This window comes from Hetaerina americana, unplaced genomic scaffold (genome assembly GCF_022747635.1).
Source record: "Hetaerina americana unplaced genomic scaffold, ioHetAmer1.1.p SCAF_5, whole genome shotgun sequence".
In the NCBI taxonomy this organism is placed as follows: Eukaryota; Metazoa; Arthropoda; class Insecta; order Odonata; family Calopterygidae; genus Hetaerina; species Hetaerina americana.
This window is the reverse complement of record NW_027287095.1, coordinates 13,742,603-14,030,960: the sequence shown is the minus strand read 5'-3', so window position 1 is coordinate 14,030,960 and position 288,358 is coordinate 13,742,603. Positions and strand designations below refer to the sequence as shown.

General features: G+C 39.2%; 5 protein-coding genes, 1 non-coding gene and 1 pseudogene across 6 annotated transcripts; 5 read left to right on the top strand and 2 right to left on the bottom strand.

Annotated features, from left to right (window-relative positions):
* Positions 1–10,718: 10,718 nt before the first annotated feature.
* Positions 10,719–35,409, top strand: LOC139693599 (uncharacterized). The gene is made up of 8 exons (XM_071591824.1): positions 10,719–11,342; positions 11,431–11,520; positions 20,894–21,091; positions 22,357–22,622; positions 22,859–23,225; positions 26,011–26,315; positions 27,377–27,743; positions 32,782–35,409. The coding sequence occupies exons 1-8, from the start codon at positions 11,273–11,275 to the stop codon at positions 35,280–35,282; spliced, it is 4,164 nt and encodes a 1,387-aa protein (XP_071447925.1). The 5' UTR covers positions 10,719–11,272; the 3' UTR covers positions 35,283–35,409.
* A 3,816-nt stretch (positions 35,410–39,225) lies between these two features.
* Positions 39,226–60,791, top strand: Eogt (EGF-domain O-GlcNAc transferase). Its single transcript, XM_071591825.1, has 9 exons — positions 39,226–39,784; positions 39,947–40,159; positions 43,767–43,915; positions 45,258–45,421; positions 47,009–47,298; positions 50,206–50,412; positions 50,976–51,109; positions 53,523–53,625; positions 60,025–60,791. Exons 1-9 carry the CDS (start codon positions 39,605–39,607, stop codon positions 60,172–60,174), a joined length of 1,590 nt encoding a protein of 529 aa, XP_071447926.1. The 5' UTR covers positions 39,226–39,604; the 3' UTR covers positions 60,175–60,791.
* A 7,304-nt stretch (positions 60,792–68,095) lies between these two features.
* LOC139693523 (uncharacterized) lies at positions 68,096–88,023 on the bottom strand. The gene is made up of 5 exons (XM_071591718.1): positions 87,749–88,023; positions 75,875–76,022; positions 70,916–71,035; positions 70,091–70,416; positions 68,096–68,274 (listed from the first exon to the last, which is right to left on the bottom strand). The coding sequence occupies exons 1-5, from the start codon at positions 87,888–87,890 to the stop codon at positions 68,096–68,098; spliced, it is 915 nt and encodes a 304-aa protein (XP_071447819.1). The 5' UTR covers positions 87,891–88,023.
* A 5,618-nt stretch (positions 88,024–93,641) lies between these two features.
* On the bottom strand, positions 93,642–105,474 carry Rh5 (Rhodopsin 5). The gene is made up of 9 exons (XM_071592071.1): positions 105,322–105,474; positions 105,024–105,220; positions 103,567–103,782; positions 102,614–102,829; positions 102,379–102,509; positions 101,692–101,864; positions 101,447–101,601; positions 95,577–95,678; positions 93,642–94,152 (listed from the first exon to the last, which is right to left on the bottom strand). Exons 2-9 carry the CDS (start codon positions 105,065–105,067, stop codon positions 94,035–94,037), a joined length of 1,155 nt encoding a protein of 384 aa, XP_071448172.1. The 5' UTR covers positions 105,068–105,220; positions 105,322–105,474; the 3' UTR covers positions 93,642–94,034.
* A 12,688-nt stretch (positions 105,475–118,162) lies between these two features.
* On the top strand, positions 118,163–287,384 carry Dhc93AB (Dynein heavy chain at 93AB). The gene is made up of 83 exons (XM_071591717.1): positions 118,163–118,349; positions 131,879–132,116; positions 133,334–133,354; positions 133,550–133,627; positions 135,520–135,716; positions 137,472–137,611; positions 143,484–143,636; positions 152,798–153,009; positions 158,343–158,440; positions 158,655–158,787; positions 160,025–160,222; positions 164,956–165,042; positions 166,067–166,177; positions 168,897–169,051; positions 171,666–171,858; positions 175,133–175,269; positions 175,451–175,569; positions 176,163–176,358; positions 177,952–178,120; positions 178,229–178,432; positions 180,712–180,989; positions 183,476–183,851; positions 186,813–186,890; positions 187,971–188,156; positions 192,051–192,220; positions 194,885–195,122; positions 195,635–195,801; positions 195,898–196,063; positions 198,004–198,127; positions 199,265–199,413; positions 201,993–202,022; positions 202,885–203,130; positions 204,302–204,526; positions 207,827–208,053; positions 209,437–209,475; positions 209,803–209,893; positions 210,915–211,148; positions 213,396–213,574; positions 213,861–213,996; positions 214,195–214,329; positions 214,827–214,946; positions 215,056–215,198; positions 217,775–217,976; positions 221,930–222,154; positions 223,522–223,732; positions 224,141–224,417; positions 224,857–225,142; positions 227,879–228,052; positions 231,162–231,354; positions 234,931–235,043; positions 235,168–235,361; positions 236,469–236,688; positions 237,054–237,215; positions 237,317–237,516; positions 238,413–238,569; positions 240,258–240,446; positions 241,090–241,329; positions 242,815–243,048; positions 244,193–244,319; positions 248,813–248,946; positions 255,355–255,483; positions 255,662–255,815; positions 258,549–258,691; positions 259,020–259,189; positions 259,349–259,487; positions 259,949–260,113; positions 260,968–261,161; positions 262,082–262,286; positions 262,766–263,071; positions 263,199–263,369; positions 264,530–264,678; positions 265,170–265,337; positions 269,663–269,795; positions 270,637–270,780; positions 270,885–271,022; positions 272,928–273,153; positions 274,048–274,223; positions 275,462–275,704; positions 277,338–277,520; positions 278,677–278,850; positions 281,470–281,618; positions 285,119–285,251; positions 286,983–287,384. Exons 2-83 carry the CDS (start codon positions 131,946–131,948, stop codon positions 287,142–287,144), a joined length of 14,001 nt encoding a protein of 4,666 aa, XP_071447818.1. The 5' UTR covers positions 118,163–118,349; positions 131,879–131,945; the 3' UTR covers positions 287,145–287,384.
* LOC139694474 (5S ribosomal RNA) lies at positions 145,142–145,260 on the top strand. The gene has a single exon (XR_011702151.1). It is a non-coding gene; the product is annotated as a 5S ribosomal RNA (ribosomal RNA).
* On the top strand, positions 230,305–230,343 carry LOC139694466 (small nucleolar RNA U3; annotated as a pseudogene).
* Positions 287,385–288,358: the final 974 nt, after the last annotated feature.

The following is a 288,358-nucleotide window of genomic DNA, read 5'->3' as shown; positions in this document are numbered from 1 at the left end:
TCGATAGGTAAATCACAAAATAAGCCCGATATGCGTCTCTTATTATTTGTTGAATTTATTTTGAAAATACATCTCAACAGAGGCTGTGTATCAGCGTAGAGTTGTAGTCGTTTCGGTAGAATTCACTGAGTGTTGTAACTTTTTTCCTGTCGCTGACTGTTCTGTAAGTTCCAAGAAGCAATATAAATAAATAATTCAAAACCTAAATTGTGAATTATAAGGTATATTCTAATGATTGTGAACAGAAGTGAGATTCCAACCAGCATTTCATCGTCACGTCTTAGTAATGTCTCTTATAATCTTAATTTATCAAAGAGCAGCCCTTGCTACTATAGATGTCGTCAAAAGAAAAACATGTAAATACATTCATTCATTGCTGTAATGGAGCTAACTCATGGAATTTCACTCTTGAGAAGTCCAGTTCAAAATATTCACCAAAAAATAGGGGCGTGAGGGCGGCCAATCCTCGGTTACGTTTATGAACCTATTGTAGCTACTCTGTCTTGCAGTATGGGGAAGTTTGTTATAGAAATTTAACGCAAGGTTATCTGACTGGTTGACGGTTGTGGACCCACTGCATTGGGTTGTCTAACATATTTCTTGACCTTGTTGTGAACCTTGGCTGTGAATATTGCCTCTTAATACATAGTTATTTAAATTATCTTTCATATGAATTAAGCATGGTAAATGTATATGTTAAAGACTGCCGGACTCTTAGCTTGGCAAAAAGGGGACGACAGTGATCATCATGGCCAGAGCTAGTTGTAATCCTGCTTTCTTTTGTATCATGAGCAGAGTTTCTGTGTCACTTGCATGCCTCCAAAGCCTCAGGCCATAACTTAGGTGACTTTAGAGAAAGACGAAACAGGCAAGCCTCTAATGTTTCTCAGGAACACAGCTTTTAAGTCTCCTGATTACAAAGAGATTCTTGGAAAGGTTTTTTAGAGATTGCAGTAAATGACTTTTCAGGAGATATTATTCAATAAAAAACCCAAGGAGCTAGACAGATCTTTGAGCTTTACCAGTACTTCTAAGGTCACAGAGAAGATATGGTGTTTTTTCATATTATAAAATAAGTTTATTAGCCGAGAACCAGTCACTAGCTTGTTGTTGCAAGTCTTTTAGTTCTTCATGTGCCTGCCCAGGATTTTTATATTTATTTATGAAAGTAGTGTCATCAGCATACAGGATACAATCAGCAGGTATATTACTTGGTGAGTCATTGATCATCAGCAGAAATAACAGAGTATCAAATGCAGACCCCTTGGGCACACCTTTTTTTACTTGCCAGAATTTTGACTTACAACCATTCTACCACTTGTTTATGGTTTTTTAAATATGAGGTCAGGAATTTCAGTTCAGAGCTATGGATGCCATTATACTGCAAATGTTAAATTTCATGGTCTACACAATCAAATGCTGAGGATAGGTCAAACAATGAGAGTCATAAGCACAGCCTATCTTCTAAAGCACAGCCTATCTTTTAAAGCACACACTAATTGCTTTAAGACATATTCAACAGCTTGCTCTTTAGACTTTCAAGGTCTAAAACCAAATTGTTTGGATCTGAGTAAGTTCTTTCTTTCTGGACACATAAGTATTTGGGCACTGCCAATACCCTCGATGACTTAGCCAATCACAGGAATGATGGCAATGGGGCAGTAATGTTTTTGGAATGTTTTTACCATCCCACTAATAAATTGGTATTGCCTAAGAGTATTTTAGGACATAAGGAAAGTGTTCCTAAACAGAAACAGGTATTGATGAACAATGGCCTTAATTAGAGAGACCATAGACATATCATATCTACTTATTGATCCCTCAAATTTAGCAACCATTTTCACTATTTCAGATGGAGGGAAAAGTTTCAGTAGGAGCAGGAGATCTATTGAGGCAATCTTTAAAACCCAGATTGGAGTTAGATTATTCACAAAGAATATTGTCCGAGGAGCTTGTGAAGAAGTTATCACATTTAGAGGGATGTATTTTGGTATCTTTTTTTACATTAGTTGAAGGACCTATTTTCCTTAGGATTGACCAGGCGGATTTACATTTATTTTGGTAGCTGTCAATAAATGCTCAATTGTCATTGCGTTTAGCCATTTTAGCTTCTTATGATATTCCCTTTTGAACTTATTGTACATTCTAAGGTTGGCATCAGTTGATCATCTTTTAACATGATAATAGTTACACCACAGATTTTCTCCTAACTGTACAAGTTCAGGTGTAAACCAGTTATTTTATTAATTGACTTAAGATTAATAAATTTTAGTAGGAATGCTTAATTGAATATTAAACTGACTGTTTCAAAGAACAAGTTAAAGTTCTGTAGGCCATTATCTGAAGTAAGTAAGAACACCAAATCTAGTTTGGTAAGGTGATGTTTGAAATTTGCCATATGGCTTGGATTAATTGGCCGTGTAATTGTTAATAAGTTTTTTTACAGTTCACAACTGAAGGAACATCCAATGCACCGAAGGAATGAAACTGTGATCAGAGATCAAAGAATCAAAAAAAATTAATAGAATATTCCTGGACATTTTCACTAGTAGCAATATTATCCAAGCATATAGAGTTTCTGGTTGATTGTGAGTTGGCACAATACAGATTAAAGGCTCTGAGTAAAATATCAAGTTGAGTACTGTACCTTGAATCACATGCCATATCAGCATTTAAGTCAGTCCCTATGACAGTATCAACATTGTACTTTTGAAGAAAGATCAAGACCTCCTCTAATTGATTACAGAAAATACTAAAATCACCTTAGGGTGGGTGATGGAGACAGCTATTAAGTTTTAACTCTTAAAGAAAACAGCAACTATATTCTATTGTTTCAGGCTTCACTTCTGGAAGTATTTAATATCCATTACTAAAAAGAAACAAAGACTCGTACTTTTCCACAGATTTAAATCTGTGGAAAAGTACGAGTCTTTCTTTCTTTTTAGTAATGGAAAACAGCAACTATTTCAAATTGCAATTCAAACAGAAACACTCCAAATCTAAAGTTATGCACTCTAAAATGTGTGATGTAAATATGCATACCCCCTTTTTTGATTGATTTGTGAAAGTATATAGGGTTAAGACAGAACAATAATCTTGATTTCCCATGCAGCTAAAGTGATTCTCAGGATCATCCACCAAAGGATTGAGAGTAGAGCAAACGATTACTTAGAGGATGATCAGTTTGGGTTTAGGAAGGGGAGAGATACACATGATGCCATTGCAGTAATGAGATCACCAATCGAGAGGAATATAGATTACAATAAGGACATATTTGCCTGTATTGTAGATTTCAAAAAAGCGTTTGACCTAGTGAATTGGGAAAAACTAATGAGTATATTGCAGAAAATAGGAATAGATTGGAGGGAAAGGAGGCTAATCCACAACCTGTACATGTCTCAGACTGCTCAGATGCGAGTGGGGAATGGGGAGTCCGAATGGGCAGTGTTAGGAAGAGGTGTAAGGCAATGTGGCCTATTATCACAATTGCTGTTCAACCTATATGTGGAGGAAATGATTACAGAGGCTGAGTGAATCGGAAATTCAGTGCAACAGATATGGGATGAGAATCAATATAAATAAAAAAAAGGTTATGCGATTTTCTAGAAAGAAAAAGGCTAAGCCAAATAATAAAATAGGAGGGCAAAAACTAGATCAGGTGGAACAGTTTACGTATCTCGGTAGTGTTTTGGACCAACATGGTCAAAGTAGTAGGGACGTAAGGAGAAGAATTGCGCTAGGCAAAGAGGCTTTCACAAGGAGGAGGGAGTTGATGACGGAGACGTTGAGTAAGGATATTAAGAAAAGGCTGGTAAAAACTTTGATATGGAGCGTAGCTATTTACGGCGCGGAAACGTGATAATTGAAGCAGAGGGATAAACGTAGATTGGAGGCTTTTGAAAAGAGGGGGTGGAGAACAATGGAGAAGGTGAAATGGACAGAAAAGAAAACAAATGAGGAAATACCTGGTATGGTGAGCGAAGAGAGGGGTTTGTTGGGAGAAATCCTATGGGGGCAGGAAAAGTGGATGAAGGGTGTATTGATCGGTAGTGAGATGTTGAAGACTTTAATAGAGGGGAGAATGTTAGGCAAAAGGGGAAAGGGCAGGAACAGGATATCAAACTTATTGTCCTATAGTCCTCACATGATGTAGCCTTTACCTTTTTTGGAATAGGAACTACAACTGATCTCACAAAGTCTTTCGGCCAGATTCCTTCCTCATACATAATACGAATCAGCCCATAAAGCCTCTTCCTCCCACATTTTCCTAAACCTTTTAGTAGTTCAGAAGGAATGTTATCCACCCCCATGGCCTTATTTAGTTATATCTCCCTCAATGCCCTTTCTATCTCATTGTCGAGTATGCCTGGACCTAAGCTATCTTCGTCAACGTCATATTCCTCGTCTATGTCTAACATTGTTGGTCTAAGCATATTCTCTATACTATACATACACTATATCCTCTAATTGATCGTATATCCTATCAACTTCTTCCTTCTTATGATTGCTCAGTGGCATCTGAGCAATGAGCAATGACCAAGTTCGTCGGTTCTGCTTATATCTCTACTATTAATATTCATCCGCCCTTGTTCGATGTTGACTACGCTTCTTTCTACCTCTTTATTAAAAATCATAGCAACCCCTCTTGGCTCTCGTCCCCGCCACTGTATATTATTCTATAATTATCAATCCAGTAATCCCTGCTATCCTTCCATCTCACTTTGCATTGACCTAAAATATGTATACTTCTCCTTTCCATATCTCGCTTAATATTCTCTAATTTTCCTGTCGCCTATATTATCCCAACATTCTGAGTTCCTATTCTATCTAAATTGGTATTCTTCTTCATCGTCTTCTGTCCTACTGCTGTCAGTCTCCCCTTGCAAGAGTTTCTTTGGATGACGACCGTGGAAGCCTTGCCTCCCCTGCTACCAGACACGACACATGACCGATTGGGCCGAGCCCCATAGTTGCCAGGACTCAAAATCTCTCTAGTGATAATCATGTAAATCTTAGGAATGATAATTGAGGTGGTTTCCCGTTGCCTTCCTCAATAGTGTTTTTAACATCACACCATCACTCAATGGCTGTGCCACTGGGGTCAGACGTCTTTGCAGCTGCCTCGCTGAGGAACAGACGCTGCGTGGACTACCTTTGTTTGGCTGCTAACATTCAACCTATCTGGCATGGTTGACCCTACCGGGAGCATTAATTATTACTCCCGCCAGCACAGCTCTAGGGGTCATCAGACATCAGAACGCACAAGCCCTTCCACCACGTCAAGGTTGTAGTCCATGGAAGGGGAATATATATATATATATAATATATATATATATATATATATATATATATATATATATATATATATATATATATATATATATATATATATATAAAAACACAGATGTAGATTTTTAGAATATAGAGACACAAAGAAAGGACACTCACAATTTGTTATTTTACGTTTCGACAGCACGGCTGTCGTCTTCAGAATCTTGATTCTGAAGACGACAGCCGTGCTGTCGAAATGTAAAATAACAAATTGTGAGTGTCCTTTCTTTATGTCTCTATATTCTAAAAATCTACATCTGTGTTTTTATATATTTGTGCGTCGCCGAAGAGCGTTCCATTTCGAAGATATTTTATATATATATATATATATATATATATATATAATTATATATATATACACACACACATATATATATACATATATATATATATACATATATGCATGTATGTGTGTATATATATATATATATATATATATATATATATATATATATATATATATATATATATATATATATATATATATACACACATACACATTCAAACACGAAATCCCGCCAAACGGCGAATAAATACTCATATATGCAGAAACAGATATAAGGAAAAGGGATAGGAACACACATAAAGGACGAACACAATATAGGTGGGGAAGGCGGAATTGAACGGATCACAAGAGTAAAAATATTTCCTTGATCGGGACTCGAACCTCGGATCTTTCCACTTGCCGGGCGGATGCTCTTAACCACTTCAGCTATCGAGGAAACGTTATTTCCCCTGAGATCCATGGGTCTAATATGTCGCCAAGCGCCCCGATTCTTTAGCCAAGAGATGGCGTCAGGGGGCTGTTTCACCCACCAAAGGAGAAATAGACAATACACAAGAGGAAAGGACAGTGGGTTAGAATTCATACAACATCATACAGGAAAGGAACAGTGCGTTTCGTGGCACGCATAGCCAGAAGAAAGAGATGAGCCACATTGGCCAAATACACATTCAAACACGAAATCCCGCCAAACGGCGAATAAATACTCATATATGCAGAAACAGATATAAGGAAAAGGGATAGGAACACATATAAAACCAGCAGCAGCAGGACAGAAGACGCAGGAGAAGAAGACCACATTACATAGAATAGGAACGTGGAATGTTAGGACAATGATGAGGACAGGGAAATTGGAGAATGTTAAGCGAGAGATGGGAAGGGGAAATATAGATATTTTAGGTCTATGCGAGGTGAGATGGAAAGATAGTGGGGATTACTGTAGTGATAAGTATAGAATAATATACAGCGGTGGGGACAAGAGCCAACGAGGGGTTGCCATTGTATTAAATGAAGAGGTAGGGAGAAGCGTAGTCAACATAGAGCAGGTAACGGATAGAATACTACTAGTAGAGATAAAAGCAGAACCGACGAATTTGGTTATTATTCAGGTATACATGCCACCGAGCAACCATAAGGAAGAAGAGGTCGATAGGATATACGATCAGTTAGAGGACATAATCGCGTGTGCTCCTGCAGGGAAACATTTGATAGTGATGGGGGATTGGAATGTGACGGTAGGCGAAGGAAGAGATGGTGATGAGGTCGAGGACTACCGTTTAGGCACGAGGAATGACCGCGGGGAGAAAGCAGTCGAGTTCTGCAGGTGACAGGGGCTAGTCATCACCAACACTTGGTTTAGACACCACAAAAGACGCATGTATACTTGGAAAATGCCAGGTGACTAGGTATCAGCTAGATTATATCCTGGTTAGACACAGGTTTAGGAACAGTGTGATAAATTCGCACAGCTTCCCAGGAGTGGATGCGGACTCTGACCACAATTTAGTTGTTATGAAATATAGCGTCCGTTTCAAAAAGATAAGGTAGGGGCGGCGAGCTAGAAAATGGATAGTAGAAGCATTAAATGGTTTGAAAGGGAAAGAATACAAACAGGCGGTAGAGGAAATCATGGAGCATGGTAAAGAGCTAAGTACTATCGAAGAAAAATGGGAAAGTATCAAGAAAGGGTTGTCTAAAGCTGCAAAAGACACAATTGGAACCGTTAACGCTAAAAGGACTAGGAAACCATGGATCACAGATGAGATGATTACAAAGATGGATGAGCGGCAAAAATGGAAGAATGTAAATACAGAGTAAGGCAAAATAAAGTACAAAGAATTGAACAATAAATTGAGGCGGGCAACAAATAAAGCAAAAGAAGCATGGTGGAAGACGCAGTGCGAGGATATGGAAAGTCTGCAGAGGATGGGTGAAATTGGTGCACTGTACAGCAAAGTTAAATCTTTATCGGGAAGTAAGAAAGGGAGATCAACGATAGCAGTTAGAGATAAGGCGGGTAAGGTAATAGTAGACGCAGGAAAGATCCAAGAGAGATGGAAGGAATATATAGAAGAACTGTAAAGGATAGAGCTTAGACCAATAAAGTTAGACATAGAAAAGGAACATGATGTAGAGGAAGATAGCTTAGGTCCAGGCATACTAGACAATGAGATAGAAAGGGCATTAAGGGAGATGAAACTAAATAAGGCCGTGGGGGTGGATAACATTCCCGCGGAACTTTTAAAATGCTTAGGAAAATGTGGAAGGAAGAGGCTATATGGGCTGATCCGTAGTATTTATGAGGAAGGAATCTGGCCGGAAGACTTTGTGAGATCAGTTTTAGTTCCTATTCCGAAAAAGGTAAAGGCTATATCATGTGAGCACTACAGGACGATAAGTTTGATTTCACACGCAGCTAAAGTTGTTCTCAGGATCATAAACAAAAGGATAGAGAGTAAGGCAAATGATTACTTAGGGGATGATCAGTTTGGGTTTAGGAAGGGAAGAGGTATGCGAGATGCCATTGCAGTAATGAGATTATTAATCGAGAGGAATATAGAACACAACCAGGAGGTATTTGCCTGTTTCGTAGATTTCGAAAAAGCTTTTGATAGAGTGAACTGGGAAAAACTAATGAGTATATTTCAGAAAATAGGAATAGATTGGAGAGAAAGGAGGCTAATCCGCAACCTGTACATGTCTCAGACTGCTCAGGTGCGGGTTGGAAACGGGGAGTCTGGATGGGCAGTGTTAGGAAGAGGTGTAAGGCAGGGGGTCCCATTATCACCGCTGCTGTTCAACCTGTATGCAGAGGAAATGATCAAAGAGGCGTGGGAAAAAGTGGAGGTAGGAATGAAAGTGGGCTGGGAATTCGTAAAATCAGTTAAGTTTGCTAATGACCAAGCTTTAGTTTGCCAGTCAGCCAAGGGTTTGCAAGCATTGCTGAGTGAATTGGAAATTCAGTGCAACAGGTATGGGATGAGAATCAATATTAATAAAACAAAGGTTATGCGATTTTCAAGAAAGAAAAAGGCTAAGCTTAACATTAGAATAGGAGGGCTAAAACTAGAGCAGGTAGAACAGTTTACGTATCTCGGTAGTGTTTTGGACCAACACGGTTAAAGTAGTAGCAACCTAAGGAGAAGAATTGGGCTAGGCAAAGAGGCTTTCACAAGGAGGAGGGAGTTGATGACAGGGACGTTGAGTAAGGATATTACGAAAAGACTCATAAAAACTTTGATATGGAGCGTAGCTATTTACGGCGCGGAAACGTGGTCATTGAAGCAGGAGGATAGACATAGACTAGAGGCTTTTGAAATGTGGGTGTGGAGAAGAATGGAGAAGGTGAAATGGACAGAGAAGAAAACAAACGAGGAAGTACTTGGTATGGTGGGCGAAGATAGGGGTTTTGTATGGAGCAATCCTTGGGAGGCTGGAAAAGTGGCTGAAAGGGGTATTGACCAGCAGCGGGATGTTGAAGACTGTAATTGAGGGGAGAATGTTAGGCAAACGAGGAAAGGGAAGGAACAGGATAGGGATGCTGGGCGGGATGAAGGGAGGAAGAAAGTACTCAGAGCTGAAGAGGGACCTGATGTAAAGTAGGATGTTGTGTTTTGCTAGGGGTCACAAATTATTTAATTAGTAATTATGGCCATCCAAAAACCTACCTTAACAGGTAGATTACCTAATAATAATAAAAAAATATATATATATACATATATATATATATATATATATATATATATATATATATATATATATATATATATATATATATATATATATATATATATATATATATATATTTCGAGTAGCACTATATAAATATAACTTCGAATCACCTTGGATATGATATGCGATTACACATGCGTTCTTCGAGCAAATATGTTTAAAATCAATTATGTGATTCACTTGATACCATAATACATTGATCGTTTATAAGCTGTTGCCAAGTTCAGTTAAGTGTCGCTGTCACCTTTGGTTGACCCGAGATCCTCCACTGGGTCATGAGTAATGGGTTTGCATATGCGGGCAAATGGAGGGAGTACCGTTTTTATTTCAATGAAATGAATGTTCTAGTGTGGGAGATATAGCCTAGTACTTCGTGAATTGGCGTTAAAAATACGACCCTTGTCAAAAGTAGTGGGCCCTAAGTATAGAATTAGCGTATGCAGTTAATTAGACGGGAGAACTGTTTGTTGTGCTTTGCCAATTTCAAATGTTCTGCCGGAAGAGATATCGTCGAATACAAAGAAAATCTCCGAGAAAAGACGACCGTTGTCGAGGACCATCTTCAGTTAACTTTTATTTACCATCTTTGAGTCCAGTTATAATTGGTAATGAGCAAGTTTTGCGTATGCAGATGAGTAAAGGGTATACTACCGAGTGTAATGTGTCAATGTTTGGGGCATAAATGTGCTGGTTTGGGGGATATAGTCGTGTACCTAGTGGAAAAATGTGTGGGTAAAACTGAAAACTTAAGGCCTGTACCGGTCGAGACGGAGTCGTGGGTCAATTTCAGTTAAACGATTTCGTCGAAGCAGTGCTAGTTCCATTGCAAAAAGTGAAAGGCAGCATTATGTGAAAGCAAAAGATTTTTTTTCATAAACTGAGCATTTTAAACCGGGATGGACTGTTTAAGAGTGATAGTGGGAGACCGTTAAGCATGTGAAAAGGGGATGGAATTGGTCAGGCATATTGTACGGAATGAAGGGCGGTAGGCAGAGTGCTGAATTGAAGAAAGGCTTAATATTTATCGCATGTCAGGAGGTGTTTTGACACCAGAGGCGAGTGATACCGTTGTATAGGCTGTGTTCACTGAATATCTACCTTAACAGATTGACGGCCATTAATGATGATTTTTAAGCATAATTGACACTCAATAATATTAGCAACTGCCGCAGGTGCAATATAAAACAAACATTCCACAGTGACTGTATAATGTCCGGGACATATTTAATAAATTTAAACAACATCTTTATTAATCGCTATCGAGCCTTCTGCATTTCTGCTCTCAACGGCATTGCATTCGGTATCAGCGCTATTGGTGTTACTTTTACAAACCTGCGTTAGAGTCAGAAACAACAACTCAGGCCGTCAATCCTCCATGGTTGTGGCAGTATATTTACGAATGTAACTTTTAAATTTAAAATGGAGTACAATCGTAATAGGAAGTTGGCATTGCATTTTTGAGGAAAAACCCTCGTATATACGATCATTTGTTATTTATTTAATAATTAGCCAGCGGAAGTTCTAGTAGTCATTCAATGCAAATCACAACGAAGTTTCTTTGCTTTGTATTAAGATACTGTCATCCCAAAATTAATTTTCCACTGCACTGTTAACATAGATATACTATATATCTGCGTTATTTATATGTATATATTTATGATTATTTTTCGTGCTCGTGTTGAAATTGTGCTTCCTTGTAGGGAATTATCACCTTGCTGGAATGGCAGTTTACTGCTCTCTTTTATTAGATTCAGGTGTCTCCTTAGAACATCATGTTGATGTATGTTTTATGAGAATTTGTGAACTAGTATTGGATTAATGTCATTGAGGGACTCAGAATGTGCGTTTAGTATTGGTGATAACCTGCTCGCTCATGGATGAATATGATTGAAAATTAAGTTCCTGATTTTATAAGTACCGTCTAAGATGAGAGAAGACATCTGCATTCTTCCATCTTCAATTCAGGATGTTCCAGAAACAGCTATTCCTAATAATGGTATACTGCAATAACAATGTTTTGAACATGGCGTAGGATATACATGAGACATTGAAAATGATTGTTATTTTTTCTCCCTCTCATCAAGCCACTGAAAATATTGGCATGCAAGAGGCTGGAGACAGCGCGTATTATTATGAAATTATGGAGTTCCTTCGTTATGAATCGGACACTGATGGTATGCATGCATATTAATGAATAAATCATATTGAATTAGTTCATAATTTTAGAATTGATACGCTGAACATTGCATATGATTTTTATGTTTCTGATTCGAATATATCGTACAGAATTTGCATAGGTTTTCCAATGAATACGACACAGTATATACTTATTGGTGCTTTGAGGCATAGTGACGTCAATGCGATGAGGCTACGATCCGGTTTGATCTATTGTCCTGGCGTCACTTGTACTCCAAGCTAATAGAAAGGGAACACAACGAGTCCCAATTACTGCATTTCTATGTTTTTGTGTTCAGGAAAACTTTTATGAAATGATAAATGTGTTATAAACAAATGCAGCAAGTTAACATGTCTGCATAATGACAAATTTTAATATTTTCGTCCGCAAAATACAAAGTATACTAAAATAATAGTTTTAAAAACATTATTTGTGTTCTATAAGTAATAAAACTACTGAAAAATAATGGGAAATATTCTGCTGTATTTTTATTGTGAAACTGAGGTGCCTTATTCTGTTGGCACTGATCCTGTTCAACATGCCTGCATGTTAATTTTTATATATTCCTCATGTAACTTACTTGGGGAATAATAGGATAGGGTTTAAAACGAGGAGAGAAATGTCTGATGTCATAGCAGTAATAAGATTACGAATAGAGAGGAACCTAGAATACAATCAGGATGTATGTATATATTTGTTTATTATATTTTGAATGCATTAGTGAAGGTAGAGTAGGTCGGAGGAATAGGGGTTTTATTTGCGACATAAACACGTCTCAAGCTGAAAGTTAAAATGGGCGATGTTAGGAAGAGGGGTAAGACAGGGGTGTCCATTATTCAACTACTGCTTTCCCGTGTATATATGGACGAAATGTTGAAAGAGGCATGGGAGGTACTGAAAATGGCAATGAAAGTTTGTGGACAATTCATAAAATCGGTAAGGTTTTTGGATGATCAAACCGTAGTTTACCAGTCAACCAAGAGGTTGCAAGCATTGCTGAAGGCATCGGAATATCAATTTGTGTTTAGTCTTAGAGAGGCAAAGAATTTAATCATTGTCCAGTCTCTTGTCTATCCAAAACCTACCTTAAACAGTAGACTGCTTATCAATAATAATAATAATCCAGAGGCCATTCATAGTCAAATTCTAGGTATAGTATTCTTTAGGAAAAGAAATTCATCCAGGGTAATAAAGTATTAAAAAATGAGAAACATAATATTATTGGTATATGTCAAATTTTCTGGTGTCCAATAAAGTCATCCACAGTATGATGATGTATCAGCGAGAAAATTTTCACATTACTCATAAATATACTTATTGATTGGGTAGCTGACATACCAAATTTACCAGCCTACAAAATGCACTCTTTTTACTCCATAATGTGTTCTAAAATCTGCTTGCATCTTGAGGGAAAAGGGTTTAACTTTGACCTCATTAAGACAAGTTGATTTGCCAGAAAAATACTTACTGTTATGTATTGTTCCCTACATCAGGCATAGAAAATGATTGTCTTTATTACAAATTTTGATAATATAATTTTTGAGTTAGCATTAAGGAACAGATTTTAATATTTCATTCTAATTATTTCCTAAAAAAATTCCTGAATATATTGGTAAATGTATACAATGTAATGCATTTAGTTACATCTCATGTGGGGCTGCTGCAAAACTTATTCTCGTTTGACTAATGAGGTTGTTGCCCCTTCGCTAACCCATACAAACATAAATTCTAACTCTCTCCAGATAAACCTGGGAGTCTGCAAGCATTCAACTTTTAAGATGTATTAAAGTGTTGTAAAGGTTTAGAAAGTGGTTGCTTTTAATACATATTTTGATAATATCAAAATGCTAACAGAAACTAAGCATCACATAAATATTTAAAATGATAATAACCTCAGGGGATCTTTTAGAGAGAAGACTCACACCAAGTTTTGCATGTAAACTTCAAGTTGTGATTTATGCTTCAGAACATGAAAACAAGGCAATTCTAAGGCAGAAGGTGGTTTTGGTCCATGTAGGGAGGAGAAGGTAAAAACAATTATGTTTATCATCTCATAGATGTCCCAAGCTTGAGGGACATGTTTAGAACTGGATTTTAAATCACAGGAAGAATCAGATAACTTTTCACAAATCTGATTTAAATGAAAGTGAGAAAATAAGGGATAGAAATGTCTGGATGATTTTACTGTGACTTTATGATGCGTGAGATTCATGTAGAGAAATGGTCTGTTCGTATATACCAGGTGTAGAATAGCCATTCCTAATGTCTTTTAAAAAATGTGAAATTAGGAATGTGCTACATGGAAGTGAAAGTGGCATTGTGCAAAAGTGACAATCCCAATGAAAATAGCTGCAGAAATGTTTTAGCAGCAGTGATGGCAAATTTCTTAGATGAATAAATGTTGATATATGTGTGGGTGCTAATTTTTTAATGCAACAATTTAATTTTTTTCATATTAAGTGTTAGCATCAAAATACCTTGAAGCTGTTCTCTCTGATCAAAGTATTTTTTTAAAATTCTAACCTTAGAAATCACAGTGTATCTTATGGGCTGAGAAATAGGGTAGATTTTGATCAGGAGTTATGCAGTGTTGTCCCCACAGCTAAAGGTCTTTTGCACTAGATCTTTGACCTTCAATGAGTCGTATATCTTCGTGAGTATGTAGTCGCTACTTCCTGTACCATATGGGTGGATAGCTCGGTTAATATGAAGCTGGTGATATTTTTATAAGACAAACTGTATTGCAAATATACAGTGTACTGTTAATATATTCAATTTTTTCAATCAGATAAGCAAAGAGCAAAATAGAACACTGCCAACTTACATCTAATTATCTTTTTTAATTATATATATTTATTGTAACTGGCTGGCTGAAGATGCACAGAAAGGCAACTTTAGTATGGAAGTTTGAATGGTGAACTAATTTTAAAACTTCAAATTAAACTTTTAAAAGTAAAACTTTATGAAAAAAAATCTCACTTAATGCATAACTGTTTTTGACGTGTGAAGTACTCTGCATTGTCAGGTTTCACCGCGTCGTTGTTTGCTGCACCAAGAAAATAGCCGACGCTCTCCCTGGACCGAAGGACCAAATTCCGAAAGACTTATATGAAGGGGTCTACCAAGTACCCTGTTCATGTGGGAAAGCCTACATCGGGGAAACATGCCGCTCATTGAAAGTTCGGATAAAGGAACACCTCCGGGCAACCACAAAAAAGCAGTTTCACCTGTCGGCCATTTCAGAACACCAATGGAGTGAACCCGGTCACGAGATTTCATTCCAAAAAGCAAACATCATAGCCAAGGAGAGTAGATACTACCCGCGTTTAATTAGGGAAGCAATTGAGATCACAAAAAACCCGGAGAACATCAACAGGGATGAAGGCTACCATCTCCACAATGCGTGGAAGAGAGTTCTCTGGGAACGGACCAATCAGGGAGCAGCCACTAGACGGGACCACCTATATAAGGGTGGCAAAATTCCGAGTCCCTCATCTTCGACCTGAAGACGCCGAATGCAACTTCGGCGAAACTGTTGTCTGAATCAAACTACGACGCGGTGAAACCCGACAATGCAGAGTACTTCAAACCACCGCCGCGAAAACCTACGCAGCCATGTTTTTGATGTGTGTTTTTGTTATTCAGTAACATTGGATAGACCAGCTGCCACTGGGATGAAAATGCACCCCCAGAAATTTGACAGTATACATTGAAGCTATTGGAGAATGATTAAGAAATAACTTGCCTTTGTTCTGCTTGCGGGATTGATTGAATAAGAGTGCATGGTTTTAGACAATTTAGTTCAAAGTTTTTGTCGGACCATTTACAAATATTCTCAGGTATACGTAGAGTACGTCGTATTTTATACACGTACGTATAAATATAGGATAGGTAGATCACTTGAAGCCAAGAAATTCATCACCCGAATCATAATTAAATGAATTAGGTGCATTTTTTATCTTTTTAGGCACATCACCGAATTCACTCTCCGAAGTTAACTCTTCCTCATCTTCTAGCCCTGGCGTTGAAATATTGCCTTAAGCTGTTTCAAATCCATTTTTTACACAAGTCCCTCTGACACCCTGCCAACTTTCCAGGATCCACTGTATTATTTTTTCATGAGACGCTCTTTTAATCCTTCCTGATTCTGGGTAGTCTTTCATACCAGACATCATCCACTTTTCCCAACTAGAACGTAACTTTGATCTAAAAGAGTTAAAAATGGATAAATCCTGGCAGCCTCGCAATTTCCTTTTTCTTTCGCAAAATTGATGACTTCTAGCTTAAATATTGCTGTATAAGACTTTCTTCTCCATGGGTAATTTTCTTGAGAAAATTCTAAATTATTAAAGCTTAGCTCAATTCAGGTTTGAAACAATCACCATGTAGGCGGCACTTTCATAGAACTTTGAGGGTGTCTGGAGCAGCTGCGTGCCAATGCAAACAAAGTAAGTAAAGCAAACAAAATGAGAAAATTCTATTTAATTCATTCTCTTATTTTTTTGTATTTGATTTGCTGAAAGGTAATTATATAGCAAATGAAATGGCACACAAAACTTTGTCTCGTTTCGACTTACGAATCATAGCAAAAAAGCAATGAGGTGGCTTGTTATTGTGTTGACTTGTAAATATTGTTTATTTTTTGATCATTCTGTGGTTTGGAATTAATTTTAATCACCTGGCTCTAATCATCTGTATATCGTTCGTTAGGTATAGCCACAGGTAATTATGATCCCATGTATTCATTGGTTGTTACCATTTATTAGTATATGAATACACATACACATGAATACACATATTTTTACGCGCACAATATATTTATACACACACACACACACACACATGCGTGGCATCTCTACATGTTCAAGATAACCACTAAGTTCTGGTTGCACGTTATGCATAAGGTGCATGTTATCGATGAGAAAATATGGTATAATACATTTAAATGAAATAAATTATGCACACACAAGCGTATGATGTGTTATTGCTAGCAATTAATGTATAAAGAAAACAGTAATTCCTGGCTATTGACATTAAAGGAAAGAGTATTTATTTATTATTGCCAAAACTATATTTTAACTGGTTTTGTGCTGCTTCCAATGGGATTAGGTTATTCTTTAGATTGGTATGAAATAATATCATTATGGTGGCGGCTGCTACCAATTTGTGTCCTGTGACCATCATTTTTTAAATTTAGGAGTTTCCTTTATTCAGGAAAATAATTATTTGAAAACATTTTTAGAGAAAAAATGTTTTGACAAATTTACAGCATTTTGGAAATTGATTTAGTATAATAATAATAATAATAATAATAATAATATACTTTATTCATCTTATAATCATATTCACATATGGTCAAGGAAAGCATAAATTGACATTTTGGTTGCTAGGTAACCATTAGGGCTGGAGACCTCAATCATTTAATTTGAAGTAGTTTAAGTGTAATTTAAATTGATTGAATGAAATTATGTGTAAATTTAAGATTGAACGAAAAACCACTTTTCGGACTGATAGTTTTGTATTTTTTTAGTTTTATATTTTTCAAATCTTTGTAGTAATAATATTCCTTTATTCATTTTGATAAATGGTATGACCATATTAAATTTGCTGTTGAAAAATCTCCCGTCTCAAAGCATAAGTTGAGTAATATATCTAATTGTTCCGCAGCAATGAAAACAATAATGCCCATGAGTAGGGAATGAGACGAACCACAGATATCCTTTCTGTCGGATATAAAAAATTTTTTACAGTGATATATTATCAAATGGAGCAATAACATTCCATTTAAAATTTAAATTATTCAGAGGAAGATTAGCAGCATATTGCCCATATTGACAGCATCTACTTTTTCCGAGAACAATTTGTCTTCTACAGCTTATAAGAAAAAATTATTTCCAATGTCTGGGGTAAAAGGAAGATGGCAGGTATGCAGGATGGCAGAAGTAGGCAGGAATAAACAAAATATGTTTAGATACAAAATACAAATCACTCATCAAAACTATATAAAATACAAAATTCTAAGGGCCTACTAAAAGTTACTTTATTTCCAGACCCATAAGATGTACTGTAATTTTTCAGGTTACAGTTCATGAAAATTCATGGATCAGAGTATTTCAATGTAAACACTTTATATGAAAAAAATGGAATTTGTTCTTAAAAATTTATCTATACAGCTGTAACTTGATTGAATACCTATCGTGGGCATTTTTATGCATGTGGGTAGTTGCTTTCTTTATGAAGATGTCTCGATTTTGCAGATGCTTTGGACAAATGCGATTTGATGGCGGAACACACTGAATCCATCTCTCCTGTCTTCTTGGGATATCTCCAAACAATCCCCTCTCCTTGCCCACCATAACCATCACTCCTGTCTCCTTATGATTTCTACCAACATACCCTTCTCCTCGCCTACCATACCTAGCACTTACATATTTGTTTTCCTTTCAATCCACTTCTTCACCATCCCTCTCTTTACGCCCACATTTCAAAAGTCTCCAATCTATATCTATATTCCTGCTTCAATGCCCTGTTTCCTCTCTACACAAAGCCAGATAATTTGCAAAAGTATACAGTTACTAAAAATTTAGAATGACTAAATTTTTGATGTCACATGCTTATTGTGTAATCCCCCAGCCATTAACCATAGCTGTGATGGGCATTCACCATGTAGATAGATGAAAGCCGAGAGTGCCCAGCAGCATCACCTGGAACTTAACCCAGGCCCTCCATTCAGTTGCTGAGAGATCTATCCATTGGACTAATGCACCTTGGAATTTAGAAATTTTTTTGAAAATAATTATTATATACCTGTATGAGTCTTAACAACGCTGAAAATTTTATCCAGGAATTTTCAGTCCAAGACCTGGAATTTTAACCACCAACATTAAAAATTTGAGCTCAATAGGTTGATAATGTTAATAAAATAGGAGATATTAAAAACAAACTTGGTCATAAGTGCAGAATCTAAATAATCTTTGTACTCAAAAATGAAAAAAAACCTTCATGCGAGAACTATTTTACACAAATGGTATAAATGCATATTAAATCATGCAGTTTGAGCCATAACATGGTGGAAATCCATCATGATGAAAGAAGACACTAGGCTATTCCACACAAACAAGTCTTGTTTCCAACCTAGGTGTTGTTACAGCTTAACATATTCAGGTCGTGAAGAAACCTAGGTCGTAAACAAAACTTTTTTTATATGGAAAAGCCAAGTATTATCTTTTATCATTGTCTGTTAAAGTTTTAGAAATTCTTGAAACCATTCAGACAATCCTAGTCTTTTTCATGTATCTCCTTTTAATTTTGCATTAATCTGGCCAAAAATTTAACTTAAAAAGTTCTTCTTTATTGGAAGATATCTTAAGGTCATTAATATTTAAACAAATGATTTAGTAGTAGTTTTGAGGGGAGGCGACCGACAGCTGAGGTCATTTGCGCCATAGGGGATGGATAGGAAAGGATGAAGGGTGGAGAGAAACCCGGCGTCGGCATTAGCCTACTCTTTACGAAAGGCGCCAAGGGGTCCGCAGTTTAACGTCCCATCCGACGGACGGCGTACTCACTCAAAGTGCCCTCCACAAAGCACCTCAAGGAGGGATCGAGATACCTCTGAAAAATATTCAACACCGCCGGGATTTGAACCCGGGCCCTCTGGGTGGGAAGCCAGTGCGCTAGCCCCCGCACCATCTCGATCCCCAACAAATGATTTTTAAGATAAGGTGTCAGAAATATAAATTACCAGGTTTTGTGGCATATCCCTCCAAAAGGGCTACATACAACCTTTCTTGAAAAACTTGTGGGCTTTAGAATAAAAGGAACATCCTTTGATTAGATAAAGTCATGTTTAGGCGGTAGACCTCACTGTGTCTCCATTCACGGAAATGGGATTAGATTTGTTTCACCTGCAAAATATGTTTAATTTGGTGTTCCACAGGGCTCAGTATTGGGTCCAGTGCTATTCCTCTTGTACATTAATGATCTCCCATGTTTCTTGAATTCTGCGATGGGCATTCTTCTTGGGCTGTATGCAAATATTTTGGTGTCTGCTACTTCCCTTGATAACCTAATTTCAGGGCCAACTAATCCTGCTATTCTTCTACAGAATTGGTGTAATCACAATTCCTAGTTTGAATGTAGATAAGTCAGATTAATTCATTTTACTAATAAAAAATAATGTTCAAGTAAACATCAGAATTAATATTGATGATAAACCAATACCTTTCTCGCTTCCTGGGTAGTAACATTCGTAATATTTTATTTATTTATATAGCACCCTGCATACCACTGCTGGGGTGTGGCAGGGGGTGATTATACCTGACTACTTTTGACCATAATACTTTTCACTCCTAACATGGTTGAAAAATGTTTTTCTGATCCCTTACCTTATTAGAAAAATGACATCTAAAATCTATCTGTTCTACACTTCATCTCTCTAATTATATTTACGTGATCTCTCCTTCCATTGTATCATGAGGCTAATAATAAATTTTCACCATTATTGCTGGAAAGACCTTCCAATCTATGCAAGAGATTTGATCTGTGATTTAACCTTCGCTTTGTGAGTGATTCCCAGCCTAGCTCCTCTAATGATATTTATATGCTACTTAGTTTATCATAACAATGTTTTACAAATCTAGCTGCTTTATGCTGCATGCAATCCAGTGTGGCAATCAATGCAACTTCGTGAAGATCCCATGTACTTGTAGCATATTCTAAATTAGGCTTAACCAGCAAAAGATAACATTTCTCTTTAACATTTTCATCAGATTTCCCCAATAATCTTCTAATAAATCCTAATCTCCTGATAGTTTGTCCACATATTCCCCATATATGTTTCACCGAGTAGAGGTCATGAGTGAGGGTAATGCCTAAATAATTAATTGGGTCCACAATTTCTATTTCAGTATTCCTAATGCAGTAGGTGATTGGGAGGGGATCGCTCGTTTTCCAAAAATTCATCAATATACACTTTAATTTCTAATTGCCTGGTATCGCACCACCATTGTATAACATTGAGGTCATCTACTAAAACTGCTTTATCCTCAGGATTATGGATAGATTACAGTAGGTTATCTTGAGATGATCATATCCACAATTTATGGAATAAACTAAGTTCTGTTTGTTACCTCATTAGATCTATGGGGCATATTGTTAATATTGATATGTTATTGTCAGTCAATTGTGGTAAATTCTGCTCTCATGTGATATGGAGTATTCTTTTTTGGGTCTCTTTGCCAAAGACCAATGATATGCCGTATTTCTCAGTCCACAAGATGCAATTTCTTTACTCCAGATTGTGCTCTAAAACCAGCCTGCTTCTTATGTGCTGAGGGTATTGGACTGATGAGATGGACTCTCTTTTTCAGCCAAGCGATTGGATGAGTGGGCATCGAAGAAGTCGGGGGACCCTGCCAAGTGGCTGCGGATGTTGAGGAGGAGGGCACGTTCGTACTCTCTCGTTGAGGGGCAGCTGTTCCATGGGCGTCAGTCAAGGCACCGTGTTGTGCTGGGTGCCGGGGAGCGCAGGGCTGTTCTCCAAGGGGCACACATACATCTGGACACAGGTGGGTGTGAGCATCAGAGTGGTGCTCACTGTAGGGCTTATGTAACCCATCATCAGTATTTCAATTCTTGGATTGTAATACTCCACAGCCCATTCCATCCCTCTGTATTCAGTGTTATTGCCCTCTCACCCCCTGATGCCTCCTCTGTCGTACACCCTCCTACTTTTGATCTACATACTTGCCTCTGGATATTTTTCCCAGGGTCCTCGTTGCAATTTTCCATCCTTCATATTATGTTTCCAGCTAATTTTCAGTATGCGACTCATGATTCACATGTATCCAATATCATTGCCTTGAAATCCAAACACCTGCATGATTTCTCTCATTTCAAAGATATGCGAGGCTTGATTACTTGAGACTTGTATTGTTAACCACTCTGCTCACACTCAATGATTCCTCCCCATGCCTTTATGTGTTTGTTTACTTAACCATCCATTGCCCATTAATTATTTGAGGTATTTCAATCATTCTTTTCTATAGAATTTCACATTTGTTTCTTTTAAATTCCTTTTACTTTTTCCAGTTTTCTTAATCCTTTTTTTTTTGGACTTATCCTCAACCATACTATCTTTAGTCTTGTAACTCTTTCCAAGCTCATATTTATGCCCTACCAAAGTGCCTGTACTAAAAAAAATTGATAGCAATAACCTTGAAAACAGACCACATTTAAAGAAATATTTTACTTTGATGCTATATCAGTCAATATAAGAATGTATCTATGGCCATCAAAACATGTTGAACACTCTTTATTGGCAGAAAGGAAATAGCTGTAGTTACTCTTGGTTTGAGGAGCCAGCTTCAAACTTTAGATTCTTGCATAAACAAACTATTTAAAGGATTCATGAAAGAGAAATGGAACAGTTGGATACAGGCAACAGATTTTAAATTGACAACATCAGGAAGGAGGAAGTGTCCTGGCATATGACAGATTTGAGAATGGTTTAAAACTTGATGGAATGCTGTGAAATTTGACACAGTTTTAAAATCATTTGAAAAATGTGAAATTAGTCACTCTTTGATGGCTTACGTAATTACTTGTTATATGAAGACTCTGTTTCTGAAGGATTCTGTTTCATGTATCTTTTTGAAAATTTCTGTGTAATATATCTCCAGATGATTAAAGAGGCATGGGAAGAACTGGAGGTCCCCATCATCATTTCAACTAATAAAATTACTTTAATGAATGGATGAAGTCTCAAATTCCTCTTGTCAGATGGCCAATGCATTTGGAAGGTTAAGCTCAGACAATCATTTCCACATTCTAGGTGTGCATGTTGGTGTCAGCAAAATGTATGCTGTGCTGTGCACCTCTTACTTCTGGCAGGGGCTGTATAGGGATGTGAAGGACTTTGTGAGGAACTGTGGACATTGCGTGGAGATCCCAACGAGCAGCATTGCAGTTGGCAGCTGCCTGGAAAGTGGCAATGTCGAATCAGAGGCTAGGATTGAGGAGAGCCCGGTGAATGAGAGGGAGAGTTGTGGGGATGCAGGCAGAGCAGGGGAGCCATTGAGGGGGCAAGTTTGGACAACGGTGAGGTGGAAATTTCTCTCTTTGTCCTTGTGCGCAAAAATGGTGTGTTTCATCCCTTGCTTTCCCAATCATAGTCTCTCACCCTTGAGGGTTTGTCATCCTAGAATATTATTACTGATTACTACATTATCGTCATAGCAACTCACCTTGGTTCTTACAAGCACCCCTGGATTTGGCAGGAAATATTTTCTTGTTAAGATTATTCTTCAATGAGTAATTTTATATTTCTTGTGCAGGTGGAGGTGAATGTTCTCTCTGCCCCTCTGGAAGGCAAGGGCAACCAATCCATGCTTGTGTTGGCTGATCCCGTGTCCCACTGGATATCAGCACAGGCCCTTACGATTGATAATTCAGCTGTGGATCTCTCTCAGGCTGCAGCCTCGTTTGTCTTCAGCACATTCTGCACCCTTGGCTTCCCCAGTGCCTGCTGTGTGATCAGTGAATCAGGCATTGAAAAGGAAGCCATGTGGGACAAACTTATGTCTTTAATGGGGCCCATGAAGCCCGATTGGTTACCCAAGAAGAAGAAGGCAGCATTACTGAGGAAGAGGCAGTGCAAGGGAGGAGTTGGAACCCAATTGGCAGGGATGCCCTCTGTTAATGGTGAGATGTTCTTTGTCTGCTTGAAAAAGCATTAGGATTATGTACTTTGCTGTTTTAACAATACCCTGGTTCTGATAGTATAATTGCTGCTAAAGTTATGACAGCTTGTTGTTTATGATTCTATGCTTGTGAAATTGTTTATATTTCATGTTAGGTGCACATTTAATTCATCAGTTCCTTCTAAACCTGAAGTAAAAAAAAGGTGCTTAAGGTTACATTGTAATTTTTTCGTTAGTATTGTCCACTTCAAGGGGCTATTTAGTTACATCCGCTTTGCAGCTAAGTCACTAAATGACCATTCTAGGATAGTATAGAGAGAAGTCATTAGACAACACAATTTACTGTAAAAATCTTGTACTAAATAAAATAAAACTTGTAGCTAAGTAAGATTGTGTTTCAGTAAATAGCAAGCTGATTCAATTAGTTAATGACTCATCATTTGAAAATCATTCAATTTTCGTTTTGATATAATTGAGAAAAAAACAAAGAAAGACAGGATCTTGAAAGGTTAGGAATTCAGTGTGCTTAAGTGGAACAAGGATAAAGAATTAACCTCAAAAATAGGAAAGGAATTGGGGATTAAGATGGTGTGGTGGCTATTGTACTGGCTTCCCACCCAGAGGTTTTCAAAGAGGAGAAGAGGGGGTTCAAATCCTGGCGGTGTTGAATATTTTTCAGAGGTATCTTGATCCCTACTCAAAATGTTTGCAGTAACCATGCCCATGATTTTCTAATGGACAGTTTCATAATGGACTAATGTATATTTTCATAATTGCTTGGTATAGTTTAAGAATTCTTACCAGTTTCTCAATGGAAGTGGTCCATTCTTCTTTCAAGGAAAACATGGGAGTCCTTTTGAGAACGTTGATAGCTTCATCTGTGGAGATAGAAACCAATAATGGATCTGTGGATTGTTCAATAATTCCTTAGAAAATCCAAGATATTGCACCCATTGTATCAGAAAAGGTTTGCTCCTAGTAAGTTTCATCTCATACTAGATTTCTAGTTAAGTTCCAGCTATATACATTGCTTGGTTTCATTTCCATTGTCGATTGAAGCAATAAAATTTTGTTTATTTAGAAAACTGGTAAAATATGAGTTTGGTGTGGTGATTAAAGACTTCTGTTTAAAAGGCTTAACACCAAAAGATACCAAAACTTAGTTGGATGAAGTTCAAGGCACATCTGCTCTTGCTTTTGTGACTGTTTACAGTTGGATAAATGTGTTTAAATGTGGCTGTATATCCACAAATTATGAGCTAGTCAAGCTATGAGAGATAATCAGAACATTCAGTAGAAGTAATTTCATCCTAAATGATTGACAAATTCTACAAAAGGGTTTTGAGTGATTGATAATCAATGCTAATGAAATAGTTGAGGGCTCAGGCATATAAGGTACACTGTATTCCATTTTGCATGTCAAAAATTAGGTGTTAAAATTATCTCGACAAGATGGGTGCCACTTTGACTTGTACTCTCAGTGAAAAATAAATGCTATTTTGTGATTGATTCAGAGGCTAGTTTGGCACTTTTCCTTCACAATCTGGATGAATTTCTTCATCGCTACTGAAATGTAGATGAAAATGGATACCTTGCTATACTCCAGTGAAAAACAAACAGTTGAAACAGTGGGTTTCTAAAGAAAATACAGCTCCAAAAAAGGCAAAGATGAGGAAATTGTCTGACAAGGTGATGGCCACGTTTTTTAGCGATGCACACTGAATCATCTGCATCAATTGCTGGCAAGAAGGACAAACAATAAGTGGAAAGTATTATGCATTGCCATTCCCCCTTTGAGTGTAGAAATTTAGAAAAATTCTTCTCATATAGCAAAGAAAAAAATTCACTTCCATCAAGACAATTCATGGGTGTACACCTGTACATTTTCAGTGGCAAAAATTATGTAGTTGAAGTTCAAATTATTACAACATAGACTGTATTCACCCCAGTTAGGCCCTAGTGTCTTTTTTTATTTCCAAACTTGAAAAATTGGTTCTGTGGAAAATGAATCAGTTCAAATGAGGTCATCTACAACATAGATGCCCATTTTTAGGACTTCAATCCTTCTGTTTGGGTGGCCTTAAAGAGCTGGCGAAAGGCTGGGAAAAGTGTATTGAGCCAAAATGAGATTATGTTGAAAAACCTACTCTATATAGCTAGTGTTTCTATTTTTCCAAAAGACTTATTGAATGATCTATGTATGATGTAAGGGACCTTGCATCATCTGGCAATGAGATTTTCCCATGAAGAGATGTTTTACACTGCCGAAATTGGAAGTCCCGGCCTGTTCCCTGGCACCAGAATCACTGAACATCCATGAAATATTTGGACCCCGCATCTGGAGGGATAAGAACTTGATATCCTCTGACAATGAGTCAGACTTTATGAATAGTTTGGACATTATTTACTGCAGAAATACCAGGCGCTGCATGGCCTCTCAGTACATCTCCTTTATGGGCTGTAATCACAATGAAAGTTAACCTCTCTCTGCATTGGTACAGGATGGTAATTTTTCTGCTATTACTTTTTTGTTTAATAAATTCCAGGCTCAATGGCCGCACAAGGATAGTATTTTTAGTATAACATGCAAAATTTTCAGCAAATTATTGTAATTTTTAATATTTTTACAGACATCTTTAAAAAAATTTTTAATATCTCATTAAAATAGACTCGCAATGCACATGCCACTCAAAGGTTTAAAATGCTAATCAAGTTAGCATTGTATGTGCGGGCATATCTCTTCAAGATTTTTGAATCTCTACCAAATTATGTTTGTTTTTTTGCAGGAATCTCACTGGAGCATACAAGTCAGGTGCTGCCATCACCAGTCATCACGTTGCACTCTTCCTCACATTCATCGTCTTTGTGCAAGTGGGCTTGGGAGTGTGTGATGGCATACATGTGTCAGAATGTGGAGTCATGGCATGTTCGACTGGATGCATTCCTCTTTGATGAGCGGAGGAAGGCATCAGTGTCGGCAGTGAAATCTGCATTTTCCCTCATGTTTGGAAGACCACCCATTGCTTGCGGTTCGGGGGGGCTAGACTACCGGAAATCCAGGAGACAGAAGCTGAAGAATTGTATCTTGGAGGTTAGTCACTTTCTGTTTGACCTGTAGGGTTAATCTTAAGATGGCTCAATGGATAATGCTAGTGTGCATCTTGCATAATCACAGGGAAGGAGGGATTCAAAAGGTATCTATCTACAGGTATACAATGCCTTACACAAGTTACAAATGTAAGGGTTTGCGGCATGTGTTTTGGGAAAGAAGATTGAAAGGCCTGTCTTGTGGCGATAGCGATTATTACAGTTTGAGAAACTGGTTACCAATTATATACAATTGAAATTAATTTAAGAATAACTCATGAAAAAATTTATACCTTGTAGATATGAATGATCATATGTTCATTCATTGCAAATTATTTATAGTATGATTGTGTGCTGTCCTGGGGGCCAAATCTGGTGAATATGATGGATTTTGTAATAATTTGAAATTTAATTTCAATAATTTTTACTATCAAAACTGTGCAGGTATGTACAGTGGATGATTGAATGATCCAAGTAGTTTATAAGCTCATTTTAGACCTAAGTTTTTGATTGCATACATAAAAAAGTGGTACACAACTATTTTCTAATGATAAATTAGAATGGCAACTATTGCAACTCTACGTACTCCTAAGTGTTGGCAACTTACATATAAACAGTCATTATCAAGTCTTTCACAGATATGATGATAGATGGCAGCTCCATCGTGCATTAGAAAAATGACATATAGGCTTGGCAACCATTTAAAACTTTGATATTATTTTATATTCTGCCAGCAGGTTGCAGCGCCGTTGCCACTTTCAGGAGTCGGCATTTCAACCTTTCAAAGTTGCTAAAAGAAATGTTTCATATAATTCGTAGTAAAAAAATTATGAAGGACTAATTATGAGAGGACCCCAGGATGATTGCCTGCTCCTTAAGTTTGTGTTTAGCAGCTGTTCCGCTAGCATCTTAGTGTCACTAGTGATCATACATTTTCAGTTAAAATCATCCTCAGTTAAAAGATACAATCAAAATATTCCCGACCACCAGTAAATAAAGCCATTATGGTTCTTCCTGACCCTTTTATGATACGTAAATCCCTTTTGTTAATGATAAAAATTTCAGTGCCATGACTGCAAAGAGTGCTTCACTTCAAAAGCATCTTCCCAAACACATGAAAGGGAGCACATGGAAGAAGAGGCACAGCGAGGGGGATTGGATATGGAGGAGGTGGAGTGTGGTGATGGGAAGAGAAGAAACAAGGGCAACCACAGGGTGGCTCCCATCCCCCTGTGGCCTCCTCACCCCAAGGTGGCAGGTAGCAAGGGTCCCCCTCCTAGGAGAGCACCTATTGACGGCTCATCCAGGGTGGAGGATGTGTCAAGTATGCCCAGTAAAAGGGCCATTGTTAACCACTGCTCCAAGTTGCCATCTTGCAGTTGGAGGAAGACTCCCTTGAAGATGGGTGCCATGAAGAAGCAGTGCCGCAGAGGTATGTACCTGCATCCATATGTTGGCTCTGGAGAAGGGGCGGCTGACCCTCTTCCCTCCCCTTGATCCTTTCCTTCCTTGGAGGGCTGTCCTGGGAGATACTTGTGGATATCCCCTCAAAAAAGGGAAGATTCCTGACCTCTCTTGGGCTCTTCATTAATGCTTACATGAAAGGTTTTATTCACCCTCTTGAAAGGGTTATTGAGCATACAGTATCTGATATTCCTGTTCTAGCAAAATATATAAGCCATAAACAGTAATGAACAGTTGGTTTGATAGGTGGTGGTAGAGTTCACCCAATATTAAGCTTGACGGTGTGGAAAATCCACACGTCAAGGAGGGGGACGAGTTCCTTTCCCTGTGCCTGTTATGATTTCCCAGGAAGATCTGGTGCCTAAAAAATTACACAGTTTGGGTGGAGCTGAGGGTGCCCATACATTCATGTGCAGGAATCGAATCTGGGCCCTTCCAGTCCTCTACCCTTGGACTACAACGTTCCCACTGCAAAAGATATAATAGCCTCAAGGTGGATAAATGAAGTTGAAAACCCACACTGTCAAGTTATCTCATCAACAAAGGTTTTTCTAATAATATCCAAATTTTGAATTAATTCATTTTCATTCAAATTGAAAAAATGTAAAATAAATTGTGCATAGATTTTGTATTTTATAATTAGCCTCTGGATTAATTTTTGTCATCTCTCATTGCAGCTATTCCTGTACTTTATTGTGCAAATATTGTCTCATTCTATTTTGGATTTTTTTTTAAAATTTGTGTTTTATCTTAAAGAAAAATGTAATTTTCTGATTGGATTTGTTGTGGAGTGTACCAGTAGCTCCTCTCCACTAGGTACATAGTTCCATTTGGCCACATTCTGTGAAAATTACTTGGATTACTCAGGGATCTGATAAGAAAGGTAAAAAAAGAGACCAAAATTGTGCTCATCATAGATAGTTAAGAAGGGTGCTGGGTCTACAGTTATCCTGGAAGGGAATTTAACGAAAGATACTAAATTATTAAAGTTAGACACTGATCAGAGCTTACTCCAATTATTTACTTTAGACCATCAGCATAAAAGTTGCTGACTATGATGACAATCTCCAAAGGGGAGCAATTCAGTACTGTAGGGAGGTGATTGTTAACCCTCTTAGTGCGGCGGGCCGATATATCGGCTTTCGTATCTCTGGCGAAAAGTGCGGCGGGCCGATATATCGGCTCTTGCGTAGGCTTTCGTTTAAATCGTTGTAACTTATGGTTTTTTCTTTAATAATTTATGGTTTTTGTGCTATCGATAGGTTGAATTCCATAGAATTACGTAGCTATTTTTTAAATTTTTTATTGGCAATTTTAAATGCTTTTAAAAAAGTATAATTCTTACCATAATTTTTCGTTCAGTTTTGTACATGTCAGGAAGCTCTGCCTAATTGTTTGCTCGTTTTTTTTTCTGAGTAGTCGTTCCACTATGAAAAGCCACTGAAAGGCTACTAATCTGTTTTCATCTGTAATCTCTTGAATGTGTTGTGGTGTCGTGGTGTTGATATACTACCTTGATCAAAAAGTTCCCGGAATAACCACCGTGTGGCACTCCCATCGTTCCGATTTGAGTTCTGTTTTTTTTGTTAAATTGGTACATCTGTTGTTGATATTCCCTTTAAATCTTAGTGTCATAACTTGACATTTGCAAAAGTTACGTAGCCAAGAGTACATCTATCTCTGTGTGTGTTGGCGATTTTTTACAATTTCAGAAATGGATTTAAATTTGCAACAACGAACTTGTATTAAATTTTGCGTAAAAAACGGATTTAGTGGCGCACGGACGTTGGAAATGTTGGAAAAGTGTTTCGGCAACGATTCTCTAAAAAAAACGGTCGTTTACCAGTGGCACGAGCGGTTCAGAAGTGGTCGTGAGTCAATCGAAGATGATGAACGCAGTGGCAGACCATCGACATCGAAAGTCGGTGAAAAAATTGATAAAGTAAAAGAAATGTTGGTCAATAACCGCAAATTAACCATCAGAGAAATAGCGGAGGACTTGAACATTGCCTATGGATCCGCCCAAGACATTGTGGTTAATGATTTGGGTTTCCGTCGTGTAGCAGCAAAGTTGGTGCCGAAAGACCTCAATTTCATGCAAAAAAGAGACCGTGTTGACGTCGCAAAAGATATGATTTGCGAGGCTGAATCCGATCCCACATTCATCAAAAGGATCATTACTGGAGACGAGACGTGGGTTTATGAGTACGACACGCAATCCAGACATCAGGCAAGTGAATGGCGTTCACCAAATGAGCCGAGACCAAAAAAACCACGTCGTTTTCAGTCAAAAAAGAAGGCAATGCTGACGGTTTTCATGGATTACAACGGTGTAGTGCATCATGAATTTTTGCCAGAAGGCCAGACAGTAAACAAAGAGTATTATTTGGGCGTTATGAGACGTTTGCGTGAAGCAATTCGCCGAAAGAGACCAGAAATGTGGGCAGAAAACTCGTGGATTTTGCACCATGATAACGCACCGTCGCACAGTGCTATCATTATTCGTAATTTTTTGACGAAAAATGCAACAAATACCATCCAACAGCCACCGAATTCACCTGATTTGGCTCCCTGTGACTTCTTTCTGTTCAATCGAGTTAAAAAACCATTACGGGGAACGCGTTTTAGCAGCCGAGAGGAAGTAATGGAAAAATCGCAGGAAGCACTGATGGACATACCGAAAACCGACCGTAACTTTTGCAAATGTCAAGTTATGACACTAAGATTTAAAGGGAATATCAACAACAGATGTACCAATTTAACAAAAAAAACAGAACTCAAATCGGAACGATGGGAGCGCCACACGGTGGTTATTCCGGGAACTTTTTGATCAAGGTAGTAAACCTGCTTATTCAGACTTTGTTGAGAGGATGGAAATGAGAGCACTGCTTTGTAATCATTTTGGTTTCTCTTGCCGTCCTTCGTATCTAATCAATTGCGCCCTGTGTAATGGATTACATTGTCAGCAGTTCTCTGTGAGTTAGAACTTAGTTTTTTTCTGCCTTTAGATTGTAAGCACATTGCTGCAGTTTCAAGGAAAGGGAAAAAGTCCCAATTTGACTCAGTGAGATCAGCCTTTTCAACAAAATCGAACTATGCAGAGGCTGACAAAAAAATTTGTAACTCACTGGTTTTTCTTTATTTATTTATAATATTTTCTACATGTCTTTTTGATTCTTTATTATATTTAAATATCGTAGTTTTATTGCAAAATGTTCTTAAAACAATATTAGTTTAGTGTCTAAAAATCGAAATATTATTGCTAAAAAAATATTATTCAAATTTATGATACTGTAATAATTACATTTATTATTCAGATGATGTAAATGTATTACATCATTATTAACTACAATATTATAGTTTAAAATAAAAATACTGCATATGGATATCTAAACAAATAACTTCATAATGTTTTTTTTCCTAAGGTGATACATTTTCTTAAATTACACTTCGCACTTCTCACTAGTACCCCTGAAATCCCTGCCGCACTAAGAGGGTTAAGTTTATCACAAAAGGAACCAATAGTAATGGTGAATGATATATAGCTACAGCATGATAAAACAATTAACACACCGTAGACTGATAGCAACATATTCAAAAATAAGTTCTTTTTTAAGACACACAAATTAATGGAAATATCTTTCTAATTAATGCCATGCTCTGCCTCATCTTCCTAAACAAAAATAACCACATCATCAGTTTTATGAACTGTACTATAAAATATACTGCTCATAATACTGTAATAATAATTTTTGTTCATCAAAGAGCAGCACAGTCCATCATAGATGTCATCAGGAGAAGAAAAGTTTCACTTTTCAAAATTAATTTTTCTCTCTAATCTCAAAGTTTCAGATGTAGCAAAAATCGATTTCCGAACAAATTTGGTAGAGAACTATATTTAATTTCCAGCAGTCCCTTTGGCATTGCCAAGACATGAATAGTGAATAAGAATAAGGTGCGTCAAATGTAGATTAATCTCTCCACTATAATTGACTCAGTTTGGACTAGCTCTCTTGTTACGATTTACAGGAAATAAAAATTTATGCGTGGCTACTGGCTTAAGAGTCATGGGTTTGGAATTTTGGGGTTCCCTGAGACAGTCTCATCAAAAAATAAATTGGTGAAATTTTCTATCAATGGAACATTGAGAGAAACTGAATGGTAGCCAAGAGAAAGGAACTGACTGCCGTTATTGTATGTGAATTTCACGTGCCTGGAGGCTTAGTTCAGGGTGAGCTCTGCCCTCAGCTTTCAAAACAAACCTCAGGGTTGATTGCTGTGAATGGATACTGCTATTTTCTTAGTTTTATTGAGTAGCTAGTAAAAAAAACAGCAGCCCTTGCGAAAATCTTTATAGATTTGTAACAGGCAATGAAAAAATGTCTTTCTTCATTCATTTTAATGTCATGGAAAATATCAGCTAATAGTCTCCATTGGCTGCCAGTAATGAAGAACACTTATTGGTTAACTAATGATGGTTGATGTTTTGTATAAATTTAATATGAATTTATCATTTCTGCGTAAGTATGTACAGTAAACTCAATTATCCATTTTGCATATTATTCATGTTATCCTAGCACATACTGATTTGCTGAGGTAAACTAAGCAAAACAAAATTAACTAGTTGTTTAATTCATTATCATAAACTGAAGCAAAGAACCAGATGGGAACTGGAACTAACCAGCAACAATATTTATGATGGAAAATGGTATTCAATATAAAAGGCATTATCTTATTAAAGATCTCATTACATGAACCTTATTGATGCATTATATAATTTGTATCCATTCCATCAGAATTAAAATTTGAATTGATTGAAGAAATACACCCTGGTTACTTGAAATATTCATTCCACCAAGAATGGAAATAAATTGCTCACAATGTGCACTCCTGAATAAAAGCTGCTAATAGCAAGAAAAAGTTGGGGTGCTGTATTCCTTCAGGATTCAATAGTATTAGAGCATTTAATCAATTCAATTAGATACAGAAGTTCCTTCCTTCCACAGGTATTAGCAGACTCTTATCATTGTCACAAGTGGGACATGGTGCAAAGACAGCTTGTGAAAACATCCCCAGAGATAGCCAGCGTGCTAGCTTCACTGCGCAGACAGTTGCTTCGGTCAAGGCATCACTGGAAGCGAAGAGGGAGAAGCACACACGGCGAGGAAATTACCAGCGATACTCCCAGGAACTTCGTGAGGAAATTGCCAAGCATGCTCTCAGCCATGGAATTAATGTCACCATGAAACATTTTTCCAGCACCCTGGGAGGCAAACCAATATCAGAGTCGACCATTCGAAACTTTGTGCGGTCTTACTGCTCACCAGCGAAAAGCCATTTGGCCAGCTGCCTACAGGACAAGGATCTTGGTGAGGAGATAGGAAGGTTTGCAGCTTATGCTGGAATTGAGGCAGCTGTTCGATACTACTCATCAAGACTTGGTGTGGAAGTAAAGTGTGGTACAGTCAGTCGCCTTCGCCGTGTTTACCTTAAGAAGCACAGTCCTCCAGAGGAAGGGAGGTGTCTTGCATCATGCAAGAAAGGAGAGGTGGGCCGAAGGAAGAAAAGGTATGGTGCTCTGCTTCGGAATGAGATAGGGCATTATGCGGCACAGCACGGGGTTCGTGCAGCCATGCAACATTATTCAGAAAGGCTCTTGTTCCCTGTGCGTGAATGTACCATTGCCAAGTTCCTCAAGATGTACCTTGAGAGGGAGGGCCACAAGAATGCTGCGAGTCCATGTAAGTTGGATCCCCACCATGACACCAGTCTGCTGCCCAGGCCTGCAGAGTGTCCCACCACCAACCCTCTCTCCACCACTTCCTCGACACCCCCACTCTTGAACCAGGGGTCAATTTCCCACCGAAACCCACTTCTGAGCAATTCCTCTGATGTTCTCAGTGAAGGTTCGGCCTCCCTTGTGGTGTATGGATCGTATGCCGGCCTCACATCACAGCCACAGGAGGTGGGCTACCATGACAGTGGTCTCTCTGGCTATGATGTGCACTCATCTGGTCAAGCCATCATCCTAGACCAGGGTGATGCCGCCACCACAGGCTTCTGCAGTTCCCAAGAATTGGGTTACCACCACCATTCAGCCCAGGGTTATTCACCCGAGACCTTTGGTAATCCCATCATTCCATCCTCCACGTCTGGGGAATTAGGGCTGGAGCACCATGCTCCAGTGTCCTCTGATGAGGCCATGCCTCCTGAGGGGATGGTGACCACACACCACATGCCAATACCACACATCAATTCTCCATATGGTGGTATGATGACCATCTCTCATCCACTCATGAATGACTCCCAGGGTAATGCAAGTGGTGTTCTGAGTGACCACTCACAGGTGATGGTGGCCCCCAATGGAGGTGGCAACCAGGGACATGCATCCTCTCAAGGTCCCTTGGGGTCGAGTGGCACTCTGATGAGCATGCTCCCCGCATCCCCGACCTTTGTTCATAACTCAAAGAGTCAGCCAATAATGGCAGCACCTCTGATGACTCAGAGTGGAGTGGATGGAAACCTGTTGACCAATACAGACATAACCTCCTTTCAGAGAACAATGGAAAGTGAAATGTTGCCTCCTTATTATCCATTGTCTATGACTAGCACCCACACTTACCAAATGGGTAATAATATCATGAACTCTTCTCTTCAGATTGGAAAGGATAATTCAGGTGAAATATGTGGTAGTTCACAAACACTTGTCTTGGGGGAGTCTTTGATGCCGACTTCTTCATTAGAAAATCAGAACTCTAAGTCCAATCCCAAAGAAATGATCTGCATTACTAGTGAGGTTGGCCGCAAGCCTGATTGTCTCGGTGAAACCACTCGGCAAAGAGAAGTAGGTGCTTTGTTGAGTGAGAGAGGTGTCGAGGAGGAAGCCACCAGTTTCCCAGGGGGAGTTCCATGCCCACCCAATGAAAATCCTGTGGAGTCCCCTGCACCAGTGCCAAAGGGTTCAAGGGAAGAAGATTGGTCCATAAAGAAAGTGAAGAAGAAGACTAAGGGCTCTCAGAAGTCAAAACGTGGCAGTTATAATTTCTTAAGTCCTGAGCTAAGGGCCAGAATTGGAAAGTATGCATCTGAGCATGGGAACCTAAAGACTGCAAAGTATTTTGAGGCTGAGGTGGGTCGTCAGATTCCCGAGAGCACAATCCGTGGCCTCCGAGATAAGTATGTCATGAAACAAATGCATGTCACTTCCTCCACTAAAACAAGTGAGGGGGCTGATGGGAACTCCTGCCAGCAAGTGACAGCACTGGGCTATGCCCCAAGGGGGAGGCCAATGGTGTTGGGTAAGTACGATGAGGTCGTCCAGGACTGCATGCATGAATTAGTCAAGGCTGGAGAGAAAGTTGGGTCCACTCTAGCAATAGCAACAGCCCGACAAGTACTCACGCAGTATGAGCCAAGCCTTTTGGAGGAATTTGGTGGCCCAATAAGACTGAACTACTCTTGGGCAAAGTCATTCATCAAAAGAATTGGACTTAGTAGTAACTCATGATGAGATACCTCGTATATTTTTTATGCTTTCATTGAAAAGAGTGAAATATGTTTTTATATGTCATGTTGGAGTTTTGCAGACTCCCTGATCCATTATATCTTTCATTGGAAAGTCTTGTACACTTTGTAATTCTTTAAGCTTAGTCTTAATGATTTTCAAATTTCAGATTTGTTTAATAAAATGACCTTCCATCCTTATTTTGTGCCTATTAATTTTTTTAATGATTGAATGTTATCTAGCGTTAGGGATAAAGTGAAGGATAGCACTGATCTCATCATAAGCATGCTAATTCAGCATCCAGCAGTCCAATAATCCAGTTTTGTTCAAGAAGTAATCATTAGGGGCTGTCCAGTGAAAACCGAACCCCTGCCATAACACACAGTCTGCACAGATGGTGGCAACACTGTTGTTACAAATCGATACTGCCATCACTGTGGTAGGAGAACTGCATAGTGACTACTCACAGGCACACGCAGTTGTTTGGCTATGTCCTTGTTGGTGCACGGACTGGTTGTTGCAGAGGGTATTTGGTTTTCATTTGAGTGTCCCTCATAATAAAGCTGGTTGCATGTGTCATGCCTGGCTTCACATTCCCCTTCATGACTAGCATACAGTTATGAAATTCCTATGAAGTATCCTCATAGAAAGTATTAAAAGGGCCTAATGGGCCATATATTTCATGTGATATCTTAAGTTAAGAAAACCTTACCACCTGAAAACCATGTTTGTCTTGTGGAAAATTAAAATTTGTCCTTTGATCATCCCCTTATGATTCATTCAACTATCAAAGTTGTTCTCTTTTTTAAATTTAATTTATAGTTTAGTTTTAACTGTCAATGGAAAAGGGGCCATCTCATCAGAATCTTCTTCAGCATCCTGTCAGGTTGTGCATTGTAGTAGTTCTAAATGTGTGCTCTGAGCTCTCCATCTTTTATTACTGATGATCCTATTCTTATTTTACCCAGCTGATGAGGTACTGTTGCAATTGCTTGGAATGTGAGGGCTTAGCTGGAAGGGATGTCATTTTCCATAATCTCTTGCCAGCCTACTTGGACTTGGGATGGACTCTCCTCAACCTAAATAGCTTTGTCTAATCTCGTCACAAAGAATACAAGCCGCCTCCTGATCAGCACATTGCCTGGCGGCTCTTTTGAGGGTCTATAGTTCTGCACATTTTTCCTCCTTCATGAGATCAAATAGGACTTTGGCTGCCTTTGCTTCCATTTTTAGTTTGTCCCATGGGATCTGGATTGGTCTAGGTTTTTTCTATTTTTTCCTGTATAGAGTGGATCATTTGTGTGCATGTTCCACTAAGTAGGACAGAGTTTCTGAATTCTCTTGTCAATGGCAGGTTCAGAATGATGTGCTTATTCATTCTTATGTTTATAGTGTCGAGGTCTAGGTTAACTGCATACGTGGAAGCATTTCTATCTTTGACTGGATATTAGTATGCAGTTACTCCTCATTTTTTATTGAATTTTCTTCATTTTACCATTTCCTTTTCATTTGTTCATTTTTTATTCCATAATAATTAGCATATGTATTTCACATATAAATAAACTCATTCATTACCATTTGGATTGGCCCTTTGGAATTACAATCTCTTCTTTTTTTTTTAATCAATTGATAATGCCATCATTATTATATGTGTGTGTGTATATATATAAATCGGTAGCCCAGTGGGTAGAGCGTTGGACTGCTGACCAGAGGGTCCCGGGTTTGATTCCCGGGCAAGGCGCTCTGGGCACCTGAAGCTCCACCCAAGCTAAAGTGTTTTTTTGTGTACCAGGTCTTCCTGGGAAGCCATAACCGGCACTGGGAAAGGAACTGGCCCCCCTACCCTGATGTGTGAATTTCACATGCTGTTGGGCTAAGTACAGGGTGAACTCTACCATCACCTACCAAACCGACCTTCGGGTTGATTACTGTGTTTATGGTTGTATCCCATATTTTATGAATGCTAAACCATTTCACAATAAGTATTTTAATGGAATTTTTTGACATGTTATGTATTTTTGGTACAAGTTTCATTGATTTGACTTCATTATTGTGTTGGTGACAGCTGTTACAAGTTGAAAAATTATCAGTTCACCTTTGGCATCTATTGAGGGAACTCATAATGCTGCATGAAATTTTGATTTCTCCTAAACGTGTTGTTATTATTATTATTATTAAAATTGACATGTGCAGGTAGACAGTGTCAGGTGGCACACAAGTCCCTAGTAATCACAAAAGATAGTAGATAAAATCAGTCAGTAAAACAGAAGTACACTCAAAGGAAACTTCCAAACCTAATTCTCTTTCACAAAACAAGAAAATCCCCTTCTCATTAACATAAATGAATCAGCAAGAAAAAAAAAGAAGAGAAGTTTAAAAAGAATTAAGCTCTTACATATAAACAGATCCTCAATGAAGGCCAATGAGGAATCTCGCTCTCCTAGAAGATAGTTTAAGAGGTTTAAAGATGGGAGGCAGACAACTTTAAAGTATGGTGGGCCTAGGGCTCTAGTCATTGCTCTTATGACAGTAAACTTTAACACAGATGGTGCCATTGTGAAAGAAGAATAATATTAAGAATAAAGGCACTGCCAGAAATATTGAAGATCTTCTAGATAGCAAATTAAAAATTCGCTACAAATAATTTTTTCATACATAGTTCTGAGAATGTTTCCAAACCTTCTTACGTTATTATTTTTTCAGTGATCGTCCCGAAAAGTCCTCGCATAAAAAAGACCGGAGAATATACAATTGCAAAAAAGTGTGGTATAATGTCTTCATAATGCTCTGCTTATTAATATTCATAAAATTTCTTGCTGTTTATAAAGAAAAGCTTATTCAATTACTGTGAAGTTTTGAAAAAAATTGTTCATTGTGAACTAATATTCAAAGAATATTTTGTAGATCTGTGAAAAAGTGCTAGTACAAGTAGAGGGGAGTTTTCCTTACCAAGGTCTTAATTTTTGATGAAAATTGGAAAGAATGATGCTAAGATGAATAAGAGTAGTTAGTTTTCTATTTTAAATGTAATTAACAATTAATTTTAGCATTAAAGACCTTGAATTTATTGTATTCCGTGTAACTGCAAATCAGTCAAATCTTGTCTTAACATCAGATCAGTCAATCACAGTTTCAAGCAAATTTATTTCAGGAAATCGGTGGTAAATGAATGGTAGGTATTATGGGACCAAAGCGAAGATGGAGTGGAGAAAGATGTTAAGAATCATGGTGTCATTATAGGCCAATCCCAAAAAAAGATATCAGGTTGGGGATGATAAACATTATGGTAATTGAAAAAAGGTGAGTGAGGTAATACAGTCATGATTGATAATGAGAAAGACGTATGCTGAGCAATTAGATTTTTTTAGTATTCAGATCAAAGTTCATCAGTTAGAATATACAGCATGTAGTGACCTAACTAATTAAGAGGATGTAGATTTGAATTAATAGAAGCAACATGTACCAATCTAATGCAAACAATTAATAAAAACCATTTTGACAAGGGCAAGTCATAAATAGATTTTACTTCTTGTTGTAAAGTAAAACGATCTTATCACGTGTGCAGTCGTTAGCATGCACTTATATTATTAGTCATACTTTGCTTATTTCATTAATTATTTAAAGTAAAAATTCTAAGATACCTGATCAAATTTTTTAAGTGATAAAGTTTCGTATTACATATATAAGAAGTCAGCATGATATAGGGGTATGTTCCATTTAAATTCAATGTTGTTTCCATTTAAAATATTTAATTGATCATGGCGATAAGAACTTTTGAAACGCCGCCACTTTCTTGCCCTATGTCATGTGATATACCGGCTGGTTATGATTACCTCATTTCACGGGTATCCTTGGACGATGGCATGCGCCATATACCTAAGAATTGATCTAGGGGTATACCGAACGTAGGCAGGACATCCACGAAACCCATTTAGAACTCTGTGCCAAATTTACTCTAGTTGCACGGGTTGTAATGGAGGGAGACTTCCTAATATTTTTCCATGTGGTCCAGGCGATCGTGTTTTACAGAAAAAATGGACAAAACACTGTCGAATAAAAAGTATAAACACTATCCTTGAACTATTTGTATTCTCCCTTTGAGTTAAACTTACCTGAAGAGACACTTAAAATAAATATGACCTAAGGATACCAATCAGTCAGGCTTTTTTTTGGTGAATAGTTAATTGGTCACTCATTGTTTGCTTAATTTTCTTGACTCTTAATGCAGTGTGTCGAAGACGGGTAGTTGACAGACGTGTGAGAGTAGGGGCTGATGATTTAAGGCGATTGTTGAGTAGATTAAAAAAAAGAGATAAGAAACCAAGATGGAAAGTGGATTCTTGAAAGTTATATCTTGCATATCATTTTTGATACTCATTTGGCCGTTAGAAAGTGCCTACAATTTCTCACGAATTAATCTTCCGACGGAGCATCTACCATTCTTTTTTAATAGTTTCCCCGAGGCTGCGGAGGCGTGTAGAAAAGACGATCGTTGTCCTTACAAGGTAAAATGATATGAAGAAATACAATTTATGTTATTGATATCTTCCAAGACTTGGTACATTACTAAGAAAAGTACCAGGTCTTTTTTCGTTGACTTATCATTTAATTGTTGTTATTTCCGTTTTGGCTTTGTTTAAATTCGCATTTGTACGGTCATCTCACAGATGCACTTAGACCAGGAGGCTTGCTGGGGATATGAAAACAATTGTGCAATTGGTGGAGCTGCATCTTACTCGAAACCATCGTGTCCAGGAGACCACAAGGGCTGGGTACAGACCAAACAAGCGCAAATAGCCACATTTTTCAGCCAAGGAGATTTTGGCTACGTGAGAGACAAAGTGAGAGACATGAAAATGATGTGCGAGCCAACGTTTAGGGTACGTACTCTTTTGCATAATTTTGTAAACATTACTCTTTTGGTTAGGTATTAATCGTATCGCCAACATTATTCCTAACAGATGTAAATTTTGCTCTTTACCAAACCATGTGTATGTCACCTGTAAAAGTATATATCACACTGAGAGGTGGAAGGTGGTTGTGGGCAAATAGTCAATTAGCAGATGTGATGGATAGGTAGCAGACATCTACATGGACCAAATAGGAATTGATCTCTTCTTCTCTTCAAACAATGAATTGAAAAACATAATCTGTCGGCACTGTTGTGTAGATGATTTATTTTGCGTGTTGACATGTTTAAAAAGGCCACTCAACCATTTCTAGGTGTTTTAAATTCCTTGAACAAATAAATATTTCACCATGGAAAGCGTAAAGAGTCCCTAATTTTTTTAAATATCATGATCACAAAACAATCACCAGAAGCTGAACTTCAAGAACTCCATTTTCAGAAAATATACTACCACAAATCACATCATTCATGTCATGCTCAGAAATCATTTTCCCTAAATATTTGTCGCTTTCAACTCAATCCATCATTTGACAAGTACTTCCATGCAACCACAAAACACTGTAAAAGAACTTAAAACAATATAGGTGATGGCTGTAAATAATAGTTCACACTCAGTTAATTAAAAAATTGTATCAGAAATCCATGTGTATTTCCACCCCCAAGAATAACATAGCCAAGTAGAAAATAATCCTCATTCTGGGTAATTTGTCTCGTAAGGTGACTGTGCCATTTCCAAAGAACAGCATAAAGCCACCCTTCTCTAATAAAGGCCACTTAGATACTCTTATACCCAACAGCACCAAATCCAATCAGCACCAAAACCAAAAACCAAATTTCCACCATGGAAAAGAGTGGAGTGTATATACTGTGCTGTCAGTGTTTTGCCTTAGACATTGGGCACATGAGGAGGAAATTCCTGGAATGAGTGGAAGAACATTACTCCTGTTTCGAAAGCAAAAATTCTTCCTCCTACTTTGCCAAGCATGAAATTTTCAAATTTTACCTCCTCGCAAGTGACTTTATTTCTGGCAGTGGACATTTGGAGAGGAAGGGATTTATATTAGATGCCTGGGAACATTTGGAAATTTCCAGGAATGTTCAACGTAAGGGTACATTGGTTAATGACTTTATGTATCCTTCCTGCTCCCCCCTGCTAGACCTCCCTCTGTTCCACAGACCCTCTCTTATCTGATGCCTAGCCCATAACTGCCTCCACCCTTTCCATATAGTGCATAAAGGAATGTATAACTTCTGTATTTCACCTGCTGTTGACTTTGTCAGTCAAAGCCTTGGTTGTGTGTAATAAAATGTGTGTGGAAGAACCATGTATTTTCTTTTTCAGTTACTAATGATACTTGGCAGTTTGATCATAATGAAATTTAAAGCTTCACTTAATGTAGAGTGGTTCTAAATATATTTTCTTTTTAATTTGTGTTGTATTGTTCTAAGAAGCTGTGGGAGATGCTACGACACTAACTTTTAATGGAGTCATCTGCTTAATGTTCATTATACTGCAACAATTTCAGAATGTAAAAATCATTTGCCTTTACTGGGATATGAACCTGGATCCCTCAATGTCCAGCTGAGTGCTTTAGCCTGTTAAGCTACCTAGGTGTGTTTGTATTATTTTTGTGATAGTTAACAATAATAATATGGTTGCACTCCAAGCTTATAATAATAGAATATTTTGTATCCAAATTATTTTGCTTTTTTATTTGATGCGAGTTGTATAGAGTTATGTTGCACAGCCGTATAATTTTCTTTATGGTTCTTGTTGTAGACATCAATATTGTTATTTTTTATTCTGTGTTATATTGTTTTCTCATACTCATCACAATGTGTACTTTTCATGGCACATTTTGAGGGTACCATCTGTGGCACCCAAATTAAAAAAAACCCTCTTCTGGGCCCGATATATTAATTATATTTCACCTTCTTCAACTCCAATTTCAATTCCTCTTTCTCATTATCATTTTATTCTTCCATATCTGACTCCAATGTCACCTTCCTGGCCTGGGTTAAATTTCCAGACATGCCTCTCCGGGCCCCATTGGCTTTACCCAAGCTATGTGATTTTTTTTTGGTACCAGAACTTCCTGTAGGTACACTTTTGCCAGCAGCTTTTCTACTACTCGAAGGCTCCTTGGTAGGCAAATTCCTGAACATCTTTAAGGGTACACGTGCAAGCTACTTTGATGGGAAATAGTCTGCTGGTGCCAAGTTGGGACTGTAAGGGGGTTGGGGAATCATCGCGATGTCATTGCAGGTCTTCACAAGAAGATACTTGACTCTGCTCTTGGTTGTCTGTCAATGTCTTTGGGACGAATTTAGGGTAGATCTTTTGCATCACCAAATTATAAGTGATATTGGTGTGCACTGTTATCTTATCAATGCCAATATGATCTGCAAACTTGCGCACACTTAACTGACGGTCTGAATTCAGCACTTCACGCACACGTCAGGAAAAGATAGCTACCGATATTTTTTATACAAACCTTGTATGGCTGTCCCCAGTGAGTTTCTTCAACTGATGGAAGAATTAGTTCTAGAATTGCTGACCCTGTTCTGTGATGATATAATTGGGAAGTATCAAAATAGAAAATCCAATCCTGGAAAAAAAACCTTTGCAATGGTCGCAGCTTTAATGTCTGTAATTGGAAATGATTTAGGCCATCAGCTGAAGTGACCCACACTTGCCAACTGATAACAACAACCATGGCTGATGGGAAGTGGTCCAAAAAAATCAATTTGGATTTGGATCAGTCAAGGGTAAGTCGCCGACAGGTGATGATGTATGTCTAGCCAACTCATATCTCTGGCACTAGGTATGTTAGAGTGCCCAGTTGCTGCAGTCCTTCCACATGGATGGCCAAACAAACGGCTCTGCCATCAACCTGGTCTTTTGCCGGAACCCAAGGTGTGACAGACTATGCATGGAAGCAAATACTTTTTAAATTATGTAAATATGTGTATTGTTTGGTCTAAACACAAGAAAGCTATCACTGAATCAATAAACTTGGTATTTTTTGCACAGAAAACTTTATAATGGTATCAGTTTTTTTGTGTGAAAAAATACCAAGTTTATTTATTCAGTGATGATTAATTTTCATGACGTAGAGTCTTAAACCATCAAATCCGCGAGAAAGAAACTTTATGATACTGGTATAATCATGGCCTCTGGCTCCTCTCAATCACAAGTGTTCCATCATCATGTCCAAAATTGCAGTTGGGTATTTTTTGATGGCTGGTTAAACTACAGGCATGTGATACATTGTTGTTGTTTCTTATGAAAGGGTGAATGATTTACCAACTATGATTGAGTTCAATTCTGGCAGCTTTATCCTTGGGCACTGGTATGGTATCTGTGATGCCTGGTGTTGTCAAGTAAGAGTTTTTGATCTCTTGCAAGAATGTAGTTGCTTTCTCATCTTAATCTTTCTCTTGTTATTCTAGACAAGTATACTCAACCAATCAGGCCATCGATATTTCTTCATGTGAATTCATACTTAAGAATTTTATTATTAATGCAATCAGTCGATGGTGGAATTCTGTAATTTTTTTCAATTTCTTTTTTAAAGGAAGATTCGTCCCTGGAGTGCACCAAACACCTTCATTATTGCCGGGGAAGGAACATAATGATTAATTTCACAGATTTGGCACACAGACCAGAAATGTTTCGATATAAAATGGATGTTCTAAAGGATGGGCAAATTGGTGGATACTGCAGGCAAGTAATATCTTTTAGATAGCAATTGTGTACCCTCAAAATTTGCTTTGGCGTTTTCACATTCATATTGGTTTCTAAAAGAACACTAGAGTTTGCCCATATGTAGGTGATTTAATGAATTATTAGTCTGAAACTCAATGAGTCATGTCTTGAATGATAAAGAATGGGATGATGAGGAATGCTGTTTAAGTGTGAATGTATGTGCATACGTCCCTGCCTACTCCCTCACATAAACTCCCCAGTGATCACTTTTGAAACTCCCTTTTGAGGTCTGAATTTGAACTCTATGGCAGAGGGAAGAGTTTGTGAAAACTGAATGCAGCTTGTTATAGAATTCCATAGCACTTTCAGTGCTTTCTATTGTATTGATGGGCCAGAGATCGGCAAACTGTTTGCTCTCACTTTTTTGAACCTCTTGAAAATAATGGAATCAATTTTATTCCTTTAGGAAGCACTTTCTTCAGACTGTCATTATGACTTGCAGTGCAGTTTCAAAATTACCTCCATTAGTTTTAATATATAAAAAAGTTGGGCCTAATTGACATAGAATTGTAGATTTTCTTTTCAGACAACAACCTTTGCATTCTTTTTATGATGCTCCAATGGCATCACGTTTTCATGCAGGGTAGGAATTTCATCTTAAATTTTCACAAAGTGAAGTTCTTGGCTTAGCTTGCAGCAATAAAAAGAAAATAACATTCATTGTTGGCATGGCATGGGAAGTGAAGTGATTTGAATGAAAGAGTGCAGTGTATTGCCTGTCAGTGATTCATTGGCACCACTGCACCCACTGGAGAGGGATGGGCAGGTACCATCAAATGACCCCTTCTTCAAGGAAAATACTCCAAAACAGCTTGTGCCCACCACATATGCTCCCATCAGTTTGTGGGATTTGAAGTTCAGAGGATGCAGTCCCCATTCTTTCATTTAGCCATCATTGAGTGTCGGTTGCTGTCTTTTCTAGCTTTACCATATAAATCACTTTAACCATATGTCTAGGCTATCTAAAATTTCTCCTTCTAGAGAGAATTGGGGCTTTAAGGGTTTGAATGGAAAACTTCATGAGAAAGGTTTCCAAGTAAGACAAGAAATATTTTTAAAAATGTGTTCATGCCATTAAGTTCGAGTGTCTGTGCAAACAATGGGCTAACATTTTAGAAATAAATGCAAACATGCCAGAGAAGAGTGGCAATACTGTCCCTAAACCTCTACGTAAATCCAATGTGTTCATTAGTCAGAGATGCTTGCAAGCATATATTTTTATCTATAGATGTTTTAGAAATGGAAATATGCGATCACTCATGCTTGCCTTAATATGTCTGTGTAATCTCAATTGCCCTAGGCTGAAGAAGGAATGGCTGGATGCAGAGGGTGATCAGCTCAGCCCCTTGCAGTCCTGGGGCCCGGAGTTTCGAAATTTTGTAAGCCTGTCAAAACGCCCAATTGAGTCGGGTGATTGCACGCTCATTATTGACAAGCCAACATATATCATGAAAATTGACGCAGGTAATTTTTAGCCCTTCATATGAATTTTGGTAGTCTGGGTGGCCACTGAAATGGGAAAAATGGGAATAAGTTGGGAATTAAAATCAAACCCCTCTTTCATGCTTTCGTGGTGGACCAAGGAAATAAGTTAAATTGTAGGAAAGTGTAAATTGAGAATGATTATAACTTGCAGGTAATGGAAGCATAAGTCATAACAAAATGTTATAAAATTTTATTTAATCTAAGTAAAAAGTGATGGGTCAATGAATTATGACAGAAATATAGGAACAAACAAAAATCAACATAATCATGGTAAAAATTACTATTACTTCCAGAAACATAAATAAGTTTTTTAAACAAATAAGCTATGCATGTACTTGTATGCCATCATTTTCTTAAATTAAGCATATGAAATTGCTGTTGAAAAAGGGATGTGCATAAAAAAGGTGAGCACATGGCTAAAATAATAATGGATGAATATAGTTAAATAGCCATCAAGATGAATATGCACATCTGTACACTTTCACTTTGAGAAACTGTACAAGGGTCAACACTTTCAGATTCACCACAAATGGTATTATAGACAATATTATGTTGAATTTTGAAAATTTATTTTATTTATATATTTATGTGTGTATATGTATGAGGTCTTCTACATGCAAGTGCATGGAAAGTTTTTGTGAAGTGTTTCTTGTACGTATGTCATGAATTCCAATACCACGCAATAATTGCTACATGTACCACCTGGCCAGTGAAACAAGTAACTAGGAACAACTGACTGGATGAGCATACTTATCAATGAGGACTGCACAGTCACAGTACATGAGTCAGGCCTCAAATTAGGTGCTGGGAATCTAGCTCTGCTTAGCCAGAGAGGGCTGAGGGATACAGTCAATACCTAGTGGGCACCACAAATGCTGACAGTTGATGGCAAAGAAGGGGAGCATGTGGATGGAGCGGCTTGTATTGAATGGCAGTTGAGTGACAGATATCTCCACATGATGGGAGAGTGGTGAATGGGTGAGGAAAAGAATAGTATGATGAATGATGTTAAGAGAAAGAAAGTGCATAGAGTTACAAAATATTCAATTATAATGTGTGATTTTAAGGAATTTACTGTTCTGTCAGGTAGTGCTTAGTGTAGCAATGCTTAGGGGAGTGGATGGAGAACTTAACTTTTTGCAACTCGCAATGTAACCTCACTCCAAGGTTGCTATTTTTGGTGTATAAACAACTGCTGAAATAAAAATGTTGGTACTTAGGTTTTGAAAATTTCTATTAACCCAAAGCTAGGAATGCCTGCCTTGGAATCCACAACTCTGCTTGGAAAGCAGGTCTGTGGCTCCATTCTGCCCCTCCAAGTGAGCTTTTTCAGAGACAATAAAACGAATATAATACCTGTTTTCATGGCCATTGAGAATATGTTTAACCACTTGTATTCTCCTTATGCATGACATGTGAACTGACATTACTCTCGAGTCCACTCATGAGTGATTTTTTGGAATCCAGATAATTGAGATACATTTGCCAGCTTTGATATGATATTCAGTGGCACAAAAAATTAGTTTATGACATTTATAGCATCTTATCTTCCCCTCTTTATTCCAGCTGTTAATATGTACCACCACTTTTGTGACTTCCTCAATCTCTATGCATCGTTCCACATGAATGCATCGTATGCTTTTGGTGATGGCTCAAGCTTTTGGAGCCAGGACAACTTAATACTTATTTGGGAGACTCACCCTTACCAGTCAGCCTTTGAAGAGGCCTTCTCTGCCTTCACCCTCCACCCTGTTCTCAACTTGAGGAGCCTTGAGGGCCATGTGGCCTGCTTTCGCAATGTCATCTTCCCACTTCTCCCAAGAATGATCTTTGGGCTCTACTATAACACCCCCCTTGTAAGTAGCACTTCATTTTACCAATATCTTCTCTTATGGATTGAGATATTTCTGGATTTGTTGGGCCAAAGAAAACCGCATTTGAACTTGAAGTTGACCACAAATTATGATGATATTTTCTGAACCATTAATACAACTCTGCTGGTGCAAAAGCTATAATTTGCTTTAAGGTGCTGTATCCGTTTCTGAAATGCACTAATAAGGAACGTTCACTGTATTTTGTTTACCATGATTGTCTCATGGTATCATAATGATTCTTGCCAAACATTTTCATATTTCCTGAATCTCTCTTTCCTATCCTGGCACCCACAAACCCTTGTTATTCAAAATTTTAGAAAAGCAAATGAATCACAGTTGGACACAGAGGATATTGTCACTTATTGGAGGAGAGCCCTGATAATGTCATAAATATCAATGACATTACTCTCAGCTTCAGTGCATGAGGTGTAACTCTTAGTGATTTTACTCTTAGCATATCTTCTCTAAGAACTATTCAATGAAGAGTGATCATAAATTTCTTATTCATATAATGCTTGTGTAAATATTTAATTCTATTTTTATTGTTGACTCTATGTGTAAGATTGATATGGTACATGTTTCATTGAATTGACTCCATTATTGCATCAGCAGTAGCCATTGCAAGTTAAAACATTTTCAGTTCACCAAGAGCAGCATTGAAGTCACATGCAATGTCTAATATGCTGTATTGAAATTTTGCTCTGGCCTCAACAAATCACCAATGAAGATCTATGAAGGCACATTGGAGTCATGTTAATAATTGTAAATTGAAAGCTAATTTTGCTTTTCTGACAATTGTACCCAAAGGGTACTACATGCTGTCTATCAAGTAAAATCCCCATTTGGACTGCCATTTAATAGCTCAGGGTACAAAATCTTCCATAGTTGGAACAGAGCACCAAAGAATATTTAATGAGGTGCTGAGTAGAGCTGGGGCCTAACAGCAAGCTACACCAATGGTTCAAAAATAGCAGGTGGAACTGTGTCCACTATAGCTTCCTCTTATCATGGCACTATTCCAGTAAAGATGTATCCACATTGTAACATTTTCACAGCTAAGCTCTATGAGATTAAACCCACCATTTCTAAAATGCACTGCACAAATGGATGCTTTCTCATCTGCACAGATTTGTTTAATGTATTACAATACATTTTTAGATATTCCCCCTTGAACCCAATTGTTCAGAAAATTTGGTTAACTCTCTTACTTTTAGTCTTAGAAGATCGGAATTTTGAAATATAATTTCTGAGGGTTATGAGGCATGCTGCAATTGCTGTAAATGAGAGGGCCGCAAAAGAAGCACCAGGTACACTTAAGTGGCATTTTCAGTCACAAATTCTCTGGTAGGAGTGTATCGACTGTGGTGTGAAACACAGCATGGCATGCACTGAACAACAATAAGTTCCATGCTCTAAGAACCTAAGTGTTGCCTTGGACGTCTTCCATCTGGAAATGATGGCGAGAGGATGTCATCACCACCACCAGCCTGAGGATGGAGCACTGTGCCCTCACCATGACTACCTATTCACAGAAGTGAAAGTCAAACCTTGGTGTCATGTCTGCGAGTCCCATCAGACAGTTCGCCACCTTCTGACAATATGAAAAAATCTGAGACTATACACAAATATCTTAAATATTCAGGAAGACCTTGACAATATCCTTAATGGTAACTATGAAGCCATATCCACAGTAATTTAGTTTTTAAAGGAACCCAACATATTCTGGCTCATTTAATACTTTTTACTGTAGCATTAGGTGTAAAATATTAAAATCCAGATATATAATCAAAGGAGATAGTATATTTTGTAGGTTCTGATTACCTTCCTTTATCTTAATATGGACTCAGCAAGGTGCAAAATGACCTCAGTCATTTAGACACCTAAAATACTAAATTACTGCTGCGTCAAGTAATATATATTTAACCTATTGCATCTCTGATGATGGTATAAACGGAATTTTCTTTCTTACATCCGGAAACCTAGGCACCTTTCACTTCACTTCACCTTTCTTGAATAGTATGCCCATACCCTCTGTCTCTGTAAACTCTCCATTTACTCACACTGCTCCATCTACCACATTAATTTTACTCCCTCACTGTTTACCTCTTTGAACTTTGTTCTCTCTCTCTAATTATTTTGTCACATTCTTCCATTTCTTTCTTTCAACCACTTCCTAATCACTTGTTCTATTACCAATGGCTTCCTAATTCTAATTTTATTTACCATTCCTGTTGATTCATTCTCTTCTTTATTCCTTGCTTGAAATGTTCCCATCTCTCTTGTACCTTAACCATCACCTTTTTCTCACTTAGTATTTTGTCATCTGGCTCATGGTACTCCTTAATTTTTTACTCGGTTAAATCTTCTATATTCTATTCTCTTATACTGCTTCCCTCTCTCATTCCCTTAAATTCTACACTTCCCTTTATGTGCAGTATTTTTTTATCCTAATCCTCATCTGCTCCTGGAAGTTGTGTGGGTTGATCTCTCTGTTCCAAAGTTTGTGCCAAACCATAATATGATATAACCGATATCTCTCTGTATCCCCCTAACTTTTCAATCTATTCTGTGGTATTTAAACCAGGTGTTAGTTTATAATTAAGCTATTTCTGCTACAAACTCCATAATTTTTTCCCCATGGTCATTCCCCTCTCCTTGTACCCATTCTCTTGTACATGTCCCCAGCTCTCCATTTGCCTTATAACACATTCCAATCTCTATGAAGTGTTTTCTTCCATATGGATGTGAAATCATTATTTAGAACTGATCGTGGACACTGTCTACTTCTTCTACTCTATGACTGTTGAATAGCATAGGTAAAATTTCACTTTCTAGTTATTTTGATATAATGGTGAAATGATTCCTTAATATGAGACTCTTGTCTTTCAGATATGGGGCTGCCACAAGAGTGGTCTGTTCCATGCCTTCTCACGCCACATGCTGCACCGCTTGGCCGTGACTCGGACCCCTGCAAGGCGTCATGAAGGAAAAATCAGGATCACCCTAATGTCCAGGGACACCCCATATAGGCGAATTCTCAATGAGGAGGAACTGATTGCTGGACTGGAGGAGAACCCAGACTATGCTGTCCAAAGGGTGAGGGGAGGGGTGGCAGTTATGCCCTCAAGGAGTAGAAGCACAGTCAAGTACCAGGACCAGATCTAAAACGACAACAGGGGCAAAAACGCAATTCACGTCAAAAGCAGAGTGTTAGCATAGGGAGGAAATTAGCACAGATATGAAAAATTTCATATATTTGTGGGTTGAGGCATTGCACAGTTGATAAAAATGGGGTATGAATTTTAAATGTAATGTGGGAAAGGATTTGGATTCAAGATTTGATGAAATTAAATATTTTAATTTGTGATTCAGATTTGATCAAATTTTAAATTCAATTCACCTTAGCATGAAATTGACTTGAAATAAAGTAAAAAAAGATTTATTGACCTTCCAGATTGCATGCAATATTAAGTTCAGAGAATACTTCAATTCCATTACATCCAGCATGTAAAATTTCTCAGTCTTGCTTATTCCATCATGTATGCATTATATGCATTTCCCTCTCTTAAACAGTCTCTGCTCACCTCTATGAAAATACTCTGCCTTTCTCTGTGGTCAGTCTGTTTTATTGCTTTATTCTTTTTCTTGTGTATTTGCAGGTGGTGTACAACAGGCTTTTGAGTTTCAAGCGTCAGTTGGAAATAACGCATAACAGTGACATCTTCATTGGCATCCATGGAGCTGGTCTCACTCACTTGCTCTTCCTACCAGACTGGGGAGTTGTGTTTGAACTGTAGGTGGTGCCAACGCATATATTATTGACCTCCTGTTGTTTAATGTGTATATCATTCAGTTCTTCCATAATTGAGTTTCATCAGATGCATGCGGTGTTTTCAATAAGCGGTGGGTTTTAGATGGGCCAAACTGGATATTTAGCAGTTAATTGGTCTTGGTTACTTAAAACTACTCTGCAGCATTTTGCACAGAGCGGACTTGTTTTAATACAAACCTTTGGTCTTTCTTTGGAATTAGTTTTCCACCCTAGGTTCCAATGGAAAGCAATTTTAATACTCTTATGACTTTTGAAGCCATTGCTTGATGGAATTTTTCCATCATACAGATAAAATTAAACAAAACACAACATTTTGATTGTTAATTTTGGAATTGGAATCTGAGGTTTTCGCAGAATTCATTCCAAAATGACTAATTTTAGAATTGCTGTCTCATTTGGTTTGCATGAGTTTTATCTTCTTCTATTAGGAGTTCCAAGGTAAAGGATTAAAGATGACTGATTTTTCCATAAATTAGCATATTCCTAGAACCTTTTCATTTCTAGTGGTGGTTGTTGAATCTCCCAAAGCAAAATTTTTATGTGATGTGGGTCATCTTGTTCTATTTGATTGTTTCATCAATACCTTAGCAAGTTTTTTTCACTTTTAACATTCTTAACAATTTTGTTGATAGTATTTTTTCATTGTAAGATTTAGAAAAATATTTCAGAGGATTTGCTTGAGACAAAACCTCTGAAAAATCCAGAAAAAAACATAAATTGTCCTTTATTGAACTCATGAGGTTCTCTACTCTAGAGGGTTGGGACAATCTTAACTATTTTTAATTTATCAGGAGAAGTCCCTAATGATAATAGCTCATTGACTAATTATGCTAGTGGTTGAGTTATTACTGTTTTTCTATTTCTTTTCAATATTGAACAGGGTTTAACATTACCATAACCAGCAGAGTGATACTTATGTTTGGGTAGAATGCTGCCTATTTCTTTCACATCTATGGAGGTTTAATGGTTTATATAATTCAGACCAATAGATTGAACACAATGTTTTATGCAGTTCACAATATTTGAAGTTCTATGTGGATGGTTAGATGAGGATAGCTGATTCTTGGTGAAGTTAATGAGCTAAGTTATTATTAAGCAGATTTTCTATTGCAGATTGGTTTGAGATTAAAGAGTTATGAGAAACTGAGCCTACTATATTTTGAAGAAAATGTGGCCTTTTTAATTGGACTACAAGCAGCCTTGCTTAGTCAGCTGAAGGAATTAATGATGAATGTATTGAACTTTCTTTTTGTCCCATCGACCAAAATTTTGTAAGATCATCAAGTTTAATTTATTTTTTAGGATTGTATGTGGTATCCATCAGTTTATTTGAAAATAATGTGCCTGTCACAAACCCACATTTGGCATATGAGATCACACATAGTGGATATAGGAATCCATTGCCTTACCCACTTTACTTTTCAATTCTAACCTTGCACAGTTATCATGAGGCGATGAGGTAGTCCAGTGGGTATAGTGCTCGGCCACTGACCAGAGGGCCCAGGTACAATTCCCACGAAAGCCTCTGAGAACCTTCAGCATCTCCCCTCTGTGTAATTTTTTGGGTTCCAGGTCTTTCTGGGAAACCATTGGTGGCACAAGGAAAAGAACTCCCTACCTTGTTATATGAGTTTCACATGCCGTTGGGCTTAATACTACTGGTAAGATGTGGCCTCACCTATCAAACCAACCGTCGGGCTGGTAAATGTGGTATATAGTCCAAGGCCAATATGGGCCAACATTTTAGATCTCTAGCAACCCTGACCCACATTGGATGGCATTTGCTTGCTCTAGCAAACAAACTAGCAAACAAATACCATATGAGGGGGGGGGGAAGTGAGGCCATGGAAAAAGATGATCAATACACCAATACACTAGTAAGCTTCATGGATGGGCAACCTTAAAAATGGCTTCTTGCCTCTGTTAGTTAAGTCTTATATTGCCTGTACAAGTATTTTGATGGGACCCGTGTTCCTGAGTCTAGTCTTATATAGTTCTCTCTGCGGACAATCCTGTTCCAAAATGTCAAATGTTCAAATGTCATTGTTCAAATCTTTGACCACAAGCTTTTTTTCTGAGTAATGGAAAAACTATGTCAGCAGCAGTCAATGGCTGAATGATCCACTTTTATTCTCTACTCTTACTCAAACAAACACCAATAACCCAGGGGTTTTGTTATGCCAAAACAGCATCTCAGTAAAGATAAGAGGTAAACTTACAAAATTGGTTGGTATAATTCTCAGTAAAGATAAATTTTCCCGTTGTAGGATGACTTATTTACCCAAGCATTGTCTCATGTGTTCATGTGCAGTAAATGTATGTAGTTGAATTTTATATAATTGCAATGGAATGAAAGAGGTATTACTCCTTGCAGGTACAATTGTGAAGATGAAAGCTGTTATTTGGACCTAGCAAGACTTCGTGGAGTGAAGTATCTGACTTGGGAAAACAAATCTTTACTTTACCAGCAAGATCAGGTAAGAGAGTTTAATTTTAGATGGATGATTTTTTATGTTTAATTTGTCATGGAAGCCTTATGATTTACTCTAGAAAATAACTTAGCATGCACAAATTATCTTCTTTTTAAATGTCATCCCGTATATCAACAATTTTTCTCGACATTACTTAGTAGTGGCAAATATAATTTTTGCCGGCTTTTAGGTACCCTTGCCCCCCTCCTCCCCCCCCCCTCAAAATGTATCCAAAATACGGGGTGCATCTGCAAGTGCACCCCATATATTAGACATTTGAATCCAAATCATGGATTGAAAATTGTGTCCAAAATTTCTAGTCTATATTAATATATCCCTCCCCGGACTACAACCTTGACGTGGTGGAAGGGCTTGTGCGTTCCGATGACCCCTAGAGCTGTGCTGGCGGGAGTAATAATTATTGCTCCTGGTAGGGTCACCCATGCCAGATAGGTCGAAGGTTAGGAGCCAGACGAAAGGTAGTCCACGCAGCGTCTGTTCCTCAGTGAGGCGGCTGCAATGGCCTCTGACCCCAGTGGGGCAGCCAGTAAGTGATGGTGTCACGTTAAAAACACTATTGAGGAAGGCAACGGGAAACCACCTCAATTATCATTCCCTAGAAAAATATGATGGACAATTTGATTAATATATATTTTTAAGCATCCTATTACATTTTGTCTTTTTGCAAAAGAGTAGTTTCGTATAAATATTTTCATAATTTTTTTCTCTTCTATGAAAACCGTAAGCTGTGTGCTATATATTTTGCTTCACTACTGAAAGCGAAAGTATTCAAATAAAATTAATGCAGATCCACTGATATCTTGAATTCCTATTTATCCATTGTGCACATGTAATTTTCTTAGGTGAAAGCTGATAAAATCATGTGCTCCATTCGGATGTGAATGGTGCAACTCCATACTTTAAGCCAAGATCCCTAGGGGTGTATTTTGCAGTAAATCTGCATTTTTCGTTGCTGTAAAGTAGTGTTAGTTTTAGTGAAGCATTATTGGCCATATCCGACTCATATAGGTGAGTGTATCATTCACAATTTGGGACAGGGTGAGGAAGTAGCCAGAATGGCCATTGCTGAATGGCAATTCAACTATTGTGCATGCACTATTGTTGATATCATCAATGGAAACATGTTTTTTGAAAGAAACAGCAGAGTGTTAATTCATTTACATAAAGGAATGCAATTTTATTTTCAAATCATAAAAGTTGCTTATACATTCAGATTCTAAGCCAGGTATAGCATGGCTTAAAACAATGCAGATTTTGCTATGATTCTGCATTCAAGCTGTTAGTGATTACATTTGCCAAAGAATATGAAAATGGCTGCAGAGAGGAATTACGGATCACCATCACCTGAGGAGACAGGAAGAGGAACTACAAAAAGCTAGGCATAGTAAAGACAATAGAAGATTGGGATTTTCAGTTTCAACATAAATTACCATTCAGCAAGCAGAAGTGATTGCCACTAGCAGAGACATTGCTGATTTTACAGGATCAATGTCAAGATGTTCGATATTCATGAAGAGAAATGACCTACAAATATGAGGACTAAGATTAAAGTATCACAAAATATGCCAACAGATTTGAAGACAAGATTATGGAGTTTTGTAAATTTGTCTTCAATCTAAAAAAAGAGAAAATTCTGGACTCTAAGAAACATGGATGATGTCACACTGATGTTCGATGTACCCTCAAAACGAAAGAGTGGATTCCAGTGTAATTATTTAAACTTGTCAACATGAGAAAACAAATTATGCAGTAGTTTTGTTTTGCTATACTGATGGGATAAATTGCTGCCTCTTTTAATTTTCAAAAGGAAAACCTAGTGCAAGGAAAAAGATGTCTACAGGTGTGCTTGTGCATGTACATTCAAAGGGCTGATGGATAATGGGATGAAATTGTGGATACACAATATGTGGTGTAGGCATCCTGAAACTTGCCTTGCTAGTACAGGATCAGTTTCAGATTCACTGGACAGAAGCTGTGAAAAATGAAGTCAACAAACTGAAAACTCAAATAGCTGTGATTCCTGGTGGCCTAATGAGCCAGATTCAACTTTGATGGATAGATGGTTGGATTAACAAACTATTTAAAGGATTCATGAAGAAGAAATGGGGCAGTTGAATGCAGTCTACAGATTTTGAAGTGACACTTTCAGGAAGGAGGATGACACCTGGCATATTGCAGATACATGAATGAATCAAAAATGCATGGAATGCTGTGAAATGTGAGACAGCCATGAAATAATTTGAGAAATATGGAATTGATAATGTACTTAATGGCTGAGAGGATGATTTTTCATATTAAGAAAACACATGCCATGGAAAATGCAATAAGGATCAGAAGGAAGAAATTAAGAAAAGGGAACTAAAAAGAATAAGTTAAGGGTGATGATAATGAAAAAGATATCAAAACTGCAATGGAGAAGAGGAAGACAGATCTAGATGTCAAGATAGATGAAAGATAGACAAAAGGCCAAAAAGTCACAGGAATTCCCAATGAATTTGATCAGTATGAACTGTACTCAGATGTACCAGGGGGCATCTTAAACTTTTAGTTATTACTAAAATATAATGAAGATAGAAACCTGATGTTTATTTGTTATTCTAAGACTTCTTAACAAATTCTCCTTCAGAGTTGTTCATTTATCCCTGCATTTCTTTACCTTTCGAATGCCATCATTTTAAGGCATCAAATTCCATTGTTCCACATCTCAAATGGAATCACTTCTGTTGCTGAATCTCCAACCCCGCAATGGTTTTTGAGTCCTGGGAATAAGATAGTCACTTGACTACCGGTGAGATCAGGACAATCAGGTGAATGTGACAAAATTTCAAAACCACATTTGATAGCCTGTTGTGCCATGTATGCTTCTGAAAAGGGGTCAGTAGTCGTAGAACCCAGCATGCTGACTCCTTTGACATGCGCATTTCTTTGTGAATAATTTTCCACCCTCTGCTGTTGCTAAGATCAGTCTCATTCATGATTATTTGGATGGCTGCTCTTCAATCTAATAGAATAAAGTCCTCCACTTTCTTCACTGCGGCACCGTTGTTGTGAGTTATGGTCTTATACTCCTTGTGTCGTCCATGAGGGACATTTGGCTGCTAGTTTGAATATTTATTTTCCACCTCACAACTGTGTGAAAGAACATACAGCAGGTATGCTGATTTCTCATGCATTATGAATTGAATAGAAAATAAAACCATATTGCTATTGTCCCTATTGCTTTTCAAATGACCATATAAACATGGAAATTAATATAGAGGCTACAGATGGGTGGAAGACAGGAAGAGAGAGCACCTGAAAGCTGTTATTACAGACCTTTTTATGGCCTGAAAGTATCTGCAAGGTGTGACAATAAATGATTTAATGAAAAAATGTTTCACAGGATCAAATGATTTTTGGGCATTAGTAGTAGATTTAGGGGAAGCAACCAACAGCTGAGTTTATTTCTGCCATTAGGGATGGGTGGGAAAGGAGGAAAGGTGGAGAGAAACCCAGTGTCGGCATTAGCCTACTCTAAATGAAAGGTACCAAGGGGTCCACAGCTTAATGTTCCATCTGACAGATGATGTACTCACCTAAAGTGCCCCCCACAAAGCGCATCTAGGGGATGCAGTGGCCAGCATAGTGGCTTCCCACCCAGAGGACCCGGGTTTGAATCCTGGAGACGGAAGATCTTTTTAATTGGTATCCCAATCCCTACTTATGCTTTGTGAAGAGCACTTTGAGTGAGTACATCGTCTGTCGGATGTGAAGATAAAACTGTGGACCCCATTAGGGCCTTTCGATAAGAGTAGGCTAATGCTCATTCTGTGTTTCTCTCCACCCTTCCTCTCTTCCCATCCATCTCTAATGGCTCAGATGACCTCAGATGTTGGTCGCCTCCCATAAATCTACTAACACAAAGCACCTCAAGTAGGTATCAGGATACCCCTGAAAAATATCTGAAGTCTGCAGGATTCAAACCCTCTGGTTGGGAAGAAATGACTTTGTATTTATACAAGTTATGAAAGGCAGTGTAGCTGTTAATTTATGTGGATAATATAATGAACATTGGAAATAATTTTTAAGACCTTGTATTGGAGAAGGAATTCAAAGCAAAAGACCTTTAGGGACTTGATTCTGAAATTCTGTTGATCTTAATTCTGGAATTAAAAATATTTCCCAGAATGTTCAGCCTCCTTCTTCCTCAATGTCTCCATTCATGGTATTTACAGGAGATGATACAAAAAAGATTGCTACCTACATCGCTTATTGCTCTGCAATAATTTGTAATAACAATGTTTTCCCCCACCAACAGAGCTCTTTAGTATACCTTTGAATGGTGATGCATGAGGGTCAGCAGTCACAGTTTGTAACAGTCACCTATTTTATAAGAACCCATTATTCCACAATATTTAAACATTGCATCAACTTCTCATGTGGAGAAAATGTTTTTCCACCTAGAGAGAAATTTCTAGCCAGTCATCTCATCTATCCAATCAAATTATATTTGTGAATAGCTGTCCCATGTGATAATTTTTTATTTGTTTAATCATAAATAATAATCATTTGATCATAATTTATTTTGTGTTCCAGTGACACTAAATTTTATTTATCTTGCTAAAAATACTCTTTGTCAATGGATGTGTTTACATATTCTACATCTACATAATGCTCTGCAAGCCGCCGCAAGGGCATGTGGTGGGGGGTGTTAGGTCACCAACCATAAAAAGGAACAATACTACATGCAAAACAACAATATGGAAAATTAAACCCACAGCAGCGCACACACACACATGCAAAAATCCCTTCATCCAACACTCGTGCAAACACATATATAATAAACCAACAAACAACTGCATCCCAGGGTGCAGCACGAAAGCCACCCAACAACACGCAAGCCAGGACACAACAAGCAAGAAGGCAAAACTCCACCACCACATGAACATGCAATACAAAATGCTCTTCCCCCTAAGGAGACTGAAAGACAGGGAATGCGACCCAAAGTTGCAGTAAGTAGGCAGTTCCCTCCATGGAGAGGGACGAGGGATTGGAGGGGAAACTTAAAAACAGATGAACAGAACACTAATGAGATCATTGGGAAAGAATGGGTTATGATAACAAAACACGCGAGTCAATGCAACAATTTCAGAGTGTAAAAATCATTCGCCTTGACTGGGAGGCGAATGATTTTTACACTCTGAAATTGTTGCATTGAAATGCACATTAGCGGATGACTCCGTTAAAAGTTACTGTTGCGGCATCTCCCGCAGTTTCTTTGGAATTCTTTGGAAAACACACGAGGTTAGTGAAAGAGCATGCATTTAAGTGGAACTAATTATTCCCTAGACGCTGAGGGTCGCAAGTGGAATTTTTGCTATCATTCTTTGATAATCATCTAAATGGTATAATTGTGACTCACTAACAGTAATTGAATGGTGGCAGACTGGCTACCTGCTATTGTTAATAAACCAAACAATTTTTTTATTTAAAAATTCTATGAAAAATATTCTTGTAAATAATGTTTGCAATGCTATGTTCCCTTAATTTAGTCAATATTTTTATTGAACTATGGTACTTTGGGTCGTGGTAGTCCAAGGGGCAGAGCATTGGACTACTGACCTGAGGGCCTGGGTTCAATTCCCAGGCAAGCTTCTCTGGGCACCTGCAGCTCCACCCAAGCTTCATGATTTTTTAGGTACCAGATCTTCCTGGGAAACCATACCCCGGCACAAGGAAAGGAACTGGCCCCCTACCCTTATGTGTGAATTTCACATGCCATTGGGCTTAGTACTGGGTGAACGCTTCCATCACCTACCAAACCAACCTTCGGGTCGATTACTGTGTTTATGGTTTTTTATGGTACTTAGGATTTGTGAGATTTTTTTATAGTGGCTATGCTGCATACTACTTGATTCAGTAAAGTTCATATGTAAAAATAACATGATATTCAAATATGTCTAGCCCTCTTACTAACATTGAATTTCCACTTTCAAATTTATGATGCAATCTCTGGAATTTTTAACTTTAAACACCTAAGGTATATTCACAACAGAAATATTTCCTTTTCCAATAAAGGTTGCATTGGATAAATAGATCTGTGATCAATTTGCCAATATTGTTGGGGTCATCAGGTTTCATTTTAAATGGCATTTTAATTAAGCGTTTAAGGAATCCTGTCATATGTGATGGTGAAGTGACACTAAACAATAGTCAAAGCTTGGCAGAGGTCATGGGCCCACCCCCTCCTTTTTAATGTGAGCCTCTTGCCATCTCCACCCTATTTCCATTAATGCACTGAGGGCTGTGAGATCACTCGATGGGATTTTTAGGGGAGCAGTGCTGGAGGGGATCCCTGTGTGTATTTAGTTATAGTCTCTTTTTATTTCTGAAATTCCCTTGCAGGGCCATCACCCTGAGGGAGGAGCCCATGCCAAGTTCACTAACTATGCCTTTGACGTTGCCGAGTTCCTGCGAATTGTGGAGAAGGGTGCACGCCATGTGCTGTCCCAGCGATCTTTCAAAAACTATAAGGCAGAGCACGACGAATTGTGAACAGCCCTCCTCGCACCAGAAATCCCCAGATCCGTAATTTATTAGTGTGTGTATATGTGTGTGTGTGTGTGTGTGTGTGTGTACATCCTCATCAATAGTGTGTGTGTGTGTGTTGGGGCACATTCCCATTCTCTTTACTGCAGTTTCTGTGGTGGCAAATGACTGGAGATGCTTTGTGTAGAGGAGAATATGTAAATTCAATGCTACCCAAAGTATTCTTATGGAAGATTCAGGACCAATGTCACTGTGTGATAGAAGTCGAGCTTTCCTTCTTTCCTTGTTCTATGCTTGTGGAAATATGAAACTTTCCATGTTCCTTCTAGCCATTCTTTACTCTGAGAACATAAAATATTTTAAAGTTGAATCACATTAATGCTCATATTATGTAAATCCTTGGCTACTTATCCCACCATTTTTATTTCCTTTGCGAGAACTGTTGTAACCAATACACTTTCTTTGGATGGCGGCCAGAATATAATCCAGGATATTTTATAATAATTTTTATAATGGACATGTTGTTGGTGATATTATTTTTTAATGATTAATTTTTAAGTTCCTTTTTGTACATTCCTATTTATTGTGTAGAAGATTGCCTGCAATAAATAATTTTTAAATTACTTATGACCATGAGGATGATTCTTTGATTATTTCCATCTATCAAGGGGACCGGCAATTAAGGAGGCCTCACCCAAACATGAGGAGAGGATGTAGCCAAGGAGGTACAATACACATGTGCAGCCGGGGAGACTTTTACTTATTCAAATGAATGTGTCTCTTCTCTGAGCAAGGGAATTAGAATAAGTAAAAAAGGAAACAACTGTCGAATGACTTATTTACATGAATGTCTTAAATCTTTAAGCTGACCAAATCGGAATCCATAATTAAGCGTTATCGTGTGTCTGTTACTATCGGTGTCACAGTGGCCGAAATTACTATGACCAAAGTTTCCTATGGCCAGCCTAACTATTTCAATTCAAGCATCAACCAAGCAGACTGCTTCAACCTTGCTCATCTCCCTCATTCTCCATCAATCCCTTCAAATGTCAAGTTGTAGCCTTCCCATAATCTCTGGCCCAAGGCCCTGAAAGGACTCTGTTAATGATGACTCTCTCCCCTAAATTGTTTATAATCATCAATGGATTCTCTTATTCTTCTTTCCCCTCCCTGGTTGGTGGCTTAAGCTATTTTTCTGGGGAATGGAGGTATCAATAATAAATAGGTAAATCCTCTCTCTGGAATGCTGTGAAAGAAATGGCACAAAACCTTGAGTCTCATTAAGTACCAGAGACAGTTGTTAATTGGCAATATCTGCCGGGGAACTGCCGTAACCAAGAGAGGGGCTTCACATTCACACAAGTAGCAGAGACTAAATGGAACGCTTAATATTATTATTCATCAGCCAGAGGGCAAACCACAAGACTATCGCATGTTCCAGAAGAAATATGCATGGTGGAAGAAGGGAAACTATTTTTATTTTTGAAACATCACCACAAATGTGGGTTGCAGGTGGGGGAATGTATAAAAGATACCAGAGTGTGAAATATTTTTGAGAATGAACTCTTTGATTTGACATTACTAATAATATAACCTGTGAATAATTAGTTTAAAGTTTTAAATAAGAACATTAAAATGGCAATATTAGCAGGAATCATTAGGTGAGCAAGGCAGTGAAAAAGAAATTGAAGATAAAATTGGGGTGTAACAAGTTTCTCTACTTCAGAAGCGTCATTTGCTAGTTCACACAGATGCATTTCTTACAGTATATTGTACTCTTCTCTTAGTGGGGTGTTGGGTAGTTTAAAAGAATGACAATGCAACAATTTCAGAGTGTAAAAGTCATTTGCCTTGACCGGAATCCTGATCAAGGTGAATGATTTTTACACACTGAAATTGTTGCATTGTAATGCACATATTGCGGATGAATCCATTGAAAGTTACTGTCATGGCATTTTCCACAGTTTCTTGGAATTTAGAGAACAAGAACAAACTTGGAATTTAGAGCTTAATATGTTTGTCCTGGTTAGACCCGAGGAAGTTAATACAAAGAAGGTGGAGAAGTGGCTGTCTCTATTAGATGGCAAGTTTTGGAAAATATTGAGTTTGAACATGGATGATCAGCAAAAGTGGGTTCATTATAAATGTGTTTTGGCTAAATAAGGTGACAATCCTATTGTCAATATTGATTTGTTTGGAGCACTCTGCTAATAACTTAGATAGTAGAAAGACCCATGACCCAGGTTCGATTCCTGGGTACCCTCAGCTCCACCTTAGCTATTTGATGAGTTACAAATGAGCTCATAAGACTCTTCCTCCCACATTTTTTCAAACCTTTAGTTAGTTTCGCAGGTGTGTTGTTTACTCCCACGGCTTTATTTGCATCAATTCCCTCAATGCCCTTTCTATCTCATGATTGAGTAAGCTATCTCCATCTACGTCATATTCTCTTTCTGGCCTGACCTAACTTCTTCATCATACAGTTCTATAAATTCCTTCCATCTCTCTTTGGTCTTTTCTGGTTCAACTAGTATTTTTCCCAACTTGTCTCTAATTGTTAACGGATTTTCCCTTCTTACTTCACCATAATGTTTTAACCTTCTTGTAGAGCATACCAATTTCATCTTTCCTCCGCAAACTTTCCATAACCTCATAAATATTTTGCAACCTGTGGATCAGCACATGATTAAGAACTGTGAGAGAAATTACAGACGATTCCTGTTAAAAGAAAAGGTAAACCAAATCAGCCACTGAAAATCGGGAGATTTTGGTTATAATATAGTTCTTGTTACAATATTCTGGATTGACCAAGAAATCAAATACTGCAAATTGTTCAGTGCCTCATTTTTCATTAATAGTAGACTTTCTTAACATGGAGCTCATGAGCGTAAGATAGAAAATACGAAGAGAATTAGAAAATTGACATTCTGGTGAAAATGTTGATTATGCACCCATGCATAGAAATTTTTTGACGGAAGGCATTGAGGACAGTATTGCAAAGGTTATTAAAGCATTGTTAATAAAAAAAGGCACTGACATGGGTTATGGATTTGATGGGCAACCTGAGTTTCCTGCTGAAAAATTCAGTGCCAAATTGTTTGCTGAAGTGAAGTGTCAAACCGAGCAATTAAAGCACTTAATTTCCAAGGGGAAATTTCTACATTAGATAGTTTAATAGATGATAATCTTAATTTTGAGAAGAGATTTGGAAGTAATAGAAACAAACCAAAATAAACAATTTACACGACATTTTAAAATGCTGTACAATTTAATGTTCAACATGCATAGAATATCTAGAAAATAAAAGTTAGTTTCATTGAGTTGGAGAGTTCTGTTTTTTATATGATTTTTTATCAAAAACGACAAACTCTCGATTAGCATAAATTTTATTCCTACCCCCTCAAAAATTCCTTAAAATTAGGGTTGCTAGATAATTTAACCCTTTGAAATGTTGATTTAATTTAAAGTAAAGTAGTTTGAATTACCTCAGCAGTCTTAAGAGTTTGAATTCCACAAAATCAAAATTTGTCAATAGTATTTTATATTTTGATATAAACATTTTCACACCACCCATTATAGTTTCCATCGCTTTCTTTACTATCCCTGTCAATCCTTCATTCCCCCTAAACGCAAGCAAATCTATTATGTTACAGTGCAAAAAATAAATCTTTAACTATCTATATTGCATTAATTCAAACGGTTCATCATATGAAGCATATGTAACATACGCCATCATTGGTTACTATTCGCCCTTCGCTTGACTCCTCCTAGCTACGTGATTGGTTTAGCTTTCTGAGGAAAATACGTTCTGCTATTCACTTGATATTAGGTCTGCGCTCTTTTAAAACTATTATTCTACCCTTATAAAAACCACTGAAAAATGGAAAAAAATATACTTTTCACAGGTAAAAATGCGAGTTAATCACGAGGAATGAAAAAGGAGAGTATTTGTTTTCTATCTCGACCGTATTTCCCGTTTATTTCGGTGTTGTTCGACTATCCGTGCTGCCTCCATTAGTACAGATAATGGAGAGTTTATGGTATTCAAAAAAACAACTAACAATGGTCTTTAATAGTGAATAGATCACAAAAAATATGATTTGTTGAATATTATACAAATTTAAATTTGATTTCAAGGAATGGGACGTAATTAATACTATATTCCTCTCTCTCTTGAGAGAGAGAGCAATATCATTGGGTGTCTCCCGTTGTTGCTTTATTAATCTCTTTTGATACATTTGTCTTATACTTATAGAGTTATCTCTTCTTTTTTTCACTTTTTGTTTAGTTTTTCTAACTTTTCTTCTAAAAATAACCTATTTTTTAATATCACCAAGATGACATTGTCTAGGACAAAATTAAGTCCTTGTGCTTTTCCTTTGGCAGTCCTCCCAAGTATGAAAGTCACATGTGTCTTCTCTCGTTTAATAAGTAAGTAATCCTTCCTTTATTCACTTTGTACATCAATGCTGAACCTTTGATAAATATCCCTTAATGGGAATGCATTATCTTATTCTATCAATCTTCAATTCAATCAAGCTTCAATTCTTGCTAGCTCCTACATTATTGTTATTTGGTAAAGCTATGAGAAATGGCAATCAACAGCCTTCAGAGTTTCCCATTCCTCACAAGGTGGCATATAGTTATGAGTTCTGCCAAATGCTGATCCCTATCATGCGTGATGAAACAATTCAATCCTTCAACTTGCCGTTACATTGGGAATCTACCCATTCCTTAATTCTCTGCAAGTATTCCAGCCCAAGGACTTTCCAAACTTTTATTCTGCTGCAGCAAACATTTGCAGAGTGACCATATGTATACTCTAGTCCTCATTGCCGTTGGATTTGTCTTCTATCTTTTTACATCCCATGATCTTCTGGTGATTTAAAATGGTGCAGGATACAAAGTTTTCATTTTCATCTGCTACCAGTGTTCATTGGCTTTCAGTATTACATAAGTAGATGTCATCATTTCATCATCTATTTTGGTTACTCCATCCTGTAGGGCAAAGAGAGAGCCTGGGTCACATAGGCTTGGGGACCATTGTAAAGTCTTTTAAAATCTAGTTACGATTCTTATGGTGGGGAACTTAAGAGGAGGTGCACAAGTTAGGCGACCTCATCCAATGTCATAGGATGGATGGAAATCATGTGCATGCAGCAGAGAATATGACTAGAGGGCTGCTTCCTGCGTGTCCACTGGAAGAGTATTAGCCTTCACTGGGACAGCTAGTATATACTGAAATTTAGATAGAAGTTGACTCTGAACTCCAACCGTTGTTGCTATTTTATTTTTAAAAACAGTTCACTTCTGTTTAGAGCTCTATTGGGCTTGGTCCTGAGGTCCTAAATTGATGCTTTTTTAGTAAGCGTTGCGATCCACAGGTGGATAGTGATGATTCAAATGAGATGGAACTTCCAGGAAGTGGCTCCAAGAGCTGTGAAATCAGCATCATTACATTTAGTGGCCATAGAGTTGATTGAAGATGGAGCTTCGGTGCTGATAACTCGAGTCAAGGTAAGTAGAAGCTACATATTATTACTTAAATATTCCTCAGGTAGTCACTGTTCATCAGTTTTAGAATTAATTCCAATGGATAATAATTGAAGAACACATTTCTTACATAATGAGCATTTCAAATGTGTCTTCCTTTAGTGCATATTTTGGAATTATGTTGTCGTTTATATTAGGTTTTTTCATAAATTTAGTTTTGGAATGTTTCAAATGTGGACATGTATATGAAGCTCAACATTTCTTTTGCATTTCAATGAGCATCTCAAAGGTGCCCAGAGCAACATGAGGAAACCATTGTGGTAGAATGTATGGGTCTATGCACTGTAAGACTTGAAAGCCACTTTGACATCCTGGAAAGTACCTCTTCCAGTTTTAAGTCTGAGGAAAGTTTTCAGCATTCCTTACCTCTTTATTCAGCAACGACTGGGTTACAGGGTTATTGGAGTTTTTCAAAAATGAGGTGAAATGGATGCTTAAGTGATCAATGTAAAATTAACTTACCCAGTCCTTTGGGGATTTTTTTAATGTCATGATAGGGTGAATTAAAGAATTTTTATTTGAGCTTGGTTCATAATTTTTATGAGGTTTTGCATATACCATTCATTTGATAACTTGAATGATCCTAGTAAGGTTTTGTCACACATATCCCATGTCAACTCAAACTAAAAAAGATATGCTATATCAAAGAGCTCAAATGAATGAGTGAGTTATAAATCTCTTAATGATTAAGTCTCCTGGAGGACTAAGATGAACAAGAGTTGTAATATTCTCAATATTATCAGGAATAACTTGGCAATTCCTTTGACTTGAAGGAAGCACAGGACATATACCAACTAATGCATAAATTTATACTGGAGCTGTATTATATATTGTTAATGTATAATATACAAATGAAATAGGTACTAATTTCAAACCAAAGGATTTTCCTAGGGAAAAGCAAGGCTGCATGTTATTTCAGGTTTTCAATAAGTATAGAGGTATGGTATTGTGGCTTTTTGGCATTTGGTAAAATATTGTGGCATTTCTGACTGCAAAGTGGAGAGAGATGAGAGCAGACGTATTTGGTGACTCCCTGATGGCTGAGCTGTGTTTATTCATTCAAATTCCAACTTGAATTCATACATGGTGTAGTTTTTTGTATCCCTTTTACACCAAAGACTCCTGAAGATGTAAGCATGGCAATTTGAATGCATATGTACCATAAAGGATTTTGTTAACAAAAATAATTTGGGCATTTTAATATATACCAGAGCTTTAAAATATTGAGAATGCAAGTGTGCATAATGGCAAAATTGACATCTGTTTCACCACCACTACCTTCCCCTTACAAATCACCATCTTAGACATCACTGTTGCCATTTCAAAGGCAAATGCCACCCTAATTCTTGTTTATGTTAAGCCTACCAACATACAAAAATACTTATATTTCAAGTTACAGAGAATATTTTAAAGTTACTCGAATGTGAGAATCCTGATGCTATTGGATGAATCCTTGCTACCAGTTCCATGTTTGAATTTGCCCATTAGGATGCCACCATCTTGGTCTGTTCTATATATATTCTACCTTGTTCAATCAGAGTCACATTAGAATTATTCTGTGACAGTTTCATATTTACGTCATATTACATTTCATGCATGCCTTATGAAAGAAAGTCATTCATTTTTACAATTATAGACTCGAAGGAGTATATTGAAGTATAGCAGAACTACTCAAATACTCCGTCATTGTCTTAAATAGTAGAAACATGTGCCAAATGTCTGCATTGGTGCTTTAGAGAAAATTGGCTCAATTGAATGAGTAGCAGGGGAACAATAGATTAAAAAAGTTTTGGAAATGTGACATTTCTTAATGATACATCAACCTTGAATATTCAATAAACATCTGGGACTAATATCTGAATTAAGCTGGGTACCAAGAAAATCTGCCTATAACATTTTTAATCTTTACGACATAATAGAAAGCATGACTCTGACCAGAAATCCTGGATTAAGATTGCATACATGACCAACAATTCAAGGATCAACATGAGTTAAGGTTGAATTGGGGGGAACAGCATTGTGTTGGTAGGTAATAATATCACGATTAAAAGTTCAGGGAAATTGACTGGCAGACAGAAGTATAAATGAGAAATCCAGTGATCTCCTGTAAGGTAGTCAAATTTGTTGAGGGTTCAAAATAGGTATTTTTAATCTAGGGGATATAGATAGCATTCATTGTCACTTGAAGATTTTTTTCTTTATCTAATATTTTTAGTTAAATATGTCTTTAATTTTCTATTACGTAAAAAATTCAATGCCATAACCACAAGAAAATGTCTTCCCATAAAGTAAACCTGAGAGTGTTAAACAATACATCGGAAAAGTAAGAGGAATGTTTCAAATGAAAGACAGTGTTCCATAAACATTTTTACTGTTAGGTTTCATGTTTTAAAAATAATTTTTCTATTTCGATGTGCACAAGGGCTCGTTCCCTCTGGCTCAGCTTCTTCAATCTTCCTGCAACGGACAGGCCATAGTAATCTTCCTCATCCAGCGACTGAGGAGGATTGAGGGGGAGTTTACCCAATGGATCGGCATCCTTTCGTTGGGATTCTGAAATGATGGCATGGGCTTAAAAGGTGATTATAGATATGTAATCATTAAAGAGTCATGCATGGTGAGCGTAATCATTGATAGGGATTAGAGTGCAGTGCAGCCAGCCCAAAAGGCAGCAGAGAGAAATATGTCATATTTCATCGCAATGTGACATTGCATTGAACTTGCTTGATCGCAGAGTTGCATTGATAGGGATTAGAGTGCAGTGCAGCCAGCCCAAAAGGCAGCAGAGAGAAATATGTCATATTTCATCGCAATGTGACATTGCATTGAACTTGCTTGATCGCAGAGTTGCATTTTATTTGAACTTGAATTGGTGAGAAGCCATCAGGCTTTCTTCATTATAAAATTATAATAATTTAAAATCTGAAACCCTCCCCATGAACTTACAACAATGATGTGGTGGAAGGGCTTGCGTACGAGGTCTGACCAATAAATAAGCGAACTGAGCCCATAAAAACTTTATTTTGCAAAATTTAGTCTACATAAATTTTGTCCCCTTCAAAGTACTCGCCATATGTTGCTATGCATTTCTTCCGTTTTCTTTTCCACTGTTTAAAGCACCCATGGAAGTCCTTGGCAGTTAGGCTTTTTAGTTTTCTCATTGTTTCTTGTTTATTGTGTCCACATCTTCCCAGTGATGTCCCCTCATCACATATTTGCATTTTGGTAAATGGAAAAAGTAGCAACGGCAAGATCTGACGAATAAGGAGGATGATCAAGGATGGTTATTGAATTTTTTGCCAGAAACTGGCAAACAATCAATGCTGAATGTGCAGGTGCATTGTCATGGTGAAGGATCTATCTCTCATGTTCCTTTAAATAGTGTGCACTGTTGATTTTCCTAAATTCAGTTCATCAGCTATCATTCGGAAAGTTTTTTGATGATTGGCAAGGACAAGGGACTGCACATGATCAATGTTGTTGTCAATTAATAATTGTTGACATTTGTTCTGCAGTTCTCACATGATGTAGCCTGTACTTTTTTAGGAATAGGGACTAACACTGATCTCACAAAGTCTTCTGGCCAGATTCCTTCTTCGTAGATACAACGAATCAGCCCATATGGCCTCTTCCTCTTACATTTTTGTAAACATTTCAATAGTTCCTCGGGAATGTTGTCTACCCCCATGGTCGTATTTAGCTTCATCTCTCTTAATGCCCTTTCTATCTCATCATCGAGTATGCGTGGACCTAAGCAACGTCATGCTCCTTTTCTATGTCTAACTTTGTTGGCCAAAGTTCTTCACTATACAGTTCTTCTATAAATTCATTCCATCTCTCTTGGATCTTTTCTGTGTCAACTATTATCTTACCCAACTTATCTCTAACTATTGACACAGATCTTCCCTTCTTACTTCCCGATAGTGTTTTAACCTTCTTGTATAGTGCACCAATTTCACCCCGCCTCTGCAAACTTTCCATAACCTCACACTGCGTTTTCCACCATGCTTCTTTTGCTTTATTTGTTGCCCATCTCAATTTACCATTTAACTCTTTGTACTTCCTTCTGCCTAACTCTGTGTGCACATTCTTCCTTTTTCCTTATCTCATCTATCTTTCCAACCATCTCATCTGTGATCCATAGTTTCCTTTTAACAGTTCCTATGCATAGTTTCTTTTGCGGCCTTTGATATTATATGCAGGCAAAATGTTTATGCTGATGGAGGGTTTGTTGTTCTACATGGCTTTGATATATATCAAATTAATTAATCGATGCATAGCACTGCCACCCCTCTTGTCACGAGGAAGAAATTGCAGGCCGGATAGAGGAATAGGAGGGGAGTGGGCCTCGTTGGGGGTGTCACCTCACCTGCTCCCCCACCGTGGCTGGTGGTCTCTGCTGTGGTGGTGGGATCGAATGTGGTGCTCGAGGTGGCTGGAGAGGGCAGCAGGAGGAGCGAGGTCGTGGAGGTGATGGCGGGCTGCGACTGGAAGTGAGCACCAGAGGTGGTGGTGGTGGCTGGCTGGTGGCAAGGGGAGCATTCGGAGGTGCTGGCCGCCTTGAGGATGGATACAGGGAAGACACTGGTGGTGGTGGGGCGGGTTGGCGGCGGCGGCAGAGACATGGCCGGCAAGATGATGCGACGGGTAGAGGGCGACAAGTCGACCTTCTTCTTCAGCACGCTTGGCGTCCGCCTGTGAAGGAATCGGGTTGTTTCAAGCAAGGGCGGCTGCTGCTGGCATCGCAGAGCCTTATCACCCGAAACCTACAGGAAACCCCAACTGGGCCCCCTCTCCTGCGATAGGGCGCATGCTTTGAAGCAGCCCGTCTTGCTATTTCTGATAGGATAGGCTGGGGAAGGCATTTTCTCTGACCAATGAAAGCTTCCCACTCCTCCTACGGAAGGTGAATTGAATGGCATGTATGCCATGGCACTTCTAGGCAAAATACAGAAATGTCGCCAATACCCTGAGTAGCTGTCATTCCCAATTTTGCCACTGGAATACCTTACATATTAAGTCAGACAGACTTTGTTTTTTGCTGGGGATAATTTTGAATAATTAATATCTTCTATACTGCCCTATCTTTACGCTCTATAATTTTTCAATTACAGTAGCCACCTATTATATATCAGGTGATCTGCTTTGACGAGTGAAATTTGAAAATGTTGTCATCACCTTGTATAATACTCACCTTATTTTCAATCTTCCTGCTTGTACATTTTCATTGTCGCATCTGGAAAGTAGATTTCCTGATGCTAAGTTCCTAGTGGAGGGAACCTCCTCTTCCCTCAGCCTGTTCACCCCTCTGCGCCTATTCGTACACAGAAGATTGAATCTTTGCATTACAGGTAGAAAGATATTCTTCTACCTTTCATTATATCTGCCATTCACTGGCTAAAGCTACAAGTAACTCATGTTTCAAGGATTTCTGTATTATTTTATTGTTCATCCTCTGTTCTTCCCATGCTTTTGCCAACAAATTTCAAATGATATTATACATGTGTTCATAAAAATTTTGGGGCTGCCTACAAAAGATATAATATTCACATATTGCCCATCTTTCACGTATAAATGACCATGAATGGCATGGTAAAAGAAAATATCGAGGGTTAGAGGAAGATCCAATTCAGGACTCCTCACCCTCTCCTCTCCATCAACTACAGAAAGGCTGTCAGGCTGTCTTAAAATGCAGATGAAAACTGTGGCATATTGGATGACTGTGGTAGACAACCCACCCGGAAGCATTGTTGTGATATGGACCTTTGAGACGAGTATTGGATTGGGACATTGTGAACAACATTCATTAAATTATTATGGCCTTTGATAAATTTCTCTTCCTCATGCTCTCTCTTTAATACCAAACTGTCTGTATCCACTTACACTGTGATAGCCAGCTTCTCTACTCTCTCGACATAATGACTTTGAGTGTGATACTATTTATCAACTTATAAATCTCGTCATCGTAAAAGTTATTTTAAAATAGAGTAGTTAGTACAGTGTCACTATCACAGGCAGTATGAAGGCACCTCTGTTCAGGACTGACCCTAAGAACTACCGGGTGGACTTATGCTAAACCTGACAAAATCCTTTGCATCACAGCCTCTGGAATCTCATAACCACTAAATATCTCCTCATTTCACATTTCCTGCCTCTTCTGAATTTCACATAGTCACTTCCTCTCTACTTCTACCTCATATAAAACTTCTTTCCCTCCTCTGTCCATTTGTCTTCCTTAACCATATCTCAGTCTTAACACCCTCTCACCTATGCTTATTCCCATATATGCCTGAAAGATCAATTCCATTTATTACATGTGTTCGAATCCCATTGATACCTTCGGGCATCATCCTCTTCAACCAAACTGTGCTATTTTTGAGGTACTGGGTCTTCTTGGGGAATCACAAGTGGTCCAGGAAAAGGAAATGGCCTCAAGTGATAATACCCAGTTAATATGAAATTTCTTTATGGATTTGTGTAAAGTCAGCTCCACCCTCCTAATATCAAACCAAACTTTGGGTTGATTACTGTGGTTTTAATGCTTTGTGCAGAGTCTAACCAAATCTGCATTCATACTCTTCCATTTCCTTTGATATTCCAATATCTTAATCATTCCTCTTATGAATATTCTATTGATTCCTCATCCATTTCACGTTTGCCATTTGTAGTGTTTCCTCAGCCCTTAGTGTACTGTTTTTGAGTCTAACTACTATTCTTCAATCCCCCTTCTATTATTGCAAATTAGACTTTTAGTGACTCTTTTTATTAAAGCTTATTTTTATACATCCCATATGAAGGATAAATTAATATCTAAGGAACTTAAAAATAAATGCAAAAAATATATATGTAGTTATAACAAAACGTAGGAAGCTGTGAGTGCACACAGTCAATGTTAATAGCAGTTACCTGCTTTGGCAATCGATGTTCAGTTTATCAATTAGGGAAACATAAAAGTTCTGCATTAAAGAGCAAGAAAAGCCCAAAATAAATGGAAAAACTACAAAATCTTGCAGATGGGTACTTTATATTTCATGGACAAAGACAGTAAGTGAATGTCTGATGGTTTTTATTGTATAACTCAGTGTTCCCATGAAATCATACCCCTGTTGTATTCACTCAGTTGGCCATCTAAGTGAAATTATAATAGCGTGGAAAGGGTAAAGATAATTACCCTGGAAGATTTGAAACTCCTAAGCACAAAATGCAAATGCTTAATTAACAACATAAAGAGTGTGGCTCTGTTTTGGGAGAACTGATTGTTGAAATTAAAATAGGGAAATATTCATTATTCACTTGATGAGACCACAGATATTTACACCATAAGAAACATGCTTAAATGTTTAATTGATTTCCACCACTGGGGTCTCTCTATGCTGAGATAGGACTTTTGTTAATGCTGACAACCTTTATCTGATAAATTATATGAATTGATTTTTATCTGATGAAATGCTAGTGCTTGTGATGCTCATAATAAGTTGGGTAAGTGTGCATAATAAGTCCAATATAGGCTTGCAGAGAAAAATTCTCATTTAACACTTAATAAAGTGCAGACACAGCCTGGGTTGATGCTGTTAATATGCTAATAAGAAATTGCTATCAATATAATTTTCTTGGTGAAAATATTGCATGATTCTTAACTTCAGATGTAACTGCTAACATTTGGTAAAAGAAATATTGGCTCAGCTGAATGATGATTATGTAAGTTTCTATAAAAGAAAATACAGTCACCAACTCAACAGAAATGTTTCAGAAAAAAAGTGCATTCTTATAAACCTAGGTGGGAAAAATTGAAATTAAATTTTAACCTACTTGTAGAGAAAGAGAGGATGCCAATGTCATTGGAGATATGTTGGTAGGAAACTGTGTCCTTGACTTTTGCATTGCCATTAATTGAAAACTGGAAAGTTAATATTGAGTTTCAAAATACAAATGCAGGTCCATGAAAAGTTTTCTGAGGCATTGACCTTTTAAAAAATCAATTAAACACTGGATTAAATCAATATTAATTGAAACAATATTCGAATTTTGAATTAAACTGTTAATTACCGGATGTGGATACAAAAGCTGTAAATAAAAGATATCTAAATTTTTAGTAGCAGGAAAATAAGCAATTATACAGGGTCCATACAATAAGTATCGGGACTAGTTCCAAAAATCAAAATTTATTGCAGTTATCACTACAATTACTTAATAATCTTCAATATAAATTCCTCCTGCATCGATACACTTAACTCGGCGCGTTTGCCACTCGTCAAAAGCCCGCTGGAAGTCGGTTTCCGGAATACTGTAGAGAGCCTTTGTCGTCGCCGCTTGAACCGGCTCGACGGAGTCGAACCGATATCCTTTGAGCTCCTTCAGAGCTATCCTTTGAGGTAATAACGTTGTCGAGAAAATCTTCATCTTCCTGGACGCAGTCCAGAATTTCTTGCGAAATTTCCACCCGCGACAGTTTTTGTTCCTCGCTCAAGACTTTCGGCACCAGCTTCGCGCACACTTTCCTCATCGCAAGATCCTCTGTTACAATGGTGTGGACGGTTCCGACTGAAAGGCCGGTCTCCTCACTGATAAGGGTGATGGTTAAACACCTGTCAGAGTCCAAAACTCTTTTCACTTTGGCCACGGGGATCGAGATGGGGCTAACGTACTGGCTTCCCACCCAGGGGGCCCGGGTTCAAATCCCCGCGGTGTTGAATATTTTTCATAGGTATCTCGATCCCTACTTGAGGTGCTTTGTGGAGGGCACTTTGAGTGAGTATGCCGTCCGTCGGATGGGACGTTAAGCTGCGGATCCCTTGGCGCCTTTCGTAAAGAGTAGGCTAATGCCGACGCCGGGTTTCTCTCCACCCTTCATCCTTTCCTGTCCATCCCCTATGGCGCAAATGACCTCAGCAGTCGGTCGCCTCCCCTCAATACTACTGCTACTTTGGCCACCTGAGCATCAGTTCGAGGGGTCGTCGGGAGTCCGACGCGGTGCTCGTCTTCGACGAGCTCCCGGCTTCCCTTAAACATTTTGTGCCACTCAAAAACTCTTGTGCGACTTAAGGCATAATCTCCATAAGCCTGTTTAATGAGTTCAAGGGTCTCCGATGCGGATTTCCCGAGTTTAACGCATAACTTCACAGCGTAGCGTTGCTCGACGGTGCGCTCCATGCTGGCGCGACGACACCACAAACAATCACTCGTCACAAACATCCACCTCCTGTTTCAACGCATGGCCGGAGGCGATTGAACTAAAGCGCGCCTGGGTGGTGGGAGCCCTTTCTACCGAGCCGACCGGTCGGACCCCCATCCACAGCTCCGTTGAGGCTACAGCGAACCAGTCACGATATTTATTGTACGGACCCTGTAAATGCTGGCTGTCAGTAACTTACAGTCTGCCTTAAAAAAATAAATCGCATCAGGATGACAATCAAGTGGGCGGAGTTTTTTTATTAGGCTCCAATTTTTTAAACAGAACCTGATATTCTCCGAGTGAGATAAGATCGCATTTCAAAAGTATACACAACTTTAAAAAGAATGAAGGTTCAGAAAAGATAGAAATTCCATTTGTAAATATAATCTTTGTTCACCGGAAAGCATAATTGATACTGCCATCTTACCAGTCGGTTCCAATTAAATTTAGGTAACGGGCGGGAGCTTTGAAAATTCCAAACGATAAAAGTGTTTCAGTGAATTATGTATCTGAAGTCATGCACAATGAATATTCCACTCTTGTAGGCAGTGCTTTTATACAATTGATGTTTTCTGTTGTCACCACTGTCAAAGTAAACAAGTTACATGGAAGGGAAGTGAGTATTTCTCACATTTGTGGGCTTACACCAGCAGGCAACTCAACTGAAGCTTTGCTGCAGTAATTCCCCAGGGGTTCTTTGAATTAAGTTTATAAATAGTTAGTGATAGATGGATAGTCGGTCATAGTTAAAGTCAGACCTCATAGGCAAATCATCTGAAGGTAAACCGAGTACCTATGGCAATCCCTAGGAACTCGTTTTACTTTCATATAAGTGAACTGGTCATTATAAGTCGGCAACTGGTGGGTTGGACTTGCCACTGGTGGGTGGATAGTTGGTGATGGAAAGGTGCTGCTCATCTCTAGACATCTCATACCACAGGAAAGTAGGAGTAGGGAGAAGGGTAAGGTTGGGTCACTCACGGCGTCTTCCCCTCCAAGGTGTCATCCAGGAATGTAAGCATGGGCACGAGGCGCCACTTCTTCCTCTCGGGACTGTTTGATGACTGGCGACGCCGCTCCTTGAGGTACCGATCTCGGATGCTTCGCCACCTCGTCTTGCATGACTTTGCTGTGAGGGCATAAATGACGGATGCCATTAGTAGTAGCAGTTTTTAGGGAAGGCGACCGACAGCTGAGGTCATTTGAACCATAAGGGATGAGCAGGAGAGGATGAAGGACGGAGAGAACCCAGGCGTTGGCATTCGCCTTCTCTTAACGAAAGGCTCCAAGGGGTCTGCAGCTTGGGACGCCAGTACATTAGCCACCACACCACTCCGATCCCCCACGGATGCCATTAATCTATTGCCAATGTCCTCCCAGACAGCCCTTCATACATGTACGCAACAAAATGACTGTCAAACAATGAAATTGGAGAAATACTTTCAGATTAAAAACTGTGAAATCAATTGAGGGAAATAGCAACAAAGGGAAATAATTCCTCAATTCCTCCCATTTTATAATTCTCATTTCTTCCCGTGCCCCTTTCACCATTTACTGTCCATATATGTCCAACAGTAAGGCTGATAATGTACACCCATTTCTGACAAGTCTTCTTAACACTGGCCCATCCTGACTCTCCCTCCACCACTCGCACCTAGGCACTCTGTGACATTTACAGGTTGTGGATTTGCCTCCTACTCCTGCAATCTACTCCAATGTTCTAAATTAATTCATTAATTCTAATCAATTCAATTTATCAAATGCCTTCCTAGATTCTACAAAAGAGACAAATACATTTTGATTGTATTCTATATCCATTTTCATTATTGATCCTGTTACTGCAATGGCATCACACGTGCCTCTCCCCTTCCTGAACCCCAACTGATTATCCCCTGAGTAATCAAATCATTTGCCTTCCTCTTGATGGTGATCCTAATAATCATTTCAGCTGTGTGCAAAAGTAAACTCATTATTCTGTAGTCCTCACATATTGCTGCATTTCTCTTGTTTTGTAATAGGAACCAGTTCACTGATCTGACGAAGTCTTCCATGCAAAGTCCTCCCTCATAAATGGTAGAAATTAGTCCATAAAAACTCTTCCTCCCACTTTTTCCTAAACCTTTAAGTAGTTCCATGGGAATGTTGTATACCCCATGGAATGATTTGATTGTAATTCCTTTAATGCCCTTTCTATCTCACCAACCAGTAAGCCGTTGACCTAAGCTATACCATTTATGTGTCAAATCAAGGTATAGTGTTCACCATCCTCCCTATAGTCCAGAGATAGCCCCACGAGAATTTTTCCGACTTGCATGAACACGTTCATGGAAACAGTTTTTCATCATCATAAGCAGGCGTAGGCAAACTGAACATGTTTCATCTGACGAAGCCTGCCGCTGATGCAATATTGAAGTAAAATCAATGAAACTTGTACCACGCAATACACATTTAACATTAAGCTACAATGTAACCAAAATTGTAAATTTCCATGAGAAATACGCAAACGAGAATGTATGATCACTCTTTAGTGAACAGACCTGGTCTGTGCAATAAATGCGCGAACTGGTGTAATCTGGCGACCATGACGGAGCCTATAGCCCCGCCCACTAGCGGCGCTAATTAACTGAAACCCAATGAGCCGTATGTGCTCGGCGGATCGTCGATCTGTGCGTATGATGCCAGTTATGTTAGTTTCTGCTGTCCTTGTTTTGTTTGTTTTTACTGTGTGTCGGAAATGGAAATTGACGAAATCACGGAGCAATGAATCAACATCAAGTTTTTTGGTGAAGTTCCGTAAGAGTTATCAAGAAATTACTGAAATGCTGACAGCTGTTTACGGTGATAATTATCTGCAGAAAACATCAATGTTCAAGGGGATTAAGCGTTTTAAAGATGACCGACAAGACGCCACGGATGATGCAAGGCCGGGACGACCTTCAACCACCTGTATTGACGACAACATTGATCGTGTGCGGTCTCGTGGCCTTACCGATCGTCGAAAAACTGTCCGAATGATAGCTGATGAACTGACTTTAGGAAAATGAACTGAATTTAGGAAAATCAATAGTGCACACTATTTTAACCGAACATTTGGGTTTTAAAAAAATGTGTGCAAAAATCGGGCCCAAGCTGCTGACGCCAGATCATAAGTTGAAAAGAGTTGAATATGTTACTGACTGGGAAAATTCACTTGAAAAAGCCGATCGAAAATAAAGCCATGCTTCTGGTTTTCTTTGATGTCGAAGGTGTTGTTCATCATGAATTTCTTCCTGAAGGACCAACAGTAAATGCTGAGTTCTACCTTAAGAGTTATCAAGCGTTTGAGAGATCGCGTGCGTCGTGTGCGACCAAATTTGACTCAAGGCGATGGATGGATCATTCACCATGATAATGGACCTGCACATTCAGCATTGATTGTTCTCCGTGCAAAAATATGATAAGGGGACATCACTGGGAAGATGTGGATAGCAAGAAACGACGAGAAAAATAAAAAGCCCCACTGCCGAGGACTTCCAAGGGTGCTTTAAAAAGTGGAAAATAAGATGGAATAAGTGCATAGAAACGAATGGAGAGTAATTTGAAGTGGAAAAAATCGATGTGGACTAAATTATGTAAAATAAAGTTTTTATGGACCCAGTTCGCGTATTTGTTGGACAGACCTCGTATATCATAGGTATCTGATTTAACGGAGCGAAGCCATGAGGACAATACTTCAACAATTACCCTGCTACTTGTTCACGCGAAAAAACTTAAGAATAATCAAATGTTATCTCAAGCACCAATTTTGTCCAAAACCAGAAAATTTTACTCATGCCCTCCCTATAGAGCGGCCGCGCTCAACTTGAATTGACCTTGTTCAGTCTCTCCCTGTTCTGATGTGGAGAGCAGTCTGTAAAATAATGCACAACTGTAGGAATTTCCAAAGTCCTTGAATGAATGAGAATTCTCTCTCAGTTTATTTGTTCGGTCGCAGATGCAATAAACAAAAATGGTTTTACAATTGTCCCTTGTGGTCCCTCTGGTGGTCTTACTGGCAGACATTCTCGTCATAAATCCTATTGCCATGGAAAAATATCGCCACATTGTTTCCCAGGTCGCATGGAACTTACTCCTGCAGCCAAGGCGTTTGCCCTGTTTTTCCTGTCAGACTTTCATTTCACTATGCTGAAAGGGCTTTTGCGAGGTTTGCGTCATTTGTGGTATCAAGACAGTCCATTACTATGGTATGTTTGCCTGCGTTCGGTGCATAGCCACCATCAGACAAACCGTTTTCTCAATTGGATGAAACAATCATCAAATCTATTGGGTATCGTTATCAGGTCGATCAATCGGGTCAATGTCGAGCCATTCTTGCGTTTCCCAGCCGATGCCTTCATAATTTTGACCGTGACCGTGGACTGCATGTCATTTGTCTTCTTTATTGACATTTCGAAACTGTTGACTATAAAAAAATACACACTCGCCGTTTGATGATGCGTAAAGAGTGATTTTTAATTTCTTAATTTTAAGTTAGGGCGTCCGGCGCATGAATAACCCCTTGAAATCTGAAATATCATCTCATAGACGATGTCTGCTTCAAATTTGCTTGGCGAAAAGGGATGAAATAGGGCTGAATTGGCCCTTTGCGCATGCTTCATTTCGTAAGATATCTGAAACTGAGAATAGCTCAAACATTTGCGCTGGAGATAGTCTCTCGCTCACCTGTTTAGTTATTTACAGTCATTTTCAAATGCCTCGGCAAAAATCGAGGAGTCACAGGCTCTCCTTTCGCCGAGTTTCTCTTCTCTTACTGACAGTTTGTTCCATGTCTCAACTGGTCTATGCGCGCAATATCATATTCAGCGAAGAATAACTATGTTTAATTAACTGGAATTTGCAATCGTAAGGTACATGAGGCGCTCTCTTAAAACTATGCTCGCGTCCAAAGCCGGTCGATTTCTGGTCGGACGTGGTGAAGTATGTGAATCTCCTGCGAACACGTACGAGTTGCCTCACGGCATTACTTTAAATTGGCAAAGTGGCCCTCGGAGGAGGGACGGAGAGTTTCTTTTAGCCATGGAAGACAGTCTGTTAGACTTATCTAGGCACAATCCCCCTTTCCAACAGAAATTGCCCGGTGGAGCTCATTGACTCCACCGAGAATGAAACGTCTTTGCAGGTTGAGGGAAAAGTAAAAGAAATCGCGAGTGAAGTGAATCACAAATAGAAGGGTAATTTAAATCTTCAAGGCGCAGTTAATAAATTATTGAAGAGAGGGAGAAATGGAGCAGGGAGAAGCGGGAACCGCCTGGGTGGGAAGCCCCCTTGAACGCAGCCATACGTTGCCTTGCTGAATGAAGCACAAGTCTAAAGTTGGAATTCTAGCCACGACACATTAGGGTTGCATAATAGACTAAAATAATAGCAGGTACTGAAAACAAGAAGAAATCTAAATATTAATCAGGGAATAACCACAAATTGAAAACGACTCGCGCATTTAATTACAATGTCAATTTAATTAACAGAATTAATCAGTATAGAAGGAACACATACATTAAGCGACCACGGAATACAACTCGAGGAAACATTACTATTAGAAAAATTGAGCTTTTTTATTCTTGAATAAACCTAATAGAATTGTATATCTTTATTTATCCTCATGGCCCCTTATTGAAAAGACAATTCATATGGTTCAATACATTATTGCACCTTTTTTCGGGTTCCCGCCGCGTTGGTAGTCATGCTTGACGACAGTTTCGCCTGGATTCCACCAGGCGTCTTCGGGTCGAAGTGCCGATATCAGAAATGGCGCACTGGAAGCCCTGGAGAGGGCACACATAAAACCGTGCCGGTGAGCGTTACCCACCTTTACCGGTCGTTTCACAATAAAGAAATACCCTGGCAATTTGAACTAAAATGACGTCAGTGTACGTGTTGTTTGTGGGAAGAAAGAAACTTAACAGCTAGTATGTGAGGAGTACATTCTCACATGAAATGAACATAAAAAAGACAAGCCGACAGGAAACGGCTTGGGTTAAGAACTATGAATAAACAAAACGGGAGAATGCAATGTACAAGGGGATGACTTAAGATGTAAATGAAAGGATAACGAACGCTAATATGAGAATATGGCGGGGAGTATATACAGAATGGGGCAGCGCCCTTATACGTCCTACAGGTGGACAGGGCGGGACTTTGGCTGCGCTTATATAGCCCTCGCTCTCTCGCTGCTGCGCTGTGATTGGTTGGTTTCTGGAACACTCTCTTCCAGGCGTTCGTCAGGTGGTAACCGTCTTCCCGGTTGAAATTTCTCGGCGTTTTTGTGATCTCAATTGATTCTCTAATCAGCCGAGGATAGTATCTTCTTTCCTTGGTGATTATCTCGGCTTCGTCAAATTTGATGTCGTGTCCGGGTTCGCTCCAGGCATGCTCGGCGACTGCTGATAGGCTGAATTTCTTATTCTTTGTTGCCCTCTTGTGTTCTTGCAGGCGGGTCTTCATGGACCTGCATGTCTCGCCGATATACGATTTGCCGCGAGAGCAAGGCACGCGGTACACACCTTCGAGAAGACCTTTCGGGATCTTGTCCTTGGGCCTTGGAATTATCTGGCTTATTTTTGTCACGCAGTTAAATCTTGTGACAATGTCTTTCTTCTTCAGGACCCTCGAGATCTTTTCGCTTGTGCCGGCGACGTAGGGGATGATGGCATAGCTTCCTGGCTTTTCAGTTTGATTAATTAAAAATAGCAATTTTCCACAAAAATAAAATTTAATGCGACCGGTTTCAATGTTACTACATCATCATCAGGTGATGATGGTGTAGTAACATTGAAACCGGTCGCATTAAATTTTATTTTTGTGGAAAATTGCTATTTTTAATTAATCATGATATTCCACCATATCACGCCTGAAACGTCTCTTTTTTTTTCAGTTTGATGTTTCTCCTTGTCGGGTGTCTGGTGGCGTTTTTCCACTTTAGCGGTCCTTTTCAGGACCAATTCTTCTTTGTATCCATTCATCTTCAGTGCCGTCATCAAATGTTCCTTTTCCTTGGCCAATGATTCTGCATCCGAAAGTTTGTATGCGCGATGCAGGAGTGTTGCCACGAGTGATGCCTTCTGGGACGGGTGATGATGTGAGTGGGCGTTCAGGTAGCGGTCAGTATGGGTGGCCTTCCTGTATACTGAGTGGCCGATACTCCCGTTGGTCCTCCTCTTCACCATTATGTCCAAAAACGGGATTTGGTTGTCTTTTTCGGTCTCCATAGTGAATTGTATTGCCGGATGCTGAGAGTTGAGGTGCTCCAGGAATCTCTGCAGTTCTTCAGGTCCATGTGGCCAAATTACGAACGTGTCGTCCACGTATCTTAGCCATAACTTGGGTTTCTTATCGTGGGATTTGATCGCCATTTGTTCGAATCTTTCCATATAGATGTCTGCTATCACCGGGGATAGGGGTGAGCCCATTGCCGCTCCTTCGCGTTGTTCGAAGAAACTCCCGCTCCAAAGGAAGTAGGAGTTCCGTAGGCAGTACTCTATCAGCTGCGGATGATCCTCTGGAATGCCGGATGTTGTGAGCTCTTTGATGATGTCCACCGATTCTTCAATCACAGCGCAGCAGCGAGAGAGCGAGGGCTATATAAGCGCAGCCAAAATGATATCGGCACTTCGACCTGAAGACGCCTGGTGGAATCCAGGCGAAACTGTCGTCAAGCATGACTACCAACGCGGCGGGAACCCGAAAAATGGAGACATCCACTAATCCTGAACGCCACGGAAGACTACGATCCAACATTATTGCACCATTTGAAGTCGTCACTGATGCGGGGAAGGAGTCATTGGTTACGCCAATTTGAGCAGAAGACTACGCTGGTGATTCAAAATGTAGTCTGCAGACGCATTCGAATAAAATTGTAAAAAAGGGACGAAGCAGCTTTTTCATGACTGGTCATTTACTCTTTTAATTTTACTCTCTCAATTCAATTCAATAGGCCAATTCAAGAGGCCAATTCAAAACTGTGACGTAACCCAGAGATTAATTAAGTGAGAAGAATACCTGCAAATGGATATGCTATACATTTTTATTATTGGGCGTCTTGCCGCTTTCAATACCGAGTTTTCATTTTCTTTGTCTCCGAATCCGTAGCTAGTCTCATTTACGGAAAGAAAAATACGGCCATATTAATTCCACTAATGTTTAACATTGAGTGAAATTAACATAGCTGTATTTATCTTTCCGTAATAGTTCCACAGAGTCAAGCCTGAAACTACGAAGTTTGGTCTAATTTAATTGGTATATATTTGGAAAAATTCTGATTATTTTATTTTTCAACTGTATGTACAATTATATGATTACCTAGGGAAAGATCAGTTTGGGTTGAAGAAGGGGAAAGGCACGCGTGATGCCACAGCAATGATGAGGTCAATAATAGAGAGGAACATAGAATTCAATCAGGATGTATGTGATTCTTTATTAGATTTCGAAAAGGCGTTTGATAGAGTAAATTGGGCAGAATTGATGATTCTTTAGCAGGAAATAGGAGTAGATTTGAGGGAAAGGGAACTTATCTGCAACGGGAAGAAGTGGAACTAGGTATGAAGTCCGTTGGACAAACCACAAAATCAGTGAAGTTTACGGATGGTCGTGATTTAGTTTACCAGTCAGCCAAGGGGTTGCAAGCATAGCATGGCAAATCATAAAATCATCGCGATAGGTATGGGATGAAGATCAATGTAAACAAAACATAGGTTTTAAGATTCACGAGGTAAAGGAAAGCGAAGTTAAATATTGAAATAGTTCATAAACTTGAGAGAATGGAGCATTTTGCCACCTATCTCGGAAGTGTTTTGGACCAAAATAGTGAAAGTATTAGGGACATAAAGCAAAGAATTTGCACTACGCAAAAAGGCTTTCACAAAGAGGAGGGATTTGATGACTGGGACGTTGAGTAAGGATGACAAGAAAAGCCTCGTCAAAACTTTTATGCGGAGCGTGGTTTTGTAGGGCGCGGAAATATGGTCGTTGACGATTCTCCCCTGAAGATGTGACACCACTCATCGTAAATGTTACTGAATATCATCAGTAATTTTCTGATTCCTCAATCTTAATTTCGTGAGCCCTCAAGCATCATTTTCGAACAAAGAAATTCTGCTGTCCAAATACTATAATTTATATTATAGCTGATAATCGTTCGAACGAAAAAAAATCTCGCCCATCCTAATGAACTTGTGAGTTTGGAAATACTCGTAAGATTAAATTTTATTTTTTTTAGTTATTTAAAAACTACGTCCTATGAAAGAGTTGCTATTTTTAAATTTAATTTATATGAAATATTATTTGAATTAATCTCGAAATCATTGAGTATTGACTCTATGTTAAATTGGCTTATCGCTACCGTATGATATGAAGTTATCAGTACAAAAGAATTCAGGTGTGATATGGTGGAATCGTTCCATAATGACAAAAACAGAGAAAAACCCTTGCAATTTTCCTGTTTCTGATATTAACTGATATAGTTTTACAACTTCGATGAATACGTTTCTATTTCGTAGCGTACCCCTTTGGGGTAAGGATAAAAAACGTATGAGTTTTTACGAAGAGTGGAAGAAGAAAGAAGAGTTCTGAGGATACTGAAAAGAAGAAGAAGGAATATAACCTCATTCGAATCATTTTAAGAAGCAATTGCCTCCTATGGAGAGTGTCGTCGAAGAGGGAAAAGTAAAGAGGAAGGAATCCTCGCAGTAGACATGTGAGGTGAACGTGGAACAAGTGATGGCGGGCGTCAATGATGAAAAATTCAGGCACTAAGAGGTCGGCGGATGAAAGGGCATTTTAGTAGAGGGCTGCCAATCAAATAAATCTTAAGGATTGGGACCAGCGAGGATGACAACGAAAACTTGTCAGTGAGTCATGGAGAGTTTTTGAAATGAATTGTTTTATTATTTTTTACTGGTGTTATGTGTAATAACCTGGGTTCTCCCTAAATGCATGGTTGTTTCCATCAAATTTCATGTTATATCTACATTTTTATCAGAACCAGGGGCACCCGCAAAAATTTATATATTTTAGTACACTGCAAAGCCACTGCTTGGGTGTATGGCAGGGGTGAATAAACACCAGACTAATTTTGTCCCGAATATGACTACTACCGCGGTCAGACAATGTTATCATGATCCCTTATCGTTTGCTGAAAAATGACATCTTAAATATATCTGTTCTACATTTAATCTCTCTAATTTTATTGACATGATCTCTCCTACCGCAGTGCGATGGGGGTAATACCTGTAATATATTTCAACATCACTGCTAAAGGGACAACCAATTTATGCAAGAGATTTAATCTGCAATTTAACCTTCGCTGCGTTAGTGATTCCCAGCCTAGGTCATCTAATATTTTGGATACACGACTAAGTTTATCATAACAAAGTTTAACAAATATAGCTCTACGCTGCACGCGATCCAATTCTTCAATCAATCCAATTTCGTGATCCCATATACTAGCAGCATATTCTAAACGAGGCCTAAACAGTGAAAGATAACTTTTCTCTTTGACCATATCATCACATTTACCCAGAACTCTTCTAATAATCCTAATTTTTTGTTAGATTGTCCACGTATTCCCCGTACGTGTTTTACCCAGTAGAGATCGTGAGTAAGGGTAACGCCTAATTTTTCAATAAAGCCTACACATTCCATTTCGGTGTTCCCGATGCAGTAGGAGTTCGGAAGGGAAATGCTCTTTTTCCAAAAATTCATCACTACGTACTTTTTTCAGTTTAATTCTAATTGCCAAATGTCGCACCAGTATTGTGTACCATTAAGGTCATCTGACAAAGCAGCTCTGTCCTCAGGATCACGGATATCACGGTAAACCAATGCATCATCAGCACAAAAACGTATCTTACTAGTGACTACGGTGTCAATGTCGTTAACGTAAAGTAGGAATTAAAGAGGTCAAATAAACCTTCCCTGGGGAACATCTGAAGTAACCTCTACTGCAAAGTTAAATCCATCTATCACTACTCTTTGTACCTGATCATTCAAAAAGTCTTCAATTCAACCCAGGATATTTTTATCTATGCCATACACTTAAAGCTTAGCGAGTAGTTTACGATGAGGTACTTAGTTGGCTTTCTTAAAATCTATAAAAATCGATTCCACTGGAACATCGCTGTCTCCCGAAATAGAGGATATCATGAACAAAAAGCGCAAGTTGTGTCTCGCAGGATCTACCCTTTCGGAAACTTTGCTGATTTTTCATTAATAACTTCTGACTATGGAAGTGTCTCACGATCGAACTAGCAACTATATGTTCCATAACCTTCTACAAATTGAATGTGAGGGAAATAGGTCTGTAATTTCTCGGTTGCTCCCTCTCTCCGTTTTTAAATATTGGTGTTACATTAGCCATTTTCCAATCTCTGGGAACTTAGTGATCTACTATAAACGTTTTAAATATTGTTTGTAGATACGGTGCGATTTCCGACGCTAGATCCTTAAATAAACGAGCGAGCATTTGATCGGGTCCGGAGGATTTATTAGGGCTAATATTTTCAGAAAACATTCTATTCCATTATATGATATTTCAATTTTGGGCATAGGTTGGCCTGCAAGATTTGGTAAGCTATCGGAGGTATTCTGTGGTACATCGGTGAAGGCGCTTTGAAAGAAGGAATTTGATAAGTTAGCCTTTTATAAACTGCTGGTTACTCTTTCGGCTTTATCATTTTTGAGTGAATTAACAGTTGACTTATTTCCCTGAACTTCTCTGACGTATGACCAAAATGCTTTTGGATTCTGTTTTTAAATTTTCCGCTAGCCTTTCCCTTTTGAATTCGCTTAACGCTTTCCGAAATTCATTCTTGGCATTCGCCCTAGATATCTTATAGTCACAAGTGATCTCATTCTTTTTGTCGCTAGAGATATCATCGCTAATATTTTTCATCCTGGCGTGACACAGCCTTTGACGTCGCAGTGCTTTTCTAGCATCCGCGTTTCACCATCTAGGTTCTGTGTAATCTTTTATAAATTTACTAGGAATGAAATTGTTGACTGCTGAGCCCGTGATCTCAAAGAAGTGATTTCACTTATCCTCAGTATTTCGGTGATTATGATATTCCTAAAAAATTGCAAGTGGATTATGTGGCACGCATTTTAGGCCATTATAGTCCCATTCTTTAAACAAGTAAATTTTTCTTTCGGGCTTTGTATTTCGGACACCATGTAGCGAAAACTTAGCATTTATTGCCCTGTGGTCACTAATTCCTTTCATAGTTTCCGACCTTCTCGGATAATATCGTGCTTAATTTCTCCGAAGGAAAGAGGAAACGGGCCAAAGTTCGGCGAGGAGGACAAGAAGAGATGGCGATAGACACGAAAAGGTGAGAGCGATCGTCATGGAAATTAATTTGACGGGACGGTGAATAGGTTAGCGGAGAGAGGAGCGGTAGCGGAGGAAGCTGCGTCAAACCGATGATGACGGGTGCCGAGGACGCCTCTGCTTCCTGCACGCGCGCGGCGTTAAGTTTAAAAGCGCGGCGATTCGCATCCCCATCCCTCTTTCCCCGCCCCTCCCTCCACCGGAGGCGGCCAGCTCTCCGGCAGACACCTCCGACCGCGCGAGCCGCATGACTTCCCTCGGCACGCCGTTGCGTCCCCCGGGCACCCCCGCGTTTGCCGCCTTTCTCGCGCGCGACTCCCGCAGGGGGGGGGGGGGGTGGTCGGAGAGGGGCGAGCCAGGCGGCGCGGCGGCGGATAGGAGACGGAAAAGAATTGATTCGCTACTCGGCTCTAGTGCCCCCCCGGCCCACGAACGCGTCCTGAAGCCCTCCTCGCCGTGCATAAACGGACGACAGGGGGAGGAGTTATTTGGCGTACCGTCTAGTTCCACGATGCCCGCAATCTCCGCCCAGGCCTTGTCTCTCTCCTCCCGGTTCCGGTACTTGCGATCCCTCACGTTGTACAGGAAGGAGTAGTTGTCACGGATCTCCGCGACGATCATCTCCTCCACCGACTCCATGGCAAATGCACTCCGCTATTAATATAACACACCGCTCGCTCCTTGCGCGTTCCGTCGCCGCTTTAGCACTCCATCGAGATAGTGTCGTCGTCCGACGCGGCAGCTGCGTCGGGGAAACCCACACGCGCGCCCCCTCCTTCCCACCGCGGGCCCCACGTCCTTGGGCCGCGCGCCCTCTCCCCATTGGTCGGCTGCGCTGCCGTGTGGCGGGAACGCGGGTTATCGACCACAGCGCGCCGGGGGGCCGGGAAAGGGGGAGAGAAATGCGCATCTCTCGGGACACACGCTGGTGCGACTGACGCGCGCGCCGTCTAACGGAATGCGGTGGAAACACGTGCTGCCCGGTTGCTCGCCGCAGGAGAACGCGGGCGAAGGCATCATAATCTGTATTGGTAGTAAATTGCCGAAGTTTCAAAAACAAAGCCGTAGGATATCATTAGCTTATTCAAAGAACAGGCGCAAGTATAATTATTGGCATGATTACGACATTGATTCCGTAGTCACTAGTAAGATACGTTTATTAGCCGATGAAGCAGTGGTTTACCGTGATCCTGAGGACAAAGCAGCTTTGTCTGATGACCTTAATGCTATACAACGCTGGTGCGACATTTGGTCATCAGAGTTACAAGTGAAAAAAGTACGTAGTGATGAATTTTCGGGAAAAAGAGCAATTCCCTCCCGAACGCCCACTGCATCGGGAACACCGAAATGGCATGTGTAGGCTCTATTGGATAATTAGGCGTTACCCTTACTCACGACCTCTCCTGGGTGAAATATATCGTATACGGGGAATATGTGGATAAGCTAACAAAAAATAGGATTTATTGGAAGAATTCTGGGTAAATGTGATGATATGGTCAAAGAGAAAAGTTATCTTTCACTGGTTAGGCCTCGTTTAGAATATGCTGCAAGTATATGGGATCACGAAATTGGATTGATTGAAGAATTGTATCGCGTGCAGCGTCGAGGAGCAAGATTTGTAGAATGTTGTTATGATAAACTTAGTAGCGTATCCAAAATATTAGAGGAGCTAGGCTGGGAATCACTAACGGAGCGAAGGTTAAATTACAGATTGAAGCTCTTGCATTAATAGGAAGGTCTCTTTAGCAGTGATGTTGAAAATGTATCATCACCCCCATTGTACTACGGTAAGAGAGATGTTGTTAATAAAGTGAAAGAGATTAAATGTAGAGCATATAGATTTAAGTTGCCATTTTTTCCACGAACTTTAGGAGATCATTATACCATTGTTCAACCGCGGTAGGGTTATGTTTGGGTAAAATTATTCTGGTGTGTTCGCCCACTGCCACACACCCGAGCGGTGGCTTGCAGGGTGTATAAATACAAAGCAATAAATCACAAATAAGCGCTTTGTAATTTTATTAAATGAATCCAACTTAATATCTTAGGTTAGCAAGGAAATCTTGCAATAATAATATTACTTAAGACGGCGTAAAATCATTTTAACCATTATAATTCCGCGATTTTACGGTGAGGGCCAACTCGTCGGTCAAATGAATTCACCGAAACTAAGTTTTCGTGAAGGACATGAAAATACTAAAAATCTTGCTCGTTCGTTCCGTTAGCCACGGAAATAACTGATTGCACAAATAGCCTTCTCCTTCTAGGGCTTAAACGAGGAGTTAAGCGAAAAACTAGTTTGAATCATGCAGAGGTGATTGCGAGCATAATTATTAATTGGATGCATTCACATAAAACGCGTTTCACATACCGCTTCACGAGTAGCGCTCACTATCCGTTCACGACGCATTCTTGGCGCCCGGTGACCTCGCATGGGAATCACTCACTTTTTAGCTTTAGTGATAATTTCATCTGTGATACCATTATTACAGCTAAAAAGAAATATACTGATTGGTATTAGGTAAAACCAAAATTGTTTCCTCCTCTCTCTGGTTAATTACGGTCAACGAATGGTGACGGAATACTCGTAAAAAAGAGTGAAAAAGAAAGAGATTTCGCATGAAAGAATATTATTAAAAGCTAACCAGTACCTCTTACTCAATCCATTTCACTTTACGACCCACCACTTTGGAATACCTTTCCCCGTGGTATAACAGACGGCATATGGGGGGGTCGGTCACGCATCGATACTGCTTCGTATCTAAGCAGTGACGAAGACATGTTGAGAGTAGAGCTTAGGTGGTAAGCTTTGTGTTGTGTGATGCTATTAGATTTCCTTTTGACGGTTAAGCATTAATTCTGATCGAGAAAGAATGAAAGCTAATGAGAATTGTCTGTCGTGTTGTGTTTGGACTTAGCCGCAGAATCGGCGAGGGGCGGCTGATGTTCTCAACTGCATCGAAGTTCATTTGGTCACAAGAGGAGTTAGTTTCACTTTGTTTGCCTTCTGTCGAGGTTAAATAGATGTCATCCAGGAAGAGGAGTATGCTAATTTCTTCTCTCTATCGCCTCTTCTAGATGCATGTACGTTGAATAGTGCAGAGTGAATAGCGAGAGGTTGCATCCACATATAACTATATTTTTTATTTGGTTCCTACTTTCCTGCCGTTTTTCATTAGCGTGATTGGTACCTGGTTCTTGTAGAAGCGATGCATTATTCTTCTGTGGTTTTAGTTTATTCCAAGTGCCTTTAGTAACTTGAACATCTTGCTCCATTTTAAGTTGTCGAAGGTATTCTCCATGTCCACGAATGCCTCATATAATGTGTATCATTTATGCGGTTAGTATCCTCAGACTGCGTATTTCCTCTCATACTTCTCGGTTTTACCTTAATCCGAATTGGTTTTCCTTTAGGTTTTTTGTGTGGACTCAATTAAATACTTAGGCGTGACCCTTACTCACGACCCCTCCTGGATCAAACACATACGGGGAATATGTGGACAAGCTGGCAATAATAGGATTCAATAGAAGAGTTCTGGGTAAATTTGATGATATGGTCAAAGAGAAAAGTTATCGTTCACTGTTTAGGTCTCGTTTAGAATATGCCGCCAGTATTTGGGATCACGGAATTGGATTGCCGAATTGGATCGCGTGCAGTGTAGAGCTATATTTTTAAAACTATGTTATGATAAACTTAGTAGTGTATCCAAAACATTAGAGGAACTAGGATGGGAATCACTAACGCAGCGAAGGTTAAATTGCAGATTAAATCTCTTGCATTAATTGGAAGGAAGTCTCTTTAGCAGTGATGTTGAAAATATATTATTACCACCATCGCACTACGGTGGGAGAGATGATGTCAATAAAATTAGAGAGATAAAGTGTAGAACAGATACATTTAAGATGGCTATTTTCCAGGACTGAAAGAATACCCGCATGTCCCTTTATACATACAGGGTGCGTTCCAAAAGTAATGCAATTAAATTTCCCGCGCCGCTCCTTATTGTCGGAGTGGGGTCAAACCACTTGGAGTAAGTGGGGGGGGGGACTCCAAGCTTTGCCGCAAAATTGCTCTCAGTGCTCTCCAAGCTGTGGAAGTGAAAGGACGTCAGTTATTGCAAACCCTCCTCGCGCCAACCGTGCCACGAAAAAAATGGAATCGACGACCGAGCAACGTTACGGAATTACTAAGCTTTGTGCTAAGCTGAAAAAATCTCATGAGGAGACCAGCAAAATGATTCGTGAGGTTTACAGAGACTGTTCAGTACTACTCACAAGTTTTGAGGTTGTTCACAACCTTTTAAGGGGGGCAGGGAAGAGGTTCACGGCGAACGAGGTATTTATAACCTATATTCATCCAATGGAAGCATCCAGAATCCAGAGTTTGCATAAAGCTTTTGCAAATACTTATAACCCTTAGTTTGAGAATTGACCTGTCATTCGCTTGATTAGAGGTCTTGAATATGATCAGATCATACTGTTACCATATTTTCTCGGCACTGTCACCATATTATTGAACCAATTTGTTGGTATAGCTCCAGGTTCAGTGATCTCGAAATTCGTCTTCCTATTCAATTCAAATTGAAGTTTTTCATGCAATGGAAATGGGATGTTTTTCGGTAGAAGAACTCATAAGAGCATTAATTAAGGTGGAATTTCGGCGGAAGATTTCGTCAGATCAATGTTGTTTCCATCCCAAAAAAGGGTACGGCGTGTGAACACCGGAGCAATTAGCTAGATTTCGCGCTTAGCTGCGGTGGTACTTAGGAACTTTCATAAGGGGATGGAGAAGATAGCAAATGATTATTTAAGGGATGGTCTGTTTAGGTGCGGGAAGAGGAGAGGTACGCGCGATGATGATGAGTGATGATGAAGAGTGATGAAACTACTGATGCGTAGAAAGAAACATTGACTGCAATGAGGATGATGTATTTGCTTTTTGTGTCTTCCGATACGTCTTTGGCGATCCATAGAATAAATTGGACAGAGTAAATAAATATGCGGAAAATAGGAGTGAAGGTCAGGCGACTTAGCTGGAACTTGCGCATGTCCCGGACTGTACATATTGGGGTAACGGATGGAGAGTCGGGATGGGTAGTGTTAGACCAGCTCTCCGCTTTCAGACTCATGCATGGAGGAAATGGTAAAGAAGGAGGAGGAGCTAGAAAATTAATATTGTTGGGAAATCATAAAATAATTTGGAATACGAGTGCTACAGTTTTAGTCAGGCACTCAGCCAAAGTATGAAATCATTGCCGAGCATATTAAAATATCAATTTTATAGCTATAAAATGATCAAATAGTAGGGACATAAGAAGAATAATTGCATTAGGCAAAGAATTTCTTGGAAAGAGAAGAGAGATTGTTACAGGAACCGTGAGTAGGGGTGCTGAGAAAAGATTGGGGAAAACTCTGATATGAAACTTAAATTTCCTGTGGCGTAACGATAGGATTCACACATGCATGGCAAGCCATCGCTAGAGTGCGTGGTAGGGGATGATTACTCACCAGAATATATGGTTTTATTAATATATGCTCGCACAATACTTCCTCCCTCCCCTCAGCACGGTTGAATAACGTTATTCTGTCTGAACCTCTCTGACATACGACCAAAATACTTTCGGATTCTCTTTCAACTTAGTTTTCAACGACGCGTTAGCTTCGGCTTCGTACAAATGAACCGGCGTGAATTGGAGGACTTTAGGATGCAGGTGTGAGAAAGTATGGAAAAATTAAAATCGTCGTAAAGAAAAACTAAGGAGGAATTTCTAAATGCGACAGGAGATGAGAGATGGTTGTTGGCAGAAATTCGAAGAAAACAGTAGACGTGGATTCTGTACTTTTTGTTTGGCTATAACATTCTAATGACTTTGATGAAGGGGAAAGTTAGTATAGGCGAGGGGAGGAAAGGGAAGCTGAAAGTATTCGGAATTATGGTACGGTTTATTGCAGTGAAGGAAAGGCGTGCCGTGCTTAGTGAGACCTAAAAGTGTAGGAGTATGTAGGAGTTTGTGCCAAAACCAATCTTCAACGGCAGACTAATCTTGATAAATAATAAAATACGACGTGAACCATGTTTACATAATGATCTCTTCTTTCTGTTGTCAGCGGGGGTTGCTTACAGGTGTGCATCCATGCGGTACTCTTTGACTTCTGCCAAAAACACCTTCGCCGTCGGTGGGTGGATTTCAGGTGGTTTCCATTTTGGTCGCAATCGGGTCTTCTCTTGTCCTAAATATATTTTTTTCATCACCGTCTCATATTTCTCTATATAATGGCATCGGCTGATTTGACTCCATTTCTCTCTCTCTCTTGGTCCATTATTGTTCTTAATTTGTTTGAGGAAGGGTACTATTATAAATTATTATATATCATAAAAAGAACAGCACGTTGATTTCAATGCTAGTAATCCCGAGGGTTTATTTGGATTTAGAGGGATACAAGAGGGGGAGTAATTGTACATACGGGAGAGTGAATAGGATTCAATGTGTGCATCATGATTCCTCAAGATTTGTTAACACTGACCTAACATGCTTCGTCAAATGGCCACTCACGTCCATGATTGGTTGAACTTGTCCGCGCGGGAGGCGCACCAAACATGGAGTGAGTGCGCAATGCAGTATATACGTAGCGAGCGCCAGGTAATGCACGTTGGACATTTTATACGAAAGTGATAACAAATGAGTATACAGAGGAGCTCGGTGTCGTTTAAAAAAAGTATTTGGCGCCGCCTCAGCAGCAGCTGTGTCCGCTCGCGTCGTCATAATTCGTTTGATTGCAGGATTACGCCGTCTCAGACTTCACTTCCGTCGCGTCGGATATTGTGGACTTGGTGTCACTGGTCTTGCTGCTGTCCTGCCCAAAAATGCAAAGCCAGGGAACCTTCTTTTGGATTTCCACCCTGAAGGAGAAATAGAGAGAGAGATAATTAGCGCGTTGCATTGGTGCACTCGTTGAACGCTTTCGGTCGAGGATTTGGCGTTTCGGGTGCATGCTCGCGAGCATCGACGCGTGTTGGGCTCCAAGGGCGCAGGGTGGGTGTGTTTCTTGCTGTAGGGTACTACGACAGAATTCAAATGGTTTTTCTCCCATCGAGAGACTCATCATCTGAGCTCTCGCTCTCATTTTTTCCGCCCAGACACGTGGAGATGTACCCTCACTCGATAACGTTTCTGGTTACCAATTTTCCAGGAAATATTTGCTTGGTATTCGTATTTTTATGCAATCGACATTAATTCTGGACAGATAAGAAATCTTGTGTCCTGGTCGTCTCGTTGATGACTACAGGTCGCCAAGCCACTTCCATTTTACAGGGTACTACAATTGAATCCACTGGAGTGGATTCACGTATCTTACATCCATTTAACCTTTTAACTGTTTGTAATGGTTAATAAATATTACCAATATCAATTACAATATTACATTTTCTTTACATATTATAATTGTTTTTATGCTATGCATCGCAGATTAATTGTTAGAATTTTAACCTTGAGATTGTCATCACTCTCATTCTTTTTCATTATTCTTTGGCCATGATCACAGTCGTTGTTTAACACGTGGCGTCATTTGCAAGTTCTGACACATACTACAAGCTAATCCATGTTGTCTTTTCTTTCATTTGGCTTTAGTAATATTAATGAAAAATCTGGTCTCCGTCAATGTGCTATTGTCTCTAAGTCACTGTTTAATAGGGTCTCTTACGTACAAGTGTTGAAGAGCGGTTGGTTGGTATTCTCACCAATGAAAGCTAAGCTCCATCCACACTCAAATTGTTTCCCCGAGACACCGCTGGCGGGCGCCAAGTGGACGCTGCATCGTATCTAATCGTAATTTTAACGTTATCATAGAAATATATCGAGAATAATTTTTTTCCAGTGCACTTTCCCGCAGCGGTCTCTCCATTCATTTCGCTTGAAAAGTGAAAATAACGGACGAGTTATATATTAATAGAGAAAAATTAGATTAATACTCATCTACATTTTCCCAATAACTTGTGATGTACGCTTTTCCATGCCTTATATTTCACGTTCCTGGACTGTATTACTCCACTGATTTCATCATCGCCTTTAAAGCCATAAAGTTTGAAATTCCGTAGCTTTCACGTTCAGAATTGAAATAATTCATCGCTGACCAAACTGAAAAGTCATTTATTCACTTCATTTTTTTAAGGAAGAGTGTTATACTCTAGTCAGCGTAAAGTTGTTGCGTTGCCAAAATCGACAATGGTACTCCAAATTTCTCCCGAACCGTTCATTCACATTAAGTTCAAGTTTCTTTAATTCTGTGGTTGATTAAGTAGAAACTGGATGTGATACTGTGACTCACCTGAAACGTGGGTGGTTGATAGCATATATCCATGGGTCGATACATGCCACAGTTTTGCAGGCGATGGCCGGGAACATGCAGAAAGTGGGAGTCATCATGTGCCTTCCCAGGGAAGATTGCAGGAGGAAAGGAAAAAAAGAAATCACCCAATGTGTTCGTGGTCTCAGAAAAGGCATGCATGATTCTAATCGAGCAGAAATTACGAGCGATCACCTTCATTTAAGACATTTGATTATGATTTGACTGCAATGACTCTGTTTGTATTTTTGGCACGTACTTGTATAGCAACGATTTAGCATTAAATCATGAGATTCGACGTTTTGTCGCGAATACTAAGGAAATTATTTATTTCAATTATTATATTATCTAATTTTTCCAATGAAAATTTGAGTTTTTAGGAACTACAAGTTTGGTGAAGGTTCCATGCTGCTTCCAGGTGTTTCCGTTTCACGCAACCCACCCACCCACGCAGCGGAAACTCCCAACTGAAGCAGCGTGGAACCTTTAACAAGCTGACCCAGTGGAAGACAACTTTGATGTCACACTTATAAGTAGTATTACTTAGGGTCATTAACAAAAGTTTGGAGAAATGAGCAAATAGGTACTTAGAAGAAGATCGGTTTGGATTTAGTAAGGGGATGGGCATGTGTAATTTCATAGCAATAGTGAGTTCACTAGTGAAAGGGAACGCAAGAGTATGACCAGAATGTATTAGTGTCTCTCGTGGATTTTCAGAAAACGTTCGTTAGCGCAAACTGGGCGCAATTAATGGAAATTTTGCAAAATATAGGAGTAGTTTAGAAGGTTTAGACAACTTATCCTGAAGTTGTGCTTCTCGGACTGCACAGTTGCGGAAAGGTAATGGAGGGCAGTGCTAGGCAGAGGAGTAAGACAGGGAAGTCCGTTAATATTATTTTCTAGGGCTGTCACCTACCTCAAAAATCTGGAAAAGCTAGATAAATTTAAAAAAATCAATGGTTAACATTATTTTGGTGCGCTACTTCTATCCTCTTCTTCGGAGCAAAAGGTGTCCGGTGTTTTGTAGAGGATATCTATGCTGGTGATTTTTCGTCATATTTTCCAGTTCGTCTCCCTAATAAACGAATGTCTTTGACGTATCTTGACTGCTGGTTCCCTGTCATCTTCAGGTTCTCGGGGATGTCTTCAAGTGACCACACTCTTGATCTTAGTATTAGTAGTTGGGGTCAAATCTCTTACTTACCCCTCTCTGTACGCCTATGCATCAACGACCAAAGTCGAGGGATGGCATCGATTGCTTTGAACGCTCATTCTGGTCAAAATATTTTTATCTCCAGGAATGGCGATAGTGTGTGGAGGACGGCGAATGCCATACTTCGGGATTCATTTTCCTCAAGTTTTTATTTTGCGAAGAATGTTCAACAAATAGTGATCATACGGTTTATATTAACATTATTTATGTTGGAAAAATGTCCACCTCATCTTCCAGTAATATTTACTTGGACTGCGAACAAACTTGTCCTCGGACGTCCTGTTGTTTTGTGTACCAGCAACTCGGGACCCACCGCGCACAAACGCGTCCCTTTGTGCAAAATTTTTGTCAACCACGAGTTGGTGTCACCCAGTGAAATTTCCAATATTTAGGATGGTGCTCTTAATGCTATTCGACAATGCTCTTTTGTCATAATGTCAGCAGAGGTGTTAATGATTACTGCCATGAAAATAGTGACTGGAGCCAAATCCGGGTCCACCTTCCTATGAAATCGATTGTCTCTCCTCTCTAAACTGTTTAAACTATCTTATCTGCATCAGAGAAGACCACGATCTCTCCATCAAGCCTCATGTGGCCTTAAATTGCTGACGATTTTTTTCCCGACAAAAGCAAAATGTCAATGCCGCGTCTCGTCTCCATCGTTGTCCTAGGCGTACTGAATATGTTTCAACTTGCATCGGCTGCCGCTGATTTAATGGCGGAGTCAAGTATTTTAAACTTCTAACACATGTATGACGCTTGATAAGTAATCAATATAACTTAAAATTAAATGTTTGCTCAATCATGGGAATGAAAAATCACTCTTTTATTGAAAGGACCAGGAATATTGATTGCCAATGTAAAAGTACCCGATTTGTTGATGCACCTAATGCAAGTAACTAATCATAATAAGAAAAGGAAGGCTCACCCAGATTTATAAATAACTTAATTACGCTCTCATATGCCGAGTAATGCGAAAAATAGATTAAGATGAACATGTCATTTTTAATTTTTAACTGATGCGGAGTTATGGGCCAGAGCTGCTGCCACGCGCACTCTGTGAAACTGAGGTCCATTGCCTGATTCCTTCGTGGCGTAGAGAGTGTATGGAAGAGGGGAAATGAGCTGCTATTTGAACGAAAAATGTTTTTCCATTGCATATGGACGCCATGAATATAAAACAGAGATTGAATTTGTTTTGGTTGATTCCAGGACTTTACAGTCTTTCAGCGTTGTAGCTTTACTGTTTTTATCATATAATGTGTTTTGTTGTATTATGCTGAAACAGAAGGAGCAATTAATGACTACGACAGCTACATATCAAGCTGGTATCCATGACAGTAGTAGTGCATAGTTTTAATACGACCAAGTAAATTTAATATTCGTTAAGTTTATTTATTGTTGAGACAATTATGTTGTCAATATAATGGATTACGTGGAATTGAGAACAGAAATATGTATGCCTGATGACTGTAATATTTTTTCAGGATGCCTACTCCCTGATTTTATGCCTACTTAAATGAGTTTGTTTATGAGGCTGTTTTGTGCTATATTACGTAGGGTTTAGGAATACAGTAGTGTCTAGGGCAAAAGTCCATCCAAAATCTTCCCTAAGCCGGTAGACTACTACCTTGATCAAAAAGTTCCCGGAATAACCACCGTGTGGCGCTCCCATCGTTCCGATTTGAGTTCTGTTTTTTTTGTTAAATTGGTACATCTGTTGTTGATATTCCCTTTAAATCTTAGTGTCATAACTTGACATTTGCAAAAGTTACGTAGCCAAGAGTACATCTATCTCTGTGTGTGTTGGCGATTTTTTACAATTTCAGAAATGGATTTAAATTTGCAACAACGAACTTGTATTAAATTTTGCGTAAAAAACGGATTTAGTGCCGCACGGACGTTGGATATGTTGGAAAAGTGTTTCGGCAACGATTCTCTAAAAAAACGGTCGTTTACCAGTGGCACGAGCGGTTCAGAAGTGGTCGTGAGTCAATCGAAGATGATGAACGCAGTGGCAGACCATCGACATCGAAAGTCGGTGAAAAAATTGATAAAGTAAAAGAAATGTTGGTCAATAACCGCAAATTAACCATCAGAGAAATAGCGGAGGACTTGAACATTGCCTATGGATCCGCCCAAGACATTGTGGTTAATGATTTGGGTTTCCGTCGTGTAGCAGCAAAGTTGGTTCCAAAAGACCTCAATTTCATGCAAAAAAGAGACCGTGTTGACGTCGCAAAAGACATGATTTGCGAGGCTGAATCCGATCCCACATTCATCAAAAGGATCATTACTGGAGACGAGACGTGGGTTTATGAGTACGACACGCAATCCAGACATCAGGCAAGTGAATGGCGTTCACCAAATGAGCCGAGACCAAAAAAACCACGTCGTTTTCAGTCAAAAAAGAAGGCAATGCTGACGGTTTTCATGGATTACAACGGTGTAGTGCATCATGAATTTTTGCCAGAAGGCCAGACAGTAAACAAAGAGTATTATTTGGGCGTTATGAGACGTTTGCGTGAAGCAATTCGCCGAAAGAGACCAGAAATGTGGGCAGAAAACTCGTGGATTTTGCACCATGATAACGCACCGTCGCACAGTGCTATCATTATTCGTAATTTTTTGACGAAAAATGCAACAAATACCATCCAACAGCCACCGAATTCACCTGATTTGGCTCCCTGTGACTTCTTTCTGTTCAATCGAGTTAAAAAACCATTACGGGGAACGCGTTTTAGCAGCCGAGAGGAAGTAATGGAAAAATCGCAGGAAGCACTGATGGACATACCGAAAACGGAATATAAAAAATGTTTCGAGGATTGGATCAAGCGCTGGCATAAGTGTGTTGCAGTCGATGGGGATTACTTTGAAGGGGACAATATAGATTTAGATGAATAAACTTGTATTTTTAATTTTCTGAATAAATTCCGGGAAATTTTTGATCAAGGTAGTATTGCTAATAATAGCTGATCACTGTATTAGGATATACGAGGGTCATCCGGAAAGTAGTACCCGTTCGTGCCGCATGAAGTGCTGACGACGCGAGTAGCCGCTGGACGAGGTCAGATAGCTTCAGTGGCTTGTCTGCCTTCTCTGAGCCAAGTTGCGTGACGCTAGCATTGCCTGTGTTGTTTCTGTGATTGTTTACAATGTTTAAAAAAATTGAGAACGCCGCCAGTTGTGAAGTGAGGGCAGTGATTAAATTCCTCAATGCAAGAAACGTTCGCCCATGTGATATTCATCGCCAATTAAAGGAGGTGTATGGAGACAATGTAATGGACGAGTCGTCTGTTCGGCGGTGGTGTCGCAACTTCAACATGGGGAGGTGGAACACACACGACGATGAGCGTTCGGGGAGACCGTCTGTCATTACAGACCAACTGGTGAGCTCAGTTGACGAATTCGTGAGGAACGATCGGCGCGTCACAATTGATGACATCTGTGAGCATTTTCCCAATGTTTCTCGAACAATTGTTCATGAAATTGTTAAACACCATCTGCATTATGCAAAAATTTGTGCAAGATGGGTCCCTCGCGTATCTCAATGAGCTGGCGGCGAAGGACTATGCAGCAGGAATACAGAAACTTGTCACACGTTATGACAAATGCCTTAATTTGCTTGGAGATTATGTTGAGAAGTAGTTTAAAGTATCCTCTTTCAAATAAAATTTTTTATGTTTGTTAATATTTACTTTTGTGTCTTTATTTCACGAACGGGTACTACTTTCCGGATGACCCTCGTATCTTGTACCAAGCCTAGGTGCTCTCATAGTGATTCCTTTTGAAAAAGTTTCAAATACTGATTAGGACTTATCAAATATGGATGTCAATGCTAAAGATCTTTTTTCCGAATAATAATCGAAGATTTATGCCGTAATGAGAACTCGGGTTCTTTTGATATGTTAAATTCTCTGTCGCATCTACATACGTAGTTCCTCTGCGCGATCATTTACACATTTCCCTGCAATGGCTACTCAAGAGCACCTAGCAGAGTTGTTATAACACCATTTACTATGGTATTGAGTAACATCATCATATAGGAGCATTACGGAATTTATTTTTGGGAGTTATTATTTTCCCACGTCGTGTTGCCTATTGCTCCGGTCAAGAGACGAGGGAGACGGTCATCACTCCTTTCGGCAATCAATACCCCGCTGTAGTTTCGCCTGCAAATGTAATGTGGGGCTGCAATCATTTGCTCTGTAACAGTATTGAATTCATTCACGATTCATACACGATTTTTATTTATCCAGTTTATTAGGTCAGGAATGTAATAATGTGTTTCCAGCAACGCGAACATTTTCCATTGCTGTTTGAGTCTTTCAGTTCTTTCACACGGCGACTTTCAATGAAATGGCAGATGGCATCTTTACCTTCAATTCCGTTTAGTAATCAGTTCCCCTAGCACAGGATTTCAAGTGTTCGCCGCGGTTCAGGTCGAGGTAGGTCTAGAGCTGGGAGCTCACTCACGTTTGTATGTAATTTATAAACTTCCCTCTAATGTAATCGTAGCGCTAGGACATTCATTTGTTTCATTCCATTGACAAGGAGATCATGACGATTCCATCACCAAAACGTGTTGTAAGGGCCGGGAAGACAACTATTTTTACTCTTTTAAAATTGTCTCACTCACTTGTCACCGAAGCATCCGATGAGAGCCACCAGCGCGTAAGGGGTCCAGGCGCAAATGAATAGGATAACGATGGAGATGGCTACCTTGGCGATGCGGATCTCGGCCGATTTCTCGTTGTCTCCTTGAGACAGTGACTTGACGTTCATTCTCTTTGCCTGGTGGAATTAAAAAAACAAATCAAGCATGAAGGGGCGTCGGGGGCGAAGCGGCAAAGGCATCAGTGTGGAATTCTATCGAGATATTACCTGTTCTTTCAGCATTTTCTCGTGAGCTCGCACGTGGGTGATTATCCTCGAGTAGAAGATGGCGATCATCATGAGCGGGAGGACGTAGGCCCACGAGAAGATGGTCATGGTGAACAGCTGAGTTGACTTGCCCTCGCGCATGTAGTCGAAGGAGCACGTGGTTAGGTACCCCTCTGGTAGGTGGAGTGAACGAACCGGAGGTTAAAAGGCAGTGGTGTTTCATTGGGGCACGTTATGGTTGTCATTTTAATTAAGAAGCACGAAACAACACCGCACACTATCATGTCATTCAGATAACTCAACCTCATCAATGGTATTATTCAAACACGTGTAACTTTAAAAATTTTTTTTTGATCGGAGGAATTTAAAAAAATTATTAAAAATGTTCTTTGTAATTTTTTACAAGTGATTTTGCGGTAAAAGTGATTGAAAATTTTATTAAACTATGCTTGCGTGAGTTATTTTATTTCACTGCGTATTCAGCACTTAAAATTTCGGTAGATGTAATGAAACAGCCGTAAATACTTGCATGAATAACAATGGAGGGTGGATCATCTAGCGTTTGCTGCATTTTTAAGCGCATACTCATTTTTAACCAAATTATAAAAAAAATATAGGTTGAATAATATTGTAAGAGAAAAGTGCACAACACGATAAAAAAGGTGCCACAATTAAACTGTTACGTACCCGGAGCATATCTGGACCATATTTCAAAGAATGGCATGATCGAAAATGGGGTCGCCCAGAACCAGGTGAAGATGACGAGTCCGATCGCTGCCTTCATTCCAAGTCTTCCGTCTAGGGGGAATGCGATAGTCCTGAATGTCGGGGGAAAATACGGCACGATCATGAATAATTTCCAGTGATATTGTATGGCCTTTTTTTTACTGTTTTGACATAGGTCGATTTAAATGTTCCTTACCTATATCTGTCGAATGCAATTGCTGCATTAGTTATCGCAGCTCCCATTCCAGAGTATGATCCAATGAGGCCATAGATGTCACAACCGATCTTGCCAAAGATTTGACCTTCAACAGCAGAATTCAGAACGAACATCGGTAGCTTCGACATCATGAGTGCATCAAATATGGCCAGATTTACCACGAAGGTGTTGGATGGTGTTCGTAGACTCTTAGTCCTGGAAATGATCAAAGTAAACAGTTTAAAGTAAGCCTACAGAGGTGGCCATGAAATGAATTACAATACGGTGCCCAGCGATTGTGATGTAGTGCGACTAATTTACTGAGAATCGACCAGAAAGAGGAACATTTGTATCCCATAATGCGATTCTTGCCATGGAAGCATACCATCTGAAAGTCCACAGACAGTCGCTGGTGCACGGCCAAGATTCGGGAAAATGAGAAAACCTTCGTTTACGCTGGTATTCGATGGCTGGCGGGCCCCAGTTACTTGTAAAGCGACGTGAAATTATGGAAGTCCAAATAACTGCCGGGTATTGATTGCCAACGGAACGTTAACTCTTTCCTTTCCCCACTTCTCGACACATCAGTAACTGCATACCGATATGAAAACGGCATATTGGAACTTATTGCACACAAATAATGACTCCTCACGTGAGAAGAAATGGGTCGACCATTACAAGCATTTGTATTTGACTGTTATCGGTAGGCGTTGTCGCCCAACACGCTTGGCGTAACTACAAACTTGATATAGGCACCATGTAAACATTTTCATATTCCCATTGCCGAGCCATCTTGCATGCTCTAGTATACCCATTCACGTTGAATGCTGTTGACAATAGTTTTGTCTCGATTATGGTCGTTAAACGAACGGGTAAATGGATTTATGAGATATTTCCACTTGATAGTTAAGATAAGGTGAAAATGAGGGTCATAGGCATTCAAGTATACTCACGTGAAAAATGTCACGATGACCAGCATGTTCCCGAGCATTCCGATGACTAGGATGACGGCGTAAATCAACCCGAGGAGGAAATGCTGGTAGGCCGCGGGAGCTCGAAACGTTGTCCAGTGAGGGTGGATGTATGACATGTAGTCATCGTCTATCTTGGACCCGAGGAATGAGTTTTCGTCGCTGTCCAACAGGCTGTCCGACTGAGGAACCGCACTCCTGGAAGCAGTGCGAGAAGTCGTTAAGAGATATCCCTCGGACCCCGTGAGCAATGAAGTGCTCCCGAATCAACCTAAGCGTCCTCGTCACCATTCGCCTTTAAGTTTCGGTGATTTCTATTTTCCGTCGTTCATTGTCGTTGCAATAGAAGGAATTCCGATCGCCTGGGAAATGGTGCACGGTCACAAGCTCTACATGAGGTTAAGGTTTCGGAAACTGATTTTGATGCTAACAGGAGTTGGATGAAATAATTGTCCCGCAATTGACGAAGATTCGTTCCGCCATCGGCGTTTTGCGTATTATCGGAATTATTTATAAAAATGTGCCTTCCGAGGTCGTTTCCACAGTCTTGTAGTGTATATGTTTGTCATATGGAAATGAAAACTGTCTCACATCAAATGTGAAGGAAAATTGGTTATTTTATGCTGCCGGACTTCTCATGTGACCCCTGATTCACTTCAATGAATCCTTTCAAGAAACCCAGTTGCGTTTAAAGGTGGCAATCAATTAAGACCACTTTCGACCGTTCGAATTTATAGAAAATTTGCAAGCATTTGGATTGCCAGAAGTTTGCGGCTATCCGAAGGTGGCACAAGGAAAGAACCGAGTTGGGCTTCATCTTTCTGCTGAAACCAATCTTCGGAGTCCACCTTGGTGATTGTGTGAGATTTTGTATCTTGCTGTAACTAATGATTATAGCTTGAAAATTTGTATGTGCCCCTAGGACAATCGTCATTTTGTCAATTGCCATATCTCTCAAGCACATCCGCCGTCTCGGTGACAGACGCCAACGGGTTATTTAACTATTTCCATCCCGAGATCTATTTTCAAGTACCCATAATTATGCCAATTTAAGTGTTAAGCTGAGAAATAAACATTGTACAAAATTGTAGCATAATTGCACCACTATTGATGTTTCTCTGAATATTTTGCTTAACTTATTCCTCTCACTGAAGGAGTAATATATCGTATTTGTTGTCAATGAAATAATGAGCTCCGGCGAAGACCGAATCATTCATGTCTTGGCTGATGTTATGTTATCCATCTTTCTGGCTGCTGTCATTTATCCCAAATTTTTCAAACGTGCAGTTTTTGCAGTGCAAATGTTCGGATTATGATTCAGTAGGTGGCAATAGCGATGTTGCGCCTGGTATGGTGCTAAATTTACCCCTTCAATCAAACACAGCAAGCACCATAGTTAGCTAGATATACCTTACTCGCTGCTAGGGCTGTGTACTCACCGGAGGAAATGGGTGTGGGCTGTGACGGCTTGGCTGAAATTCATGTTGACCGGCTTTCCTCTACTTCGGTATCAAAACCTTATTGAAGATGCTGCCTTTTCCCAACGGAAACTAACCCCGGGCACTGTTGGCGGATGTACGCAGTAAGTAGCACTCGAGAGGGCAACGCGGAGGGACGTCCTTACACTTCCGAGGATCTACGGAGTTGGGAAGGAGAGAGAAAGAGAGAGAAGAGAGTCAAAGATATTCATAGAGTGTGTGTGGAGATAGTGGCTGCGTATCGGATAAAGCCGCGGACCTTTTGGTGCCGTCGCCTTGCTAGAGCAGACTCTCGTGACCGAGGTCTACGTCTCCCGTCGGCGGTCTTCCGTCCAATCGGTGTCTCTCTGGAGGGGCCTCCTATTCACTTCCCGTCAGCTCCCGACTGCGTGGTGGTGAACGAGTCTGGCGATTCCTGTTGGTTTCCATCCCTGCTTATATACTTCCTCACGACTTACCCTCCATCGCGTCACACCCACCCCGTCATCCCCCTTCGTGACGCCCCTCAAGGGTAAGGGTTTGTAGGGGGGAGAGGGGGAGGTTGACCGTTTCTGGAACTGGTGCTCCCCATTCCCAAACACTCCGCCTTCTAGGGTACTCCATCCACACTACACTGCCCATCAAATTTGATTTCACGCCCCCTCTGCCCCACCTGTTGTGAAGCTGCATCCTTAAAAACAAAAGAATTCGCATGTCAGGGACGCAAACCCACGCAGAAAGCAGTGTAGAGGGTGTGACCAACTGGTAGGTCTTCCTATTCCCAGAAACCCTTTCTATTCCCTTTATCTCCTTCACCCTCTTTTTATTTTTTTCTTCTCTAAATAATGTAAATAAGTGAGGTGTGGCATGCAAATAAACTGATTTGCGACCCCCCACCCCCACCCTTGTTTCCCCCGTATTTTCCGGCTGGGCGGATCGAACTGTTGCCGAGGGAGGCTTACGGGCATCAGTGTCCGATTTCTCAGGGCGTCGCAGCGTAGATTTTGGCCGATATCATCAAAATTCGAACAACCCCCGAGCGGTTTAACGATTTCGCACCCTCTTCTGTCCGGAGCACCCAGTTGACCCAACCGATTCGCCCATTTTACGCCATTCATTTGGGCGGACCGGAAGCTGAAGGCTTTCTGGCCTGATTTATTTTTAATTGTGTACATTTAATATGGCGAGGATAGGTCCCCTACTGAGGTTTGGGTGAACCGGAAATTAACAGCAGTGCTCGTGAATTCGATCGTAACACTGGAATTGCAAATCGCTGGGCAGTTGAAGTCATTGAAGATGAAGATTTCACCTTGAACGCGTTACTAATCCGACAGAACTATGCATTTTTGACTTCTTTATGATCTCCAAATAAAAAAATGATAAACTGCTTACACATACAATTTATATTATCAGTTTGTGGCAACTCAAATTCGAGATTATTTTATTAAGATTTTATTTTGATTCCGACGAAATGTTTATCATTATCCTCAGATATTTCTTCCTCATTATTGTCCTATAAGGCAACTGTAAAAATATTCCATCTTATAATAGGAACGTCTCTGTGTGGAATTATTGAACAAATGAATGTTTGTAATTCATTGATGATTGAGGAGATCAACAATGATTGAAAATGATTGCTTTGCTGAAAAGGAAGTCAGTAAATTTAATGTAATCTAAAAATCACGAATTCCTTAGAAATGATTGAGAGTGAATTTTTGAGCATCGGAAGGCCCTCAAACCAGTTAATAAATTGCCGGAGAGTGAATTATTATTGGCAAAACGACCGGTTAAGGGTGGGTTTTTCAAGGAGGGAGGGATTCAACATTTTTACTACATCTTTACTAACCTACCTCGCCCAACAGGATTGCGCATGCAAAGAAGTTCCATATTGGAACGATATTTTAGCTTGGCATAATTTATAAGAAAACGAGTGACCGCACAAAAATAGGAGATTAGTGCGGGCATGCATGAATATCATTTCAAGTGCATTATTGGAAGCCGGGTCGAGAATATTATGTAATCTGAAATAACTCATAGAGTACGGAATACGTAATAAGAACAAACATTTTACAGAAAAATATTTATATAAGCATTTTTTATTGTTTTATAAATAATATGTAGATCTATTCGCTGTAGATCTTTCTACGTTTATGCTAGTTACTGTTGAAAATTTTGTCATTTAAGAAAATGATTGTACCTTAATTTCATGAGTGGAACGTATGGCATTCCTGAGCCAAGAAAGTGTCTCTTCTTGTTTATTGTATTCACATAAGACACTATTTTAACCGTCACTTGGTGGAATTTCTCCATTGAATAGATTACAGAAATACAGTAATTCCACAATTAATATCTATGGACGACTATGTTTTTTTCCAATGCGTGGTATCATCAGGGGTGTGCTGTATTTCTGTTATCCATACGATGGTATTCACGACAGGGAATAATCGAACAATTTAAAAACGAAGTGTTTGAGCGAGTGAGGGACATGACGAAACATTCGACCTTAAAATTCGCCATAAAAATCGTACGTAACGATACAACACTAAAGTGTTGCTGAGGTCATTACGTCACCGTCATTTAGAGGGCAGTCACAAAACACGTTTCTCCAAACAGATGGTATTAGGGCTCCCTAAATCAATTGCTTGTTCAAGCAGATGGTCAGTCCGCAGCGTCAGTATTTCAGATGGGGTGTGTGTTTATCCTGGTTACGCAGAACTTCCGACGCGCCATTCAAGTGCCCTTATTTTCGTGTTAAAGGCAAATATCGGTTGGTAAAAACACAGATCTCCTTAATAGGCCGCAACCACAATGCATTAGTGTTGCAGCAAGCCGAAGATGCCCTCTGGACTTGCTGCGAACAAGTACAACAAAATATGAAAATGTTTGAATACATATTTGATGTTATTATATACTCTTAAATCATGCTTATCGCCTTCAAAATACAACAATTGGCTATCAATACAACGCTCCCAACGCTTTTTCCAGCTATCGAATGCCGCAAGGAACGCTTCTTTCGGGAGAGTCTTTATATAAGTCTGCCGTACAACTTTGTTGGATGTTTTCAGTAGTTCCAAATCGGCGTCCTTTCAAGGTGGATTTCAACTTAAGAATTAGGAAAAAGTCCGCTGGAGCAAGATCCGGAGATAGGGTGGTTAAGGGATGACCGGTGTACTATTTTTGGCCAAAAACTCGGAAATAATCAATTATGTGTGCGCCGGTGCGTTGTCGTGATGAAAGCACCAATTCTTGTTTTTCCGCGTGTGTTTTTCCACATTCCACTACCTCAACATAGTGTGTCTTAATATTCTCATATATAGATGTGTACATTCACTGTTCGTCCTTTGGGGCATATTAGTAGTGAACAATCTTGTATGGCATATTTTGTTTCATCTAACCCTGCAAGAGGATAAGAATCAGCAGAGGCCTTGATTGGCACCTGGGCTGCAAACTACACTTATGGTCATTTCTAAACAATGATGAGGCGAAATGCGACTTTTTTCATAGAATTACTAAAATTTTTTTTCGTATTTTATTGTTTTGTGGATTACTTCATTTACATGCGTTCTCTTTAAGTTTTGCTACATTTTGCAGTTATTCGAGTATTTCTATTTCCTAAAATAAATGTTAGATCATTTTCAATCTTGATCTCTACTCTGAAGTGAGTCGAATCCTATTTTAGATTCACCAAGTCTCAAACATGGTCGACATGTCACACATTTTTATACAGGATGCCAATTATGGTGTCATTTTCTTGTAGTTACCCTCATAGCAAACTTTTCTTCAATTCAGCTTTGAAATCATTTGCTGTGCTCTCATTTTTCATAATGTAACACGGCGTAGTTACGACACTTTAATACGTTTTATTAATGCAAAAATATTTTTTATTTTAGCAATAGATACACCTTCCAGACATAGATATGAAAATGTGAGCGTATTGAGAATTAGGGTCTAGAGATGAGGTATTAATTCATTGACCGCTGTACAATGAACTATGTTTTCTTTCCAACATAGGAAAGAAAAACACTCTACTATTACACACAAATATAAATTTATTACGACCGGTGCTGATACAGTATGTCATCATCTGGCCTTTTCTTTCCAAGCATGAGGTTCATAATCGTTATGAAAATCTTCGGATAAAATTAAATTATGCACCAAAATATTGTTAATATCTTAATTGTTGTTGTTGTACTGAAACTTCCCAAAATATTTTAATATTTTCAACGCGGAATAACGTCTTTCCATATGTTGGCTATATACACTATCGAAATGATTTTTTTTAATTGTCTAAGTATACATTTTGAGGAATCGGAATAGTCCTGAAGCCTATCGTTAAACTCTGCCAGTTGCACCATGGTGACTAATGACACTGCTCCTGAGTCACAGTACACATTTTTGATAACCAGTTTCTTCGTCAGAAAAATTTGAACATTTGAGGCCACTGTATGTCTATTAAGTGTTCCATTATATCATGTTCAAATTTCAAATTTGATTATTTGAATACGGTCATTTTTCGCGTGGAAAAGCATTCGTATTCTCCCTGGCAAGCCCACCTCTGCTAACTGATAGTTATATGTTCTAATCATAAAATTGGCAGACTTGGCCGTTATTTGGTGATTAATATGAATTTTATGAGTAAGTTACTTTCTATTTCTACTAGAACTCGTCTCCTGTCCTTCCACCGGCCATTCGCTCCCAATTGGTGCTCATACGCCTATAGGTATGGTGATCAAAGATGCGAATCCATAGGACTGCGTCACCAGATGATGACATGATGATGTTGAAACTAGTGAGGTGAACAAACATCTGTAGTGTAATTGGAAAGTACCGAGGCATTTAAATCCAAACGGCATTTCATTCAATTTCAAACATTAAGCGGAATCGGATGAAATTACCTAAATTAAGCAAGGTAAAAACGTGTGGTGAAAAACTAAATTAACTGTGTAGTTCATCAAATTGGGGTATCCGGCGCGTGTGTTGCGTATGAAGCACCTCTCTTTCTCCCTCCACACTCCGTCTTCGGCGGAACTCGAGGCTCCATTGCAAGCGGAAAAAATGCGAAGTGGCGCCAGAGGGTCCGTAACCAAGGAGGTCAAAACGCACTTTTGGTCGGTCCCGTTTCTCAAAGCCATGAGTCACTTTGATAGTTCTTTAAAAGAGTCCTAGCAGTGATATATTCTGAATTGAGTATATTTTTAGTAGGAAAAGTATTGGGACACACGGGTTGTCATTTAGTGTTTCCATGCAAGTATACTGAGGCGTAGATTGGAGGCTTATGAAGTAAATGTGTGGAGAAAGATGGATAAGGTGATATGGACGGAAAGGAATAAAACGAGGAAGTTCTGGGCATGGTGGGGGAGTACAAAGGTTATTGTCGGGAGAAATCAAAATAAGGCAGGGAAGATGGATGCATATGGGTTTTGATTGGTGGTGGATTGTTGAAGATTGTGATATTGAGGGGAGATCGTTGAGAAAGCGAGGAAGGAGCAAGAATAGCTTAGGGAGGTTGGATGAAATGAATGGAGGAGGAATTATATCAGTATATGGAATTGAAGAAGTGTTTGTTGTTTTTTGGGAGATGCTATGTATATATCTATAAATATATGTTTGTATATATATATGTATATATATATATATATATATATATATATATATATATATATATATATATATATATATATGTATATATGTTTGTGTGTGTATATATATATCTATGTTTATATATATACACACAAACATATATATATATATATATATATATATATATATATATATATACAAACATATATTTATAGATATATACATAGCATCTCCCAAAAAACAATAAACACTTCTTCAATTCCATATACTGACATAATTCCTCAGAGAAAGTTACTTCCGTTTTCATGTAGCATGAGAATTTTGGTACGCCTCGAACTGCAGTGGTTGAAAGGTCGCGCCGCATGTCGTTTGTTTACAATAAGGAGTCAAAATGAACAGTACAATTGAAATTACCGCCAAATGTGAAGTCTTTCTAGTGATAAGGTTTTTTACTTATAAACAAACTTCAAAGCTGCTGACATTCATCAGGAAATACTATAGATGCTCTGTACGAAATAAATGTGATGAGGGACAGGAGTTACAGGTCAGTGTTGTCCTATGCTTAAGAGTGACCACAAATGTCCATGATGATGACAGAAGTGGCCGCCCGTCGGTGGTGAACAATGAACTGGACCTCAATATTAACGAATAGTTTCGTGAAAATAGGAATTTTTCGATATATGAAATCTTTTGGAAGTTTTCCAAAGATTTCAACGACTCTGTTGCATGGAAACACGAAAGGCTATTACTGGTTTTGTGCTTGTCTCGACGAGGAACTTCAAGTTGCCGTCATCGGTTGGCTGCCATCTCAGGCGGTAGAATGTTTTGCTGAAGGAATTTGAAAACTAGTTCAGAGATATGACAAATATTAAAATCTGTGCGGCGAATATGTATAAAAATAGTAGAAATTGGTGAGACAGTTCAGGTGAAAATAATTAATTTTCTGTACCTATTCCAGTGTACTTTTTATAGAATAACGGAGGTTAATTTCTGGAAAACCCTCGTATGTATACTATATATATATATATATATATATATATATATATATATATATATATATTGTATACATATATACATATGGTACAAAAATGTAGAATATCCATATATTAAAAACTGTGCAATTTCCAATCTCCTTGATGAGTCACCCTCGCGTCCCACATCCCGATTTTGTCCTTTGGGCTCCTTCAGTGGACGTTAAGGCGAAAACGTGTCCTTTGCCGCTTGGAGGGATATTCTCACATTGCCATCGCCACGATCTCATTTTTAAAACAGTCCACCTTCCCTTAGATAAGAGCATTTGAATGGGAGGTTAGTGGTCTTCCGATTATAATGGCCAAAGATAGAAGCCGCAGAAACGCTGTTTTATAAACACTGAAAATGCAGATTCTGCCCGCATTAAACTCACCCCAGCGACCGCGGCCTGCCTTCTCGGGCGTGAACATTGAAGAATTCGAGGCCGCCGCCTCCGAAAGGGTGGTCGATACGTGGCGAGTCCGGGAATACCAGCGGGCGGGTCGCGAGGAGTCCGCCGCTCCAGGGCGACTCTTCCGCCGTCTGTGGCCTTCGCGGCGGCCCCGTGCCCTCGATGAGCGCCAGAACGGAGTTGGAGGGATTGAGTCCCTTTCCAAAGTAGTGTGGTGAAACACAATTGATCGTGATTCATGTATTCAATTTTCCTTTATCAGTAATATGGGAATAGCTTGGGCTGCCCGTCTGTGACTAGTATAAATCAGGGAATAAAGAGATACGAAAAATTTAAGAAATTGTGTAAATTTTATGGAAAGAATTTTTCATGCATTCTACCGTACTGATAATTTACTTTTGATCCTATTTGGTCGGTAGAGATGTGTGTTGACCATTCCGTTCACACACTTCGGTTGAAGGTTGAATCTTGAGCTCTCCCATTATGAAAATTGTGAACATTAAAACATACCTGTATCTTAATGAATATAAGAATAAAGGTACACGTGGTTAGGAGGGAATATACCCACTTAGCGAACATTAAATCTAAATAACGGCCACTGCAATAAAAAATTTGGCGATTTTAACTGGCATCGTGTCTTTCATGCCACATTATGCCTGAAGGGATTCGTGAGTAAATATTGGGACGACCAGGTTTCCTACATGCCTTTTCTCTGAAATGAAATCCTGACATTTGAAGTGAAAAATATTTTTGTTTTAATTCTAGACTTAAAATGTTGAAATTTCTAGCTGTAAAAGTGCCAATGTTTTATTGTATATTATATATTATTACTATTATTAAGTAATCTACTGGTTAAGGTAGGTTTTTGGATGGACACAGCTACTAAATAAATATTTTGTGACTCCTAACAAAACATGAAATCCAGTATCCTACTCTACATCAGGTCCCTCTTCATCTCTGAGTACTTCCTTCCTCCCTTCATCCCGTCCAACGTGCCTATCCTGTTCCTTCCCTTTCCTCTTTTGCCCAACATTCTATCCTCTATCACAGTCTTCAACATCCCACTGTCGGTCAATACCCCCTTCATCCACTTTTCCTGCCTCCATAGGATTTCTCTCAACAAACCCCTGTCCTCGCCCACCATACCAAGTACTTCCTCATTTGTTTTCTTCTCTGTCCATTTCACCTTCTCCATTCTTCTCCACACCCACATTTCAAAAGCCTCCAATCTACGTCTACCCTCCTGCTTCAATGACCACGTTTCTGCGCCGTACATAGCTACGCTCCATATCAAGGTTTTTACGAGTCTTTTCTTAACATCCTTACTCAACGTCCCTGTCATCAACTCCCTCCTCCACGTGAAAGCCTCTTTGCCTAGCGCAATTCTTCTCCTTACGCTCCTACTACTTTGACCGTGTTGGTCCAAAACACTTCCCAGATACGTAAACTGTTCTACTTGCCCTTATATTAAAAAATGGACCAAATGCTTTCAATTTACCTCAGGATACTCATATTGTACTGAGTTGCAACAAACAAGGTGTATGTATTATCTTTTGAATATGTTCGCTCTTGTCCTGAGAATAATTCAAAATAGCATTGTGGTAAAGATGTCTGTAAAAAATTGAACACCACTCATTTAAATTTCCTGGAGATTTTAGTTCGCGAAAGGAATCGTATTGCTGAGTTGTCATGAACATGCTATCGGTAATTTCCGGGTCGAGCCATTTAGAAGGAAAAATTTCTTGAGGTAAGGATACAAAATATGAATCAAAAACATCATTTAGAGCAACAATATTTACTGGTATGTGACCTTGAAGAAGTTTTCCTTCCTTTCACACTCTTACCGCAGTTTCTCAGCATAACACCTGCCTTCCGTCTCCACGTGAATGCCTCACTGCGCCATTCACGCAATTCCTGTCCTTGTAGCTTTTTACATTACTCCTTCAGCTCAAATATTTTTTAAATGACGGCATTTTTGAACTGTGTACGACATTTTAAAGAAAGTGACAGATAAGATCAAGATTATCCCGACTGAAGTCGTCGGCGGCAAGGGTGTGCAGAGGCGGCGGGAGCAAAGGGCCGGGGGGGCCCTAGCCAAATTGCTTTAAATCCTAGTCCTGAAAAATCTTTGAACAATTATTACTAGGAATATGATGGCTTTGCTCGACAGTAGGAACATACTTTACCTTAACCAGCACGGATTTAGGAAAAGCAGATAATGCGAAACACAGTTGGGTCTTTTATATCACAATATCCTGTAATTAGGAGAAGATAATACAAAATTGGGTGCTATATTTTCAGATTTTCAAGAATCCTTCTCAAGCGGCCCTCAGGAGAAGTTGTTGCACATGCTAAGATATCATGGTATTTATGAGAAGGTGACCATCTGGATTGGGGACTTCTTATCTAATCTTAAGCATTCGTCAATGGGGTGGGCTAATTAGAGGATTGCGTAACTCCAGGAGTGCCACAGGCAAGAGTAATTGGACCCATACCCTTCATGGCGTACATTAACGACCCAAGCTCCCACGTTTGCAGTAACCTTAGATTATTCTCAGGTAAAACAGTGATATACAGAGAAATAAGGATATCAGCTGATAGCGTGCTACTCCCAAACGATTTAGACCAGATGTCGAGGGGGGGGGTAAGGTATTGGGGTTCGGTTACAATATCAGAAAATACATAGCACTGAAGTTTTAGAATACAAGAAAAGAAAAAAAGACGTATATTAAATAATAGATTGAACCGAATTAAGCATCTCAGGACATGTGAAAAAGACTTGAGGGTGATATCAACTCTTAAATGGGGTACACAATTTTAATGTGCGGGTCAGTCTTAAAGAATCTCGGTTTCAATTGACGAGTTGTGGGAAAATGTGATGAAAAAGTGTGTGTGTGTGTGAGAGAGAGAGAGAAAGAGAGAAGTGTTACTTCGATTTGGTTTGGCCACATTTTGAATATGCGACAAGTATTTGAGACCCATGGGAGAAAGGTTTTTTTCAAGAATTGACAACCGTTCAAATCAAATCCGCCATATTTGTTTTTAAAAATCTAAGAGAAGGGAATAAACTTGACGGGCGTGCTGAAGGAATTATGATGGGAGCCCTTCGATTCACGGAGGGAGCAGCCAAGACTTTAGACTTTTTGAAAGGTACAGGGCCCATGCGTATCCTTACAACACCTGGAGATCTACTTAGCTCGTATTATGGCGACAAATTATATTGGTAAGTTAGTCCACCGAGATGAGAGACAGACCACGCCACCAACGGATTTAAGTATCCATTATTCCCTTGCATGACATGTAATCATAATTATATCAATGGGTTAACAATAGTAAGGAATTAAATAGTGGATTGGAAAATATTTGTCGGGATATTGGGCTGGATTTTATTGACACAGGGCCCGTCCTTGCGTCGTGTCGGGAGCCTCTCGATCGTTCGGGAGTTAATCATACGAATGAGACGTCAAAGAGGGTAGAGAGTAAGATTTACGAACACACGGCACGAGTTCAGCGTGGTTATTAGTGCAGAGCGAAGGTCTTCTTCGGGGGAAATAAATAGCAAATAATTTCTTAAGACCTTTCAGTAAAGAAAATAATGGAAGTAAAAACTCTCTCACAATGCGTGGGGAATAAGTTCAAAAATAGAGATGCTCACACTCGGAGGTATACGGATGAATGTTGCAGATCATATGAAATACTTGGGTATCACCATCGTATAGGATCTTACATGGGGAAAAGATGTACCTGCTATTTGCGGAGGTAAAACTGAATAAGCTGGCATTCGTGAAATATATGGTTGGAATATTTAGCGATGAGAAATTGAAGGAGATGTGCTATTTTTCTCTAGTAAGATTCCACATAGAGCAGGCGGCGCGCATATCTATTCGCGATAGTAACACAAAGGGAAACACTAAGAAGGAAATAGGTAAGCGGGGGCAAAAAACATTAGATACATATCAGTAACATTCACCCTCATTTTGCTTTATGGCTGGCGTCCCAGGGCCCCCAGCCACGCGCCCGTGGGCCGGGGAGTAGGGTGTTGCGTAGATGAATAAATTTGTAGATCTACATATAATTTTGTAAATTGTCCGTCCTACATGCTTAGTATGCTGCCCGGTAATCAGTGACATGGAAGGGGATGACCGGACATGTGAGCTCGTCCTTTTTAATGACATTCCTTATTTCTGTTCTTAGTTTGTATGTAAGGATGTTTCGTAAATGATGTCCGGTCGTCCCCCTCCACGCTTCCTTTAAGTGTAACACGAAGTGCCATGTGTTTGCGGAAGTATTGGAGTAGACCTAGTACGGCTGGAGACATAACACCCCCTGCCACACGTCCTTACAACGGCTTGCGGGGTAGTGTAGAGATGTTGGTGAACAAAACCGAACCAAAACCCCTTACCCCAACCTAATTAAAGACACATATATGAGGATTAAGTCCATTATTGCTTGATGCCGCGAATAGATATTCATATTTGAATGTGTACGAGTGGTATTGTACATGTGCTAATATATACTTATCGTAAACGAGGTTATAGTTTTGCATGTATGGGTGGTGCCATATTACCCTTTTTGCACGTCCCTACGTGTAAATAAAGACTTCCAGCTCTGCTCCCAAAATTGGAAACCACTCCACTGGTGTATATCTGTCTGAGCGTCGAATGGGATAACATTGACGTATTAAAAATTAAAAAATGTCTTATTACCATTCGGCCACACCTTTTACACGACTCATTAGTCGTAGGCGCAAGTTAAAATTGCTTCTCCAGAGGTTTCTAAGGGCGGCCTCCAAAATGTATAAGATTATTGGAAATTGGAAGGAATGTGTTAAATTTTGGTTCTTATTTTTAGCGGCTGGAGGCTGAATGTTGGTAAATTCACAGGTCTCATTTTTTTCACTATGTTCGCCAAAATGCCACTGGTGTGCCTAGCAGGTGATTTTTTCATGACAAGCATTCATTATTTTAATTAAAGAACCGAATTGGGAAGGTACTAATTAATGTCTATGACAAATGAAATCGAAGGAACGCGCACTTCTTCCCGGCCATTCAGCTCAAGATAGGGGAATAACATTTCTTGATGATCCAAAATAAAATATATGTTGCATCTGAGAAGGGTCTTTGCGCATATTAAGTGTGCCTACATTTATTCCCATCTGATGAATCGCGGATACAATTCAGTGTCGTACAAAGCAAGCGTATGAATGAAGGGATACTGAAATATCTCATGAAATCAAGACTGACGGAGATCATCTTCAAACTTATTGTTTCCTTCGCTCGGCCGAGGAACGTAACGAAAGAACAATGACAAATGATCCTGGGTGAATAAAAAGTGTGTAGGTGAGGTTACGTCCTTTCGAACATGTTAGCAATTGACACTGAATTCCTAGCATATACGTACTTGAAAAAATTTCTCATTTTTCCTTCGTCAAAAACTATCTCCTTAGAACAAAACTGGATGGAATGGATTGCCATGAATGGTCGCTCAGCTGAATGTCGGGTAACAGCGGCGGGTGGGGGGAGGCAGGGAAATGGGAGATTATTTACGACGGGCTGGGACAGGGGGAAGGGGTTTTGGGAATCACGTTGGGAGAGGGAAACGGGCCCTGGGATGGGGGTTGAGGGAGAGGGCGGCCGGGGTAGGGTCGTGGTGTGCGGTTGCTGTTTGCTCGGGGGAATGAGGTCGTGGTTAGCGCGGTGGCATGCCGTTCGCCCCGCCGAGCGTGCGCGCGTGCCTCCCCCCGCCCCGTGAGTGTCACGCGATGTCATCTCCCCCCCTCCACCGAACTGGTGGCAGGGGGGAGAGGGGACGATCCCTTGGTTCCCACGCTGTGCGGACGGATCTCCCGGGGGCACCCGCAGGGGTCGCTCGCGAACGTCTCCTCCAGCGGCATACCGCCGATCGGGACACGAAGTGAACGCTATCGGTCGAGGGCACATCCTCCAATTCTCGTGGATATAGATATAGGGAATACCCTGTTTCGTCTTCTTCCTCTCCTCGATATAGTTACAGCACGGATTAGGTACTTGCTACGAACCCCAACATTCCAATTCCGGATTTTCCAAAAATGTCGAGTTTTTCGGGAGGTTTCGGTGTTCGACGTTGGCTCGTGGTGATTGTCTCCTCTTAGTTTGTGACCGTTTCTTTGGGACCGGCCTTTGCGGGCCATCATCACGGCGATTGGTGTGGATCCTTCTCCTCTGCCTTCGACCTTCGGACGGAAAGGCTGCTGCGGATGGAGAGGCCTTAAAGAGCCCGGGGCGAAAGGGCCGAACTATCCCTAAACTCCGTTCTCCGATTTGTCGGTGAGTTGTCCTTCGAAGGGCACGGGAACGATGATTGGAGAGCCGTGATTTCATGACCGTGATGGGTTCTTCTCTTTGAGATGTTAAAAGTTTGACCGATAAATAATCTGATTTTACCCGTACGTTATTTTCTCCACCCGTGTGCAAATCCTCGTTTCCAAAATACCAATGAGTTACAATTGGAGATAAATTAATGGCTTTCTTTGCCATATGATCGCATTGGACAAATTTTAAGGCTAGCGTAATGTAACAGCGATACGGGCTCCCTAATTTTCTACTCATGGCATGAGAAGCACTTACTCGGTATAAAATATCATCTCGTCCTATTGACCACTTTCCTACGTTCTCCCAATTTAAAGCTTTCTAGGAGAGTAAAGGAACTTCCGCGATTGCATATTGTCTTATAACCAATACAAGAATTTGATCGACAAATTCATACCTTGAATGTTTTCACTCCTAAAATGGAGCGATCGTTGATTCTTTTAGGGTCCATTGCCTGTAATTACCATCGCTTTCATTTTGTAAGACTGGCAGGAAAAAGTAAGGATTCAAGTGATGGATAAACAATGAGATCAAGTTGTTTTAATCGAATTGCAAGTGTGAAACATTGAGTAAAGTATATTTTTTGAGAATCAGTGTTCAAGGGAATAGTTTGCTATGGTTTTATTTATTTTTGCATAAAGAAACATCATTCATCCTTGTCTTTGTCATTTTTCGTGGATCATTTTATTTTTATTTACGGAGATTGAGACGATTGGAATATCAGTGATATGTAAAACTGATTTTCGGAAATTTGTCAGAAACAAAAGGCGTAGGACATTTCAGTTTCAGTAAGCTTTCATCCGCAAGCATGACTCATTTTTGATACTGAAACAGTTCACACAAAATCATTATTTCAAATCTAGTGCTTTCTACTGTATGAAAGGTTACAGGAGACATTACATTCACACATTTTTGATTTGATTTGCATAAAATACAATAAAAGATATTGAACTTTTACTTTAATTAGATTGAATTATTTACGTTGTAATTGAAAAAATCGACGAATTAGTAAACTGAACTCCAGTAAACGAACGGCTTTGTATTGACTTTTAAGCAGGAATTACATATCCTAATATGTATAAAGCGCAAAGTGTGTGACATTCGCACACTTGGGGGATAAGAGGAAGGGCCAGTCCAGCTTCTTTCACTCTGCTTCCTGTGGTTTCCCACGAAGCTGATACCTGCAAAATCATAGGGCTAGCTTGAAGCAGGGGGTCATCGGTTACGACCCTCTGGAGCAACTTTGGGTCGTCGCGGACAGAGTCCAACACCTCACTAGCAATGTTAACGCGTTGCTGTTTTTGGTCGCAATTGAGAAATTATGGTACAAATTTCGCGGCGACCCGTGTCATGCCCAAATCATTGGTAAAACTTTAATGCCAATCGATATGTATAGGTCCTCAGCACCTTCTCTAACGGTGATTAGACGATTAGCCAATACTATTTTCTTCACTTCATCAATGTTTTCGTCTTTTGCTGGCGTGCACGGGCGTCCGGCAAGCTCATCGTCGTTCACATCTTCTCGGCCCCCTTAGAACATTTTGTGCCACCGATAAACGTTGCTTCGGTCCAAGGTAGCTTCTCCGTATGCCACGGTTAACATTCGGAATGCGTCCGCGCACTTAATTCCGTTTTTCACACAAAATTTGAAACAGATTCTTTGATCCATTTTTTGGAACAGGCAAAAAAACGAAGATTAGGCGAAACACGTCCAAGCAAAACAGTTGTCAAAATTTAACTGAACATTCAAAATGGCCGAACTTTTCGGTATAAGTGAGAGACATAAGTTCCAACATAACGCCACAAAAAAATTGAAAATCTAATAAACGTAACCCGCGAAAATTCAATATTAGCGATAATTTTTCAGCAGACCTCATGTATGGTATACGGGGGCCACCGAAAATAATTAAGTGCCCTCTGACACCTGGATAAAATAATATTCACGGCATTAAAGATCTTTGAATTTATTCGAAAACTAATTTTGGTAGGACGCACAGGGAAATATCCACCTCCTGGATATGCCCTATTATTGGAGTTACCATGGTAAATAATAAAATCCTGAGCAGTGCGTGCTGTAATTAGCTTATAGATTTAAATTAGATTTATATTCAGGAAAGTTATGCTCAGTCGTCTGAACTTCGGATCTTTGCAATACCAAAGGTATACTTTTTTAGAAAACTTGAGAGTAGTTAATTCAACAATTTCAACTCTTCTTTGTATATCTTTAGCAAACATTAGATTCATTTTTGACCCTGACGTTGAATCCTTCAAACATTTTCGAAGTAAATCTTCTTTTAATCAACGGGTATTAAGTCAAACGAAACTCAGTTTACAGTAATTTCTAAGTCATTGCCGTTCCCATTTACTCACTGTCACTGGAGTGATTAGAAAGGGGAAAAGTATGCGGCGGAAATTCGTCTGCATAATATATATGATCGAGGTATAAAGGGAAATTTGGGGGTTCCAAAATCAATATTGCATAATAAGTGCTTTTCTAATTATTACAGATATTTTACTCCATTAACAATGCATATTTATAAACTAGGCTGGTTTGATATGACACTTGGTGAAAAAAAGTTAAAAAGCTATTTTTCTACACAATTCGTCTTTAGTATTCCTATGCTGATCCCATTCCCTTATTAGGATACAGTCAGGTGGCCTCTGAAATGGAAGCCCTTTTGTCAGAGAATAGCGTCTGGATGATTTAGATAAATATAATAATCACTCTTTAGTTCGTTAACTATACTTCAGTCAAAATCGTTTTTTATAAATAATGGAGATATTTTGGCCAAATTGTTATTAAAAATGCTGGCCCTCCAAGGAATGCTGACCTGATCAAACGAAAACGCCTCAGAGGTTAAAAGGCGCCATCTTGGTAACTGGCTGGCTAACCGGTCTCCCTCCGAAAGTTCTCCGTTTCAAAGGTACCCTCATGTCGTCTTTTCATAAAAAAATATCAATCGCTCTGGAATATTCTGTAAAATATTTCACAAAATTTCAGTCGAAAATCTTAATTACATTCCATATCAAAAATTCATCTCCTTATTGCATACGTATTGTACCATACGAGAAGGGATTTTTTTTAAAAATACTACGGCGAGTCTCCTCCCCGTAGATCAATAGTTTATTCCAGTAGCAACATACATAGTTATACAACACTGCTATATGTTGATTGAGGGGATACCTGCTCACGCTTAAATTCCCCTTTTGTCTTCAATCGCCAAAGTTACTCGATGTGAGATTTTTAAACAGTTATTTACATAAACTCTCAAGTATCCAAAACATACATAATAATACATTTGGAATTACACACTTAACCATTCACAGAATACACAGAACATTAGAATTTAGGCACTTCGAGTACAATTAGTACATATTTTCACAATAATCAGCACAAGTACAGAAACATACAACATAATATATACAGATAAAAATAATTTGTATCGTGAATGTATGATATATTTTGATTTTTCGCCTAGTTGTAGAGCACGTTAAATAGGAAAATTAGGGCTGTGAGCACCGTGAGCTTGCTTTCATTATCATGGCAGATTTATTCATCAAAATTTTGTGGTCGTTCTACCGTTGGCGGCAACCTTGGCCAAAGAGTTTAGAAAATCAAGGGAAGAGAGTTTAGCTCAGCGGCAGCAGGAGTCTTAGATGTTCGTTCATCCTGCGACTTTCAAGGAATCATGCACATCACAATAAAAATGCGGGATACCTATGCATCAGGATACTATACATCAGTGCTCCTATTCTGGCCTGGTGGGTCGCGGTAGTTTAGGGTGTAGAGCATTGGACTACTTGACTGGAGGGTCCTGGATTCGACTCCCGAGCAAGCCTCTCTGGGCACCTGCAGCTCCACCCAAGCCATGTGCTTTTTCAGGTACCAATCATCCTGGGAAACCATAACCCGCACAGGGAAAGGAACTGGCCCCCCTACCCTGATGTGTGAATTTCACACGCCTTCGGGCTTAGCACTGGGTGAACTCTACCATCACCTACCAAACCGACCTTCGGGTTGATTACTGTTGTCATGGTTTTTTTTATTCTGGCATGTCAGTGCCTGTATCCTATTCCAAATTCCTGTATCCTATTCTAGTGTAAGCTGAATATAGTATATCGAATGCGGGTCACGGGTTTTCATAAATTTATTAATGATGAACAATATAAAAAGTTCATCGAGTAAAAATAGTCATTTGTGAAATAGTATTTACTACCTCCTTACTCCCCACGGACTCCAACTTGCTGTGGTGAAAGGGCTTGTGCGTTCCGATGACATATAAAGCTGTGCCAGCGGGAGCAATGGTATTTTCTCCTTATATGGTCACCCATTCCAGACAGGAGCCAGACGAACGATAGTCCGCGCAGCATTTGTTCCTTATTCAGGCGGCTGTTAAGGCGTCTGACCCCAATGAGGTGGCCTTTTCGGTGAAATATGTCACATTAAAACACTATTGAGGAATGCAACGGGATTCCCCCTCATTTATTTTCCCATGAATCTATGATGGGCAGGATTGTTAGTATGAGTCCTGGCAACTACGGGACTAGGCCTAACCGGCCAAGTGTCATGCCCTGACGCGGGAGAGGCAAGGGCTTCCACATCATCATCTCCCTAAAGCTGCAAGGTCAAAGAAACAGCAACGTAGAAGACAAAACAGATGACCGAACCATTTGGAATAGGGACATGAAATCTTTGGTCGTTTCTGAGGACAAAAAAAAAAGAAAATATTAAGCGAGACATGGAGAAAGGATATATAGATGTTTTATGGCTGTGCGAGTTGAAATGGAAGAAAGCGGGAATTACTGGATTGCTAGTAACAAAATGTTATTCAGCGGAGGAGAAGAAAGCCATCAAAAGATGTCAATAATACAAAACAGAAATTTTCGAAAAAGCGAAGTAAACCTAGGGCAAGCGACTGATATTTTTGGTAGAAGTTAAAGCTGAACCAATGCACTTGGTCATTTTGCGGGTCCACATGCCACTAAGTAACCAAAGGGAAGAAGAAGGCGGCAGGGTATACGATCAGTTTGAGGATATAATCGCGGATGTTCTGGGAAGGAAACATTTAATAGTAATTGAGGATTGGAAGGTTACCACGGTTTGTTGATAAGAAATGACCGCGGGCATAAAGCAATGTCGATCTGCAGGAGACAGGGTTTAATCTCAACGAACACTTAACATACACACCAAAATAGACACAGGCATGCGTATAAAATGCTGGGGTATTCAGGAAGGTATCAATTAATCTGGATTATGGTTAGACTTAGATTTAGGAACAGCGTGATCAATTCGCAGATTTTTCCGGGTGCGGATGCGGACGCTTTAATCACAATTTAGTAGTTATGAAGTGTCGCATCCGATTCAAAAAGATAAGACAGGGGCGACGTGTTAGGAAATGGAATGTAGAAGCATTAATCGGAACTACGAGGAAAGAATATAAGCAGGCTTTAGAGAAAATTATGCTTGAGGACAGTTAGCTGGGTACTACCATATATTTGAAAAATGGAATCATATCAAAAAGATTATTGAAAATCGCGAAAGAAATATTGGGAAAAGTAAGTGGGATAAGGATAAGGAAACCACATATTACGGACGAGATCAATTGAAAGATAGATTAGGGAAGGAAATGGAAGAATGTAAATACAGAGTTAGGTAGAAGGAAGTATAAAGAGTCAAATAATAAACTTAGGCAGGAAGCAAATGAAACAGCATAAGGTTGATGGAAGACGCAGTGCGAGGATATACAATACAATGTAGAAAGTTTTCAAGGAATGCTGAAATTGATGCGATAAAGTGGAAAGAATGATTAGTGTAATTTTTCCTGTGATTTTCCTCCGTTAGTTTCTCACATCACCCACTTTTTGAGTCACTCCTTCAATTGCTACAAGAGCTATCTATTTTATTTGAATAATTATGCTAAAGCGCATTTTGCACCGCTTCTTGCCTATAATTTACTACGCTATTTCTCTCGCCCATGTGTCGCAGACGTAGAAAAAAAACCTTCTTAACTAGTTTTAATGAACCGTTTCTTTATGTCTGGTTTAGAACCAGTTACCGTTAATAGTTTTGATTTCATAGATTATCCGTTGATCGGTTGATCCGGTCCAATCTAATTAAAATAGCTGCTGTTATCATCTCATTGTTTGCGTTCACATAAGGCAAATGTTACAATGCTCAATATGTCGGTAAAGTCTGAAAATGGCCCCTGACGTCAAGGCACTGAACTGTGAGAAGAAAATCTACAAAATAATTGAATATTAATTAAAAACCGGAACATCGAAGCTATTTTTTCCAATGAATTTGGCTAACACCGGTTTGGAGTTGTTCTCTACGTATGTGTCCGCTCAATTGCTAAAAAGTTGGTTCTGTGCGTTTAAAAAATAGTCTGAAAAAGAAAATAATTGGTTCTTCCTCGCACGTTATACTATGCTCGGACCTTGGTTTTGACTTAAAAAGTCATATTCAGATCGAAAGGCACAACCTGGGTCGTGCGTAATAGAACGTATGCGGAAGAACCAAGTATTTTCTATTTCAGTATGAATAGTTTCCTCGAAGTGACGCCTCCAACCTTCCAACTAATAACTAGCCATTTTGGTACATGATTTATTTCCTTCTATATCTCGTCACAACCTCATGTGGGCTCACCGAACGTGGTCATTCGCTTCACTTTGCTTCTCACATCGTCTTTTACATTTCCCTTCTCAGACGGGTCTCCCTTCACGCAGTTCGGGCACATAATGTTCGTTCCTCCTGCTTTCCGCAGCACCTTCGTATCTACACTACCTGCACATTTTTCGTGTCTTCTCAATGGAATCTTGCGATTAGCATCCATATCTGATAGCCAAACAAAGCTCACGGAGATAGTAGGATAAAATCCTCCTTCACAAGCAGGGGATTTTAGGATGTCATTCTTAATCGAATAAACTCGAGTGAATGTGTTGCGTTCGGGCGAGAGTTTTCAGTTTGCATTCGGGTTCTTCAGGTAAAGTCGTTGTGTTTTACTGAACGCTGTTTCTGTTGTGTGATCTCGAGTTGTGAAAGAGTGTACGTACGACTCTATATCAATGTATGTTTCTCTTATGTTATCTGATGGCCTTATCCACTGATATAATATGGAATTTTAATTATTCCCTAAACGTAAGATTAAATTTCCACCGCCTTTCTATAAATCTCAGCCTACCTAGCAAGCCCATATTTTCTTAGTGACCTGAAAGCCACCGCTAAGGTGTGTTGCAGGGAGGTAATACATACTAGACTCATTTTGATGAGGATATATTACATTCGGATAATGTTATTCTGATCTCTTATCGCTCGTGGAAAAATGACATCTTGAAATGAAATCTTAAATCTATCTGTTCTACTCTCATTTTCTCTAATTTTATTGACATACTTTCTGCTACCGTAATACAATGGGAGTAATAATATATTCTCAACAATAATGCTAAAAAAGACATCCAGTTTATGCATGAGATTTAATCTGTAACTTAACTTTCGTTCCGTGTGTGATTCCCAGTCTAGTTCCTCTAATAATTTTGATACCCCGCTCAATTTATCATAGCAACGTTTTGCAAATATGGTTCTCCTATACAGCACGCGATCCAATTCGGCAATGAATACAACATCATGAAGTGCATGCTAATAATACTAGCAGTATATTCTAAATGAGGCCTAACCAGCCAAATATAACATTTCTCTTGGATCTTTTCATTACATTAGTCCAGTACTCTTCTAATTAATCCTAAATATTTGTTACCTTGCCCACATATTTCTCCGTATGTGTTTCACCTTGGAGAGATCATGAGAGAGGGTAACAACTAAGTAGTAAGATTAAAAACCCACCGCCTCCTATCCTGAACCTTCATTTTTTAATCCCCCCACCCTTTGTTTCACTTCTGATTGCCTGTTTATAACTTTTTCCAATTTTCGGTAGCTTTGGCTTATATTTAAATTGTCAATGGCGAATGTATTTCGTTTACTTCCCAGATAATCTCGTCATCGAAATTCGGCTAATTAAGTCGCTCGGTGATGTCGATGTTTTGTTCGAATCTCGCCTTGGGTCGACCTCTCATCGAATCGAATGCTCAACCGTGTAGGTCACGATAAAAATAAGGATGGAAATGCGAAGGAGGGAACGCAATTACTTTTTCTTTAGAATTGGAGGGTGGGATGGGGCTCAACTCTACGATCGCATTTCTGCTTCGGGGGGAAAGCGCGCGTCACGAAGGAGCGGGATGAGCCCATGCAACCCCACCCCCGAACCCCCTCCATCTCCCTACCCCTCCCTCTTCCTCCCCCAAAGCCCCAACCCTCGACCGACCGCTTGTGTATCCGTCGCGTGGCGATGGCGCGACCACGGACGGTCGGCCAGCCATTTCCAGCCGGGGTGGTATTTTCCTCCGCTCCGCCTCCCCCATCCCATAAACTCAGCCCCCCCTTCCCTTCTCTGTGCCCTCTTCGTGGACGTGATTATGTGGCGTGTCAGTCGGCCCGATGTGTGACGCCTTCTTTCAAATTGGTAGCGCTAGGCATTCACTTAGAATAACTTTTAAGTTGTTCCAAACAAGGATGATTTCATGCGCATCAAATACCTCGCTTTGTTTATATGTACAAGACCAGGCTTATGTACGCACTATGTTCAACAATGATAGAATGCTCCATTGAAGTATTTAGTCAAACTTCAAGGAGTACGCACGGCTCCCAGAATCGTCGCTTCATTCCAAATTGCGGAACTCCAGTCGCAAAATGACCACTCCGACCCCCTGGGTCAATAATTAGTCGATCTCGCTATTAAGCCAACAGGAATCCACTATGCGAATCGTTTCATTTCATGTGTAGAAGCACTACACATTTTCATTTACAAATACTTACTTGCGCCGTAGTTCATACTAAAAGATAAATACAATTATGAATTAGCTGAATTTTAACGGATGAGTGAACACATTATAGAGGGCGAGGGGGCATTATATGGCGAGGGTGAGGTCTACAATTTATCCTAGAGGCCTCCTCACCCCCTCCACCCTCCCGCCACACCCCCTCCTCTCCTCTCCCCACGAATCGAGACTATATAAACAGGCGTAAAGAAAAAGTTTGTTTATTGTTGCTAACCACAGGCACGGCGATATTTTTCAGTGCATGTAAAATGCATACTGCGAGTACTAACTATGAATCATAAAAGTAAGAGATACTGAAGAGGGAAGCTAATGGCGTGGTAATCACGTAGCTTTAAATCCGTGCTTTGAGTGTGCACAACCTTTGCACAGGATGCGAGCACAAGCGGTTCTCGAAGTGTTTAGAAGCGAAACGTCATGGTGCCCGTTAGACCCGATTCATTCCCTTGATTTTTTGAAGACGGTGCCTGAGACTAGTACGGCATCGCTGTCATTAGCGCCCTCCCATTTGCACCAGTGGCTAACTCGCCATCGGGGTTGAGGGTCATCTTTTGCCCTCTGGATCTGTCTATCCGACCAGCACTATGCAATATAATATGTCGGGTCTAGACGTACAAACTCGGCCCTGTCGGCTATGAACGGATGCGAACGAGTCTCTGGAGGTTCGGGAAAAAGTCCCCGAGGCACTTGCACCGACAGGACTTTCAACAGATCTGAACTCCGAGGATCCCGTCTTCTTCCCCATTGAGATGGACTCGTGAGACATTTGACGACACGCGAAATAATATTGAAGAAATGCTTAGAGATGGTGTTCCGCCTCGTTTCTTTCTCACTCTCAAAATTGTATTTGACGCCCCGAAGGTCATTCTTAGCCAAGCTCTCCCCATTTGAACCGAGGGTCGCTGGTTCGAATTCAGCGCAGACTTGCCACTTAAATGGTGTTTTGAGACGAATCCAGTGCTCGCGGGGCGAAATGAAGGAGGCATTTTTCAAAACTGCTCCACTCGACAGCCAGTTATCATGGTGCTCTTCTTTAATGTCGGATGGTTAATCAGGTGGATGACGCGCTCTCGTCTGCTAACCAAACGGTCGCGGGCTCATTTTCCGCCTCAGGTATGGCTGTCGTGTTCACTCTGGTGGCTCGGCCCCTCGGACATCCGACCAGCCAAGAGTGGTTTATCGGGATTCCAAAAGGCTAGGGGACAATCAGGGGCATCCGGAGATAAAATACAGGTATGTTATCCGTCAGCCTGTCGGCCTGCGCCGTTATCTCTGTCATATCGGTAGTCTCGTAATGAGCAGGGTCTAGCCGACCACGGATATCCCTCGACGAATGCTCCTCGCTGGCATCTCTGGACGAAGGTTTGAGTAAATTGTGTTCACAAATAGCTGCAGAATTAAGACTATAAGTTCTCGGTGTGAGATAAAATGTGTTGTGGGACATGGCAAACAAAAAAAAACTTTTCTCAACTTAACGTATAGCTAACCATATGATATATAACCATATTCATCACATTTGGTCGGTGAATTGAGGATAGGTTTTGTAATAGCTCGCCCAGCTAACTATACTCTGGTCCAATTTGGCGAACTCTTTATTCCTTCATATGTCCCTCTCCACATGTTTCCCATCACCGCTACTCGTAATATTCATCCTTTGCTTTCTACTCCCGCAATCGCTCATTCAGTTAAGTGCCATGCCTCCGGATGAGAGCCCCACAATTATTACCCCTCTCTTCCTGAATGCCCTCCCGAAGCTTCTCCCTTCACTCTTCGAAGGACTCGTCCTTCTTCATTTGCGAATCCGCCCTCGCATTTCATGCCCATTATTCTCCTTGAGTCCCACATTTCCATCGCCTCCAATCATCTTTTCCTCTGCTGCTCCTTTCTCCTCTTAAGTCCTAGGGAAGTGAAAAAAAGATAAATTTTCAAATGAATCTCTACCTTGTATCTGGACTAGTACCGCTTCACCGTTGGCAGTTTTGATTCTCGCATTTTGTAACGGACGCTATATTTGGAAATCATTATCGAGACTGAGAGAGGACCAAGAAGTTATTCAGTCAGCTGACCTCTGACTCTGCACTAATTCAGAACTGATGCGCATGAATTATTCTTTAACTAAGCGCATCAATGCAGCAGAAGTTTGCATAAATTTGAATTTATTTTCACACTTTCCGATTGGCTCATCATGGCTTGACTTTGGTGGGAATAGCGGTGCGCTTTGACTTCAATCGCTGGATTTCTTCAAATAACCCAACATTCAATAAGTCCCGGGACTTATTGAACGGGATATATTTTGGGATGCGCTAAGTATAATTTACATCGACTACCTTAAAAAAGGAAAATATATCAACATCGACTTTTACATTAAGTTATTGCTGCTTTTGAAGGATCAAATCATAAAAAACGACCGCACATGAAGAAGAAAAATATCATCTTTCATTAAAGCAATGCACTGTGCCACAAGTCAATGAAAACAATGGCCAAATTGAACGAGTTGGGCTTCAATCTGCTTCCCCACCCGCCACTTCGTCATCTTCAGATCTAGCCCCAAGCGGCCACTGGATGCTTGCCAAAAGATGCCCCTGGGGAAAAGGTTTGGCTCGAATGAGGAAGTCAACGCTGCAAGTGAAGCTTATTTTGAGGACAAGGACAAATCGTTTCGCGAGCATGGTATCGAAAAGTTACAAAAGGGTTGGAATGGTATAGCTCTTGAAGATGATTATGTTGATGAATAAAAATGAATTTTGCGAAACAAATTTTGTTTTCTTAGTTAGACCCGGGACTTATTGAACGATGCCTGGGGCTTATACAACGATGGGTTATGATACTGTATTACGTGGACTGAAGGAATTAGTGAGCTGTGATTTCATCCAACACTTTTGTCCTAATCCAGCCGATCTGTCTTTCGGGAAATTGAACTTGTCGATTGTGCGGAGATGAGAAAAATGTGTTGATCGCACCTGGAATCGAATACACACCTGTCCAATAAATGTCTGTTAAAGTGAATCGATAACATGTCAGTAAATACGGCCTTTAATATCGTTCTGCATGAGGTGAACGTCCCCGTCCTGCTGAAGGAGAACTCCGTGAAGGAACTTGCCCTCCCTCTTTTCTCTCTCCCCTCTCCTCCGACCCTTCTCATATCCCTTCCCTTCCTTCCGACCCCTCTCCTCTCCCAGACCTCTCTCATCCCTCCCCTACCCTTCGATTCCTCTTATGGCATCCAGATGGCGCTCTTTCGACGCTTCATCATACTTCCGAAGTCTCACGTCAAGGTATTTTATATTTAAATAAAATAAATAAAAATGCACAAGAACACTTGAGGAGATAATTTTCCACAAAATGTGCAACCCAATGGAAAGAGCGTATTTTTGTCGTCACTTATTATTTCAAATGAGTGCGCAAATTTTCCGGTGTTTTTATCAGACGTGGTAGCCCGGTGGACTACTGACCAAGGAGTCCAGGTTCGATTCCGAGACACGCCTCTGGGCACCCTCAGCTTCTCCTGTTTATATCAGAATTTCACACGCCGCTGGGCTTAATATTGGGTGATCTCTATCCTCAACTATCAAACCGTCGTTGAACAGCATTCCTCGAAGTAACGAGTTGAATATTGACATGTTATTGATTCATTTTGCCACTTATTAATGTAATCCGTTCCATCTAAGATCATGCTTCTAACACTATCCGGTTCGGTCACAGTGATATTATGTCTCGTACATCTCCCGATCTCGCTCCAAGCGACTGTTTTTTTGTTCATAGAACTCAAAAATCTATTGCAGGGTTGGAAATGTTTTACAAAAATTATTTCATTCAAGAGGTAAAACAATGGTTTTTGACGCGATCAGCTGAGGTCTACAATGATGGCCTTCGAAAGGTCAAGAAACGACGGGAGAAATGTATATATGACTCTGGATGGTGACATGTGGCGAAGTCTTAGAAATCACAAATAAAAATTAAGTTTCAATCGCGATTATTTTTAGCGATAATTTGGTTTACGAAACCCTCTCCTATGTACCTGCTGCAGTATGGGACTGAGTGCCCAATTTACAGTTCATAAAAAGTTCTTGGCTTGCTATGATATGTTTTCCAAAACATAGTTATAATAAATTAAAATATTGTTGATTGGCTACATAAGACAAATCAAGGAATTAAGAATCAAAGTCGAAACAAAGCAGAATAATCAATTTATTTGGTTTCCATTGGAGTAAGAACCTTTGAATAAAACTAAAATTTTCTGAAATAAAATCACAAAACGGTCAGGAGCTAATAATTCACCATATAAAATCATCTAATTGCATATTTAACAAAAAAATGAAGGTTTCCTCAGCAAATTTCTATCATCCTTCTTTTATGTGTTTACCAAGAGTTGAGACCGAGTTAAATACCTTTCTCGCGCCAGAGAATAATAGATTGGAGCAAATACTCTAATTATTCTCGGAAGCAAAGGGGTTTGAGCAGGGTATCTCTGTTTAGATCGTTTCAGTTCTAACTTTTACCATCATTCTTTGTGCTGCAGTCTTACTCGATTGCTCATATATTTATTGAACAAAAAATAAACGTTATCATTAATTTAGAAGATGCCTATATCTTCCTAGGTCGTGCCGACTGCCTGTCATCCAGCCATCTCTTGGTCGCTCCTGAGGGGCCGAGGGCAGAGACGACATGGCCGGCGATGTGGAGGTCTTCAGCGACTCGCGGCTGGACATGATCGGGGCGTACGTGCAGAAGACGTTGAAGCTGAAGCCGGAGAAATGGTCCCGCTTCGTAGCCAACGAGGACTCTCGTGCCGTGGTCACCGGTTTCCTCGACCGAACTGGCCCCGACATCGAAAGGGTAGGCATGGGCGACTCACCCCCCTCTCCGTCACCCTTTTTTCTAACGTAATCATATTTCCACCGACGATTCACACCATAACTGGGCACATACATTAAAATGGAGACACTCCGTGAATCGCACATCATACTCGGTCATTCATAACCTTCAAACCAACCATGTTCGGGATGTCCAGATTTGTCGCATTCATGTATTTTCATATGTGCGCTTCTGTTCCATAACTTTCAATATAGCCCTCATCCTGGGAGTGCCTGATGGCATTTTCCCTGCTGATGGATTCGCTGTGACGTAATTCGTCATGAGTGTCCGAAGACAGGAAGAGGGGAGACTATTGGGAGTATGAGTTTGAGGAAACGAAAGAATAGATATTAGACGGCATTAAGGAATGTAGAACGTATTCCGAACTAAAGGATCTTCGTCTACACCGACACAAAATCCCACAAGCCGTTGCAAGTACGTGTGGCAGGGGGTGGTAGATCCCCAGTCGTTCTGCATATATTTCCTCTAATTCCTCATGCACCTGACACCCCGCAATCATCCAAAAACTGCGTGGATAGGGGGCGACCGAAGCATGTTTCATCAATCAAGCAATATTCCTACATACATTACGAGTATTTCATGGTTAGTTGCTGTTCCTGTGCCATAGAAAAAGAGGAAAATAAAAAACATTAACAGAGGGCAGGCACAGATAAAAATCAGGCACTTATTACTAGTTAGCATTCTACAGGTTCCGGACGGACAATTGACATATACAAGAGACTTTATATACATTCACCTACACCCCACTTGGCATAAGGGTGCACGGCGGGGGGCGTTAGGACACCAGACTTAGAGAGAATTTTTTAAGAGTTTAATTTTGTACATTCCAATTTTCGCCAGCGCTAACCTGTCAATCAGAATGATTTATTTCAATATGCAGCATGGGAGTTAAAGAATTATTTTTTCGGGGCTTAGCTCCATGTCTTACTGGCACTGAAAGGTATTGCGCCTGGATTTATCGGAAACCTACCCTAACACCATAGACTGATGCTAATTATTACTTTTATGGGAATTAGGGACGTATTAGGCGGTGCTTGGAAATGCATAATAGATTTCCCTATCAAAAACCTAACTGGACCGACCAATAGGCTGCTATTTTTAATAATCGTTTGCCCAAATAGATGTCAAATTGAACGTCGGTTCCTTACCGTTGGAGTAAAAAACCATTCCTTCCGCAGGTGCTGGTGATAACGTTGAACGCAGGTGCACAGCTCTCATGCTTCACGGGCTTCCCGATTGGGTCCAGCCCGGGGGGCGGCGGCGGTGGTGGAGGTGGCGGAGGAGGTGGAGGAGGGGGTGGAGGCGGTGGTGGCGGCGGGGGAGGGGGTGGGGCGGGCTCGCGAGGTAAGGCGGCCTACTTCGTGAGGACGTTCCACAACTTGGCCGTGACCAAGGATAACATCCGGAAGACGGTGGCCTTCGGGGACATGGCCGCCCGGCCAATAGAAGAACTGGCGTCGCTGGTGGACGAGGTCAGTGCTGCCCTTGCCCTACTCCGTCGACTCAAACATCGCTAACCCTATTTCATGTTCCAAGTTACGGACCAGAAATACTTTATTGCTCAAAATATGAATAATGCTTGGATGGAAAGCAGTTTAAACATCTAAGTGATGTGTTACAATGTCTGTCCCAAAAGTAGTAGGACAGAGTTGATTAAAAAAATGCATTGCTAGAATTGATACATTCACTCAAAAGTCTTCGAAGTCTTGGGCGTCCACATACCGTTGCCATCGGGTTTTATACGCCTCGTGCGCCTTCTGGAAGGCAGCGCCCGGAATGCTGCTGAGCTCCCTCCTCACGGCCTGTTGCAACGCCTCCTCCGAAACGTGGTAATATCCTTTCAGCATGGATTTGAGGCGAGGAAGAGGAAGAAGTCTGGTTGGGCATCGTCTGAAAATTTGGATCCTCACTCACATGTTTGAGAAACTCTTGGTAGATCCGCGTGCGAGTTTACTTTTGTTCCTCCAAGAGCACTAGCGGCACCAACTTTGTACACGCCTTTCTCATGCCCATGTTCTCGCTCGCAATTCGATGCACATCACTTTTAGGGGTTCATCAGAAACCATGCAAACACTTAATCTGCGATCTCAGTCCAATGAAGCTTTCACTCTTGCAAAATTTTCGTCACTTTTTAAAGTCAAAAGGCGTCCTGCACGTTCGGCGTCTTCAACATCTTCTCTACTCTCCCGAAACAACTTGTGTCGCTCAAAAACACCCGATCTACCCTTGGAATTATCACCGTAAGCCGTATTTAGCAAGTTATGAGTCTCTTTTCCGGTTTTGCCCAGTTTCACCCAAGATTTGATGGCGCAGCGCTGTCCAATGACCGGTTCCTGACGGAGCGTGACGAGGTCACATTATAGAGGTATCGCACACAAACGATGCGCATTCCGCAAAGGCTGGGAGTCAACTGTCACCGGTCTCCAGCCTTTCCTGAGACTCCCTTCCCTCGAACCTAGCCAAGGAAACCACCGCCCGTCCGTTCATCTATCCGGGAAAAAATAAGTCCTATTACTTTTGGAACAGACCTTGTATACGCAACAAATGTATAGGCGTGCGTGTATATAGTATCTAAATCAATGACCAAATGTCGACAATTATTTTGATTTTGAAATAATATTTCTTAATTGGATAAGAAAACATGCTCAACGACTTTCATTAAAATCTCGGTCTTGGGTAAGTCATGTTCAAATTGGCGTGGAATGGTCCATGTATATTCTCAAATTAGAAAGAAATATAAGGATTGGGATAGATAAAGCATACAATTAGAATAGAAGGTTAGTGGGGATGATAAAATGAGGAAAATATCAAGATAAAAATTTCCCGAACCCGTGGATCTAAGGTCCGCGTTTGTCATTTTCCGGTGCAGCAAACATATATTCTCCCATGGAATCCTCTTACTTCCACGTTCCCCCCTGTCCGATTTTCGTCCATTGTATCTGTCTCAGGAATACATAGAGTAGAGCGGATTTGTTTGACTTTGTTTACCCGGTAGAGAATCGGGACAGGGATACACGATTCTGGGAAGATAGGGAGGAAAGGGGAAAGCGGGGAGGAGAGCTCAGGCCCCGTTGAGGGTGGTTTCGGTTCTACTATCCGTGCGCCCCGTGTCACCTAACAAGGTGAGGACGCAGCGCTTCATATAGCACCTCGCCTGCAGTTACGCAATGCGTACGTACACATGTATTTCATTCGCCGTTGGTACTATGTGAGCTCCGCGCTCATCCCCCCTTCAACCTTTGGGGTCGATTATTGCTATTCACGACGCTGACATTTCACGTGCTCATTATTTTTCAACTATGATTCCCAATATACGAATTACGTGAAAACTGAAATGGGAGTTCATTCGTGTGGTCGGTCGCAGGTGCTCGTGCCGCTGCTCTCCAACCCGGGCAACCACAAGGACTGGCCATCGGTGGTAGGGCGGGACATCAAGAAGCACGTACACAGCCTCAAGAGTACCGTATACCAGGTGAAGGGCCAAGTGTGCGGGCAGACGGTGCTGCCCCTACCCGTGGGCGTGGAGAGGGTCCATGCCGTGCACGACACCCTCCTCGAAAGGTCAGTCATTCACTCTCTCGGAGAGATCGCACGGTGGAACGGCACACTGAACGCTGTGCATTCGTAGAGTTCATTCTAAGACATTTCTCCCTCCTTTCTTGGAAGGCAAAGTGAAAATAGCTCGACTTTTCACTCATTGCTTTTCAGTTGCACTGATTTCCCCCGCATTGAAATATCCTTGCTAGCGTTTTTCGTCTCTGACTCACGCGTTGTTTCCGACATACCCCAATTCTTGTAACATATCTCCCTCATGTCCTGGGAGTCTCTCCGACAATACACCCAAAGGTTTCCCGCTCGATCCCTTGCTCTTTCTCTCCTTCTAACGTGAAACTGCAGGGTTATTCTTTGAAAACGACACTGTAACACAACACTCTCCCTTTGCATTCTCGTCGACATACAGCCCTCAATCTACCGCGACTCAATCTCTCGGTCTATCCAATTCAACATTGAACACAAAAAGTCCACCCCCGAGGCAGTCATATATTCCGCTTCATAGCTCGTGTATTGACCGCCATTTTCCCAGTCGTAGGATGACAATTTGTTAACTTACTACACCTTTAGGGTAACTATGCTGCGCTCATAACAAAAGTCCATTTCCAATTCCAAACCGATGAACTAATTTTTGGCGGACTTCTGGACGCGTTGCGGCCACACTTCCAGCAATTGCTGTCCATTTTCGCCATCATACGAATATTTACATTATCGGGATTTTTTATGTTAAAAAACAATGACTATAAATCCGTAGCCCTTAGGCACGGTAGTCCTGTGGGTAAAGTTCTGGGCTACTTCCCCTCTTCTCTCTAGTCGGTCTCGGATATCAGATACTGTTGTAAGTCCTAATTTGGGGATTTTTTTAAAAGATAACAATTGATATTTTATTTTCCTATTGTTCATTTATTTGCTACAGTAAAGCACGTCTTCCTTGTTTTATATTTTTGGATTGGATCATACACTTTAATATAGTCTACTGATATCCTTTTGAACCGTCGAGCAATGTCCATGTGTACCTACACATTTTGTGCTGTCTTAATCAAATATTCGTTATTATTGGCCTCTATTTCCTAAAGATTTCAATGACTTTTTTCGGCGGTCATTCCTCGTACCTAAGCTGTAGTCTCCCAACTCATCACCATTTCTTCCTTCGCCTACCGTCGCGCTCCTATCCTCCAATCACTATTAAATGTGTCCCTACAGGAAAACCCGCCTGTAGACCTAAAGAATGGAGTGTCATATTAGCTTCCATCGTAATATCTTGGAATGAATAACTGAGGTGGTTTCACGGTGCCATCCACAACAATATTTTTAATGTGACAGCATCACCGAAATGTCCGCCCCACTGTTGTCAGATGTCATTAGTCCTTGAGGAACAGACATTATGTGAACTATCTTTCGTCTGAATCCTACCCTTCGACCTATCTGGCATGGGTAACCCCACCAGGAATAAACATCATTGCTCTCGCCATCACAGCTCTAGGGGCTATCGGAACTTACAATTCCTTCCACCAAGTAAAAATTGTGGTCCATGGGGAGTCCTCATCGAGATAAAACAGTTTTTTAGCATAATCCGTAGAGGAAGTACTGTATATTGAATAAAGTAATAATTGAATTACACTGGTGACTTTATTTGAATTAATCTAGGCCATTTTTACCCTCAATTATATGATACTCGAGGAGAGCGAGTGAGGCTTGAATTTAACCGTAACCCTCTCTCTCTCTCACACCCTTTCTCTCTCTTTCTCGCCCGGGGATGTGCAGCGGCGGCGAGGAGGTAGACCTGTACTTCAAGAGCGCCATTGAGGGCGTGGTCATCAAGTGGGCCACGCAGATCAACGACGTTCTCTCCGAGGAGCCCTCGCAGGCATTTAGCGGTGGGCAGAACCCAACGCCGTACGCAGGTGAGCGCATCCCCCACCTGCTGCCCCGCGATGCGCCTGCGCATTCCGCGCCGACTCTCTTCAAAACGGAACGAATGTCGGCGACGTGGGGCATAGTTTTGCACGGCTCGGAAACATGGTCGTTGAGGCAAGAGAAACGCGCATATTGGAGAATTTTGAGGTGTGGGTGCGGAGAAGAAAAGGGAAAGTGAAATAGAAACGAAGGAATGACTTCTAGTTGTGACGGGGAAGAAGAAAAAGCTGTTAGGAGAAATTCGATGATGGCAGGAGTTACAAACCGAGAGGTAGTGGGATTATGGAGATGGAGATGTAAAGAGGGAGGAGGGGGAGACAAAAGTACCCTGGGTGGAATGAAGGGATGCAGGGAAAGTATGTGCAGTTGAAGAATTGTTTACTTTCGCGTAGTTAGTTGTGGTATATATGCAAGGTTTGTATAAAAAGTATTGGTAGCAATTGGTTCCTGATATGTGCGTGAAGTGCTGAATTCAGACCGTCGGTTAAGCGTGCGCTTCATCGCAGACTGTATTGATTTGATAAGATGACAGTGCACAGTCCTTGGTTTCAAATGTCGTCTTCTTTTAAATAAATTATCTTTGGGAAGTTCTATTTATTTTTCACACAATTTCAATCGAAAATCTCATGTGCATTCCATATACGAAATTAATCCTTATTGCGACATACATGCGCGGTTTCTTTTCAGCTCTATGAGTTGCTTTCATTATGTTTGCAATCGCCAGAATTTTGTAGTCGTTCTACCATTGGCGGCACCCTAGGCCAAAGAGTTTAGAGAATCAGGAGAAGAGTTTCGCCCAGCGGCAGTTAGAGTCATAGGTGCTCGCTCATCCTGCGACTTCAAAGGAATCACGCACAGCACTTATAAAATGCGGAATGCCTAAGCAACAGGATACTATATATAAATGCTCCTATTCTGACGTGTCACTGTCAAAATTCCGGATCGTATCTAGCTAAAGCTGAGTATCTCGAATGCGGGATATCAGTTTTCATAAATTTATTGAAAATGAACAGCACATAATGTGCATTGAGTATGAGTAAACATTTATTTATTCGTCCTTATTACCTCCTCCCGCTCCCCGGACTACAACCTTGACGTGGTGGAAGGGCTTGTGCGTTCCGATGACCCCTAGAGCTGTGCTGGCGAGGGTAATAATAATTGCTCCTGGTAGGGTCACCCATGCCAGATAGGTTGAAGGTTAGGAGCCAGACGAAAGGTAGTCCACGCAGCGTCTGCTCCTCAGTGAGGCGGCTGCAATGGCGTCCGCCCCCGTGGGGCGGCCAGTAAGTGATGGTGTCACGTTAAAAACACTATTGAGGAAGGCAACGGGAAACCACCTCAATTATCATTCCCAAGATTAACATGATGGACTATACAGAGATTTTAAGTCCTGGCAACTACGGGGCTCGGCCCGATTGGCCGTGTGTCGTGCCCGGCAGCGGGGGAGGCAAGGCTTCCGCGGTCGTCATCCCACGAAACCCTTGCAAGGGAAAACCACCAGCAGCAGGACAGAAGACGCAGGAGAAGAAGAACAAATTAGTTAGAATAGGAACGTGGAATGTTAGGACAATGATGAGGACAGGGAAATTGGAGAATGTTAAGCGAGAAATGGAAAGTGGAGAAATAGATATTTTAGGTCTATGCGAGGTGAGATGGAAGGATAGCGGGGATTATTGGAGTGATAATTATAGAATAATATACAGCGACGGGGACGAGAGCCGACGAGGGGTTGCCATAGTATTAAACAAAGAGGTAGGAAGAAGCGTATTCAACATAGAGCAGGTAACGGATAGATTATTACTAATAGAGATAAAAGCAGAACCGACGAACTTGGTTATTATTCAGGTATACATGCCTCCGAGCAACCATAAGGAAGAAGAGGTCGATAGGATATACGATCAGTTAGAGGACATAATCGCGTTTATAAGGTTTGCTGATGATCAAGGTTTAGTTTTTCAGTCAGCCAAGGGGTCGCAAGCATTGCTTAGTGAATTGGAAATTCAGTGCGACAAGTATGGGATGAGAATCAATATTAATAAAACAAAGGTTATGCGATTTTCTAGAAAGAAAAAGGCTAAGCTAAACATTAAAATAGGAGGGCAAAAACTAGAGCAGATAGAACAGTTTACGTATCTCGGTAGTGTTTTGGACCAACAGGGTCAAAGTAGTAGGGACGTAAGGAGAAGAATTGCGCTAGGCAAAGAGGCTTTCACAAGGAGAAGGGAGTTGATGACGGGGACTTTGAGTAAGGATGTTAAGAAAAGATTCGTAAAAACTTTGATATGGAGCGTAGCTATGTACGGCGCGGAAAAGTGTTCATTGAAGCAGGAGGATAGACGTAGACTGGAGGCTTTTGAAATGTGGGTGTGGAGAAGAATGGAGAAGGTGAAATGGACAGAGAAGAAAACAAATGAGGAAGTACTAGGTATGGCGGGCGAAGAGAGGGGTTTGTTGGGAGAAATCCTATGGAGGCAGGAAAAGCAGATGAAGGAGTTATTGGCCGGCAATGGGATGTTGAAGGCTGTAATTGAGGGGAGAATGTTAGGCAAACGAGGAAAGGGAAGGAACAGGATAGGCATGTTTGACGGGATGAAGGGAGGAAGGAAGTACTCAGAGATGAAGAGGTACCTGATATAGAGGAGAATGCGGGATTTTGTGTGTTGTTCGGAGTAATAAAATATTTATTTGGTAGTTGTGCCCATCCAGAAACCTACCTTAACCGATGGATTACCTTAAAAAAATGACCTCCTCCCTCCTCACGGTCTGCATTGTAATGATGGAAGGATTTGTGCGTTACGATGAGCTCTAGAGTAAGTAGCAATGATATTTGCTCAGTAGCAATGATATTTGCTCCTGGTACGGTTGCGTATGCCAGATAGGTCGAAGGTTAGAAGTATGACGAAAGGTAGTCCTCATAGCGTTTTTTCCTCGGTGAGGTAAAAGCAAAGGCGTCTGACCCCAGTGCGGCGGCTATTAAGTGATGGGACACGTTAAAAATACTGCTGAGGAAGGCAACGGGAAACCAACTCCATTATTAATCCCATGAACCTATGATGGGCAGGATTATTTGAATGAGTCCTGGCAACTACGGCACTCGGCTCAATCGGCCGTGTGTCGTGCCCGTCAGTGGGAAAGGTAAGGCTTCCGTGGTCGTCATTCCACGAAATCCTTGCAAGGTGAAAGAAACAGCAACATAGAAGATACAGGAGATGACCGAACCAATTCGAAGATTTTGAGGACAGGGAAATTAGAATATCCAAAGGCGAGGGAATATAGATATTTTAGGCCTATGCGATATTAGATTGAAGGATAGCGAAGATACTCATGGGTTAGGAATGATAATCATAGATTAGTATATGTTGGAGGGAGAGAGTGCCAGCAAGGTGTGGCAATAGTATAGAACAAAAAGGTAGAAAGAAGCGCAGTAAACATAGAGCAGGTGAGTGTTGCATTATTACATGTAAGTAGAGGGAAATGTTTGGCGGTAGTCCAGCGGTAGATTGTTGGATTACTGACTGGAGGGCGCGGCTTCTATTCCCAGGCAAGCCTCTCTGGCCACCCTCAGCTCCACCCAAGCTATGTGATTTTTCGGGTACCAGGTCTTCCTGGGAAACCATAACCGGCACAGGGAAAGGACTGGCCCCCCTACCCTGATGGGTGAATTTCACACGCCGTCGGACTTAGTACTGGGTGAACTCAACCATCACCTATTAAACCGACCTCCGGGTTGATTGCTGTGTTTATGGTTTTAGTAGAATTCAAATATTATACAAAAACTTGGTCATTATTCATTTCTAAATGTCAACAATTACGGAGGAAGGCGTAAGAAATCCATTCGAAAAGAATAAATAATTTTGGGTGTCTCTGGGATGTAAAATTTGATAGCTATTAGTAATTGGAATGTGGATCTGGGCAAAGAGAGAGATGGGGGTGACGTAGGGTACTACGGATAAATAACAAGGAATTACTGCGGGGAGAAAACAATAGAGTTATGCTGAATACGATTCAATTTCAATTAGCACTTGGTTTAAACACCACACTAGACATTGGTATGTTCGAAAGTAAAATGGCCAGGGATTCAGAGATATATCAGCTAGACCACATTATGATAAAGAAGAGATTTTAGAAAATTGTGATAAATTTTCACACTTTCCTGGGAACAAATGCTCGTAGAGATTGTAATTTAGTACCAATTGAGTGTTGCGTCATATTCAGCAGGGTGATAAAAAGAAAACGGATAGAGAATGTAGGAGCGTTCGCATGAACGAAATGATAAGAGTATCTGAAGGTACTAGAAGAAGTAATGAGTAGGGACAGGAAGACGGATATAACAGAACAATGATGGGAATGTTACAAAAAAGCGATATCGAATGACGCCAAAAACTATTTTGGAACATTTAATGGAGAGAGAACAAAAACACCGTTGATTATCGATAATTATCAAGATAGACCAGAAAAGGTATTACTGATAACTGAGTCGGAAATTAATGCTTTAACATAAGCATGGTGGAAGACACACTGATAGAATTGAAAAGCTTACAAAGGAAGAGAGAAATGGATCCACTGTAAAGAAATTTAAAAATCATTTAGGTTTGAGGATAATCCAGCTTTAGTCTGCAAGCATTGATGAGTGCTTTGAAAAGTCAGTACCCTAGATATGGGATGAGAAAAATGTAAACAAAACAGAGTTTATGTAGTTTAAGCGATAGAGGAAAGATGAGGTAAATATTGAAATAGCCCATAAACTAGGAGAGGTGGAACAGATGACCTATTTTTCAATTGTTTGGACAAAACTAGTCAAAATTGTAGGGACATCAGAATAAGAACTACTTCAAGCAAAGGAGGGAAATAAGAACAGCGAAATTGAGTAAGGATGTAGGGAAAATAATAGGGAATACTTGATTTGGAACGTGGTTTAACCGGCACGAAAACATGGTCATTGGCGAAAGATGATAAGTGTAGACCGGCGGCTTTTGATATGTGGGTGTTTAGGATGGAGAATGCCAAACTGACGAAAAGAAAAAGCAGTAGATATGCTTGACGTGGATGGGGAGGAGAGGTGACTGAGAGAAATATAAAGAATTCAGGAAATATGGATAGGGAGCATTTTAAAGGGGCATGGAATGTTGAGGACGGTAAGAGAAGGAAGATGATCGGAATGTTTGATGAAATGAATGAAGGAATGTATTAGGAATTGAAGCATGCGGCTTTTTTAATGTGGAGTTTTCTGACAAGGAAAGGAATTGGCACTCCTACCCTTATGTTAGAATTTCGTATGCCATATAGGATTTAGTGTGGGTCACGGTGGTCCAGGGGGTAGAGCGTTGGAAAACTGACCGGAGGGTCCCAGGTTCTTTTCCCGGGCAAGGCACTCTGGGTACCTGCAGCTCCCCCCAAGCTATGTCATTTTTCGGGTACCAGGTCTTCCTGGGAAACCATAACCGGCACAGGGAAAGGAACTGGCCCCCCTACCCTGATGGGTGAATTTCACACGCCGTCGAGCTTAGTACTGGGTGAACTCTGCCATCATCTACCAAACCGACCTTCGGGTTGATTACTGTGTTTATGGTTTATAGGGTTTAGTACTGGGTTAATTCTACCATCACCTACTAAACCGACCTTCGGGTTGATTAATTTATTTATGGCCTTGTAGGGTTTTCTGGTTGTGTCTTGCCAGTCTAAGCGAAGCTTTATTTCCTGCTCAGACTGTGTTTATCCTAAACCTACGTTAAGCAATAAACTACCAATTAATTTACTAAAGTAAAATCTCAAGAGACACCGATATTTCAATACCTTTTTCAGTCCCTGGTTTTTATAAGGTGTGTGTTTACAGCTTCTTACTTTCCTTTTATTACTTAGAGATCAACTTCTGGAATGCAAGATTTAAGAACTTGGAGTGCATATACGAGCAGTTGAAGGACGAGAGGGTTCGCAAGATGGCGGTTATTCTGGAGAAGACCGATAGCGCCTATTTCCCTTGCTTCATGACTCTCTTCAAGAACATCGTTGGAGGTAAGCGGCCTTGAACTCAACATTTCAAATATTTGATAAATCTTGAATTTAATCCTGGTTGCATGAGGGAAGACCAACTTGGTAGAATCCACTAAAAGTTTTTATTTTGCACGACCATGATTTCGTTGCAAGGCAACGTCATCAGGTGTCGATCAACAAGGAAAATTTACTTGTTTAGAAAAGGGGACAGCATTAGTTTAAAGTGCGTGTTACAAAATTCCCTTGCTAATTTTAACAACTATAGCAAATACTGAAATACTAAGGATACATGGGGATCGAGATGGTGCGGGGGCTAGCGTACTAGCTTCCCACCCAGAGGGCCCGGGTTCAAATCCCGGCGGTGTTGAATATTTTTCAGAGGTATCTCGATCCCTACTTGAGGTGCTTTGTGGAGGGCACTTTGAGTGAGTACGCCGTCCGTCGGATGGGACGTTAAGCTGCGGACCCTTTGGCGCCTTTCGTAAAGAGTAGGCTAATGCCGATGCCGGGTTTCTCTCCACCCTTCATCCTTTCCTGTCCATCCCATATGGCGCAAATGACCTCAGCTGTCGGTCGCCTCCCCTCAAAACTACTACTACTAAGGATACATGAAATCTTTTCCTTGAGCTCACGGGCAAAGCAGTCAAAATTTCATTCCAAGTAAATTTATAACGGATAACAGGGCACATAGAGGGTGCAACGCTAAATTTAGGAAATCATCCCGAAGTCAAATGCTATTTTACGCCAATATAAAAAAATATTATGGATGATATATAGTATCAAGTGGTAAAAGGAATGAGATCACTTATGATTGATTACAAGATTCTCTTGCAAGATACTCTTTGCGTTGTCATTTAACTGAATGAATCCAAACGTTCTTTCCGCGTAACTCGGTACATTTTTAGAACTAATTACTTAATAGTATCCTAACAAATGTCTTTAAGCGCTGACGTAGAGATTTGCTTTGTTGCAATGGGAATGCAATATTTACCGTTATTCATTTACTCGACATTATATCGTACCATATCGTATCTATAACGGAGTCAATCCAGCCTATTGAATGATTAATTGTTAAATTAGCAAGAGCTGACGCGTTAATAGAATGAGTATTTTAAAAGTGGAATTGATGGAGCTGAACTGAGAAGCTAACAACAAATAAGATAAAGAGGACATTGAGACAACATTATAGGGATCAGCCTGAATATGTAGTATTTGTTATTGACAGATAAAACGTAATGGGATACAAAAATGCATGAAGCATTGCAAGACCTTTATAAATATATATACCATGTGCCCACTTATCAGCCAACGGCCATACCACGATAAATACACCGGTTCTCGTACGATCACCGAAGTTAAGCTGGAAAGGAATAAGATAACGAGGACATTGAGAGAATGAATACTCAGGGGATCAGCCTGAATATGTGGTATTTGTTATTAGCTAGATAAAACGAGGAGTTAAAAAAATGCATGAAGAATTATAAGTTTATACTATATAAATACAAAAAACATATCCCTCTTCATCAGGCAACGACCATACCACGATGAATACACCGGTTCTGGTTCGATCACCGAAGTTAAGCATCGTCGGGCCCGGATAGTACTTGGATGGGTGACCGCCTGGGAACACCGGGTGTTGTTGGCATTAATTTTTTTTCTCTTTTTGGCCGTTTTTGGGCATTTCAAATGCTCAAAATTTCTTCCACCAATTTAAGACTTTATTTTCACAATTTTGGCTAGCACTTCAAACAATGCAGTTGTTTTTCTCTTTAATTTATGAACAATTTTATCATCAGATTCGTCAGTCAATCCACCGCCACTGTACCGTTCCTTCCTTTACTGCGTCGTACTTTTAAGTGTTTCGGCGTTTTCAACAATAAACAAATATTCCCTTGTTTTTTCACGAGCAAACGTTTCCTAATTGTAAATCTTGATTTTTTTAAAAACGTCGATGTTTCATATACCTTGCTCAATAAATCCGTTTTATAAACTTACAGCAGCTTGTTTTATTATGTAGGCGATAATGTAAGCCTAGTGATTTTTTGAGTGACATAAAATATATTATTTTGATACATAGTGGACATTGATACTAATGTTTTTTAAAATGTTATATTACTGCTTAGTTCAGACTTAGTTGATTTCAAAATACTTCCAATTTTTGAATAGGCGATAAAAACGTTCATTACGTATGCATAATCATATTTTTATGTATATATTCCCTGCAAGCCACCGCCAGGGTGTATGGCAGGGGTGAATACGCAGCAGACTAATTTTGTCCACAATATGACACTACCGCGGTCAGAAAATGCTATCCTGATCCCTTATCGTTCGTCGAAAAATGACATCTTCAATCTATCATTTCTACACTTAATATCTCTAATTTTACTATCATGATCTCTCCCACAGTAGTACAATTGGCTAATAATACATTTCCAGAATCACTGCTAAAGAGAAGTCCTTCCAATTAATGCGAGAGATTTAATCTGTAATTTAACTTTCGCTCTGTGAGTGATTCCCAGCCTAGCTGCTCCAATATTTTGGATACGCTTCTACGTTTATCATAACAAAATCTTAAAAATCTAGCTCCTCTGCGCTGCACACGATCCAATTCGGCAAGTATTCCAACTTCGTGAGAATCCCATATCCCATATACTTGCAGCACATTCTAAATGAGGCTTAACCAACGACAGATAACATTTCTCTTTAACTTTTTCATCGCATTTACCTAGTACTCTTCTGATAAATCCTAATTTTTTGTTAGCTTTTCCACATATTCCCCGTACGTGTTTTACCCTGAAGAGATCGTGAGTAAGGGGTGAACCATGGTATTTAATTGAGTCTACGCATTCCAATGGTGTTCCCAATGCAGTATCCCACTTACATCTTGAACTGAACGCCACGCTGAAGGCTTCCGACTGGGAAACAATAGAGAAAATAACGTTCGGCTCCTCCCGCAGGTTCAATCATCGGTTCGGGAGACGCAGATCAAGAAATTTCATAAGCTTTCCAATCGACAACATCCTACTCACAACGACGGCCACAAGAAGGACCAGTCCATCATCAACCTTACGGATGTCGACTTATCCGAAGCGGCTATCTCCATTTTATCGAGAGGATTGAACTTTGCCATCGCACCGACACTAGTGCCAAAGGAGAAAATTGTCACAGAAGTGGAGTCCGCCGTCCGCAAGCTTAAGAAAGAAGATGCAGATGACGTCAGAGAAAATGTTGCACACATTATTCGCCACGCCAAGCCTCCATAGAAGAACATATCGTCTGCGGAAAGACGGGCCCTGATGGAACTTCGCAACAACAAAGAAATACTAATACTACCAGCATACAGGTATTAGGGCAACTCTACTGTACTAATGAAGAAAAGAGATCATGAGAACAAAATTTCTCTCATGCTCGAGGAACCGACATAATTGAAACCGAAATCCGATCCGACCGCCAAGAATGAGAAAAATGCTAGAGCACTTATAAAAAAGTCATCCATCCCAAAGGAAGAGCATAGGAGTCTATTCCCATCGGCCGCCAAGCCACCAAGGCTCTATGGCTTACCAAAAGTACACCAGGATGGCGTACCACTTAGACCTATCGTAAGCCAAATAGACGCTCCGACCTACCGGCTCTCCAAGTACCATGCAAGTTCGCTCCAGCCACATGTGGGGAATACACCATCTTTCGTGAAGAATTCTGCCCACTTCATAGAAATTTTGAAAGGGGTGACCATTAGCAAGAACGACAATATGGTCAGTTTCGACGTATCATCACCATTCACCAACTTATACATGGAGAAATTCGAGGAATCAGCGATAGAGACGTATTCGAAGAAACCCAATCTATGGCTCAGGCACGTGGATGGCACATTCGTTATGTGGCAGCACGGCATACAAGAGCTGAGTGATTTCCTGAGTCATCTGAACAATCAGCATCGGGCAATGCAATTCACGATGGAGTTGGAGAAGAACAAACAGATACCCTTCCTAGACGTTTTGGTAAAGAGGAAGGAAGACGGTAGCCTAGGCCACGCAGTTTACAGGAAAGCGACTCATACCGATCGCTATTTAAGTTCACTATCGCACCACCATCCAGCGCAAAAGGCTTCTCTTGTGGCAACTGTAGTACACCGTGCCTACAAACTTTCTGATGCTGAGTCGTTATCTACAGAGAAGAAACATATAATGACAGCCTTGCAGAAAAACTGGTAAGAGGTCCGTGGTCCTAAAAAGGACCGCCAAGGAAGAGAAACGCCGCCTCAACCATAGTGAAATACGGAGCGACGCGGAAACGACCAAGATCTACGCCACGATACCCTATATCGCCGGCACAAGTGAAAAGATATCTTGGGTACTGAGAAAGTACAACATTGCCACGAGATACAACTGTCTCACTAAGGTATCCCATCTACTTCCACGGCAAAAAGATAGAATTCCCAAGGAATTGCACGAGGGAGTCTATCAGGTGCCGTAATCATGCGGAAGTTCATACATAGGCGAGACAAGCCGAGCAGTGAAAACACGCCTAAAAGAGCACGGAAGGGCTACTAGGAACAAGCACTTCAGTGTATCAGCTATTGCTGAACACGCTTGGAGCGGACCTGGCCATGAAATCAAATTTGACGAGACCAAGATAATATCCAAAGAGAGAAGATATAATCTCAGGCTAATAAGAGAATCGATCGAGATACTCAAAGAAAAAGATAACTTCAGCAGAGAAGATGGCTTCCGCCTATCAGGAGCCTGGAAAAGGATTTGGCGGGAAACCCCCCGACCAATCACAGAGCAGGGAGGGAGAGGTGAAACACATATAAACGCGGCCAAAACAACGTCCCCGCAACCGCTACCATCTTTGCAGCCTTTCCTTTATTTAATTTTTCCACCCCGAAGAGGAGAAAATCCTAAAACGGGGTTTCCGTATTGTTTTTATTATGTTTCAATGTATATTTTATAAATTCTTGTAAAACTGCGGAAACTTTGCGGAAAGTAAAACTGAAACTGAAAACGTCCCGGCACTTCTACCTGAAGACGCTCGTTGAAACACGGGCGAAACTGTTGTCAGAAAACAACCTACGCGGTGACATCCCGAGAATGGAGAGTTTTTCAAAATGGAAGAATGTAAGCAGAGTTTGGTAAAATGAAGTACAAAGAGTTTAATAATAAATTGAGACGGGAAACAAATAACCCACAAGAAGCATGGTGGCAAACACAGAGCGAGGATATGGAAAGTTTGCAGAGGAAGGATGAAATTGGTGCGCTCTACAGCAAGGTTAAATCTTTATCGGGAAGTATGAAGGGAAGATCTATGCTAACAGTTAGAGATGAGGCGGGTAAGATAATAGTTGACACAGGAAATATCTAAGAGAGATGGAAGGAATACATAGAAGCACTGTATGGTAAAGAACTTTGACCAACAAAGTTAGACATAGAAAAGGAAAATGACGTAGAGAAATCTTAGGTCCAGGCATACTCGACGATGACATAGAAAGGGCATTGAGGGAGATAAAACTAAATAAGGCCATGGGAGTGGATAACATTCCTGCGGAACTACTGAAATGTTTAGTAAAATGTGGGAAGAAGAGGCTATACGGACTGATTCGTAGTATCTATGAGGAAGGAATCTGGCCGGAAGACTTTGTGAGATCAGTTTTAGTTCCTATTTCGAAAAAGATAAAGGCTACATCATGCGAGGACTACAGAACAATAAGTTTGATATTTATTTATTTATTTTATTTATTTACACAATTACGTTGCAATTAGGCAAATTTCCTGGTGGCAACGGTCAGGTTAGGTCAAAGATTACTCTAACAACGAACATTACATACAAACACATAAAAACAGAAAAGAGACAAAATATTTTTACATAATGACACTTCCACATCACATACAAACAAACTTCCACATCACATACAAAATGCCGTCCACATCACATACAAACAATATTTTCAAAACTACAATGAAGTTTATTACCCAATGGCTACTTTACATTTCAACTTAAAACTTCTAAAATTGGATGGAAAGGGCTCAAACAAACCTCCAGGCAGCTGGTTCCAATCAATAATAGTTCTATTTAAAAAAGAGTATTTTTTCTTATTGGTTTTTTGAGTCCTTATTTTTATATTGTGGCTATGGTCGTCTTTTCCCTTAAAGTTAGGCTTTCTATCCCTTGCCATAAATCTTCCCACGCTTCGTCCTTTTTAACAATTCTATACATCGCGCCTAACCTACTCCTTTTTCTTCTATTTTTCAAACTCTCCCATTTCAGTACATCTAACATATCCGTGACACTATCTGTTCTTTTGTACCTTCCGAGTACATATCTTGCTGCCTTTCTTTGAACTTTTTCTATCTTTTTAATATGTCCCACCTCATATGGATCCCATACTATGGAGGAGTATTCTAGGATAGGGATAACCAGTGCCTTATATGCTTTTTCTTTTGTGGCTACGCTACTTCCTTTTAAATTTCTCATCACCCAATGCAATACTTTAAATGCCTTCCGTGTCAAATTATCTACTTGGACTCCCCACCCAAGATCCCTAGTTAAATAAATGCCTAAATATTTGCATTGACTGGTACATGGGATTCTTTCTCCAAAGAGGGTGTAAATTTCTTTTTCTGCATTCTTTTTATTTGAAAATTTTATATGCTTACTTTTACTTATATTAATGCCCATATTATTATTTGTAACCCAGTCACCAAGGCTATCGATGTCATTTTGTAATACTACGTGGTCATTTACGTGTTCTATCCGTCTGTATATAATGCAGTCATCAGCAAAGAGTCTTATTTGGGAATGTAATTTTTTGGTAGATCGTTTACGTAAATTAGGAAGAGTAATGGCCCTAGAACACTACCTTGTAGAACTCCTGCTAATACGCGCATATCCCACGCAGCTAAAGTTGTTCTCAAGATCATCAACGAAAGGATAAAGAGTAGGGCAAATGGTTATTAGGGGATGATCAGTATGGGTTTAGGAAGGGGATAGGTACACGTGATGCTATTGCAGTAATGAGATCACTAATCGAGAGGAATATAGAATACAATCAGAATTGTATTCGCCTGTTTCGTAGATTTCAAAAAAGCGTTTGATAGAGTGAATTGGGAAAAATAATTAGTGTATTGAAGAAATAGGAATGGATTGGAGGGACAGGAGGCTAATCCGCAACCTGTTCATGTCTCAGACTGCTCAGGTGTGAGTGGGGAACGGGGAGTCTGGATGGGCAGTGTTAGAAAGAGGTGCAAGGCAGAGTTGCCCATTATCACCGCTGTTGTTCAACGTATATGTGGATTTGCTGATGTCCAAGCTCTAGTTTGTCAGTCAGCCAAGGGATTGCGACCATTGCTGAATGAATTGGAAATTCAGTGTGACATATATGGGATGAGAATCAACATTAATAAAACAAAGGTTATGCGATTTTCCAGAAAGAAAAACGCTAAGCTAAACATTAAAATAGGAGGGCAAAATATAGAGCGGAGATTAAATACTTAGGCCTTACCCTCACTCACGACCTCTTCTGGGTGAAACATATCGAGTAATATGTGGGTAAACCTACACAAAATTAAAATTTCTTAGAAGAGTATGTAACGGAAGGTGGGAGAAATGTAACGAAAATGTCAAAGAGTAATGTTATCTTTCGCTGGTTAGACCTCATTTAGAATATGCTGCAAGTATATTATGCAATCCTCACGAAGTTGGATTGATTGCCGAATTGGATCGCATGCAGCGTATAGGAGCTAGATTTGTAAAATATCACCATGACAAACTTAGTAGGGTATCCAATATATTAGACGATATAGGCTCGGAATCACTCACGGAGCGAAGGTTAAATTACAGATTAAATCTTTTGCATAAATTGGAAGGATGTCTCTGCAGCAGTGATGTTTAAAATATATTATTACCCCCATCGTACTATGGTAGAAGAGGTCATGTCAGTAAAATTAGAGAGATAAAGTGTAGAGCAGATACCGGTAATGCGGGGAAAGTGTTTCCTTTTTTTCATTCTAAATAGCCTAGTATGATACCATTTTCTCATTTAGCCTATTAATCGACCTTCTGACTATCAACTCCTCTCGTATTCGTAAAGAAGTTTATTCTACTTAGACGGATGCACCCGTTGGAGCTATGGCCTACATTACTTGCATTATTTTACATGTATATATTGTAACTAAAATTAAGGAAAACTTACTTTTTCATGTGTCATGCATGGTGCGTAATCACCCTCTGCCACACACCGTATATGTGAATTGTAGGGTACCACGTAGAGAGATAGAAAATATCCTCATACATGGAATCTGTGATTCATTCAAACTTTCTTCAGACTTTGTCAGTGACTAAAATAATGTTGAGTCCTGTAAGTTTTCCGTGACGCGGGTGCAAAAAAAACAATTAAAACAATTAACTCTTAATATCTCTTACACACCTAAGCGGAGGAAACTTAAAAACTATCTTTTATACCAATTCTCACTCTACCTGTATAAAGAGCACGATGCTTAAGGTAAAGAAACGTCATGGCGCACTTGCCTGACTGCATGCACTGTATGTCTTACGCTCTTGTTCCATAGTAAACGAATCAATTCAACTTGGCCATATTGAGGCTGGCGTTCGAATGGCAGTGTAATTTGAGCTCCCCAATCACACAAAGAGCCCAGGGAAGCATTAATTTCTTTCGCTCCTTTCAGTAAAACTGCCCTGGCCTCGCAGCCGAGCGGGCGGATGCATGCTCACGAATGCGTGACGCCTGCAGCACTGCCCTGCGCCGTTTGACGTCCTGCCCATCACCCGCCTACGCGCTTGCACACGGCGTTGATTTTTTTACTCGTCAGAAAATTATTTAATGAATTAAACTGCGTATTTATCGCAGATTAATTTTTAGAGATTACGAAGTTCTTCCAATTTGTTTTTTTCGGTTGAATTATGGATTCGTTTAGAAAACATTTCCATATTACCGCGCCTTGCATACTGTTTTCCCATAGAACTAACTAGAAGTAAGCAAGTAGAAATTTGAAAGGTCGTGTAAAAATCCAACAATGAATACACTTGTTTCTTATTTTACGATAGAGGGAATTTGAACTAAGATTTCAGATTAGTTGAATCAGTTGAAATTCAACCCTAATATTTTGTTCACTTTGGTGCAAAAAAGCTCCTAAACGCGAAGCTAACACTCGCTTCTTGTATTCTAGCCCTTACGGAGGCGAAGGACATAGTGATCTACTTAAAACCCTTGACACGTCACTTCTCGGTGCTGGAGGAAACTGACTTCGCGGACGTGGAGCCCTACCTGCACCCCTTGATGCACGTTGTGTGCCTCATCTGGGCCAACTCCTGCTACTACTGCAATTCCTCCCGGATCATCGTTCTCCTGCGGGAGATATGCAATCTCATCATCGAGCAAGTAAGTTTCGTCCGCCATGACAGTCAACGACAAATAGCGACGTTGTATCGTAACGCAATGAAAGACGTCGAAATCCGCTGCGTAATTAGTTCATATATGGGGAGGAAATGGTATAAGAGACATGGGAAGAACTGGAGATAGGAATGAAAGTCGGTCGGGAATTCATAAAATCACTGAGATATTCTGATGATCTAGCTTCAAAAATATTCAACTAGTCAGCCAGGGGTTTGTAAACTCTGCTGAGTGCATTGGAAAGTCAGTGGGATATGTATGGGACGAGAATAAATGTAAATAAAATAAAGGTTATGTGGTGGGTAAAGTAGTAAGAACATAAGGAGAATTGCGCTAGGCAAAGAAGCTTTCAGAAGTAAAAAGGGATTTCGCGGTTATCTAGGAAGAGGGAGGTTTTGCTAAATATTAAAACAGAAGTTCATAAAATACAAGTGAAACAGTTTATCTATCTCAAAAGTATTTTGGACCAAAATTGTCAAAGTATTTGGGACTTAAGGAGAGGAATGCACTTGGTAAAGAAGCTTTCACAAGGAAGGGGGAACTGATGGCAGGGACGCTAAGTAGGGATGTTAAGAAAAGGCTTGTTAAAACCGTGATATGGAGCGTAGTTATGTACCGCGCGAAAACATGGTCATTGAAGCCGGATGACAGGCGTAGATTGAATTGGAGACTTTTGAAATATGGGGGTGGAGAAGGATGGGAAAGGTGAGTTGGACATGAAGGAAAACGAACGAGGAAGTGCCAGGTATGGTGGGAGAGGAGAAGGGATCGTTAGGAGAAATCATAAGGAGACAGGAAAAATGGATGCATAGTATATCAGTTTTCTAGGTCTACGAATACAACTACATGATTGACGCATATTTTATCCATACACATTTATGATATTCTTCCTTTATCTCCTCGTTCATAACGGCAATCCTATTGATACTTCTTCCTTGACAAGACTGCGATTGATCCTGACTTATCTATGGATGATCTTTTAGCATATGCCCCTGCTTCCGACAACAGAATAACTATATGAAGTAGTTATGAATAGTGTTTCGCTCTTTTGTCCCTCTTCACCGAAGTTAAAACGCTATAAAATTGATTTCCTTTGACATTTTACTCCATTTCTTACACCAAAGGGTCAACTTGGTGCAATTCAATTTTGAAAAGCTGTATTTTTACTTGAAAATGCATTTTCCGATATACTTGGGTAACGTTTTATCTTTGATCATAATCCCTCAACATTCTCGAATTCGCACAGACCTGATAGTTCTCTATCGCTCAAAATTTTCACAGTATATTCGATCACGGGCACGTCATCGGTGTTCGCTTTCATGTAATACGCATACGACTCGTGCGTTCCATTGCTCTGCTTCTTTATCTTTGTGAGAATCCTTGATCAGCTGCGGGAGGTAGAAAGTGGACGACTCTTCCCGGAAGTTTCCCGCGAAAATCTTTCTTCTGCAATGCTCTTCGGGGAATATTTTTCCGGTCCCCTCAACTTGGTAACGGCGTGCGTAAGGAACACGGAATTTTAAATTACAGATTCAGGTGTGTTGTGGTAGAACTGTTCCATAAAACAAAGTCGAAAACTCTTGCAATTTTCCATTTGTTAAAGATTTATTTTCGACTAATTTCGATGTACTACATCATTGTCAAGTGAATGTTTGTAGATTGAAAGCTTCCCCTGGCAATGATGTAGTACATCGAAAGTAGTCGATAATAAATCTTTTGTAAGTGGAAAATTGCAAGAGTTTTCGTGTTTGTTATTACAACACCGAATTGTCCTCCCCATGCGCAGGAGCGGCACCTTCCTCTCGCCTCGTCCTCTCCTCAGCTGTAGATGCCGAGGACATCGATGGCACAAATGCTGGCAACGGTACTTCTACCATTTCACAGCGCGCAGCGTACTATGTTTCCCACCACCCCCGACAGCCCTCGAGTCTCGCTCCCTCTCCACCATTTCAGCCGGCGAACAACAGCACTTTAACCGCCACTTTTTAATTCATTAACCGAGTGATCTCCGACGTTTTGAGACCTGAATTTAAATCCAAGGACATTGCCTTCAGCGAAATACATTTTTCCAATTTTTTTAATGATACTACCTTGATCAAAAAGTTCCCGGAATAACCACCGTGTGGCGCTCCCATCGTTCCGATTTGATTTCTGTTTTTTTTTGTTAAATTGGTACATCTGTTGTTGATATTCCCTTTAAATCTTAGTGTCATAACTTGACATTTGCAAAAGTTACGTAGCCAAGAGTACATCTATCTCTGTGTGTGTTGGCGATTTTTTACAATTGCAGAAATGGATTTAAATTTGCAACAACGAACTTGTATTAAATTTTGCGTAAAAAACGGATTTAGTGGCGCACGGACGTTGGAAATGTTGGAAAAGTGTTTCGGCAACGATTCTCTAAAAAAAACGGTCGTTTACCAGTGGCACGAGCGGTTCAGAAGTGGTCGTGAGTCAATCGAAGATGATGAACGCAGTGGCAGACCATCGACATCGAAAGTCGGTGAAAAAATTGATAAAGTAAAAGAAATGTTGGTCAATAACCGCAAATTAACCATCAGAGAAATAGCGGAGGACTTGAACATTGCCTATGGATCCGCCCAAGACATTGTGGTTAATGATTTGGGTTTCCGTCGTGTAGCAGCAAAGTTGGTGCCGAAAGACCTCAATTTCATGCAAAAAAGAGACCGTGTTGACGTCGCAAAAGAAATGATTTGCGAGGCTGAATCCGATCCCACATTCATCAAAAGGATCATTACTGGAGACGAGACGTGGGTTTATGAGTACGACACGCAATCCAGACATCAGGCAAGTGAATGGCGTTCACCAAATGAGCCGAGACCAAAAAAACCACGTCGTTTTCAGTCAAAAAAGAAGGCAATGCTGACGGTTTTCATGGATTACAACGGTGTAGTGCATCATGAATTTTTGCCAGAAGGCCAGACAGTAAACAAAGAGTATTATTTGGGCGTTATGAGACGTTTGCGTGAAGCAATTCGCCGAAAGAGACCAGAAATGTGGGCAGAAAACTCGTGGATTTTGCACCATGATAACGCACCGTCGCACAGTGCTATCATTATTCGTAATTTTTTGACGAAAAATGCAACAAATACCATCCAACAGCCACCGAATTCACCTGATTTGGCTCCCTGTGACTTCTTTCTGTTCAATCGAGTTAAAAAACCATTACGGGGAACGCGTTTTAGCAGCCGAGAGGAAGTAATGGAAAAATCGCAGGAAGCACTGATGGACATACCGAAAACCGAATATAAAAAATGTTTCGAGGATTGGATCAAGCGCTGGCATAAGTGTGTTGCAGTCGATGGGGATTACTTTGAAGGGGACAATATAGATTTAGATGAATAAACTTGTATTTTTAATTTTCTGAATAAATTCCGGGAAATTTTTGATCAAGGTAGTATGACTGAATGTTAATTCGAAGATGCCATGTTTTGTACATGTTGGTTCTATTAAATTGTGTAGAAACTAATAAAATATTCTATGGTGGCCAGGCAAAGGTTCCGTTGATAATGAAGAATGATCTATATTTATGAATAACTGGCAAGTATCTCATTTAAACGGTAGTTTGAAGGTATACAGGATGGCCACGACGGGCGCGAAAACACAGGGTTTGAATCTGGGAATCAGAGGGGCGTCTTCCATCTGATTTCCTACTGTCTACCTATCATGAGCATACGAGAGTATGTAGACATAAATACTCGTATACTTCAATGCAACTATTTTAGAGTGTAAAAATCATTCACCTTGACCGGGATTCGAACCCGGATACCTCAATGCCCGGTCGAGTGCTTTAGCCAGTTAAGCTATCGAGGCGTCCTCTTAAACTCTGAAATTTTGGACTGTGGCGCGTCGCGCATGACTATGAATGCCTGTGACATTGTATGCACGGTATTTCGTCACATCTCGTTCCTTTAAAGCCGCCAAACTTTCAGAGGAAGCCTCGATAGCTGTAACTGGCTAAAGCACTCGACCGGACATTGAGGCTTCCGGGTTCAAATCCTGTCCAAGGCGAATGCTTTTTACACTCTGAAATTGTTCCATTGAAATACATATTAGCAGCTTATGCCGTTAAAAGTCACTGTTGCGGCATCGTCCACAATTTCTTTGGAATTAGTCGTATACTTATAAATACATACGCGTACACATCACTCGCAATATCTTCAATTCCAATATATCGCTCTAAAATTTCAACTGATGCTGGTGGAGAGTGTGTTATGATTCAGTGTGGTAATTACGTATCTCCGGGTTGAGCCTTACTTGTTTCCCTTTCGATGAATCCGATTTTCTAGAAAGTAAAAGGCTAAGTTAAACATTAACATAGGAGGGCAAAAACTAGTGCAGGTAGAACAGTGTACGTATCTCGGTAGTGTTTTGGACCAACACGGTCAAAGTAGTAGGGACGTAAGGAGAAGAATTGCGCTAGGCAAAGAGGCTTTCACAAGAAGGAGGGAGTTGATGACGGGGACGTTGAGTAAGGATGTTAAGAAAAGATTCGTAAAAACTTTGATATGGAGCGTAGCTATGTACGGCGCGGAAAAGTGTTCATTGAAGCAGGAGGATAGACGTAGACTGGAGGCTTTTGAAATGTGGGTGTGGAGAAGAATGGAGAAGGTGAAATGGACAGAGAAGAAAACAAATGAGGAAGTACTAGGTATGGCGGGCGAAGAGAGGGGTTTGTTGGGAGAAATCCTATGGAGGCAGGAAAAGTGGATGAAGGGGGTGTTGACTGGCAGTGGGATGTTGAAGACTGTAATTGAGGGGAGAATGTTAAGTAAACGAGGAAAGGGAAGGAACAGGATAGGCACGTTGGACGGGATGAAGGGAGGAAGGAAGTACTCAGAGATGAAGATGTAGAGTAGGATGATGTAGAGTAGGATACTGGATTTTCTGTGTTGTTAGGAGTCACAAAATATTTATTTAGTGGCTGTGTCCATCCAAAAACCTACCTTAACCGGTAGATTATCTAATAATAATCTGTCCATAGCTTTAGGTAGTGAAATAAATATATCTTTCTATAGCCTCAGATGACCTTTTCTCTTTAGAATATTTCAGTATTTTTTAAATTTCAGGAATTGATTTCTGATCAGTGATCACTAATCAGTAGTTTTTCTGCTTTCTATAGTAGGCGGTGACCGATGCACGTATACAATAAGCCTTGCTCTTTGATCATCCTTGCGGCATAAGCAGTGTGTAATTTAAGTTAGATATACCTGAATCGTTGCTTCATACAAAGGTACAAGGGCATAGTTTTTATTCTTCATTGAATAGTAATGACCCCTTAATGAGTTGTTTTCGTGCAGGCAAAAAGGTTCCTTGACCCGTCATCGATATTTCAAAGTGACCTGGATGAGGCCATGCAAAGGATTCAGCTCTCAATCTCAGTACTGAAAACATTCAGGTAAGACTGCAAGATCTATTTGCACGTTTAGACCCTCTTTTGCTATTTTTTTCTTCTCTCGCACTTCAAAAGGCGTAAAAAGGCCTCTTCTCGTCCAGTTTCTCAGACCGAATGTGGTTAATTTGAAACGTATGAAGTAAACTGATTGTTTTGTATTTATTTCACCACTACCCATGACTTAGATTCATTCAATCAGTTTTATTTGTTATTTCAGGGCAATATTCGACAACAGTAGAGAAAATATTGCGTCATACTTCAAGGAAAAGGAACCTACACCATGGACATTTCACCCGAATGCTGTTTTTGAAAGATTTGATTCATTTCTCAAACGTTTGGAGATGATACAGGTGAGCTACATTTTAATTGGGAACAATCAGTCTCTCGACGTGTCCTTTCTTTATTTTGGGGATGCGCTCTTAAATAAAATCTCATGGTGCCACTATAAACTTTGTACGTAAATAAGAGAGTTTTTTGTACCTATAGCTTGGATTTGGTTTGTGACTCGAACATCATAAGAGTTAATGACTTTTCAGATGCTTTCCATGATATGCGATGGATTTTTATGGTAGAGCATGCTATGCCTAGTACAATTCAGTTTAATTATTCCTTCCTGCATAATAATTGACACAATTTTAGAAGCACAGTCTACCTGATGGCTTAAATTATCCATGATGGCTTTTATCCTGTTAGGGGGACCTACATGTTCTATTAAGAACGTCCATGTAGAATTTGTAAGAATAAAAAATCACCAAAATGCGAAAATTCCATATCCAAGCATAATTTTAAAAAACTTTTAGAAATTTTCTATTACCTCTCTCAAACCTGAGTTATGTATACTGCTCATAGTACGTGTTTCTATCTTATAAATTTATAAAAAAAGAATTTTTGTTCATTATTCATACTGATCAAATATTAAATATATTCGGACCCTATGAAGGAATCACTTGTGTTCCAAAACTCATTATTTCGCTTGTCAGAATAATTATGAAAATTTGTTGAATCTGACCACACTACAACAGGTTTCACTGGGAAATAAAATGTCGTAAAGCTATGGAATCGAGGCCCTCTATGAAGGCCAGGAAATTATGTTTACATTCCGTCCAGGATAACCTGGCAAGCTTATGCTTTATAAACCAACCTGCGCAGTAGCTTACTACGCAGGTTGGTTTACTGGATCATTTCAAATAGTGTAGGAGGTGATACTTCAGACAACCACAAAACTACGACGTGCAGACTCCAGTCTATAAGCAGCATGCTAAACTCGAATGGATTAACAATCAGTACTGCGCACGAAGATTGGCTTAGGCTCCTCCAACTTTCCCCACTTATATGTCCCTTACAATTATATATCCCCTCGTACGACATCAACGGCCAGTGAAGAGACTCCTGCCAATAGCCATGTAGGGAGCCTCGAAAGTTTCTTCCATGTGAGAAGGACGTCATTTTCATTGCGATGGTTGATGTTGCCTTAAGCAGTCGACCCTCAATTCCCCTCCAAAGGCCTCTCCTGTTACTGATGAAGCCACCTGTCGCTCATAACGAGCGTTAGGGTCTACGATTGAGTGTTCTCTTTTGTGTTTGCAGTCGTTCTTCGACACGGTTGTGGAGTTCATGAAACTCGAAAAGGTGGAAATCGGAGGCGTCAAAGGCCGTGTGTTGAGCGCCAAGATTGGAGCGGTCGTGACTGAATTCAGCGAGCATTTCTCCGTGTTCGCCTGCAAGACTTACGACGTACTTGATCCCGAAGATGATAGGTTTCCCAACGACTACGACGAATTCCAGGTTAGTACGCGGCATCACCGCCGCCGACCTCAGGAACAACTCGCCGTGGGTGTGGGAAGTACACTGAATATTGCTACATGTCATTGTTCTCTCCGCACTATTTGATTACACCCGGGTGATTAGTAATTTTTTCTTTCGATTGATAAAAATGATTTTTTGAGCGATCAAATTTAAGTGAATGCCGACTACTGTGATCAGCCCGAAGGTAATCGTGTCCATCTTAAAGGTGAGTCGTATTAATCCCAACTAAGTATATCACTCACAGTATGGGGGCAGTTCCATTCCCTGTGCCGCCGGCAAGTTTCCCTCGGAGATCTAGTACCCGAAAAAAGCATACAGTTTGGGTGATCTGGGGACAACCAGACGTGAGAACCGGACCTGTACCCGGGCCCTCTGGGCAGTGGCCTCACCCACTTGACCAATAAGTCGCCCCAACACCCTTTGTAATACCTGTGAAAGGTAAACGCAATCCAGTCTTCCTGTGGTGGCAACGTTATCTTATATGAATTACGTTCACAATACGGATTTTACGATCATCCAATCAAAACACGTCCCACCTACACCCCTAATACCGTGGCAACAAGCTTATGAAAAAAGGTAGATACGTATAATCAAATATTGTGATCTTGCTTGTCATAATAACTAAAATGGTACCTCTTATTTTTTAAAGCCTCCATGCACAAATGATAAGAAAAGCTACCACAGCCGTCTGCCACCACTCCAATTTCCCCTTTTGGAAGTCCTCGTGTAGTAGAGTTTCCATTCACGGAATCTATTTCCTCATTAAGTTGCAATGCCGACAGCCCTGGATTATCGCCGACTCATCATTTCAACTCCATGTAACACTTCTGACGTAAAGATTCGTAGATTCTGGTTTTGGGGATGAGCTTGTTCCAATATGATCGCGTTTGATGTGCTGATCGTCGGAGTTGTTCGCTCGAATGTTTCTTCAGGTTGGTACATCAAGTTGGAAAGCACATTTGGATTACAAGGACATAGATCTCTGTTCTCATTAATAAATAAACAGCAGTTTACATGGATGCTGGCTTCATGAACATGAATCTTAGCTCTCCCCTATCTCTCCAATTGATACTGATTAACTCGGGTGGTGCAACTAAAGCCAATTCTCGCTTCTTCAGCACAATATTTGCTCAAAGGCGTCATTAACGAAACATTAAGTGGCTGTATCCCATTGGTAGATTGTGGTGGAAAAAATTAATAGACGAACACCATATTTCCGTGCCATGTCTAGTGGTTCAATATTTTTCGTGTGTTCCATGACCATTTTGCATGGCATTTCTTGCGACCTAATATCCAGCATAAAACACGGATTCAGTTGGGAGAGATCATGTGAAATGCAGTTGGGGCTTTTTATACATGATATCCTGCAGTCTGGGGAAAGGAGCAAACAAGCAGAGGTGTTTGTCTTGGATTTTAAAATGGCCTTTGATAAGGTTCCGGACGTCAAATTTATATACAAGTTATCAGAGCCAAGAATAAACGATAGGTTTTGAAAACCTATAAAAACCTATTCAATAGGTTTTTATTTCTGAAAACTTCATCCATTTTATTTTGATAAGGTTTTGAAAATTATTTCTTCCAGGTGGCGACCTTGTTGATGCACATGTTGAGTCGTTCAAAAAGGTTTTCGAAAACTCTTCTCAGCATACCTTGCGTTATTCCAGTGATGACATCTGTAATTTCCTCCTAAAGAGCTTCCAAGGTCCCTGGTTGAACTTTGTAAACTCTAGCTTTGAGATTTCTCCAAAGAAAAAATCGTATTGACTTAAATCTGGGGTTCGAGGGGGCCATGGAACATCCTCTCGTAAGGAGATCAGGCGGCCGGGAAATTGCTCTTACAGGATTTGGCGTGAACAACGGGCGGTATGGGCCGTGGCACCATCCTGTTGAAACCAAAAGGCTTCTGTGTCATATTCCTCACCATACTCGTCCATTTTGGGGTGTAAGAAGTTCTCCAGCATTTCACAATAGCGCACAGAGTTCACAGTAACATTGAACCTCGAGATTTAAAAAAAGTAAGGCCCAATAATGCCTGAGGAGGACACAGGCACCAAACTGTCACTTTGGGGCTATAAAGAGGTCTAGGATGAAGTTCGCGAGGGTTGTCAGTCACCCAATAACGAAAATTTTGCTTATTTATTGAGGCGGAGAGGTGAAAAGGCGCTTCATTGCTAGACCACAGCGCCCTCTTTGTCGCCACCACTATTGTTCTTAAAGAACGTTTATACGATAAAGCTTTGATGCTCATCAGGCCACTGCATGCTAAACATGGCGTTGTTTCTCCCAGCTAACGCCACTACTCCCACTCCTATATTTTACCTTCGCGCTCTTCAGTGATTTTTTGAAACGAGGGAGTTTATTCCGTTCCACTCTGTAAAATAAAATGGATTCAGGACTTCCATACTGTTTGCCGACGATACTGTAATCTACAGAGAAAAAGCAAGTGACGCAGATAATCAAATACTATATAATAACTTGAACAACATTAAAAATGGTCTAAGGAATGGGGTTTGGAATTTAGTACCAAAAAGTGTACCCTTAGGCCTTTCTTAAAAGAAACACGATCAGACTTAAACACTTGAATTTCTTCTTAAACTTAAGCACTTGAAGTTCTTCGGATGAACGTTGTAGACCACGTCAAATATTTGGGCGTTCCCAACGCATCCATTCTGACAAGGTGGAAACACATATGCCCTATGTATATTCGGAGGAGACCGAAATAAGCTAGCATTCATCAAACGTATAGTTAGAAAATGCAGTGGTGAAAAAAATTAACTTGACGTGCTATTTGTCCTTAGTGAGACCCACTTAATACCAAATGGTGGTGGAGTATCGCGTAAATACATTATGCATATAATGAGTATAATATTAACTGGCAACAGGGAATACTATGTTGCATGAAAGCCTGCCCTTTTTAATGAATTCGTTATTTGTCTTTTTGGTATAGCCAGCGGAGTAGTTACTAACAGTATAACATTCTTTACATTCATAACGGATACTGCATGAATAGTGTACTGTCGCCCCCATTTCACGTCCCTCTGTGGTGGATGTCAGGGTATAATGTGTGTGTGGAAGTAGTTGGGTAGAAGAAGAATTGATGGTGACCGAACACCCCTAGCATACACTATTTCGACAAATTTTGCAAGTCTTCTCAAGCTCTCCTAAACCCTTTAGTAGTTCCGTGGTAATGTTATCTATCCCCACCGTCTGTTTTGACTTCGATTCCATTGTCTCAATTCCCTTCGATTCCCTTTGTCTCTCGTAATCAAGTATTGCTGGACCTAAATTATCCTATATCTCTGTCTATGTCTAAACTCTATGGCCTAATGTATTCTTTAATGTGTGATCTCTATGTATTCTTTCCATATCTCTTTAATCTTTCCTAGTTCAATTAATAACTCTCCTCCCATATATTTGATGGTGTGCAAAGATTTTCCCTTTTTAATTTCTGACAGTTTGTCAAACATTCTTTAATAGCGCACTCATTTCATTCGTCTCCTGAGAACTCTTCATGCCCTCACACTGCATCCTCCACCACGCTTCTTTTTCCATATTAATACCCCAGATCAGTCAATTGTTTACTCTTTATTCTTCCTTCTGTCTGTTTCTGTATTTACATTATTCCATTAATTTATCATTTCTATCTTTCTACTCATGTTGTATGTAATTCAGCATTTTCTTGTCCTTATTGACTGTACTTGTAGTTTCATTTGCAGCTTCCAATACCCCTTTTTGATATGTTATCATTTTTTTCTATTGTACTCAGCTCCCTTCACTCAGTCATGATTTTCTACTCAGCATGCTGATACTCCTTTCTTAATGCTTCTAAATTACATTTCCTCAACCATCTTCCCTGTTTTATCCTTTTAAATCTGACGCTGCATCTCCATTATTATTAAATAATGGTCTGAGTCCGCATCCACTTTCGGGAAACTGTGCGAATTGATTATGTTATTCCTATATCTATGCCTAACCAGGATATAATCTAGCTGATACCTTTTTGAGTCACCTGGCATTTTCCATGTATACCTATGCCTTTTGTGGTGTCTAAACCAAGTGTTGGTGATGAATAACCCTCGTCTCCTGCAGAACTCTATTGTTTTCTCTCCGTTGTCATTTCTTGTTCCTGATTCATAATCCCCCACCTGGCTACCATCGCTCCCTTTGCCTATCTCTATCAAAAGTCTCCCTGCAGGAACACATGTGATTATGTCCTTTAACTGATCATATACCCCATCAACTTCTTCCTCCCTATGGTTGCTTGGAGGCATTAAGACCTGAACAATGGACAATTTCGTTGTTCCTGCTTGTACTTCTACCAATAAAATGTCTACCACTTGCTTGCTAAATGCTTACTACACCTCTTCCTACCTTTTTGTTTAGTATTATGGCAACTCCTCGATGGCTCTCGTCCCCTCCCCTATATGTTACTCTATAACTATCACTCCAGTAATCCCCATTATCCTTACGTCTCACCTCGCACAACCCTATAATATCTATATTTCCTCTCTCTTCTCCCTCTTTATTTCTTTTGCGTGCACTATAAACTTATGCTTATACATATGTTAACCCATATATAAAGTGAAACCCTGAGTTGGCATCTGTTGGAACCATTCCTGCTGGAATCACTGGAACTCCAATTATGCATTTGATGGAAGCATCCACTTTTGGCAAATTTCTAACCTTATCATTCTTTCAATTTAAAATTCAAGGTCAAGATAATGGACCTGGACCATCGGCTTGCCGCTGTCCTCTGCCAGGCGTTTGATGACTGTTACAACCTTGAGAGTATATATAAGGTCAGCATATTTTAATATATTTTTTTCAGGGAATATATTTATAATTATATTATTGTCAATAGTGATCTGGGAGCTCTACTGCCTAAATGGATATAGTATGTCGGGCTCCAAAGGCGTATCCATTAAAAAAGTATACATAAATGTATATCAAGGGTCTTACAATCAGATTTATGGAGAGTTTCGTCCCACACCAGGGATCCTGCCAAAAGGAATTCATGCACTTGAAACTAAAATACAACGATTTCTCATGCACTATGTAAATGGTGAATTACGGGGAATTAACCTTAGCCAGGAATCAGCACAGGTACTAAACACACAATCAGTCACACATGGCCTGTACTTGTTAACAGGAGAATGAACTCCTTGCCTGGAACAATTGCAGATTCCTCGACATCCCCAGGGGTGTTCTCCTCATCGAGCTGGTGGGAATACCGTTGAGTGGTCACTTACATGACGATGGTTTAGAGTTAAATGAATCCCCTACCAGGGTCTAAACTTACCACCTTACACCATCACACCAAGAGATGCACTTGTTCCCTCAATATGCTTTACGGGGAATATTGTCCCTAATCAAGCCAGGGACCAACTTTGTACACCTACAAACAATCGCTCAAGCAATAATGCCCATGCAATCTAGATACTTATCCTTTTCAGCAAAGCTGGAAAAGCTCTCAGCAAGCAGAAGTCTAGTGGCATAGAAAACGTAGGTGTTTGAAATGAATTGTCCCTGGCAAAGGGGTTCATTCTCCTGTTAACAATTATGGGTCGCATGTGACTGTGTTTTTGGTATGTCTGCTGATTCCTGGCTGGATAATTCCTCATTAATTGTCGTGTGGAACAGTGTCAAGTGTATTTCTTTTGGCGGTATCCCTGGCATGAGACAAAACTATGAAAACCTCGTTGAAAGGCACTGCACATACATTTCATGTAAGTGCGCTTGGTGTTTTAAACTGGTACTGCATTTGGAGTCATGTTCATCTTATATATTATTGAATCAAAGTTATTCCCTTACTTATCTTTGCAGTTAATCAGCATCGTGGGGACTGTCCTTGATAGGCCCTTGATAAAGGATGAGTTCACGAGCAAGTACACGGCTATTCTGGAAATGCTGGATGAAGAAACCATTATCTGTCAGGTGAGGGAATATTTTACTTGGTACGTTTTCCATGAAGTTTTATTTGATTTTTAAGTGACTGTGTGTTAATTACTAATTTCATTGTCGTTACAATATTTGATAATGCATAATTTGCTCAGATGTAAACAATCAGAAATGGCCATTATAATAACTCTTCATATAAAAACTTTGGTAGCAGCTGACCCTCATATGGTTTTGCCCGAAGGAAGAGCCGTAAAGAATTGATCCACCCCATATGTTGTAGGAAAAGCACCAATTTTGTCATACAAGATTTTATTTCGGGGAGAAATCTAGCACATCAGTTTCCAAGGCCATATTTCACTTTGCTTAGATACTTAAAGGCTCCATGGCACCATTTGATCCATTTTGATCCAGTGAAGTATACATGACACTCGATTGATAGTGCCGCCTTTCAACCTGGCGCTGGGGATGAACATTGGTCCGCACTTATTCCTCTATGTCATTGTCGGAGGTGATGTGCAAGCAGATATACGCATATTTTTTTATAAATATTGAGAATGCATAGTAAAGAGAGCTCAGGTAGCGGTATGAGAGAAAAAGGTGTACCAGAAAACTTCATAGTATGTGAGGCTAGTGAAACAAATTTACAATATATCGGCGACCCAAGTACGTAATAGTGCCCGTGAAACAGAAGGAGGCTACAATCATTGCTAAGCACATTAGAAAATCAGTCTGATAGGTATGGCATAAGGGTCAATGTAAACCAAACAAAGGTTTTGATGTTTTTGAAGAGGAAAGCCATGTTAAACACTGAAATTGGACAGCTAAACCTAAAGCAGATAGAACTACATATATACCTATCTTTGAAGTGTTTTAGATTAAGATTTTCATTGTAGTATGGAGATCAGAATAAGTGTTGCATTATGTGAAGAAACTTTCACAAGAAGGGAGGTGTCGATGATTCGGAAGTTGAGTAAGGATATTAAGAAAATATTAATGAGGCCTTTAATATGGAATCTGGTTTTGTACAACATGGAAAATTGATTATTTGGAAGGAGATGATAGCGTAGATTGGAGGCTTTTGAGATGTGGTTGTAGAGAATGATGGAAAAAAGTAAAATGGCTGGAAAGAAAAACCAATAGGGAAGTACTTGGCGTGGTGGGGAGGAGAGAGGATTGTTAGGAAAAATCCAAAGGAGATAGGAAAGGTGGATGCAGAGCATTTTGATTGGCGTGGGAATTGTGAAGACTGTGTTAGATACCATTGAGCGAGTGAATTAGGGGGAGAAAAAGGATAAGCATTCCATTTGGAATGAAGGGAGGTGAACTGTATTCAGAATTAGAGGGTTGATTGTATTGTGGAGTCATTTTGTGTTTTAGTACAGGCTAAGAAATGTAGGAACGTTAAATTTGTGCCCCTCCAAAAAATATCTTAAATGGTAGGCTAAAAATAAAAATAGCACAAATTTGCACTGTAAATGTGAGTATTATGGGAAATTCTCAAAGGCTGAAAATCAATTCATGACATTGAAACATGTATTATCTAGGTTTTCTGGGTTTTAACATATCGACACCATCTTTTGGCACCTGCAGTGTTTTTCACTCTTGAAGATCCATCTTCACAAAGTTTTGTCAAATAGAATAGGATGGGTTTAATTTCTAAAAAAAATTTTCTCTTCAGAAAAATGTTTGTAAAAAGGTACAAATCTATTGCAAAATGATTTTATTGTTAAAAATGAGTCGATTTTTTGTTGAAACTGATTTGTTTGTATTGTTTCCACATGTAGTATGTGAGGTGCTCTGCATAGTAAAACTCAAATAAAGGTCTTTGTTTGAAAGCAGTGTTTAGTGCAACGACTCATACAATGAATTTGATTCCCATGCATTAGGATGCCTCAGTCAATATACAGTATCCCTATGCAAGGGGATGTTCAGGTAATTGCCTTAATAATCATGCCTGTAAGCAGCCAGCACCACATAGAAAACTTCTGTAAATTGTGTTGATTAGTTTTTACAATCAATGAATCCTTGAAAGCTCTTTGAAATCACACTGAATTGTCATTTTAACATTGTTTTGTGGGCGACCGACAGCCAAGGTCATTTGCGCCTATAGCAATGGATGGGAAATGAAGGATGGAGAGACACCTGCTGTCAGCATTAGTCTACTCTTGTCGAAAGTGGCCAAGGGGTCCTCAGTTTAATGTCCCACAACTCAAGTAGGGATCAGGATACCGTTGAAAAATTTTCGTTGTCTCCAGGATTTGAACCCAGGCCCTCTCAGTTGGAAGCCTCTATGTTAGCCACCGCACCATCCCGATCCTCCTGAAATGTCATTCAAGTCACTTGGATAAGTCGTTGGGAAATCCTCCGCTGTTGATTGCGAAGGCGCATAGTTTTGATGACGCATTTGATTCAAATCCGCAGATCTAATTAAAACATAAATCCTCCAATGCAGGCTGTGGTGCCTCAAGGAGATGCCAAACTCTCAGCTCTCAGAGCGGGAACCAACACTCGCCGTTCCTGTTGTTCATTTGTTCATCTCGTGTCGTAGAACTCGGTTAATGTGATGCCACCACCGCCTGGCCTTTCGCAAGTGCGAAAACAGGTTCTATTGGTGTCACTTTGCCAACATTAAATTAAAGTCAGATGCATGGAAGCATAGCTCAAAAGCATTGTCGTTCTATTATGTGAACTTGTTTTTGCATTTGGCACTCACTGGGCACTAATCGGCATCTGCTCTCCCCCCTCCTTCGAGCAGGAGCTCTTTGACGAGCAGATGGAGATAATGGAGAAGCAGTTGTGGATGCCGGTAGGGATTAATATGCCTCCGGTTGCGGGAGCCCTCCGCTGGACCTACCAGCTGAGGACACGCGTCACTGCCCCGATTGAAAGCTTCTGCAGCTTGGACCACCCGTAAGAGCCATTGCCCCACAAGCGCCTTTTGATTGCTTTGTTTCCCCTCTTGCCAAGAAGGGAACTGGCAATGTCGTACCAATGAGGTTCCTCCCTATCCTCTCTTGACACTCTTCGTCCTTGACTCCAGCTTTTATGTTTTCACCACAGTACATCAATATTTTATGACTTTTCATACATGATCTCCTCAGTTTCTGTATAGTGTTCATGTAATGGGAGCCATTTTCACAGATCATCAGGCATACTCAATACTCTCTCTTCTGACTGATTACTGATATATTTTCGAATATATGTATTCCTTCCTATATTCTTTTAATCAAGTAGGTAGCCATCCTGTCTTCCTTTGTTTGCTTTGGACAGAATCAGAAATGAGAGGAAGAGTATTTTCTCAATTGTATCAAAATGATCAAAACAATGAAACAATTGACAAATACAGACCGAGTCATAAAAATAGACATGAAGTGGCAAAAACATAAATCATGTGCATGGAGCAATTGCCAACAGCATGAATAGTAAATGTAATTCTGCAGGGTAAGGTTGCCCCTTTTATTCTTCTGAACAACTGACTTACTCTGCTTTCGGGTGTTTTATAAATGACCACATTTGTGTGAGTGTCAATGTATGTACTTTTTTATTGGCTGATTCTCTCAATCAAATTTTGAATTTTGAAACACCAGCTAAGCAAAAAGTTGAATAATTTATCAGATCTAATAAATCCAGATTACTTTTCTGGCACCTAATTGCATAGCCAACCATATCTGTTTCATTATACTTGTATAAACTTATTTTAAAGAAAGTCACATCCTATGATGTTTTGCACCAAGGTGTTTGGGGACACTAAGCTATGCAATGACAATTGGAGAAAAAAGAAGTTATGAATTAGATTCAAAGTTTATACAGTGTCAGCATAGGAGGATCTCTGCTCTTTCACCAAAGACACAAATGGAAGCACTGATAGTGAACTTCATAATCGTAGATACCAGTCTGGTCAGGAGCTTTAGCCCATGCAGAAGTAGTGTGTTTTATGCCTGTCATGTTATCTTGAAGTACCTAATTAATGTTCTGTGTAACAATGTATATGTAATCAATGACCAGAAAAACATGCGGGAAAATTTATTGAAAAATGAAGGAATTTTCATCTTGGAAATATTTGAATAATGCTAAACATTCAAAGATATATGAGAGAGTTGTTTCAAAGCCTCATGTGGGTAGTGAAATTAAACCTCTAGCATAATGCCTATGCTAAGTGTTAGCAGATATTTTTAAGGATGTGTTAGAGCAGAAAGTGGAAATTCAATTACAAACATATTACAATATATATTGCCATGCATTTGGACCAACAGGGTCAAAGTAGTAGGGACGTAAGGAGAAGAATTGCGCTAGGCAAAGAGGCTTTCACAAGGAGGAGGGAGTTGATGACGGGGACGTTGAGTAAGGATGTTAAGAAAAGACTCGTAAAAACCTTGATATGGAGCGTAGCTATGTACGGCGCGGAAACGTGGTCATTGAAGCAGGAGGATAGACGTAGACTGGAGGCTTTTGAAATGGGGGTGTGGAGAAGAATGGAGAAGGTGAAATGGACAGAGAAGAAAACAAACGAGGAAGTACTTGTTATGGTGGGCAAAGAGAGGGGTTTTGTGAGAGCAATCCTATGGAGGCAGGAAAAGTGGCTGAAGGGGGTATTGACCGGCAGCGGGATGTTGAAGACTGTAATTGAGGGGAGACTGTTAGGCAAACGAGGAAAGGGAAGGAATAGGATAGGGATGTTGGACGGGATGAAGGGAGGAAGAAAGTACTCAGAGCTGAAGAGGGATCTGCTGCAAAGTAGGATGTTGTGTTTTGCTAGGGATCACAAATTATTTAATTAGTAATTATGTCCATCCAAAAACCTACCTTAAGTGGTAGATTACCTAATAATAATAATAATAATTACCATGCAGTTTGACTCATTTTAAAAATATTTAGATCTCTATAATATGGATTTAGATATTTTCAGCTTTGTTGAAAGCAGATTTTAGGCAATTTATAATCACTCTCCATCTAATGCCCCCAAATATTATTGTAACTAATCAGTGTTTGAGATAGTGGTGAATAGATAACTTCAAGTGATTGAATGAGATAGACATTTGAAATATCATACCCGAATGAAGGAACATGAAGGGATATAGATAGCAAAAAAATTGATGCAATTTTTGAAAATTGTTTTCTATGATACCATTTTGGACTGTCATAGTTGAGGTTTTTACAGGAAAGTTCATGAAACTTCATGAGATAAGTTGCTGTCTTGCCTCTCTTCTTGAATGGGCTCTTCATTACTTTGGGACAACACATGTGTCATGTTAATAATTACCATCATTATTTCCCTGTTTCACTCAGCTAGAACATTTGATTAAAAATGCTCACTGCACTAATTTTATGGACAGCATCATGTTTCAATGATTGATTTAGAAGTTAATTTTATTTATTGTCAGAAACATTCCAAAACTGTATACACAAAATAAAATTTTTGAGCATCACTTATTGCCTGTATTTGATATTGTGGAGGAGTTCATTGGCTATGGGGGAATGTCATGTAATCCAATGTTATTTGTAAACATGGAATATTTCATTTCAGTATTGTGGAGAGCCCAGAAGCAATAAAAGTGCTCAAGAGACAGGAGAGGGTTCTAGGGCAGTTGGAGGAACTTGAGAAGAGGCTGTTTGCTGACTGGGCCAAGAGCGTCCCAGGGTCAGTGGAGAAGCACCTCCAGCTGTGCCTCTTGGCGAGGACCCCAAACCGAGATTTGGTGCTCAACTTCCATCCTGAGGTAATTATACAGTACATGCATCCGTCTTTTAGGCTCCCTGAACAAATCCTACAAAATATGCTTGATTTGGATTCATATTGTTTTCAGGATTATAATAATAATAATAATAAGTTTATTTGTCCAGAGACTGCATCATACAAAAAATTGTACACATAGTATAGGACACGTCAAAGCTTTAAATATGACTAGGCACGTCAAGACACGTTAAGGCATTAAAATGACATATTATATTAAATATAACAAAGCACGTCAAGACACATCAAGGCATTAGATATCACATATGATAGTTAAATATAATTATAGGTAATTCACGTACTTTATTTGACATACAATTTATGCTTACATTGTGATACATATTGTATTAATACAATAATATATACAATAATACATAATGTAATACATATACCTATTCTAAGTTTCATGTTCCATGAAATTCCTAATAGAATAGAATAAATTCCTTTGAAGAAAAGCTCTCAATTTCCTTTTAAATAGACAAATGTTTTTGCTGGATTTCAGGTCCTCATTTAGCTTATTAAACATAGGGAGACCCATAGATTTAGGGCCTAGTGCGGTGGTTCTAGTTCTTACGTAAGTTCGGTGCAGATCATTTTTAGACCTGGTCCCATAGTGGCGAATACCATAATTTGTGTCATACATTGAAAGGTTTACAAAAGTGTGCACTAGTAATACATAGATATAAATACATAAAGTAAGTATTTGTTTGGAAATATTATAGTTGAATGTTTGGATTCAATGGTTTAAAATTTAGATCAAGATGATTAATATTGGCAATGTAGCAAGGCAGTAATGCAGTTGAGTGAGTAAAGTGATCACTTTAACTCAGCCTGTATCTGACTGCTCTGTTTATCACTGTATGCTATCTTTCCCTCATGCTTCTTGAAATTGAGTTTTGGGTAGTCATACCCATATAAGTTGGTTTTAAACTTTCTATAAAAACTCCAGGTTCTGTTTTTCCGGACTTCCATTTTGACATGAGTCAAATGTTCTTTATTATATTTCCTCTTTAGGTTCTTGATGGTTTTAGTGGTATTTTTTCTAACTTCATAATTTTTTTTAAGAGATCCAGATGTTTTCTGGAAACAAAAATCCATCCATTTCTTCTGGCGAACCAAACAAACTGTGACTGTTGCAGTATCACTCAGTGTCTTCCTTAATACCTCCCATCCTTGATACTCCTTTTCGTTCAATCCTGGCTCAAAATTTCTGCTGGTTCTAGTCTTCACTATATCAAACTTTACTGTTTAAGTTGCATTCCTTGCTCTATGAGTTCAGGGGATGATACTGACATGGAGACAAAGTGATCTAATCCAGATTTGCACCCCACAAGACCTTGGCACTTAGAATATGTTTTCGTACATGCCTTGAAATTGCAACATGATCAGTTTTCTTTTTTTAGTACTAGCTTAAGCATCCTAAATCAAAGTATGCTTTAAGATTATGCTTGAAATTATTTGAAGGAGATGCTTTAAAATCTGGAGGAAGCATGTCAAAATATTTGGCTCCTTGGTGGTATGGTCCATCACCACTCAAATAAGATAATCTTGCCTCGGTGTGCATGTCAAGTTTAGTACATGTGTCATGATGATGGATATTTAGGCTTTGTGTATATAAATACATGTTATTCTTAACAAATAAGATTAGATTGTATACATGAAGAGCAGTCAGTAGTATAATTTGCGGTTCATGAAAATGAGGCCTGCAGGAGTGTCTGGAAAGTAAGTTTAAAGTAGTTCTTAAGATCTTTTTCTGCAATTTAAAAATCTTTGAGCTTGAGCCACTCCAGAATATAATGCCATATGATAATCGAGATTGAAAATTTTAATGATAAAGACATTTTAGGATGTTTAAGCTAGTATTAAAAAAAGAAATATCTCAACTGAAAAATAGTTTTATTAAGTTTAGATTTTAAATTGTCAATATTTAAGGACCATTTTAGTGATGATTCAATCTGAACACCCAAGAAATTTATGCTGCCCATAAAATTTAGGTCCTTATCATAGAGGTTAACCAAGAGTGAGGGGTTTTTGCCAAAATATAAGCATGCTGTTTTTTTGTACATTTATTGACAATAGTTGTTTTTAAACCAATCTGATACAGTCCTGGGTTAAGATTAGGGGGCAACCATGCTTACTGTTTTTTGGATGTTTTATAAAGTCTTTCCTCTTCATGACCACACTAAAGCTCTTGCATATTTCACCCGGCCACTTGCCATTTTGATTGTCCCCTTGTGAGCTGAATGGTCACAGATGATTTTCCTAAATTTTTTCTCTTTCTATTGTCATGCATTAAAGTCTCCATGGAGCATGATCATACTTTTGTTTGGAGTCCTATACAATGTTTCCTCCAGGGTCCTGCCAAAATTCCTCTACCACCTCAGCACCTGATTTGTTGGTCTCATTCACAGCTGCATGTTCATTTGTCATTGAATAGATCAAGTTCGCTCCTCTAAAATTAGAATGACAAGTTAGAATTTTAGTGTTGAAATCAGACGTACTCCTAGGATTTGCTTGCAGATTGTAAAGCTGCTACCCAGGTATGGTATGTTCTTCATCACTCATGCCTGGCTTTCCTTTCAGAATTCAAAGTCCTTTGGACTCAACAGCTACATTGCGGGTATAACTTGTCTTGTGTAATACTGTTGTTGTGATGTTCTATTTGGCCAGGGTAACTGTACGGAGTTTGAGTTTTCCTACCTTGAGGATTTAGTTAATGTTGAGGATTGCAAATAAATCACTTTCTTATTCTTCAGTTACATGCATGTTGGTATGAGCTCCCCAGAATCCAAAATCTCATTAGCATTGTACTTGACAATAGCAGTTTGGCTGCAGCCTGGGATAGTAATCTCCTATGACTGAACTATCTGAGGTTACCATGTCCCCATTATCAACCATTTACTGATATGCAATTACAAAAATTCCTGCTATCAGACATGAAATTTGTCTAAAATATAACTCATCTCAAGGTATTTAAATGTGTTATAAATAATCAAGTTTTTTATTATCTAGTGCTTCACAAACCTTTGATCAAAAATCACAAGACACTGAGCATCATAATTATTTGAAATAAACCAAAAAGAAAACATTGTTAACTTGTTATTTTACAAATTTTTACTAATGCGAGATTGTTTTAATTAATTAGCATAGAACCTGCCTGTTAGAACCCAATAATAAAAGGATCATCATGTATGTGAAAATAGTAATGATATATTTTTCCTTATTTTCCCATGAATATGGCAATTTGATCAACATGATAGCTGGTGGCAGTTCTACGTGAAGTGCATTACCTGAAGTCCATGGAAATAGAGAATATTCCAGAAGCTGCCCTGGCCTTGTATGACCAGAGTGAAACCTTTAGAAAATACACATCAAGCCTCAACCTGACAATAGAGTGGTACATTTCAGATTTTTCTCAGACATTTTCACTGTATTGATGCATATGTGGTAGTTAAATAAATATGATAGCTATGTACATATTAATGGTCGATATTAATGGTACCTCTAATGCTACCATTGCATCTCTCCTGGGGGCTTATCTTGTTAAAATATACTTCATTTAAACATTTTGTTTTTAGGTACAATAAAATTAGGAGAACTAGCAAGCCTGTGGAATTTAAACTCGTTAAGGAGGAAATAGAAGAAATAGATGTTTTAATTGAGAAGGGTCGAAGCAAGCTGAATTGGAACTCAGAAGGTAAATAAGAGCCTATATTTATGTTGATACATTTGATTAAGAGGTTCATTGGCACTTCTTCCTTGCTTGTTAAGACCATCTCTTTTCCAAAACCTATCCAGCCCACCTAGTTTATAATTGAAATGAGATTAATGTTGCAAAAAATCGAAATTTATGTCAGAAAACTTGGCAACTGTATATATTACTTTTACTCCTTGCCTAATTTCTATATTAAATACCCCATTAGTTTCATCTAGAGAGAGACTGAAGCAGGTGGGCATGTTGATTATGCTCCACTGTTTTCTTCAGTGTACTTTGATATCTTGTATACAATAAACACCCACCTTCCTCATGAGCTAAAACCTTGACTCGGTCTAGGTGGTCTGACGAGGCCTAAAAATAATTCTTGTTGCCTCATGTGCACTGCCCTTGAAGCCTTAAACCATTCAGCATGGCCTCTCCTCCCAGCCTACTTGTCTACCATTGTGCACTTACAGGAGAAAATTTGCCTGAGTTTTCTGTAGCATTGAAGTGTTGCTTGTTCTCCATAAACAGACAGCATTATGGATCTCGGTAGGAAATCCATTACTGTGACACTTGAATTCTGTTTGCAGAGCTTTGGTCATACATTTGCTCCCTGCGGGACCTGGTGCAAAGCATAGAGCAACGTGTTCAACGGACACAGGACAATGTGGAGAGGGTGAAGAAGTACATGGGTCCATGGGGGCGGGCCCCTTTGTATGAGCGTAAGGATGGCAAGAAGACAGCCCTCATGTTTCTGGAAGAGAACTACGACTGCAAGACCAAAAGGTATTTTTCCTTTCCTCCTCAGTGACTCACCAAGCCAATGAATCATTTTCGACTATGTTTTGCCAGTATATACATGGTTCATTGATACCTGGATGATTAACAAGTTGTTTTGTATGCATGGTAGGTATATTTGGTGACTATTGTAATGATGGAGTATGTAAGTACAGCGGAACATTGATAGCTCAAACTTTAAATTAACTTAAGTCAAATTTTTGGTGGCAGGTAAAATTTGAATTACAGTGTCTTTCTTTACATTTGATATGCCACATTTGTTTTGTATCTTGAAGCCGATGACTAGATTTTTTCTCAAAGTCAAAAAATTTGATTTTCTCCATAAACCAAAACCACATTTTACTCAAAGTGGAATAAAATTTGAATATGAAAATTAGAAAAAAGAAAAATGTGTGGTACTAAACGATTTTTAATGGAGAATTTTCCATGAAGTCTAAGAATGCGTTAACCTGATTAAAGACTCAAATGGGAGAAAAGAAAAGCTGTTCTTTTCGTTGAAAATTGCCCAGCTAATCCTAATATTATACAAGAGCTCAAAGATATCCACATTATATTCTTGCCATCAAACATGATGTCCAAGCTCAAACCAATAGATCAAGGCATGATAAAAAAATTGAAAGAAACTTAGTATACTGGAAGAAATGTATCAAACAAATTTTTCAAAATATTAGAAATGGAAATCTAATTGAACACATGAATTTTTTTGGAGACAATTGTTTAATGTACTTAAAAAATGATGGAGAGAAGTGAATTGAGACTGTTGCTATTGTTTTTGCCGAGATGATTTTCTGTATGGTTATTCAAGGCGTAAAGAAGAAGACAACAATTATTCACTTTCCTAAAGAATGGTCCAGATTCCAGCAATTGGGAGCATGTGACAAAGGGGTAGTAGTAGTTTTGAGGGGAGGCGACCGACAGCTAAGATATGAGACTTGAGTCAATGTGGACAATGACTTGATGGAGACCAAGCATCCCTCAGTCAAGAAGATTACTGCTTCATCTCCAAAAGATGATAGCTCAGAGACGGAAGATGAAGGAAATTTAGTTTTTCATCATGCATTATCCAGCATTTTCTGAAATTGAGCATTAAAATAGGCTGTGACAACATTTCATGGCTATGTTCTGATACAACTATCAGTGAATGACAAAATTGTAAGTGCCAAAGGAATCCTGGAAGCTTTCGTGGAAAAAGGACAGTTACAAAATAATAATGAAACAAAATGATGGATTATGTCAAAGCTCAAGATTCCAAAAGTTTGGTTTAATATATCACATATTTATTTTTCTCTGTTTTTAATATATACTTCCTTTATAACACTTTTTACTTCAACCACTGCTAGAGATCACCATGTTTGGATTTCTGTGCTTCATTTGATTTAGAATTTTTAGAGTTAACCACTTATTTTTACATTGTTTTCATTTGACATGCTTAACTATAATTGAAAGAATTAACCCTCAAACCAAGAGCATTCCATTTTAAGTTCCAAAAGGATTTGTATGGCTTGCGCTACATTAACAGACCTACGCTGCCTTTAGGGCACTGGCAATGGTTTCTTTTCATGAATTAATTCACTTTTAAAGGTACATGGAGATAGAGGCAGCAGCAGAGGAGATTGCGAGTCTTCTCCATGAGAACCGAAAGCTCTTCCGTGTTGGCTACAAGAGGGTGGAGAGGAAGGAGGGTGCCAAAGAGGGAGGAGGGAATGACAGGGAAGAGGGTGTAATGGCCACAGATGTTGAGGAGGAGGGTGTGGAGGGGAAGGAGAACATTTGTGGGGAGGAGGGTGTGGAGGAAAAGGAGAAGGTTGGTGGGGAGGAGAGTGCGGAGGGGAAAGAGAAAGATGGTGGGGAGGAGGAGAGTGTGGAGGGGAAGGAGAAGCTTGGTGGGGAGGATGGTAAGGAGGGAAAGGAGAAGGTTGGCGTGAAGGAGGGTGTGGAGGAGGGTTTGGAGGGAGAGGAGAAGGCTGATGTGAAGGAGAGTGTGGAGGGGATGGAGAAAGTGAGTGAGGAGGGGCAGTTGGAGGAGGGGCCAAAGAAAGAGGAGGAAAGTGGAACTGAAAAGGTATTGCCTTCCTAAGGTCCCGAAATCAATGTTGTGCACAATAATAATAGTTGAATTATGTAGTTACATAAGGTTCTAAATTCCAATTATTGGTTGATCAACGGTTTCAAGAGTTCTCCTTTATTTAATGGCAACAAATGACAATTTGATAGTCATTTTGAACCCATTTCACTATAGCTTTGGTTTGCCAACTTTATTATATAATTATACGTGACTTTTTAAAATTAATATTAAGTGAATAAACTGTGTGAAATTAAGAAATAGTGTAAATACAAATATATTGTATTTAATTAATTGTGGTCAATTATTGTATTGTTACTTCCCTACACTTCTAAGTTCACATGAAAGAAAACTAACATAGGTCCTATGTTGATGCATCAGCTATTTAATAGTAACATCATCCAGGTATCTTCTTGGAAAATACCCATTAACATTCACGTATTTAAAACAAAATTGAAAATTTTCTTTCCGGATAAATGCTTTCAAAAAGTATTCAAGAATTACCCATAAATTGTTTATGTCATTTAATTAGTCATCTATTCAATTCTCCATGGGCTCCTGTAGTTGAAGTTTACCATAGTTCATGCACAATCTATTTTTTCCTTGAAATTTGTATTCAGGTTAATGGTGTACCTTATATCTACAACATGATCACTGAGAAACTAAAATAGGTATACATATTATTCTCATTCTAATCTTGTTAAGCTGGATGCTGCCTGTTCTAGTAATTCTCTTTGATTGCCAAATAAATGCTATAAAACCTGCTTGTGGATTGAAAATTTAACACTGTGCATGAAACCACTGTTTATAAAGGTGATTCAATAGAGTGATTTAGGTAGATTTAATGAATGTGTTACAGAGGATAGGTGTTGATTGAAGGGGTGGGTGACTTATCTAAAACCTGTACGTGTCTCTGACAGTGTGGTGGATGAAGAGTCAGGATGGGCAGTTTTAGGAAGGGGAGAAAGGCTGGGCTGCTCATTTCCACCTGTGCTTAGCAATGTCTATGTGGAGAAAATGATCAGGAATGAGAATAGCTGAAGATGGGCATGAAACTTGGTGGGAAATTCTTAAAATAAGTTAGGTTTGCTGATGGTTCAGCATTAATTGTCCAGGAAACCAGTTAAAATCAACGGAAAGTGTATAGAAAAACCTTTTGATAGGTATGGGATGAGTTTCAATGCAAACAAATGATGGTTATGAGGTTTTCAAGAAAAGAAAAGCTATGTTAAATTTGAACATAAGAGGGCATAAACTAAAGTAGGTGAAACCATAGGCCTATATTAGAAGTATTTTTAGACACAGAAGGTCAAAATAGCAGGGACATGAGAAAAAGAATTGCTCCCCTAGGTAAAGAAACCTTGACCAGGAGGAGGGAGCAGTTGACTAGGATGTTGAGTGAGGATGTTAGGAAAAAGTTAGTGAAAACTGATATGGAATATATTTATGTACGGCACAGAATCTTGGTCATTGAGTCAAGAAGATAGGAGTAGATTGGAGCCTGTTTATAAGTGGGCATCAAGAGGAATGGGACAGAATAGGAAATAACTGAAGTATTGAGCGTGGTAGGGGAGAAGAGAGGGTTGATGTCTGTGAGAAATACAAAGGAAATAGGAGAAGAGGATGCACAGTATTTTGATTGGTAAAATAATGTTGAAGATTGTGATTGAATAGTGAATGTTAGACAGGAGATCTAGGGTGAAGAAAAGAATAGCCATATTGTATGGAATGAAGGCAGGTAGATAGTATGTAGAAGAAGGGTATATTTTAATGTAGACTGTTAGGTTGTGTCATGTTGGGCAAGGCTTAGAATGTTACCGTATTTGATGAACCCATTGAAAACCTACCTTAAATAATAAACTACCTAAATTAATATTGAAAACTGAAACATAAATAAAGAGGAGAGGAAATGTGTGTGCTACCAGCAAAATGAAGGCTCTTGGCACTTGTTCAGTAGACCTATTTTGGGAGGGAGATCCCAAGTCATTTCCTAGAACGGGCGAAAGGTTAGTATTTTTGAATGGATCCCTTCCTGGAATAGATATTTCCTGCATAGTCTGATTAAGGATTAAGAGAAGTGGGTGGTTGGGGAATATGCTTGATGTGAGAAGTGAATTACCACTTTTTTCATCAAGGGTTTCTCTGGGTGATGGGCACAGTATAGCACCCACTTTGCCTACTCCCATGCTCCTCTCCCCTTTTACCTTCCCCTTTGCCCACTCTCCCAGAACATTTTCCTCATGCATATGAGGGACATGAGTTTTTCAATTCACACTCAGCTCATGAGTTACTGGTGTCTTGGGAACTGCCAGGCTAAGTCTGACAGTAATTTTAGAGTGTTACTAACATTTGTACATCATTGTTCTCTTATCTGTGACTCATATTCTTCCTTCTGTTGTCTCTCCATGGATGAGGAGGTTGGGGAGGCGGTGGAAGAGTGGCAAGATGTGGGGCTTGAAGGTGAGCCATGTGAGTGGAAGGTGTCGGCATGGGAGGACTACGTGAGCTACGTGGATGGAATTGTGGGTGAAGCACTCATGTGCGCCGTAGGGTGCAGGTGAGAGAGGTGCTGCCACCAAGTGGGAGTGTACCCTGGCACTACAGGGGCTGTGCAAGTGAGGCAAGGATTCAGTGCATCCCCTTTGTGCTGGTGGACAATGAAACAATCAAATATTTAAATTTAAATGATCCTCATATCTTTCATGTTGCACACAAATAAAGGCATTTAATTTACTAACCTTTAATTACAACATGACCTCTAAAAATCTTTTTAAATATTTAAAAAAATAAAATTGGAGAAATAAGTTGATTATTTTGATTGAATTATACTTGAATATGTTCCACAGGAACAGTTACCAATAGCCATTAAGCATGAGGATGCATGCAGAAAAGTACAGGGAAACTGTTGATGTACGAGGGTCATCCGGAAAGTAGTACCCGTTCGTGCTGCATGAAGTGCTGACGACGCGAGTAGCCGCTGGACGAGGTCAGATAGCTTCAGTGGCTTGTCTGCCTTCTCTGAGTCAAGTTGCGTGACGCTAGCATTGCCTGTGTTGTTTCTGTGATTGTTTACAATGTTTAAAAAAATTGAGAACGCCGCCAGTTGTGAAGTGAGGGCAGTGATTAAATTCCTCAATGCAAGAAACGTTCGCCCATGTGATATTCATCGCCAATTAAAGGAGGTGTATGGAGACAATGTAATGGACGAGTCGTCTGTTCGGCGGTGGTGTCGCAACTTCAACATGGGGAGGGGGAACACACACGACGATGAGCGTTCGGGGAGACCGTCTGTCATTACAGACCAACTGGTGAGCTCAGTTGACGAATTCGAGAGGAACGATCGGCGCGTCACAATTGATGACATCTGTGAGCATTTTCCCAATGTTTCTCGAACAATTGTTCATGAAATTGTTAAACACCATCTGCATTATGCAAAAATTTGTGCAAGATGGGTCCCTCGCGTATCTCAATGAGCTGGCGGCGAAGGACTATGCAGCAGGAATACAGAAACTTGTCACACGTTATGACAAATGCCTTAATTTGCTTGGAGATTATGTTGAGAAGTAGTTTAAAGTATCCTCTTTCAAATAAAATTTTTTATGTTTGTTAATATTTACTTTTGTGTCTTTATTTCACGAACGGGTACTACTTTCCGGATGACCCTCGTATTTAATGAAGAAATTGCAGAATCTCATCAGTAATTATAATTTTTATCATAAGAGAGATTTGAAATGAAAACCTGCTTAAACATTACTTCAGCGGTCATTTATTTTTGTATTTACTAAGCTGTATTAGGCAGACTGGTATTGGACCAGGAACACAAACCCCTTTAGGGACCTGCATGATGAATCTCTGAGTCAGTGGAAGGAAATTACAACATTTCCTTCTTGCTTCTGTTTCACTTAAATATTATAAATTAGCCTTATGAATATCACAAAGAGGAATGCATGGTTCTGCCATCGTTGGAAGCAAAGTGGGGAGGACATCCCCAAATGCCAGAATGGTGAATGGGCCAGAATATTCCTCATGCTGTCACTTAAGTCTTGACAGGCATGTTAACTGATTATCAAGAGGTATCAGAAGATAATAGTGGCACTCATGCTTCTTCTTATGTCACCTACATTTTATTTTAGGGGATGATCACCCTTATTTGTTTACCACACTGTTATTTAATCTTTTCCAGCCTGTGTCCCCAGAGATATTTCTGAATATGGTGGATATTCTCTTATTTTCCTTCTATTCCTTAGATAATCCCATCCAAATACATTTATCTATATGTTATCAGTTCTCCTATGCGATGCCTACATATATATATTTGGTAGTCTTTTGTTGTATCTTTTATAATTTTTTATGCCCCATCTCTTTTCGATCCCATAGGGTCATGGTTGATTTAATGACCAGCTGTAGAGTGGTTTTAATGGCCAATATTATTGTTACTTTATTGTCTCCCTTGAGGTAACCCATGATCTAGTAAAGAAATTCTAAGGATTTTCTAACCTGCCTGTGCCAAAGGTGTGTGTGTAATCCCAACATAAATCTTAATACAGCTTTACCCTTAAATAAAATTAGTTTTAGGCAAGGTGACTGACAGCTGAGGTCACTTGCACCATTAGGGATGAACAGGAAAGGATTAAGTGGAGAGAAAACTGGCATCAACATTAGCCTACTCTTAACGAAAGGCACCAAGGGGTCTGCAGCTTAATGCCCCATTCAACCGATGACATGCTCACTCAAAGTGCTCTCTATAAAGCACCTCAAGTAGGGATTGGGATACCACTGAAAAATATCTGCAGCCTCCAGGTTTCGAACCCGGGCCCTCAGGGTGGAAAACCAGCACATTAGCTACCGAAGCATCGTAATCCACCCTTAAATACAAACACAAACAACTTGGTTGGTGTATATCTACCATTATTTCTCAGCTCTATGTTTCTATTAGAAAAGGAAATACCCTTAAACTTTGAAATATTTAGCTTTTTGCATTGATAATTTTAATTATCAAGTTTGGAAATTTTCAAATTCACAGCCATCTCTGTTTTTTTTCAGTCTGGGTTACCTGACGCATAATATGGATCCCAGTAATTCCCTGGCCCCACTCTTTGAAGCTCGCCTTGTCCTCAGGGAGCCATTCCTCATGTTCATCCCATCACTGGATTTGGAGGAGGTGGAGGAGGTGGCACTGGAGGTGATGGAGGACTCTGATGGGGACTACGATGACGATGAAGATGATGCTGAGGATGAGGCAGGGGAAGAGGGGGCTGCAGAGGGCCTCATGGTCCCCCAGGAGGAGGCCCTCAAGAGGAGAAGGGGTAGCAGGCAGCTTGGCTTCATGACCATCATCCGTGGATTAGTCACGGACATTATCCAAATGGCCAGCCTTATCCCCCGCGTTGCCCAACACAACGACCTGCCTTGTTATGAGGTTTGCTGGTTTCTCTCTGACTTTCATCTCTCTACCTCTCTTTCTCTCTTCTTGTTCTGCCTCCTCTTCCACCCTCCTTCCTCAATTTTTTAACTATCTGAACCTAATCACAATATCTCTACTCACGTCAACATGTATGAGTACTACTCCCAAAATAAATACCAGGAGTTGCAATTTAAAAGGAGCATCATGGGGTCAAAGATGGTTAACTTTATAGACTTTATCATATAAAATCAATGTGGTGTAGGTCTGAAATCCATGGCTGTATTAAAAAGTTTTAATATATTAATTGGGAAAACCCTCCCCATGGGCTACAACCTTGACATGGAGGAAGGACTTGCACATTCTGATGACCCCAAGTGTTGTGCTGTCAGGGGCAGTGATGATAGCTTCTTGTGGCACCCATCAGATCACCCTTACCAGATAGTTTGAAGTGTAGGAGACAGACAGAAGGTAATCCACCCAACATTTGTTCCTCAGTGAGATGGCTGCCAACCCTAGTACACTGGCCATATAAGTGATGGTATCATGTTAAAAATACTATTAAGGAAGGTAACAGGAAATTATCTAAAATCTTCAGAGCTGCTATGATGGACATAGATCCAGGTATGAGTCCTGGCAACTATGGCATATGGTGCACAGGACCATGCGTTGTCCTCAGCATCGGAGATCAAATCTTCCATGGTTGTTATCTCAAGACATCATTGCAAAGCAAAATTGATAGCAGAACACAAAAGAGGATCAAAGTAGTTAGAATAGGGACTTCGAAAGTTAGGATGACATTAAGGACAAGGAAATTAGGAAATATAAAGTGAGAGAAGAAGAGGGGAAATAAAGATATTTTACGACTGTACAAGATGAGGAGGAAGGATAGCAGGGATTACTGGAGCAATAATTATGGAGTAATATTCAGTGGAGGTGAAGAGAGACAACGATGGGTTGCAACATCATTGAACAAAAAGGCAGCAAGAAGCATATTAAACATAGAGCAAACAAGTTATAGAATACCATTAACAGAAGTAAAAGTTGAACCAAAGAACTTGATCATTGTTCAGGTCTACATGCCACCAAGCAATCATAGGGAGGAAGAATTCGATAGGGTTAATGATTAGTTAGAGGACATAGTTGTGGATGTCCTTGGAAGGAAACTCTTGATAGTGATGGGAGAATGGAATGCTACAGTGGTCAAAAAGAGATGGTAGTGAGGTATGGACTACAATTTAGGTGCAAAGAATGACCACGGGCCAAAAGTAATAGAGTTCTCTAGTAGAAATTGTTTAATCAAAATGAACACTTAGTTCAAGCACCACAGTAGATGCAGGTACATATGGATAATATCCAGGGATTCAGATTTATATCAGTTAGACTATATGATAGTTAAACACAGTTTTATGAACAACATAATCAATTTGCTCAGTTTTCTGGAAGCAAGGACTAATATAGTAAAGATTTTGGCCTGTAATTTTAGACAAAGAAACAAAATATTACATAGATTAGGATAGCTTAGGTCCAGGCTAACTTGATGGCAAGATAGGAAAGGCATAAGGAGAATTGAAATAAAATAAGACAATGGAGGAATATAATATTCCAAAAGAACTACTTGGTGTTTTAGCAAAACATGGGAGGAAGAACTTTTAGGAACTAATTCGTATCATTTATGGGGGAGGGATTTGACGAGAAGATTTCATCAGATCAGTGTTCATTCCCATTCCAAAAAAGGGAAGGGCAGTGTGGACCATATGTGAGGACCATAGAACAATAAAATTCATATTTCACTCAGCTAAGGTGGTACTCAGGATCACCAATTAGAGGATGGGGAGTAGGATAAATGGTTGCTGAGGGGATGATAAGTTGGGGTTCAGGAAGGGGAGGCAGGGGTGGATAGCATAGGTGTAATGAAGTTACTAATAGAGAGGAACACAGAGCACAATAAGAATGTGCAGTGGAAACTGGCTTGACAAGCACCTTGCACAATGAGTAATTAGCATAGCAAACTAAGATATTTTTTAAAATCACTTGCTTAATGATCGACATTTTGCATTATCAGCAAAAAGGAGAGGGTAATTCATGGAATCATTGTGTGATGGAATACATCATGGAATACTTGCTGCTTCAGTTTGTCTTAGCACTCATTCCACCAGAATCTTAGTGTTGCAAGTGATCACACATTTTTCCAGGCTTGTGTTCAAATATTTATTTGTGACTTTTTGGGTAAAGTTTAATGATGTTTTGTGCATGGCTTAAAGTATCTCCCCAAAGAAAAATCCACAAGAGACAGGCATAAGAGAATAAAAATAACGGCAGAAATAAAAAGTAAAATCATTGGAAAGCAAGAGTGAGGTGTAAGCATTGTTAATCTGGTATGCATATAAAATCGGGCTATATATATTAGTGGTTTGTAAGCATTGGGATGGAAGAGGGTCCTAGTTAAGGCTCAACAGAATAAGGTAATAGAGTGGTTTTAGTCATCATCTTCTCCTGACTCCCTCTTTTATCACCATCATAGAATTCCCTTTTTAGGCTCCCTAAAATATAGTAAATAAATCTCGAATTGAGTAGAAATATTTGCCATGCTATAAAAATTACTAATTTTAGTTAACGATGGAATTAAGTTCATCTTCATAAATTTCATTTCTACTTTTTGTCAACTATTTCCATTTATTTATTTGATTTAGGGGGAGTGGGCAGTGTCCCCTCCTGGCTATGCCCAAGTAAGGTGTATATTTTAAATCTGTGAATGCCCTCATTTAGTTCACTGGGCTATAAAATGAACCTAAAAGAATGAAATACTTCTTCATAATCACACTAAGCTTACAGCCATCTTTCTCAACTTTGGTATGAAAAAGCAATTGGGTTTTACAGTGGCTACATGAATGACTTTCAGTGTCTGAATGCTTTTACTGATCTGTTTGTTTAAGTTGTAACCAGACTTTAATTGTTCATTACTTTTCTTCCATATAGGTGGATTTGGAGAACAATGAAGATGTGAAAGAAATGAGGAGTGAAATAATAGATGGAGTGAAGCAAGTTATCAAGGATGTAAGCAGAATATGCCCACCAATTATTTAATGCCTAATTTTTGGACATAGTATAAATGGTAGAAAAGGAAGAGTATATTAGCTCATACTTTGGCTCACACTCTAATATATTTTTGCTAATCACTTGCTGTAATTTTGTGTCATTGCATATTAAGGGGCATGAAAAATATATGGAAAACATGAGGAATTTGATGGAAATAAGTGTTATTTGGTATAAGAAGAGAGTTAGAGAGAGAAAGAAAGAGACAACTGGGGAAGGGGGCAGGGAGGGCTGTTTTTGACTGAAGACTTTATTGAGTTTGATGGTAGAGTGTTGGGTATAAGGCTGGTGTGCATGGTTGGGCATAAGGATGCAAGAAGTGAAGTGGGAGGAAAATTTAGCTGTGTCCAGCTATTGGGATCAATAAGAAAACTAGAGAATAATAATGGAATTTCAATAATTGGGAAAAATATGTGGAATTGTTTGATTGAAATTAGCTAGCTGATCGGGAGCATTTTCACTGTCATGAATGACTGCTGTTCAATACAGAGTTGGTCATAATTCTTTTTTTTCATTATTTATTGCGCAAAACTATAATGACTTTGCTAGCATAGCATAGTTATTTTGGTTATATACTAGTTAAAGAGATATGCTAGAGGAATAAATGGTTGAGAAAGAGAGGAAGGGACAAATGATATGTGAATATGGTAAAAGTGACCATAAGTTGAGGAATTTTGAAATCATAGGAACTGAATTGTGAAATCATGAAACTGAATGTTTGAAACAGCATATGAATATGATGTGAAATATGATTATGTTATTTGTTGCCTTGTTCATTTCCAGTGTGTGGCATAACTAATATCTACGTATATACTTGTACTTACATATCACTCTGCACATATCGCAAGGGATTCCCCATGCTAGCAATCCATATGGCCTATCATCATTCTTGCCTGTCAGCGTTGCTTTCCTTTGGTTGGTCTGGCTCTTCCGTCCTCTCTCTCTGCATCTCCTACTCTGCTGCAATGTGCTCAACACTTTTATTTTGCATGCATGGCAATATTGCATTTGGTACAATTCATCTTTCTTTCTCCGACACAGGCAAATAATTACTGTAATGGGTTTGAAGTGTACTCATACCTCTGGCTGGAGGATCGGGAGGTTTTCATGAAGCAATTTTTGTTGTATGGGAGACAGCTAACGCAGGAAGAGTTGGACTTAGTGAATGCAGGGGATGGCCTTGCACCCCAGCAATCACCCCCCACCATGGACCACTTCAAGGAACAGGTGAGAAGAGGCCCACACATGTGTATGGTGCATGCCCTATCACCATGAGAGACACTGCGTAGCAGGGAGGTGTTGGTGGACTTGGGTCATGGATTGGAAAGAGGCACTCAAGGGTTAATGTTCATGTAGAATGGAATGGACTTACCCATTCTTGGCCCAGGTTATTCCAAGGGATCATTTTAATGGTTCCGCTACCCTGGTGCCGAAACTGAAGTACTCACGAGGCCATCAAACAGGAGATAAGCCATGCTTGTCCCTTTCAACGTGGATAACAATGTACTAATTTCATGTAGCATGTACTGATTTATGAGTAAATGGGTAAGTCTTGGCAGAAAGTTAAAAGTGAAACTATAATAAAGTATTGAAAAGATGTGTAATTAGCAATGCACCATATGGAAGTGAAGGTGACATTTTGAATGAAGAAATTGATAACTCCAGTTGAAATAACTGCATGTATGATTGTAGCAACAGTGAAAACAAATTCCTGGGATTCTGTATTGCATATATATTTATAAAGTTGCTAATTTTTTAATGTATCTATTCCATTTCCTTCGTATTAAGTGCTAAATTTAATGTACTTTGATCATTTTCTGTCTGATCCATGAATTTTTCTTCGATTCTAACCTGAAAAATCACAGTATATTGTATGCACCGGTGGCTTCCAGGTCTTCTTGGCCAGGAAATGCAATGCATATATGCATTTTAAAATATATGCAATTAGGGTAATGGCATATGCATGTATGTAGAAAATGTATAGAGGTCTGACAATAGATTAGAGATGCAGCATAGTTAATGAACCTTTGGAAGAGTGTAGATTTTCAGTTGGATGGAGGGGAAGACAAATAACAAAGTTTTAACAAACCGAACGGTTTTAGGGTTAACACTGTGAAATTTATCCATGATGGAAAGGAAACAAACTATGCAAATTTCACTTGAATAGAGATTTATTCACGACCCGGGTTTCAAACACTTAATGCATCTTCAGGTGACTATACAGAGTTACATATCCTATATATATGACAAGCAATGGGGGGGGGTTAGGGGTTTAGGAGCGGAGGAGAAGGGAAGAGGGAGGGGCGAGAGGGGGGGGGAAGAGGGAACAGAGTGTAGAGGGAGGTTTGAGAGAGAGAGGGGTGTTTGGGTTGGGTAAGGAGAGAGAAGGAGGAAAACGGGGGGGGGGAAGAAAGGGGGGGGGGAGGGAGATCTCTGGTAGAGGATGGGAGGGGGGAGGTCCACGAGCCGAAAATTCCGCTGTATCCTGTGCGTCATAGTCGGTCACTGTCGTTGGCTGGGCATTGACCATTTTGCGCCACTGTTTTGGTTTGTCACTTAACTCAAGGGCGGAAGTTTCCGAAACTGCAAGCTTATGGAGGGCTTTTCTAAGAATTTTCTCTACTAAGTTGGAGGAGTATCCATTCGTGGAAGCGATGCACTTGATCACACGGAGTTCGTGTTCATAGTTGGATTTTGACATGGGGATTCTGATTAGTCTGTTAATGGCTGCATATAGGGCGGCGGTTTTCTGAGAGAATGGGTGGCAGGAGTCAGCCGGGATGATTTCATCTGTGCTGGTAGGTTTCCGATAAATGGAGAATTGATGCCTACCGTTGTTGATCTCAATGGTCAAATCTAGGAAATTGATGCGTCTCCCGTTGTCATTTTCAACTGTGAAATTAATTCTTTCAAATTGCTTCGAAGCGGGCAAGGATCATTCTTTGTTCACCAGGCATCTCCTTGAATATGGACATTATAGCAATTTCGCTCCAGAAATTTTGCACTTCGAAGATAAGGAGAGGAGACTGGACGCCCTCGAAGCGTTGGAAATCGTCCAGCATTCCCGAAGAAAGACGTTACTGGTTAACGACCAAATTCTCCCATCCCACTCCCCATTTTTTTCCATTCCCTTTGAGTCCATGGGACTACCCAATGTAAGACACTGATGAGGTGGAGACGGAATTTCCCCTTCCCCCACCCCCTTTTCCTCCCGGTACGTTGGCCTCCCCCGCAGGAGGCCTTTCCAACGTCGACCCTTGGAAACCAAGCCAGGTAATGAGGACGTTACCTAGAAGCCAGCAAAGCCCAACCGGTCAATGCCCAGCCAACGACACCACTGACCGACTATGACGCACAGGATACAGCGGAATTTTCGGCTCGTGGACCTCCCCCCTCCCATCCTCTACCAGAGCCCTCCCTCCCCCCCCTTTCTTCCCCAACCCCCCCCCCCATTTTCCTCCTTCTCTCTCCTTACCCAACCCAAACACCCCTCTCTCTCTTAAACCTCCCTCTACACTCTGTTCCCTCTTCCCCCCCCTCTCGCCCCTCCCTCTTCCCTTCTCCTCTGCTCCTAAACCCCTAACCCCCCCCCCCATTGCTTGTCATATATATAGGATATGTAACTCTGTATAGTCACCTGAAGATGACATTAAGTGTTTGAAACCCGGGTCGTGAATAAATCTCTATTCAAGTGAAATTTGCATAGTTTGTTTCCTTTCCATAACAAAGTTTTATTTATTGTGGGAATGGTTTGGAGGAATTTCTAAAAGTAAAGTGCATGGAGTAAAGAAAAGGAGGAGGAAAAGGTGTGAAAGGGGATGTAAACAATCGGACAACAAAGTCTGCCATAGAAGGGAAAAGGTTTGGATAAATAGGGAAGAAAGATGTACTTTCTTCTCCAAGAAATATTGGCTTTTTAGTTGAGTGAAGTCATGGACTGAAGAAAACATATAGAGAACAAACTAAAGTTTATGCCAGAAAGAGTCCACAAAAATAAGCACAATAGTTTCTTGGGGCCGCTCTAAACCTATAGCTAATTCATAAGCTACCCATGATTATAACAAGCATCATTATTTTTGCCCACTATATTTTACATACCTGGGTCTTGTACTTGATGTAAAACATACTGTATATGTAATACATAGTAAACTTCTGAGATGTTTTCTTGCAGACCAATATTTTTAAGTGGTGTACTATAAATGTTTATTTTATTCCTTGTAGTGTTCAAAACTCACTGAACTCCATCATGAATTATTATAGCTCATTTGGAGAGTAGAAGAGAAAAATAAGTAATTTCTGCATTAAATTTCTAATAAATTGCTAAAATTTGTATGAATGTGTTCAATTTTTAGTGAGTATAATACATGACAAAATGAAGTTGAGTTTGAACATCTAATCCAGATGCCTACCATTTTTTCAGATGCTTCCATTGCCTCATAAAATTGTGTTGCAATACCCTTATTTTTACTAAAATAACTTGAAAATTCAATGTCCCTCCAAAAATTATCGTAGAAGAAGGAGTATAGCTCTCCTCATATTCCTAATTGGTTGCTCCAACTAAAAAACAACACATTTGGACAAGGAGAATGAGAGTAAAGAAGGGGTGGCTCATTTTCTGACTGCCCATGTAGCCATGAAGCATCTGGGAGTTTAGTTCTTATCCACCTGTAGCAACCAGATGAATTAAGGGATTGCATCCAGTGAGAAGTGTCCCCCCAGTGCCACTCAATATCAAAAAATTCCAGGAGAAACAGATGTATCAGTTAGATTATGCCATAGTTTGGCAAAGATTTAGAAATAGCATCATTAACTCACAGCTTGCCGGGTTTAGATGCACATTTGATACATAATTTTATGGTGTGAAATTACTGATTATAGCTATTGCTAGCAGTGTAATTGCTGATTATAGTGAATTTATAAGACTCTGCAAGGATTCATTGTAATCATATTAAAATTTCAATTAAATCTACTATATAATCCCATTATCATGTGTTACTGCATCCATTGTGTTGCTTATAATGATTTATAACAATATAATTTGAGTTAATCATATAATTGTCTTTTTTATATCCAAGTTGGAAAATTTGGTCCAGTACATACATCTCTTTAATCTTTTACTAGATTGATCACTATGAAAATCTCTGCCAAGAAATTGAGGGCATTGAAGAAGTTGTAGTGTTCAAAGGCTGGTTCCAAGTCAACGTGAGACCATTCAAGCAGGCACTTCTCAACACAGCCAGCAGATGGGGACATATGTTCAAGCAGTTTTTAGTGGATCATGTGACAAACAGGTATTACCTTCAAATGTATTTTAACACTCCGTTTGCTTCTTGGTAGGTGTAGTTCAGTGGCTAATGTACTGGCTTCTCCCCCAGAGGGCCCAGGCTCAATCCCAGAGGGGGCAGATATTTTTTAGTGGTATCCTGATCCCTACTTGGGGTGATTTGAGTGAGCATGCCATCTGTTGGATGGGATATTAAGCTGCGTACTCCTTGGGGCCTTTCATTAAGAGTAGTCTAATGCCGATGCCAGGTTTCTCTCCACCCTTCATCCTTTTCTGTCTATCCCTGATGGCACAAATGATCTCAGCTTTCAGTTGCCTCCCTAAAACTACTACTAATACTTGGGAGGTGTGGCAGTATGATTGGGAGAGCATTCAGCTTATATGCAGAGATTCCTGGGTTCAAATACCCATTATTGATACTTTTACAAGCTCCAAGCTGAAATGGAAGCTATGGTACCATTTCCATGAGTACTGAATTTTCCTGGGAAAACTGAAGGTGAAACTTAGAAAAGAATCTGCCCCCCTCTTACCCTCTTAATATGTTGATTATGCATGACCAAGGGATCATTGTAAGTATGAGTTCAACTACACCCTTCAGGTTTATTTAGGTGGTTTTGAGTGTGTCGTGGGTTGCAGTAGTACAGAGGTAGACCATTGGACTGCTGACTGGAGGGTCCGGATTCGATTCTCAGGCAAGCCTTTCTGGGCACCCTCAGCTCCATCCAACCTGTATGATTTTTTGGGTCCCAGATCTTCCTGGGAAACCATAACCGGCGCAGGGAAAGGAACTGGTTCCCCTACTCTAATGTGTGAATTTCACATGCTGGTGGGCTTTCACCATGGGTGAACTCTACCGACACCTAAAAAACCGACCTTTGGGTTGATAACTGTGTTTATGGTTTAGGTATGTGTTATTTCACACTTAAGTTGTATCACTAAATTTAAAGCTGATTCCTGAGAGATTTTAATGCAGCTCTAAAAAACAAAATGGTTATCTCAGAAACACACTCTTTCTCAGGTGCCTCTGATGGTCATATACCTGAATTCTAGATCTCAAATGTATTTTTTTGATTCTATGTTAAATATTCCATTCTATCCTTAGGGTTTTAAGTGCTTGGGTGGATCTATCTGCATTGAACAGCCAAAAGATAAGCCTCTATACACCATAAACACAGTTATCAACCCAAAGGATCATCCAATACTAAGCCCAACGCATTTGAAATTTACACATCAGTGTAGGAGGGCAAGACCCTTCCCTCAAAATACTTTTCTGGTTCTGCTACATAGATGACATTTTCCTCCTCAGGACACAGGGCTCGGAGTCCCTTAACAATTTCTTATAAGTTCCCTGAAACTGCGGGTGATCCCACAACAGTAACTCAGTAACTTTTAGCAGAGTGATCTACTAAATGTGCATTGCAATACAGCAATTTCAGAGTATAAAAATCATTGTCTTTGACCGAGATTCAAACCCAAAGCCCTTGATATCCGGCCGAGTGTTTTAGCCATTTTAGTTACTGAAGCATCCTTGGTAGCTTAGCTGGCTAGAGGCCAGTTTAGTTTCAAGGCTGAGAGTGGTTTTAGGATGATTGATTTGAATAATGCACACATCACCAAGCCGCCTCTTACCAGAGAAATGTGGCATGTTCCTCATGAGGATGAGGAAGCTTTTGAAGGTCCACTATTCCAGTTCCTTCCGATTGGCTGTGGAGAGGAATTGGTCATTGATAACAGTGGCTTCTTAACTCATTTATGGCCAGCAAAGAAGGGATGCTCGAGTAAATACCTAAATTAGAGACCCATAGATTTGGTGTTTCATCAATAAAAAATTAATTAGTGCATGCCTTCCCTAAGGATTGGATGGTAGGGAAGGAAATGGTAAAACTGAAGTAGTGGTCACCACGTCAGGGTGAGTTCTGGGCAGTTAATTTAATATGCTGGAAGTCAGGTAATACTAATGCATATGCATTGAATAAAGGTCCTCTTGGGTTAATATGCTCTACCTGTAGGATTTACTGATGACGTAATGTGTGGAGAGCTCTGCATGTGCCAGTATCTGTTTTTTTTTCCAAAATGAGGCATTTGTATGGGGAATGGGTGATGGTGCTGTCGAGTGGCAGGGTGGATGAACTTCATAAAATTATTTAATCTAAGAAAAAAATTGTTGCTACTTAATGGTCAAAACTTGCACATTTTTAGTCATCGTAATGCATTGAAGCAGATGAGTGGAATGATGTGTGGGTTTCCTATAATTTAGTAAAATATTGAAAACTGACATAGAGGAGATGAAAATAAATTGTTGCCCCTAGATTTTGGTTATTTAGCATAGAGTATTTTAGCTATATGTGTTAGTAATGAGTGTTAAGTAATGTAATGAGTCTGGTGCTTGGAATATCCCATCCTCTTTAGAAGAATTTTTTGTGAATTTCACCCGAATTTTCCTAAAATTTAAAACTTTTTGGGCAGGATGGTAGGCTTAAATGTTAACCAACTTCAACAATGGCTTGCATGTTGGATGATATTGATTTGAAAAAATCAATTTTTTATGTAAATGGGCTTTAGATTCTCTGCTAGCAGAATTAACCGAAGGTTATATTTTTCTTGTTCTCCTTTATGTTCAACAAAAGGAGAGCCTTGTTTTGATTTACTAATCGCGTTTATTAACTTACAGCTTGTCAGACTTGTCTCAATTCATCCGGGAAGCTGATGAGGGTCTCCTACAGCCACTAGTAGAGGGGGACTACAAGGGACTGGTTGAAGTTATGGGCTATCTCATGCAGGTCAAGGACCGGGCTGCACCTTCTGCAGCAACCGCAAGTGATGACCTCTTCGAGCCAATCCACAACACAATCGAACTACTCAAGTACTATGACATGGAACTGCCTGAGGAAGTGCATGTTGTCTTGCAGGTAAACATCGTCTCTTTTTCTTGAGAGCACAAGATCATACTTTGTAAATGCTCTTCCCTATCATTTATCAGCACCTCAGCTGAACACTCAATAAAGATTTCTGCAAAGATTAAAAATATAATTATTGAAAAAATTGTCCATAGGACTTAGCTAACGCCTTCATAGTTCTACTCTTCTGCAATTGTAGCACCTCTAAATCAGCTTCATAAACCAAAATGGTAATAAGAAGCAGTTCCAGCTGATTCTCTTTTTTATGATAGCATGGCAATGCAAAGTAGCTATGTTAAATTTTGGAAAAACTGAATTTCCACAGAAAATGCTAACAATATTTGTTTGAAAATATGTTTTTGTTTAGAGAATTTGACAAAGTCTGGAAAAACTATACATACAAAGCTTGAAAAGCTCCTCTCTATTCTGAAACCATATAATTGATGAAATGCAATGCAAAAAAATTCATCTGCTCTTGCCCTCCCTCATGCTTAGCAGGATTTAACTAGAAATGATTGATTTAGGAATTGCCAGAGCAGTGGAGTAACACCAAGAGGATTGCTGTCATAGTAAAGCAGCAGGTGGCACCTCTACAAGCCATCGAAGTTACACGGATACGCAAAAAGATATCCCTGTTTGACACCTGCCAAGGTCTATACAGGGAAAAGTTCAAGAAGTCTGCCTTTCTCAAGTCAGTACCTTTTAAAATTCAATGTCACCCGTGAATTTAACATGCTCTTTCCACTGTTTTTCTGATGCATACATATGTGTTTTATTTCTCCTTCAGATTCAGCTGTGACAGGCCATATAGTTTGGTAGATGACACCAACAAGGACCTACAGCTGCTTGAGGGAGAAATGAAAAAGATTCATGAGTCAGCTTCCCTGTTTGAGGTCAACATCACAGAATTTAAGCAGCTGAAGCAGTGCTGCAAGGAACTTCGTATGTTGAAGGTTTGTGTTGGTAGAAATCGGCCGATCGGTTCACTTCTAAATATCTGTAAATAGCTTTAATATATTTATTTTCATTTTTTTATACTGTATTTACTTGAATAAATCATTCCTATTTTTTGTCTCTTATGTTGAAGATGACTTCAATGACTTGGGCAATATACCCCAACTTTGTGGCTCTACAACTTGCAATATGCATTTAGGACTTCAATCTGCTCTGTTTATATTCTACATGTCCTATTGGGCTAGATGGACTGAGCATATTGTTTTTCATCTTCTTAGTCCTCTGAAGCTAAAGTATCTGCATCAAAACTGATTACATGATTATGTGACATGTTTCCCTTTATGTTGTGAGATTGCCATGCCAGTTTCCTTTTATTTTGCTCAGCTATCAACTTATAAGAATATAATTTATGGACAAATGACTTGGAGAATTTAATCTAATAGTGGAATATTATTAAACTGGTGTCATTCAAAAAATGGATTTTGAACATATAGATACATGCATATATGCGGAGTCTGTTATCCCTTTAGCTTTCTTTTTTGCAGGACTATGGACTTGGATTTAGTTTCAAATCCCATGGCCTAAATGTATTTGACTTTAATGGTAATAATTCCATTTCTTTTCCCAAAAATTAATAATTTCATTCTTCTACCCAAAATGAGGAGACATTCATCAAGTTCACTTAAAATTTTACAGTAACTGAATGAGATTTCACTCTTTTAATGATTATTTCATTCTTTTTTGCCAAGTAAAGGATATATTTTGCCTATCTGACTTGCTCCTTTATGCTAGGCTATGTCCATCGTGGGCAAAGATCGGTGAGCCATGCAAATTATCTTAACCATTATTTATGGTTACATGCATCATTAGATGTTGTCAAAAAATATTAAAAACACAAAACAGAGTACCTGTTAACATATTTATTTACATTTTACTTAAAAACGATATCACTAAAGTCAATCTCAAGAAGTTAATTGACATTAAAAAGATTTGGTTGTTAGTTAACTATACAATTTTGGGTTTCAATGGTGAAATTTTTGTGCTATATGCAGTTGGTAGTTTATAAAATAATGTGATACCCAAGTATTTCACAGTTTTGGCTCTTAGCTAAGAGAGAATATGATGTATTTAAATAAAGTTTGTTTCTCAAATAGTAATTATTCATCAATTGGGGAATAATTCAGCAAGTATGTACTCATTTCCTGTACTCTTATAGTCAGCAAAAGTAGGAAAACTATTGCAGGCTTCAGAGTGGTAGATTTAGAGAATAGTGACTGATGTGAAGTGTTTGATATTCCTCTTGAATTATCTCAGAGTTGGGCTTCCCAGTTGTATTTGGATACAAACTTCTCCATTCCAAATTTGAATATCTGCAGCCATTTTGGATAGAGTAGCCTTGTAAGACAGCTGCAGAAACACTCCTAGGCAATATCTTTACTGTCTGTCAGGGCTTGCAATGATAAATCACTAAGCCCTGAATGTTTATAATGTCATAGAGAAGGACATATATCTTAGGAAATGAGGTGATCCAATGGCTTCAGTACATTAACACAGGAACACATATATGAGCTTCTCTACTCAATTCCAAAATCTTCTTTTAATGACCGAAATATGGTCAGATTTGCAGTATTTCCTTAATGAGCTCTTAGATAATGACTATAGCTTAAGGCAATATTACCTTACCAGGAAGACTTACATGTAGGTTCCAAAATAAAAAAAATCAAATATTTTGAAGAAGTTAATGAGCATAAACCTCCATCACACTAAAGCCAGTAAGTTGCTCTCCCATATTCTAAAAATGATGATTTCAAAACTGAGCATGTCAGATGTACCGTATTGTGGATTCCATTTGATGTACTCCATACATAAGACATGTTTAGGGGCTAATTGATGAATTTTGTTTTTTTATGGGTTTATGAATACCATTTTTTTGTTGTAGCAACTGTGGGACTATGTGCATATTGTGCAGACAAGCATTGAAGATTGGAAGTTGACGCCTTGGCGGAAGATTGATGTTGAAAACATGGATATTGAATGCAAGAAATTTGCTAAGGAGATCAGAGGCAAGTCTATCTGTTGATTTGATATTTGTTATAGTGCTATCTTTATCATTAGTATTAATTATAATCAAATTATTAATTATAGCAGTATTGCCTACCTATTGTGTAATTAAAAATCAAATGAGGCGATCAAAATAATGTTACCATGAGGAGCCAATCAACTCTTTAAAAAAATTATTTCAGACCTTCATATTTTGCATTAGCGAGGAACGGAAAAAAATATGCACTTTTAAAGTTAACTATTGAAGAAATAATCCGATGTCATCAAATTTTAAAGCCGCTGTTAACAATGCATGAAGAATCTACTAAGCTGTCGGCATATATTGTAACATACATTTGTAAATGATACAGTAGCCAAAGAAAGAATATGGCAATTTAATTGTTACTCCCCACTGAAGTGAATGAATTGAAATATTAATTCTGAGTGAAACATGTGCTGCTATCTTGCTGATAGGTGCACATTGGACTCTTCAGCATGAGGCGAGATTATTGTTTAGTTATCCTTAATCTGGGGACCAGATGCCCAGGGTCTCACTACCTTGATTTACTGGCAGCTGTATGAGATGACCCTTTGCAGGGACATCAGGATTTCGTCCGGCTCCCTCTCTTCTGAGGCTGATCTTCCATCCTGGTGGTAGAAGCCCTTGAACACCATTAGTAGTCCCATGAATAAATATGCATTTTAATATTAACTTTTCAGGAAATAATTCAAGACCATCAAATTTTGCAGTTGCTGTTTACAATACACGAAGCATCTTCTCAGCTGTTGGCACAAATCATAATAAAAATTTGTAAATGACAAAGATTAAAGATGTGACAGTTTAATTGTCCCTCCTCATTGAAGTGAATGAATGGAAATCATAATCCTGTATAGGCCACCATCTGCATGCGAAAAAAGAAATTTATTTTTAAAAATTAATTTTTTTAATCACAAATATTTCCAGAAAAGTATCCATTCCATATTGGACATAGCCTTGGTTACTTTTGGAATTTTTAGAGTGTTTATGAAAAAAATTAGAAGCCCTTACTCCATATCATATTTACACAAGTGTGTGGTTAAAAAATAAGTATATAAGGCTCTTTCACTATACACATATTGTCTCACTTTTCTCCTTGTTTTTTGCATTTGTTCTCCTGCAGCCCTGGACAAAGAGATGAGGGGGTGGGACACATACACTACCCTCGAGGCAACTGTGAAGAACATGTTGACCTCACTGAAGGCTGTGGGGGAGCTGCAGAACCCTGCCATTCGTGAGCGGCACTGGCACCAACTTATGAAGTCCACCAAGGTGTCGCTTCCCCTTCCAGGAGCTACCTCCCACCCATGGTCTTGGCTCCACTTCAGAGGGCTTTCCATATGCAATGCAATCTCTCCATTTACCTTCCCTCTCCTCCCTTTATCTCATCCAATGGTTCCCATACATACCATACTTGACTGTCTTTTTGTTTTTTACTAGTACAAGAGTGACATCCTCCCTTAGAGTATTCTCAATTTTTCAATTATTTTGTAACTTATCTCTTTGTATAGATTCCTAAGATAGGTACTAACTTGAAATCTTGTAAATATCAGAAAATGTAAAAATGGTGGTGTATGATACATTACTGCAGTAATACAGTTATAAAGGGAGATGAAAGTCTAATTATACCCGGAGGAAAATTGGCATTTTCTAATTTTAAATAGACTATATTGTGCAAAAATAACAATATTAAACTTTGAAAAAAAATTGGATTCAATCCTTAGAATTTTCTTAGGATTGCATGCCATTCTTTTAAAAATATCATTCTGACGACCAAATTTTCAAGCTAATGAAGTTTCTGAGCCTCTAAGAGATGATTTTTGCATTTTCTGGGCTTGGTGTTTTCCAAAAAACCTATAACACATAAAAGAAAATAGTTGTAATAAGCATTTACTATTTCCTCATTAACATCCCTAATGGACCCCAAATAATTCCATTGTATTAATTTTGTGGTCTGTGTATTGTAAATAAATACTTACAATATGTGTGCCTAGTCAAAGGCTTCCTACATAATGCTCATATTATACAGACTCAAGGGTTGAATGAAGCCTAGGATGAGACTGCAGCTTGAGCGTTATACACATTTACTCATAGATACCTCCTTCCAAATTTTTATTATTGCATTTTAAGTCCCCAAGTCTCCTTTCCCCATGAGTGTGGCATAGTATATGGATAGCCCTTTTTGTGGAAAGCATCTTTATTGCATTATTTGAACTATGCTCTCATTTCACTGCATTTTGGAATAGATTTTGGGGAAAGAACAAATTTATTCAATATCCTTTGAAAATCAACATATTCTCTCCCCTAATACCTGAACATTTTGAATTTCCCAATTGCATTTTAATTTTTAAGGGTGTTTGTGTTAATATACATTTCAATGTATTCACTAAGTGAAGGATTTAATATTTTATTTAAAGTTGTAAATTTTATCCAGTCTATCGGTTGACTTTGACTTGAAATTTTATTCATGTATTTTTCATTAACTTCATTAAATTTTTTCATTGAGATTATTATATGGTTCATATAAGTAATATAAAATTTAAAAAGTATTTCATTGAAAATTATGTATTAACCATCTTTATGAAAAGTTTTATTGCAAATGTCTTCTTTCATCTATCTCTTATCCTTTTCTATTTCCTTTCCCTCAATCTTCTTTAACTGTCTTAGCTCTATACCTATACTCTCTTCCATTCTATCTCTTGATTCAGCTCATAACAACCTGCTTGCTCTTCCTGCCTTTGCTTTGACCAACTTTTCCATTGCATCTCTACATCCTCTTTCTTAATTCCTTTCTATCTTTGCCACATATCCAAATGAAAGCATTCCCAAATGCATTTCCCTCTCATCAATGATAGTGGATACAAGGCCAATAGGATACAAGGCTCAGGTGCCTTGTATCCTATTTCTTTTTGGTTGAGGTGGAACCTGATCTATTTTTCAAATACCAGAGGAAATTTAATTTTTGTCAGTAGATATTAAAAAATGTTGTCCTCATTCCTTTTGGATTTTTTCATTGAAAAAAACCTATATTTTGTTGGCCTTTAAGAATATAGTTGTGAAGAAGTTTGGTGCTAAATCTTAGTCTTCAATACAATATGGGACATACATTTACAAGTATGCTTCAGTTTTCAAAAGAAAAAGTCCACCTCAGTCAACTTTTCCTCTTATTCTTTTCTGTCTTTTCTATTACCTCTCTCTGTTAAGTAATTAAGTCTCCCTTTTTTCCCAGGGAACATTTTTGACAAAATTATTGCAGTAAATTCATTAAAATTTTTATAACCACATTTATGCATTAACTACCTTTGAGAAACATTATGGTTCAAGATGATTTTTTTTTTTAAGTCTGAAAAGAGTGAAAGTAAATGTGACATTCTCTGATTGCCATTTTATCAAGCATTTAAAAATTGAATTCAAACAAGTTTTTGCAGTACATAAAATCTATCATCTTGATCCAATAAAATGTGGCTTTAGAGGAATGCACCTGAATAAGTTTTTTAGAGCTTATATGTGTGTTAATGGTATGTAGTTTGTCTATGTCTATGATATGTTGCAGGAAGCCCATGGTTTACATGTCCTGGCCCACATTTAATAAAATTTGGACTCATTTTCCCTGAGTTATAACCTTTATTAAAAAACATCCTTGTCCCACTTCCTTAGATTAAAGTTGCTAAGAATACCTTTTGTTGTCCCCTTGAATCAACCATGGCTTTTCTCACATTTTTGTGTATGTAAAGAACTGCAGTCATTGCTGCTTCTGTTTTACTTTCTCGCATTTTCATTCCTGATTCCTCTGTGCTCACACGAGCACTTGGCTGTTTGCTTCCATCCTTCTCTGTTGTTACACTTGGCAGAGTTTAGCCTCGCTCCCTCCAGAGTATACGGTAAGTGTATGCACTCTGTTCCAGAGGTGCTGATTTGACTTTTGTTATCTCTCCACATCGCTTAGTCAGTTAATACTATCCAGACGGTTAGAAAGAAAGGTCATATTCACTGCACCACTATGTTTGCAAATCGTAAATTTTAATTTTTGTGATACATTAACACAGTGAGAGGTTTAAAAGTTGCATGGGTCAGCCTATTGACACAGTATTTCATAAAATTATCCCATTAATGAACAAGCACCAGAAACCTTTTGAAACAAGTGAAATACAACATTTTGGTGTGGATGTATGAATGTTCTCACTACTTTATGTTTCCTCTCTAGATGTATTGACAAATGACTTATTTTTTTATGAACGACAGTTTTAGAATACCTATGAAAAAAGCATGTACATATGTTTTCTCTTCTTTAAGTGTACATTTGTTTTGAACACACGATTTCTTGCTTTTTCTTCTTTCTCTGTCCTTAGTGTGATGTAGATTCTGTCATTTACTAATTTATAGTTAATTGTCTCATTTTAAAATTAGTTTATGAATAATTTGAAAATGATTTACCAACATTTCTTCAGTACCATCTGATCTTTTATTAAGGTGGAAATTCCATAATTAAGTGTGGGATTTATCAATTGAGCAGAAAAGTCTCTTATGACGATGTTTTCCAGTTGTTCTTTTTGTGCAATGTTCTTAAGTTTATTAGAATAGTTTGAAGTGAAGTTACCAACATCTTTTTTAGAGGTAATGCTGACTTTGAATTAAAATGTATATATTACAGGACTTTTCAGGTCAAAACATTTTATAGCCTTATTGGCAAAATTTTAAAAACAGTAATAATCTTTGGCTTTTTCAAATCAACCTACACTCTAGGTTAGATTTGTGATGGATGAAAAGACTACCCTGGCTGACCTGCTGGCTCTTGACCTGCATGAGTGTGAGGAAGAGGTTCGAAATGTTGTTGACCGTGCTGTCAAGGAAATGTCAATGGAGAAAGTTCTGCGAGAGTTGGATATTACATGGTCTTCAATGGAATTTGAGCAGGAGATGCATGCCCGCACAGGGGCTCTCCTCCTGCGAGCATCTGAAGAGTTGATTGAGACCCTAGAAGAGAATCAGGTATGCTGTCAGCTGGCCAGAATGGGAAAGGAAAATGTAATTGTTGGGAATCTGATTTAGATGGCATTTTGTGTGCCTTGTGTGCATGTGCAAGATTTGCTAATTAGGCATGAGATTTACCAGTACTGGAAGAAACAAAAAGATAACAACCTGAACAATGATAGTGAAATGGGTTCCTATTGGAAAAAACGCGACAAATTGCCAATACAATGAGCTTAGACAAGGATGGTTCTCAGCATATGGTGGAACTTAGTATTAATATATTTCAGAATCACTTATTCCTATTTATTTCATTAATGAATTCCTTTATCAGTCTCTCTTCTTATTTCTACTAGTTTTTGGATTCAGCAGAATTTTATTTCCACAACACAAGGAAACCCTCAAGTATTATCTAAGATGGTTTGGGCCACTTTTTTACCTCCTGCAGGCCCCCCTTTCTTTTCTAACAATTCAGTGGTTAGGTAGAGAGGCATGCACTTTTTTAGAATTCTGTCTACAGTTTCAGTGCATCTCTTGGAGTTACTCTCATTCTAATTTCTCCAACAAACCCTCTACACTTCATTTGTCCTAGTAACAATTTCTCAAGAAAGTAATGATTCTTCTCTGACCTTTATTAGATATTCTAACCAATATTTTATTTGATGGGTCCCAGTAGAGATACCACATCTTCACTATTTTATTACATGTTCATGTGACTTGGAAAATGAAGCCAAAGTTATGCAAGGTGGAACCACATACAAGTATTGTTCCAAAGTGTGAAAGTCTGAAATTGGTAGGGATTCTAGGATGGTTAGAATCCCTTTGGTGGGTGAAACTGCTCCCTAATGCCATCTCCTGGCCAAAGAATTTGGGCACTTGTTCGCATAAACCCCCACAGATTTCAGTGTAAATTACACTTCCTCAATAGGTCAAATGGTTATAGCATCAGTCAGGTAAGCCGAAAGATCCGGTGTTCAAGTCCTGGTCAAGGAAATATTTTGCACTTCTGATCTGCTCGATTCTGCCTTTCCCCCCTATACTGTGTTCGTCCTTTATATGTGTTCCTATACCCTTTCCTTACATTTATTTCCATGTGAATGAGTATATATCTATATATACACCCACACTATTCACCATTATCAATTTGTTGAAGTAAAACCCATCCCCATTTCCTTTCTCTTCACAATTGTAGGTTCAACTTCAAAATCTCATCACCTCCAAGTTTGTGGCACACTTCCTGGAGGAGGTGTCCTCTTGGCAAAAGAAGCTCTGTATTGCAGACCAGGTGATCACCGTGTGGTTTGAGGTTCAGAGGACATGGACGCACCTTGAGTCCATTTTCATGAGCTCAGAAGACATCCGCAAGCAACTGCCTGAGGACTCGGCTCGCTTTGATGGTGTTGACAAAGACTTCAAGGTGCTCATTTTGAATGAATTAAACAATGCCCCGTCATCATGCACCCAGCCAAAAATAGTTAAAAAGGGATACTTTCATTCATTCCTGGAAGAATTCTTCTAGGTGGCCTATTAGCAAATAGTCTCCCCATGGGCTACAGTCTTGATGAGGTTGAAGGGTTTGTGCATTCTGCTGGTCCCTCTAGAGTTGACGGGACAAATAGCAATTGTTACCAGCATGATCATCCATGACAGATAGGTGAAAGGGAAGGAACCAGATGATATGTAGGTCATTCAAAAATTCCTTAGGAAAAAAAAGAAAAAAATGATTTTGGTATATCTTTCAACATAATCTTCTTTTAGCTTGATACACTTTTCCCAGCATTTCTCCAACTTTTTTAAGCAGTCCAAATCGTAGGATTGCAAAAGGTCCTCAGAATAAGCATCTGTGTTGCCAAAGACCTCCACAGTTGACATGAGTTGTTATGTGCCTAGCCATTTTTTTATATTGGAATTTAAAAAAAGTAACTGGGGCAAATCCACTGATTATGGTGGATTTTTTCATAATTCAAACTTCACTTTCATTATTTTTTTGCCATTAAAACTGCCTGGTATACCTGTGTATTGTCTTGATGGAAGAGAATTTTTTTGCCAAATGAGGGCATTTCTTTGTTATTTTCTCGCTCAACTGATGCCATAACGATGCATAATTCTCTCCATTCATTATTTGTCCTTTTTGCTAGTAATCAATACAGATGACTCCGCATGCATTCCAAAAATCGGTGGTCATCCCCTTGTCGGACAATAATACCATCTTTGCCTTCTTTGGAGCCAGATTGCCTTAAAGAACCCACTGTTTCAACTGTTCCTTTGTATCATGAGTGTGGTAATGTACCTATATTTTGTCCACAGTTTTGTATCAACAAAGAAATTCATCAGAATTGCAATGGAAAAGAGCCAAACCAGCCTCCGAATTGACCACACAATTGCATTTTTTCTCCACTGAGAGCAAACATGGCACCCATTTCAACAAGATTGTACAATTACATTTGAACTCATTTACACATTTGTAAATAGTCACAAACACAGAACCAGATGTGTCATGAACTTTATCCAACTCGGTTCTGATCTCTTTCAATGTTAAGCCTTTTAAATATAATTGTTTAATACCCACACAAAACTCATTTTTCTAAATCAGCAAAAGTTTATTGCTTCAATTGAACCACAAGATGGATATAGCTGAAACTTTAACAGCCTTTACTAGCTGTCTAGTGAGAGATGAGACTTTCTAAAAGCAAACCTTTTCCAATACTGAGTACCATCACTTGGATTTTCTAAGGAGTCATTGAATGACCCACATAAGTGGTCCATGCAGCATCTGTTCCTCAATGAGGCAGCTGATTAGCATCCTGACCCAGAGAGATGGTTTTTGAGTGAGGAGTCAAGGTAAAAAAAACTATTGAGGAGGGTAAACTTCTCAATTAAATTTCTTCCAACTGACCATTTCCACTACCTACTTCCTCCTCCTAATGGCTGCTTGTCAACATGCGCACCTGGATTACCCCAACTCACATTGACCAGGTCACCTCTTATTTCTACTGATATTATTCTGTCATTCACCTGCTCCACATTCACTACCCTTCCCCCCGATTTCCTATTCAGCACTATGGCTACCCAGTGTTGACTCTTCACCCCTTAACTATATATTTCTCAGAAATGATCACATCAATAATCTCTGGTATCTTTCCATCTCATATCACACCAGTGTTGCGTGTATTTTCTCTCTCCATCTCCCTCTTGATTTTGTTGACTTCCCTGTCCTAAGAATGGCCACAGCATTTGAAGCTTCTATTTTCGTCATGGCATTCCTCTTCTGTCTCACCTGTTCTACGGACATCTTCTCCTCTGCTGCCGGGCCTGTTACTTGGTTCTGTGATCTAAGCCCTATATTTGCCAGGACTCATTTTCATATTTGACTCCATCATACCTTTCTTGGGATGGGTAACATGAGGTGGTTTCCATTGCCTTCCTCTATACTGTTTTTAATGTGACATTATCACTTTAAAGGTCACTCTGCAGGATTAAGATGGCTTTGCAGTTGCCTAACTGAGGAATTGATGTTTATTGGATCACCTTTCATCTGGCTTCTACCCTTTCTGGCATGAGTTGCCCTAGGGTGTCTATGCTCTGTAAAACTTGGGGTCATGGAACATGCCAGCCTGTTCACCTTCCCAAGGTTGTAGTCCATGGGGAGGGAAAATAAAATAGGTATAAAGGAAATTTGTTTTCTCTTACTATTTATTTGAATTCTCTATCAGCCAAATCACTCAACCTCATTTTGGAAATGCTGTCAAAAATGTCGTGGTAAATAAGTTTTTCAATCATCTAGAAAATAATAGTTATTGACTAAAATATATTTTCATGTCAAACTGCACATATATAGCAATGCATTAATGTCTGCCGATTCATTATTTTATGTGCATATAAATTTTTTTTAGAAAAGGTACATCGTAGCACTCATGTTTGCCTTACAAATCACAGCAATGCAATCTTGTCCAAGTGAAACAAAGCAGTGAGTCTGCAGTTCTCATTATTAATATGGTAAACCAACATAAATCAATGATGAATAATTGCTTAAGCAAGACTGCATTTTAAACTTGAGCACATTCAAAGTTTGCACCATTGTCAGCTCGACTGATTCTCACACCTGTGCCATTTATATTCCAGGTGCAATACTCATCTTACAACATTGATGCTGAATAAGATTTTAGAATTTTTGAAAGGTTTTTACTTCTAATAGCCAAGAAAATGCATTTGTCACATACCAAGTTGATTACATAATTGTTTTTCAGTCATTAATGATTCTCCAAGATATTATTAAATATGCATGAGCATATATCCTAATCAATATCATTGTATAAAGAGCAATGTCTTAGTAATAATTCCAATAATGTTACCATAAAAATTTTAATCACCATCAAATTAATAACTATACATTTAATGGCATGTTTCAAATGTTGTCCCTAAGTCAGCTATATTTACAATTCCTCTCCCAAGTACAATGTTTCCTGACCATGAGCAGTCATGGATTCTTTTCATATGCACAATATCACTAGCCATTATTCAATTTCCCTCTGTTGAACGATGACTTCAATTACAAATCATTCGACTCACATCCAATGACTCATGGTAGTGCCATGAATTATGTTGTATTGGCTTTTGTATCATGAGATTGGAAGAGGCACGACTTTTATCCATAATTTGAATGATGAATAGAAACGCATGTTTTGAAGATCCATACTGTTTTCTATCCCTGAGGCAGTTGCTGACCCAAGAGATGTCAAAGACACCCAATGTAGTTGTGGGTACAAACCGACCAGGGTTAAAGGAGAGACTGGAAGGCCTCCAGAAGCACTTGACGCTGTGCGAGAAGGCTCTTGCCCAGTATCTGGAAACAAAACGGCTTGCTTTCCCAAGGTTTTACTTTGTATCGTCTGCTGATCTGTTGGATATCCTCTCCAATGGGAACCAGCCTGAGTTGGTCACACGGTAAGAATTCTTTCTCAAACTGTTATGATGAAGATGATTGCTAGAGTTACTGGAATCAGTTGAGGTAACAAGGTGGGTTACCTATATTTTGAACCATAAAATACTCTAGTGTAGGGATCTTGAAGATAAATCACACTCTTAATTGCATATTTTGGTAAGAATAAATAATCCCATAAAAACATAAGATAAGGTGGCTGTTATATATCAGAACCTAATTAATGAGGTTAACAAGACAGATTCATTCAAATTATTTGATGTTGCTCATTGGACCAATATAAATTTTTTTACATGTACACTTTTGTGACTTTAAAGTAATCTTGAAGGAATTTTTTAAGGAGCCTAAGCGGTGCTCATTCATTAACTTGTCATTGCTCCTTTTGGAATCAATTCTCCAAACTGAAAATCCTCAGCTATATGCATGTTAATTATTTACAAAGTTTATCCCTCAAAACTCATGAACCCTGAGTTTAAAGCACATTCTGTATGCGCTTATTAATGAGCATAGAAGAGCTTAGTTTACTAACTTTTAATGGTCCTCATTTATTTCTCTGGCAGAACTAGAGTAAGAAAAATTGCTACTGTTGCACCCATTCATTCTAGAGACTTGACATGTTTCTAGGAGTATACTGAAGAGATTGGTGGCACTGGTTAGCAACAACTAGTTTTGATGACCTTGAACAGGAACTACATATAATGCACATTCCTCAAAAAACCTCATGCCGTGCTCTTTGGCCTAAGAGCCACAAGAGAAGAGAGGTCAGGAGATAGTTTCACGAGACATCTAAGGAAGTCTGAGATAGTTAAAGAACCTGCACATACTAATGGAAGATTCTGCATTTATTTTCCAAAGGTTCAATTAGTCTTTGGCAATCCATAATTCTTGGACCCCTACCTCTAGTGCCTTCCTAATTCAAAACTATCCCTGACATTGCACATATTTTCTAAATGTTGTCACCATAGGCAGCATCTGGTAAGACTAAAGGGTAAACACCCCCCAATGCAAGGATATATTTGCCCTTGATTGCTGTATGCAGGATGGATCGCAGGATCGCTGATTTATTGGTTTTTGAAGGGGTATTTTTGCACATTATCCAAAATCACTGTTTTATTTGCCTTAAGATATATATTTTAATCTGACTTAAAGTTGTCCCTTTGCATTTGTGTTCCTCCTAGGCTGTTACAACTTTATTATAAAAATATTAGTTACTTTCCAAAAATTCATAAATCCTAAATAGTGAGATAAATGTATACTGATTCAAATGGATATAATGTCTGCTCGAGTGGCTTCAGGTGCCCCTCAAATAGTGCTTATGACCACCCTCTGGGTAAATGCCAAGACTGCTGCCAGAGTGATGTCTTCTTCTGTTGGGCACGTCATTGCAGCCACTTGACCAAGCTGTTTGATTCAATGGCAAAGCTGAGGTTCATAGAGAAGGGTGAGGAGATGCCCCCGAGGAAGGAGTCAAGGGCCCTGGCCATTGAGAGTGGAGCAGCAGCGGGTGCCAAGGCAAAGGGAGAGGTGGTGGGGGGGGAAGCGGGATCAGAGGAAGAGGAGAGTGATGATTCGGAGGAGGATGAAGGAGAGGAAGAGGAGGAAACAGCAGAGGGGGAGGAGGAGGAGGAGGTGACGGTTGTGGCGGAGCCGGCAGCACCAGAGGTCAAAGGGGAGGAGGAGGCCAAGGTGGATATGGTGGTTGTGGAGGTGCAAGAGGAGGGGCCAGGTGATGGAGATGACCCAGGCAAGCTGAGATTTGCCCATGAGATAAAAGTGGCCGTGGGCATGCTGGCCAAGGATGGCGAGTTCGTCGAGTTTGACAACACCTGCAACTGTGGTGGGCCTGTAAGTAAAAGAGTGTTTGCAATGGTTGCTCATTCATGGTTTTGATTTTCAATCCAAAGAATGCAACAATTTCGGAGTTTAAAAATCATTTGCCTTGTCCTGGATTAGAACCTGGATCCCTCAATGTCCAGTTGAGTGCTTTAGGCAGTTAAGCTATTGTGGCGTCCTCTTAAACTCTGAAATTTTGGGGCTTTTAAAGGAACAATATGTTGTGACGAAATACCATACATACAATGTCACAGGTATTCGTAGTCGTGCGCAGCGCGCCACAGTCCACAAGGTTGAAGCCAACTTTTAAACAATTAGGCTGTTTATATCTTTGACAAATTCGAAAGAAACTGCGGGATATGCTGCAACAGTGACTTTTAACAGAATCATCCTCTAATATGCATTTCAATGCAACAATTTCAGTGAAAAAATCATTCGCCTTGACCTGGATTTGAACCCGGATCCCTCAATGTCTGGTCAAGCGCTTTAGACTTAAGCTATTGAGGCGTCTGCTTAAACTTTACACTCTGAAATCGTTGCATTGAAATGAATATTAGCAGATGACTCCGTTAAAAGTCACTATTGCGGCATCTCCTGCAGTTTCTTTGGAATTAACCCAAAGAGTGTTTGACTGCAATCCTAGCTTTCTAATCCTGACTCAAAGGTTAGCGATTCAAATCATTTTAGAGGCAAAATCCACAATTTGTGTAAGTCTCTCCATGCTTTAAAGGTGAGCATATATCAGAGAAAGTTAGCAGCAATTCTTGAGGAAAGGAAAAAGATCCAAAAAGTTCTTGAGACAATTTTTTATTATAATGCAATTCAAATATCATGAATCCATGATTTTATAAAATCAATTTATAATTTGTTCCTTTTCTAGAACTTTTTGTGCCCAATTTTTGCTGATTTCCATTAAATGCTCTGTGTGAAATAATCAATTGGTAATAAACACACTCTTAGTGGATGGAGAAAACACTCAGAAGTTAACGCAACAGTGAAACTAAGAAAAGGGATTTCCATTCACTCCCAATAGGTGGAGGTCTGGTTAAACAACCTGCAGGACACAATGCGCTCCACCATCAGATACTACTTTGCAGAGGGCTGCATGTCATATGAGGAGAAGCCACGGGAGCAGTGGCTGTTTGATTATCCTGCACAGGTGTCACTGTGTGGGACGCAGATCTTCTGGACGAGTGAAGTGAACATTGCCTTCTCGCGCCTTGAGGAAGGATATGAGAATGCCATCAAGGACTACCAGAAGAAGCAGGTGACCTATTTAACCTCCTTCTTTCTATATTTAGAAGATTATTATTCCAAGGATGGATTTTGTAGCCACCCAACCTCATTTTGCTTACCAGTCAATTACAATTCATTTCTTAATAGTTCTTTGCAATGATGTCTTCCATAAGTTACTTATCGTAAAATATCCTTGACATTAGCTATTAGTCCCCTAGTGCTCACTTTCTTTTATTCCCTCCATTATCTTCTTCGATGAATTGCCCTGGGATTTGCCAGTTCTCGTCTTCTTTTTGTTTATATTTTCCTGTAGAGAGTATTCTTTTTGCCCACTCTTTGAAGAACTTTTTTGTTAGTGAGTCAGTATATTCATTGCATTTTTATCATTTCCCTGCGGTATCATCATATGTCACTAATGATTAACCTTTTCCTCTACTATTGATATCATTCACAACTTAAAGCTATGGAAAACTAAACTGCAGTTAAAAACTAAATTTGAGTTCATGGGGCTGAAGAAGGCCTAAGATTCGGTAGATAGAGAACCCTGAACCAAATTCTGGAAGAGAAAGGTTTAGATAGGAAAGGGAGAAAGCTGAACAAACAGACTTTGACCAGCAGGGCATCCAAGGTTAAGTTCAGAGGAACAAAATCTAAATCTTTTGAGATGAAAATGGTAGTCAGACATGGAGCTAGACCATCCCCCTTCCCTTCAACCATGTTTTTGATAAGGTGATCCAGTAAAGGTACTAGAAAGAGGCAGGATTTATGTGAGCTGTAAGAACAAGCATTGCAGATAGATTATTTGGCAATTGCATATGACCTTGTGATCATGTCTGAGTTTTTAGAAGAAGCAGGTTGTACAGATCTCCTTTCAGAAAGTGCAGCATATGTCAGACATTGGATCAGCACCACATGGATAATAATAATAAAACTTCATTCATTTTGAAAAATGGTACAACCCTATTAAATTTCATCAGTATACATATTACATAATATATAAGCATAAGTTCTTAAAGGTGATGAAGATTGTCACAAAAGAATTCATCAAATGAGTAAAGTGTGTGAGCAAGTAATCAGGTATGTACCTTATTCTTGAAACTCAGGATACAGTCCGATTCCAACTGAGTAGGCAGATAGTCATAAAGTTGTACGTTCACATTATAAAATGTGTTATAAGTTAATGACAATCTACAATAAGTAGTACCGTATTTTCCCATCGATAATACCCACCTTATGTATAACGTGCATCCAGAACTTTTCAATTATCATGAATTTGTATAGATACTGTGCGCTCAGGGCTTCATAGTTATCTTGAAAGTGTATAGATGCCGCATCTGTATTGATGAGGGAGGAATTAGGGTGGAAGATTTTATCAGATCAGTGTTTGTTTCCATCCCATAAAAGGGGAAGGGCAGCCATATGAGTGGACTAGTGAATACTCAATCAGTTTGATTCAACATCAAGCAAAAGTGGTACTTACAATTATCAATAAATGGATGGAGAGAAAGGGATATTATATCTTGAAGGGAGAACAGTTTGGGTTCAGGAAGAGGAGAGGTACCTGTGATGCCATAGCAAATAGTAATGAGGTCACTAATAGAGAGGAACATGGTATACAATCATGACGTATTTGCCTGTTTTGTAAATTTAAAAACGGTGTCCAATAGAGTGAATTGGAAAAAGGCAATAAATGTATTGCAGAAAATAGGAGTAGAGAGGAGGGACAGGAGGCTAATCCCTACCCTGTGCACATCTCAGACTGCTCAGATCCGAATGGGGGATGGATGCAAGTCCGGATGGGCTGTGTTAGGAAGAGAAGGCAGCGTTCTCCATTATAACCTGTGCAGTTCAACATATATGTGGAGGCCATGATTCAAGATGCATTGGAAGAACTGGAGATAAGAATGAAAGCCAGGGTTCTGGGTTCAAATTCTGGTTATTTCTCTGAACTCAGACAGTTAAAACTAGCTTTTTGCATCTGTCTGTTGCACAAAATTTTCTTGGAAGCCACTGGCAACTTTAAAAAAGGTCTCCAAGCCTGAATGTATGTAGTTCTGACAAAAAGAGTTTCATATGAGGTGAGTGCAGCCTTTTTCCATCATTGTTTGGCTAAATGGGAGATTTTGATTAGCTATTGGCACTAATAATTTCACCAGAAATGGAATTTGATGAATAACTTTTCTCTAATAATATTTTTGTGGAAACAGAATCTGATTCCCTGTTAAAGCTGACTTGATGACTCATCAAAACTTGGAATATCATTATTCTGTCTTCTAAGATTTCACAGTTGAGCACCCTCATCTCCCTGTTGCTGGGGGAACTGACAAAACAGGATCGACAGAAAATCATGACGATCTGTACCATTGATGTGCACTCGAGGGATGTTGTTGCCAAACTGATCCAGAGTAAGATCGAGAGTGCGTTGGCTTTTCAGTGGGTGTCACAGCTGCGACACAGGTGAGTTGGCCACAATGACATGACTTTTTTTCTTTTCCATTTAAGGATTTTCATTTATTTTTGAGAATTTAATAGGGTTGGGAGAATTATCATTGGCAAATTTCAGTACTTTAACATTGCCTTTAACCCCATGTGCAATTGTGTGTCAGTGCAATTTGCCAGGTCATTCTCACTTTGCCTCCTTTCCTGGTGTGGCATTGATAATTGACTGCACTTGATTGACTGAAATATTGCTTCATTTCAGTCAAGTTTTTTGCTCAAATTAATGTACGGTGTGTGTATGCAGGTGGGACGAGAAGGAAAGTGACTGCTTTGCAAACATCTGTGATGCTGAATTCCGCTACTCCCATGAGTACCTTGGGAACACTCCGCGACTGGTCATTACCCCACTGACTGACAGGTGTTATATCACCTTGACACAGGTGAGGAGCCAAGTCTGAATGTGTGTAATCAAGCAAAATGTGTGTCCAACCCATGCAAAATATGCATGAAGACGGAGGGAACTGTTATTCAATCTTCATGTCATATCGGAGTGCTCAATGAATATATTTAGATAGTAATAGGGTGCAGGTTCAATTTCATGGCTGCTAACTCTATTATTTTGTTATACTTGGCACCAGAGTCTACACCTGGTAATGGGTGGAGGGCCAGCAGGTCCGGCTGGAACTGGGAAGACAGAGACCACCAAAGATCTAGGTCGTGCCCTTGGCATTACAGTTTATGTATTCAACTGCTCTGAGCAAATGGATTACAAGGTATTTGCAGTTAATATTCTCCTGCATAGAAGTACTAAATTGCACATTTAGTGTCAGGCTAGAGCTGTGTTAACTCCCATGTGACCATGGGCTTGTTTCTTGAGGAATAAAAAAGTTTGGGGTATATTTCTTTCTTTGAGCAAGTAATCTCAGCATTCATTTATAGTCTAATTGTGGAATGAAATACATAATATAATGCAGACAGTTGTTTCATGTTGTAATTATCATCAGAGTGTTTTTATCTAATTTTATATTGGTGAGGGCAGTTTTGCCCATAAAACTTTTATTTTTTGAAGCACAATACATTTTGGAAAAGGGAACTTCTGTGAAAGTCAGGTTTTTGCGCTGTTTCACAGATATGATTGACATGTCTAACATATTTCCTTAGAGTTGGTGCTTGGCTTCTTTTTGAATGAACTGCTTCCTGTGTTATTCTCTTGGTATTCAATTCCTTCTTGTGAACTGTGTTTATTCCTTTTGTTGTTCCAACTATTTAGTCATGTGGAAATATCTATAAAGGCCTTGCACAGACTGGTGCTTGGGGTTGCTTTGATGAGTTCAACAGAATATCTGTGGAGGTATTGTCTGTTGTAGCTGTGCAAGTGAAATCTGTGCAGGTAATATTCTTTGTGATTCTTTATCTTTAAAATTTCAAAGTCTGCTCATAATTATCCTTATTCACTGAGAAAATGTCACCATGTGCATCCACCCATTTTATGAATGCAGGATGCCATCAGAGATAAGAAGAAGATGTTTAACTTCATGGGAGAACAAATAGGCCTCATAACCACCGTTGGAATTTTTATAACAATGAACCCAGGTTATGCTGGGAGGACAGAATTGCCAGAGAATTTGAAGGCTCTTTTCAGGTGGGAATGCCCATTAAAACCCATTTCCCTCAGATCATTTATTTTATGGCAACTTTAAATGTAGACATTGCATAATTTTAAAAATATTTTATTGGATGTTATTGATGCATGGGATTGCTATAACAGGTAGTGATGTGGTTGAGGAAGTTCCAATTAAGACTTCAGAATTTGCCAAAGTAGCAAGCTAATGATCTCTCTGTGTGCGCTGATTCTTATACCACCCCCAAGTGAAATTTTCCGCACTAACATATGGGATGGTTTCAGGAAAATGAAATGGCAGAAAAAACATACTGTGGGGTTAACTTTTCCTGCAAAGGATATGTGTCACTTCTGTTTAGACAGGAAATGTGGATGTTCAATAATGAGTGACAATAATTTCTTTAAATTCTCATAATTAACTGTGCAAAAATTTAATTTTACATGAAGCTATTATCTTAATGTGTAATATAAATGTGGTACAAGTTTTAATTTTACCATAGCATTGTATCAGTGGCAGCTACGTCATATTGAAACATATTAAGTTTATTCTGAAGAATTAACATTACTTGGTAAACAGCCGCAATTGATTTATTCAACCAACACTAGATTAGGTGTGGGGTGCCATATTCAAGGTGTAAGGTTAGTGATCAACTATCATTCTTAGGAATGTAGATAAACAGAAGAAAAGGGACCTGAACACTCCCCGACCCAAAAAAATATGTATATTGAAATATAGCTTGTAAATAAATGAGCAATGCATGAAACCTTTAAATTTTATATTTAGATTCCTCTGCAATATTTCATTGTTGTCAACAATGTCTATGTATGTGGTTCTGGTTCCTACTTTCGTTCTGATGCGCATTTACCTCATTCTTTGATTATGCTAACCATTCTCTCTGGACTGAAGCAAATTCTTTTCCCTGGCATCTTTGGCTCATGGTTCATTCTTGTGCTGTCACCCAAAGTAAGCTTGCCATGAATAAGGTACAAAGCAACTGTGATAATCCAGATGCCACAGAAAGCCTGGTGAATATTTTACTTTGCAATTTCCAGGTGTCCATCTCTTTTTGCTCCTGAATATTCATTGACCTCCAGTGCCATTAACTGTTTTTCCTTCAAGATGAATGGAATGGCTATGGAGTCATGCGATGTTTGTCACTCCATTTCAATTTGTTTTCAGTTTGTATATTAATGACTTTCACCAATACATAGTCCTTACACATTGCCATACACCATTAAACATCCCCCTCCCTAGCCCATTTACCCAATGCCTTGAGAATGGCCATCGGTTCAAACCATTCATTGATTCAATCATTGATTGAAGACATTATGTGCAGAAGTTTACCAAGTGATTTTAATACTGCAGAATTGACGTAGATTGCTTCCACCAAGTGGCACCTAATGCCATTCCTTGTGCATGTTCAGTTCTTCTACATTTGCTTCTGATGATGAAAAATTCTTTCTAAGGTGGTGTTTCTTTATGTTGTGGAACAGGAAAACAATCTCATTGGGTTAGATCTGGTCTATAGGGGAGCTGAGGTTATATTTAACATTGATTTTTGTGAGTTAATTTCCAGTGTGTGGTTAGTTTCATGAACACACTGAGGATAAACATGTTTTGTGTGGAATGTTTCTGTTACCAACATGTAGATGGTACTCAGTAAAATGTTCAATATTTATGTTATAGTGCCCATAAGATTATTCTGAAATCTTCTCTCACAATGCCAACAGCAATCAGTATTCATTTTTACTTCAATGGGAGCAGTGATCAGATCCACCTTCTTGGAAATTGATTGTTTCCCCTCTTTAAACATTTTAAACCATCTTCTTGCTGGGCTCTAAGGAAATAATCTCTCTCTATAAACCTCCTGCATTATTACATTGGCCCTGTCTCATGATTTGTTCCGACGAAAGCAAAATTTCATTGTAGTGAATTACTTATCACATGTTACCTCCATGGTTGCTGTAGGCAGTATGAACATTTCAAATTGCAATGGCTGCCACAAATGGAATACTGGAATCAAATAAATTAAATGTGTACCACATATAAACTGCACATTTATCTAATAATTACATAAATTTAAAATATTTGTACATTGAATTATGTAAATTTAAAATCTATGATCACTCTTAATTCAACATGTATCATGGCTTGTATATGAACCTTGGATAATGACCATGACTGTTATTACTAGCAGTAGTCTACTTAATTACCTTAGGGTAGATTTTTACACGATTTTGACTCTGATTTGGAAAATTCGAATAGTAAATCTGCCTAGTCATTTCTGAAGTCTTTAATGGTCTGTATGTCACAATTTCTCTCAGAACTCTTTTCTCTGGCATTGAGAGTAAATGGTACATCAACACTCCCTGAATATGACGTGCTGTACTCACCTGTTTCATATCTTATTCCCTCAGCTTTTATTTATATTCCCTTGCCTTCTTGGCCCCTCTTATACCTGTGTGAATCATGAAAGTTATAAATATCGATGGGTAAATCACAATCAGAACAAAAACCCTGTAAATAGTGTACATTTTTATAATAATGGCTAAATTATTTAAATTAATTATTGAATCACTGTTGTCTCTTTACCCAGACCTTGTGCAATGGTTGTCCCTGATTTTGAGCTGATTTGTGAGATTATGTTGGTGGCAGAAGGATTTCAGGAAGCTCGTATATTGGCTCGAAAGTTCATCACTCTTTACACCCTGTGTAAGGAGTTACTGTCAAAACAAGACCATTATGACTGGGGTCTACGGGCAATCAAATCTGTGTTGGTAGTAGCTGGATCCCTGAAGGTAGGTCATTGCATCCTTTTGATGAGCTCAACAGCTTCATTATCATCTTCTTGATATGTTCCCGAATCTGATATATAGTTGATTTACTCTTTTAATACAACCTACACATCTAATATGACATAATTTCTCTGTCACTGTTTGAAATATTAACAATATTTGAGTATTATTCAGTTGTGCTGACATTAATGAAATCATGAATAAGTGGTTTTAATAATGTAATGAACCTTGGTAATTTTACTTCCTGGTGCCTCCCCCATTCAGACAATTTTGGATGTGTATGTACAAGTATATGCATGTTTGTGTGCGTGTGTGCATTGTTAATTTTATTATATCATCTTACAGGGTCGCACCCAAATGTGGTAGGACTGATTTTCTCTGGCAAGAACGGAGCGGTGGAGGGGGGTCTGCCTGGCAGGGTAAGGTGTAGGGGGCTCTTAGTAACAGACCAACACCAACCTCAGTCGCCTGCGGGCTGTCGTTGAGTGAGGACACCGTTTTTAGTGAAGCAAGTTTTTTGTCCGCGTCGAAAAACAAAATGAATCTGAATTTAGAGCAACGTTATTCCGTGAAGTTTTGTGCGAAACTCGGGAAGACGGCAACTGAGACCCTCGATATGATCAAGCAGGCTTATGGGGACACTGGTGCTCCTGGCCAGGAGCTGTCTGACGATGAGCTCGCCACTCAGAATTTTCGGCACCATCTTGGCGCACACCTTGCACATGGCCAAATCCTGTGAAATAATGCGTTGGACGTTGGATGCAGACAGACCCAACTGGTCTGCAATTTCTTCACTGGTTAAGCATCGGTCTGTGTTCAGCAGTGTCCTCACTCTGTCCACATTCGTGTCGGTTCTTGCCATCGACGGCCGTCCGGAGCGATGGTCGTCTTCAACGAGCTCCCTACCCTCTTTAAACAACTTGCGCCACTCAAATACTGTGGAACGGCTTAAGGCAGTGTCCCCATAAGCCTGCTTGATCATATCGAGGGTCTCAGTTGCCGTCTTCCCGAGTTTCGCACAAAACTTCACGGAGTAACGTTGCTCTAAATTCAGATTCATTTTGTTTTTCGACGCAGAAAAAAAACTTGCTTCACTGAAAACGGTGTCTTCACTCAACGACAGCCCGCAGGTGACTGAGGTTGGTGTCGGTCTGTTGCTAAGAGCCCCCTCCACCTTACCCTGATAGGCAGACCCCCCTCCGCCACTTTTGGGTGCGACCCTGTATGTTATGTTATATGGTAGCTCAGGTTTATTCTACCATCATACCCTCATTTTATTTTTTAATGAAATCAATATTTTCAACAATCTACACATATGGGTATGGTGGTGGTTAGGAGGGAGCCACCAAAGAGCCTCATACCACATCCTTGTCCCTTGCTAACCGTGTTGTGCCCTTTCTCAAGCCTGAGGAATTAACTGCTCCCTCCTCAGAATTGTTTTAATATCACCTTAGGAGAATGGGGAATCTTGCCTTCCTCCATACTGCATTAAGTCTCCCAAATTCATGGCCTCAAGGATATGCACCAGATGTCCTTGTCGGGCCCTATCAAAGGCTGTTTGTCGATCTAGATTGACTACAGCAAGGGATTCAGCCGTGCATGCAGCTGTCATAATTATTTCTCTTATTGTGGGGATGTCATTGTAGGTGCAACCGGTCAGGGTGGAGGAGCATTGCTCTGTGCTCAAAATCTCTATGATTCACTATTACAGTGTAATGGATAACCTTTATTTTTTAATCTGTTGGTATCAGGGTTATGGGCTGCCAATTTTTCAATTTGTTCCCATCTCCCCCTGTGTTTATTAGCAAGTACTGTAGTGCTTATTGTTCAGTAACATGCCATATTCAAAACTCTTCTCAGCCATGTTGTAGAATGGTCTTTCCAGTATCTTCCAAAAGATTGTGTAATATTCAGCCAGAAGTCCATCCAACCCTAGAGATATTTTCCTGAAGTCAGCTGGTGTTAATTTCATCTTACACACCACCCTTGTCTCACATTTTAATTGTCATGAGTCAAATGGAGAGGGTTGCTTGAAAGGTTACTACTACTCTCTCCCTCAGCAAGTATACGGCAAAGTGTTCTTTGGCATGCAGCTCAAGTTCGTGACTGTCTTGCATTATCATTGGTATGGCGGTTATGGGCTTTGGCATGGATATGCCATGTAGCACGGTGGACAAGTATAGAGAGTGAGGTGCTTAATCTTCCTCCATCAAACTCTCCCATTTTGCATCAGCAGCCAGCATCTCAATCCTTGCATTGTATCAGTCCTTCAACTGGTGTCTTGCCCATCTCAATTCCTCTTCTCTTGCTGCATAGGAGAGAGCTGTGCCTTCCAAGTGTTCATTTCCTCCCTACTTTTTCTTTCTGGAGAGTATACGGGTGAATGTGTTTGGGTGACCCTGCACGTCTCTTGAATTTGTGTGTTCTCATAGTCCCGAGGGAGTCATGGTGGAGCAAGAGCAAGAGACAATGGCCTCCCAGACCTTCTCCTTCCATCATGGACTTAGGAAGCTCGTCTTGAGGATATGAGAAGGAAGCCTCCAGCATGATGCTTTGTGTTCATTTGTAGTGCTATATGAGTAGATCATGAGTGTGAGACTACTGGAAAAGGATTTCCTTGCTTGCGAGTTTGAGACAGTATCTCTTTTACTCTGCCACTCAGGAATCTCCTAGGGAGCATGCTTTAGGGTAGGAAATGGCCTGACTTCCTCCAAACAAAATTTGCAGGAGCACGTGAAGTGATTGTCTAAACAGGTTACTGATGCTAATGTGGTGTAGCATGTACCAGAGCTTGGGGGGGAGGGGGAGGCAGAAATTGGTTCACAAACCTAGCTAGTTCCACAGGGGATAAGGTACTTGCCACAATGTGTATGAGCCAGAACTAGATTGAAAATTAGGCTAGGTACTGAAAAACTAAATAAATTGCTCCAGGGTGATTAATAATGGTGAATACTTATGAGGGAAAAATGTTGCTTCTCTCGATAGAAAACAGACACTTGGTGATGAAAATCAATCAAAAAAAAAGCAATAATAAAGCAATCAATAAAATTCTAAGAATACTTCTTGTGATAGAGGTATGGTAGTCCAGGAGGCAGCACACTGAGCTGTTGACCCGAATGACTTGTTATCCTAATGTGTGCATTTCACATGCCGTTTAAGGCTTTGTATTATGTAAAAGTTTTTGGTGTCTGTCTTAAGGTCCAATACTGCTCCTTTTTAAAATCTCAGTCATAAATTAAGTCCCACTAGCTTCTTGTGGAATGGTTAGTTAGGAGCTTGCTCAAGTCTCTACGTACTATGAAGAATTTTTCTCTGATATTCTCTGAATCTCATCAAACATTCTGCTGATTATCTTTCAGTTGCAACAAAGGACTTTTTAAATCACTTCCCAGTCACTAGTCATGCACTCACGCAGGCCATTATTTCAGCATATTGATTTATGTTATGTCTTTGAGAGTAAACATTAGATTAAAAATTATCCTCCAAATGGTGCCAATCATGGCCACCACACCAGTTGTGAGCAGAATTAGAGTGCAAGTAAAGTATTCACTATACAAGTGTAAGAACTAATTGTAATAAGCCAGCCCCATTGAAATGGGTGTAGATTTTGCAGAAAACTTAATCGTGAAGCTATATTCGTATTGATTTGGTGGAGTACCTCAATATGTGAATGAATTTACTAATTATGTAGACTGTGTCCAATGTTTATTTTGCAAAGAGCTTCTTTAAGGTTTTACTTTTTTGTTCCTTTACTTGAATATATAGTATAGTGTACTAGTTTATTATCTATTTGTGTGTAATTAAACATGCTCATACATTAAATACATCGTATATATTATACTATGTCACTTTTTTACAACTCTTTTATGTATTAATACTACCTTTGACATGCCTTAGGTCTCAGGTTACATTTTACTGCCTGGAAAGTAAATTGATCTGAGCTCATATGTCTACAGAGGGGTGATCCAGGGCGTCCAGAAGAGGAAGTGCTCATGAGGGCACTACGTGACTTCAACATTCCAAAGGTAGTGACAGATGACGTCCCTGTGTTCATGGGGCTCATTGGTGACCTGTTCCCTGCACTTGATGTGCCCCGCAAGCGGGACCTGGACTTTGAGAGAACAGTCAAGCAGGCAGCCATTGACCTGCGACTCCAGCCTGAGGACAACTTTATTCTCAAGGCATGATACGTTTCTCACAAGAAATGCTCCTCAATGTAGATGGGCCTGTCAGAAAATTAACACACTAATTTTTGCAATTCATTGAGAGCTTTTTCTGGTGCTAATCAGAGCATGTGACCTACAATTTACATTATAATTGCAAGAGCTTTCTTCTTCTCATTTTTATCATATTAATAGGATGATTAGTTTTACATAGCAGTGGAGGAATTCTATTATAGTTCTAGCCAGAGGTATATATTTATCTATATGCATGGTAGAGCAAAAAAATTGATTATTTTTTATGGTTAGTACGAATACTGTTAGTCACTTAGCATAGTTTATATAATTTATTTGTACATATTAAGGTGGAAGCACTTTGTCACAAATATCAGGAATTACCTTGTCCTAATATTTTGCACACTATGGCTAAAGAAAGACAAATAAATTCTAGATTTTACCCTTGTTTTTAGCACTCTTTTAATTTTTTTAATTAGGTTGCAATAGAACTTTTGAATGGTTATAGGTTGTTATTTCTTTCATGTTGTCATTTGCTGTCCGAAACTCATTATCGAGTGATTACAAGTTTAATACTCAGTGTTTCATGAATACTAATGCAGTTTTCTAGAATAAGTACTGTACTTTGTTAAATTTATTTAAAGCATCCTATCTATTAAAGGTAAGTTTTGGATGTCCCCAAAGAATATTTACACCATGAGATAATTATCATTAGAGCATCCTCTTCTTTGCTGTGCATCATTCTCTGATTAAGCTCTTCATAACTTCTACTAGCCTTCTTACAATCTAATCTTGTCGGCATTTCTTTAATCAATATGCCTGTCATTAATTTTCGTTTTGTTGCAAATGCTTCTTTTGCCATTTGCCCGAATTCTCCTTCTAATGCCATGACTGCTCTGCCTCTTTTCCTCTGAAATACTGCTCAAATACATAATCTGCTCCAACTGCTCTAGTTTATTTATTCCTTAAATGCTAAACTTAAACTTTCTCTTTTTTTAAGAATTTCCTTGCTTTTGTTTGCTTGGGTTTACACTGTATCCTCTACTTCTCCTGCTGGTCTTGTACAGCACTCAAATATGAACTGCAACCCCTTTACAGTATGACAAACTAATGCTTGCTCATCTGCAAACATAACTGCCATCAACTTTTAGTCACAGCTTATTCCACGCTTAATATTTCCTCTGTACCTATTTTAAAAATTTTTGGCAATAATAAACCTGTCTTACACCACTGCCAATCACTAAATATCTTGATTTTTCCCATTGCTACCCTTCTCTGAACCATCTTTCAATTCATATACCTGCAGCATTGGTTGAGTAGCCTATCCCACCAGTCCACTTCTATATGCCACAATGCTTCCATCAACTTTCTAGGTTGTTCAGTTGGAGGAGCTTCTGGAGGTACGCCACTCTGTGTTTGTGGTTGGCTCAGCGGGAACAGGCAAGACACAAGTGTGGAAGACCTTGTTCAGGACATACCAGAACATCCGTCGTCGCCCACTCTACAATGACTTAAATCCAAAGGCTGTCACCAATGATGAGCTCTTTGGAATCATCAACCCTGCCACAAGGGAGTGGAAGGATGGTTTGTTTTGCTCTCTTTTTCTTCCTCCTGAGTTTTGGATTCATGTTTTGCGGGTGCACATGAATTAATGGACAAGGTGGTAGCACATGGGAGTCTTGTCCTGCCATCAACCAGGCAATATGTTCACAAAACCTATCAGACAGCAGGAAAATATGAGGGATATTTCTCTTTATTTAAAATTTTTAGACAATGGGTGGCAGTGGTCACTTATTAATATTGGATTAACCATCAATACTATTTCTGTAATTTTTCTATATTCTTTAAATATTTTCATCCCATGTAATATGCTCTCAGCAAGGCTGTTTTGTCAATGCATTATCTATGCACAAACTTCATTCAGGTGAGAAATATATTTCAATGTGCTCAGGTTGATTGAAGATTTCTCCCGGAACTTTCTTAATTTTTCAGGTTTGTTTTCCGTGTTGATGCGTGACCAGGCCAACTTGGCTAGTGACTGTCCCAAGTGGATTGTACTAGATGGAGACATTGACCCGATGTGGATTGAGTCCTTGAACACAGTCATGGATGACAACAAAGTGCTGACACTTGCCAGCAATGAGAGGATAGCCCTGACTCCCACGATGAGGCTGTTGTTTGAGATATCCAACCTAAGGACTGCCACCCCAGCCACTGTTTCCCGAGCTGGCATTCTTTACATCAACCCTCAGGATCTAGGCTGGAACCCGTGAGTTAACCTTGACATGTCACCTGATCTTGAAAATAAACTCCTAATCCATATAAGAAATGGATATCCTTTGGTGCAGGGGTGGACATGCATGAAGAAATTGATCGTAACAATGAAGAATCACAGATGATGAATGTGCAGATGCAATTAGTTTCATTCAATTCAAAAGGGCTAATTTTGTTCAAAGGAGAATTAGTGATTCACAGGCCCAAATGCCAGAGTGACCTTCACAGGTCCTCAGACTTGCAAGCATGGAATTAGTTAAAACTTGAACCAAATATTTTCTTCTTTCATTCAGCTTTTTTCCCTCCAAACCAAGTGCGCATGTATTTTTTGTAGAATTTGCAGCTATGAGTACATAATGTCACATTTCCACAATGTTTTGAAAGGTGTGACTTGTAGAGGATTGATATCTGATTTGTTTCATACCATTACCAAGGTTTGTAACGAGCTGGATAGAGACCCGTTCATCTTCATCAGAGCGCTCCAACCTGGTGCTGCTATTTGACAAGTATGTGCCACCATGCCTGGAAGCGGCGCGTTTGGGCCGCTTTCGCAAAGTGACTCCCCTTGCGGACATTTCACACACGCATGCCCTCTGCCACCTGCTGGAGTGCCTACTCACCGAGGAGAATACTCCCTCTGACTGTGCCAAGGAGCTGCAGGAGGCGTACTTTGTCTTTTCATGCGTCTGGGCATTTGGGGCCGCACTCGTCACTGACCAGGTGCTCTTGATTTATAAATTTAATTAATTAGCCATATCGAGACAAAATTTCTAGATCTCACACAAGTGAAACAATGACCTGATACAGCCACTTATTTACCTTAGGGTCTAAGAAAAGAAATTGCCTTTGCAATTTAAATTAATCATATTAAATTCATACAAAGATTTATGCTATCATTGAATTTTAGAAGATTCATGAATAGTTCAAACTTCATGGTGATTGACAGTTTCATATGAATGATGAGGTTTTGCTGAGATATGTCTGGGATCAGCACAATAAAGCAGGCTGGGAAAGATGACTTCTGAAATGACAGATATATGGATAGTGATATTTTCAGGGATCAATGATTAAGTAGGAGTATTATTTATCATATTGAAGAGAAAATGGGGGTAAAAGTAAAGGTTTGAAGGTATTGCAACAAGAGAATAGTAAAGGTAAAAGGAGAGACTACGGATAGGGATTGTACATCTGTATATGCCAGTGCCCAGCTGTAAAAAAGAGGAAATGGAACAGGTAAGTGAACACCTGGAAGAAGTCCTCAGCATAATTTTAGGAAAAGAACACAGATCATATTCTGTGACTGGGATGCAGTAGTTGGAGAGGGTGGAGACGAAAGCTGCGTGTGGCTGGAGGAATAATATATAAAAAGATGAAGGTTAAGTGGAGCTCTGCAATAAAAATCATATGGTAGTGGCTAAGATAAGCCTTTGAGCAACATCAACATGGAATGTAGATAGAATATTCCTAGGGATGGAGTCAGGTACCAAGTCAGCTGCATCCATGTGAGGCAACATTGCAAGAATGAAGTGAAACTATATTAGAACACAGGTATAAAATGTGACCATAACCCATGGTTAAAAAACTGCAATGCAAAAAAGATGAAGGGGGTATAATGCAAATTACAGTCTGGTGGTAACACCAATAGAAAAGAGCCACTAATGATTGATGAAGAATAGGATATAAGAAAATAAATTATTCTGGGGAAAGATGGAATAGTCTGAAGAGCACAATGAGCAGAAGTGTAGCTCATAATTGAGAGAGCATGCAACCGGATGGAACAGGTAAGCAGTGAAAGACCCAAAGAAACAATGTGGTCAGAGTGGACAAAACTGGTAGAGAAATCATCAAGGTGCTCAGCAGTTAATACAAAGAAAACCTATGCATTTGGAAAAATTGAAAACAGCTACAGAGGTGGCAGACTTTTTATGGACTTGGAGGAGAGTATAATGATTGCAATACCAATAATAGTAAATTATGGCCAAGAAATGCAAAGAATGCCAAATGTTGAGTTTAGTGTCACCCATCCAAAAGTACTGACACAAATGATCATCTGAGGAAAGAAAAAACCAGTGAATATGCCAGTTGCTGTTGTTGCTGACAACAGAAGAATAATCTATCAACCCTACAAAAATCAAGTGGTCACGGTATGAATGAAAGATAGAAAAATAATAGAAATGAAAATAAAGAAGGGGTTAAGTTTTGGAAAAAACTCATTCCTTATTATTCACTTAGAAATGCAATATGTTGGATTGGATCTGGGAGGTTGCGAATAATTAAACTAAGTTGCTTGGTTGTTGAGCAGGAACTGCATTAATTTGTTATGGGTACATCACTTCTGACAATGTTCAAACACAAAGTTGTTTTCCTTCAACAAATTCAAAGCACTGTGTTAGTTGCCATAACAATTATTTTTATGAGTCATCTGCTGATGTGCATCTACATCAGGAATTATGCAATGTACAAAAATCATTTGTTTTAACTGAGATTCAAACCTGGATCCCACAATTTCCACACAATTACAATTACTTGTGATATTGTATGCATGGTAAAACATCTCATCTTGTTCTTTTAAAATCCTATGACATTCACAGTGTAAGTGAATGCATTAGGTTACATGGTCAAGCACTTCAGTTAAATGGGCTGAAAATAGAGGAATCTGCCAGTCAAAGCAAATGATTTTTACTCTTAGGAATTTCTGAACTTCAGTACACATCAATAGATGACTCCTTTGAAAGTAACTTTCTTGGTATCTCCCACAATTCTTTGAACTAGTCAGGGACTGGAAGTGCCACCCAGATAAATGGAAGGGCAGGAATTAGGCAAATGATAGCCATTCAGTGTCTGCTCCTCATTGAGGTGGCTGCAGAGGCATCTGACCCCAGTGAGGGAGTCATGTGAGCGATGGTGTCATGTTAAAAACACCACTAAGGAAGGCAACAGGAATAAACCTAAATTAAAACAAAAAACTTGTCAATACTATGGAGTGCATTTTAATGGCACAGAAGCATGGTCATTGAAGAAAGATATAGGTATAGATTGGAGGGTTTTGAAATGTGGGCGTGGGAAAGTATGGAGTAGGTTAATTGTTTGGCAAAGAAAACAAATGAGGGAGTGCTAGGCATGGTGGGAAGGGAGAGAGAATTCTTAGGAGAAATTCAAAGGAGGCAGGATAGATGAATGCAGAGTATTTTGACCTGAGATGGATTAAAAACTGTGATAGAGGGGAGAGTGTTGGGCAAATGAGAAGAGACCAGGAATAGGATAGGGATTTTGGGCAAAATGTAGGGAGGAAGGAAGTATGAGGAATTGGAGAAGAGTGTAACATTATTTGGGATATCATGGGTATGTCTTTTTATATGGAGTTAATAAAGATAGCAATGTTCTGGTCTATTTATTTGATTATTTTTTGACTTGCATCGGTTTTTAAATTTTTTTATACCATTCTATACTTTTCAGCTGATTGATTTTCGCATGGAGTTTTCTAAGTGGTGGGTGAATGAATTCAAGGCAGTTAAATTTCCATCGCAGGGCACAGTTTTTGATTACTATATTGATCCAGAAACCAAGCAGTTTGTCCCTTGGACAGAAAGATTGCCAAAATTTGAATTGGATCCAGACATACCTCTTCAGGTAAATCAGTTTTCTGTTTATTATCTTTAATTATATTTTGAGAGACTTTTTATTTAATGGACTCTTAGAATCCATTGATATATTTGTAATGGACATAATGGCTTTTGATTTGAAGCTTTGTAAGAATTCAATAAGTATATTATGTATTCATGTACTAGGTCTGCAGGCCTCATTATCAGCCTAACGTAAACTTCTCTCTGTTGACTGCTTCCCTGTTGAAACTTCTGAGATAGTTACCAATTACGCTATGAATTTCTTGAAAGAAAATGGAATTTCCTTAATATATGTGTTTGTAGCTGATGCTATACAAAATTCAATGAGTTAAGCAGAAAAGATCCATGATCCAACATGTTCTTGAGATTAGAGAATGTGCTGTATCAGGGTTTTTGCAGGAGTTGGCTTTCAGAATCACAATTTCTCAATGTGGCTCAAGCTGCTGAGGGGAAATTGAATGTAGATGGGTAATTGGTAGCATCCAAAATTTTTGCTATTTACAGAAGTGTTATTTAAGGGCCCATGTGACTTATTTGATATGGAATATAGCAAGTTATTGTTTAACTCTAAAGGTTAATTGTCATAATGCCCTGCCACAGAATTAATTTTTGAGCATTTAAAATACTATTGCTTGTCTGATGAAAAAGTTTCCATTTTTATTTTGTAATTCTTACGAGGGGAAGCATATGTATGTGTATCATGCAAAACATTTTGCATTTCATGAATTGACTAATAACCAGGATAAAGCAAACAAGCTTCAAGTCACACAGGCAAAAGACAAGATTAATTAATCAAGTGAAATAATTGATGGTAAAATATATGATAGATTGCAGCCATGTAAAAAAAAACATTTCCTAAAAAAGTGAATTTGAGGTGCAATGTGGAATACAATAAAATTGTGGAAATTTAATCCCAGTGAAAAGAATATGTACTAACTGAACTAAGCCATTAGAATAGTAAGCAAATAAATTGTACTGAATTTGAAAAACTGTCATCAGAAACAATTCTTCTCTAGAAATAAATATAGAATTTCATGCACAAATCTTTACTGTAATGAACAATCTACTTCAGACATTTCTGTGGTCTCCATGTCATTGTTACCATTTTGAAGTAATTGATTTCTGATCACTATTTAACATTATTCTCCTTATAACCTGGACCAACAACCTGTTAGATTTGCAAATCTATGGTAATGGAAGTTTTTGGTAAAGATGAAGACTCATTTAACAATGCATATTATTCCACTGTGGGGATACATATCTGAATGCTGAATGGAAGTGAAGCAAAAAATAACAGAGTTTAATAATGCACAGAAAATGAAGTAAGAATGAAATTAAAAAAAAAATATTAGTCATCTTGGTTAAAGTGTAGTTCGTGGGTTGTTGTATAAGTCCTTTGGAAAAATTATAAAAATAAATTATTTTTGGCAGATTTCATTTTTTAGCATAATTTCATCTTAGCTCATTACACTTTTCCCAGCATTCCTTCAGCTTTTTAAGCAGTCCAAAAAGTAGTATTTCAGCAGATCCACAAAATAGGCATTCATGTTGGTGATGACCTCCTCATTTGACGTGAATCGTTATCTGTTAAGCCATTTTTTCAATTTTGGATATTGAAAAAAGTCACTGGTGGACAAATCTGGTAAATAGGCTGGACATTGTAATAATTCAAACTTTAATTCCATAATTTTTGCCATCAAAACTGCTCAGGTATGTTTACCCATTTATTATATTGATGGAGGAGAATTTGTTCTTTGCCAATTTAAGATGTTTTTTCTTGATTTATTTGATCAACCAGTATTATATATATCAACTCAAATGGCAGAAATATCTATAATGCAACAAAATAGATGCATAATATGCAAATATTTTGATTATTTTACTAATATCTCCAGCATCCAACCAAATTTCAAAAACTTTAGGGATCAAACTACAGAAGTCCTTTTTTATTTTAACTATTTAAAACTTTTTATTATTCCCTGTATGTATATTTTCCAACCTATTACTATTATACAGCAAAAAAGGAATGTTCAATTTGATAACAATGCTGATGTTCATAGGCACAGCACAAGAGGTTTTAATGACTTGAGGAGGAAACTTGTGCTTGTATGAAATATTTGCAATCAATGTGACATGTTCCATACATGTCTCAAACATGTCATTTAGAAACCAATAAACATCATAATCATTATTGTCCTACCAGACCTCATATGGTGCTGATCCAGGTTCACAAAATACTTTGCCTCTGGATTTAGTCTAAGATCATACTTCACAGGATCATTTCTGTAGTATGTATTTGTGCCCTCTTATCTTTTATTTATCAGTACTCTTTCATTATTGAAGTCGGTGACAGACTTTCAGGGGGAAATATGGATTCCATTTCTCCTATATTTATTCCCTACACCATCTCTCATATCAAGGAAAACATTTCAGAAGACTGAGCTACATTTTAATTGGACCTGCTTTGCCATTTAATTATTATTAATTTGTTTTATATCATACATCAGTACAAATATATTGAGCTTTTTAAATTATCCTCATAAACAATGTGATATTATTGTGCACAATTTTTTAATGGAACAGTGAGCTGACTTCCACTCGAGTGGTACCAAAAACATTAATTTTCCTAATGGCCTAGTGTACTGTATTACATTTTCTGGCTGGATTCATACTCCCCATGCAATGTTATTTTTCTTTCTTCACCCTTCCATCCTGCAGAAAATTAAAGCACCTAAGTAGTAATTTGCACAGGTACCCATTGAGAATCAAAGATAGAGCATTTTCTGGTTGTTATGTGATTTTTGTTTTGGCTAAAGCTAAGACAGAGTTATCTCTCTGATAAAGTTTCAAAGACTTGTCATCTGCTGTTGCACTTCTTTGATTAGAAAATGAATGAATTAGAATGAAATATTGTAATATCCAAGAATAGTTTGATACTTAACTGATATATAGCACTAATAAACAATGTATTGTACTTCATAATTGTCAACTATTTATGCAACCTCCTAAGGTTACTTAGGTTCCACTCCTTTCAATATGTCACTTTTGAGCAAATACCTCTTCCACCCCTCCCTCCCCCTGTAGTTTTCTACTCACTCCTACTACATAAATTGCAGGCTGTATTGGTGCACACTTGCGAGTCAATTCGTGTTCGATACTTTGTGGATCTGCTAATGGAGAAGCGCCATCCAGTGATGCTCGTGGGAAATGCTGGCTCTGGGAAGACAGTCTTGGTTTCAGAGAAGCTTGGATCCCTTCCTGAAGCATATGCGGTTGCCAATGTGCCGTTCAATTTTTACACAACATCAGGTAAAGTCGCAATGAAATTACCTTCCCACATTGTGCTCCTCTGCATCAGAATCTTGGGTACCCATTGAGTTCGCTACTGATTTCTAGTTGGAGACCGGCTACCTCTGAGTGGGGGAGGGTCAGACTTGGGTAATATTGCATTAAATGTTAATGCATTAAAAGGCTAATATTTCTAGTTATAACTTAATTTATTTTTCTTCTACATTTTTAAAAGCATGCATTTATTTTTCGAAAAACTTAACTTACCAACTTGGCATGTTAACATATATTTTATCAGATGGAAGGAGATTCTCCTAATAATGACATAAGGCTAGTGTTGATGCTAAGGAAAAGGAGTTGGAATGAGATTCAACTTCAACAAGGTGCTTCTACCTTACATTTATTAATGGAAATGTAAATTTTGACCAATTTCTGTGTTGATCAATTTTTACTTGTCTTAAAAGGAGAGAGTATTCTTTTTATGAAAAAAATTGGTTTTGAAACTTTTAAAGAGGCATACATGTTGAGGACCATGGAATACATTTTGACCAGTTGCCAAATTTTCTTGATGTTCATACATCACAGTGTAAGTTTTATGTTTTTTTGGTGGGTAGTTAAAAAATTATTAGCATAACTAGCATGGAATTGAAATTAAATTTAAAATACTTCGCCTTTCCACATAAAGCACTCTTATTACGACCTAGGTTTTGTTATGGTATAACATCATCAGGTGACCTGATGGTATAACATCATCAGGTGACCTGATGATGTTATACCATAACGAAACCTAGGTCGTAATAAAAGTGTTTTATGTGGAAAGGTGAAGTATTTTAAATTTAATTTCAATTTGAAGAATTTCCACCAAGTGGCGCCAGAAACTGTTTCATTTAGCATGGAATTGTATATTAAATACCTTCAATAACCTGTAATAACAAACATGCAGTGTTAGGAACTGCTTCAAATTTTGAAATATTTTACGCATGTAATCCTGTATGACTTGGTACCTCATGATTGTGATGACAGCTCTTGGGCCAGCAGTACACTTAGTTGGTGGATTGCAAGAGAAGGGAAAGGCAATTTGATGGAGTTCAAAGCTACGGAAGATAGCAGCAGTGGGGGGCTATAAAATGTGATGGTGAATCAACATGTTTCCACTACTTTGACTGCTGTTTTGTCTCTGGGCTATAGCAGTGGACCCAAGTTTCATCTGTGGTCAAAAACCTGTGCAAAAAATCTTGTTGGTTGGTTTTAAAGAGGGTCAAACATTGTTTGGAAATTTCCATTCTGGTGCAGTTGTGATCCTTTGTCAAGAGTCACGGCACCCATCAGGCAAATAATTTTCTCATGTCCAATTCCACTGTTAAATATGATATACCCATTCAGATGACATCCCTACAGCTTCAGCGATTTCTCTCACTTCCAGTTGGTGATCCTCCATGACAATTTTATGTACTTTGTAATAATTTCTGGGGTAGGGGCACATTTTGGCCGACCACTATGCAGATCATCATCTAAGCTGTCCTGACCAAACTTAAACTTGTTTGTTCACTTGACAACAGTTGAATATGAAGGAGTGTTCTGAGTGTTCAGAGTCCATGAGTGTTCTGAAAGTCAGCATGAATTTCCATTGCGTTCATACCTTTCTTTATAAAGTATTTAATCACTGCTCAAAACTCAATTTTTTCCGTCTTCACAAATCACTCCATGGGAACAACTACAGAGAGGAGCCCGCACCACAGATCTCTTGCCAGAACACTGATGTGTCACGTATTTACTCATAAAGGATAACATGTTACAATGCCGGAAACGCGTTGGGTGTATTGATGTCTGGTGATGATTCTGAGAACCTTTCTAACTAGCATTGTATAAATTTCTTTGAATAAACCTTATAAGTAATTTATTTTTTTAGCATGGAATGCATTTTCATATTTTATAGTAATTAATATGGGAAAATTTGTTTCTCTCAATGAGTGTTTTGCAATATGAGAAAGTTTCTGGAACAAATTACGCTCATTAAGCTTTCAGAAGGGGAAAATCATCTCATTGAGACCTCATCTAGCTAAGATTTCCATTGAGAAGATCATCATGCAATTGGTATGGAGCCTTAAGTTTGAAGGATTAATATTTCATACCTATGGCTGAAATATTACAGGGAAATTTGTCATCCGGGAAATTTTCTGTTTAATGTTTTATGATGCCTTTTGATGTTTTATCACAATGAACATGCCCCAGAAAGTGCAACATACATCATTCAATTGACTTTGAACTTCAACCAATCACCAAATACCATTTCCATTTAATTTTCTTAGAAGAAACACTTTAGAAGACTTTTGGATGGCCATATGTGATTTCAGTTCCCTTAATGCCCTTTTTATCTTGCCATCGAGTAAACCTGGACCTATACTATCCTCATCTATGTCATATTTTCCTATATCCAAGCTGGATGATTTAATGTCTTTACTATATTTTCTATATATTACTTTCATCTCTCTTGAATCTTTCCTTGTTCAATTAATGCTTTTCCTGACTTATCTTTGATTCTGCTCATATATGTATATTTAACATAGTGGTGGAATGCCATCATACCTCTGTGTGTGTTGGAAACAAGTAGCAGTGTTACAAGGAGATTGGACAACGAGGGAGGAGAGGAAGGTATTTTCAAGAATGGAGTGGGTAAACACAAAATCACAGAGTGAAGACTATGAAAGGGCAATTGAAGTAAAAATTTGACCTAAAATAGTCAGCTAGTAAGCTGATACCATAAATACCCACGGTTCAGTGCCCTTATTAGTGGTGGTTCCATTGGTGACACGTATTTCAATTCTGTTTTGCAATTTAAGGATTTTCACGTCTAATTGTAAGAATGTTCATATTATTTTCCAGTTAAAATGTTTAACTTTTCAAAATAGTATATGCATTTCAATTATTATATTGGAGTGTTCTAACATTCACATCATACATGGTGTGTAAAAAAAGTATTGGGAAAAGTTTAGGAAAAATAGATTTATTTCAGAGGTTGATACAATGCCAAAAAATTCTTCAAAGTACATCCCTTGAGCCTTGACACACTTTTACCTGCGGCTTTTCCATGACTTGAGAGCTCTCTGTTTGGCAGATACTGGAAGCTCCTGGGGTGCGCATGCAAGCTTCTTTGATGGCACTTAGGGTCCCATGGTGGTGTCCTTGAAAGGAGAATTTCCCTTTTGGGAATAGGAAATAGTCTGCTAGTGCCAACTTGGGTGAAAGGGATTGGGGAATCATCGCGATGCAATTGCAGAAGTTCTTCACTAGCGTACACTTGATTCTGCTCTTGGTTGTTGGTAAAGATCTTCAAGATGAGTTTAGCATAGATCTTTCGCATCGCAAAATTTTCAGTGATAATGGTATGCACTGTCATCTTATCGATGCCATTACGATCTGCGAACAAGCATACACTTAACCAATGGTCTGAATTCAGCAATTAATGCACACGTCAGGAAAAAATTATTACCGATACCTTTTATACAAACCTCATGGTTGTTCATTTTTTCCTACAACATAAGTATTGTTTCATATTCATGCTATAGTTTTTCATTTAATCCATTTGTTCATTTTTAGAAATGCTACAAAAAATATTAGAAAAGCCTTTAGAGAAAAAAGCTGGCAGGAATTATGGACCTCCTGGGAACAAGACCCTAATATATTTCATTGATGACATGAATATGCCAGAGGTAAGTCAAGATTTAGAAGAGAATAGTTCCTCTGTCACTCTTCTATTCACTCCTATTAATTGCTCATATTTTTAAATTATTTACCAGAGATGCTAACTCAAGATGCTAATTTCACTCTTTTCAGGTTGATAATTATGGTACTGTTCAGCCACATACACTGATAAGGCAGCATTTGGATTATGGTCATTGGTATGATCGCACCCGTTTAACTTTGAAAGATATCCACAACTGCCAATATGTCTCTTGCATGAATCCAACTGCTGGTAGTTTCACGATAAACCCCAGGTTGCAGAGGCATTTTTGCGTTTTCTCTGTCAGGTGAGGGTTTCATATCCTTTAATGCTATCCTCGAATTTAATAATCATTCAAGTATTTAATTATTATCTAAGTATTCAGATTTGGTTGAGGACACCTTCAGCTGAAAATTTAACTCAATGATATTTTGGGTGTCCTTGAAATTTTGCTGAAAAAAATACTGGTTGCATGGCCAAGGCAAATAAAGCCCTTGAATCATATTAACAGAGTGCTAGTCAGTAGAGGCACAAAACAAAACTGGATTGTGCATTGGGATGGAAAGGGAATTGCTCCTGAGGGAAGTGTGGAGGCAGATAAGGGTAGAAAGAGACTGAAATTTAAAGATAATTTTAAGAGAGGAGGAGGATACAAGGAGATCAAGGGTTAGGTCTGGGACAGGAATGGATGGAGACAGTGACTGTGATGGTGTGTGGCTCCTGCCTCCGGAAAGATGGTGGTGCTTAATCTTGGAGAAGGATAGGAGACTTCATAATTTCTATTTGGTTGATATTTGGTTTTTTTGAAATGGTTATCGCTCAGTGAAATACATGCTTGAGTAGGAGATGACAAAATGAGAAATTACCAAAATAAATGTAATTATGACAATTACATACTTACCTCAAAGTTCCAACTACTAGAACTTGAAAGTGTATGGAATGTTCTTTATTTTAATAGTCTTATGAAAAACATATTAGTAAATTATCACACTCACTTTCTTACATTTCAGAAGTGATAGTGAAATTAGTGATAGTGAATCTTTAGTTCTTAAATATGCGCTTTATGTATACATGTACATGCACAGTACCAAATACTTAATTATTTACTGGTAAATGTCAGCAGAACTGAAAATATACCAGATGCTAATGGACATGGGTGATATATGAAATGGCATATGGATTGTTGAACTTGGAATCGGATCATTCAGCAGATTTCCAATTTGAGTCATGAAGATTTGAAGGTTGCTAATATAGACTTAAGCACCATTGAAAAAAATATAATGTTTTAACTCTTCAAGTTTTTTATTAATTGAAAAATATTTTAGCAATCAATTTTGAACTATATTTTTTGAATAATTCACTGTGCAGATTTTTCTTAATTATTATTGAAATTGATAAATTGCCATGCTTATAGTTTCCCAGGAGCAGATGCCTTGCATACCATTTTCCATTCCATCCTGTCTCAGCACTTGGGGAGCCCAGAGCATCGCTTTGCCCAAATTGTTGCTCGGCTGGCTCCCAGGATTGTGGCTGCAACACTCTCTCTTCACCACAAAGTATCACAGATATTCCTGCCTACAGCCCTCAAGTTCCACTACATATTCAACTTGCGTGATCTTTCCAATGTGTTCCAGGTGAGAAGTTGCTCAAGATTAACCTAATGGGTCTGAGTACACAATTAAGTTTAAGTGAATAAATATGAACCAAAAAAGAGGTACTTCTTCCTTGTAAGCATAATTTTGATTAAAATTGGGCATAAGATAAAAAAAGTCACTTGGTCCAAAGAATAAATTTCATGCAGCTCATTGAAAATGGTTTGACTAATGATAACGTAAGATTAGTTTCATATTTGTGCAGCATCTTCATGGGTTTGCAATCGATTCTTGCAAATCATTGGAACTTAATAATGATATTTTCACTGGAGCTAAAATCATGTAAGTACCATTTGATTATGTTTTAATTGGAAATGTGATCATTTCTGTTTGGCTTAATATTTCAGGGTTTGCTATTCAGCACAAATGAATGTCTTGTGGCGCCAGTTGACTTAGTTAGACTATGGCTTCATGAAACACAAAGAGTGTATGGTGACAAACTAACTGATGACAAAGATCTTGAAGCATTTGCCAAGATTCAGGCCGATTTTGTAAAGAAAAATTTTGAGGTAATTGACTAGTCTTTGGAGTATGAGACATGTTTTGTAGTTTTACATCCATGTATTTTAGTTCATGCAAATAATTATTTTTTTCTCATATATCACTGCAGGAAGTGGATGAGGCTGCCGTGAGTGAGAAGCCTAACATATATTGTCACTTTGCCTCAGGAATAGGAGAGCCTAAGTACATGCCAATCACTGACTGGACATGCCTTGCAAAATTATTACATGAAGCTTTAGTTTCATACAATGACCTTGTAGCAGCAATGAACCTAGTCCTCTTTGAGGATGCAATGATGCATGTATGTCGGTGAGTAATGTTTTGCAACTAAATCAACTGATTTTGTTTATTAATCTTTTATGATCCTCTTATTAAATTGCTCTCTTTACATTTGTATAAAGATAAACCTTGACATTAACTAACATTAAGGTTGTTTAAGTGTGGATTAAGTGCTGGATGTTGTATCTACAGTGTCAAAATTTTCTGGTGGAATTTCCTTACCATAAATTCAATGCATTAGCAAGCTCATTTGAACGTTGAGTAGTTCTTTAGCAATTGTATGTATCTATTCCCATAGCTTTGTTCAATTGCATTTCCTTTAATACCTTCCCCATGTGGCAATTAAGTACTCCCGCTAGCATAGTTCTAGAGGTCATCAGAATGCACAAACCCTTCACTACGCATCAAGGTTATAGTGAGTGGTGGGGGGTTTAACTTTATAGCATTCTATCTTATATTTTGAGCTATTGATTAGTGTAATAATGATTTAGTTACTCCTGGAAGTTAAATGTGCAGCATGTGGCCCTAACCGGGGGTCACAAACAGGACCTTTAACGCCAAAATTCCAACCCATGGCATATGACAATGATTTTTTTTAATTAGCTGAGGGTCTAAAACTTTTGTCCTTTCATTTTGAATGCATGGTAGTATTGATGTACCGCTACTCTACAATGGTTTTCTTGAATCAATTCGGATTAAATTAGAGACAGAGAACTAAATGAATGTGAGCAGGAGTGATCTACAATATTTGACTGGTCTGTGGAATGAAAAAAAAGAGTTCCGCTCTTTATTTTTCTGTTTTCTCATAAAAGATATTTCAGCATAAATATTTTATGAATTAATAAGTACCATGCTAATCTTTAGATTTTCATTTGGCATTTGTTTTCTGTTTGTCTCAAATTTCTTTGGATAATCTTTGCCCATAGTATCAATCGCATCCTTGAATCACCCCGAGGAAGTGCTTTATTGGTTGGTGTCGGAGGCAGTGGGAAGCAATCCCTGGCACGTCTTTCTGCATTCATATCCAGTTTGGAAGTGGCCCAAATACAGTTGAGGAAAGGTTATGGTGTGCTGGATCTCAAGGTAAGGACCTATTGATGCATAATTACGAGGTACATACTTTGAGAAAGTAATTGTTCTTTGGTTCTGATTGAAGTGGAATCTTGCTTAAAGAGCACCTCGCACAATGAGAAATTCACATAACGAGCAAAAATACTTTTTTTAAAATGACTCAATTAACAAGTGACTTTTTGCATAATGTGAGATGAGGAGAGAGATTTCCCAGAATTATTGCATGCCTGCAGCTTTTGTTTGTGTTTAGAACTCGTTTCACCAGCATCTTAGTGCCACTAAGATGCTATGACAATTTTTCCAAATTTGTGTATATATTACATTGCCACAATTTTAAAGTGTAAAAATGATTTACCTTGACCAGTATTCGAACCTTGATCCCTTGATGTTCAGTCGAGTGATTTTTCGAGTTAAGCTGCCAAGGGATCGGACACACCTCAGTAGCATAACTGGCTAAAGCACTTGGCCAGACATCAAGGGATCCAGGTTTCGAACCCTAGTCAAGGTGGATGATTTTTACACTTTGAAATAGTTGTATTGTAATGCACATCAGTGGATAATTCCATTAAAAGTTACTGTTGTGGCATATTGTGCAGATTCTTAATTGTGTTCATATTATTTGTGGATTTTTTGTGCAAAGTTTAATGATATTTTTTGCATAGTTTCAAAAATCCCCCTTAAGAAAAAGACCCAAGAAGACAGTTATAAGAGAAGAAAAATAACCATTGAAGTGAAAAGTAAAATCAATAAAAAGCAAGAACTAGATGTCAGCATGACTGATCTAGCACACAAATACAATTGGTCGGCAACAAGGATTTAAACTATCTTCAAGAACAAGGACAAGATTGAGGAGATTGAGGAGTTGTTCCTCATATGGATGAATGAACAGCAATTGCAAGGCAATACTATTAATGAGAACATCATTTGTGAGAAGGAAAATTTTATTTTTGCTGACTTTATGAAGAAGATGCCAGAATCATTAATGGCCGCAGGCAAAGTATTTGAGGGAAGCAGTTGGTGTTTAAATAAGTTTAAGAGAACAACTGGCATCAACAGCATTGTGAGGCATGGTGAAATAGTGAGCTTCAACTCAAATGCAGCAGAGAAATTCATTGGTGACTTCAAGAAGCTCATATATTCCTGAGGGCTACCTGCCACAACTGATGAGGCAGGTCTCTTCTAGAAAAAGATGCTGAAGTGAACCTATATAACAGCCGAAGAGAAGGCATTGCTCGGCGACAAGCCAATAAAGTTTTTTTTAATTTATGTTTTCATGCAATTTGTTGTTATCATTGATGATTGGCAGTCATTTTTTCACCTTGAGAGACTCTATATGTTGCATATTTAAAACTTCTAAATATAAGATAAATTCATGTTTTTCAGTGCATGTTCATTGAAAAGTGAGCACTAGATAAACCAATTCTAAAATGCTAAAGTAAGGTTTGTGAATATGCATATTATGTATTGTGTCAGACATGCGGAGTTAAAAGAAGTGTGCAAGGATTAATGGGGCATCCTCGCTAACACAGTAAAAGGGAGTAATTTTCTTTCCACAATTGAAAATCAGGGTTTTCTTGACTTATCCTAAACTCAGGGTGAACAGAATGAGGGTATTTATGAATTTTGGTTTGTTACTTATAGTGAAAAGTATCTGTTCCAGCAGAAAGGAAAAATAATTGTCTTTGATTTACTATTTGCAGACTGAACTTGCAGCCCTCTACCTCAAGTCTGGCTTAAAAAATGTGGGTCTCGTTTTCTTAATGACAGATGCTCAGGTTTCTAGTGAATCATTCTTAGTACTGATTAATGATATGCTTGCCTCGGGGGAAGTTCCTGATCTATTTCCAGATGATGAAGTTGAAAACATAATTGCTGGTGTTCGGAATGAGGTGAGTTTTTCTTATAATGTGTTTTATTATAATATACAGTAAATTAGTAATATTATCCATGGAAAATTGTCATTGCTCTTTGATTATTAGTAGAAAATCCAATATATTCTAATTCATAATTTAGAAGAGCAGCTCTCTAAATCCTACAACTACATAACCACAGTAGGTGCTAGAGCTGCCACATGTTAGAAGTTTACATTGTATATATTATTTGCTCATTAAATTATGTGCCATAAGTCTTATCTAAGAATTTACAATTACTGAGTTTATCATGCAGTTGGGGGTCACAACTATCTACTTCCATTTAATATCATTTTTTTATGGTTAAGGAGTGTTGGTATCACAAATAGTTCATTAATTGTACATGTTCTCACCTTGATATATTTAATCATCCATGTTTTGAATATATATATATATATATATATATATATGGTGGGTCGTGGTAGTCCAGGGGGTAGAGCGTTGAACTGCTGACAGGAGGGGCCCGGGCTCGTTTCCCAGGCAAGGAACTCTGGGCACCTGCAGCTCCACCCAAGCTACGTGATTTTTTGGGTACCAGGTCTTCCTAGTTATATATATCTGGTCATATATATATGGAGAGAGAGAACTATCTTGGAATGGAATGTAATTATATTTCTTGTAGGTGAAGGGAGCTGGGGTAGCAGACACAAGGGAGAATTGCTGGAAGTTCTTTATAGATAGGGTGCGCAGACAACTGCGTGTGGTGCTGTGTTTCTCTCCTGTTGGGTCAACTTTGAGAGTTCGCTCACGCAAGTTCCCAGCTTTAGTCAATTGCACTGCTGTCAATTGGTTTCATGAGTGGCCACAGGAGGCATTGGTGTCTGTGTCTAAGCGTTTTCTACAGGAGCTGGATGTATTGCCTGTAAGTGTCTAAATTCACATTTTCATGATTTTCAATACTTAAATTATCTCTAGAAATTTTCTCCTGATGATAAAATATTGGATATATTTTGGCTCTTTAAGAAGCATTAATGATTTATGGGCGAATGTTCAGCAGTTGTCTAGTTATCTGAAAATATCCCTTATTCGAGGCAAATACTGTCTACTTCAGAAGCCTAGTGTTTGATAAGTTTTCTACAAATTTTGTTCCTACTAAATGATGAAGTTGGTAATTTCAGTGACTTTGTGGGACTTATTCATTACAGAAAGAAAAATTTCAAATTTGTAAATTCCACTGTATGTTTTAATCATACAGCCCAGGTTTCAATGCATAATATAATGCTCAGATACATTTTCAGATTTTATCTTCAAATAAATATATTTTTGTCATGGGGCAAAGGAATAAGGGGCATACCTTTGCCCCATGAAAGGAGGTATTTTAGGATTGGACAGGAGTAGGGTGGGGAGGGCATACAGGGAGGGGATAAGGTTTTGCACATTAGATATGTGATGTGCAAATGTGATCACACATGCAATGTGGAAAAACTTATCCCCTCCTCGTATGCCCTCCCCCACCCTACTCCTGTCCAATCCCAAAATGCCTCCTTTGCCCCATGACAAAAATGTACGTATTTGAAGGTAATGTTTGAAAATGTGCCTGAAGATAATACCATTAATTGAAACCCAGGTTGTAAGATTAAAACATATAGTGGAATTAAAAAAGCTGTAATTTTTCTTACAGCCTACTCAATTGAATTTGAGTGTCCTCATGAAATTGTTCTTATTTTTTGCACTGTGGTGATAATTTAATGTGCACAGTAGAGCCCCCATATCCATGGACTCTGTATCTATGGTTTCAGTGTTCCATCGTTCCATGTCTTGTTGGCTGTAGAATATTAAGTAGTGAGTACCAGAAATGAGAGATACTTAATCTTCAAGTGCACACTATTCCCAGTAGTGAAATCTTAGGGGCCAGGGTCATCTCTTTTTGTCGTCAGGAGCTGCGCTAGCCTGCTAATCATGTAGACCCATGGCATTGTACTGATTTTGATTTCTGTGTACATCTAGTATTCACTGTTTAAAGTTGAAAGTAAATCACATTTATGATTACTTTGCAGCTAAATGTAATGCCAATGAAAACTAGTGCACTCTACAACCATATCAAGTAACAACATTTGTTAACATCTTTATTAAGTATTAATAAATTGGTTAAATCACCACTGCAGGAAATTAATTTATAATTGGTGATGAGTTTGATGGTTTGTGAATATGGACAGGGTGTTTAAAGGATAAAAATTAGCTGCCATATACCTCCTTATTATTAGAACCCATATACCTTGGGTTCTGCCTTTACAAATTGATGAATGGAACTGAAAGTCAGAATCAATGTTCATGCATGACAACTACATTTTTCTTTGATAAATAATAGTGATGATGGTGAAGTATGCCTGATCCCTTGGTTTTGCAGGAGGTGTTCAGGGATTCAGCTGCTCGCTTCATGGCTTTTGCTCACACCTCAGTGAATGCAGCCTCTCGTGTGTACCTGGCAAATGAGAGGCGTTATAATTACACTACTCCAAAATCATACTTAGAGCAGATCAGTTTATATTCCAAGTTGCTGAGACAGAAAAATTCAGAGCTTACTGGCAAAGTGGAGAGACTGGAGAATGGCCTGGAGAAATTGAAGAGCACCTCTGAGCAGGTATGCTCTCAAACTCTGACACATAATGAGTAAATATTATAGACCATAACCATTACTGAAAACATGGAAATTGACAGTTTGCTACTCCCTGTTTAGTCTGAATGGGTAGTTGAAATGCTTTGTTATGAGCTACCTCAGATACATTTTCATCCTTTCATTGATAAAATCATCATTCATGCAGTCTGATATATAGTTATCAAGGAAATGCTATCACAATAACTAATGTTTATCAGTAGTAACATGTAATAATAGTTATATTAATAAAGTAGATAATTTCATTAAAATCATTCATATGTTCCTCCACATTTAAAAAAAAATTACATCTCTTGCAAGAACACTCAATACCATCGGTTCTTCATTTGCCAGATGCAGTAGAGCACCTGATGCCAGGTGATCCTATTGATTGCCTATTATTTGGGCCTGGCTGAGGCTAATGGATATTAGCCTCAGCCAGGCCCAACGTTCCCTCCCCTTCTGTCCTCTCACATTCTTTCCCCTTCTTGCCTCAATGTTAACAGCTCATGGCATTTAATTCCATTAAAAAGGTTTTCCTGCTACACACTTGTAATAACTCATTTAATGTATAATCATATGTACACTTGCACTTTGATGAGTCTTCTAAACTATTGATTTGCATTTGTATGACCCAAACAAACAACTGCATGTACTTCAAAAACAAAAAATCTTACTTTTGTCACCTTCATAAGGATTAAAAAAAGAGACGCAGCCATCTAATTAGCTGGGAAATGTTTATGAAAGCATTGACTGAATGTCCACTGGGTGCTTGGCTTTTATAGCATGATGGTGTAGAGAGAACCCATCCATGCCCACTATTTGGGAGTTGGTGGTGACCTTGATTTGTTGGCTCTGTGGGAGGGCCATGGTGGGAGGGATTTGGGGATGAGGAAACTAGAGCAGACCTTCAAAAGGACATTTCAAGTGGATCATATTCCGCCACCCATGGAAGCTGGAGGAGATTCAGTGTCTCCTGAGTTTTGGCGTTCTCCACTGATCATTGTTATTTGATTTTGGGAGAGTATGTCGATGCTCTTGGTAGAAGTTCATCAGTGTCTTTTTAATTAGTACATATATTTGAGAACTATTCCAAATATTGCTGCCTGAATATTTGTTTTCTTTTTCTTAGGTGGATGATTTGAAAGCCAAATTGGCCATTCAGGAAGTTGAGCTGAAGCAGAAGAACGATGCTGCAGATGCCCTTATTGAAATTGTGGGCATAGAAACAGAAAAAGTTTCGACAGAAAAAGCTTTGGGTGTGTTTGACATTCTTTCTTCTCTTACTTTTCCTGTATTTCTTTCTGTTGTATGTACTATATTGTTTCAATGGCTCTAACATCATCTGAAAATCTCATTATCATAAGTTATTCACCCTCTAATTCAGTGTATGTCAAAGTAGGAGAATAGAAAACACTGCTTCTAAAGTACATCATCACATGCTGTACTTTAATTTTCATTGAGTCCATTCAGTTATTGCTTGGATTTATTATTTTTGGAAAACTATGCAAATGGCTATTAATTCATTGGTAACAATTACAAATTGGACTTTATTTGGCATTTTGCAATGAACGTAAGGGACTGAATATAATTACATTAGGTTTTATAAATGTTATTAATGTCATGATTTTACACATGAGTTTTAAAATGTTGGATAACAATAATATTTCTTAATGGTAGAAAATGGGAACCTCCTCATGGTTTCCTTGGAAGCTGGCTAGACCTGCTCATCAGTAAATGTCTGTGAATAAGGTAACCAGTATGGCTACCTCAGTCAGAAAGTACTCCTTCGGGTAACCAGTATCATATGGTTATCTACTTGTGCCTTATGAGATGGTTATCCTGGTGGAGTTCAAATTGGTAAAGCAAACAAAACATTCAATTGGTTGAACTCACATGGAGTGGCCCTAAGAGGGAAGGGGGAGAGCAGACTGATTCTTAACTAAAATATATCAGTTTCTGAGCAAAATAGGCTTTGATGAGAGGCAACCCAGGGAAATACAAGTTTTTGGCTTTCTCTCTGGGAAAACAGCTCTTCTGTTCTAAATGAATAAAGAAGGCCCTAGCAGGGACTTCTGACCTTGGCCTGTTAGTTTCCTGGCTTGTGCTGCAGTTAAAAGAATGGACTGGTCAAATGACACCTCTAGGGAGAAGAACATGGCAAGTAGACTGCAAGAGTTATAGGCCAAGATCATACAGGTCAGCCTGCAAGCATCAGGAATCCATTGTGTGGTGGGCTACACGATGCCTTGGTTTATACCCAGGGCACATAGCTCCAAACCATCATACACTGAATAAAAAATCTTCTGCTTACCATCAAACTGCACTTTGTGTTCAGAATATGGGGACCTATGTTGACTGAGAAGAAGCTCGTTGAAAAGATTTGGGGTATGAGGAAACATTTTTCTTCCTTCCTTTAGCTGTCCGATTTCTTTCACTCCCCCCACCTAATCTTTTCCATCTGCCCCTATGACAAAAGTTGTTGCAAAGTCATCTATAAGACTTCAAATCAATTCAATGGTGATACTTCAGCTGAAGCCATCTTTAAAGATTATTGTAACATCTGCCAAAGTAATGTGTATGGGCTCCTTTCAGTTGCAGGAAGAGATGCGAAGTATTTCTGAGAGGTAAAGAAGTTGTGCCAATTTAGATCTCTAAGGTATGAATGGTTCTCATGCTGAAAAAGTGAGACTTGGCCGAATCCAGGAACTACAACTCTGTGGCCTGTCACACAGTTGCATATAAGTTGCTCACAACCTCTAAGAGCTTAACCTCTAACACAGCCAGCTAGTGTGTGAGGTGATTTATGAGCAGAGTGGCATTTATTTCAGAATGCAAGGAATATGTGCTCATTGATTGGTGTGTCTGCTAGGGAATTCATAAATTCAAGCACAAATTATCAATGACGAGAATGGATGACTGAAAGCTTTGAATATCTCTTCGCATGAGTTATTAATCACCATGTTGAAGCTGGCGGAAGGCAATTAAAATATTCCTGTTGCCACTCTGGACAATATGCCTGATATTTTGTTCTAGGAGGTGAAACATTTCAAAAGAGCTGAAGATGCAATACGTGACTCCTCCTGTACTGCATCTCTTCTCTCCCTTAAGCCAGATGCAGAAGGGGATGTATGGTCAGGATCCCATCCAACAGGAAGCATATGTTTGCCCTTCCTTTTTGCATGGATAAACCTAGGATGTGTGCTCTCAGTGTAAAGAACTCCGGCCCTGCACTGGATGGCAATAGTGGGCTGAAAATAGGTATAAGAATGGAGTACATATTCATGAACTGTGCAACAATCTGCCTGGTGAAAGGAAGATTGTGAGTGATGAGAAAGACATACAAGTCAATTAAGGAAGCACAATCAGCTATCCTGATAATGAAGAGATGTAGACCTTATTTTTGTAGATGACCTTGCTGCTCCCCAATGTTGAATGTGGCAGCTGAGATTAGTGAAAGACAGACTTACCCCAAAATACCAACAGATACAACTGAAGTTCTGTGCTGTTCATCAGGAAGAAGATTCTTCTCATGAGCATGTTTGTGGTTCTGAGCAAATGAGTGGCAGAGACTCATAGGGGAAAGGATGGCCTTCTATTGCATTCTTTACCCAAAATATTCCATTTCAAAAACGTAGGTGGTAGAGGGCTGGTGAGTGTCTTAAGACAAGAGTATTTGTGGGCACAGCATACTGAGAGTCGTGGGCATACACCCTCTGTTGCATCTTGTGGAAGATTGTGAGATGGATGAATGGCAGAGGGGGGTTTAATACCTTTTAGCAAAGAGGGACTCCATTATAGACTAGGGCCATTCCCCCATGGAAATGTAAACAACACTTCTACTTTGACACTGAAGGTTCATGACCTCAAGCTTGAAATGAAGATTGCTGAGCTGATCGTGTCTGAGAAAATCTCAAATAAGCCCATGCATAGATATTTGTAATTAAACATGGAAAAGTGTGGGATATTGAAGGATCTTGCGTTCTCCTTTGCATATTTCAGGTCTTGGGTCTGAAACTGAGTTTTTTATCCTTACATGCCCAGATGGTGTCATTAATACACTTTTATGCTATCATATTTTAGAAATAGTGTGAATGAAACCAAGGGCAGAGAATGCTGAGGCTGACCAGAATCTTAGAGAGTTACTTTTACTATTAATGAAGTTATAAGCTATAGGACAACAAGTTAGGAACAAATTTAGACTTCATTGCGGCTATGCTGAACTTTTAATTGGCACCAATTTCTCTGTGGGCATAAATTACTATGTCACTGTTCTAGCAGTAAATCCTTAGATTTGTAATATATACTTAACTAGAATATTTTCAAATTTGGTACAGCTACATATAAAAAGTCTTACCTCTTCTTAATCCAACTTTCCCAACATACCAGCTTCCCCAGCAATGTGAAAATCCTATGGAACAGTTTACTGGATGCTGGACCCTGCATAATCTGACTGCTAGTCATAGAAGGATTTGACCACCAGAAATTCTGGCAAAGCCTGGTCTTGATTGACAACGATAGACAGGACAAAGGACAAATTCCTTTGTTTACACTTCTGCTGTAGTTTTATAACCTATGATAACCACTGCCCCTATCTCAAGAGACTTTGATATAATGTGCTTGCTACAGTCCATATTTCATTCAATATTATTTCATATTTTTCATGATACAGAGAAAATTTTTAAATTTGGTTATAATTGAGTTTTTAATGTATAAATGGTCAAACAGAGATGTGATGCCTATGTAAGGCACCCAAGAAACTTTACAATAGACAAATGATTAATCACAAGCCAAGTTTTGGAGAAAGATTTAGAAGTAAACAAATTCTTTGATTCAAGGAACCAGATCATGACTTCATATTTTACTGTAGAGTTTTTTGATTTATTTGCACAATATCTCTGATTGACATATTTGCCACTGGCAATCCTGCCACTCTATACATCCACTTGTGCATTAATTGCAGTATGCCTATTGAAAGTGCAACACAAAAAAGTTTGTGTTAAGTGTTCAATATCCTCTGTCCACTGATAGAAAAGAGATAACTCCAAAAGCCACCATTTTTATTGATTATTTCATTTGCCAAGGGTATAGGATTTATTTTGTCTGTAGGGAGATCTCTGAGCCATCCCATTCACTCAAAAAAGAATTTTATCTATCACATCGCTTATCTAGGCAAGACTTTGCTTTGCACACCTGGCGGTCTGGTCTTTATGGGAGTAGCAGTCAGTTTTTCTGTTGGCCAGCATCTAGTTAATTTTTCCTCAGCATTGTCACATTGCTGGGGAAGCAGGCATGTGGAGTAAGTTGAATTGGGAAGTGGCGAGATTTTTTATAAGTAGCTGTGCCTGCCTTAATCCATTAGTAGATAAGAGAGGTCGACATACCACTTTTGGTTTGGTAACAGCAATGGGCAGACCAAAATTTGAATATCAGGTGGCTACATGTGAGAATTTGGAAGCAAACGCAAATCCTCACTAGCTAACAGTAGACTCTTAGATCAGAAATGTCTGTTCGTGTAATGCGTGCATGCAGATTGAAATTACTGATGATAATCTGCTGGTTAAGACAGGTTTTTCATGGGCACTTAACACCATCACACCTCAAAGCCCCACCGAGCATTACACATATGCAGTACAATAAAACATTTTAAAACCCCAAACTTGCTGCAGAGTAACTTCTGATGATATCATTCTCTGAAATATGCATGTTTTTTGTACTATCACATGCTCATCATATTTGTACCTTTGTCTAGCCGATGAGGAGGAGTGCAAGGTTGGCCTTATAGCTGAGGAGGTTAGTAAAAAGCAACAAGACTGCGAGGCAGACCTTGTCAAGGCTGAACCTGCACTGCTTGCTGCACAAGAGGCTTTAAATACACTCAATAAGGTTGGAATGTGAATCTATTATACTTTATAATGGTAAACTGGTAAGGGTTTGGTTCAGTGGACTCTGAAAACTATTCCCTAATTTTGTCTTCTCCTAAGGGGCACTCTAAGCATTAGACAGCCATAATAATTGAAGGAGGTATCGTGGTGGAAATAATGACACCTCCTAACAATTAACAAAGTTTATTGTGCTCAGAAAATTAAAACCTTGATGAGGCGATTGAACAGTAATTATTCAGTAAATATTCGGCCGTGCGGTGGCGAAGCCAGGAGAGAATCCTTCACCAGGAAGCAGCGTCCTTGGGTTGACCACGATGGCGGCGCGCGTGACGGTCCAGAGCCAGTCAGAGAGAGAGAGTGGCTCTGGCGGCGTGGTTGCGCCCTGGCGGCGGACCCTGGTGGCGAACGCCGGAAGCCAAAACACTTGCCGGCGAAGGCGCGTTCGCAATGGCGCTCAATGATGATTCAAGGGTTGAGCCGCCACACCACCCCCTTGGTTGTTTTATAGTCCCTGGTGGTTAGTAGACATTGGAAAAATTGTGGAAACAGGAGGTGATAACGGGTGCGCGGGCAAGGAAGGAGGGTGTAGGGGTGGTGGAAGCATGACAGGTTAGGTAAGGAAGTCAAGACAACGAAAGAAAAAGAGAACAAAAAAGAGAAAATTATAGTTGAAATTATTCAAGATGCGACGGAAAGCGCACGCGTCTCCCAGATCGGGTCGTCCGTTCGCTGCGCTGTGTGCGCAGTGCAGCACCTGGGGGCTGAGGGTCTGGCGGTGCAGGCAGCGCAGCTGGGCGCGATGTAAAGGCGGCAGGCCATCTTTCGTCCGATTCTGCTGCCTCCAGCTGTGGCGCGGTGTGGTGAAGCGGTAGAGCTGCCTGGTGGTTATAAATTGGTAGGTTGGATACCGTGAAGGCAGGTTTGAGTCTGTCGAGAGAAATGAACACATCACGGTTTGGTAAGCGGACTTTGTACGCCTTATCATTCCGTTCTAAAACTTTAAACGGCCCGTCATACGGCAGCTGAAGAGAACCCCGCGGGGGGCCGTGCCGGACGAAGACGTGGGACGCCGTCGGCAAGTCTTTGAAGATGAAGACCTGACGGGAACCGTGGTGGGCAGCGGGGCGAGGGCTCAACTCCCGGAAATGCTCGCACAACTGGGACATGAAGGCGGTGTCAGCTGGCTGCGATGGAGAGGTTGGTGAGAGGAATTCTCCGGGAAGGCGGAGAGGCTCCCCATACACTAACTCTGCAGTGGAGGCATCTAGGTCTTCCTTCCAGGAGGCGCGGAATCCCAGGAGGATGGCAGGAAGTACGTCCACCCACTGAGTGGTCCCGTGGCAACGGATGGCGGCCTTCAGCTGTCGATGGAACCGTTCTACCATCCCGTTCGCCTCAGGATGGTATGCTGTCGTCCTGAAATGCTCCGCGCCGGCCATGAGGGAGAGCTGGCGGAAGAGGTTGCTTTCAAACTGCCGTCCTTGGTCGGTAGTGATGCGTTGGGGTGAGCCGAAACGCGACATCCATCCGCTAAAGAAAGCGAATGCCACTGTCTCGGCCGAAATGTCACCAATCGGTATTGCCTCGGGCCATCGGGTGAAACGGTCCACGCACGTAAGGCAATATCGAAATCCACGTGAACTTGGGAGAGGTCCGACCAAATCAATGTGGACGTGCTCGAATCTCCGTCCGGGAGACGGGAAATTGCGCACAGGGGAGGCAACATGGCGAGTCACTTTTGCCTGTTGGCACGGGATGCACGCGCGTGCCCATTCGCGGCAGTCTTTCCTAATAGAGGGCCACACGAAACGCGATGTCACGAGTTTTATCGTCGCTTTCGCTCCGGGATGCGCCAGGTTATGAAGCGAATCAAACGCCTGACGCCGGAATGTGGGAGTGACGTATGGGCGAGCACAAGGGGTGGAAGTGTCACAAAACAAGTGCACAGCACAACCGGGAACAGGAAGTCTTCTGAGCTTGAGGGAAGACTCTTCGTTCTTAAGGAGCGCAGCAAGTTCAGCGTCTGCCTCCTGTGCACGGCCTAACTCCTCAAAATTTACCGCGGAGGACAAGGAATCGATGCGCGATAAAGCGTCCGCCACGACATTATCCGCGCCGGCTACGTGACGAATGTCTGTCGAGTATTGGCCGATCAGGTCGAGGTAGCGGAATTGACGGGGCGAACATCTGTCAGGTTTTTGCTGGAACGCGTACACTATCGGCTTGTGGTCTGTAAAAATTGTAAAATTCCGACCCTCCACCATGTGGCGAAAATACCGGACCGCCCGATAAATCGCCAGGAGCTCCCTGTCATAAGGGCTGTAGTTTCTCTCGGCCGAGCTTAGTTTTTTGGAGAAGAAACCAAGCGGTTGCCAACCCGCCTCTGTGCGCTGCTGGAGCACAGCTCCCAGGGTGAAGTCTGAGGCGTCGGTAAACAGGCCGAGGGGAAGGGAGGGGGCCGGATGGGCGAGAAGCACAAAGTTCGAAAGAGCGTCTTTACACCGCTGAAAAGAAAGGCGCAGTTCGGGCGTCCAATCCACTTTGTCGCGGCCGTGTACACCACCGCGTAGCACTTCACTGAGGGGGGCCTGTAAGTCGGCGGCATGGGGAAGGAATCTTCTATAAAAATTCAGCATCCCCAAGAATTGGCGGAGCTGTTTCACCGTCACAGGGAGTGGGAAGTCGGCGATAGCACTCACTTTGTCACTTAAAGGCGTTGTACCCTCGGCACTTACACTATATCCTAAAAACTTGACATTGGGAACACCAAAAACACACTTTGCAGGATTAATGAGCACACCGTATGATTTTAATCTGCCAAAAAGCTCACGCAGGTGATGCTCATGTTCGTCCTTATTTTGGGAGGCGACCAAAATATCGTCTAAATAGACGTAGCAGAAGGAGAGACCTCTGAGTGCCTCGTCGAGGAAACGTTGGAAAGTCTGTGCGGCGTTTCGCAGTCCATATGACATAAAGGGAAATTCAAACAACCCAAAGGGGGTCGTGATTGCAGTCTTCGGTATGTCTTCCGGGTTCACAGGTATTTGGTTATATGCCCTCACGAGGTCAATGGTGGAGAAAACACGAGCACCATTGAGGGATGCAGCGAAATCCTCGATATGGGGGACAGGATAGCGATCGGGGATGGTCCTAGCGTTTAACGCGCGATAATCCCCGCATGGGCGCCACTCGTCTCCCTTCTTGGGCACAAGGTGGAGGGCGGAGGACCAACAGCTATCCGAGCGGCGGGCTGTCCCTAATCGCACCATTAATTCAAATTCCCGTTTGGCTGCGGCAAGTTTGTCGGGAGCAAGCCTACGTGGTTTACATGACACCGGCTGACCTGCGGTCGTGCGAATGAAATGCACTGTGGAGTGGGACGCATGACCGGGTGTCCCTGCTGGACGCGTAATTTCAGAAAAGCGCGAGAGAAGAACGTGAAAACGGGTTTCTCCGACTACCGCCTTTATCTGCGTTGCCGGGAGGCGTACAATATTTCCGGCGACGGAAATTGTCGTCGAACTGTCTGTAAGACGAGAATTCTTAACGTCCACCAAAAGACTGAAATGTGTTAAAAAGTCCACTCCGATAATAGGCTGTGCAACGTCTGCCACAACAAACCTCCACGTGAAGTCGCGGCGCAGACCGAAATTTAGGTTTAATACTTCCCAACCGTACGTATTTATTACGGAATTGTTGGCAGCAAAAAGTTGGTAGTCGGTCCGCTGTCTAGGACTTTTGACGAGCGATAGGGGAAACACAGAAAGGTCAGCACCAGTGTCAACAAGAAACTGTACCTTTGTGGTCGTGTCCGTAACGAAGAGGCGGCTTGCTGTAGGGCTAAGGTCGGCGGCCGCGTCTACATAGTGCCCGCGGTGTTTTCCGGCACCTGGAATGAGCACGGCTGGGTGCAGTGCCGCGCGTCGGCACCAAACTTCCGGTGATACCAGCAGAGTTGTGGCGTCGTACGGCGTCCTGATGGTCCGTCTTCAGAGCCGCGAGATTGGCTGCGGGAACGGGAATGGCCTCGGAAACGGGAGCGTTCCTCTCGAGGGTGCCGCGCCACCGAAAGAGCCGCAACTTGCCGGGTGAGGTCGTCCATTCGGTTCAGGAGGGAGGCCAACATGCCCGAGCATCCACCGGAACAAGATGGCGGGTCGGAACTCACCTCGCTTACCTGAGCGTGGGTAGGAGCGGGCACTCGTTCCTGGGGTATCACCTCACTGATTCTGTCGGCGAGGGAAGCCACGGCGTCTAGGTCGACGCCATCTTGAGCCGCTAAGATGGCGTGGAGAGGCGTGGGTAGCCGGGTGAGCCACAGCGACCGCATGAACTCGTCAGGCATCGACGAGCCTGCCAAGTCCTTAAGATGGCGGAGAAACTGGGATGGCTTCCTGTCGCCCATCTCTTCTCGCTCAAGGAGTCGCCTAATCACATAGCGAGGCAGATGTAAAGATATTCGGGCTCGACCAAAACGGCGTGGTCAGGGCATGGCTAAGCACGTAGGGCGAAATGAATCACGTCGGGGTCACCACTATTGAAGGAGGTATCGTGGTGGAAATAATGACACCTCCTAACAATTAACAAAGTTTATTGTGCTCAGAAAATTAAAACCTTGATGAGGCGATTGAACAGTAATTATTCAGTAAATATTCGGCCGTGCGGTGGCGAAGCCAGGAGAGAATCCTTCACCAGGAAGCAGCGTCCTTGGGTTGACCACGATGGCGGCGCGCGTGACGGTCCAGAGCCAGTCAGAGAGAGAGAGTGGCTCTGGCGGCGTGGTTGCGCCCTGGCGGCGGACCCTGGTGGCGAACGCCGGAAGCCAAAACACTTGCCGGCGAAGGCGCGTTCGCAATGGCGCTCAATGATGATTCAAGGGTTGAGCCGCCACAAGAATCAAATTGAATCTTCAGCTCCACATAATTCCTACTTCCCTTCACACCAAGTCAAATTCCTGTGCCATTCCTCCCTCAATCTTGCTCATGCGGCATTCTTTTTTATATGAAACTAAGAGGTGGCATTTGGTAGCGGGAGGGAGAAGACCATGAGGAGGAATGCATTAAATTGATGAATGCACATTACAGTGGTAAAGGACAAGTCGACTATATGAGAGTGTTCATGAAACTATTCCAGGACATTCTCATGCTCTAAAAGCTTTTGTCTAGTAGAAAATGTTGTAAGTCTTCTTAAAATTTACTTTGAAGGTGCATTTTTCAATGCCATGTGGCAAACGGTTAAAAATTATAATGGTGCCATGTGAGGCCCCTTACTATACATTGCAGTGCAATGACAAAATTCATGCATGCACATCCATTCTCTGTTGAGTTTTATTGCCACACATGTGAGCATTGGTGCTAATTTTTTTCCAGTTATCCTTTATGTAAGGACATATGTAATAAACATACAAACAAGGCAGAATAAAAGTTTATTTAAAAAAACAACCAATGAGCATGGGGCTCACCAGCCGATAACGACTGCCAATGCAGTGAATGTCTCTCTGGGTATTTGTATTATTGTTATCAAAGGAGTCTTTACTTAAACCGATTTTCTCCATAGAACTGGCTCATTATCAGTGTTCCGTAATGTATACCATCTTTCTGTGGTTTTATGATTTTTCTAATGGGATCTATGTAAAAGTGTTTCTACCATAAACCCATTGCCTCTTTTCTGCATGACAAATACTTTTTGGAAGCCAGGGAATTATATCACAATCTATTTGCTATAAATTATCAATTTATGTATAGTGTAACTTTAAAATGAAAATAGAGTTTTTATATATGAAACAGAAGCTTTAAACTTATATTAACCATATACATCATGGTATGGCCTGCTGAGATTTAGCTCTATAACTATGACTGCCAGATTTGATCTCAGTAGATTGTTATTAATTCTCACCCAAGATATGAGCCTAATTATTTTGACTTTAAAGTAATATGCATGAATTTTATTGTTATTTGAATTTCCATGGTACAAAGAGGAGCACTGGATTGCATTGATTTAATTAATAATAGTTGAAGAATGAAATATTTAAATGTAAATGGTGAAATGAAATGATTTGTAGCATATCGCTATAGGTTAATTTATGCACTGAAAACCATAAATTTGCTCAAGGTATTTAATTAGCTTGGCCAATGAAATAATTTTTTTTAAAAAGAAATGAAAGATTGTTTCTTATATAAATGCTTTATAATATGTGTCACTAATGACCCATTGGATAATAATGGTATAACGTAAATGTATATCTACTTGTCTATAAGGATCCAAATTCTCTATGAACTGTACAGATGAAATTTTTTCTACATCAGCTATTAAATGGTTTTTCTTGTGAGGACTCTTAGTGTAATTTTCCATATTCCCATTGATGTTGAACACCAGAAGCAATGGTTTTGAAACAAGTGCTCATTTTCAGGCCAACCTCACTGAGTTAAAGTCATTTGGTTCTCCCCCTGGTGCCGTGACCAATGTGACTGCAGCCGTCATGGTCCTGCTGGCACCAAATGGGAAGATCCCAAAAGATCGCAGTTGGAAGGCAGCCAAAGTAAGTGAAGTTGTATGATGATAGTTGGTCACCATTTTGATGAAACCATATGGTGCTAGTGATGAGAGCATAAGGCTGCGGCATGTACCATTTATAGAGATCACTGTTTCTCGTTCCTCTATTGCCACAAATTTGCAATTCCTCCTGAACATGTCTGAAATATTTTCCATTTAAACAGATTGTTATGGCCAAGGTGGACCAATTTTTGGATGGCCTCATTAATTATGACAAGGAGAATATCCACCCTGAAATCATAAAGGCAATCCAGCCCTATCTGAAAGACTCTGAATTTGAGCCAGAGTTTGTTCGGAGCAAATCTGCTGCAGCTGCAGGTGAGTGTAGATGGCACTTCAAGTTTACAAGTAGCATTGCCAGAAATGTAAAATACCTGCCTCAGTAATCTGTAGGTATAGTAAGAGTGACAGATTGATTCAGTATCTTAATTTTAAAAGCAACGTTATTTTTTTATTTAGACATGAGAAGGAGTATTCAAAAAGGAGGGAATAGAGGCAAAGAGAATAAATGAAGACAATTAACATGACAGGTGAAGATCATAATTTGAGATCATGAGAAATTCTATAATCTATATCAATATGTCAGTGTTGTCAATTATTGTCACTGATTTAAATCAGTGTGCTAGCCATGTTTATAAAAGTTCCCTGGACAAATCCCAAAGAGCGTGTGATGAATTGCTGTAAAGATCAAATTACATGCATAGATAATTAAGGAAATTATCTGAGTAGAATTAGATGTTTTTGCTAATGATTTTGGTGAAGCAAAGTTGGATTTTCAGGACACATAACCCCTATTTTGAGATACTCAGCTCAAAAGCACATACATGGACTCAATTGCTGTGGACACCAAAACATACATAAATGATGAATGTACGAAAATCGAATGTGTCTGGGTTCTAATACAAAGTCAATGCAAGAAGAAGGCTGCGTGGGGGCATGTACCTCAATTCTCTCATGCTCAAGTTGTTCTGGAGGGGGCACCCATCTTCCGCATATGTAGTATCTGTGTATCTGGCACCATACATATTACCATTCAAAACTACCTAGAGGCCAAGAGCCAGGCATCTTGAATGTCCACTCCATCCCTGATTCCTGGTCGTGCTCACTCTCAGGCTTCAGTTTCTCCCTTCCCCCATGACCGCATGGGACTGCCATTCAATGAATGTGGTGCTCGGTGCAATATTGCCTACCCTTCTTTGTTATTTTTGAGCTTCCCCTTCTATCCATCGTCTTTCTCTGTAGGGGAGATACCTCACGCCATCCACTGCCCAAACTGTGGGGTGTCACTTTCTCAACCTGTAACTTTAGGGGTGGATACCATAGGTAGTATGTCCATGACTTGTTAGAATTTCCCCTTCTTACTTTCCAGTTCTGTGTGATCTGTCTTGTAATGGTTGAGGTCGTTTTTATTGATGGTTGTGGTTCATTTTTATTCTCTTTTTTTTTTCGTATATCAAAGAACTAATTTATTGGGTGAAATTTAGGCTTGTTTTGAATTAATTCTTCATCCAGGATATATTTATGAATATTTTTTCCCTTTTCTCGTCCTCTCTAAACATCATCCATTATCCCTTAATCATCCCACCTGGTGCCTACACCCCCTGCTGAACACCTTTTTGGTAGATTGTGGGGTGTTATGTAGATGTAGACATTAAACGATGTAACACAAGCCCTGATAAGCAATCCCTGGTAATTCATTGTTTCAGAAATTTGAGTCACAGTATACATTTTGTTAGACACCAATTATGGCATAAGATCATGAATGCCATGGGCACACACTGTTAATGGGCAATAGTGTTCCCCTAACTACTAATATTGAATGCAGAAGCATTTGAGCACCAGATGTCCGTATGAGGCCGAGGCCTCAAGTTGCGCTGCTTAATGCTATAATAGCCATTGATGAAACCTCTGAATTATGTGAAATACAAATGTATACTGTTAGTAGCATCTGTATGGAGAGGTACAGGTATATAATTCTCAGATTATAAATTTGCAAAATGTAAAGAGAATTACCATAATTTCATCCCATAAAATGCACTTGTTTATTCCAAAATGTGCTCTAAAAACAGCTGGCATCTTGTGGGACAAGGATATGTGGGTGTGAAGCTGAGGCTATGGAAGGTGTGGTCCAGGTGTCCTGTTGGTCTTCTGAAGAATTTGTCTTTATTAGTACATGATCAATTTAAGGCCCAGAAAACGGAGTCAACAAAAAGCCTTGGCCCCGAACGGAAGACATACAACTTGTTTTAATTCCTGGTGGATTAACCTCTCAATTGTGGCCTCTGGATGTTTCAGTCAATTAATCATTCAAGGGATTTATACATGAAGAGTGAATAAAGAGGATAGAGACACCAACTCATGATGTCACCCTGGCAGGAAGAATGAAATGGCCATTGATTTATAGTGTTTCTGAGGGGGTGAAAAAGTCCTGGCAGAAAGTTTAAATTTGGACTATTATAAAGTTTTTGAAAAATGTGGAACTAGCAGAGTGATATATGGAAGTGAAGATGACATTTTGTGTGAGGAAAGTGGCCACTCTAGTGGAAATAACTGCATGTATGATTTTAGCTGCAGTGTTGATGAATTTATGGGATCCTGGAATGAATAAACGTTTATAGAGTTGCTAATTTTTTTAATGTAACAATTCCATTTTCTTCAAAAAAGGTTTAACATTTAAAACATGTACATCCATTTCTGTCTGATCCAAGAATTTTTCATAAATTCCAACCAAAGAAATCACCAGGTAAGTCGCCATGGTAAGAATCTCAGTAACATTCCTTTCTCGACAGTCCTGTCTTGCTAGTTATGTCTGCGTCCATCATATTGGTTGGCTAGGCATGTAAAGTGGAATATTCTGCCACATGGGTCAGTATATGTGGAAGGACCTTGAGAACCAATAGTAAATCAGTTCGATTTAATGAGCAATACTGCTTACTGTATGCAATCTCCTATCTGTGTATATTCCCTATCAATATCCTTAACTTTGTCATTTACCTTCCACTCGGCCTTAATTTGTTACAATCTAGAAGCAGTTTTTCATTTAAATTTCAGGATTGTGTGCTTGGGTGATAAATATCATAAAATTCTATGAAGTTTACTGTGATGTGGAGCCCAAGCGTAAGGCCCTTGCTCAAGCCAACGCTGAGCTTGCTGCTGCCCAGGAAAAATTAAGTATTATCAAGAAGAAAGTTGCCGTAAGTTGACTTCTTGGGGAAACAGTTTACTTTTTAACATTGAATTAATGTCTTTAACTAAACAATGCTGCAATATTGCACTGAAACCTGATTATTCAAATTGTTTGAAGAGTTACAGTTTTGCCATAAATGTGGGTATAGTAAATACTGCCCACTGGACACTGTTAAACTATTGGTACAGGATTAATGGACTAGTGAATTGATTAGGAGTAAGATAGAAATGTGTAATTTGATTGCATTCCTCCAATGCAGCATGGCATGCTACAGCTGTCCATTGGTTGATATGTAAGTATGCTTGATATGTCCCATCTCACTCTTTTTTGACAAGTCGCTGGAAGAGCAACTAGCCACTTTGACTGCAGATTTTGAAAAGGCATCAGCTGAAAAGGCACGCTGTCAGGAAGAAGCTGATGCCACAAGCAGAACAATAGGACTTGCCAACCGCTTGATTGGAGGCCTTGCATCAGAAAATGTCAGATGGGCTGAAGCTGTGGCCAAGTATGTTTGAAAAACTCTAAACATTTGAACAGACAGTTCACATGAATCTACATTATTTAATATCAATTAATGAAGCCAGTTTTATAATTATGTACAACAGGGTAGAATGTGTGGGCTATGTTATTAAACTTGTTCACTTTGGAAATTATTTCTTTGCAGTTTCATGCGCCAGGCAACAACACTGCCAGGAGATGTTCTTCTTGTCACAGCATTCATCTCTTATGTGGGATGCTTCACCAAGCAATACCGCCTGGATCTTCTCAGTAAGCAGTGGCTGCCTTTTGTGAAAGCTTTGGAGGTTTGTACTTTATTCAAATACCTAATTATCTACCTCACGTGAGCTAAACGTGCATGTAAAATTTGAAATGCATTGATTGTACACATTATATTGATTGTACTATTGTATTTGTATTGATTGTACAATTGTATTGTACTATTATATTATGTTGATTGTACTAAGCTTATTAACATAAGCAGTATGTACATACTGGACTTTAAGATAAAACTATTCCGATTTCTCCACATGAAGTATAAACATTAAAATACTTGTTCCTTTTTGTTCTCACCCAAGTTTTTTTTGTGAATTCTAACCCAAGAAATAACAGTGAGCCTTATAGGTTGGGAAATACAGTAATTTTAATGTATCAATGACTGCTTACGAATAAGTAAGTTGTTTACTGAATTCATATTTAGGTGTTATCCAGGGAGCAGGAAAGTGACTGTATTTCTAAAGGTCTCTTTTCCCCATCCTTCATACAGCCATCGGTTCCTACAACTGAGGGCCTGGACCCCCTCTCCCTGCTCACTGATGATGCACAGATTGCCATTTGGAACAATGAGGGCCTGCCAAGTGATCGCATGTCCACTGAGAATGCAACGATCCTCACCAACTCTGATCGCTGGCCCCTCATGATTGATCCACAGGTCCGAAATTGGAATATTACCTGGCAGTTATTGAGGACTTTTAAAATCAATTGTAACTAAATTAGTGTATAAATGTTTGCTTATGTCCTACAAAGTACTAAACAACATATATTAAGTGGCAAATTTTCAGAGCATTGTCTTTGGAATAGGCTGGTCACTCTAAGTATTTCAGACCATGTTAAAGTTATCTTTTTCTGGCAATGCTTATTGGAACTGGCTCATAATAGTATAAAGTCATAACTTATTTCTTTCAACTAACATTAATTTAAAACGACCTCAGTTTCATTGAAATTCGGCATCATTAGGTGATTGCCATTCTTTCCAAATTCTTTGAAAGATGTATCTCTCCTAACCATCCCTTCCCCTTCCCTCCCCCTCCTCTTCATCCATCCTCCTCTCACCACTAGACTACCTTCCTCCCCCACTCCTATGGACTTTATAAATTATGCGGTTTTGGCCTGTTAAGATCTTCTGATGAGGTTGAATTTCACCAAAACTAAGGTCAAGTTGAATAAATTTATTTTTAAAGACCAAGTGGCATTTATATACAAGGAAGGAAACACTTTGTAGAATCCACAATTTTTTTGTACATGATGTATCCTCAAAACCTGAATCAGTGATTTACAAATTTGTGAAATATCTACAGTATTCCTTTCAATGTGTAAAGATGGCAAAAGTTCCCAAAGTGACAGTTGAAATTATTTAGACTAAGACTTCATTTCATTCTTAATGTCTGATTACCATTTGCCATTCAACAATGTCCAGTTTTGCCTGGGCAACTTTCGCCAGTGGTGTGGAAAGAGGTTGGCTGCCTTGAGTGACACTCACTGCAGTGACATGTGTGTCTTCTGTAGCTTCAGGGTCTCAAGTGGATCCGCACAAAGTATGGGAGTGCATTGCGAGTGATCCGTCTTGGGCAGCGTGGTGCTTTGGATGCCGTGGAAGCAGCCCTGTCGGCCGGTGACACAGTGCTTGTTGAGAATATTGGCGAGAGTATTGATCCAGTGTTGGACCCCCTGCTTGGCCGCAATCTTATCAAAAAGGGCAGGTAGGCATCTCGCAGACAAAGGGACTCTGGGTCATCAGTCTAGAGGCCTCATAAGTCCTCCATACCAACAAAATATGAGGTGCTAGAGACATCACTTCCATTTTTGCTACCTCTTATCATTAAGGTGCTACCTGGAATCTGGACTTATCTTGGAAAAAATTATTCAAAGTTTGAATAAATTATGAGAATTGCTGCCTATGAAAAACTGCTGTGAAAATAATGCAAAATAACACTCTTGTATATCAGCATAATTTGGGCGGTATAATTTATCTGAAATGGGGCCATTATGCTGTAGGAACCATTTTGAACAATGGCACAAAGTTGAGGACTTACTCTGAAATTATTAGTAAGACAATGTGCTGTCATTTAAGAGGGAAAAGATTGTTCCATGTGACTTATTAAGACTGGGTGAAGAGTAATTGGAAGCAGCTAAAAATGACACAATGCCATTTACAGAAACTGCTCAGTTACTGTTAATGTAAACAAAGATGATTTGTGCACAAGGAAAACTTTACTTAATTATATGGAAATTATCTGCTCAAGAATTAACATTTCAGTGCCATAATGGTAGAGCACTTGTCTTACTCAATGGACATTGGTTTAAATTGAGTGATGGCCCTGGTTGGATTGGGTGAGGCCGACATTTTGATTTATATTAATTTGTGTACAAGAAGTGTTGTTTCAGATTAATCTTACCAATGATGTAAAAATGACTAGTGAAGTTCATGTTATCTATATTCTATGCTTAATTAGTAGTCTACATGCTCATTGAGTTATTATTCAATGTTCAACTCATTGCTAGATTATTCATCTGAATATTGACACTCCTCTCACGAGGCTTCTTCAATTCAAACAATTCTTGCTCCTTCTGGCAAATTTCAGGTTTCCCTTGGAATCATGGCCTCTTGTTTCAATTCCAGGGCCATTAAAATAGGAGACAAGGAAGTCGAGTATAACCAGAATTTCCGTCTCATTCTTCACACTAAACTGGCGAATCCACATTACAAGCCTGAGATGCAGGCACAAACAACTCTCATCAACTTCACTGTTACCCGAGATGGCCTTGAGGATCAGTTGCTGGCAGAAGTCGTGAAAGCTGAGAGGCCAGACTTGGAGGAGCTGAAGGTAGGGATGCACTATCACATAATCATTATGTATTAGTAAAAGCCACTCTATGAAGGATGTGATTGAATGATCAGAAGGTGAGCACTGCAAAGGAAAATGCCATATTTTGCACTGCAGTCACAACCGTGTCCTTCGTAACATGCAGCATGCTATTTTTTTCATATCATAGGATTTACTAAATGTCCTAGAGTAATATTTACTGATAACACTTTATAAATTAATCTAATCTGAAAAAATAGTGTTTAATTGAGCAATATCCAAGATGCGCAGATATTCAGTTTTCAAAATACAAGTTTTCATGGTAGGATATTAATTATTACAACTGATGTTTGCATCTGCGGTCCATTAAAGAAGAGATGAGAGAGAATGGAGTAAGTTTCGGTGTGGAAACCCCAAGTATTGCCAGCAATTGATATCTCTGTAGGGTAGCATCTTCACAGCGTCGACTTCATCTGTACTTTGACCTCCTTGCAAAACAGGCTGATTTGACCAAGCAGCAGAATGACTTCAAGATCCTCTTGAAGTCGCTGGAGGATGACCTCCTCTCGAGGCTGTCCTCAGCTGGGGGGAACCTCCTGGGAGACACAGCTCTCGTGGAGAACCTAGAGACGACCAAGGGCACGGCGGCTGAGGTGGAGCGAAAGGTGGCCGAGGCCAAGTTGACGTCATCTCGCATTGATGAGGCGAGGGAGCTATACCGGTTGGCAGCCGCGAGGGCATCACTCCTGTACTTTATCCTCAATGACCTCAACACGATCAACCCAATCTATCAATTTTCTCTCAAGGTGGGCCACACCAATCAGTCATGTATTTGTGGAGTGTATTCCTACCTCTGTGCATTGTGATACTTGAAAAGCTGTGGGATTGGTGATTTATTTCAATGCAACAAAGATATTTTTTTATTTGGAACAGGCATTCAGCGTTGTGTTTCAAAAAGCTATTGAGAAGGCAGATGCAGCAGAAGCAGTAGAGACAAGAGTCATGAACCTGATTGATTGCATCACTTATTCTGTGTACATGTACACAACAAGAGGACTTTTTGAGTGTGACAAACTCATATTTGCTTCGCAGATGGCCTTCCAGGTGATGGAGATACTATTACCATCTCATATTTCTCTTTAATGTTGCATTTTTCAATTTATTTCCCAGCATTTAATTTGATCATTGCTTCTAAGATATTTTGAAAACTTTAAAATTCACATTGATGAACAATGCCTAAATCAAATGGTATTAGCTTTTCTAATTAGCATTGAAAGTTATTGTATATTAGGCATTGTTGATGAGGACCATCTGGGTCCTGATGCGTAAAGCAAAAAGTTAATATATGTATTATTCTTAAAAAAATAATCATCTATGAAATATAAAACTTTCCAAGCCAGGTGCACCGTGAAAATAAGATGTGCTAAGTGTTCAAAAACATGTATTTTCATTTGAAAATCTCCGTAAATTAACTAGACAATATTGTAAACTCAAATGTAGCAGTAAAAGACCCCTTATGACTATGATTGCAGAATAATGGATTGAATTGAATGCATTGTTGTAACTTTGTTTTATTTCACACTTTTTATTATTATACCTTGACTGGTTTCAACATAAAAACTTCATTTTCAAGATTAATTGCTTCCGCACTTTTCTCATAGGTGAATATCTATTTTATGCCTACTGAACAACTAATGGGAGAAAGAGGGGAGGGATGGAGGTTAGGAAAGGAAAGAAGTCATAATTGAAAAGCCGTTATTAGGAGACTGATCAGTTCTTTTAGCATTGAAGGAAAGCAGGAGATAGAAGGGGATCTGAACAGTTGTGAGGAGTGAAGGATTCAAAGGAACAAAGTAATTTCAAAACACTATCACAGTTTCAATTTAATCAATGCCAATGTGGCTTTGCTGATCCAGTTGGCCACTAAATGTATGAACTGAGATGGAAAGCTGAAAGGTGATGCAAAGTACTTTACAATCACGATATAGCGTTAGTGATACCTTATTATTTGAATCCTCTTAAAAAGTATTCAGGCATGATCCCAGTAAGTGTTGCAATATCTCAAAATGTGTTCGCTTAGTGAGTGAATGCTCATATTGATTGAATCTCTTGCCAATGTTCAGTTAAAAGATTGGACCAATATGAGCATTTACTCACTCACTAATTACATTTTTCCTGAAGTTTTGAGGTAAATGATTCCAGAATGGATCACCGTTTTCATGTATGTTCTGCACTTTGGAGTCATGATTGATTTCCTTACTCAGATCCTGCTAATGAATGAGGAGATTTCTTCCATGGAGCTGGACTTTCTGCTTCGCTTCCCCGTCACCCCTCATGTGTCTAGCCCTGTAGACTTTCTGTCGGACACTAGCTGGGGAGGCATTCGTAGCCTGTCTGGTAAAGATGAGTTCAGGTATGTACCTGTATATCCTTCTCCAGTTTTACAGTGCACTCATTAGCAATTCAATGAAACCTCAAATGCATATTCTTTCAGTCTGTTAAGTTTTTTTATTAAGAGTGCTATCATAAATAACTCATTTTTAACATTTTATAACTTTTAACTAAGACTAAAATTTAAAGTAGGTGAGATGGCAATGGCTGGTTATTTATTTAATGCTGTTATATTTATTATCACTTTATTTCAGTCTGCTACATATATAATTTTTCTAAATTCAAACCTTTATTTATACATTGTGATAGCATCTTAACCAGAAAAAGAAATAGGAGATGATGGCATTTAAGTGGTCATATTGTTTTTCTAGATTAAACTCACTAGCTTTGAAAAAGTGCACTCATAAAATGTGAGGTATTGGAATGCTTATAATTTAAATAATGCTGACACAGTATGTACTGTTCTATGTAAGAAACAATACTGAGCCTTACTTCTTGTTGCATGCCCTTCAGGAATCTTGATCGCGATATTGAGGTCTCTTGGAAGCGATGGAAGAAGTTGGTGGAGTCCGAGTGCCCAGAGAAAGAAAAGTTTCCGCAGGAATGGAAAAACAAGTCTGCCCTGCAGCGTCTTTGCATGTTTCGTGCCCTTAGACCAGACCGCATGACATATGCCGTGGCGTATGTATTTTCTTCATTTTTGAGAGTTCATACACATTTAGTCAAAACAGAACATTTTATTTTTATGAAATAGCATTTTGTTTATGAAAGACAGCTTTCTCTTATCACATAGTACTCCTTTCCTGATACCATTTCCAATTTTCTCACCATACCAGCGCAAGCATTGACCAATCGACCATGTACTCCCCTTTGAAGATCAGATGAGGATTCCTCAAATGTTTTCCTTTAGACAAGGATGGGTTACATTATAGCCAAGTTTTTACAAGTTCAGTGAATCCACCATACTCTTCATCCTGTTTTACATCTGATTCGATGTATTGCCCACTTGATGTAATTGTTAAACGATCTTGTTTTCTCCCACAAGATATCCTCCCTATGGTAGGATTTGTGGGCTAATCAAACATCTTAGCCACTGCCCTGCTCTGCTCACATATATGAACTGAACTCTTTCACTCCCAGGAGTGCAGCACAAGCAAGGATCTCAGTCACTCATGGTGTCTTTGATAAAGGTTTGTTAAGGCTCTCTGGACCTAAAAAAGAACTTCATTTTGTCATACTCTAATTTTGTATTTTTACTTTTTTATAGTTAATCTCTGTTACAAAGTCATATCCCCTCCGTAAAAATTTTTCTTAAAAACTTGCATTTATATCTATGAATGGCATTCACACTTCAATTGAAACTATTGCTGTTTTTATCACCTTCAAGCTTCATGGCTTTTATGTGGCTGCAGCAAAGGGTTGGGAGGAATGGGGAAGGAGATGACCATAGAGCCCACAAACATCTGAGGATGAGAATATCCTCAGATTAACACTTGTATAGATAGTGGTGTATCTAAGGTCACCTTTGCTTTTGTTAGTCATAATTCACAGAAAAAAAATGGTGAAGTCAGCATTGAATACTCAGCTCTCAGTAAAAGCCTCACTTTCCATAATTGCAGTTATACGCAAAAGCATGCCATAAGCTATTAATAACTGGTACTAAAGTATTATAATTGCATTCATTCTGTATAGAGAGTAATTTCATAATACTTTTTAATTTTGGTGATACTATAATACAAACCCTTTCCACAAGGTCTACAACTTTGATGTGATGGAAAGATATATGCGTTTTGATGACTCTGAGAGCTGTACTAGTAGGAGCAATGATATTTGCTCTTGGAAGGGTCACCCACGCCAGATGGTTCAAAAGGTAGGAGCCAGAAAGGTAGTCCATGCATTATCTGTGCCTCAGTGAGGTGGCATGCAAAGGCATCTGACACCAACAGGGCGGCCATTAAATGATCGTGCCACGTTAAAAACATTAAGGCAATAGGACCCCACTTCAACTTTCAAGACTTTCAAGATTCCAAGACTTTGAAGATGGAGATCATAATGAAAATGAGTCCTGACAACTATCAGCCCAATTGGTGTCATGTTGTGCCCAGCAGTGGGAGAGGCAAGGCTTCCGAGGTCATCACCTCATAGAATTCCTGCCAAGCAAAAGTGACGACAGCACCAGCACAGAAGACGCAGAAGAAGAAGAAGACCAAATTGGTTAGAATAGGAACTTTGAATGTTAGAACAATGTTGAGGACAGGAAAATCAGAGAACAGAAAGCAAGAGATGTAAAGAGGAAACATAGAAGTTTTAGATCTTTGGGAGGTGAGATGGAAGGATAGTGGGGATTACTGGAGTGATAGTTATAGAGTAATATACAGTGGAGGAAATGAGAGCCCGTGAGGGGTTACCATAATATCGAATGAAAAGAAAGGAAGAAGCTTAGTTAACATAGAGCAAGCAATGAATAGAATATTACTAGAAGAGATGAAAGCAGAATCGATGAATTTGGTCATTGTTCAGGTAAACCATACATGCCAACAAGCAATCATAAGAAGGGAGAAGTGGATAGGGTATACGATCATTTAGAAGACATAATTGCATGTGTTCCTGCTGGGAAACATTTGATAGTGATGGAGGATTAGAATGCAACCGTTGGAAAAGGAAGAGATGTTGATGAGGTGGGGGACTACAGTTTAGGCACGAGGAATGACCACGGGGAGAAAGCAGTTGAGTTCTGTAGGAGAAAGGGGCTAATCAACACCAACACTTGGTTTAGACACCACAAAGGGCATTAGTATACATGGAAAATGGCAAGGGATTCAGAATGGTTAAGTTGGACTATATTGAGTTGGACTATATTTTGGTAAGATAGAGATTTGGGAACTGCATGATCAATTCACAGTTTACTGGGAGTGAATGCAGACTTGGATCACAATTTAGTAGTTGTGAAGTGTAGTGTTTGATTCAAAAGGATAAGGTAGGGAAAATGATGTTGGAAATGGAATGTAGAAGAATTAATCTGATTGACATGGTGGGAGTTTCAGCAGGTTGGAGAGAAAAGTATGAGTGAGAAAAGAGAGCTGGGTACTCTAATAAAGTGAGAATATAGCACTTGTCCACAAAGTAAAGCTCAATTGATTGGTTAGAAAAAATAATTTTATATTTTGGAAAAGTGCTATATCCTTACTTTATTATGGGTTCCTTCCACTGCATCAATCCTGGAACTGTGTATCTTATTAGATCTGGGTAATATATAGGAAAAATGAGAACATATCAAAAAAAGAGTATGGAAAGCTGCAAGAGAACCTGTTGGTGTAGTAACTAGGAACAGGGCAAGAAAACCATGGATTATGGATGAGATGATTAGAAAGGCAGATGAGAAAGGAATTGGAAGAATTTAAATGTGGAGGTAGTTAGAAGGAAGTACGAAGAGTTAAATAATTAACTGGGGCCCACAATGAATAGAGTAAAAGAAGCACGCTGAAAGACATAGTGTGAGGATATGGAAAATTAACATTGGTGGGGTGAAATTGGTACATTGTACAGGAAGGTGCAAGCACTGTCCAGTGGTAAAAAGGAAAAAAATATCATTCAATCAAAGATCAGTTAGGAAAAATATTAGTTGAACTAGAAAAGGTCCAAGGGAGGTAGAAGGAATACATAGAACTGTATGGTAAAGGCATTAGTTCAGCAAGGTTAGACATCAAAAGAGAGTATGATGTAGATGCAGATAGCTTAGGTCCAGGCTTACTCAACATTGACATAGAAATGGCCAAAGGGAAAATGGCATATTTGAGTTCATTTCCCATGAGGGAAATGAACTCAAATAAGGCCATGAGGGTAGGCAACATTCCCTTGGAACTACTTAAAGATTTAGGAAAAGGTCGGAGGCAGAGTCTTTATGGGCTAATTCATAGCATTTATGATTGAAGGATTTGACAAGAAGACTTTGTGAGACTGGTGTCGTTCCTATCCCAATAAAGGGATATGGGGCAATATATGAGGAAAAGGAGCAATAAGCTTGATTTCTCACACAGCTATAATGGTTGTTAGAATCATCGATAAAAGGATGGGCAATACAGGTTGTGCTTTTGGTTCAGAGATACAAGTAAATATATTGTTGCCCAATTTTATAAGCTGTGTCCATCCAAAACCTACCTTAACCAGTAGAATACAAAAAATATATTGCAAATTATATAAAATGTTTCAAAGTGTCTGTGCAAATAAATAATTGATTATCTACAGATTTTCCACTTCAGGATTCCATGTTGGAATGCCTTGGGAGAAGACATGGCCGGCAGAACTCTGGGATGACTACTGCATTAATCTTATTCAATGGAGACATTCGAATATTTTTTTCAGATTAAAGAGAAAGAATTGGTTACAAATCAGTTTTTTGAGAAATACGTCCAGCAGACACAGCGTACAGTATAGAGAATAATAACACGTGTTTCGGACACGTCAATGGGGTATAGATCACATTATTCCCAAATAGAAATACAAAACACAGTTATGGCAGGAAACTAATATTGTTCTCATTGAGGTTGTGCTTTGTTTTGAGCAACTTCATCATTATGTTTTGAATATAAACAGTGAAAATTTACAATTTCATGTATTCCTAATACCCATTCTGTGGGTTTCTTATTTTGGTTGGTCAAAGTACCTATTAATTTTTCCATGGGAAAAAACAAAGTTCATCTGTTCATTCATTGCTATGACATGTTTGTCCTGTATGTGATTGTGTATAAATTTTAATGTCTCACGTATGAATTCTGGGGAAAAGACCTCTTGGTGGTAAGATGGATTGGTATCTCATGGCCTAGTACGAGTAACCAATAAAGATTCAAATGAAAGAAATAATTTTCTCACAATGCATTGGTATAATGCAAATGTATTCTTGGATTTCAGAGCAACCAATTCAGATGTAACAGCCAAGAAGTATGACAGCCTGGCTTTTGATTAGGTAATTTTTATTTTAACATCTTATGCAATTGATTTCTTTCAAGGGCATTCATTGAGGAGAAACTTGGTCCAAAGTATGTAGAAGGGAAAACACTGGAATTCTCCAAGTCATTTGAAGAGACCAGTCCATCAACACCAATATTCTTTATTCTCTCACCAGGAGTTAACCCACTTAAGGTATGCAAGTAAAGTGTAACACTATCAATTACTGTGATGACTCATGCAGGTGTTGGCTCAAAATTGGGAAAATATCTCAAGGTTGGGTTACTTAGGCTGTAATTATTTATCAAAAAATCAAAGTCCCAGCATACATACATAATTATGAATTGATGCATTAAAATGGTTCCGTGAGAGAACTTAAGAGATACTTAGGCAAATACCTCTCTAGTATAAATGTTTGCTTTAACTTCATGGACTATAGTGCTGTACTCACAACTGTGGTTACCTCATAGCATTGTAGTTATGGTAACTCCTTGATACCTTTTAGAACATCTTGTCCCTTCAAAGTCAGAGGACGCTTCTGTAGGTTAATTTGAATAAGTACTTAGATGGCAATCAAGATATCTAGGTTTGTATCCCAGTCTCTTTCTTTTTGCCCTCTGAAATTCCACACATTGAAATGGTTGTCCATCATTATATGCAGGTGAGGTTTGCCTATTTCTCAAGGGACTCTTAAGCAGTGCATTTTGCAAGAATCATTGGCACAATTTCAAATGAAATCATTCAGAACATTCTCCCAAAGAAATTAATGGGTTCCTTCATTGATTTTTTTTAAATATGAAACCTAATTATATGCTGTTTTAATTGATTTCCTTTTAGTATTGAACCAAGGAAGCCCAAGCTTTGGAAGCAATAGTTAATTCATAGGAATCTGATGAATTAGAATACAACTTCATTAATTGCAAATAAACACATTAACTGTTTTGGTGCCTTGGGGGTTATTCCAAAACTGCAATGTTATATGAATCATAATTCCCATTCTGTCTGGGGGTATACTAATTGTTATCAATGTATGTAGGATGTGGAAGCACTAGGCCGTTGTTTGGGCTTCACTATAGACAAGCAGAATTTCCACAATGTTTCCTTGGGCCAAGGACAAGAGGTGGTTGCTGAGGAAGCCATGGACATTGCTGCCAAATCAGGCCATTGGGTTGTTTTGCAGGTAATGCATCTTAAGTGCATCATAGTTCAGCCCACAATTAATTGACCCACATCTCTCTGTTCCTATCTCATGCTTGAGTCACCTCATGAACATTTTTTTCCCAGAATATACATTTGGTCAAAAAATGGCTACCTGCTTTGGAGAAAAGACTTGAGTACTATGGACAACATTCTCATCCAAGCTACAGAGTATTTATGAGTGCAGAGCCTGCAGCTACTGCAGCAGCTCACATAATTCCACAGGTAATCTTTCTTTCAGTCAATCAAAATAATCTTTCTGTTGATAATTTTCCCCATTGTTTTTTTCTAATTTAGTAGGTAGAAACTCAAATGAGTGTAAATTAATATGAAGATTTTATGTAGACAATTTGAAGGAATTGTATGCCCATATAGATAATTGAAAATACAAATCACTCTCCTCTGGGTTGCCACAACCTTCAATGCCTCTCTTTTGAAAGGAAACAATATTTTATACAGAAGTGAATGCCATCAATACCAATATCAATACTTTCTTAATTCCTCCCATTGTATTAAATCATATTTTATACGCTCATACAGATAGATACATGTGGTATTGGGAGGGAGGGGCCAAGGATAAACAGAGGGGTATATGTTATGAGTGATTGGTTGTTGAAAGAACAACAGAGGAAAGTTTTTACTAAAGAGAAAGATTTGATTAATGTGGCTGTGGATAGGAGGGAGGAAATAATAAATACTTAAAACAATAATCAAAACTTCCACTGTGGGTAGCTTTGTGTGGGGAACCGAGAGGGAGGCAGATGTGGAGGACATGGGTTACAGGATGGTCTGAGATTGTTAATTCTTAAATTTGGGGGTGAGGTACATTGGACAATATAAAAAGCAGGGCAGAGTGTGCATTGTAGGAGATAAATGACATCATGTCATTTTCCATCTTGCATGATTTCACAGAGTTGGGGGAGTTTTGGGATAATCATTGAAGTTATTCACATATCATCCAATGAGTAGAATTTTGTAAGGTCCTCAAAATTGGCATCTGTGTTGATGATGACCTCCTCGTTTGATGTGAATCGTTTTCCGTCAACCCATTTTTTCAAGTTTGGAAATAAAATAAAGTCGTCGGGGCCAATTCTAGTGCATACAGAGGATGTTATAATAATTTGAACATTGATTCCATAATTTTTGACATCAAAACTGTGTAGGTGTGCACCGGTACATTGTCTTGATGGAGGTGATTATTTTATTTGCAAAATGAAGATGTTTATCTTGATTTATTTGCTCTCCTGGAGCAGGAGAGAAGTATAATACTCTCCAATTATCATTTTTCCTTTTCCCAAGTAACTGATATTGATGAATTTGCATGCATCACAAAAAACCATGGCCATAACTTTGTTGGCCAATTTCACGGTCTTTGCCTTCTTTGGAGCCTTTAGAGACCCACTGTTTTGACTATCCCCTTGTCTCTGGAGTGTGTTAGTGTATCCATGTGTCAATCATGGTTATGTATTAATGCAGAAAGTCATTTGGATTGTGATGGGAAAGCACCCAACCAGCCCCTGAACCGGCCATACAGTTGTGTTTATTCTATACTGAGAGCAAATTCATCTTACCAGGATTTTTTTGCACTCAATTTTTTGTTTAATATTGGAAACAGTGTACACTTCTGATATGTATGTCTGCGGACTCCACTATTTCATAAAATTTGATTTGTAAATCACTCCATATTATGGATTTTGTCAATCACTTCAGAGGAAGTCACTTCTACTGAACTCCCCGAATGATGTTCGTCAATTGTGGATTTACGGCCATGTTTAAACTTACTTACCCAATTATAAAATGTTGCAAACACAGGAGCAGTGGAATGGACTTAATTCGACTCGGTTTGGATCTCTTTCAGTGTTAAGCTTTTTAAAATCATCACATGAAATTCATTTTTTTCCATTTTGCTAAATACACAAACATTTCTTGCTCCAATCGACCATGAAAATGTACCCAGTGATAGATATAACTGAAGCTTTAACAGCAGTTGATTGATAAATGAGGCTAACTTAGAGATAAACATTTTCAATACTACAGGCACAATCTCTTAGATATTCTAAGGAATTATTGAACGATTCTCATATTTAAAAAAGTAGTAAGTGACAGCTAATAATAAGTGACTTTTTGCAGGGGATTTTGGAGTCATCAATCAAGATAACAAATGAGCCTCCCACAGGAATGAGTGCCAATGTGCACAAGGCACTGGATAACTTCAGCCAGGAAACTCTGGAGATGTGTGGGAAGGAAGCTGAATTCAAGGCCATCCTCTTTTCCCTCTGTTATTTCCATGCTGTTGTGGCCGAGCGTCGTAAATTTGGACCCCAAGGGTGGAACCGCATATATCCCTTCAATGTTGGTGAGGTTTCACAGGCAAATGTATTAGCATGTGCCCTTGTTCATTCCCTGATTTGATTCAGTTTTCATTTAAAGATCCTTCACAATAAAGGTATGAATGATGTTTCCAATGGTGCATAAAACAGTTTTTTCATATGATCATTATCTTCTAGAAATTATTTCCCTTTGGCAATAATAATAGTTTATCAATATTCAGCTCGCCATTGTATGTATACTTTACTACATATTCACTCTTTGATCCACCACTTTCCATTGTCACAAATTTAAGAAACCCAGTATTATATTTTGTCACTTTACCTATGGTAGTTTTTCTCGTGCCAAAGATCGATACTGTCAATTGTCAAATCGATACCATCACTTTTTCCATCTATTGAGTGCATAAGCAGGGTCTTAAGAATTATCATCTTTGTGCTAACAATTCAGTCACTCACCAAAGTGACAATTTTGTATGCCACCATTTCCAGTAATACCAATCTTCCCCCCTGCCTTTTGCCAGAGTCATCCCTGAGCCAGACTCGAGGCATTCATGATATCGCAACTGAACATACAGCCTGTCCATCATATCTATTGAAAAACCCTTTTCCAGTAATATTTTTTCTCTTACTCTAGGCATAGTTCTGGTCTCATAATTTATTAACTCATAAATGTTTTCAGAAATTGAGTTATTTAAGTTTTATTAATGTCTTGACACTTAGCAATTGTCAAGCTCTCATTGATTTTGCACAATTAATGAAAGTTATTTGAAAAGTATGTATAGCAGGGTCACACTATCCTCAATTAATATTTAAAATAATTTTTTATGTAAGACCAATCAAGTATGACACAAAGGTAAATTACCATTGCAGTCATCTGTGTGTTATTTACACTCTAATGTTATTCATTCCTACCTTCAAAGGTGACCTCACAATTAGTGCCCATGTCTTATATAACTACCTGGAGGCGAACCCAAAGGTACCCTGGGAAGATCTTCGATACCTCTTTGGTGAAATCATGTATGGTGGGCATATCACAGATGATTGGGACCGGAGGCTTTGCATAAGCTATTTGGAGGAATTGATGCAACCTGATTTGGTAAGATAATCATTTGATTTCATACTACATACAAGTATGTCTTTAATACTTGTGCATGATGCACAGTCGCTTGCAAAGGTTTTGTGAAAATAGAGCAATGCTACTTCTGCTTATTCGACAAACAGGATTCCACTCTCTGATTAGTTGAGTTCCATTGATGTTTCATGATGACCAGAAATTATAAATGTTTACATATGCATAAATATTTAGCCACTGATGAGTCCATAGGATTTTTCCAATAAAACATCTCTTTGAAGTGACATCCAGACATCAATTAACATTGATGTCTGGAAATACAACACCAGAGCCTCCAAAGGCCTTAGGATTGTCACTCATAACTTAAGCCTTTTAACTAAGACCTCAATTTATGTAAGTGTCAAAATTTTTAATTACCTGCCAAGGAAACTAAGGGGAATCTCCTAACTTCCCACAGTAGAAATTTAATCTGCATCAATATCTTGTAAGAAATGTAGTTTAGTCTACCAATGAATGAATGTATTTGTCATGTATCTATTTGTATTGATTAGAGTCATGTTATGCACATGTGTGTGCATATGTCTACATGCATGTGCATATGCATGTGTGTGCTATATTCATATGAACTGTTCTATGCATGTAATCCACATGTCCTAGAGTGAAAGAACTATGCCACATCCAATGGGATCTCAATAATAACCTTACAAATTATGCTGAAATAATACTTTGATTTCTGTAGAAATATTAAAATTTCTTCACTCAAACTTGATGCATCAATTGAAAAAATAACAGTAGAAGGAAAAAGTTTCCAGTAATTGCACCATATTATTAAATCATGCAAAAATTGTATTCCAGGAGAACAGACATATTTGTGCAACAATTTCAGAGCGTAAAAATCATTCGCCTTGACTGGGACTCGAACCCAGATCCCTCAATATCCGGTCGAGTGCTTCCGGTCGAGTGATATTGAGGGATCTGGGTTCGAGTCCCAGTCAAGGCGAATGATTTTTACGCTCTGAAATTGTTGCATTAAAATGCACATTAGCGGATGACTCCGTTAAAAGTTACTGTTGCGGCATCTCCCGCAGTTTCTTTGGAATTAGACATATTTGTCTTCAACTCAGTGCTTATGACCCCTGCTCATCCTGCCAATTATTCTTCCTTCTTTTAACTTCCCACGACTGCCATGTGATTGCTAGTCCAATGGCAAGGCATACCCCTGGCATGTCTCCTTGTTATTCCCACTTGCCTCCCTTCCACAGGTGGACGGAGAGTTGCAGCTGGCACCTGGATTCCTAGCACCACCAAACACTGACTTTGTTGGATACCACACATACATTGATGAGGCAATGCCAACAGAGTCTCCTTATCTCTATGGACTTCATCCAAATGCTGAGATTGGTTTCCTCACCACCACATCAGACAATCTCTTCCGGACAGTATTTGAAATGCAGCCAAGGGATGCTGGTGCTTCAGGTGGACAGACAGTTACCAGAGAGGATAAGGTATTCCTATCCATCATTATTCGGATGCAGCATCAGTGAGTGATGCTCCAAATGAGAAATATGTCTAGTGACTAGTGTCAAAGGAAATTATCTTGGCTTAAAACATTTTTTTCTGACCTACTCCAGAGCCCATGTGTTTTCTTGGCTGGCTGTTTTTTTTGCAGTCAACTAAATAAGTTAAATGAGTTTAAATATTATCTTTCATTATAATATTTTGTTTAAACTCTCTCAGTGTTTGAACATAAATCATTAGTTCACATTATGAAATAATATTATGCAAATCATGCATAAAGGTAGTTAAAAACTTTTAAGTATAGTATAGTGGTATGGAATAAATGGTCAAAAATCTTCTGAAAGTATTTAACTTTTATTCATTTCCTTCTATTTTCTGAAAGAGGCCATTTATTAAAGCATGAGGAACTTGAAATAGTGACTGTTTGAATGACCAAAACTAGTAAATATGCAAAAAAAGAAGAAAGCCATGGAGTTTGATACATCAACTGCTTATGTTAACTCATTAATAGACAATGAAGATGCAATTTATCAAAGCAGGCACCATCTAAAGGCAGGATGTAGAGAAACACAAGTTTTCCCATGATCCATCAATGATGTTAAATAGGGCAGTGCTCTTCTTGATCTGTTATGGAAGTCCATAATACATACTCTTATGCACGTTGCTCTTAAGTGTGTTGAACACATTTTGAGTCTTTTATATTGAATTCGTACACTATATCTGGCTCTCATATTATGATTATGGATTTTAATGTTTTTGTAAAATATTGACAAATATTCCATTAGCAAATAAAAGAAAATAAAATATGAACACAAGGTACGACCAAGAGATTCAGCTTCCTGAAAAGTAGTTTGCAGTGAGCCCTGTCATATGCATTGCATTGTAATCATACACTCTTTTTTGTATAGTTAATCTAAAAATAGTCATTACATCTTGAATAAGAGGCTATGAATCCAATAACTTGTAAAACTTTGAACAAAAATCGCAAATCAAAGGTGTTACTATGAAAATGTCAAGCAGAGCAACACTATTACTTTGATTATCATTCAAGAATACCATTCCCAATCCCCCAAAGCCCAATGTTGTCAGCATGAGAGCATCCTCCGAGCAAGTATAGTCCTGCAAGAGACTCAACTGCCCAAAAGAGCACCTTTGGCTAGTTTTTTGATGAATCAATGAATTAAAATTTGGGAATTTCAAAGTAATTAGTAAATTTTCCCAAAATTCATAATTCAAAACTTTGATGGATAGCTAAAATCCTGCAATTCACAAGAAGAGTACTGAATAATATGTATAATTTTTAGATGGTGGAGATGTTCAAATTAAGAGAAATTTGAGTGTCGATACTAGCAAGTAAAGTGCATTGCGAGAATGCCTTCTCTAAAAAGTTCAACCTAAATTTAGAAACACCTTAAAATGAATCGATTGGGTTAAAATTCGAGTGCCATTTGTTTGCAGGAAATGGGTAATACATTTACACTATACTCTTGGAATTACCACTTTCCATTTCACACTCATGCAGAGAAAGTGTTTGACATTTGGGTGAATCCCAACACCGGTAATCCCTTTTCGACCTCATAATATTAGTGTTCAATTAGAACTTAATTAATTTGTCCAAAGGTGAAGCAAATTCTGGATGAAATCATGGAGAAGCTCCCAGAGGAATTCAACATGACAGAGATAATGGGCAAGGTGGAAGAGCGGACGCCCTATGTGATAGTGGCCTTCCAAGAGTGCGAGAGAATGAATTACCTGACTGGGGAGATCAAGCGATCACTCAAGGAGCTTGACCTGGGGCTGAAGGTGAGGAGTAGCCATTTGCCCTAATATCACTTGCTACCCCTTGAATGATTTTAAATGCTGGACGTGGAGTGCAAAGAGTGGAGGCCAGGGAATTGAATCCAATGGCCATAACTATTTCTGGAATGCCTTGGCCAAAGCAATAGAAAAAAGACATTTGTTGGATTCTTTTGCTCGCATGGACTGCTTGTTCATTGTGCAGATTACTCCTATTGAATCTGTATTAGTGAAAAACCTTCTGTCAGCAAGGCAATCAATATTGTCTTATTATTATTACTTTTACATATTATTATTTGGTAGCCTACTGTTTAAGGTAAGTTTTGAATTGGCACAGAATGAACATGCCCCGATTTCTTAGTCTTACCTAACAAGGAAAAATCTGACACATCACACGACAATAAACCCTTCTCCATATGCTGCTTAAATTCTACTAATTCTAATTCCTATCCTTTTCCAACCCATACATTTCCTGCCTAATGCCATCCTCTACTTCTTACTACACCCTCTGTAAACTGCACCTCCCCTACTCCTTACTACACCCCTATTAGTGCATCTTCTGCTTCTACCCTTTGACAGATTTGGCATTGGTGACCCTGCAATGAGCAATTATCATTACTTCCCACCGTCATAGCTCTTGGGGTCATCAGAATGCAAAAGCTCTTCCATTATGTTATGGGGAGAGCATTTTCCTACAGCATGACTAAAAAATTAAAATATAATACTATATAATTCCCTGCTCCATGAAAGTGACCTGGCATTGGGTGAGTGGCAATGTTGATCCATTGTTCTTTTATAGATGTGCTTTGTGAAGTTCATTGTCTCACTGCTATCATATATAAGGTCTACAGTTTAAAACAAGATGTGCAAGGAGCATTTTGCATGCACATAGATCTTCCTTGGTTCTGTTTTACTCTTCTTTGTTTGTTGGCGGGTTACCACCCACTCCATGGTGATCAATATGGCTATCCATATATGATACCCCTCCGAAACTATTTATGTCAATAAATCCAAATGCTCATCAGGAAATTGGAGGATGATTCTTAACTAAATGCAAATGATAAACAATGCATCATGTCTTGCTGTGAACGAATTGGAAATTTTCGATGCAATGGTGAATTATTATTATTACATGATCATTTGCTATATATCTTTTTTTCAGGGAGAGCTGACCATCACATTGGACATGGAGAACTTAGAGAATGCTGTGTTTCTGGATCAGGTGCCTCCTGTTTGGACTCATCGTGCTTTTCCCTCACTGCTTGGCCTCAGTGCATGGTTTGCCCATTTGCTGCTCAGGATTCGTGAACTTGAGACGTGGTCCTCGGACTTTGTGGTGAGTTGCAGTCCATCATAATATTCACCTATCCCTATGAAACTCCCAGCTAATAACATCACTCCTCCCTTGGATGTCTCCAACTCCACGAGCCTCTTTGCATTACCCAGGGAGGCACCCTCCATTGAAAAGAGACCTGCCAGAGATATGGACTGTTGAACTAATGTATCACAGTTTTTCATATTTTTACTTTGCCCTAAAAATGCATTTGAGGTGTGTTTAGAAATTAATGGAAATTTTGTAAAGTCACTTTGGTGCATAGTGCACCATGAGTTCTTGACATAGGCTCAAATGATTAATAAAGAGTACTACTTACAAGTTCAACACTGTTTGCAGGAAGCAATATGAATGCCTCTGTTGGTGGCAGAACAATTCATACTTTTACACCACAATAATGCACCTGCTCACACTATGTCCCAGCCTCCATATCCCTAAGCATGACCCTTTGTGACTTTTTTTCTTTTACCAAAAATAAAGAGAACCTTAAAGGTCCATCATTTTACTAGCATGGAGGATATTAAAAATGCACCGCTGAGAAACAAAAAGCTATACCAAGGATCCAGTTCCAGAAGTGTTTTGAGAATTGGAAAAAGTACTGACATAAGTGTATGATAATAATGAATGGAGACTACTTAGTAGGGGATAACATTGATGCAGATGAATAAATCAAAGTCTCTCCAAAAAACTCAAATTTCTCTTATTTGTTGTACACACCTCATATATATCCTTCAAGTGTCTGACTGAATTTAATCCTTTTGAACTCTTTTCATTGGTGTGCCTAAAGAATATTATTGCTATTACATAATGAAACCTCTTGTGTTTAGACCATATTTTCAAAAGACCTAAAAATTAATTCTTCATGTTGATAATGAATGCCATCAGAAGCTGATGGAGGAGTTCATTTCAACTGTTGCCCTTCTAAGTGTTTTTCTGGTCATCGATCTTATTTAGAGCATTTTAAAAATATGAATAGGTCGGCTAACATTGGTGGTTAGGTGTCTTTTCCACTCACAGGTGAGATTACGAGTATAAATATCTTCCTTATTAAAGGCATTTGACTATATTGATTGCTCCTTCAATTTGATAAGGCTTATACCAAAACACATATATGCCAGAACTCCGCCTCCTCAATGGGCATGCTTTGCACAGGTTTTGACGTGAAATGCTCTGCATTGTGCAAAACCATCGACTAACTGTCTTACTCCAAGCACTCTTCTATGCTCCTTATCTTGATCGGTTGTTTAGTTTGTCCCTTTATTAGCTTGAGCTACTAGTGTGTGTAATTTTATGCACACCTTCTGTTCTTTGTTTTCCATTATGGGCCAATGCTGGTATTTTATTTCCCACTTACCCTGTCTATTTGTCAAATGCATCCAATAGGAGATGGAAAATGGCTAATGGGAATTTATTGTTGTTATTATTATTATTTATGTTATCATTAATATTAAATTTGCTAATTTGAACTTATTTCTTTTACATTTGAATCATTGAAAATACAAACCAGTAAATTTGACCATGAATTATGAAATATGATGTATTCAAATACATAATAATACCTGGTTATGTAAGATCATAAGCTTTTTGGTTCTTTGCTTCTAAAATTATGTAAAACAATTCAGGTATGGATATTATTAAATTATAGTTTCATACCATTAAAAGTTTTTTTATAATTTATTGCTCATGCCTGTAATACTAGGAATTAGAAGTGGTTTCTAGCATTGTATTATTTAGAGCAATGTTTCTTGAAGGTATATTTGAGTTCACAGGCATCAAGGAGGGGATTCTGTGGATGACAACTCTGCCCCCGTTAGGCAAATGAGTGATGGAAAAATGTAAAAGGAAAAATAAAAATGCAGAACCTACAAAAAGAAGCTTATGACTATATGCTCGACTTGTTATTATATAACTATACTATATGTTATTATATATTATGTAAATAAAATTAGAGAGATTAATTGTAAAATAGATTTAATATGTCATTTTTCCCACGACAATAAGGGACTAGATTAATATTGTCCAACCACAGAAGGGGGAAAATTATTCTGGTGAACATTCGTCTGGTGTATATTCATTCCCTGCTACACACCCTAGTGGTGGCTAGCAGGGTACTAAAATATCTATCTAAAAATTATATCAGACAGAGAGTAATTTGAAGGCTTTTAAAAATTTCAGTGAGTAAATGTAAATAAAAATGCCTTTGCAAGAAAATTTTGGTTTCTTTTAGGTACCCCTTGATTATGCATCATTTAATTTCAGAAAAAGAGATAGTGAAGCTGGATATTGGTACAATTCAAGTAAATGGAATCTGTTCTTCAAATTGGTCATTAAATGTTATTTCACCTCGTGAGGTTTTGCTTAGAAAATGTTCATGCTAATATTGTTGCTTGGTTTCCCTCAATCATTCCTCCATTCCCAAATCACTGTTAATAATAAATGCAGTCACAGTTCTTCCTCACCTTCCCTTACTCGTTGCATTTCTAAGTAAAGAAACTCTTTTGACTGCATATACAATCTCTGTCAAAAATATTTTCAGGCTATTCATGTGCTATACAAAATGGATTTTCTCAATGGTCTATTTTCACAAAGCATGATTTCAGCTACCTTATCACATCATTTCAGCTACCAGCTTCTGTGTGGCTTGCTGGATTCTTCAACCCTCAGTCTTTCTTAACAGCAATCATGCAGAGCACTGCTCGTCGAAATGAGCTGCCCCTGGACAAAATGTGCCTGCAGTGTGATGTCACAAAGAAACAAAAGGAGGATTTCTCGTAAGTTATTCCATTCCATTGACTACCTCAGTAATTCAAAGAAATAGAAGGTGAAGCTAAGTTTCTTATTTATCCAAAATACAGCTAACTAACTCAAAAGGGTTTTAATCCCACGGTAAGCATGGCACTCAATTACAATGCAACATTTTCAGAGTGTAAAAATTATTTGCCTTGACCGGGACCATCAAAAGTTACTCTTGTGGCATCTCCTACAATTTCTTAGAATATGCTATGATGCTTTTCACTTAATTTTGTCATGAAAGTGATCTCTTCCATTTAAAGTTATACAATTTTAATAACCAATCCTGAACTTAGAGAGAAGAATCATTTGTGTGACTTTTCAGCAATATTTAATTCTATGAGTCACTGTAGATGATCATTAATTTCCACTGTTGAATTCAAAGTGATGGCACTGTGAACTTTGGAGTACTTATCCCATTAATTTTGCCATAAAGCTAAATATTTTACAGGTGTTGAAAGTTTCATTTCTGAATTAAAGGCACAGTAAATATTCATTGATATATGAATTAATGTATGACTTTTAAAAAGAGAAAGACATGTGACAGGGTGGAATAACAATGCAAAATATGTACTTTTTTGGTCCAATTCTGACCACAACATACCTGAAAAACTGTCTTGTTTGAGCTGAAAAAAATTTCACCACACACAAGGAAACAAGAAAGTTAGAAGATATTGCTTGCCAAAGATATTTCCCATGCTTCAATGGTAAAAAAATATGTAATTTCAGAAATATGGATGCATTTGTGAAAACTGCCTCTCATACCTTAAGTTATTAATTTTGGTTGTAAAGTTATGCGTGCATATGAAAGGGAAAATGGCACAAGCAAAAATTAAATGAAACTCTTCTAATTATGTACCCGATTTGAAGTTGTTTTCAACCACATTAAACCAAAAACAGTACCCTTCCAAAGAGGCTCTCAGAATGGCCGATGAATATTTTAATGCAGGAATGTACAAGTTTGTAATAGTACTTGTTGTTAATACTTGTATGTTAAGTTTCAAAATAAAATATTTTTCATGCAATGTCACTGGAAGATGACCAAGTTATCCTTTCCCCTTGTTTCTCAGCTCCTTTGTTTGGTGCTCTCTAGTTAAGATAATTTTAAATTTACTTTTATGGATTTATATTTAGCAAAAGTTTGAAGATTTCAAAATATGTAAATATGTGTAGCACTTTCCTCTTTGAGAAGGGGATGACCACTCCGTCCCCTCCCCCTGGGCAAATAGGTGATTGAAAAATGTGAAAGGAAAAACAAAAATGCAGAACTTGCAAAAAAGAAATTTATGACTATATACTCTGTTAGTCATTATATACAACGATGTAAGGAATGCTGGACTGCTAAAATATATGATTAAATCCTGGAATACTCTGGAAGTATTAAGAAGCAAGCACAGTGTGATGTAGCACCTCCCCCCAACCACCCCCATTTCCTGATTAGCCGAGAAAGTGGTCAATGATTTGCAAGTGTGCTGTCAGGTCTCAGACCTTCCACCAATTTCAACATCCTTCCTGATTTAGTGTTTGTGACTCTCTGATGATTAGCGTGTGTCTAGATTTTGTAAATACTTTGATGATTACCTTTTGAGGTATCTCACATGTATACCGTAATGCCTAACCCATAAGATGCACTTCTTTCACTCCTAAATGTGCTCTAAAATCAGCCTGTATCTTATAGGCCGAGTGTACATACAGGTATAGTTTTGACCTCTAGGACAAGCGGATCCAGCGGAAAAATACTTACCATTAAGTTTTTAAAAAGTGAGAGTATTCAATGTTATGCCTCAGGGCAAAGAAAGAAGATGTATTTAATACAGCATTGCAATTCTTTGTTTCAAAAAGGACCCCTTTATGCTGGCATTAAATTATTACCATTTATCAGCAGGCATAAAAGATAGTAACTCATATCAGATGTTTAAATCTAGGTTCAAATCTTTTTTAACAAGAGCTGTTTTTATGACCTAATAAGTATTTTTCATCAAGGTTTGACAAGCTGAAACCATTTATTTTCCATTATAACCATACATGGATACATTTTTGTTTTTATATAACATATCATATATTTTACCATTGTAAAAGAACAAAATGAAATAATAATAAATAAATAAAGTAAGGTAAAGCAACCGACAGCAAAGGTCATTTGCACCATTGGGAAGGATGGGAAAGGAAGGGTGGAGAGAAACCCAGTCAGCATTAGCCTACTCTTAACGAAAGGTGCCAAGGAGTCGGCAGTTTAACATCCCTGCTGATAGACATCGTACTCACTCAAAGTGCTCTCCACTAAGCACCTCAGGTAGGGATCGGGATACCACTGAAAAATATCTGTCACCTCCAGGATATAAACCTGGGCCCTCAGGGGAAGCCAATGCATCAGCCGCGGTACCATCCTCAGTGCTGGTCAAGGCAAATGATTTTTACACTGAAATTGTTGCATTTTAATGCACATTTAGCGGAAGACTCCGTTAAAAGTTTCTTCTGAGACATCTCCTGCAGTTTCTTGGAATGTATTATTAAGTATTTTTTATCCTTATCAGGCAAAGAAAATGGTTGCCTCTATTACAAATGTTGATGATATCATTTTTTTGAGCCAGTGGTAAGCAATAGAGTTTTAATATTACCTTAAAAGTACTGCCTAAAAAAATTCCCAAATAAATCTAAAATGTATAAAAAGTAGTCTGTTCAGATACATCTCATGTGTCATGCTGCTGTGAAACTTATATGCATTGGACTAATTGGGGTGCTCTGCTCAAACATTGTATTTATATAGTGGCCATAAGTGGTATCAATGTGTTGATAAGTGCATAATACATTCCTTTCTGTTTAGTGTGAACACATTCAAACATTCCTGACAATAGAAGAGCTTCTGAAATGCATCAGTACTATAAAATAATGGCCTTTGACAATAAATGGCAGGCAGATGCATCCTGAAAATTATAAAGAGCCCTACAAAGGTCCTACAAAAATACAATTGCTACTGCTCATGAGAGTCATCTTTAGTTCATATATATTTATGCATGTATTTTTCGTTTGAGTCAAAGTTGAAATATCTGTGTTCTTCTAAATTTCTTGAGAAGCAACAGTGGTATAGGCAGGAGAGGTGGAAATGTAAAGGTGTTTTTAAAAAGTTATGCCAAGAGACAAACTTAATTAAATTGGGACACACCTTTCTTCAAAAACCAGAGCTGATATTTGAAGCTTAGAGCAAGCACAATGGCATAGCCTAGAGGTCAGGTACCTAACTAAATTTGGTGGCAAAATAATTTTTCTCGTTTATAAATATGAATGAAGTAATAAATTCAAAATTATTCCTAATGAGTTATGTGTTTGAGGTCAAAAGGTGCCTCTCTATCTCTATCTGACATCTCGCCTCTCCCTCCTTACCTGCAACTCTCCCAAAATTTGGTGCTTTGATCTTTTTTAAATTGTAAGTGCACAGTGTTATTTGTCTCTGCTCACTAGTTGATATCTCCATTTCTTACAGGAGTGCACCACGAGAGGGTGCATATGTCCATGGCCTGTTCATGGAGGGTGCCAGGTGGGACATTCAAGCTGGCCTCATCACAGAGTCTCGACTCAAAGAATTGTTCCCCCCAATGCCAGTCATTAACATTAGGGTGAGTGCATTGCTTTCCATCAAAATTAGGTAGCAATGTATGTGCATGCACACACACACACATAGAAAGGATATTAACAGACTACTTTGATGATGGAAGTATGGGAATGAATATCAGAGGTAAACTAGTGGAACGTATCAGGTTTGCTGATGGTATGGCTGTAGTGGCATATGATAAACGGAAAGGGAGAGAGATGCTAGTGGACCTTAATGACAAACTTAAGAAATGTGGAATTTTAATAAGTAAGAAAAAGACTAAGAGTATGATAAGAGGAGGTAAAGGTGAAAGGATTAGCATCACCCTGGAAGGTGAAGTGATGGAACAAATTGAGAGAGCTTTAGGTATTTCTGGGAAGTGTCATCCCTGAAGACATGTCCTGGTCAAAGGTAATCAAATCTAGAATAGCTATGGCAGATGAGGGATTTATTAAGAAGAAGAAACTACTGTGTTACCCTTGAAAAAAGAAGTCAAATTGTTGCATCTGGAGTGTGATGTTGTATGGAGCAGAGACATGGATTCTCCAGAAAGATGGATGAAAAAGAAAAGAGGTCTTCAAGATATGAATCTGGAGTAGGATGGAAGGAATTAGGAGTGAAGAATGAGGAGGTCCTACAAAGAATTGGACAAGAGAGATAATTAATAGAGAAAATCAAGAAAAGAAAGATAAATTTATTAGGGCATTGTATGAGGAATGAGTACTTGCTGAAGACTATGTTGGAGGGAATGATGGAATGGAAGAGAGGATGAGGGAGAAAGAGATATACGAAGTTGAACATGGTTAAAGATTGGGAGGAAGTATGAAGATCAAGAGACTTACTCAGGACAGACAGTCAATGAGGTCGAACATGAGTGAACCTGTCACCCAGTAGAACAAACCAAGATGTTGATGATGATATCGTTATGGTCCATTATGTAGACAGGGGATAGGTCTCTCCGATGCTCTGTTTACCTGAAGCGCATGATAGACAAGGCAATACTTTCAACTGATCATGGGGAATCCATTTCTCTGGAAGGAAACTCCCCCACCCACTTGTGCAACACCCCCTACCCACAGTCAGTCACCCTTCTGGGAGATGGGCTTTCATTGCAGAATGAGCCTTCTATTCAAGAGCCACATACTCTGGTTTTTGACTCTACTACATGTCTCCTGGACTTGGTTTATTATTTCTTGTTTCTTGTCATGAGAGATAGAGTTTTCTGATTTTATTTGTGAAATTACATGTTCTTTAGTTAACTAGAGTCAATTTAAAACACTTGGAACTTTTTCAAGAGTGAGAATATACCATTTTAATTTACATTCAATATTCCAATGCCCAGGGATATGTAATTTTGATCCTTCTTATATTGGAATAGTAATTTGAAATTTCTAGCAATTCCAGTGTTTTCACCTTATCTCCCTAGCAGTCCAGACTCATTCCAAATATTTGTACTGTGAAATTGGAGGCTGCAAATTGATGCCATACTCTTACAAGCATATTGTTTGCTTTGAAATAATTCACTAAGATATTGTGTCTTTTTAGTTGTGTGAATTGATAAGTTTAGGTTTACATGATAAATGCCATTTTTGATAAGATAAATGTATTGAATACAAGAGCTGGGAAAATTGGCAACATCTCAATATAGTTCTCAGCTCAATTTAGTTGTGGTGGTGACAGAAAGAAAAAGAGTTGAACATCATTCTGTGAATAATGGATATTTTGTGCTCACATTGGGACTTTCTTCCTTCTGTAGGCCATCACTCAAGATAAGCAAGATTCACGAAATATGTATGAGTGCCCAGTTTATAAGACGAGAACACGTGGCCCTACTTATGTGTGGACATTTCATCTCAAAACCAAGGACAAGCCCGCCAAATGGACCTTGGCTGGTGTTGCTTTGCTTCTTCAGGTGTAGCTGTTTACCATGCCAAATCTTTTATGTTTATGGTACCTATTGGTTGATAGCTGCCCTTTATTCTTTCTTTATTGCTTTCACTGCTAATGGTAAATTATTAAAGGAGAAGATAACTTTTACACGCCCAAGGAATTGAAATTATAGTTCTATGTTAAGTTTCTTGCAGAGGATGCAATTGGCATGTGAAGTGATACTATTTTTATGATAAAATTCATAGATTTAAAGGCAAGTTAACTGAAAAAATGTGCAACAAAACAAATTAATAAAAAACATTGAAAAAATTATTACCCAAGATTTGTGCTTTGACCCTCTGGATTCCCTCTATTTTCCTGAGAGTCATTATTTTTTAGCATTCATAACACTATTGTAGCGACAAGGAAAATGGTATAGGCATGTGTCGCAGTGGGCTGTATTTTCAAAAAATTTATACGTCCTCATATATGGTATTCCCATAACTGAGGCCACTTCATTATTACTTTTGTTTACGATTCAACTATAACTTTCTCTCACATCTGGCTTAGGTTCTCTGGACAAGATATAAGGACTAAACCTAAATTTCTTCACAGAATGGGTGAACATGTGGAAAATCTATGCTAATAATATCAAATGTAAAGAAATATTTTTGCACACCAAAAAAAGTTGCCAACTGATTGCTTCCCCATCATCATTAACGATGATCTTATTTCCACAGTCTCACACATTCAATTTTTAGGCATCAACTTAATTAACAAGATAAAATTTAGCCATCACCTAGTGTTTTAACTGATAACTTAAAAGCAGGAAGGAGAGCTCTTCCTTCATTATTATGTGGGGAAAGCTTGCTATCTCTGACTTCAAAAAACTTACACTTCCATCATCCCTCCCACCATTATTAACGCCAGCCCAACGTGATCATCCTTCTTCGAATGCCTCCCCTGGGCTGGCTGCAGACAAGGTAGAAGTTACCAAGCCCCCACGAAAGGTATCTTCCCGACAATCCTTCACATGACCATGTATGCATGGGATTACAACCTTTGAATCAACTGACTCCTGAACGAATGATAGCTACTTCAAGTTGTTTTGCTCCTGTTCTAGCGACTGAAAACCCTATGGACCTTTCCACAGCCCCCTTGGAGGATGCTCCTGTTGCATCAAAGTCAACATCAGGATAACGTGCTTGCCCTCCTCTGATCATGATTTATGGCATTGGGGCCTACAAGACATGGCACCAACTA

Coding starts and splice junctions, on each gene's coding strand:
- LOC139693599 (XM_071591824.1), top strand. CDS start 11,273: ATGAGAGAAGACATCTGCATTCTTCCATCTTCAATTCAGGATGTTCCA. Junction 11,343..11,430: donor AACAGCTATTCCTAATAATG/GTATACTGCAAT, acceptor CCTCTCATCAAG/CCACTGAAAATATTGGCATG. Junction 22,623..22,858: donor GGGGGCAAGTTTGGACAACG/GTGAGGTGGAAA, acceptor TTTCTTGTGCAG/GTGGAGGTGAATGTTCTCTC.
- Eogt (XM_071591825.1), top strand. CDS start 39,605: ATGGAAAGTGGATTCTTGAAAGTTATATCTTGCATATCATTTTTGATA. Junction 47,299..50,205: donor TCTACTATAACACCCCCCTT/GTAAGTAGCACT, acceptor CTTGTCTTTCAG/ATATGGGGCTGCCACAAGAG. Junction 53,626..60,024: donor TACTTTACCAGCAAGATCAG/GTAAGAGAGTTT, acceptor ATTCCCTTGCAG/GGCCATCACCCTGAGGGAGG.
- LOC139693523 (XM_071591718.1), bottom strand. CDS start 87,890: ATGGAGTCGGTGGAGGAGATGATCGTCGCGGAGATCCGTGACAACTAC. Junction 71,036..75,874: donor ACCTTGGAGGGGAAGACGCC/GTGAGTGACCCA, acceptor GTGTACGAATAG/GCGCAGAGGGGTGAACAGGC. Junction 68,275..70,090: donor CAGCCACGGTGGGGGAGCAG/GTGAGGTGACAC, acceptor CCATCATTTCAG/AATCCCAACGAAAGGATGCC.
- Rh5 (XM_071592071.1), bottom strand. CDS start 105,067: ATGAATTTCAGCCAAGCCGTCACAGCCCACACCCATTTCCTCCG. Junction 102,510..102,613: donor ATTGCATTCGACAGATATAG/GTAAGGAACATT, acceptor CCCGACATTCAG/GACTATCGCATTCCCCCTAG. Junction 95,679..101,446: donor ATCGGATGCTTCGGTGACAA/GTGAGTGAGACA, acceptor TTCCCTGGGAAG/GCACATGATGACTCCCACTT.
- Dhc93AB (XM_071591717.1), top strand. CDS start 131,946: ATGGCCGGCGATGTGGAGGTCTTCAGCGACTCGCGGCTGGACATGATC. Junction 133,355..133,549: donor TGCTGGTGATAACGTTGAAC/GCAGGTGCACAG, acceptor GCCGTGACCAAG/GATAACATCCGGAAGACGGT. Junction 165,043..166,066: donor ACCTTGAGAGTATATATAAG/GTCAGCATATTT, acceptor TTATCTTTGCAG/TTAATCAGCATCGTGGGGAC.